Source organism: Cyanistes caeruleus, chromosome 3 (assembly GCF_971803275.1).
Source record: "Cyanistes caeruleus chromosome 3, bCyaCae1.hap1.1, whole genome shotgun sequence".
Lineage (NCBI taxonomy): Eukaryota > Metazoa > Chordata > Aves > Passeriformes > Paridae > Cyanistes > Cyanistes caeruleus.
In genome coordinates this window covers 111,813,964-112,102,321 of record NC_141703.1, presented here as the reverse complement: position 1 = coordinate 112,102,321, position 288,358 = coordinate 111,813,964, and the positions used below count along the sequence as shown (strand labels likewise).

Sequence of the window (288,358 nt, the reverse complement as noted above, 5' to 3'; positions counted from 1 at the left end):
ATTGTGTGCTCAGCCTCATCAAGGACTCGCTCACCTTTCACCACAGTTGCTTTGGGATAATGAAAGAACATCATCAACACGGCTTCCTGGAGGCAGAGATAAGGATGCTGGAAAAGTGCTAACATGATGGATACAGAGTACATGAGATCCTGCTGGCGATTGTTTTGTTCAGAGGACAAAATACCACTCAGCAGCCAGACACCAGCTGAACTCTGACCTTAACATCTGACACTGGGGGGCTGGCAAAGTACACAGTGGGGCTGAAAGTGTGAGCATCAGTGAACTCTATCTGCATTGTGGCTTAAGTCTTGAAAAGTGGTAAAATGCTACAAAATCTATGCCACGAGGACTAAATGTTAGCCACACGATATTTCCCTCAGGAAAGGAAACTAAAAAAGCTCAGAGGATAATGTTTATGTTACAGGTTTTGCACTGGAGAGGCTGTTTTGAACAAAGTCAGATGTAAACCACGAGGAAGTTTCACAGATTTTGGCCTCACACCTCATCTGGGAAATTTAGCACCAAAAAATGCAGGATTTGAGAGCAAACTCCACTGCAGGACAAGGAATGGAAAAGCTGGATTTTTGGGGACTATTTGTTTTGGAAAATGAACTCTATCTCATTTTATGATACTTGATAAATTACCTAAAAGAGAGAAGACTGGAAAGAAGAAAAGGCAGGCATTAATAGTGTTAACAGACTTTTCCAAATGAAATGCTAGAGAACAAGATGTTCTAAACCAAGATGAAAGTTTGATAGAATAAGAGGTATAACATCTGTCCAATACTGAAAATGAACAATATTTTCTACTTAACTGGACAAGGAGAGGCCATGGTTTTGTTCACAGGCTATAGATACCAGTCTTGTAGCAGCCAGAGTAGGATGCCAGCCAGCAGAATTGGCATGGCACAGACCAAGACTCAACTGTAGAAAAAGTCAAGATATCTGTTTTTCATTGGTGGTGCCCTGGGTTATAACGTGAAAAGGTAATAAGTGAAATTTTCCATGTTGTAGCCATGTAGACTCCAGAGTAACTCAAATAATTTGTTTCATTTTCACCCATTTGCTGCCTTCTTTACAGTAACAGCTTTGACACACTGTTCCACACACAGTGAGAGAAAACCTTTGAAATCTGATGATCAATGTGGTGTTTGTGTCTGGGATGAGAATTCCACTGGGCTGAGCACACACCAAATTTATATGGAATGGTGACCCTGCTCCTTAAATCGCTTGTACTTTCTGCTTCATAGTCTGCCCCCACGCATCTTGTGTATTTAAACAGATTTAAATGGCCCCTTTATCTTCTTAGACTACAGAGAAAATAAATCTCGTGCCTTCAGTATGATACCTTTGCATTCTACAGAGCTAAAAACTGTGGAGAGTTACTCTTTTAGTAAGACAGAAGGTTTTAGGAACTACTTTGAGCTGCTGTCTGGGACTATAATTCTTCTCTTGACATCCTTTTGCCTCAGTAACCTTGTCTCTCTTAATCTCTGCATTTTTTAAGTTGATGTTCTCTTCTTTATTTGTTTTCCAATTGACTCACTTTGTCTAGCAGAATAATCTCTAGCCCCACATAGTCCAAAGAATTTAAGAGCCCAGGCAAAACTAATTGGAAAGATAATATAAACACTGTGCTCAGAAGGGGAGACATGACACATAAATTACCAGATGCCTGTGAGCTTGTGCCATTCTCAGCCACTGTTTCTTTTCCCTCTCTGTAATTGCAGCTGGGGAATGGATGTAAAGCTGGAAAGGCAGAGGTAGTTTACAAATAACTCTGCATAAACATGGAAATCCTCTGATAGGAAAAAAAATAGAGTACATTGTTTAAATATTTTTCTGACAACAGTGTTCCTGAACTTTTTTGTAAATACCAAAACCTTAAGCAATTAGGGAATGAGCAACAATTCAGCTGAAAAGTTCTGTGTGATTTCCTGATAGTGTTGGATGATTTTCTATTAAAAGCAAAATCTTCATGGTTTTACTTGACAAAGGGGATTCAAACCATGTAAGATAGACAGCCAGTACCCAATGTAGAAAATTTAGCAAATATAATTGAATGCACCTTTGGCTTAGTCTCTTTGTTAATAAAGGTTTTATAAGGGATTAAGAAATTATTAAAAACTGCTACAGACATGATAAACTTTGACTTGACTCTCGCAATTATATTTTTTTTGCCCAATTGTCTGATAAATTATTAATAGAATCTTCAGTATGAAATCAGGATTTATACATAAACAACAAAAATGGACTATATTTGTTAACCAAAAATATGAAAACCTGGGAAAACTGTGCATGTTACTGTGAATTTTTTGTGGGTTTAAAGTGGATCTCACCCTCAAGCTGTCAATCAAATGAAAGAATTTAGTGGGCTTAGAAATTCTCTGGGTGCAAAGGAAAGGGTTAATTCATAAAGATCAGTAATTGCAAGTTCTTAGTTTGATCAGAGAGGGAGAATTAATTGTGGACAAAAAGTCACCTCAGGTATAGGGGAGGAAATTGCAGCTTGATTTGTTGTTTGGTCTTTATTTCTTGAAGGAAAGGCAAAATGGTAGAGAGGTGCTTTCTTTCCAAGCAGCTGGAAATTTGTTTAATTTTGGTCTCTACAAAATCGCTTTTTTACACCTTTGAAAGAATTCTTGCTCTAAAAATATATTGGTGTGGGTTCCTTTTCCTGTTAAAAGAACAGAACTGTTATTCTGGGTGGATATTTTCATTTATTTAAATAAGATATGTCATGGTCTACCTCTGAAATCATGGAGCAGAAGGGTAACTGAAGCAAGAGATCCATGGTGGAAACAACTCCTTGCACTCTTGTAGTATTTAGGCAACTGGAAAAGGTTTTATAGTTTCTGGTGTCTTGTTGAAAAGCCAAGAGAAGCAAAGGAAGATGCAACAGTTGTGTTTATTTAGGTGTCATGTTACTCAGGTTTTCTTACTGATTCCTTAGGTACTGCTAAAAATATCTATGTTCAGCATACATTTTACCTGGTAGTTGACTGCTAGAAGCGCTGTCACTTCTAGTGCTGTCAGAAACAGTGATTATTTGATTATCTCATGTTAAATTACTGCCTGCTGCATTTGTAGCAAAACCATGAAGTCTTATTGTCAACTGCAACTTGATTTATTTAGTGTTAAACAAGCCAGGCTAAGCCATCTGTAAACTGTTGGTTTTGCTAGGGGTCTTTCTGTGGTTTTGGATTTTTAAAACAATTAAATATTTAATTGTTTTTCTCCCCTTTCTGTGCCTTCTATTGCCACCATGACACAGTCAGTGGTTTACAGTATCTCTGAAGTGGTGTCATCATGATGAAGTGGTGTCGTCAGGCCAGGCTTCAGTTCTTTGTTTTGACAAATACTGTGAGATACTTCATTGAAAATAAGAAGTAAGCTGACATTTGCAAGTGGAAAACTACTTTCATTAAACCTTTTGCCTCTAATTTAAGACCTGCTCACTAATAAATGAAGGTGGCAGGAAATATCTCTGTATATTAGAGTACTATGAGGTGCAATTTGAAAGTGACACAGATGAAAAATTGTTCCTGTAATAAACTATTGATTTTGTTCATGATCAGGACTGAAAGAGCAGGATATGTAAGAATAAGTGTCTCTGGTTCTGAGCAATAGTAAACACAGGGTTTAGTGCTTCAATAATTATATACATTATAGAAAACACAAAGAAGGTGATGGGCGAGGTAAAAAAAAATACAGATGGCTTTTAGAAGGAAAAAAAAATTGAAAGAATGTCTTCCAGTCCTTGAAATACATTCACTCCTAGATTAGTAAACAGAGCTGAACATCTGCTACAAGCAAACCACCTCTGGAGAAATGAGGTGTCACTGTGACAAAAGTTCAGTTTTAAGGCATTAGAATTACCTTGACTGAAGTAAATGGACCAACTGGTTTTAAATACTAGACAGAACAGTTTTTCATAAAACATGTGAGATCTTACTCATACAGCAACATTTAAAAACTGTATGGGCAGCAGTTCTTCGGCAAATAACAGGTTTTAGAAGAGCACTGCATCAGCCCCTGTTACACTGAAATGCAAACGAATTCTCAATGGATACCTATTTATAAAGTTATTTTATCTATGTTCCTAGAGGTTCTTAAAGCAAAACATTAAGAGGATTATCTCTTTTCCTTTGAATGAGCTTGCTGTCTTAAGGGGGAAAATCAATAATTAGTTTACATGTTGTTCAGAGTCCCCACTCTTAAGCTTCCAATATCTGCTGAAATTCAAAACCAAACTTTTAAAGAGTGCCTGGAGAAAAGGGTTTGTAAGTACAAGACAATTATTTGCAGTTTGGGGTTGATTTTTGCTTTTGTGTGTACATGTGACCTTTACTGAAAGGTATATGTTCAACATGTACACTTTAGGTTGTCCCCATGTCCCTTAACCTGACTTCACCCCATCTCCATTCTCAAAAACCCCTCCCAAAGCACAGATAAATTTAAATCAGTTTAAAATGGAGGAAAGTCACACCCTCCCTACTCTCAGCTGTTGATCTCCCACTGTTGCCATTTATTTCAAATGAAAAGCTCAGTATCAGTAGCCTGGATCTTTCAGGCCTGTTCAGGCAATAAGCTGTGTGTGGAAGCATAAAGTAAAAGATTGTGCAGAACAGATAAGAGAAAGGAAATTCTGGAGTGAGGGCATTTTGAGTTGGATATCTACTTTTGGAGCGAGGGAGTTGTGGCTCTTCCTGCCACAAGGGACTGACCATAGCTTAGACCTCTAAGGAGGTTTAACTTTTCACGCTGGGTCTGGAAATGCTCCTAACCCTGTATTTTCACCTTGAATAGCATCTGAGAAATGGAGTATTCTGGTGAATGACTCCTTAAGACAGAATAAATAATGGGAACTTCTTTCAACTATTGAGGAACCAGGAATATAAATGGAGATCAGAGGATTATTCCTTTTCCTGAGACAATAGGATCCATCAGGAGCTAAAGTTGGGTGGTAACAAACCATTCAAAACCTGAATTTCCCTGAGGAAAAGGAAGTGCAAACTGCTTAATAACTAAATAATGAAAATGTGCAGAAGTATAAAGGTTCACATCTGCTGAGCTTTCCATCCCCCAGACTGATCCCACCTATGATGTCTTTATCCTCCCAGGACAAGGAAGGCAGATCCCTGACTCATTACAGAGTCTCAGCAGAAGTTTTGTTTATACATGTGTTTTTAGAAGGAAGTGCCTAATGTTTCTAAGTGACAAAAATGTGGCCTGCACTTTGTATCGTTTCACTTTTCCAGGTTTTTTTTTTAATATATGTTTTTATTGTTCTCCAGTTGTATGATGTCTTGTGATACTTAAAACAAAGCATCCTGACTGTGAAAAAATGGAGGCTGAAAGTTTGGAAAAGTGTTCTAATCATCCAAAGAGTGAGTGAAAGCATGGATATGTTTTCCAGGTGGGCAGTGGTGATGGGAAACAAAAGTTATTTAAGGTAGCAGTTGGTAGCCTGTAAGAGTAGATTGTACAATAAACTAGGAGAAGTTTCAGAGACAAAGCTTGTCTTTGTACAAAGTGCTGATATAGTTAAGGGGGATCTGCTTCCTGGTGTTAAAACTATATTCTGTTGATCCCCATGTTTGATGGAAAAAGAGGGTTTGTGTCATCCCTCCCTGCCTGTTGATGCATACTTTGTCATTGCGTGTCTGTGTGGCTGTCACTTCTCTGAATCTCTGGAAAAGGGCTGCACTTTAAGAAAAGCCCTTGTGGTATTCAGAGTGAAATTAAGTCCTGGCTTTGGTTTGTATAACACTGACATCCCGCAGATTACAAATTGACAACCAAACATCAAGAGTGAGCAGCCAAAAGACACCAGAAAGCACTAGGGAAAAACCTAAATGAACACCTGTGAATGAGGATCTCCATGGTATTAGCTCAAAAAACTGTGGCATATTAAGGACACTTCCTATCTGCCTTGGAGATGACTGTGTGTGTTAAAGAAGAGGAGAAGAAGGTTCTTCACTCATGGAGTCCAGAAATTTAGTAAAAAAAAAGAAAGCTAGGCTTTGTTTATTTTGTGTTCAGCACTGGAAGTACAAAAGATTGAGCTGGATTGTCAGAGTAGCTATTAATGATGTAATTAACCATTTTGCTGAGTTTTCTTCACACTTCACCTTCACTTCTTCACCTTCTCCACTTCACTTTCCTCCTTCAAAACCCAGAAGCTTCAGGCCTCCAGTCACTGAAACAAAATCTAGATCAGAATTTGGGAGCCTGCATTTGGTAGATGTAGATACACCTACAGGCTTGTCAGACTATTCAATAAGCTCTTCTGTCACAAAATTGTTTCAGTTTGCCAAACTGCACATTGCCAAAGCGTTCTGGTTTGCTGGGGATTTTGTTTGTTTAATGGGCTTTTCTGTAATTCAGTCTTTTCTTTCTGTAAGGAACAGACAATTGCCCTTTTAACAAAATTGAAAAGGAATAGTTTGTCTTCATGTGATGCAAAAGAGTGCAAGCTTTAGTTTTAACGTATATTTTGGGAATTTAATAAAGGTGGATTCCAGATTCCTTGGAGAATGTGCTGTGAGTTTGTTGAAGCCTGCAATGCTGAAGATAGTGTTAATAGCATTTTGGAACAGGGAGGGGAAAAAGGAAGCATAGGACTGGGGTGATAATAGCAGATGTAAAAATGGGCTAAGAAGGGAGGAGTAGCTATTTTACAGGGGGGCTTTACATAATCGTGATTTGGGAGCTTTAATGATTAATTTAATGATTTGGGTTTCAGGAATATGTTGGGAAGGAAATGTAACTTGAATTAGGCTACCTGGAAGAAGTATGTCTCATATTTAGACATTAAACTGTCAAATGTAATTAGGCAACTGAGTTTTCAGCAAGTAGGTCCTGATAAGAATGTGAAACAAGCTGACTGTCAACTTTCTTGGTGATAGATGTTGTTTAACAGCTTATGACCAGGCCAGGGAAATATTTATGACACAATGGAGTAATAAACTCTGATTAGAATACCTATTTACCTAAATAAATAAATATGAAAGTACTCTGAAAATTACTTGAGACGGTTTCACAAAGAGCACGTCCAGGATTAAGCTCTTTGGCAAGTGTGACAGAGTTTGGTTTTGAGCTTGTTTGCCAGATAGTTCTGCCAGTAAATGGGAAATGAACCAAGCTTGTCTTCTACACTCACAGTTGTAGGGGGTGGGACAGGTGGGTGGATGTTTTTTGCTTTAATTAAATTATGGTTGACTGATGCCTGTTCTCAAAAAATCCCCACCATTTTGTTTTGAATTAACATTGCAAAACAAAATGGTGCATTAATGAATAACAACTGCCTGAACCAGTCCTGTTCTATGTAAAGACTTATCCAGCTTCTCAGTTCATGTCTTTGCCAAACTTGCATGTAAAACCATTTAAAAAAGGCTTTGGTAGGAGTTGCTGCTTTCAAGTTTATATATTTCATACAGTTCAGAAAAAAAAAAGAATGGAACATGTCAAAGAGAACTGCTTGAACAATTTCAATTTATTTTTCAGTGTAGTTTTCTAATTTTCACTGCCTACTGCATGTAATAACAGTAGAGAAACTGGAGTGACTAGTAGGTGATCAAGGGAAGGCTGATGACTTATTTAGTGGGTGTTGAGCCACCTTGCCTTGCCAGCTTTGCTTGTACTTCAGTAGACATCTTTGATATCTACCTGCTGTAAATAAATCCTCGCAGTAAGGTTCTTCCTGTTCCAAGTGAAAAGAGGAGCTGTACGTGTCTGCCCAGTCTGCAAGAATGACTTTAAGTAACCAGATCTGATCCAAAAATCCAGATTTCATGGTGAAGGATCTCCTGAAAAGGAATCAAGGCAGAACGAATGTCTAACCTTGAAAGTAACTGCCAAGGGCCGCTGGATTTTCTGTTAATGGTCATTGGTGGTAGTAAGGGTCCATCTAATATATGGCTGCCACTTGCTAAGGAAAAGACTGAAGTAGTACTCCTGCTGGGGTCTATCTTGCATGAATTTCTGATCCTCAGAGAGATAAAAAACAAAATTCCAACATTTATTCAAGCATATCCATGAAAATAGCTCATTGTGCCTATGACTTGATTATTTCAAACCTGATTCCCTACTGTCTACAGCAAGTCCTGTACTATTTCAATAACATTTCAAATGGATGTCTTTGCTTTCTAGGTAGCTCTTAGCAGTGGTCATTCACATTTCAGAATTTTGCCATTTTGTTTTGCTCAAATAAATCTCTTATGTACATACCTGCCTCTGTAATGGATCAAGTAATTTCACAAAATCACGGAATGGGTTGGGTAGGAAGGTACCTTAAAGATCATCTCACTCCAACCCCTCTGCCACGGGCAGAGAACCTTCCACTGGACCAGGTTACCCAGAGCCTCATCTGGCCTGGTCTTGAGCACTTCCAGGAATGCACAGTCCACAACAGAGTAACCTGTTCCAGTACCTCACCATGCCCAAAGAATTACCTCTTAATGTCTCATTTGAACTTGTCATCCTTCAACCTAAGGCCATTCCCCCTTGTCCTGTCACTCCATGCCCTTGTGAAAAGCCTCTGTCCAGTTTTTGTAGCCCCCTTTAGGCACTGAGACTCTGCTGTAAGGTCTCTCCCATCTTTTCTTCTTGGACTGAACAGCTCTTTAACCTGTCTTCATAGGAGAGGTGTTTCAGCCCTGTGATCAACTGACTCTCCTCTGGACTCATTCCAACACATGATTACTCCATTTCAGGTGATTGTTCTGTTTAATCTATCTTCTTATTACCAGATGCTGATGGCAGAAATGAACAAAAGTTCTGCTCTTTGGAAATATTAATTTCTAACATAAAGAAATGCCCATGATTAAGAAATAGTATGAAAGCTGCTTTATAATCTCATTGCTCTGGCCTTTCCTACTGAATTTTTTTCCCCCAAATCTATTCACCGTGTTTCAGTTTGGGGTACTTTGCATGATAGGAAGGGGAAGCTTATATGTCTGATTTTTGAGGGTAAGATTTAGCCCTACCTAGTTTGGAAAAGAATTGCACCCCATGTATATTTTTTTGTTTTGATTTAATGTCAATATAAATTTTCTTCTGATTTGAAAACTTTGAAATTACTGCTTATTATTTCTACTGTTACCTCCACCATTTTACAGACTTATTTACTTATCTCTTCTTATTGCATCGTTTTAGTGCCAATTACACAAAATATGATCCATATGTGGATTGTGGTTCACATTTGTAAACTATGTAAACACTGTCAAGACTCATGAGTTTAAACAGCAGAGTTTACTTCTGCTAAGAAGTACTCTTAAGTCCATTATAAACAACACAGATGTAGACTGATAGTGATTTTTGCAGACAAACTAAAAAAAAAAAAATAAAGCTTACAGCAATTATTTCAAAATGCAATTGATAGAAGGTACAGAAATAGGAACACAGTTTTTTGGCTTTGGGATGCAAAGTAAATTTTGAAAAAGAACTACACTTAAGCTTTTAAGGAGGCTTTAAAGCTACAGAAGATGTTGAGTGGAATTAGGCCAGTTCGAGTTGTGCAGTTTCACATTGAGCACAGCTATTTCCTTAGAAGTGTGCTGCACAGCATGTCAGGACCTGGAAATATGTTGCCTGTGTAATGTCAGGACCCGACTCAATCAGCAGTTTATCTTTTGGCCAAGAACAGTAGGATCAAAACATCAGGGTAGTGCGCCCTGGCACCTTTAGGATGTTTCAAAGCAAGCTGCTATTGAATAAGCTAAATCTCCTGTGCCCTTCTTTCTCCTGGCTACAGAGCACAGCCTGACATGGCAGCTCCACAGGCCCTGGGCGCATCCACCTCCGCCTATCTCTTTAATACCATGGAAGGATGCAGTGGGAGAATCAGCACAATTTGTCCCCATCTTGTATTAAGCTGTCAGTGAATACCTAAATCACTTCCTTTCCTGTCACTTCATCCCTTGACTACATCCTTCGAGACACAACACCATTCAGCAAGAACCACCAGAAATACCCTCTGAAATGATATGTAAATCCGGCAATTCATCATGCTCTGTGTAGTACAGGTTTAATTCTTCCTGCTAGGCCCCAATCTGCTGAAACATTACTCTGATATACAGTACAAAAGCAGTAACAAAGATGTTCATATCAGCCCATTGTGAGCTGGTGGCAGGGAGAGAAATCAATGAAGCCATGGGGACAATGGCTGGGGTTTAAACAGGCTGCAGAAATTTGCTAAGGCGAGGACAAAAGCCCAGGCGCTGAAAAGAGGGCTGCCCAGGAATTCCTCAGGCTCCATTATCCCGCCAAACAATCCTCACTCAGAGAGTGGATTTGCATCTGTAATAGGGTTCAGGGTCTGTTTGTGAAGGGCTTTCGCTGGGGCTGACCCCATCTCTCAGGATCACATTGATACCCGGGCCTGGGGCCTGCCCCGGCCGCTCCGGGCAGGGCAGTATCATGGGAAAATGCACCCGCTTAAAAGGGAGCCGAGGAAGGCAAAAAAAAATTAAAGGCTCGAGGCAGTTTTGGTGGTACTTAGCAGGGAAAATTACTCTGGCAAATAATAGAACCTACTGCTGGTAATTACTGCTAACAAGCTTCCCCCAACCCAAATGTGACACTTGGACTGATGTGAGAAAAGCTGATATAGGCCAAGCTTATTAAGCCTGAAAGAAAGGAGGCTCTTCCCTATGAAAATACAGCACTTGGAACCTGCAAATCCTGTAATCTAGTGTTACCAATTATCCATTAAAATAGAAAATAGAGCTGTAATATTTTAGGTCCTTTCTAGTGTGTGTAGTGCCAGATGCTCTAATCTGAAGTGATTTTAAATGGAAAAATATTTTGTGTCGTTCATGTGCTCCTGTTTAAACCACGCTTGGCTTTACTTATTCCATCTTCTTCTGGAGATAAGTGACAATCTGTCTTTTAATACTGCTATGGTAATTTTATTGTTCTAAGTTTTCTGAAAACACAACGGTCTTTACTCTTTGAAAAAATACTTTGAGTCAATTGAAACCCTCTTCAAACCCTCCTGGGTGTAGATTCCATGAATCTCCCTGTTCTCATCGAGTGCATCACTTTGTTTATATAAAATAATTTTTCTTGCAAAAATATTTAAAAAATAATATAATAATATATAATAATATCATATAAATATTTTTAAAAATAATAATAAAAAATTAGAACCACACAAATATCCTCTGCAATTTATCTAGAGTATTTAAAATAATTTTCCCAAATTCTAGGGAAAAGTTTCCAGGCTGGCTATATATTTAAAGAAGACTGTCTAGAAATAGGACTTAATTCCTACTTAACCTCAGTATCCCTCATTTCTTAACAACAGCGGGCTATAGGTATTTTTCCCCATGCTCTAAGTACAAGCATCTGTGCACTAAGATCAGCTCATCTGCATTATTTCTGTTTTTTCTAGAGGTCCTCTTCTTGTGGTGCTTACACTGAGTGAGGTTCAGTTAATTTCAGCAACAGTTAAAAAAGAAAAAAATACAGTAGTGAAGGAGGTGATGTATGAGGTGCAAGGCAAGACTACAAGGAACAACACTTACAGACTGCCACAAGGGAAACTCCAGCTAAAAAAAAAAAGAGGAGAAAATAATTCTTCACTGTGAGCAAGGTGAAGCCCTGAAATAAGCTTAAATAGGCTGAAGAATCTAAATCCTTGTAGAAGTCTGTATTACACTGGACATGACTATTTTTCCTGATTTAACTTTGAAGTTGGTTCTGCTTGAGCAGGAGGTGGGGCAAGGGGTCCTCTAGCTAATCTTTCTGTACACTTATGAAGCTTATCTTTGTAATTTTCTCATTATTCCCATCTTCTCTCCTGTTGTGACTATCTCCAATCAGGGAGGTGACATCTTTGAATACCTGTTACATCTTTGGGCAGAGCAAAACAGAATCAATAACTGAGAGCTCACAGCGTGAAAATTCACAACAAAAACTTGCTGAAAACAACCTTGAGTTTGCAGCACCCACTGAATAATATATATTGTTGTTACAAAAAAAAAAAATACTGATTTAAGGATGGGTGTTTTTGTTTCCTTGTTTGTATTTTAAGAAGATTGTTTGTAGTCTGTCATTTATAGGCTTAAATTTCAGACACTTTGAGACTCTGGCATCATAGGGTTGTACATATAGACTCTTACTGGACCAAAGTGAGCAAGCTGAATCTTCAGGAATTTTTTTGTTTTGCTGGAAAACCATAAGGAAACTTTCAGTCTGTGTGTTCTTTATGAATTTGTGAAGCCATACTCATTTCATCAGCAAGTGCTTTGGATGAATTCAGGCACTCTTGTGCATCTTTACAAAGTTTGACATTGATTAGGGAAAGAAAATTGTAGATTGCAGGGTCTTTCCTTAAATAAAAGGGCAAATTATGCTCTGTTAGAGGATTTCAACAAAATAACGGGTGTCCGAATTATTAGCATGCAGAATAAATAGAATATTTGTATTTATATGGCATTTGAATAGATTTCTAAATCTTATACATACAGCAACATTAACTGTTATTTTGTAGGATGTTTTCTTTTAAGGATTAGATTTGCAGATCTGCTCTTTGTGTTTGGGGAAGCTGTTATATCTACAAGATGGAATCTCATTACTGTGTATAATTGTAATTATGTAAATCAGGTTATTTCTGCCTGTCTTATGTTTAAAAAGCCAAAGGAAATTGTTGATGATCTAGTTAGTGTGATACATTCAAAGTGATTGTGGATACAGCTGCTGAACTTCTCCGTAACATTTCTAAAAACCTCCCTTTTCTAAAAGTGTGACTAAAGCTCATCCTGACCAGCTGCTATTTTTGAATTTATTTACCTCAAACTTTAGGAGAAGAGGAATCAGTGTTGTCATCTAATTAAATTTAGATTTAAAGTCTGTAAATTTAGTCTGTAAATTTAGTTGCTTCCGTGAGGAAATTTCATTCCAGCTGAGTTATGTCACCTGGGTACAGACGTTAAATTGGTTTCCAATAATGCCTTGATCTCCCAGTACATTGTGAAGTGGAGTCGGCATCGTTGTTTGCTTATGCAGATGAGGAGCCAGATGCACAGAGAGGAGAACTCATTTCTCAAGGTCATTTGAGTGAAGCTGTGGTTGGGTTTGGGTATAAACTCTTATCTTCTGACTCTCAGCTCAATGTCTATCTCTCCATTCATATTGCTATTTTATTTGTGCCCCTGCCTGAGAAGTTAACAAGCTTCCTGTATTTTCTCGTGTCCCTATACCCACAAAACTGTCTTCCATAGAATTTTACATGGAAAAGAAATAAATCAAGTTTAGTTGAGCTAAACCAACATTTTCCCTGGTGCTAATTGAAGGGAGAAGCAATAGGTCTGCAGCTTCTTTTTGGTACAGCAGTAGATTAAGTTATCCTTGCTGATATCTCGAGTCCAGGGAATGCCTGTGTGTTCACTGGGGGCTGGTGCAGCATACTGAGGGGGAGTTTGACACTTGTATTAATGCTCTCAGCTAACTTTGCACTGAGCTAACCCAGGGACAAATCACACATTTTTTTAAAAAAAACCTTTCTTTTCTGTCCAAGCCACGAGCAGCCAGTTGCTCTGGGAGGATGCTGTGGGAGATGTATCAAAAGCTTTACTGAAGTCTATCTAGACAGTATCCATGGCCTGTCTTTTGTTTTCTCCATGCAAAAGCTAATTAATCTCCTTTCCACCCATATACCCTAATGTGCAGGTTTACAATAGCTGGTCACTTGCTGAATACATAATTTTCATTTTTTGATGAAGCATTTAGAGTTGTCCCAGACAACATAAACTTGAATGGCCTAGAATCAGTGTAGAGCTGCCTGGCAACAACAATTGGTATTTAATTCTGCAGTGGAAGTAGTTCATTTTATCACATATTTCTGTCATAGATAAACGTATTATTCAGATGCCCCTTAAATTAAGTCAATAAAGCCTCATGTGTGCTTAGGAACAAGCTAAGAATTATCTTTTCTGAATGTTTCTGAAAGAATTATCTTTTGGAACTTTCCCCACATGAGCACCTTGCAGTAATAATTGGGCTCAGATGTTATTGTGGCTAATGTGTTTGTGTTTTGTGGGTTTGGTTTTATTTTTCATTAAAGGTATTAAGCTCTGGAGTAGGATTTAACTTTTCTGGTGGACACTGAAGACTGAGATGGAGGCTTTTCTGAGAAGTCTGAACTTCTGCTAATGTGAATGTCTTGTTTTCATCCTCTCCTTTGCAGTGCTTTTATTCTTCAGTGTGTTAACTGTATTTGGATTTTCTTGTCTGTACTATGGCTTTTTCATAACCATGGTATGAACACCAACTGGTGATGGCTCCTAGAGGCACAGCTAAAAGTTTTGTTCTCATAAATGGAAACAAATATATAATGATTTACTTTAGCTTTTCCTGGCTATGAAGATTGCTAATCTTGTTTATGAAAAAGCAACATAGAAGGTGTGCACTGTAGGTTTCGGGGGAATGTTCATAAACATTGTAATGGATGTTCATAAACGTTGTAATGGAGCTGGTTTACACCAAATAATCTAATATTATATCAGTGAAGTTACCTGCAAGGTTAGTCTTCAGCAGCACCATAGTTTTAGTGACAGAAAATAAAAATTAATGTTTTGATGGAGTATTATTATTATTATTATTTATTGTATATTAGTATTTAATGTATGATGTGACTAACATCTACCTAACTGCTACCTATGAATTATAGATCCATGAGTTATATAATTGGAGGACTTGAAGCAAAAGCAAATAAACTGTCTTCTGAAGGAGAGATCTCTCACAACTCTCTCTTCCTCTTGCTTTTATTAAGTTGCTGTGAAAGATTGCAAACACCAAACTAGTGAAACGGTGCTTTGGCTTTGGGTGTTGTGATTGATGGCCCACTGTGAAAAGGAGCCCTGCAAAACTGCTGAATTAAGGATAGCTCCATGCTCTTCCTCTTCAAACTGGGGAATATTGAAACAACTGAGCTCAAACAGCTCCTGTGTTTCTGAATTTGACTCGGTTCTTGAGCTTGCAGTCTCTTTGCAGATTCTGACTTCACAGCACAGTTGATGCTAATTATATTAGCTCAGGCATACACAGGAGTGCTGCCTGCAGTCACTGGAACTCTGGCAAGGCAAAAGCTCCATCAGAAAAGGCATGCTTGGGTTTAGGTTAGTTGTGTGTAAAAATTATTTTGACAGGCAGCTGAATACAACAGGTAAAACTATTTTTGAGAGGGTTTTTTTGTCTATCTGTCAATCCTGTGATGTTCACTGAGTATTGCCAGTTTCTAAGGCCTCTCTCCCCTCTGCCATCTGTGGCACAGTGCTAAAAGTCACCCTGAGCTCTGATTTCTATATTATTTCTATATTTCTATATTTCTATATTTCTATATTTCTATATGTCTACATTTCTACATTTCTACATTTCTACATTTCTATATTTCTATATTTCCATATTTCCGTATTTCTATATTTCTATATTTCTATATTTCTGCCTTGTTGCCCAGCTTGGTTCTGTGTCAGCAAAGCAACCCTCAGCCATCAGCTGTAGGAACACAAGGGATTCCACCTCTCAGCCAGTGTCTGTGACAACAGCCTGGAACTCAATGTGAAATCCTGCTTTAGCAGCCTTGGGATTTTTTGCATTCATAGCAGCAAAAAATAAAACCTTCAGCTGAGCAGATTTCTAGAGATGTTTTTCTGGACTTGGTGAGGTAAAAGTTCACTTATTAGTTGTTGACCCTAAGTTTAAACAGTGACCAAGTGAGGGCAGGGTACATAATTTAAAAAGTAGTTTTCTGGCTAAGAATTGTTTAGGAATGGAAGTTTTGATTCTTGGGGTTCATCACCAAAATGGGCTTGTCTTGGCTACGGAAAAGACTTGTCTTGTGATGTGGAATCAGGATAGATAATGTTATGAGCGGGGAAAAAGAACATTTCTCTTTGTACTCATCATCTCTAGAGGTACTTGGGGATATCATTATCAGTAAGCACTACTGGGGTTTGACCAGTTCAAGGAATATGTTGTTGGGATGGGTAATATTGTGTAGCTGACAGGTTACTACTCCAGGAAATCCAGCCCACCTCCTGGATTCCTCTTCCTCCAGCTCTTGTCCCTTTGCCCTTTTTAGTTCATCTTGTCAGAAATGAGAAATGGCTGCACTTGGTTTAGTTTGTGGCAAACAAGAAAGGCAGTCTACATCTGAACTTGAATTTTAGGTCATCATAACATTTCTTCACTTTGAGGAATTTCTGTTTTACGAACTGGACACCTTTGTTGAAGGGAATAAAGCGAGAGGGCTTCACACTGAGCAGGGACTGATATCATTGGAGAACAATGCTCTCTACAAACCACATATTGTACAGGCAGGCACAAAATGAGCTTTCATGCAGGGCTCTGTCAGTGTCACTCAGCCCTGCCTGAATGGACAGAGTTCTTGTGATTTATCTTCCATTCATCAGTCAATACCCAGTACTTTTTCAGCAGTGATGGATAAGATCTCTTGCTAAATATACTGGTGCTGCCTGCTGAGTATTGTTGAGCCTGAAAACTGAACAAGGCAAAGCTTAATCTATCTCATACACGGAGCTGCAGGTTAGGAAAGTTACAGGAGGTTTCTGAGCAACTTAGAAAAGCATCTGATTAATTTTGGATTCTGCAGGCAGAGAAATATGACTATCCTCTTCTTTTTGTATTATATATTTGTGGTTTAGCTGGTGTAAGAATGATGTGTGTGTCTGAGCTTCAAAGCTGTTCTGATTTCCTAAACCCTTCCAAAGCTGCTGTATTTGCAGTACATTCAACATGCACAGTGTAGCCCCCTATATTTTCATATTTTGAGGCACTGAGATATTTGAAACTGTTTTATGTACTTTATGTGTAAACAGAGACAGACAGATGTATTTTATAGCAGTGCCCCTTGCCCCAGCACGGGGATGCTCAGCAAGCCAGGCTTGCTTCACTCCTTCACATCACCTGGCTTCTGAAATGCAGCTTTTTAAACTCAATCCACCAAGCAAAGGCCTCCACCTTTTCAGAGCAACCAATTTCTCTCACATGCTTGTGTCCTCTGGAGTGCAGTATAGGGGAAGAGGAGATACCTGTGGGCAGAAACTTTTCTCTCTCCTTTCAAAGGAGGCTCTATACTCATATTTTTGGGGTGAGGTCATGTATGGTGTACGTGATGGTAGGATTATGATCAAACCATGAATGTTCTGAGCAGCACAAACAACTTTTTAGGTGTAAGGCAGAGCATGCAAATGGAAACATAAGTGTCAGAGGGTTGAGGCAAATATACAAAAAATATTTTCTGGCTCAGCTCTGGTGCCTCCTATTAGCATCTTGAGAAATAACAGCTCCTTTAATTACTTAAATAGAGAGGATTTAAATATTTCTTCTTTCTATGGAGGAAAAGAGCAGTTCATTTTGGAAAAAAGGTTATTTAATAGGTGTATCCTCTGTTGAGGGAATTGATAGCCTCAGGACACTGAGAATTGTGCAAAGGGAAAAGGGTATCCCCACAGAAACTTCACTTTGACCTGAGTGTCAGTGCCCTTGAAATACCATCTTTCCCAAACATCCTAGGATTTTATTCCTTAATTGTGTGCCTAAATTGATTTTTCTGTCCATAAATAATACCAACATTCAAGCACTGCCCCATCACCAAGAAAATTGTGGACAGGAGCTGCTGAATTTAGAGCTGACTGCTTCTTCCATATATTTAAGAATATATTTGTTAATGTATTTAAGAACATAAGACTATATTTGTTAATACATTTAAGAACAGAAGCCCATGCAGAAGAAATCCCCAGTCAATGTGGGTAAGGAGATCAAGCTGTGTTCTGGGTGAATCTCTCCCTTGGCTTCTATTTCTTTTTTTTCTTTCCAGGAAACTTGAACAGCAGTGTCAGCAGTCTGCTAAGAATTTCAAGGTAGTCAGTAGAATGTGCTTTGAACACAATTTTTTAAGGTACGTAAATGATCTGAGAAACTCAGATTCATGGGCTATAGGTATTTATTGCCAATTTTAAGAGTTCATTTCCAGCATTTTATCACAGGACATAGGACACTGAAGTAACTCTAATAACCTCTTGTAAGGAAAAGAAGGGAGAAAGGTTTAAAAAATTTCTGCTGACAGTAATGTCTATTTCAGATACTTAAATATAATGATGCCAGTAGGTGCTGCTTTAATATTGCCAGCTCTAGTCATTTTGGAAGATGTTCTTTTGTTTCAGGAAGATCATAAGTATGGTGACATGTGATATATTTAGTGCAAATGAGTACTTAAAGAAGCAGCTGTTAAAAGATTAAACAGTCACATAAAAACTTCTTACGGTTTTATAGAAATTAAAGCTGTCTCCAGGTAATCTAATTTTATATACATTTCTTGTTCAAATTTTTGGGATTTTTTTACCTTGGAAAATCAGCCAGAAATGTGTAACAGTAAAATAGAGAGGTTTCTTGCCAGAATAGTAAGATTTTCTGCTTCAAGTCTTTTCTTGTCACTGACTAGGTGGAAGACAGCCAAAACCCACATTCTGTTTGGTCTTTCTCCTGGGCTTAGGGTAGATTGTGATCTCTTCATCAGCCCTTTATATGGACAAAAAAGGAGGCCTCAGATAAGAGAGAGCCACTGGTGGCACTGTCAGGATTGTTTTTTAGCTCATGTTTTTGTCTAAATTGTGCTGTAGGAAAATGCCACACGTAATAATCTTCTGCTCAAGCCAACTTAATTTCAGAGAGCCTGTCTGGTGAGGATTTAAATAGCCTGAGTTTTCTAAGTCTGAACATCTTGGGGTGAGCTTCCAAGGTATCATCTTCCCAGAGAAAAATTCCCCAAGTCTTTCTCAATTTCTACCATTTGTCAGGGTCTCCACAGCGTGGGGCTTTCCAGGTGGGCAGGAGGGACTTTTCAGTGTTTTCAGGGTTTCCTGCTTATTCATATTCACCATCCTGAGGGCAAATTTCATTTGAAAAATTCAGAATTTTGATTCAGTGCCTGAAGGGTGTAAGATGTATTAGTTAGGCATATCATGATGCCCAAATGGAATCTGAAGTTTATTGGATGTGTTTCAATGTTTTGTTTGGAGCTGGTGAGCCACGTATTTCTAAAACAAAAAAATAGAAACGGGAAAAAAGCAACAAAAAAAAGAGAAGATGAATATTTTTACCTTTTTCCTTTTTCATGGAACATTTCATTCAAAGTGGGACTATCACCCACATCCCCTCATATGCAGGGCACTTTAGTGGACAGATGTCTTTCATGGTCTTAATATTTGAATCTAAAAGGTACTTTGTACATTGTATTTTTATGCTTTTCCTTCATGGATGCAGCAAAGGGTTCTAGCTGTTTTCTGGTTGTGGGTTTGGGGTTTTTTTCCACTCTGGATTATCCATCTGCTTAATTGGATGAGGGTTGTGCATGTTGTTTCAGTGAGTTAATTTCTGGAGCATTAATTATTTGATAAGCTCTAATGAGGATTTAGGCTTGAAGACTCCCATAAATTTGAATATTAAAAGTTTAATAAAATAAATCCAAAAAGTTAGCCTTTCTTTTTTTCTGACAGCTTTGGCAAGAAGGTGGGTAATTAAGAGGAAAGCACTCCATGCCATTTGCATGAGAATAGAGTAGACAGAAAGAAGGATGACATATTTGTCCTCTGCCTTCAGAAATTAAAATCTCAGGGAAGGGAGATTGCATGGCTATTGAAGCCACCTCTTGGATCTGATTTCCCAAATTACCCCAGCGTAAATGAGAGGACAAATCTGTTCTAATTTCCTGGGCCTCTTGGGTGTTGCCTACCCCATCTTTTGAATTGCTCCAATCCCAGCCATATTCCTGGCAGGCTTGTGCTGAGGCTGGCCAGAAACCTGCACAGGGCTAAATAAAAAGCCACGTCCCAACTTATTCCAGAGTGTTTCAAGATGAATATCTGCACCTTTATTTTCTGTGGCCTTGGTCCTGCTGGAATCCTTGTCAGGATTTCCACGAATGTACTTTAAACTGAGATGACAAAGACTTGGGTAGGAGATTTATTCCCTTTAGGTCTCCTGTAGGCAGAAGTTTGCAGAATGTTTGCAATCATTTCCCTTTGAAGTTCTGGGCTCTTTTCTGCTGAAATGGAGAGAAACAATTGCAGGACTGCACATTGCTGCAACGAGCTCTGCCAAATATTCTAGAGAAATTGTGCCAAAACCTGAAAGTTTAAGGAGGGTTCAGTTTTGCAGCAGTGTGAGTTTGTAAATAAAGTTTTATTTCATGGTGTTTTCCTGTTTAGATAAGTGTTAACAGTTTCAAGGCTTCTTGGAATGAACAGCTGTGTTGGAACCATTCCAGCAATTAAGCTCTTCAGAGTGGCTCTTATGCCTCGATACTGAAATGGTTTTATTTGGAATATGGCACGAGGCTATTATTATTTAGTGGCACGGAAGTTCCACACTTTGACTTGAAGTAAATACCTGCCATTCAGACAGCACATTCTCAGCTATGATTACTAATGAATTAACACAGCGTTCCAGGTTTCCTCTTACTGCTTTTATTGTGTTGTGTTTTCATGTGGGTCACTATCCCAATTAGCTGTGGAGTGGCTCAGAAGAAATAGGTGACAGCACTGAATCTTTTCGGATGGACATAGTTGTGAGTTGCCTGATTTATTTCTGTTTCCTGGCAATTGGTGATAACTTTACAAAACCAGACCGCTGCAGCACTAATCACAAAGGTTTCTGCCATGAGGTTTTTTCCCAAAAAGAAGTTTGTAGAGCCATGTTTCACTGTCCATGTTAATTCTTCATTTATTTTAGTTGGTCTCATACATTTAATGGTTGGTGCACAAGATTATTTACAAGGTGTACAGTTTATCCTTAAACATCCAAACTCTCAAAAATGAGTTAAAAAGAGAGAAATGAAGGAGTTCTTTCTTCTCTGGTTGTCTTTGCATTGCTTTTTCATTTTTATGTGATGGAAAATTAAATTTGGCCTCATTGAAAATAGTTCTGTAAGTATTACAGGGTTTGGATATGACCTCACAGATTAAAATTAACATCCTCTCTGTTAATTATCTTTGAGCTATTTTTTTGGTTTTAATTTTTCTCTCTTCTGAGTTTCTACTTGATCCAAAGAAGCCACTGAAATTAGATTAAGAAGTAAACAGTGTTTACAGTGTTTACAGAGCCCTGACATTATAGAAATGACTGTCATGAAGTGATCATGCCAAGCAGTAACAAGAAAAGAGTTACCCAATGTCTTTTCCAATGCATATGCTTTGTGCATACACTTTGAGTGTTTTAACTCAATAACTGAACTTTAATGAGGATGCTTCCTAGTACAGGAACAATGTAAATATACTTCTGTGTAAAGATGATTGTGAAAAGATTCATTACAGAAAAGCCCAAGACATCTTTTCAGGGGATGTTCACTTGCTGACCTGGTTTCTCTTGCTGTTCTGGCTGTAAAGTTTGGAAGAGATGATCACAGACACACGGAAAATGAACTTGACATGCAAGTGTCTCAAATGTTTATTGGGCATATCTGTTTATAATTTTTGTACTTTTAAGGTTTATGTTTCTCAGGAAAAAAAATCACAATCAGGTCAATAGCAGTTGTATATTTGGAGCATTGTACAACGCTGCTTTTAATCATGAAGTAATTGCAAGAAGTAAACATTTATAAGTAAGCTTGGAGTGATTTCTCTATCATTGATATGCCTTTTGATGTATCTGCCCTCCCTTTATGAAGAAAATATCCGAATCTCCCCTGTTATGTTCCATCTATTATGATTAATTTCTTCTGTTTGAGTTCAGCATCCACACTGCTTATTCAAAAGCTTTGGTGTTTTGGCAGCAAATTCTGAACTATCTTTGCAAGGTCAAACCTTGGCCACCAACCCACCAGCCTAAACTATATGGGATTCTGGGCATTGTTAAATTTTCAACAGGAACAAGACTGTAAAAGGAATCAGTTTTCCTTCCCCTCACAGCTTTTTGGAGGGTCTGATAACCACTTCTCAAATTTTGGGCTTTAGTTTAAGCTTACCTCCAGCTGCTGTTCTTGTGAAACAGTGGAAGGTAGGAGAGTACTCTGAAATTTTATTTATAACACAACCTTTCAATACTCAAGTACTTGTACACACCATATCAATCTCTGACCATTCAAGTTTTTACAAATACTAATCTTTCTAATCAGTAAATGGTTCCAGCTCATTGACACCTTCTCTTCTTCCTTTATTTAAACATCATCTACTGATGTGACCACATATATTTACCCATTTTTTTAGAGATTATGATGTATGGAAGACAAAATCTCTTTACAGTGTAAGAAATATGAGGCAATCAAAAGTCTAACACCCTCCTTATGTGCAGGGATTCTGAAGGGAGGAAAGTCTTGTTTTCAGGGAACAATACACTCAGTGCTCAAGATTTGACTTTATCTGCTTGTGTAACAGCATTACAAAATCAAGGAAGTGCTATGCTTACCTTTAAAATGTTAATTTAAAAAGGTAATAAGAGCCTTCCATAAATATCACTTTTATTCCCTTGAAGATCACTATAAAATATAAATATTTTTTGGAAAAAAAAATTCCATGAAAATAAAGTTTCTACCACAGAACAATTTCTAAAAATGATAAATTTCAATTTCCTCCAATCAGATTTAACTTTAATAGTTATATTTAGACTGAGTACATGATGCTGGAATTTTGCAGAGACAGCTACTGGTTCTGTAATCACTACTTGCTTTGATTTTCAGCAAGAATTTGATCCAAGTCATTCAGGGGTGTATTGTTTTCTCTGCTGTGCTCAGTTCTGAAAGTACAGTTTCCCTCACTCCATTGATAACAATGAAGCATGTGAAAGGAAAGGCCTGTGGAGTAGAAAAGATTTCATTAATCATGAATCATTACATTTGTCAGTTGGCAAAGGGAGACTTCCTCATTTATCCCTTGAATGAAATTAAGTCTGGCCTAGCTGCAGTTAGAAATTCAAAATTACCTTGGCATCTCTCTGTTGCTGTTTATATGTGCACCATAAAATGGCAGATGGCATTTTATTAATAGCAGATGAGCTGAGCCTTTCAAGCTACTTTTTTTCTGAGATTTGGTTTCTTCAAATTTGAAATGACACCTACCTACATAATTCCGTGGTGCTTCTGTATAATTTCCTTATTTAAAAAAAATTATAAATGCTTAATGTGGTTTTAACTGCACCTGCCACTCTCCTCCCCACATCTGAGGTGAGTAATAAAATGCATCATAAAGATGAAGCTTGAAGAATTAATAGTTTTTACCTCCTGCATACTTTCTTTTCTTCCTGGGGGTAGCTGAAAACAGGAAGGAACTGACTTGATACACCAATTCTGATTTTTATTGTGGATCTAAGTTTAAACACTACCTTGTTCAAAGCACTGCAAAATATTGCTGATGTCTCCAGGTTGTTCTCTTTGGAAAATCTGAATGTCGACCAAAATAAACAGATGGAGGGAATCTTTTATCCATAGTATTTGTTTTCCTCTTTTTTTTATTTTCATCTCTCTTGTTTAATATGCAGACAGCAGACACTTCTAAAGGAACAGGCCATGCATACAAAAAATATACATTAGTTTTGATTGACAACCACTTAGGATTTACTCACTGGAGAGACTACCACTAGTCATAAATAGTTACACCCATTAGATGAAGTCAAATCTGTCCCTGTGATAGCCACATCAAATACTACAGAAGACAAATTCCCCCTCCCACAGACAGGTTGTTGACACTAGAAGTTGTCACGTCCTTTTTTTCACAGCATATATTTGGAAAGATGCTAATTGAAAATCTTATTGTTCCCTAGAATAACTATAGATGTTCTCAATTCTACTGAATCTACTGCAAGGTCTCTATGCATGAGTGAGAAAATTATTTTATGTTGATTTTTCAAATTTCCAGGTTCATACTTCTTTGAAAAGTGAAGAGGAAATTCTGCAAATATATTTTTTGTGGTTTTCCCCTTGCTATTCCTGTAGCAGCTCAGATAGAACTTGTCTGTTCCAGGACTCAAAAATCAGTAATTATCTCTCTTTGAGCTGGAGTGCTCTGTGCTATTCAAAGTCCTGTAAGGATAAAAACTCCAATACTTCTGAGAAATTTATGAAGAAATTATCGAAAGGGAGAGAACTTGAAAATAAATATAGTCTTTGGTTCAGCATATTAGAGCCTGAGAGATATTTAATAAGTGTTTATTAAGGCAGATGGAGTCAGGGCAAAATATACATGGAAAACTTCACTGTCACATTTGTGTGAGTCAAAATAGAGTGTGCAAAGTAACCAGGACACACTGGAAATGTTGCATTCATTTCTGGAAGTATTTCCTAAAAATAGAAGGCATTTAAAATCAGAGGATTCAAAGACTCCTAGGTCTTTATTGCACTGGAGAAGAGAAAACCAATTGTTTTTACTATTAAACGGGAAAAGACCCCCCAAATCCATCACATTTCAGAATGTTGTAATGAGATTTGCTTAATAAAACTCTTTTCTTCATTATCAAAACTGTTTTTGCAGCTTCTTCTACCACAGAAAGAGGGAGGCCAGCCCCCTCTGACGAGTTTTGGATAATAAAATAATGAAGTAACTACTTAGGGTTCTGTAAGATATTTTCTTGTCTAATGGAAATCTTACATTAGTAAAGGATAACCTTGCCTATGTTGGTCTTCCCTTCTAATATTGTTGTATCAACTAGTGTTATATCATTGTTTTTCTGTTTTTATTATCATCACCATCTCATTTTCCTGTTGTGGGTACAATCTATTCCTATTAACTGACCCATTATTTGGAATTAATATTTTATTGTATACGCACTGCTTCGGTGGCTACCCACCAAACCCATAAGGTATCATTCTATATCCTAAAGTGCTTTAAATCATCGATTTTTTTTTGGGGTCATTAACAAACTAATAAGCAGACTATTTAACATTGATGCTAAATGTGAATTGTCAATGACAGCAGCCAGTGGTATCCTGCTGACAAGTGATAATGTCATTTCAACGTGTCCTCAGAGCATGGTAATTACTGCTGTATTCACCAATGTATATGGCTTGATGTTTACCTGATTTGAATATGAAAGGCTTCCTGAAAACTTCATGCGTGCTCTCTGCATGCTGAATGCACTGGATGAAACAGATTAGGCCCAACAATCTGCAGAAAACAATTAATTCAGATCCCACTGACCCGAGGCCTTCTATTGTGGTCTCCAGGCAGCACCAGCAAACCAGGCAAGGCAGAATTGGTCTGTGCTGTTAAAATGTTGCTCTGCATCCTCTGTCTCACAAATTAAATTGATATTGAGCAGGAATGGCAAAAGAAATTAGGCAGTACATAGATTGCAAGGTGACCAATAACCCTTTATGTTATTTCCTTCACACTCATAGAAACATTTCCCACACAACTGATGGTGAAAATCTTGTTGTTTTAAAAAACAATTTCAAAATACTCACATGAAAGTCAGCATTTCTCATTTTGGTGCTAGATAGTTACTAGTTCTGTACCAGTGTTGGCTCTATTGAAGCAGAAGAAAATATTTCAAAAAGTTTCCAAACAAGGACAGAAAAAACCAGAGAGCTGGCACATCTGGCATTCAAATTTTAGCAAACAGGGGTTGGGAGGACTCTGAGTGCTTGGGATTTGAAGGAATGAAACATGGATGTAGTAGGGCTGTAAGATTATACTTTTTTATCATTCTGGATTTATATTTACATCGTTCTGCAGTGCTAGAATTTCTTGTAGCCTCTCCATGGCAGCTATTAGAAATACTCCAAGCTGTACAAATGCAACTTTTACTATCTGTGCTCAATTTCTGATGAAGACCTGAAGGGGATACATAAAAACATTTCATCCAAAATACATGTGACTGACATTAAGATAAACCCCCAAATACTCAAAGCTTTTCCAATGCTGAAATAATCAGACCTTCCCTAAACAAACAAGGAAACCGAAGAAATTAAATCAATTACAGTCCGTATCCTATTTTTGCCTCACTAGGAAGAAAAAAAAAGGCCTGAGGAAGCAGATTAAAATCTAGTAAACATCAATTTATTTTTTAATTGCATTCAGAAAGGATGCCTTAGAAACAGATCTAATTTGCTTCCTTGGAAAGCTGTTCAAACCTCATTACCTCGTGGTTGTATACCTTCTTTTAATTTCTGTTTTGAATATGCACATGACATCCTTTGATCTTGTGTTGGCTTTGTCCTTTTACACCCTGGCTTTATACTCCTTACTTTGCTCTTATTATACGTAGAGAAAGAAGCCTCGTTCCCTGTCAGCATTTCACAAAGCTGAACAAACCAGCTCGTTTCACCTCTTCACATAAAAATCACCATAGCCTTTTCCTTCAGCTTTTGCCCTCCCTGTGCATGGCTGGCTGAGATTTATCTCTCACTGGGCCCTAGGATTGCTTTCAATTCCTCCTCAGACATGTCACGCTCCTGGTTCATAATGTCATGTGATGGAGGAGCACGCACAGGCTTGTCTTCATTGTTTTGTGCTGATGGCCAAATTTGTTGGTCCCCAAAGGCACAGCCCTTCACTTTGTTTTATGCTGTTTCTTTTATTCTCTTCCTTAAGACTGTGCAGTGCTTCCTGCAGGCCCCTGGTAGATAGCATTTCCAAATGTGGAGATGCTGCCATGCCCTTGGTTAACGTGTAATTAATGATCTCAGCAAAATTTGTCCCCAGTTTGCTCCGTGAGGAACTGCAGCACTCAGCTCCCTCCAGTCAGTAGCTTTTCCCTTTAACGTTATGGGGGGCACAATCCTCCTCTTGTTCTCTTAAATTTCAGCCTAGCCAGTAACTTTGATGTGCCAATAACTCAAGATGCTTTGCTAAATCCCAATAGAGGATCCCTTTGTTCTCTGTTCCTTCTAGGAAGCCAGGTATGCTATGAAAGAAAATATACAAGGTCAGTTAGGATCAAACTCTTTCTTTTAAATTTGGCTGTACTCTACCCTTTCTCCTTTAGAGCCTGAGCCAGAGTTTTATGTGTTATTAAAACTTCAGTCATCAAAGCATTTCCTTTCCAAAGTTACTGCATTTGTAGATTTCTAATTACAGGCAACTCCATGTATTGTAATAGATTACTTAAACATCCTTGCTACTGTACATATACTGTACTAACTTCATATGCAGCTTGTTCCAATCTTCTAGACTGGATATTTTCCAGTCCCTCTGGCTCACATCAAGCAATGCTGTCACCAGTTTGTATCTCTAGCTCTGTTTCCTCTTGATGTTCTACTTTATGCAGTCTGGCACTGATGTTGTCTCTTCTTGCTTTATTGTTTTGTGTCTTGTCTATGGCCAAGGCAGCTTTCTCTGTCTGTGGAACTATTTTCTTCCATTCTGTGTAGGGTCTCAGTTTGTTCCCAGTTTTCTTCTTGAGATTTGCAATTTTTTCCCATCTTTCCACAGCCCTTCCTCACTTTACAAATTCATCATAACCAGAGCATCTTTCCCTAAAGAGAAACAAATCCTCCTGGAGATTCATGTACCTCAACTACTCCAGCCTGGACACAGCCAAATTCAGAGTTTGGATAACTTTCAGTCTTCTCTTTTCAGGACCAGAACAATAAAGCCTGATTCTGATCCTTTTTCTATTTAGGATGAACTAATTTGAAAGAGCATCATTCAGGGTTATTCTATAAACCCTTAGAGGAAGTGCTCAGCTACTTATCAAGACAAGATGTCATCTCTTCACACTTCTTTTTGGCAGAATATTTCCCAGCTGAGCTCTGCTTTTGTGGGCATGTATCTGGGGGAGCTGAAAATTTCATTTTGTGAGGCAGAACTTGGTGCTACTCCTCTGTGCCACAGCCTGTCCATATCCAGACCTGGTTCTGACACTCTGCTCCAGGTTTGCCACAATGACACCACAATTATCAAAGTGTCCTTAATCCAAATGAATTATTTTATTCATTTTATTACAAATGAATAAACTCATAGGAAACTCAGGCTGAAACAAGAATGAGCTTTTAAAATTTTTTTTTCTTATTATTTTTTCTGGAACTCATTTTAATTTTTTATAATTCTGTTTTACATAACTGTGTGTGTGTGCTTCAGCAGTGTTCTGATTTGCTGTAGACCTAGATCACTGTATCATTCTCAGAAAAAAAAATGGCTGTCATTATCTTTTTATTTTTTCTGGTTTTAATGCCATACAATATTTGTTTTTGCCAAAAAAAGATATTGTGATAGCAGGAGTTACGATTTCTTTCTCTGCCCCTCTCTTCCTTTCTTTCCTCAGCCCTCTAGTTTTCTCTAAGGACAGAAAATGATTCTTTGTACTCTGTTTTTAGGTGGATGTGTAGCCCATTATAACCTGATCCCGTATGATCAGCCCATCTTCTGAGATACTCTGTTTATTCCAGATGTCAGCTAATATTTTGTCCTGGCTCTTACTTAAGTCTCTGTCATTCTTCCCATTAGAAAAAGCCCAACCACGTATTTAAATACCAAATCTGCTGAGAGGAACATCTCCTGCAGTGGGATGTGCTGGCACACTCCAATTATTTAAACAGAATTGTAAAGGCCTCTATCCTCTCAAAAACTGTTTAGTGGATCCAAATAATTAGGGGCTGATCATTTTTTTTATTAAATAAGGCAGAAAGGGGCATTAAAAAAGCCTGCAAGTTAAGATGTGATTTCCACAGGCAAGAGAGGGGAGAGAAAGAAAGAATGGAAAAACAACAACAACAAAAAAACAAATTCAAGAAGAGTTCACCAAAGTTTGCTGATGAACATTTGTTTAAACACTGAGAAATGCCTGAATTCCAGGTGTCATTATTACAGGCCCATTTTCCAGATATTACTCTTAAGAGTTAGAGCTTACTTTTGAGGGCAGGAGGGGGAAAAAAAAAATAGAAATCTCCTGAAGTTCTATCTGGCAAATAGTTTTATAATCCTGTTCCCGGTGAAACACAGATGGCCTTTCAGCAGCAATCCAGATGCTCCTGCAGGAAGCTCGGGCTCTCTGTGGAGCCATTTGGAGGGTATCCGTGGGTGCTGCTGGCTTGTAACAATGCAGCATTTCTTCTCTGAGAGATGAGCTGAAAAAAGCAGGAATACATTCCTGTATGGACAGGGAATTAACTTCTGACGTGGGAAATAAATTCTGTTTACACCTGGAGAGGTGGTTGGGTGCACCTATGCAAGAGCAGGATGATGCGCGTGGATTTTGGGATATAACCTTTGGCGTTGCAGGCACTCATAATGCACTAAAACATGGATTTTAGCCTGATATTGTATCAGTTTTCACAGAATACGGAGCAGAATGCTGCACAAAAGGCATCAGTTTATACTAAATATAATAAGTTACAGCCTATTGAAGAAAGCAGTGCTTAAATTTACACCATGGATAGCTAAAGGCATCTTTTGGAAAACACATGTAGGAAATATGCTCATTTTGCCCTGGATGTTAAAATACAGAAGGAAGTAGAAGGAGTAAAAGAGCAAAGTAGACAGATAATAGAATTCAGTATCATTGCTTCAATGAGGCTACTAATAAGCATGAAATTGAACATCTGCTTAAGTGCATGTCTGGGTTATAGCATAAAGATAACTCTCATAATTGTACCCTGATATTTCCATAGCAGAGATTGGAGTGGATGATAACCAGCATAATGCAAATATAAATGTTATATTCTGGAAGAAGCTGTACAATTATTTTACCTTTGATTGATAGGAGTGAAAAATAAAAAAGTCAAGGGTCCTGTAGTTTAATTTTTTGAAGAAAATCCTTTGAATATATTAAATATTTGGAGGAAATGCTATCATGAGCTGAACACTAAAAAATATCTGCCAAAAAAAGACTTTTCTAATCCCATAGTGCCTTGTGGTGGTGGTTGGTCTCTGAGTATTTTTTTTCTATGAAGGAAATCTTATGCTGCCAGTTTAGTGTCCATGCTGTAGAAAATGTTTTCTAGAGCAAAGGAAAGAAATAATAATGATAACAGAAGCAAACATTGTGCTGGGAGACTGCTTCTGCCATCATAAATTAAATATACTTCCCTAACAAATCTTTCAGGTGAGACAAGATGTCAGGTAAGCTTCTGTTGCTCAGATGGGAAAGATCTGAATTGAAAATCAAAATGTTCTGGCAGAAAGAGACTTTGTGCATGGGCAAATGAAATGTCAGTGATGTAAAGCAACTCTGTAGATAGATTTAAATAATTTTTGGCCTCAATATGCTTGTTTTGTATTAATCTACAGAGATTATGATGCTTCATATTTTGTATTTCAGGTCCTGAGCTTCACATAAGTGAAATGTTCCTTACCTTTTTGGAACAGCTTTGCTTGAAATTCCTTAGACTTTGTGACTACATCAAGTAGATAATGCAAGATAGGGTCTTTTATTTGTTTTCTCCCAGTAGAATGCTGCTAGAAAGGGCTGTGTCTGTGTGAGACCTAATTGTCATTCTGCCATGCATTGCTTTGGGGCAGCTGCTCTATTATAAGTCCACATAGTTATGAGTGAGAGACTGCAAATTTATTCTTCTAAGGAAGATGCATTGTTTCTGACAGATACAATTAATAGCTCTGGCTTTTGAGATGGGGGTTTTTATCTGGCTGGTATGGGGGTTGTTTTTTGAGGGGGCTTGTTTGCTTATGGAGTTTGGTTTTTTTTGTTTTCTTTTGTTTTGTTTTAATTGGAAGGTTGGTTAAGGTCTATGAAAATATTGCATATTTTTATACAGAGGATATGTGAGTTTTATCATGCAGTAGCCCTCAAACACCTCAGAATGCTATGGATAAATGTAGGAATGACACTTCAGTAAGAAAGTTTTATTTAGTTAAAATAATCCAAGTTAATCAAAATTAGTGGTCTGGCATTGTTCTTAACGATAGTCCATCCTCAATATACTTTTCTCTTCTAATTTTTACTTTTTAATAAAATTATTCTAATGTAGTATTTCATGGCAAAGTAATCACTGGACTCAATCAAAAGAAAAAGCTATACTGTACAAATAAACATGCTCTGCTTGGGAAAGCAATGTCTGCTAAATAACTATCCACAGGACACAACAGGAGTGAATATTTCATTCACTAATGCAGACAGAATCTTAGTTTGTGCAGAAAAATAACTTAAGCTCTATTTACCACAGATCTTAGTGTTTAATACATTGAAATGAATATTCAGAGTGTTTCCAGGTAAAAACTTTTGTAAAAATCACATGTTTGTATTTCAACAAAAAATTGCTTTGAAGACTGAGTTGCCCCATTTTTTGAGAGAAATAAACTCAAGAAATACAGGGTTAGGATCACCTGAGCTGAGTTTATTGCAGTGTGGAAATAAACTCTTACGTTTTTTAATGCTGTTGTCATGAGATTAATTTCTTTGGCTCTTCTCTGGATATATATTCCTGACCTTCATCCAAAACCCAATTGGTTCTTCATCTCCTGGTGGTGGGACTACCCTCAGGGCATGGAACAAAATGTGTTAAATTGTATCCAGAGAGACTCTTTTCACTGGCCATCCTTTGTAAACTCGGCTTCTGGTTTTATGATAGCAGTTAAAGGAGAACCCCAGGTGCTCTCTGACCCTCTTAGGTGGCTTATGGGGTTTTAATAGGACAGCTGAGAATTAACTCCCCAGTAATCATCACAGGGACATTATGGAGTCAGAATCATGCAGGATTAGACCTTAGGTCACCTCACTATTGGTAATATTTTCCCTTAAGTGTCAGAGAAGTGATAGGAGTAGCACTTGGGCATACTTCAGAGAGAGGGCTGCAGCTGTTCTCAGAAAGCTCTTTGTCAACACTGTAATTGGCTCCAAAAGCTGGATGTTCCCCCAGGCTGAACCCTGCTCTTCCCAGGACTGTGATTTATTTGAGTTTTATCCAGGTTAAATGTAATAATTAGCTATTTGTGGTGTGTTGGCTGTGTCTGGGCACCAAGTGCCCACCAAGCCATGCTTCCCTCCTCAGATGGACAGTGGGAGAAAATGTCACAAAATGCTTGTGGATTTTGGTATAAGGAACATGAGAGATCACTCACCAGCTGCCATCATGGGCAAAACAGGCTTGATTTGGGGAAATTACTCAATTTTTTACCAATGAAAGCAGAGTAAGATAATGAGAAACAAAATTTTATATAAACATCTTCCTTCCACTCCTCCCTCCTTCATCGACCGAGGATGAGAAATTTTATGATGAAATATTGATCTTCACTTCACTGTATTTACCAGATTTGCCTTTGTAGCTTTATAAATGGAAGAATATTCAAGTTTTCTCACAGCTGACTGAAATTCATGCTCAGAAATTCTGCTCTCTGATGCAGCTGAGCTGGTTTCCTTGATCTCTGCTTCTGTCCTGAAGTTACTGAGATTAGCAGTGTTTAGAAGAGCTGTCTGTTACAAATTTATCTCACTACTATGACAACAGATTTTGGTGTGGCTTTACAAAGCCAATTAAGGGATTTACAAGTCCTTTTTGCATTAGAATTTTTCTTTGTCTTGGCCTTCAGCTAGAAAAGCAGAAGCAAACCATGGGTTTTTCCCCATAGTTACTTCTAGATTTGACAGCCATGTAATTCAGTCAGTTTACCTTGGAGTGCTCAAATGTCCTAAAAGGTCCTAAAAACAGCAGTTTTTCAAGAGTGATGTCTCAAATCCATACCAGCCCCGTGTTCCAAAAACTTCCTTGCATTGCTGGAGAGGGAAAGGGAGAAGGGGATGATGAAGAAACAACTTCAGAGCCATTCTGAGCCTTCCTTAAGTAAAGCTCTTGCTCTGCAGCCTACCCACCTCTAGGGATTTGTATTCTGTGGAATAAACATCTCCTAAACCTCAATATTTACAAAGATCTCATGATCCTACTTGCAATAAATTGCATTCCTCCTTATTCCTTCCCTCCCTGTTCAGAGTACAAGATGAAGTAAGGTTCAGTAATTCATGTTTAAGGTAAATAATACAATTGGGACTACAGACAGTGTCTTGACACTGCTCAAGTGAATCTGGGTGGTCTGGAGGTAGCAGTTTCTGGTATGATTTGAAATATGCAAGAAGGAGAATTCACAATCAACAAGGCCCTGATTCCATTTTTGCCCTTTGGGAAAAGTCATCAACCTCATGATGGCCTAAAAGGCACTAAAATTATTATTTTGAGCAAAAATCCTCTTAAAATGCACCCTAACTCACATTTTCTCCATTCTCACATGGAACAAGGAATAGCATAGACAAATCATGGCTAACCTTGCCCACATTTGGACAAAGTGAATTTTTGTCTCTCAGTTTATCAGCCTTCAACAGCATCACAAAGTGTGTAGAGATTAATAATTTACTTTTTAAAAATGCTTTGTTTTTCTAAAAACTTTAAAAATCTCCTTTAACCACTACATTACACCACCACCATCCCCACTTTATTATTTTCCCAACTAAATTTCTGCATGTTTTCTCAGGTAGGATGCTCATTTCAATTCCCAGGGAAAATCTGCAGTCTTGTGTTGGTGGATGTGTGGAAAGCATACATTTATCACAATCAAAGGAGAGAGGGGAGGAAGGGAGGATATTGTCACTTTATTTTTCCTTCACCATTAACCTCTTAAGTCTTTAGTAAATTGGCTGTCCTTTAATCACGTCCTTAACAACCCCTGATGAGCTATTAATTGTATGTGCACTTGATCACTTGCAAAATCCCCCTGTACTCTTTTAGCTTCCCTTCTCTCAGATTATAGCAGCAAGAATTTATCTGGAAATACTTCATTATTTCACTAGTTCTCATTAGGAGTCCAAAGGTCATATCCCTGGACCAATGTGAAGTTGATTTTTCCATTTAGCCAAGGCAACTTCATTTAGCACATGGGCTCCAAAGATGACAATTTGTTTCATTTCCTATATATTCCTTTTCTTCCCCAGAAATTTTTCTTTTTCTTCTGAAAACAGAAATAAATTAAGATAATAGCTGGCAAAGATTTATGGTTTTGTTCTCCTTCTTTGGATCTTCATATTCTCTTTATGGAAATTTTATTTTATATAATTTGTATACTAAAAAAGAATAACACCTTATTGCTTGTATCTGGTTTGCCTAATCTTATGGAGATGATGATAATTCCTCAAAGTTAATGTCAGTAGAAACTATTGTTTAAAACAGCAGCTTTCTGCCTCTTCAGGTTTGTTCCAGAGGCTCTTTTTTTTTTTTATTGTCAATTTAATAATGCCCAGAGAAAAAGTCCTATCAATTTGCATGGCCAACTGCTACCTCCATACTTAATTGCTATCTAGTATTTAATCAATTTCTGGTTTTCCCCTTTTAGTTCCTCAGGACTAAAGTGGAACAAATCCAGTTTATTCCCTCTTTGAGCAGCTCCTGTACTGCCTTTTCAGTGCTGCAGAAAACAATGGGTTTTTATTATTTTTAGTTTTTTTAATCTTCTGCTTTCCTGAATCTATTATTTGACTTTTATCTAAAATTAATTTATCCTGAGTTTTTTCAGCACAGAAATCATAGTATGTGTAAAAAGAGGCCTGCCTGTGGTGCTGGCAGTTTGTGTTGTTCCATTTTCTAGATTCTCATGGAAAAACAACAAAAGAAGGAAAAGGAAAACCACGCTGATTTACTGAGAGACAGCCAGAAATGGTTGGACATGGAGATTCATTTGATCTGCATCAAAACCCTGTCTGGATGAAAAGGATGTACTTTGTACGCCGCCGCAAGTAAGTTCCTTGTAGGATGTATTATTGCCTGCTGTGCCCTTCAAATTGAATTAACACTCAGTGATCTGGTGAAAAATGGGGCCTGGATCAATTGTTTTGGGGATGGCTGAAGGAAAACTGATGTGCATTCCACCCACCTCCCAAAAAAATCAATGAGACGTAGCTGACTGTGCATGTGTGTTGTCATCAAAGCAGCTCAAATTCAGATTCATGTTCCGTGTGCACAGAGGAATCAGCACCTACAGGACAATAACAGCTATTTTTAGCCAAGATTAGCTGTTTCCATACCTGCTTCAGTCATGCAAGCAGATCACCTGCTGCACAGTACCCTCTCAAAAATAAATTGATAAATAACTTTTAACATTTTAGTAATTAGGAGTTTGTGTGAGTGATATTCCATGAGTTTTGGCAGGAAGCTCATTCTCACGGGTACTATTTGTCATACCCCAAGTTCTAAAATAGTCTTGAAACCACTCAAGAAATGAGAAAGGGGGAAATGAAGCAACAACATGAGACACAATTTGCAAAGAAATAACAAATACTTAAAAATTGAAAGTCAGATATATCCATAACTTCAATGAAACTCTCTATGACAATATTATTTTATGTTTCAGCCTCAAATAATAAATAATTGTTTACAAAACCTGATGAAAAACCCCCATGCTAAACCCTTCCATAATCCTATGCATAAGAAATGCTTTCTTCAAAATAACAAGATATTTGCCATAATTTAGAGGGACAGAAAAAAAGCATTCCAGAAAAATTGTTTCCTCTTAAATTAGACTGGGAATTTCCTAATTTTCTCATCTTCCTTTAAGCTACAGAAATGAATATTCTCCACCTGCATTCAGTAAAGTTTTTCTTGTGTGTTCTTTCTTCGGTTTTCTCAGGAAGGTCTTGTAGAAAGGCATAGTTTTGATATAGAGTTTTACAATTAAATTTAAGGGGTAAGCACTCAAAAATTTTATGCTACAGAAACCTGGGAATTGAGATCCCTGGAGGCGACCTGCCGTATTTTTTAAAGGTAAAGGAGTTACTGCAGATTTGTTTTGTAAGAGGAATAATCTGTTATTATCCAATTAAACAAATGACTGATACTGAGTACACAAGGTACAAGCTCTCCTTTTTCACTGATGAGGGAAATACTTTATCACCCAATTGATTGTGACTGAATGGATGAGGTTGTGCATTGAGCAACTGCAAAAAGGAGGAAAGATGATTACACCACTTGAACCAGGCTCCATTTGCAAAAATCAATTCTACCACGAGGAAAAAAAATATTTGTTTCTTTTTATCCCGGTGAAGGATTGATATTTAATATTGCAGAAAGCACCCAGCCCCTGGCTGGCACTCAGAAAATATGCTACATTTGCTTCAGCTGTTGTGCCATTCCAATATTGCATGTAAACAGAAACAAATTATGCACATTAATTTCTTAGAGGTGAGAAATTATAACACGGGGTGATGATTACTCTGCTAATGTGTATTTATTTATTAGACATGTCAGAATGTACTTACAAGTGATATCAGCAGGTAAAAATATTTTGTGTACCTCAAATCCAAGGCTGCTAAACCAGGAAGCACATCTCCCTGTTTAAGTTGGTCTTGGAGTCTGCTGAAGAAAATTTTCCTCAGTTATACAACCTGTGGACATGAATTGTCATCTTGCTTGGTAAGATTTCAGTGATTTCTCTACTCTAGTGTTACACTCACTATTCAGTATTTTATCCTGCAGTAAATGCAAGGTAGCTTACATATCTTTTTGTTACAGTTAAGGGGTAGGGTGTTAAAATATACTTCTAGCATGATGATTGAAAAATCCATTAATTAGGGCAATCTCAACTCCTGTGCTTTGAAAGCACTTGTTATTGACTAAAGTGTAATCAAATAAAAATTTTCAAGCCCCTCCCTGCTATTAAGTGACCAAACACTGCAGATAATGCAGGACCCCTCCCTGTGCTTTTGCTCATTCACCTGTCAGATAACCAGAAGAGTAAACACACATTTTCAGTCTCTTCAAAACGAGCAAACAAAGCCCTCTCAGGCAGCAAACACACAGAGCATTTCCCCTTTCTGGCTGAACACTAAGCAGTATCTTCTTCACAGACACCTTGAACACAGTAGGGGAGTTTCTGGTGGGTTAAAAGGCAGTAGAAGAGGCAGACCCTGCTTAGGACTTGCTCACCTTTTTCTCTTCCAAATAGTTTTGATCCGCCTCTTACCTCACCCCTGCACACAGGAGTGTGGATCTCTCTAAACTCTCCTCCTCCAGATGTAACAGCCAGCCTGGGTTCTCCTTCTCCAAAAATAAAACCCATCCTGGTTTCTTAAGTACCAGCAGGAATAACTCTGCCTTATTCCACCTCTGGAGCTTCCAGCAAGACATAGAAGAGACTGAAAACCAAGTGGGATAAAAAGAAAGGCCAGGAATACCTGGAGTGAGAAGATTTTTTATTTCTTGTAGGGAAAAACTGCTAAAACAGTCAACAGATATAAGAGTGGCTTTCTACTGTGGGCAAGTTAAATGTATTTAATAATGGTGAAGCACTTCAATAGTTATGTGTGTTTAGTGTATTTGAAATAACCAGGAAAGTGCTATTATGCTTGGCCATAATATAAAAGTAAATTCTAACTTTTTAAATCTAGTAAAACAGCTTGAGCTATTAATATTGGTCTTTATGGACCCCAGCAGAGGTGTGGAAATCTCATTAGGAATGTAAATGTCAGGTAGGACACTTAAAAACCTCATTATGGAGAAGAACCCCAGTACCAAAAGTGACATAAATTACTGCCCAACCTGAATATTGCAGAAGAGAAATCCTGCAGAGCTCTGTTACGTGGTTTGATTGGTAGGACAATTACTACCAGCTTTATCTTGATATAATGGAGATGAAATGCACATTTAACTAGATTTGCTCTTAAACTGACTGACTAAAAAGAAAGTAAGGTGGAGAAAGGTAATAAGTCTCTTTAGATATTGAATAGATCTCTTAGGGCAATAAAAAGCTTTTGCAGGACTTTTGTGTACTTTAATGGTTTATCTGGTCATAGTAATGCTTCAGATTGACATGTGGTAGAAAATTACATAGATCTGTCTGTTTCAAATCTGAAATGTAGCATTACTCAGCAGCAGCTCCTTTCCTAATATAAAGTTAGCTATTAATTTCGTTGGACTCCATATTTTTGGTTGTCCAACAGTTCCCTTGACTTTGTGATGGAGGAGATGTGCTCTGCCTGGCAAGAGCATGAGCCAGTGTCAGGTGAGAGTCACAATGCCTCCTCACTGTGCAGAGAGGTAGGCTGGGACCATCACACATCTTTAAGTGATTTCAAAGCTAAGTTGGAAGAAATTATATGGTGCTGTTGGAAGTTGAACACTCGTAATCTGCTGCTGTAGTGATGAAGCTTGGATGGTTTGGCAGGAAGAAAGATAAAATTAGGAATTCACAGAGGGCATGAGTTCAACAAAAGTGATTTTGGGTGCTCTGTACCTTTCAGCTGTGCCCTTGCTCTGTCTTTCTCCCTTTTCACACCTTTCCCCATTACCAAGGAATCTTTGGAGATCAGAAGGATTGGCTCTTTGCTTTGATGTAAACAAAATTAAACTGGGCTGCTTGCAGGTGATCAGTTTTGATTATTTTGATTTTTCTTTATTTAAAACTCATCCAGAATTCTGATCATGTCAGAGGCTAATCAGAATATGGGGGTTTATTTACTCCACCATATCAAGATTAGCCACAAAGTGATAAGAACCTACCCAGGTTGAAGATTCCTGCCCAACAGAGACATAAATATCCAGGAAGCATCCTTGCACCTTCAGCAGCTGAGCTGTTCTATATAATAAATGGCATGCATTTATTTTTATTTTTCTTGTTTTTAACTCAGTGACAGAAAATCTGTCTAAGCAAGGCATAGCAAGTATGTTTGGTGTGGGAGTTTGTGGGGTTTTTTTGAGTTTGTTTCTTGTAATGTGTGTGTGTGTCATGGGTATTGTGGAGTATTTTTAGGAAAGAAAGCAGAACCAAGAGGAGATGTAAGTAATGAAGGTACTGGGTTGAGTTTGTTATACCCATAAAGCATAAATTAGTCTGGATTTAGCTTTAAATCTCCATTGGATTTGCTCATTCACTGCTGTCCATAAAACCCCATCACATTGTTTAGCACAATTAGGCTTGATTGTTTAAACAGTCTGGACTGAAATAGCATTAATTAGCTATGTCATGCTATTATTCATTGTCCATAAACTTGCTGTTACCATTCAGATCATGCTTGGATTTACTGGCAGAGCAGAACCTGGAAACACACAGTAGATAGCAGACAGTAGACTTTATAAAGCTGTTTTATTTTTTGCTAATTCAGTTTTCTGAGGGAGGACATACTGCAGTGTTAGGAAAAGATCTTTAAACCTGAAAAGGGGAGAGAGATGGAGATGGGACCTAGTTTTATCTATTTTTTCTTTTCACATATAGCTTCATAATCAAGGAAGCCTTTTTATTTTTCCTTTTTTAATAGTCAATACTAAAATTTCAAAATTGAATTTCTGGTCTTTGCCTTTTCCAAAGATCCCAACAGAGCAATTTACAGGCACAAGATTTACCTTTTTTCCCACAGATGTTTTACTTTCCCTTGTTTCTGCATTCACTTTTCCTTTTTAGCACTTACAATGAGAACATACACCCAGGCAACACAAAATATCTTAAATTAAGATTTAACCAGTTCATTTAAAGTGACACAAAACCAAATACAGAGGAACAAGTGTGCCATGCTGTGGTTCATGCCACTTTAGAAAAAACAAAGCTGGACAAAAATACAAACACTTATGCTTATTTGCACAAACAAGTGCCTGTTTGTATACAGTATGCTGGGTTTTTTTAAAAATTTAAATAAAAAGTAATTTTCTTATTGTAAACCCCAGGCATTATCAGATCCCTACACTCATTTAATGGCAATATCTCTTTGTGCTTGGATGGAGCACCAGCTCGCTCCTTTGGTGTGAGCAATTACTGTCATAAGCCATAAATCTGCCTCATGAAGTGACAGTTTAAGCTCAGGATTCTTAATGCTGGCTCTCTTAGAATAATGGTTGCTTAACATAACACTTGGAGCATTACCCATGTGGATCAAAAAGAGGGTTTTGACTGAAAAAAATTGTTCTGTCTTCCAGATGAGTCTTTGGCATTATGCTGCATATAAACTGCAGTTATTTCACTCAGAACGGAAACTTCTACTGAGCTCATATCAGGACTTCATTTAAAGACACCAAGAAGACAAGAAAGGAGGAATTTTTTGTAGTTTAAGGCAGTCTTCTCTCTCAAAATGTTTTTATATATAAAAAAAACCAAACAACAATGGAGAGGCATAATGGTAAACAGTAAATTCCTCCTTTAAGAAATGAGCCCTACATTGGCTGGGAAAGCTTTCTTGTGTTGATACATTTAAAGAACACATTAATTTATGCTGGAATTCTCTAGTACTTCAATGTGGGGGTGAAAAAATTCAATGGACCCCAGTTAAAAAGCAAGCATCATTGAGAAACTTCAGATTTTAATATAACTGTCATTATTGAAGCCTGGTGGAAATTTCCAGCTGACTGCATGTCATAGTCCTCAAATTCGTGCCCCAGTTTGTTTTTTGACTTTCTGATAAGCTTGGTAACCTTCACTGTCCTTCCCTAATCACAAAGGAGAAATATCGGCCTCTTGAGTAGCTGGCAGAATTAATGCCTGATGATTTCACGATTAATGTAATCTTTATGCAGCAATTTCCACTGTTGTCCAATATCCACGATGGATCTCTTCACAGCAGCCATGAAATATTTTAGAGAAATTGTAACTTAGTGGAGAACATGAGATACACATCTAATCAGAACTTTCTGAATGTAAATCATACTCATGCAACGCAGGCAGATTTTATTGGTAGGAGAAGTCAATAACACTAACGAGGAAAAATTCATTCTGTTGAACTTGTAGTACTTTTAATGTGCCCAATTTTTGCTGGGTGCTCTTAGGCTGCCTTTTTAATTTAGATTTCCAGACACATCTAAACCACATCCTGGATGCAAACCCTACCACAGCTATACGTAATTTTAAATCAGAAAAATCCCTCACAACCATAAAGGGCTACAAGGAGATCTTTCTTTCATTTCCTTTCAATACTATTGACATCCAAGTAAGTCTCAGCAAATGTGGTTTAGTCAATAATTCCTGCTGGCATTACTGGTATGATTTAGAAGAGAGAGTGAGTCACCTACTAGACATAATAACTGTGTTGGGAAGGATGCTATTTGTCACACTGGGCTTTGCCTGCCTGCACAGCAGGAGATGAGAAGGCAGCTTGCCTGACTTTGGGATTTTTTACCCCCCTTTCTCTGATTTTTCTAAATCTAGTTCTACTGAAGGCAGTGGAAACACTCTGCTCTTCACATAGTCTTCACTCATATGGCCTTTCACAACTGTCTATTTTCTTTCTGTACCTAAGACTTCCTTTCGCTCAGAAATCCCAGAAAATATTGTAAAATCCCTAGAATTTGAACTCCTTTTTAAGGGAAACCCTCCAGCATCTCAAAAACCTTCAAAGCCTGTAATTAGTATCTGAATAACATGAAGCAAACATCTCAGAAGGAGATTTTTGAAAATCTGGATTAGAACAAGGCTCAAAAATTGTAAGCTTGTGTCAAGGGTGATAGCAAGAATGTGTTATTTCCTCCTCTCCACAGTCTCCCTGCTGGTTTGTTGTGGATTAGCTTCTGCAGGCATACAAATCCACAACTTCACCTCACTGAGAGCTAATTTTTTTATATGCCTAGGATGATTTTAAATTAGAATTCTGAACTCTGTGCTCAAAGCCTTTTCCTCTGTTTTTGCTTTAATATTCCAAATCAACCACCAAAAAAATCCCCACAAACTCCTGCTTTGGCAAATCATCCTTTATCGCCCTGATGCCGGAGTAGAGGAGGGGATGAGGTAAACAACGGATGAGCTGCCACGTTTCTACAGCTGAACATCAGTAAGAGGGAGAATTTCCTGCCTCAAGGTCTCAGCATTAGCTAAAAAAGAAAATTTCCTTTAAAGTCACAGAAGAGTTAGAGCAGTATAAACAGTGAGGCTGCCAATTCATTGCTCTAGACTTCTGTCAGGAATCTGAGTGAGCTTGGTACTTGATTTTGACGTGCATGTTTATTTTACACCACAAGGTTTGCTTTTTCCAATCATACTTCTCCTCAGGGTTTATTTAGTTTTGCCAATACTAACAAAACTATTTGTGTGGTACCTGCTGAAATATTATTGAAGACATCTAGCAAGTCATTCTACACCCTCTTCTTAAAGTATTTTTAACTCTACTGCATAAACAGTTAACTTATTCCTGAAGTAACTGCCTTCCAAATCCCAAGTCACTTAAGCATTCTCTGATTATGTATTTGCTGGATGTCACTTGTTAAATTCTGTTTTCTCAACATTATTTGAGCAAAATGCTCTGGCTATCAGAACATAAGAGGGGTGTTTCATGTGCTGCAGTCATCCTACACTTGTCTGGGCCTTTCATCCTTCTGGCACTGCTTTTCCTTGTCAAAATGTTGGGTGAAGGCAGTCATTTTCTAAACATTTCATTTGGTAATTGCTTTTTTTGGGGTGTGTGTGTGAGGGGATTGGTAACTGGCCACTAACTTTAAAACTGAGGGCTCCTGAGATGGACAAGCAGGGTGTTGTTTCAGTTTGATAAAGCAGAAAGCCTAGTTCAGTGCAAAGTGTGTCTGGATGCTCTTTCTGCTTTAGGGTACTCTAAATTTACCAGATCTGCAAAGTAATCTCGTTTCCAGCTTACTATTCTTAACAGTTTGTACTCTCTCTGCTTTCTTTTCTTCTGGCTATCACTGATCAGTGCTGAAAATTCCTGTAGACCCTTGCGTGCTCCAGTGTTTCTCTGCCACCACTGCTATTATGCATTGTGATTTCCAGGGACAGATTTCACACGGGATTGGTGAATCAATGCTTTCTGCCAAATTTCATGAGTGTTTGGCAAAGTGACAGTATTAATTGAAAAAACCTGCTGGTAGTTCAAGCCTGTTTATGTAAACAGGGGCACGTTTTTGTTTCCAGCCACATATCCCAGTCGTTCTGTGGTGGGATTTTAGTCCCTGGCCACTTGAAAGCTCTCATTCTGAATGTCACTAAGTCTTTCTTCAGGAAGAATATCAGCCCCATTCCAGGTGAAAACATTAATCTGAAAGAGGCCAGCAGAAGTTATCTGCCCTTCTCAAAAAGTCTCTTTCTGATTTTTTGGTTTGGGAGGAATCTTGGAGAATAGGTAATTTTTCTCTTGGGGTGAAATATTCCCAGGGAAATTAAATAGGTGAGGAGATACATAATTTTTCATCACCAGTCTTATATAGGGTTTTCTGAATCTTTGTATTTGCATTCCAGGATCTTCTGCTTAGAGGACAAGTACAGGTCTATAAAATACTTCAGGCTTAAGTGATTTACGAGCTGTATGACACAAAACTGTGGGTAAAATTCACTTGAGTGAATGAAAATGGAGTCTATCTTTGAGCTGATAAACAGAGTTCTGCTGTAAAGCTGGGATGTTTTTTTTCTCTTTTTTTTTTCTATTGAATAAAAAATTTAAATTCAGGTTTGAAAACATCAGAAGACCATTTATTGTGAGAAGCCCTGACCTTCACACAAGCATATTTAATTGGGAGCCTGTTGTATCTCTTTTGCTGCAAGGGTGAATTTTCATCTGTTGGGATCTGCTGTGTTTGCTGGGACACATGTGCAGATCCAGTGGAGTTTTTCTGTCCTCTGCAGTTCTAGGAAGAAGGAATCACACCTGGGATGAGCCCAGAACATCCTTTTTTATCTGCTATAGCTCTGATAACCCAAGGCCGTCAAGCTTGGACTCTGTCCTCCAGCTGAGCAGACTTTCTTGCAGTGAGCTGCAGCATTTAAATCCAAGCCACCTGGTCAGAATATTTTAATATTTAGCACTGAAAAGCTCTTTCTAGTTCAGGCCAGGCTTCTAATTTAAAGTAGCCCCGTTGGTTTTGATGGGACATGGAAAACACTGAAGTCCTGCATCAATCCAGTCAGTCCAGATATCAACAAGGAGGCTCCAGCCAGAACTCAGGATAATTAGGCTGTGTATTTATGTGGTGGTGGTGGTTTGTTTTATTTTCTCTTCTCTTGCCAATACCTGAGCTTGGTGTCCTCAGTTTATCCATGTAAGGACAAATTTGCTGCAGCCGTGCCGCTGACTGTGGTGTAGACATAGCCTTGTGTCTTGTTTTGCACAGGAAATAGGCAAGTTTTCCTGGCATAAATAGGATAAAAACTAATGGCTGCATCTACTTTTCTTCATTATCTTCATCATTACGCTGCTGCTCTTAGGCAACATGTCAGCATTTAGTCATAAACATCTCTGTAAAAAATGTGTGCTGACAAACATCACATTATACTGCAAGTACACACCAGATTTCTGAGTGGGATTTTTTGTTCTGTTTTGTTTTTTCCATGACTGCAGGATTTTTTCTGTGGGTGACATTACTTACTGATCTCTAGCCTCACTTTTTTCCAATTTTATTATTTGGTCCTTGCTTTAGAGGTAAATCAATCTGCACAGGTTTCTTTTGGGTACAGTTAGTGGGGGTGTCTGGTAAAGAAAGCTACTGTTTGAGAATTCATCTGCTCAAAAGGAAAGAGACACAGAGCTGGTATTTTGGAGATTTTATTTGATGGAAATAAATGTGAATACAAATTTTGCTAAGAAAAAAGGAACACCACAAGACTTGTCTTGTTTGTATGAAATCCCTATTGTAGATGAATTTTCAAAAATTTGATCCTTTTTAATTAAGCTGCAACTTGGCATTTGAAAGGGAAAAAAATGGTTTGGAGTAAATTGATTAAAAACATAGAAAGGGCTCTTATGGAATTTTTCCCTGAATTTAAACCTCTTGATGTATTTAAGTCAAGTCATTATGGGCCACATCCACAATTTATACCAGCTGACTTTAAGGGTACTTCATTAGTGTAATGCCAGTGAGAATTTTCCACTTACTGAAAACCTAATGAATGCAGAAGATTTAACAACCTTTGAATCCCCATTAATCTAAAACATGAAGAATCAAAAATAACAATGAAATTTTTACTTATAATGAAATTTATCATGTTAGTGAACACAGTCTAGAATCATTACATCTTTTTGTGATATCTTTGAAAGAGTTAATGAAGAAGATTTATATGTAATGTATTCCTTGTAGTTAGTAACCATTATTGCACACCTACTGGAATTCATCCTAAAAACAGCAGTAAATTTATCTAAAATAAAATCTAGTTCTTCAATACCTCAGTCCTTCAAATGAGTTTTGCATCAGCTTGAATAAAATTTTGCTTTATAGAGGTAGGGTGTCTTTTTTATGCAGTGCTTGTAGTAAGTTGTTCCTCTGTAAAATGTGAATGTATTCAGAGTTTTTGTCTTATTGCTGGCTCTAGTAATAAACTGTTTGTTAATGGGAGCCTTTGGAAGACTACTCAAACTGAAATTCTTAAGCTGGAAATTTCTTTCTAACATTTATAGATAAATTATTTGATTCTGGTCTCCTACTTTTTATCCTTGAGTGACTCCAGTGCTGCTGCTTTGGCTTTTATGCCATCCAAAGTCATGACTTGGCTCAGTGGGAAACTGAAGACCTAAAGATTAAATAATTATCACTAACTGAACATTATTTGGGGATCAGAAATATTAATATTTTTAATCTTTATATCCAATTAATTAAAGTCTATTAAGAGCCACCATGACTGCAGGAGTAGTAGTCCTGTTATGTTATGGCTCTGCATCCAGCTTTAAAGCCAAGTTTGAAATTAATTCCTGTCTGCAACTTTTTTAGCAGTCAGACTGAGTTAAGATGGTTGAATAAACCCACAAATGTCAGTAAGTAATGACAGCTTACCATAATTTCTAAAAAAATCCCCAATATTGCCAAAAAGGAAAGTCACGTGTTGTGGACACAAAAATCACAGAAATTTGTGTACTCTTCTAAAAGCCTCTAAAGTTTCTGTGCAGCTCTCACACTACAGCACCATGAATATGTAATTGAGTTTTTCATTAACATAAATCTTTATGTATTATGATGTCAAATGAGTGAAGGTTTCAGCACAAAAAATTCAAGCATTTTGTAAGGAGAGTGATTTAAAAAGAGATGACAGAGATGGGAATCTCAGCCTCCAGTCTATGCTCCATTAATCTTAGGCAGTAAAATAATATAAATATAGTGACAGGGAGAACCAAATTTGGATTTCAGTTCCATGAAGGAATATTGAAAGTATTTTCTTTCATAAGCTAGACTGAAATGTTGCAAATTTTGAGTCTGAACTATGTTTGTAGAGTATTGTATTTGTTTCCAATTTGTACCATTACCAATTTTTTTTGTGCATATATATATATGTATGTATATATGTGCACATACTTCTAAAAACAAGTGAGTTTTAGAGAGTAATTCAGCTGTCTAATCACATTGATCTGAAATTTCTTTAGCAGCATTCAGGTGCTGCTCTGGAAGTGTGGAGCCCTTAGCCATATGTGCTGTCCCAAGATACATCTTGAACACCTTGGGAGGATCTAAAACAGCAATAAATGCTTATACTTATACTGCTGAATACCATTGTTGCAATCATATGCATAACATACTTACCATTTCTATTACTTTCCCTTTGTATCCCGTGGAAAGAATAAAATTTCAAGTTGTAAAATTAATTCTATGAAGAACTTAATGAAGTAGAGCATTTAATTATTTAACACAGTTGCTTTCACTTTGTTTGCTATAGAAAATTTCTTATTTTTTAGTAGCTGTTTGTAACATCTTAGATATTTCCAGTGGCAGAAAAGATACCAAGTTAGGTGGTTTAAATTGCTGGGAATGTTAATACAAGCAGTAGTTCAAGAAATTAAATTCAGACACATTGAGAAAAAATCCTGCTTAACTGTTTTCAGATAAATTTTTTAGTGCTGTAGAAATGATACTCTGCACTGAGCAGGTAAGACACACAGATATTTAGTTTCAAATAGGCAGGAAAATGAGGATGCTTGTGAAGAGAACTAACACTGAAAATTAGTAAAATAATTAAAAAGCAATAAGTGAAAAAGTTCTAGCTGAGCTGTGGTCCCACAAAGAAACAAAGTGCAATAAACCATGAGGAAACACAAGGAAGAAGAAAATCAGAACTGGTTCTCCTCTGCAAGGAAGAGAAATATTGACAGAAGAAGGTGTGACAGCAAGGCCAAGTCAGCAGTTATCAGTCATGAATCGAGGTATTTTTCTTAAAATTTTAGGCACTACTTTCCCCAATTTTCATAGTTAAAGCATTAAAATTAAAATGGAGTAAATTCAGAGTGGGTAATTGTATGGGAATGTGTAATTGCTGTATTTTCTCTGAACACATTGTGGCTATATTTTTGTTGAGCTTTACTGACAGAAGCTGAGGCAGACAAAGCCAATGATTTTAACATGCAAATAGAGGCTCCCATGAATCAGCCCAGTGTCCTGTTTGTCAGGGTAGGGGAAATACAGTATGGGAGACATAGAAAATCAATGCAACTGCAACACCTTAAACACACTGAGACTGTAAAGGTCAGACCAGTCTGGGATTTCTGCATTCTCTTCTGCTACAGTCCTCCCTGATGAGGTGGTCTTCAAAAAAGAGAAAATTTCTTAAACTTATATTATTTTAATTTTGTAATGCTGCAACTTATGGCAGCCCAATAAATAACTTTCATTCCAAAATAAGTGATGTGATTATTATTGCAAAGAGAAAACTTAGTATGGGCAAGGGTGTTTAGAAAGGAAAATCATGCTGTTCCAGAAAAGAGAGCACAAGAAATGGGATGTTAGCTTCCAGTTCCCATATGAGACTGGTTCCATAATGGAAAATCACAGAAACATTGGCTGGAAGTGACCTGTGGAGGTCCAGCCATATGGTCAGTGCAGGACTGTCACCAATGGGCAGATTAGCTCAGCTGTGGCTTTATCTAGCTGAGCCTCAAAAACATCAGAGGTGGTTCCAACATCTTTCTGGACAGAAAAATGAAGAAAAAAGTTCACCCATAAATCAAGCTGAAGCCAATTTATGAGCTGCTCCTCATCAGCCATTTCTTTGTGCAGAGCTGAGAGAACATAGGCAGTTAAAGCTGATAATTTGTTTATTCCATTTAATTTTCACAGATATGCAGATCCATATTATGTTGCTGAAGAGCTGCATTATTTCAACACAACCCCACCTCTTCACTGGGTGATTTATACACAGCAGCAAAAGGCACTGTCAATAAGCCACAGGTAAAACTTGGATGAGTAGGGGAAATTTTGGTAGAGGGTAATCCTTTATGCACTAAACTGCTATTTTTCAAAAGGGATTATTTTCATACACAGCTATGGGCTGCACAGAGTAGATGTCAATATATAGAAGAGAAATATGCCCATTTCCTTAACAAAAGAGAGTTGACTTTTACCTTTTATCTGCACAAGAGACCTGCAGCAGCCGAGTACAGCAGGGTATGTTCCATATTGCAGCACTGCTGGATCACTTCCCTCTTTCTCAGTTATCTGGGTGGGTGAGCACGTGCTCAGAGTCTAGCACTGAGATTTTAGTGACTGATGCTGCTGGGAAAAAGCAAAATGTGTCAGTTTTTTCCACACCTGGGGCAAAATAGATGCAGCCTGGGTGCCTCTGCAGAAATTTCTTGAGGACTTTAAAAATGGGGTTGTGAGGGATAGAATAGGAACATGGATGCTGCAATGTCACATAGCAGATATTTTTCCATCATATGATTGCTTTTCTTGCTTGGCTTAAGTGCTTGTTTCTATTTGCTGCTCCTGAATGCTGTGGGATTTTGGCTGCAGAAGAAGAGAGTTCATTTAAATGGTGGCTAATATTTCTAAATAATCAACTACAGGTTTTAAGAGCTACATGGATGCTGATTTCACATCATTCTTATGAGATGTGTGCAGAAAAAATGTGAAGCAAAGTGTTTCCATGAGAGTAAAGCAGAGTTGTTGAATCAGATTGATAGAGATGAGGTTTCCTGTTGTGTGTACTTTGCCTTGCTCTACTTTTGTGAACTTGGAAAAATACTTATCCAGGTGTGGGTTCTGATGTTCACTAGAACAGAAACAATCTAATTTCCATAGGATTAAGATGATACACAAAGCAGAAGGAGACCATCAACATCATAACATCTTGCAAATGCTACCAAGCAAACCATAGTAATATTTAGTAGTATGCACCCTAACCAGTCTTGCTAAATTCTGGATAAAATAATCACCATAAAGCTATTGGTAAGTTTTCTCACATTTCTAAGTTTGTCAATATTCTCAAGACAATTCTAAGAGGCCAGGAGAATTACTGAGTTATTGATGCTATTAACAGTAACGAACACCACAATAAACAATTTAAAAAACCCTCCAGGTCTGTGGAGGATAAAAAATATTAATTCTGCTTTCTTTAGCATTTCTGTAATGTTTGTGAGTATCACAGGACATATAAAAATGAGAATGCTCTACCTTGTGGTAGTCAAGCCATACTCAACCCCGAGATGGAAAAAGCACAGAAGCTGCAATTTTGAACTATATTTGGTTTGGGTTTTTTTTGATTGCAAACATTCAAGTCATAAGTGTATTTTGGAATTCCATTTTCTGGACTTGCCCATTTACAGTCCAAGTTATCCCTTGGTGCTTGCAGACAGAAGGGAAATTCTGAAAATGTGAAGGGAATTTTCAAATCCCCAACTGCATACTGACTGAAGTACTTTAAAAAAAAAAGTATTTTATGCAGTTAAAGCTGGTGTCATTTTTTACAGAATTGCTACTCTAGACTAGTTTGAAAGTTCTAGTCTATCACTGGAGTGAAATTCCCAAGTTGTTTCATATTTGTCTTTGTTAATAGGATTTTATAGAAGTGAATACTTAGAGCTCAGCCCTGTGTTTGCTTCAGGTTGGACTAAAAGTCTCACATGAAAGGAACTGGATCTTCTCATGTTTTTTGGGAAAAGGGAATGCATGTTTTTGCTTCATCTGGTTGTACTTAAGTTCATTAAAATGAAATCTGTCAAAGAGAGTCATGTGTAGCTTTGTTTGTTTATTTGCCTTTTTCCCAAAAATGCCTGTAGCAGGAGTTCGTGTTTATCTGCAACCCTCTCCAAACTGGGGTTTCTCTACAAAAGCATGCAGAAATTCTATTTTTTACATTCTTAGTTTTAGTTCTTAAGTTTTGGAGTGATCTCTCTGTTTGAATAGCTGAATAGCAAAGCAGAAAGTCAGCCCTTTATAGCACATAATCAAGCTTTTTATATGCTGAGCATTTTTCATTAGTACAGAGGAAAAAAATTTGCTTCCTTTGTGCTGTGTTTGGACAGTAAATACAGTGAATGCATTTCTTTCATTATTCCAGGTAGATTTTTGGAAAACCAACACTTTAAACAGAGATTTGCCTTTCTTTGCACAGGATATGGATGCAGTATGACAGAAAATTAGAGGTGATCTCTAATGCAAGGGACGAAACAAAGATCATATTTTCACTGCACATCCTTGCAGAAGTCTGTGTGTGACAATTTCTGACAATCAGCACAAATCAAGCACCGTGCACCACGCTGAGCCTGGAATCAGCATTCACCACACAACCCTCAGGAGAGGAATAGGTGGAGCTGGTGGGGATGGAAACTGATGTGGATGCAAACTCTGAAAAGTAGAAAAATAGATCCCCTGACGACAAAATCACACCTGGTGTTAAAGCCTAGGCTCTCATTAAGTAATGATTATTGCCTGCTGTGTATAAAAATAGCCACCACAAATAGCAGAGCTTAGCAGTGCTAATTTAATAGTTGACTGTGCTTACGGGTGTTCAGTGGAGCAGAGAGAATAATCTGCTGAGAGTTGGATATTGAGTGATTTTAGTCCCTCTTTCCTACTTCTGGAATAACCACAAACAGATCACAATTTCCTGGAGTTCATCTCTTCAAATATCTTTTATTAACAACTTTTCCCAGATACAGTCGACTGGGTAGATTGATCATGAATATTCTCAATTCAAACCACTGTGTATGCTTGTGGTTAATCAGATAATTCACATTTTATCATTTTTGTTGACTGGATGGGTAAACTCACAACAGCTTTCAGGGAGCTGAACCCAGCTATGTGTTAAAGGAAGCAAATGTACAAAAACCCATACACATACATCTAAAGTATATTTATCAAAACATGTTTGCATTAGTTATATTCAAATCTGGCAGAAAAGGGTCTTCACAGTGTGCCTTAACTAAGAGTAGAACGGGACCTGCAACTTTGCACTCCATGAAAAATTACATTATGCTATTGCAGGTGGGTATTCCAGTGGGTAATGTGCATGCTGTATTTCCTTCACAATTTAATGTGAAATAAGACTCATCTACTGCCTTTTCAATGTTGGAAGGAAATGTCATTCTGGAAAGGCATAGAAGACTTAAATACTGTATATTTAAACATAAAATGGTAACCAGCTGATGCCACCAAAATATAGCATAGTTTGGGACTTTACAGATCATTCTAATGCCCTCATGTGATTTATGTAAGGTCTGTATCCCAGAGAACAAGACTGTTTTTTATATATTTATTTTTTATCAGTGCTTGGGCCAGTGGGGAAGCCTGGGAGGTGTTATCCTGTTGCAACTCCAATCTATCTCAATTCCATTTAACTTGCATAAAATCACTGCTGAATTTCATCTCTTGAGGCTGTTACTTCAAAACTCATCAGATTCTATGTTTCCATAGGTTATCCCATGGAATAACCCATGCCCATGGCATTTGTTTGTGGCTGCTGGAAGAAAACAAAGATGAAGTAAGAAGTGAATATAATCTCGGAACATAGCTGATATTGATTGTCTCATTTAGCGTTTTTTTTCCAAATCTTTCTATACCTGGAAGTTGCTGGTGATTTTTTCTTAAAAAAAACAGCAAATTAGCAATAGTTTGGAAACAATAAATGGAAAGGATGCTTGAAAAAATAAACTATCAGAATTTAAATACTAATTTGTAAAACTGGAAATTCTCACCCTGAAATGAAGCTAAACACCTTTTTCTGGGAGCATTTTTTTTAAATTGATAGCATTTACTTATCCTTTCTCCATTTGCTTTCTCTTCCTCCATTTAAAAAGGAAAAAAAAATAGATAAAATATTGCAAAATAGCAGATGCATTTGCCTATCCAGTTTGCTGAGGAGGTAACTGTCAGCCTAGCAGGAAAGAACAAGCATGAGGGGATTCTTCTGCTGGCCTGAAGTTGTTCACGAGTCTCTCTCCCAAATCACAAAACCACGGCCCTACACCTCTGACATGATGTAGCACAAAAAAGATCACCATCAAATGAGTAATTGGGACAAAAATTGAATTTTTATACCCAGAGGTGCTAAGCATTTTCATCACTTAGTGATTCACTGACAAGTACCTGCATTCCACGCTGCCTAATCCTAATTTTTATTTGCATGTTTAAACTTGAACATAACATTTATTTGGCTGCAGAAATAAAAATTTACCCCAAAAAAGATATTCAGTACCAGTTATGGCAAGTGTGTCTAAAACACATCTAATCAGGGCCTTCATTGCTTGGAGATTTAGTACATCAGCTTTATCTTGTTTATTTGGGCAACTGATATGGTTTTCAAGGCATGGATAACAAGGCATGGGCACAGCTGACTGTGCTCTAACAGGAATGAAGGAACCTTCAGATTTTCTCTCTGTGTCAAAGGTATTGTTTGACATAAATAATAATAATATTCTGAGTTAAATAACAACAGTCAGAATTACTGTATGGTCTAAAATACAACCAGAGGTGTGGGAAAGCCTCTTTTTCAGTGAGCTCTGTTACATTCATGCGTCATCTTTTTTTTCAGATGCCCTCCAGTAGTTCCCAGCTGGGTTTCCTTCAGCCAACGCAGCTGGGAACTTGAGGAGTGAACTGAAAAATGCTCTCTTCACTTCAACCCACCTTACCTGGAAATGATTTAAACCTGTTTCACTCAGCAAAACTTGCTCTCTCCTTTACCCCTAGGAGGAGCATGTTCTCTAAGGATGAAATAAGACTCATCTACTGTTGTGTCATCAACTGGGTGTTGGATGGTATCACTTATTTCCTGGGTTTGGAGAGACTTTGACTTTGTTTACATACATTTCCTTTAAAGCAGAAACACATCCAGGGCTAGGTAGGTGCCTTTCTAAGTGAGTTCTGCAGAGGCAGATATTTGATACAGCGGGGCCTGATGGGTTTTTTTTTCTCTCATGCTCTTCTTTCCTTCTCCTTTATACTCTCCTAAGACATCCTTTACTTCACAGGTACTAAATAACTTTAACTTTACCCAGTAAAGTCCCAGCTCGTATGTCTCAGCTTTGTCTTGGCTCTTTTAACTCACATTTACCTCTGAATTTGTTGTGTTTATTAAAGACCAGAACAAACCTCCCTGATTTTCTGAACTGCACCTGTTGGCTTTATAAAGATTTCACTTCAAATCTATTGAAGCAATGAATTTATCCAGCAGAATTTGTTTATTATTCATGTACTCCTTCTTCAGGAAGATAGCATCAAGGTTAAAGACACATCTTTAAAACTTAATTACAAGTATCAGGAGGAAGACAGAGTGATCCTGCCTTTCATCTTGCCAAGCCACGGGTAAGTTGTGATAGATGACAAATACTGAAGCCAGAGATGACACACAGTTCATTGAGGAAGATTTAAACACTGTAGGGTGATGTAAACACAAATTTCTGTTTTCTAGAACCACAGGGGTGATTTATGAGGTCTATGATTTCTAAAATAAGAAATATGGATGTTTCATGGAAAGCTGTCTTCCCTCCTCTAAATGAGGGACAAACGGAACAAACCAGAGAGGTCCCCTGTCACCACAGGTATGGGCTTGCCTGAACTTTAGCTCTGTGGATATTTAAAAGAATTCCCCAACCCCTTCAATATTCTCTTAGAGTGTTCTATGTTACAGTAGTTATACCACTACTGTTTAATTTTCCTGAGACGAGAGCTCATTGGTGAAGTTCTAAACCAGTGCTTCATTATATTTTCTAATTATCTATGTAGATAGCTGCTGTCATTTGGCTAAAAAATGAATTTCAGTATATGTGGAGAAATAACATTAATTGCAAAAAATTAATTGCTTTTTAAGTTATAAAATTTCTAGATTGACTCAAGTGAATTAGGAAAAAAAAAATCAAACCCTGAAAACAGAGCTTTGATTCATTTTACTTGATCTGAAATGATCAGTTCATCCTGCTAGGTAGACTTTTTATAATTTGACCTTGAGTGAAAGAGCTTTCATTCCTGATAGAAACTAATTGTATGTGTGGTGTTCAAACCATAGAGTTGAAATTAAATTAGTACTGCACAGGAGGGGATCATACAAGGAAAAACACACCGTCTTAATGGGCTGTAAAACTGAGTGAAGCACTGTTTTCAAACCAATGAAATAGCTATAAAGTCATCTTTGCTCTTTATGATTCAAATATACCCCTGAAAGTTATAATTTATACCTTAAACACAAAAACCATAGAGAGTGAAAAACTGCATTTTTCAGTAACATGACAATAAGCCCTCAGTTGAGTTGTTTTTCACCAAATATTTATGCCAAGAGTTGAAACAGGAAGTTTTCTATATGTTCTTTGAAGGGAAGTCAGGTTTCATTATATTAGTACGAGTCTTTGAGCTGTGCTTCTCTTTTTTGGGAGCACGTGTTTTAAATTAATGCCTTTTCCATCTCCCTTTCTTTGCAGCACGCTTCACTCACAGTGTGCACAGTGATCTGATCTCAGCTTGTTTGCTCTGAAGATAATGTAAGTTTTGCCAATGACTTTGACAAAGAAAAGCACTTTGCCCAGTAATTGCTTGTAATATGCAGATATAACTATCTATAATAATACGTGCTGTATTTCAAAAATGGAAGGAACAAGAATTGTGAAGTCATAATACTGAAGAATTCTGAGGCTTCACAACACCCCCCCTTTTATACTGGTGAGCTCTGGCAATGTACAGCACTCTTGAAATGGTGTAATTATGACTTTGGGTCACTTCAAGGTTACTTTACACAACATAAAGAAGCCTTTGCATACCAGGGGAGTGGTGTTTAGGTATTGTCTTGAAACTCTCTTCCTTCTGTAAAGAACAACATGATGTTGAAGTCTGCTCCAGGAAAAGAAACACAGCCCAGAAGCCCTTGTGGCAGTGATTCTGTTCTTGCATCGGGCTGGGATGGCCTGTGGTTGGTGTGCAGTGAGCACCCTCACCACACACCACTGTGTTTCAGCTGGATATCATCCTGGACAGTGCTCAAAGTCAGCTGGAAACAAAGGCTGGCTGAGATGTTCATAAACATCTGGCAGGAGTCTGTAAACTGAAATTATTGTTCGTTAAACCCCGTCAATGAGTATGAAAACCTTCACTAGTTCAGATTTGGGACTAAGAATCTAAACTCATATGCTCTTTGCTTTTTCCTTCTTCTGTTTTGGAAATCTTCAGAAGAAGGTGATGAAACATTTTCACTGGAAGGCGATGAAGCTTGTGGTGCTTCTGAAAACACATTTATCTGTGCAGGGTGAAGGTAGCTTTCTAGAAATGCTCAAATTCAGTAATTTCTGCTATCTTGCCTTCAAAGACATTTAGAAATACCTAAGAATTACACCTACTGCCACTTCTGGGATACACATTTAGTGAGGATTCACTGCCCAAACACACATTTAAAGCCACATTTCTGAGTCTACTTGTTAAGTGGAAAAGTCTCAGCTTTTATTTAACTAAACTTCTGTCTTTAGAGAGACACTTATAAGTGTAAAATCAAACCTAAAGAAAGGAAAACACACTTCCTGTCTTGGGCTTTCGTGTAGTTCAGAAGGAGGGAATCTGCCCACCACTGAACAGTTTGGATGCCCTCTTTTACTTTACTCAGGTAAAATTAATTTGTTTTCTGAGAGTAAAAGAGCACACAAAGTAAATGAAATTGCTTACGGCATGACTTAAGATATCCATATTTACTTACAGCCACTTTTTTTAATAAATAAAGCAAATAAGATCCTCTTCTACTCTGTAGTAGAATTTTGGTGTTCCAAATGTATTTAAGAAAGAGCTTTGAATAAACTTTGCTTATCAAAAAAATCCTGATCCTGCAAATTCTTGTGAATGAACAATTACTTGATCCTCCTGGGTTTTTTATAGCTGAGTAAACTGAGTAAAAAAGACTGGACCAGCCTTAACAACCATTTCTTTTAAACTGTATACATTCCTATTCCTTTGGCTTTTATAGCTGAGGGAATTTGTACAGAGATTTTGATGAAAACTGTAAAATATTTACTATTAACATACAGCATCTAACAGAAAAAATGTTACTGAAGTACAAACTGCACCGGTTCACACCTCTGGACTCTCATTTCTAATTTATTTCTTGTCAACAGAACAAAATGGATTTGGCATCTTTGTTTAACGTTCACACCTCTGAAACTGCTGCTGTGGCTCTTTCCAGCAGGCACTGGAGTTATGCTCCAGTGAAATTAAAGGAATTTAATTTACTTCCATCGTTGGCAACTGAACAAGGGAGTTGATAACAGAAAGTCTTTGCCAATTGTCTCCCAGCTCAGTAGTGACACAAAGTAGTGTCTGTGAGGTGTGTTTGTGAATCAGGAAATGATTGAATAGATTATATTTGTCTGCATTAGAGAAAAAAAAAAAACCCTACAATTTTTCAAAAATTTAATAAAATTATACAGGACCTACTGGATAAAGAGTCAATTCCATTTCTGTGTCGTAACTGTCAATTTACAGTGGAAGGGCTGCTTTTTAGCAGTGACTAATAACTGTACAAGACAAATTCAGCAAACATAATGATATGGCTTTCTCTGTTGTTATTTCTCTAAAAGCAAGGCCTAATTTTTTAATTTACAGATGCAAAAGCATTGCTCTCGGTAACCAAATCATTAACATCAAAAGCCACATTTTGAAAAGCCAGAAAAAGCATGCATTCTTTGTTTCAAACCAGAGGTTCTCTTAACTTTCACACTGCTGTAAACTGTTGTTAACTCCAGTGGGATCTGAACGTATATTTTTGCTGCTGGTTCCTGTTTCAGAGTGTTTGAAGTGAACTGTGATCAGTGTTCATATTGAGAGGAAAGTTGGCTGGAAGTGAGGATGTGACTGAACCACTGTATTTTCAGACAAAGTTGGGTTTTTTCTCCATGGAAAGTACTGGAAGTATGTAATATTTAATTACATGTAAGGAATATTTTCACTTTTTGATCAGATAAGGACTACTGTGAAACCATTTAGGGGCTTGAAAAATAAGATTGGCAATTTACAAAAAAAATATCTTTCAAGAAGCATTTGGCAAAACCCCAATCCTATTCCTTAAAAAAACAAAAGAACTATAAATATTGGTTTTGATGCAAATTGACAAATCACTTCAGCTGATCTGAGCATGAATATTGGTGTGGACAAACAGCTTGGCTGGATAAAAATGAAAATGTGCATATTTTCAATTTATAATGAGATCTAGAGAATACAGATCCCCTCCAGACTGAAGTGCACGAGATGAAATTTAAAACACATTTATGGAAAAATGCAAATATTTTGCGCATGAATTATAATGTGGCTGCAACCCTGTTGTTTATAGCTGGGAAGGAAGATACACGATATACCCAGAGTGAAAACACTTGTGAGTCAATGGCAAAGTTTTCTTCATACTGCAAAGAAATGACATAGATCCTGCCAGTCCTTGAGTTTCCAATCCAAGCCCAGAGCCATGGGTCCAATTCAGGTTTCACTGATCTGTTTTACCATGAGCAGGACCACGCAGAAAAGTCCTTTCCAACAAAGGTTTCTATTGTTGGCTACCAGAACCAAAGGTTATCATTGGGCTTCAGCCCAAGGGTAATAAACTGCAGCACCAAAATCATGTGCATTATTGGTGATGATTTTAGGAGGACCAAATCAATTGTATATTAATTTAAAGGTGGGATTGATAAAGCAGATAATTCGAGCCCTGTTATTTTTTTTTTACACAGTTAATTTTGAATTAGTTGAAACCTAAGGGTTGGTAGCGCTTTCTCAGAGACCCACAAATAGCAATGCACAAAGAGAGGATTTCTCCTTTTTGTTCATACTTTGGTCTTGGCTAGAAATCTTAAAAAAGAACAGCTCTACACTTTTAACGTGGTATTTTGATTTCTTTTTGGTTATGATCTGAGGGTAATCTGACATCTAGATTGGCTTTGCACTTTTCTACAGGCGAGGTGTGACAAGGGAGGAAACTGATATGGGAGCATTATCTAAATGATATGAGGAAAAGCAGCAAGACATCCTAATAAACCACATTTATCCATGTCAGAGCAGTAGCATTTATAATTGGCATAATGCTAACTCAGTGTCAGAGTGTAACTCAGCACATATTTTGTCTGTTTTCTAGAAGGAACAGAAAATCCTCACCAGTATTAATTTAGTTATAGCACATTATGAAATTTTAGGCAGGGAAACGTGTCCAGAACTTGGTGAGAGTCCTCAAAAGGGAAGTATTCATGACAGTTCCAATTCTTTTTTTATATAATCCCATTATGTGAAAGTGAGAGATTGCTAGAAACGTTTTCCCTTAAAGAGGAAAAAATTGTAGTCACTTTCCCTTGCAGTTGGGAGGTATCAGGGAAGCAGCTTTAACCACGGAAAGGGAATAGTTTTGCTGCAAGGAGTAATATAAATCAGATGCATCTTCAAAATTAATTCCACTACAATTTTTTTTTTTTTTTTTTTTTTGCCACTAGTTTCAGAATCTAGGGAAAATAACACATAAATGAATGAAAATGTGGCTGCTTTCTACCTTAGGGATACAGAATGGATTAATTTAATTTAATTAGATGAATGTGCTGCTTAAGTGGAAAACATTTCCTTGGTGGAGTAAACACATAAGAAAGCTGAACTTCTGAAACTTTGTTAAAGTTCAAGTTAAGCTCCCTCAAATAAGTTTCCCTTTGATTCCTTTAGAAAGAAGAAGAAAAAACCAATCCAAACAACAAAACGTATTATTCATGATCAGAAATTCTGAAAGGATTTTTCCTAATTGTTTAGAGCTATTTCCCTGTCACATCTTTTTGGTTCCAAATTCAGATTGTAACCAGTTTTAGAATTTATTTTTTTTCCCCATCATAGTCACATCAACTGTTTGCTGTCCTTCTTTCCAATAAAAACTTGCAAGATGGTGGTGAGTGTCAATATTTGCCATGACTTCAAGTTTTTCAGACAGGAGAAAATGCTATCACAATGTCTGTTATGCCCAGATCATAAAATTAGTAATTTTTCACAAAAGCAGATGGGGAGAAATGTGAATATAACAACAAAGACATTGTTTTCAGTACATATGGAACCTTCCTCTTTGCAAAACCTAATTATTTCTTAATTCTGAAGTTAAGGATCATCCAGACTAAGACTCCCAGATTGGCTGTAACTGTGTATAATTGTGATTTAAAATTTCATGTTCTTTTAGTACTAATGAAAAACAAATGACAAAACAAGTTTTGTTCTCACACACACAAACAAAAAGATTTTATCTCTGCAAGAAGAAATAGGGTGATTTTCATTCTCTTACCTACTTTGCATGTTTGGTTTGTTTATGTAGTTGATTTTGGCTGCTCAAAACCAGCTCTAAAAGAAACTTACTGTGTTCTGCCTTCCCTGTTAAATCTGGCACAGGGGATGGAATCAGTGCTGGGAAAGATTATTTCTTGCAGGGATAATGAAGCAATAGGAACATTGCTGCCCTTTTTTCCCCTCTCTTAAAATGGATTTGGATATACCCAGTGGTTTGAGAAAATCATGTGCTATAATGTCCCATGAGGAATTACATGCTTATTCTTGGATTTATTTGAAAATGCAAGCTTAAGTTCTTAAATTTGGTCAGTGGATAAGAAATCTCAACAAACAGGGAATAATTCCACTCGGGGCAGCAGGAACTGTCCACACCTGACTCACTGCAGGTAGCTGGAGTTACAGAAGAGGAAAGACAGGCAGAGATTCAAACTTATAATTTAGGGGTATTGATGGTACTGCCTGCTCAGGTGTAGCACTCCTTGATAAATTATTCACTGTATTAGTTGCAGTCTCACTCCTATTCCTGTGCTCATTATTTAATTTCTCTTTCCCCTTTTTTTGCTTCTCTGGTTCTCTGAGCAAGTGTCTCTTGGACTTCACTGTTCTAGTAAGAGTTCATTTATGTTCAGAATAATTATCTCATTATACAAATTTATTTTAAATCACACCTGCCAGGTCCCTACCACCTGTGTCAGGGCATACACTTATCTGGATCCACCTTTGCAGAACTTCATCCAAGACCTTATTGTGTAACTAAAAGTTACTTTTAAATTGATTACCACAGAATAGAAAGCACTGCCACTGTGGGAATGAGCAGCTCATCTGTTCTTCTGACCAAAGTGTCTTGACGTGGGCACAAACTGTAAATCTGAAATCAGTTATTGACCAGCTCTGGGTGACTTAAACTTGCTGCCCTGTGAACCTTTCACCAGTGCTGTTAGATCATCATTATTCTAAGCAATATGACTTGTGTGTGATAGGGTAGGCCTATGGCATCAGAAACAGTAATTAAACAACATTGTGATAACCTTTGCAAACGGGCTCATTTGGATTCACAGAGCAAATACCACCAGTGCAGACCTTGTTTGCATCTCACATGGCTGGTGCTTTTCTGACTGAACCACACAGATTATCAAAATACACTGTTTATCATACTTTTCTCAAAAATTCCAAGTTGCTTTTTTTATTTTTTCAAATTTAAGTTCATGAAGTAAATTTATGCCTAAAAATAAAATAAAATTATTGCTGGAAAACAGTCTGGAAACTCACGTTCGTATTTCCAGCTGTTAAAAAACCCAGAGAGAGGTGTAGCAAGCTTCCACTTTTATTTATGAAAATTTGGAAACTAACAAAGGAGAATGCAGAACTTTTAGAATGTGTCACTGTGGTTTAGTAAGGAACAAACCTTGCATTTGCCCAAAGCAGACAAGAAATTTTGCAAATTTGCTTCAAAAGAATGTGGGGTCATAACACATAAAAAGTGTTTGATTTCTCTGTCTCAGAACAAACAGGTATTTTGATCCTTCAAAGCCTTCCTTGTTGGTATTATTTGGGTTAAGAACATTTTAGGACAAGAAAGTTCTTTAAGTACTCTCCTCCTGTTCTGCATGGTGTGAAGAAGTCAGAGCTAATAACAAATGTCTCTGGCAGACTCTAGGTGTAACGTGCAAAATATGTGACATAATTATCTATATATCTCTACACATATGTGCTTTCTGATTTCTCTCTTGGCAGTTGCTAATGTAATTTTGAGCCACTGTGGAAGGAGTATAATCACCTTGGGGTCAGGGAAAATGGGACCAAATGTCCCAGTTGGATCAGGACTTCATTTGGCTGCCCTGTCTGATCTACCCCGAGGTGCAGAGAGGCAAATGAAGGTCATTCAGTCACTCAAGACTCTTCAGTCCTGCTGGGTGGTGCTTGGGAAGGACTCTAAGGCCAAGTTTGGCTTCACTGGGATGGGGTGGAGGCTGGTGGCCTCCCTGAGAACCAACCTGGGTTCACAGGTACTCTGTCCATCTGTGTGAAACAGGAAGCAAAGCACTCTTGTGAGGAGCTGGTTTAGTTTTGTTTTTCCCCAGGAATGGTTGTCAGAGGCACAGAGGGGAGGGTTTCCCATCTGCAGGTGAGGAGCAGCTCCTCCTTGTCTGCAGGAGGACTTTGCCTGGCAGCAGCTGCCGTGGGACAGCAGCAGGAGACCCTGAGCTGCCCACAGGGACTGCTCCCATCAGGCTGGGCTGGGCCGAGCTCTCCTGGCCACAGGCCGGCTTTGGGAGAGCCCAGGGGCACGAAAAGAGACTGTGTCACAAGCCTGGGGACGTTTTGGTCTTTTTTGCCTTTTGGGGGCTCTTGGAGCCTATGCTTTTTGTCTGGCTTAATTTGGTTCCCCCACAGTGGAACGCGGCACTCTGTCGTGCTGCAGATGAACAGTGACAAAACAAACCTCAGCTCCCTTAGAGAATCTTGGTGCATTCGAGGTTTTGCCTGCTTGAAAGTGCTAGGAGGACAGACCATATGGATCTTCTAAACCTGGTTGCTGTGTCTCGAAGGCAATGTCTGTACCCTAGTATACAAACATGACAATTTGAATTGCAGCTGATGGAAATTGCCTCAGATGCACTGGCAAAGACAGTTGTGGGCCCAAGGTTCCACTTTTAAGAGTGAATCCTGATTTCGTTGAACATAAAGTAACATATCCCTGGTTGTCATTGCATCTGCATCCAGATTGAAGATGCCCAACTTTATGGCCACGTTTCAGAACATAAGAATTCCTTTTTTCCCTTGAGGGAGACGTAGAAGAGACAGTAAACCAGGTTCTGCCTTGGAGCAGGCCTGGTACAGCACCCCAGGTTCATATTTAAGAGTGTGAATCAACCTCCATCACCTGGCTGCTCACAGTCACATCCTTTAAAGCTGGGACAGCCTCTGCAAGGCTTGGCAAGCAGCTCCTGCTTTTTCTGGAGCTCGGGAGAAGCTGGGAGCCCTAATGGCCTTGTGCAGCTGGGCTTCCCAAGAAAATCTGGGATCTATGGAAGGTGAGGTGTGCAGCTTCGTCACCTCACTGTGCTGGGCCTCTGTGCTAGTTCTGTCTTCGTGTATCCACATTTCCACCTCACACCCTGCTAAGGACCTGGACATTGCAGTAAGAGTGAGTTGGGACTGCCAAGCTCTGCCACTTGCTTAAGGCAGGCAACGCCTTCACCTACAAATCTTTCATTGCAATCAGATGAAACAGGGAATTAAATGGCCAAGCAGTTTGTCAGCAAGTCAGGATAAATATGACAACTCTGTCTGATTCCATGGAGGTTAGTAGTGCTCAGAGCTGCTGTTCTGCTGAGAAGCAGAGCAGAAGAATAAGTGCAGCTGGTGGTTTGTAACCTGCCTGTGTTGTCTGGGAAATGTCACAGCTGCAAAGAAGCACGGGAGGGACACTGCAGGAACATGAAGGAGAGGCAGAAGAAGCAGAGGACCTGATAACTGGAAACTGCATCTGCCTGGCAACTGCAGATAAGCAGATGCTTATTACTTAATCTGTGAAGAAGTATCATGAGACTGGTAGTGGGGCTGACACGCTACAGAATTTATTTAATGTGTCCTTTTTTTGTTTTGCTTCTCATTCCTCTTTGGAGCTTAGGGTTGTGCTTTTCGTGTTGGTACAGGAATGCACTGATATAAGTGCACTGGTCCTACAAAGCTTCCAGACTTTGCAGATAGTGGGTTCTGTAATACATGCAAATCAAACTGAAGGCACAAATGTCATCTTTTTTGCTACTCAGGTACGTGCTGAGCCACAACTCATAGTCCTTGTTGAACAGATCTCAAGAAAGAAATTCCACTCATTTCTACAAACCTGACTTTTTTCAGGACAGCTGCAACGTGAGCTGAAATAAAAACATTTGTGCCACAGAGCTGGAATATAATGTTTTAAAGAAAAGTCTCTTACAAGTCTGCTGTTCTTTAATAAATAGTGATAACAGCAAAAAAGCTTGATGTAATTATACCTGATCCTTTTCAAAGCTTCTTTCTGTTGGCAGAAACATGAAGGACTTGGTAGCTGTAAGAATGCAAAGGTTTAAAGGAGAAAGATTCTTTCGAAGGGGGAGAAATAAGTGCATAGAAAGGAAGGCACAGATTTTAACCACAGAAGACACACTGGAGTATTCAGCCCCAGGAAATTCAAGGAAGGGGGGATTTACTGCAAATTTAAGAACAATGTGGTTGCACTCTAGTTTATATCTTGTGGCATTCAAAAAAAAGTGGTTAGAAATTGTGTTTTCTGTGCTTAATGAGAAAGAAAAGGTTTTGCTTTGTGCTTTGTAATGTTGAAAGCATTAGGATCCATAAACAACAGCATAGTTTAATCAAGTTTTACCATTAACTCCTAGGATTATTCCAGAAGTTTCCAGCATTCTGGCAAAGTTTCACCTTTTTCTGTCATCTGCACCCAGAATCTTCAGTTCTCATCTGATGCTCACAAGGAGTCACCACAGAGGTTGTCATTTCCCTGATCACAGCTCTCCACTGGTGAACCTGCTTTTTAGTATGAACCAGTGTCAGCTACAGCCTTTTGATACCAACATCAATATTGCCCTAAAGTAGATCTGGGATGGTGTCTTTTAAACTTTTCTGTAATCTTGAAATCATACGTGTTTCTGCCTTTTATGTTTAATTGTAAAGCCGATTTGTGTTTCATGTAGAACACATTTTATTCCAGTACCGCTGATTCTCAAAATATCCACATTCTGAGGATTATAGTTCAGTTTAGTCATGCTTTCATTTGTTCAGCTGTCTTTATCAGGCAGCATCTCTAGGGAGTACCTCTTCTGGAACCTCCTCAGGTCATTTGGAAACGCTTTCTGCATCATTGTCAAATGTATTGATGTTAAAGAAATGCCATTTCACTGGTTATGTGCTGACAACTGCCCAGGATGCTGATGGTAGTCTGTATTTTACTGATTTTTTTGGGGGAGAGAAATTTCCATTTATAAGTAAGGAATAAGAATGCTGGGGAGCTCACTGCCAGGCTTTGACTTGCAGCATTTCCTGGAACACCACAGTATGAAGGTTTGAAAAAAGCCAGTTCTGAATTCTTTATTAAAGTTCTGAGATGTAAAATGCTTTGCATCTCTTTCCTGGTCACATGATTTGGTATTTTACATTTATACGTAAAATACATTTTTCTAGTGTTAAACTTTCCTAAAGAATTTGTCTTCCAAAACAAACATTATGGAGGGGGAAAAAAAAAAGTTGTGTATTTCCAGTAGAAAGGGGGTTTTTCCTCCCTCATTGTTTGCTCTATAATATCTCTGGTCTGGAGCAGGTGTTGTGAGAGGGTTTAATTCTTTGCTAAATGAGGATAGTAGTTATTATCTGCCCAACCATAGCTTTAATTTTGCTGTGAGCACTGTAGTTAAATGCTTCTTAAATCTTTTCATTTAGAGAGCAATTTAATTATTGTTAACAATTAGTGATTGCCTTATATTCTAAAAAGTATTATTCTTTGCATTCCTTTTTTTGAAGCATTGAATATGAGAATATGATTTTGAATCTGACCAAGAACTTGTATTTTATATACAGGGTCAGAATAAGTTTACTTTTGTATTAATTCTGGGATAGATGCTTGGCTGGAGATATAAAAATAAATATGATATTAAGATAAAGGAACAAGGGTTTCTAAATCAGATTACTTTAGCATATGTGTTCTTTTAATATAAAATGGAAAATATCTGAAAATTTCATTATCCAAAATACACAGAGAAAGTTTGGATGCCTCCATTGCATCAAGTTCTTATATCTATGTCAGTGCATCCAGGAACTCCTTTCTTCCTGAATAAGCTTTCCAGCATCGGAACAAAGCAGCAAATGCCTTCCCTCTCATCTTTCTTCTTACCCCCACTGTTTTTAATAATGTCTGTCTGACATGCCAACAATCAGGCACATGCTGTTGTCTCATCTCAGCTGCCTGAGCATGGCTTGAGAGGGATGAGGAGTGGAATTGCACATCAAGGATCTCTTTTGTTGGTGCAGCAACCAGGAGAGCGTTTCCAATTTGCAGTTTGGCACCGGTGCTTCAGAAGCATCACGGATGTTTGATACCCATTTGGTTGCCTGCCACCAAACTTGGGGATCAATCACTGTGCTGTGACAGGATGCAGAAGGAAAAAAACAAAAAACAACCCAAAGCCCACATGCACACAAAATAAACAAAAAAAAAAAAAAAAAAAAAAGAAAAGAAAAGGAAAAAGCAGGAAAAAACTATTTTTATTTTGAAAATAGTAGGACATCTCCCAGACTGAGAATTTCATTGTGAAATGTGAAGGAGAGCAAGCGTGTCTGTGAGTGTGAACATACATGTCTGTATTTCTCTTTCATAATACCTCACAGACAAAATATTTCATAATTTGATTCCACTGACAGTTTTTGAGTTAAACTGGGGATTGCACTGAGCCATTCTCAGGCAACCACATCCAAGTTAGTCCAGGACTTCTTGAAGCAAATCTGCATTCTTCTTAATCACTTGCATTCAATCAGATTTTAATTTGTCTTTGTCTTCAGTCCTGCAAAGTTTGGGCCTGATATTTTTTCTGCTTCAAGGATCAAAGAGTGTTTTCCCTGTGTGTGTCAGGCACACTTATGGAATGCTCTCGTATGTTTATTTAGCTCCATAATTATTCCATATTAACAAAAGCAGATTGTTTCAGGAATGTTTTTAAGAAGAGCCTGTTTGAAATCAGGCTTTGTTGGAATTATGGCACCTCCAGTTCTGCAATTTTCCTTTTGAAATACATTGTAGGAATTCACTAGAAAATCTATAACAACCCCATTCAGGGATGAATGGCTTATTCTGCTTCTTATCTTGTTAATCAATATTGTTAACTAGCTGTGATGGACATAATTAGTGGAATGACCCTAGCCCCTCCTAATTAGAGATAATTGCCTTGTTCAGTCACATTCACTCTCCAAAATATAAGTGTGTGAGCATAAATGTCATAATTTATTTTTGGACCCTGCCATGATCATTATGTATTCTGTTTTCTTGTTAACAACTGATTTTAATTCTCACTCACCCAACCAAGTTGAAAGTCATGAGAGGGCCCTCTTACCTCTCTGGGCTGGATGGCCAAATAACACATTTTCATATTGCACACTTACAGACAGGAGGGTAAAATGAGGAGGGTAAAACCAGAATTCCATTACTGGGCTCTGGCTTCAATCCATTGCCCAACAGCTTCTCAAGATGAAAGATGTCTTAGCTTGAAGTTAAATGGTGCTTGCATCACAAAAAAACCTGGATTTTGGTATGCATTTCATGAATCCTTTTATCAGCTTTATTATTTGTTATGCTTTTGCTGAGCTTCCTTGAAGAAGAACAAAAGGGTACACTTATTATGCAGCTATTTCATGAGAGCTATTTAAAATAACATTTGAGGAGGAAAAAACAAATCAAAATGAATAAAAGCCTGGCAAACACATGATGAAACAGAATGAATCTCAGAGCTATTAAATTAATAAGCTTGCAAAGCATTATTTATGGTATCTCAATGGAAGTTTAGAAATTGATAGTGACTTCTCCAAATTAATTGAGTACCTTTGTTGTATTTCAAGAATACAGATTCAAACTCACCGTGCCCATTCCTTGTGGGGAAAATGGCTCCACCTGCCAAAAACCTCAGGAGTTTCATCTGATTTTCATTTTCTCAAGGTAAACAGTGGAAGTATTGACTCAGGATGGCATTCATTCAGCAAAGCTGCTCAGTCTGGGATTGTCTGCAGACAGTAGTCCTTGCTGTCACAAGCTGTCCATTAAAAGAGGGTTAGAAGCAACAGCCTGAAGCAGATTTGACCTCCCCGTGGCCAAATCTGCAGAAGTGCAGATGCAGGATTTGGTTTTAAGGACTGACATGCTCAGGATGGACTCAAACCTCCTGCCAGCTCGAAGGCCAGAGGTGTTACTCCTGTGAGGAGCATCTCAGGTGCTGGGGGACATCCCTCAGCTGTGTCCCCAGAGACCTGCAGAGAAACACAGGATCAGGCACATCTGCACACCAGCTGATAGGACTGGAGGGGCAGAGGATGGAACACACAGCCATGGAGCCTCCAAGTACAGATTTTTTGGATATTACCTTTGCTGTACTGACTAATATTCACTGGTGCAAATCAAATGGAGATACAGGTGTCTGCTTCTCCAAAAAAAGGGTGCCAACAGACTGGAGCTATCTCCTCAGAGTTAGCCCAGAGCATGCTTCCTGATGGCTTTGAATTGTGGTGAGTGGCTGAAATTCCAGTCCTTTTTGCTATGGCTGGGAATTCTCCCTGAGTTCCCACATTTCACCATTAAAAGTAAATCTGCTAATTCTTCCAGGATAAACTATTTCTGTATGACACTAGTTTGCTCCAGATTTACTAAATTTGGTTATTTCTGTTATAGCTTCTCCTGCAGGAATGACAGCTGGAGAGACCCACTGAGAAGTGAACAAGGAAGATGGAGGAGCACTGACAGAAACAATCCCACCCCTGATGTTTCACTTTGCTACTCCATTTCTCTTCCCTCATTTTTGCTTCCCCTTTCCTCTGATAAAATTTTTCCTGAAGCTTAATTTTTTTCAATGTTCTTTTTCTTTTTCAGAACAATTAATTCCATGTTAAAAAATTTGTCTAAGCGATGTTTTCCAAGTCCATAACAGCTCAAATTTTACAGTAAAATAAAAATCTCCTGTATAATGTGGTGAAGGTTTTAACTGTGTACTGTTTGGCTTATTTTAAGGGTCCTTCTCCTGAAGTGTTCAGCTTGCAACTGGTGTGATTTTACAGAGAACCAGGTCACCCAATGCGAGCTTTAAACAAGATAAGGGATGATAGCTCATGATTTCCAGAAAACATTCAGTGATATGTAAAAGAAGCAATAGATTGAATTGAATAATAGCACAGGAAGAACCAGTTCTGTACAAAGCCTTCCTTGCAAATCTACTCCTGCAAGTAGATTTTCAATTCTGCCAACTGCTGCAAATGTTTGTCAGTACCAGAATCAGTTCACGGTTAGCAGTAGAAGTCTTGTTTATCAAGCTGTTTTTTTCCCTCATTGTCCCACTTAGAATGCTGATACCAAGAGATAGTAAAATTTCCAACCAGAATTTCAAAGCTTTGCTTCTTTGACTGGCAGTCACCTCCTGGAAGGTGCTAACACACCATACAGTGAGCAAGGCCATCTCCCCATGTCCTCCCTGCTCAGCTGCAGAACCTTGTGGGACCCTGCTATAGATAACTATCAAAGCTTTGAGCCTCGTCCCTTTCTTCTGAGCTATTATCAAAGCACTATTTTCCCTCTTCATATTGTCTATGTTGGCACTTTTGTTTCCATTGAAATGTTCCTAACTTGAGCTTCTGAGATGAGGAAGTGTTTCATCTGCTTAGGGCTGGTCTCAGAAAGGGTGAAAGACCCAGTAAGTTTTTGGACTGAAAGAGGTAAAGAAGGGATTTTTCTTGATCCAGTTTCCATCTGTACATAAGGTTTTGTTTCTCTTTAATTCCTTGCATATCTTATTGGGTTAATACCAAGGACTTTATGGCTCAGGACTGTATTCTCATAGAGCTTTAAAGGATGTTGTTCTTGGCTAGTATTTCCAGACACTGCTATAATGCAAAAATAAAAACAAAAAAATAAAATAATAAGAAAAAAGGGATAAGATTATGTGTGCTGTTTATATTAATGTTTGTACCTGTAGGGATGTGTTGATGGGGAGGTGTGGTGAAATGATAAAAAGGTTGTGAAAAGCAGTTATTCCTTCCTGTGAAATCAGGAACTCCTAACGGTGCCAATTCAATTCTGAGAGGGCAGTGAAAAGGACCAGGACGATGTAAAGGTAGCACAAAAAAAAAAAAAAGAGTTGAAAAATTGTAATGGAAAAATCTATATTTCAAGCCCTGGCAGGAATATATTTATGCATGGAGAGTGTTCTGTGATTGATCTGCCATAAAACTGAGTGAGACACAGAAACAACACAGAGATGTTTGTGTCACTCTGCAACCTCCACTGGAGATATATATGAAATACACTAATATTTCTTGGGAGCTCTATTTTAAGCCTTCCTCCTTCCAGTGCACCCTTAACTTTTGTAGTGGGTTTGTAACAAATTCCTTGCTTCTGATGGAGTCATGTTCATCTTTTTGACCCATGAAATAGCTTCAGAGTTCTGTCCTCAATATTTAAATGGTCACCTTAAACCAAAAAGCCTACAGTTCCCAAAATACACGATGAGAGACAAGAGTCCTGATTTCTCTCAGTCAAATCTCTTTATCCCCTATTTTCTGTTACACAAAGAAAACCATCTGTCACGTTGTCATTAAACTTATTTTTCTAACAACCACAAAGTAGAAAAATATCTGGTAAATTGAAGTTGCCTCAGTCTTTCACTGGGTTTATTCTTTTTTTAAATAACTGGACTTGGTGATGTTAAAGATACTTTCCAACCTTAATGATTATGTGAGAGCATTTATATTTTCTCATTATTAATATACTTTGATTTGAATGTACAAAGAGTTGACTGGAAAGAAGTAATGGAAAATATATTAAGCAAAACCACAAGGTTTCTGAAATGCAGGAACCAACAGCCAAAACTACCATTGTGCCTCCTGAGTTTGAAACACCAAAGTCACACTCCTGGCATCAAATTATACATACCTTGAATTTGACATCCTATGTTTCTTTAGGGAACTCTTAAAATATTAAATTTCTTGATACAGACTTGAACCCAGTATTATTTAGCTACAGTTCTGATTTGCTGCCAAAAAAAGAAAAAAAAAAATATTTGAAGGTATTATTTTCCTAAATTGGATTGTCTGTTCAGGCTAAGGTGTGTAAGGTCCAGAAATGAGACACAAGTAAAAGACAACTTTTCATCTCTTAATTTTCAGGGCTGTGCAGAATTCTTTAGTGGGAAGGAATTAGAATAATTTTCAGCACATGGAAGGGAGAGGAAATTAGAAATCAGGAAAAAAATCTTTTCCCTATATGTTTTGTGGGTATCTGATATCAGTTCAGTAATACCAGTATTTTTATTTTTTTTTCATTTCAGAGTCTATAAGGAATTAATTAAAAAAATAACACCAAAAAACAACAGAAGTGGCCACATTGAGTTCAAGTGAGACTTGATATTTACACTCAAGATTGAAAGTCCAAAATGAAGAGCTTTGTAAGGTAGTAAATTGTGTCCATGATTCATTGCCCAAAATAACACCTTGCAAAGGAGATGATGTCTGAGATCCCCCAGAGATAAAAGGAAAATCTTCTGTGATATGATTGGCCTCTGCCTCTAGAAACCAGCGTGATTTATAAAGTATTTTTTGCATTAAGGCAAGGGATGGAAGAATCGGGTGAAACAGTGGCAAGGCTTTATAACAGAAATCTTATTTTCTGTCTTGGCTTTTAAGATTAAGCCTCAAATTTTGTAACACTTGTGTCACAGCACCACATAACAACTTTCAGAAGAAACTGAGTATTTGGCAGTGCAGAAGGCAAACTGAGTTCTCTTCTGAGAATATGAAGAAGTCATTGGGGTGTCTGCAGGTTTACAGACACAGTGAGAAGAGTCTCCAGAATGAAGTATCGGTTTAAAACCTTACATTTATTGCATCATATTCTCCAAGATTTCACGGATTTGTTCGGCACTTGGAGGAAAAAAAATGGCAAATGAGATAATTGTCCTGCAATTATTGACAGAATGGGAGGCTCAGCAGTAGGAAAAGTAATCTGGAATTCAAGTCAGGGTAAGGGAAAGTCATTAGCTATGCTGTGTAAAGCAGACATATACAATCAATGTGTGAATGTCACGTTTGTCAGGCCAAAGTGATGGGAAAAGACTTCTACTAAAAGAGAGAAAATTGAACACATCTATAACAGTGCAGGATAGTTCATATCCTGTTGTAATTGCAGTGCACTTCAAGCAGAATGAGAATAGCAAGGTGGGAGGGGGAAGAAAAAGTTCTCCTGAGCTTTACAGCAGCACTGGAATGTGTGAAAAAGGTAAAAGCTCAGAAGGTGATGCTGGGAAGAAACCTGAGGCCAAGCAAAGATCAGGAAGATGGTGTGGGGGAAAAATAAAAATAAAAATAAAAATAAAAAAGCAAAAAAAACCCAAAGCTGAATTGAGCTTTAGGCAGCCAGGGAGAAAGTATCTGTAAAAGAACCCCAGATGGTGCCAGAAAGAACTGATGGTTCTGCTCCTTCTGTCTGTTAAAATGTGTCAAGTGTGCAAGATCAAAGTGCACATGGTGATTTGATGGCAAACAGAGACATGTTAAAAAATGAAGCTACTGTGGGAGTTTGGATATGCATTATTGATAGGTGTGTATTGGGTAAGATTTAAATATTGCTTTATTAAATATTGCTGCTCGGTCTGGTTGTGTGAGGTGACTGATGTGCCAACAAGAACAATCCTTCATGGAGGAAAAAGCTGAAAAAACCCCCAAAACTGAAAATGAAAATAATATTACCTCATTACCAAGCCAGGAACCCCAGATTTATTTCAGGCTGTGCCAGGTAAAAAGTCTGAAAGCTTCTGAGTATGCACAGAAGAAGGAAAGTTTGAAAGTGTGGAGCAGTTCTTGAATTCCTGAGGTATTCTAGGTGCTATAGTTGTAGTAACGATGATAAATAAAATTTGTGAATTAAAACTACAAAGCACTGGCTAGCAAGAAGGGAAGTAACAGGTAGAGACTTGCCAGCTCTGTACAGAACTTTGTGGGGGGACAGAGGTGGGGACAGTTTGCTCCAGTGCTGTGTTTAAGGCTGCTCTCCCCCACCATCTCTGGTGCTGCTGTGGGTTAATCTAAATGCTAAAGGAGCTGAAAGTGGTGCAGGAGAGTAGAGAATTCTGTATTCCTGCAGTCAGTTTGGGAAAACCTCTCCCTTCCATCTCACAGGAACAGAAACACAAGCAGCAGCTTCTGTGTGTAAAGGGATTGAAACAGTAAATTTTACAGCACAATTCATCAGTGGCGTCAGTCAGATTTAGGAGAGAGAGCAGGTTTTAGCAAAGCTGCACAGATTGCTGTAGCTGAGGTCAACAGCAAGCTCCTGGTGCTTTTAAAAATTGATTTTACTGAAATCTTACTCAATTTTCTTAGTAATAAAGGCCTCCAAGGATTTAAACTGCTGTAAGCAAAAGCAATGTTTGGCCCTGTTCTCTAAGTAGGTGTGGCTTAGCTCCATTACAACTCCAACTCAAATAATAACATCCTTCAAAAATGGAGTGCCCTTCCTAAGATTTCAGTAAGCAATTTTTTGTTTTCTCTTGTAAAAGCTGGGAGGTCATAAGCTTAAATTCTTAAAGAAACCTATTTACCTCCTTTGCAAAAAGGCTAACATGATGCCAGACAACATATGTGGAAGGAATATAAATATATTTGCTTATCTGACAAAACCAGTGAAGATTGCTTAATTAAAAAAAAAAAAATAAAAGAAAAAACAACAAAAACTTGGCAAAATCAGTATGTTTGGTTATTTAATTCTAGACAAGACATTTGAGACTGTATAAAATAATAGAAAATGCTGTCTTTATTATTCTAGAACTCACAAGAATCTTTTACAGTCTTCTCAGGGAAAACTAAAGGGCAGATGGCCCAGCATGTATAGGTTTGAAACTGATACAACAGCAAATTCTTTAGAAGTAGGTGGTTTTATAACTTGAATTTTAATTAAAAAAAATAAATAAATAAAATTAACCCCCCAAACCAAAAATAATAATTAAAAAAAAACTAAACAAAAAAACTACCAAACAAACCAAACAAAACAAGAAAAAGAAACGAAAAAACCACCCCAACAAACAAAACTCCCAACCAACCCAACTATTAGGACCCATAATATAAAAGATCTGACCCTCTCCTCTGTCCCCTCTGGCTCACAGAGCTCAGGCTTTTGCGCTGTGCTGGAGGTGTTTGCAAGATTCTCCATCCTTAAGCACAGATGGAGGTTCCATTCCTCCTTCCACTTTCTGTGATTTATCTCAGGGGTTCTTACTCCTGTAAATGCTGCAGGTTTTGTTCTCTCCTGGGCAATGGTAATAATTCACTCAGCTGCCATCTTAAAGCAAAGTATCATTTAAAAGTCCCACTAAAGGGAGCACATCCATAAACCCAGCAGAGTACACTGGGTTTGCACGGATTGGGTTTCAGTAAAACCTTCCCCTCCACATATCTGACAAGTTCCTGAATTTTTTTCACAGATCTGCTGCAAGTCATATCTTTTTTTTTCATTTTATGTCACTTTTGATGAGTGTACTGTTTTCTCAAGAAATGCTCTTTGATTCTAGTGGGTTTTGGATTTTTAGTTTTGCAGTTTGGCATGCCACTAGTGTAAGTTCAGAGTAGGAACAGAATGGGGACTATTTTCTGCAATTATCTCCAGCTTTTACAATAGTATGTTTGTTTGTTTGTTTTATTTTGTTTGGTTTGTTTGGTTTTTTCCCCGTTTTATTATGGGGATTTTTTCTATGCATTTCCTACAGCTCCCTTTTGAGCTAGAATATTTAGGAAAATCCTGCAACCCTTTGTAATAAATTTCCCCCACAATAGTGTGCAAATTATTTTATACAAAATATTACTTCTTTCTTTCAATCCCGCTGCTACTTCCCAGTTACAAAGCTGGTGCATCCAAAAGAAATGGTTGAATACACACTAGTTTGTTTCTTTCATTAAAATCTCTAGAGATTAATTTAATTTCAATGCTGGTAAACCTTTTCCAGCAACTTTAGTTTGGTAACACAGATGACAGAGGCTTTCTCTATTTCTTGTACCAAAAAAGTAACTCACACATTCTTCCAGGTTTTGGTGACAGCTCCAATGAATGAGGGAATCTCTTTAAGCAAATGTTAAACATTTAAGTCATGAACTGTCTGTCATATGAAAAATAACCCTGATGAAAAAAGGGGTTTTAAAGATTGAAAATTTAGTTCAGATAAATCAAATCTTTTCTGGCAGTGGGAAAAACTTTTTTTTTATGTTCAACAAGACAAAAAATCTTTGTAATACATTCTCCTGACATAGACAGTGCATCTCCAGCTCAGAATAAGAAATGTCTGCATTTCCAACCTTCTTTGGTGACTTAGAAAGATGAAGGAGCTCCACCCTTCACTATGGAGCTTCAGCTGGCTACAGGACTGGGGAGGAAAGCCTAAAATATCATAAAATATCCCATTTAATGCATAAAGGCTGCTTGACTCAAGGTTGACAGACTGTCCTGCTATGGGTCATTTGGGCTGGAAGAATGCTAATGAGGTATAATTATTTATTGCATGTGTTGTCCAACAATTATAAAGAATAATGTTTAGATAACGTTAGCTTAGCCTTCTGCAGAAACTGCAATTCTTCATTGCCCAAGTGGCCAAGGAGATTAATAAAAAGCTACCTCATGCTTTCTGGCAATGTAATTAACTCATTATAATCAAGAAGAAAACTCTGGAAGACTTGAGAGCTTCTCAGCACGCATGGGGTGAGCTGGGGTGATGGGTCAGGAGGATGGGGACCTTTCACAGAAGCTGAAGTCATCCAGCAGCACAGGTGTGACTGCTGAGAATGTGTTCTGCACCCAGCTGAGGGGTGACAGTACCCAGCTGACTGCAGCTGGGGAGAAGGATGCTTTAGGGGTCTGTAATTAGGGGCCACCTTGACTTTTCTGGTATTTTTTTGCTGTATTATAATTGGAGGCTGAGAAATGTTGGTATAAGCTGGGCACAGGAAGAACTTGCTCATGGAGGAACTTCTGAAGGACCTGTGTACCCTGAAAAATTCTGAGCTCTTAATTCTTACATACGATGCTGTTCTCAGTTTCCAAGTTGATTAATGTCCCCCCAAAGTCCTGAACAAAGCAGCTTTTGAAGCAAACAGGAACTCTCTGTCTCCATGCAGGCATCAGAATTGGGAACAAGCCTTTGCAAAAGGATTGTCCCCTTCTGAATTCTGATTTTCCTCTTGGGTGGTAGCATCTAGTCAGGAATTAGTAACTGTAGGTACAGCACACAGTCAAATACACACCTTGCCATTAGGAGCGAAGGTAGGAAGTGATTTTGTGCTTTGATGCTGGATGTGAAGTTGAGGATTCTAAGATAATTCCAGTTTATGGTCTTTTCCCCATCTTTTTCTATCCCCTGATGTTTCCTTGGATGTGGTGCCAGTTCCATGAGATAGGAGAAAACTTTGACTACCAAGGAGGAGGTGAGGTGATTTGAGAAAAAAACACCAAATGACCAGAAAAGAAGAAAGAACCTCAATCATTTGCAGAATCTCAGGTATTCTTTACTAAGGCAAAAAAAAAAAAAAAAAAAGAAAAAGTATAAGACAATCGACTGTTAAATGCAAAAGGCTCCTTGTGGAAATGAAACTGTTAAGGAATTGTCACATGTTGTGAATGCAGACTCTTCAGAGTATTTGAGTTCTGCTGTTTAAAATTGCAGTTGGCCATAAGTGTTTCTCTCTGGCAAAAATAGACGACCTATTTTGCTGTCAGTGTGCAAGCCTGGCTCTGCAAAGACAAGGGAATTCTTCCAATCCAGCTCAGCCAGATTACGAAATTTTGCCTGTGCGCTCTCCAAGTGCATTCCCCAGGTTGGATGTTGATCCCTGGTATTAGAAGTACTGTCATATTTATTTCAAAATATGTCTGCCCATTTTTTGTCCAACACTACCTTGCACTTTCTTCTGCAAAAAAAATAAAAAACAACCAAAAACTGAATGAGTTGAAATACATGACAATAAATAATTTCATTTCTTAGTTTTCTTTTTTTTTTTTTTATTTTTTGGCCTTACAAGAGAAATTTCTGAACGTTCTTTGTGACCTGCAAGAAGAAAAACAAACTGATCCAACTTATCATTACACACCTTATTGGAGGTCTGCCAGTGTCTCCATAATACAGTCTGGTTTTACAGGATTCATGGATTTCTACTGTAAGTGCTCCATCCTAAAATTTGGCAAGCTCTTTCATGGTAGCAATACTCTCTCCTGCACATAAATGTTGCTTTTCTATGAAAACTGGCAGTAATGCTGGTGAAGCTCTTCTTTTATGGCTTCTATAGATTTTTGTTTACAGATAAGTAAATTCAGTCTAAGTGCTTGGACTGTCACCTTTTTATTGCATATTTAACAAACGATTCAGACTTTATGGGGGAAATTTGCAGCTAAACTTCATTTGCATCTTGCTTTTCTACCCTTTTCCATCTCTTTACTTTTTTTCATTATGGGATTGGTGTGCAGTTGTTTCATAGTTACAAGTTCAGCTTTGTTGCTTCTCAAAGCTGAGTTTTTTATGCTGCCTTGTTAATCCATTTGTCTGGATTTTCACATAATTATTATGTAAGTATTGATTAGAAAGGGCTATAGCTTAGCTTTACATGACTTATTTAAAGTAACTTTTCACACTTCATTATCATTTGTTTTTATTGCATCCTGCCTTTTACTCTTCCACATCCTGCATTTCCTCATCTGCTTGCATTTTCAGGGCGACACTGTGCATTAGGAGACCTTTGAGTTATGCTGTAAAACCTCTCCCAAAGAATATTTAAACCAAGTAAATCTGCTTGGTGGCTCCTGGGAGGGTTTTCCTTCCTTGGGCACCATCTCCAAGACTGGCCCATGTCACACTTAGGATGAACTCAAGCAGCAATGCTTCCATTTATAATACATTTTACCTGAACACTAAATAGTTAATATAAAAATAGATGCATACATATATACATATATATGTGTATATATATATATATGTATATATAAAAATATATATACTGAGGTGGTTATTTGCAGGCCTGATTACTGAATGGTTTTAGAAAGCTGACCCTGTTATGATTTATGTGGAAAAGTTGAAAAGTTTGCTGGTCTGTGTGAAGGGAGGTGTATCCACATCACAAACAAGAACCTGCATGAATAAATCCCAGAAACTGAGGGGGAAATGTTCTCACGCCTCCCAACAATCCCATGGAGGCACAGGCGAGGCATCACTTGGGGACCATTGTTCTGCCTCCTCCCTGAATAAATGAGGGATTGTCCAGCCACCTTTCTTTATGAGTAGTGAACCTGTCATTAATTCTTTTTGTTTGTTTTTAAGGAAAATACTTTAAATCTCTACGATCAGAAGTTTTGTGTCATTCAATTAATTAAATGACGCCACTCGACAGCCATAAACATTAAAAAGCTTCTTGGAAGCAGGTTGTGGCCCAGTCCATTGGATAAATTGATTGATTACTTCTGTGGCTATTCCTAATAATCTGTAGCATTTTTTCATTAGGCAGAAAGTTGTTTTCCTATTTAGTATGCAAACGTGGGATCCGGAGCATTCTGCCCATGTGTTATGATTTCTTTTTTCCATTATACAATCACAGAATGTGTCACCTCCCTGTTTACAAAAGAAAAATGTAAGAGATAAAATTTGTGTGTAGTAAGGATTTTGATCTTCAATATATTAAAGAAATTAAAGCCCAGGCTTGGCAGAAAATCATAAATCATAGTTATGTGTTTCTCCAGAAGGATTTTATGGATGCTAGGGCAAAGATATTACCATGTGCACTCTGGTTATGTAGAAATGCCACTAGAGGCTATTTTCTTTCTTCAAAGGTGCCCTTTAAGCTCATAGAAAATTACTCTTAATAGAGTAAACATGCAATTTGCACAAAACTAACACAATGTGCGTCACAGAGAAAAAGCCTAGTGAGAAATATGTAATGAATTTAATCTTTCTTTCCTGCTGAGAATTTTCCCAGGTTTGATTTCGGAATTTTTTTCAAGTGAAGTTTTTAAAAAATGCATTCTTTATTTCAAAATTTTCCAAGTATTTCTGCTATCCATTTTTTCATTTGAGAGATTCATTTTTCTTTCTTAAAAGTTTGATACTGTAAAAGTGCACTATATGGACTGTGTTGCCCAATATCCTTTTTATTTCTGCATAAGATGACTCCACTGGTGCTATGATATTTACAAATCCAGAATGTGATTGCTGTGAGTAACCTCAAAAACTCCCTTCTCTGGAAATATTTTTTCCCCTAACTGAAAACAGAACTTTGTTGGGTTTTGGGTTGATTGTTGTCTTTTTTCTTCCCCAGCCCCCCAAGCCTCCAGATTTGTCATCTTTCTTCACCCTTTTTCTTTCACCTTTCTCTCACACCTTAAGAAAACATAGATTTACATGAAATCATGAAAGAAAGATGTGGCTTCAGAGAAACAAGCACTAGTAGTCCTGAGAACTTAGTAGGGTTTCAAAGATGTATCTCTGTTGTATGACAGAACTCAATGAAAACAGCTGTGTATTCTATAAAAGCTGAGGAAAATGTTGGCAAAAAAACCCTTCAAACTAAAGCAAAATAGTGTTGTTGTTGGTTTTTTTTTTTAACAATTATATTTTGAGGGATGTGAATTTCTGGTCTTTTTGCTGTGGAAAAACATCTTAGTCCAATGAATGGAAAGGTGTGGTGAAATGAGACGTGAGAAGGACAAAGGAGAACAGGAGATGTTTTTCTCTGGGCCATGACCAGACCACCTGCTTCTCTCTCTGCCCTTGGAGGTTTCCTGCCCAAGAGCTCTGGCCATTTTTTACATCTTTTGGAAGTCTGACCGCAGAGGAAATGGTGTAGATGGTGAATATGAGTGAAAGGAAGGGTTGGAGACACAAAACAAATGGTATTAAGTCTGATGATTCTTTAATTTGTTTGATTGGATAATCAAGCCTGGAAACAGGAAAGGAAATTAATTTCATGTTAATTTTTAGTGCTTATGTCCTCCCCTGTGCTCTCCTGAAACAGGAACCTGTCTGAGATGACTTCTCACAGCCTTGTCCCTCCGTTGCTTTGGCTTCCGTACTTTTCCAACCCCTTCAGTGCAGTGCAGACCTTGCAGAGTTAAACCAGATGTTTGGGGGGTGCCAATACTGAGAGGAGAGACATTGGCACAGGTCCTGTCTCGCAGCCAGGGAAGCTGCATCACTGCAGCAGCAAGCTGGTGGTTCTGTACTGTTTGATAAACCCAACTCAGGCTCAGGTGCTTCAGGCAGCAGCTCCCAGTGGCCTGCTGGCACTGCTGACCCTGAGGACACAAGGACACACGGGGCAATGAAGAAGGAGGTTGTTCAGATGTTTACCACGCTGGTTTGAGAAACACTGGGGATCGGTTTCTCTGCCATCAGAGATTTTTGATGTTAACTCTGCCACGTAGCTCCACATCTGCTGCCAAAGGCGCCTCTCCTCCCATCCTGTTGCTTGCTGTGTGTGCAGACAGCGCATGCATTCAGAACTAGACTCAGTACTGTGAGGATGCATAACTTTGGTTTGGAGTGAAATATTTATTTGACCTCAGTATTATTCAGATATTTTCCCATTTTCCACAGAACCACGCTGGGTGGCTCTGGAGACCTGAGACAAGTCACTTGGGAAGGAAGTTGTCCATATTCTGAAAAAACCATCTCCAGAAGGGGAAGCTTGGGAAGCACTGCCCTGCAGTGATTCCCCCTGAGAGCAGGAACAGCAGCATCGCTCGCCTGTTTGTCTGCTCCGTGTTCTGACAGGTACTCTGGGGCCTCCGATGGGCTGCAAGGACCCAAGGAAAGGTGCTAGCATGAAGAGAAGGCTTCTAAAAAATACTCCTTTTACACATCGTATGCTAGAGCAGAGCTACACACACCTACAGAGAGCAGCTCTTGGGTGGGGGCCCCTGCTTTAGCGATGGCAAAGTCAGTGTGTGTGTTTGGAGTTGTGGCCCCGCGTGGTGCAGGCTGCGCCGGTCACGGCGGGCAGCCGAGGGATGCAGGATGCAATTCGCGTTTCTCCGGCAAGCCAGCTACGGCTGCAGCCCGAAACTCCCGGGCTTTCACCGCTGCTCTGCCGCTGCATTCCGCCCGGGAGAGCCCGCTCACTGGGCACGGCCGGATCCCGGCTGGCTGCAACACCCACCCGAGCCTCCCGAGTTACGTGACTCGTGTCAGCCGCTATTGCAGAGCTCCGTGTGACGGGACATCTCCCGGGGCTGGGGCCGGGCTCAGGGACATCTCCCGGGGCTGGGTCGGGCTCCCGGACATCTCCCGGGGTTTGGGTCGGGCTCAGGGACATCTCCCGGGGTTTGGGTCGGGCTCAGGGACATCTCCCAGGGCTGGGTCCCGCTCCGGGGCATTTCTCAGGGCTGGGGGCGGGCTCGGGAGCAGCTCCTCGGTCGGGGCCCGGGCCGGCGCTCCGCGGGCGGGGCGGGCGGTGGGCGGGCCGCGGGGCGGGGCGGGGGCTGCGCGGCGGCGGCGGCTGCGGCGGGGCCGGGCGGGGGCGGCCCCTCCCGGGCGCAGCGCGGAGGCGGGCGCGGGGCATGGTCCCGGCGCCGGGGCCGGTGGCGGCGGCGCGGAGCGGGCGCGGAGCGGTGGCATGCGGCGCGGAGACATGCGGCTGTGCCTGCGCTCTGCCCCGCCGACATGGACCGCCGCCGCCGCCTGCCGCCACCGCCGCCGCCGCTGCTGCTGCCGCTGCTGCTGCTGCTGCTGCTGCTCCGCGCCGCGCTCGGCGCTGCCGGCCGTCTGAGCGCCCGCCCCGGCAACGAAGGTGAGCCGCGGCACGGCCGGGTGACCCGTTTCATCCTCGTTCTTCCTTTCCGCTATTCCCCCCTTTCTCTATTTATTTTTCTTCCTTTTTTTTTTTTTTCTTTTAATATTTTAATTTTTTTTTTTTTTTTCCCTCCCCGTTATTCCTTCCTCATCCCGCTCCCCTTTAGGGTGGTCCCGTGCGGCAGCGGCTCCTCGCCCCGGGAGCGCGGGGATCGCCGTGGCACAGCGCGGCCGCGCTCATCGCCGTGCGGGGGATGGATGGGTGGATGGCTGGATGGGTGGATGGATGGATGGATGGATGGATGGATGGATGGGGATGGGCGTGCAAGCAGCCGCCCTACCCTCCCCCGAGCAGAGTTGGCTAAGGCAGCCCGTGCCGCCCCGGCCCCCGGCAGCGATGGGCAGCCGGGAGGCGCAGCCCCGGGCCAGGTGGCACCGCGGGGAGGGGAAGCGCAGCCCCAGCGGAGCCGCAGGCCCAGCCTCGGCAGGTGCCCCAGCCCCCGCTGCCACCGCCACCCTCAGCCCGCTGATAACTCCCAGCCTTTTCTCCGTCTGCAGGCCAGGTGGTTGCGTTAGTCGTCCCGTCTTTCCAAACTTTTAATTAATACGCAAAAGAAGCTTGCTCCGCTGTAAAACCTCCTCCTGGTTCCCTAGCGGATTGGTTGTATCAGATCGTGTTTGTATCGGATGTGTGTCAATGTGTTGAAGTTGTGTGTGTTTGTGAATGTGTGTAAATTTCCCGGGAAAAAAAGAGTGAGTGATTTATTTTCCTTTGCTGTGGTAATTTCTAAGATGACATTTGCTGAAAACCCAGGCTAGGTTTCAGAAAAAAAATAATAAAGAAAAAATAGCGACAACCAGACACTGAGAAAGTGATTGAAATACTTGAAAAAAACCAAAACCCTAAAACACCCCTGTCCTTTTTCTATTAGGAAAAAAAAAAAATAAAAGAAATGGAGATTTTGCTTGCTTGTACATTGAAGGCACTCGGCATGACCAGGATGTCCAGTGTAATCATCTTTGGGGATAAAATCTAGAGGGCAAAGGTTGTGAAGAACTTCTAGCACCCAACAACCATGTAAAACTCGCACCTGCTTGAGGTGGATGGTTGTGTTGAGAAGCTCTGAAACCTGTCAGAGCAATTATTTCTCCCTTAGAAATAACACTGATGTACTTATTAATATTCTGCATGCTTGTGCGATAAGGCAGTGAGATGACAACTTTAAATGATTTCTGGAAGCAAAAAGAAGTACAGTAAAAAATAAATAAGGAAAGGTGCAAACTTTACAAGTCCTGGGTAGTCTTTAATCAGTTGGTTTCATTGCTAGGAAATAATTACAGTACCATTATACAAGATGAGCAGTGTGTCATCTGTTTGTATGTCTCATGTAAATTTGTTTTGTGTGCAGTGCAGTGCTTTAATAGATTTTTTTAAAGGAGTGTGCTTTCAACAGTCACTTTTAAACCTCCAGACAGAAGCTAGTTTGTAAATATTGTCACCTCTCAAAAATCATTTTCAGAAATGAAAGCAAGAGTGTGAGTAGGGGTTACTGTTGTCTTATTAAGAGCTCTTGGGGAATGGTTGTGGTTCTGTCAGTCAGCGGAGCAGCTCTGCCTCCATGGCAGTGGCAGGCAGACACGTTCTGCAAACTGAGAGTGACTACACCAGAAAGATGCTGGAGCATTCCAGTTTGCAAAAAAAAAAGCCCCACTTTTTGTGTCTTTGTTTCGAGTCACTGGCGCTGAGAATTGAGAAAGGAGGGAAAATATGGGTGTCATACGGAATGCATGTTAAGTACACTTGTCCAAGTCAGCTTCCAGCAAATGCTGCCTCCCTTCTCTCTGCTCAGCTTCAAGAGCTTGTACAAGATGAGTACTATTTTGTACAAGATGAGCAATATTTGCAAAATCAGTAGTGAAAACCACAGTAAAAATGCAGTTACAGGAGAGTAACCTGCTTTCGAGTGGCTTTTTTTTTTTTTAAGTATGTTTTGCTGTGCTTTTCAAAAACAGGCATACTGACAGTTTCTTTTAAAAAAAAGAGATCAACTTTTAAGGGCTTTTTATTATTTTTTTTTTAACCCCCATTTAGGAAAGCTCAGTAATCCTTTTATATATTTACACTATATGGATTGATCATGTGAGTTTAGAAATCTTAATTCTTATATTTTGCTGACCCACTAATTTGATGAACAAGTGTTAGTGTGCAGCTTTGAATCATGTCAGAAGATGATGTTTTTCTCTATTAAATAATCTTTTTCTAACCACTTCATTTGCATTTCTGTTGTTTCCATAAATTTTCTCCCAAGACTAGAAATAGATGTTTCTACATTTCTCTGAAGTATTTAGAAGAGTTTCCTTTTTCCACCACTGAAAATTAAAAAATACATATTTTGGACAGCATTTATTCATGTAGGCATGTAAATAAAAATGTCTATCTTTTTCCTTACATTTTATATTAAAGCTACTGTTGAAATTCTCCCCATAAATTATTTTAACGACGGATGGAACTAATTTTTGGTGTGTTTGTACAGCTTAGTCTAACTTCTAGGAGATGTAAATGTTGCAGTGGGCACGTAACAAGAGTGTGGGCAGAGCTATCAGAGAAACAGCTCCTACATTTATTTGACTTGAAATAATTATTTTTCTTATTTTTTAAATCCACCTTCACTTAACATTTGCAATTAATATTAAAGCTGATGACTGTTGGCGGTAATATTACAGTGGAACTGGATGAGATGAAGGGAGAAAAGGATGACAGAGGGACTGAAAACAGGCTGCTGGCTTACTGCACTTTGTGGTGCTCAGTACATTCCTTTTTTGTCTTTTTCTTGGAGAGCTCGAGATTTTCTTAATTTGCTTCATCCCAGAGAAATTTTATTTAGGGTTTTTTCCTGGATATAAAGTAAAACTTTCCCCTGAGTTTGTTTTCACACTCTCTTGCCGTGCTCGTGAGAAATCTACACAATCACGGGAGCTGAAGGAGGTTCTCTGAAGCTCAAATTTATCTGTGTTTTCTGCGAGGCAGGAAAATGTCAGGAAGATTTAACATCCAACTTTTCCAGTTTGGAGTTTGCAGACTGAACCCCGTAGGTGCACAAAAACCACAGGTTCTCCTGTTCCACTCTGCTGGATATTCTCTGCTTGATGAGGATTGTGTGTCCTTTCCCTTAGAAGGATGCGATTCTCTTTCTGAATAATTCCTGTGGTGTCAAGAAATTGAATGAGTTCTGTCGTTTTCTTAATTTAATAATTTCTCCTCAGTCTCTTCTGTAACTATATTGCCTGCCTGAGGGTACCAGCCACCTTAATTTCACTGTTTTATAACCCACAACAGTTAACACTTGACCTAGGTCATTAACAGGATTATCAGCAAATTTGTTTAAGCTTTTACTGACAACCTGAATTGCTTCAATAATATTTTGACTGTGCAGACAGGAAACTTCTTGTAACCTCTCAATCTAGCATAAAATTAATTTCTTGTGAACACAGCTACCAAAAGATCAATACGGGAAATGTGCTTACAGTACTTGGCTTCAAGCAGTGCCTGTTTTGGGTTTACAGTAAGAAGGTTCCAATCAGCCTCTCCTTTCAGTCTGTATTGGATTTGGAGCCGCAGTTTCATCTTTCGAGCATTGATTACCATCTCAGAACTTCGCAGAACCACACAATTAAATGCACCATTTTTATCTGAGCTGGTCTCTGTTAACACTTAAAATTGCTAAAGATAGTTTACTGTGCCTTTGTAGTAGTGACAGCTCTTGGTGTGGTTTTGAAAAATGTGCTGCTTGCACATGGAACAAAATTCTTGCCCGAGTCTTGCACGTGATTTTGGGAAAGGCTGACTGAATAGTGGGAACTTCTCAATAGAATCAGAAGGGGGAAATGCTTTTTACAAATCTTACTTCGCTCTGTGTCATGTATCATTAGGTCAGGGTAAGTCTTCATTTCTCGTGACACTATTCCTGCTGCTGCCCCTGGCTTGCAATTGAATGTTTATCTGCAGAAGAAGTTTAAAGTAGGTTTAGAAGTCTGAATGTGATACCTTTTAAAATTCAGTTTCAGAAAGCCCAGTCATGGGGGGCTAGAGGACTGTTTTTCATACAGCTGTGTCTTACTCAAAGCTTCTGTGCTTAATCCTAAGGTGTATAATTAGACAAATAATAAATGTTTAAATAAATAAAATAAATAAATGTTTTAAAATTCACATGATTGTTTTAAAACCAGGAGAAATTGGGTAAATGCATCATTTTCTGATGTTTTTGGTATTAGACTGTAATATGTGGAATAAGTTGTTTTCTTTACTGTTTGTCACTGGGCTTTTTCTTGACTTACTGCTATTTCAGCATAGTGTACTTAAAAAGATGAAAATCTCTCTCTTGGCTATAGCAAACTTAAAGCTGGTGATGAAACACAGAGATGTGCAAATTTGACACAGCAATTAATTCTTATTGCAGTTAATTTGGACACACCGTATCTGCTGCCCAGTGAAGCACTCAGGGCAGGGAAATGGGTCAGAACTCTTCTGTACCCTCAGCAAAAAGGCACCACCAGATGGGCAAGCATGGAACAGATAACAGGCACACCAAGTTTAACAGTTGTTTACACAAAAGCTTTGCAAATCAGGAGTGCATTCTGACTGAACTTAAATTTTTCATTCCCAGCTGGGAGGATGTACAAATTAGTTTTAATTTTTTTTTTTTCTAAATTATTCTCTGCTGGAGTTAGGTAAATTGCTATTAGTATACTTACTTTTTGATTCTTTTGGAGAACTTGTGAGTTTTCCTCGAGGAAAATGTCTATAATTGCTCTTGTTCTTGTAATCCCCACTTGATGAAAGTTTAGAAATACAGACGCAGGTGTTCATTTTCTCATTTTCAGAGCTCTGGATTTTATCACCAGTGAGGGTCACTACAGAGCTGTTACCAAATACCACAGTCCTGTTCGTGGAGTTTTATGCAGAGCCTGAGTTAGTGCCATAAGATACCTGTAACTCGTGTAGCTTTGGAGCTGGTCTTTGATTTTTCTGTGGAAGAAAATAAAAATAAATAACCGGAGCAATAATTATGCCTTTACTGGTGGTGAAGTTCAAAGCTCAGTGGAGCTGGTATTGAAACCCAGAAGGTAATTTTGATACCCTAAGGTGCAAAATTGGATGTTTCCAGAGATGTTAGATAAATCTCCAAAGGTGGGGCAGAGGGCTTTCCCTAACCCCCTGCCTTTCTAAAACATAATTCCAGCATCCAAAGAGTGCTTTTTCTGGAATGAAACATTTCCTTTTTTTTTTTTGTTTTTGTTTTTGCATTTTTAGATTTGTTGAAGCATTGCTGAAAATGTATTTACGAAGAGGAAAAGACTTGTAATAAGAAATGATAGAGTGAAATAGCAGAATTTTTAGTTCACAAAAGCATCTGACTACTGTTAAATGATTGTTTTTCCTAAAAATTCACCACAGTGGGGGTAACCCTTATATCTGTAAACACTTTGGAGCAGTAGCTTTTTTTTTAAAAAAAAAAAATAATAAAAAAAAAAATTTAAACTGTTCTAAACGAGAACTAAAACTTTTAAACAGAAATAGGTTAATTCCAAAGATTAGATATGAACTCCCAGGAGTGTAATTTTGGAAAAAGAGTGTGGTAGCAATTTGTGGGTTTAGGATTGTATTCCCCAGCAGTAGTCTTGTGTTTTTTAGATTCTTGGGCGCTTGCTAAATCCAAGCGCAAGTTCTCATTTTGCAGTGTGAAGCAGATGCAAGATTAAAATTCAGTCCCTTAAACTGAAAGTTCCTTTCAAATTTCTGCAGTGACTGAATGAAAGAAATAGAGATGTAGAAATAAAGATAATCCTGCCTGAAAGAAACCTTGGGATGGTGACAGAAAAGTTCCAATCTGCGATAGTGACGGGGAGCCAGAGTGAAACATCAGCATGTAAAGCCTTAAATTTGCAGAGATGTTATTAAATCAGACATGTTGTGAGCAGAAATGTTTGTACCACTCTCCTTTTTTTTTTTTTTTTTTTTTGTTCATTTAACTACTGTGTCCTGCTGTTTCAGGCAAAATATGGAGGAAAATCCCATTAATCTCCTGGAAAAATATTGATGAAAGAAGAATAGCAGACCAAAACGAACAGTAGTTGAAACTTGCTAGCAATTAAGAGAACAATAGGTTGAATGTTAAGATTCAGTCAGGGCAGTTTAGTGTAATATGGTGTGGGAATGGTGCTTTTTTTTTTTTTTTTATTTCCAGCTGGTTTCTCATAATGTTTTTGTATCTATATTTGAATTGAAAGATTTGCATGGCATTGTTTTTGGGTTTTTTTAAATAGTAATTAAACCTGCTTATGTATAGTTGCCTCACATTAGAGGACAGGAATTTAAATCTTAAACTTTTAAATTGGTGTCTAGGAATTGAGGGGTTTGTAGAAAATCTAGAATGACAAGTTATTCTTTAAATAAATTACAATTAAAGCAAAAAACCATATTTTGTTCTGTGGTAGGCTTCCCACAAATTTTGTGCAGTAACAAATAACAACAAGTGACATGGAATTGATTAATTTAGTTGCTGAGAAGTTAGAAGACAGCTAGAGGGGGTTTGTTCTTGGATTTTTTTTAAGAGGCAAGGCTTTTTAAGACATCCATTTTGGAGGGGGAGAAAAGGATTAAAGGAAGAGAATAAGTAGCCAGAGATGAAGTAAATTGGATCTGAATATTAAAAAAAAATCCAGACTTGCTCTGATTACTGACAAAGTCAGGAACCCAGAATTCAGCCCTGACAGTGATCTGAACAGTGAGCAAAGCACAAATTAAGAAATTCCGTGCCTCCCTGAAAGTCTGAGCTTTGTTTACATTAGTAAGCTTCGTGACTCTGATTTACCAGTGGTGAATTTCAACAGAGGCTGCAGTTTAGAAAGGGTAGAGGCATTTTTACCATTCTATTTAATCTTGCTCTGACAGTGCTTTCTTTAAAAAAAAAACAACAAAAAAATAAAGAAAAGCAAGACAAGTTATGTCTGCCCAGCTTTAATATTCATGGAGAAAACTGACTTGAGGCCTTTATCTTAGACAGGTTCTGAGGTGGACTGCAAAACTGCAAAAACTTTTCTCCCGTGATTTACCTCAGAGAACAAATGTCCTAGCAACGCTGGAGTGTTCAGCGTTCCTGGTGTACGTGGTTCCAGCTGTGGAAAATGTTCTGCAGGGAAAGCTCTTCGGGTTCTTTATTCCCAGCCCACCTGCCCATCCTTCCTCCCATGCCTATGCCTTTTTTTCTGTCCCTTCCAGAAATCAACATTCAGCAGAAAGAGGTGAAGGCAAAGATAATCTTTTTCTCATTTTGAGAGCTGTGTGTCCAGTCCTCTTTTTAGTAAAAGCTGATTACCAAAGTGAGGGGATGCTTTGACCTTGTAGATGCCCAAAAGAAAAGACAAAATAAAGGAATTTAATGTTTAATACTATTGCCTTTCCTGAAATATGGGCTAGAGCTAGCCAGAAGGTGTTCAAAAAATTGGAACAGAATTTTCCATGCAAACCAATGAAAGAAATGCTGGAGAAGAGGCGTGAGGAACATGCCTAGTTTGTGGAACAGAATGGAAACCCGAGCCCTTTGTGGTAAGGTGGTGAAGAATAAGCAGAAGACAGGGGTATGAAAGTGTCTTTCATAGTGGGTAGATGGGAATAGAGCAGTCATTTAGTCATTTACCTTTGTTATAAATATTTGTGTTTCTCACATATGGAAATAGTGAAAAAAGATGTTATTAGGGTTTTGGTTGCAAAGGCAGCAAATGAAGTCAGGGCAATTCCATTTTTCATATGGATAGCTCAGCACACATGTTCTGCATTAATTACCTCCATAAATTCTGTTAACCTGGCAAACAATGAAAATATCATGTTGGTGACATCACTGTATTGGAAAATAAAGATGGGTTCAGCATCTTGATTTTCTCAGCATGACATTTGAGGAGATTTCTTACGCTATTGGCATTTTACTCCTGCATCTTGCACCATGGTGTTGAGTCATTTGCTCTGTGGGTTTATTTTATTTGTGAGGCAGCCATGTAAGGACCCAAGCATTCCATGCAAGCTGGAGATCTTTATTCATGGAGGTAGAGAAGAAAAGCTTGACAAAAATTACCAGGGCACACTTGAGTATGTGGATTTCCAAATGTAGTGCTTCAGGATTCTCAGAATTGTTTTATGATTGTTGACTTCTTTGCTTTAAACTTAGAAAAACAAAACTGAACCAAGCCCAACCCAAGTCTCTTTATTTTTTTTTTTTCTGTGCCCTACACAGGGAGTTCCTTAAAAGCAAAATTTTTTTCTGAGTTCTGGCATGCTGCCAGTTGATTCGCTTGAGGGATATCACAGCCTTTTTAACAAATGAATAGTCATTTCCTGGACTTATGCTCTGGTCCCTGTCTCAAAAATTTCTGCCCTCCAAAGGGGTACTGATCATTTGCTGTGGATTTTGTTGATTTAAGGACCTTGAATATGTTTGAACTGCAGTAAAATTTGTGGGAACCTTGGAACTTTTAGTTGTGGGTGTTGTGTGTGCCCAAGAGTCTTTTCTGTGACAATTTTTTGTGTCTAGAATTCTAGAAACTGAGTGTGTCATAGTAGGTTTGGACTTCTCAGCTTACCTTAAGTGAACTTGGACACTGACTCAACATTTATTTTTCCCTTTAAGCTCCTAAAAGTCTTCCCATGGGGGATCTTTGTCATGCTCCAAATCTACCAGACCTTTAGAGAGCTCAATTCTGTAAAACTAGTGAATACTGGAAATCACTTTTTTTTTTCCAAGGGAATGTAGACTTAAGGAGTTAGATGTGCAGTGTGGTTAAACCTTTCTGAGAAGTGCTATAGAGCTTACAAAAATGATTTGAATAATGTTTGCTGCTGAGTTTTGGCTAGGCATGTCATGTGGTGCCATTTTATGTGCCTCAGGGTTTGGGCACCCAGTGGGACTGACAAATATGACACATCCTACAAGAGACCCTCTTCTATTCTGGGCCGATAAAAGGCAGGGATTGGCAGGGTTTGGGTAACTCAATCTCATCTGTAGTTTCTGGGTTTTCTTCTTTAACTCTGAGGGAAAAAAACCCTTGGGTTTTAAAGGGAATTTAAACTCCCTTTCAACACAGTAGCCCCCATTTTGCATTTGCATATTTAACACAGTGCCTCAGTGATATCAGATTTAATGCCAGAGTGATGTAATGGAATGAGATCTGTAGGATTTGTATTTGAATGTGAGTTCAGCTAAACTCTAATTCAGGTATCCTGAAGCTTTCTGCCTCTTGCATTTGTAGGAGGCACTGGAAAAGGACCAATTGGAGGTGTTTAAAAAAAAAAAAAAACATGCAAAGAAGCGAAGGCGACACAGCAATTTGGAACCCATTAGGTTAATCCATTTTTAATTTTTATATCCTTGTCCTAATGAAAAGAACTGGCACATATCAACTTACAGGAAATAGCCTAATAAAACCGAAACCTTATTAGGCCCCTTTGATAAACAGTGCATTCCAGCCCACCACCAGTCATATGTTTTTGCATACTTGGAAATTGAGCTTTGTGCCACTTTAACAATATCAAGAGAACGCTCATGTTTCAAAGTAATAAAAAACAAATAAAAATCTGTTCTGCCTGTGTTCATCACTGAGAATGGATGGATGGTTATCTCTTTTCCACAGGCAGGGTCCATACTTGGCAAAAGGAGGAAGACCACTGGAGGGCTTCCACTTAGCATGGAGTGGAGGTGATGTTTTTATTTATAGGCAGTCCTGCATTGCTGATTGCTATCTTGCATTCCCTCCTTCATGGCAGCCTTTCGAGAGAAACCTACAGTGAGGGGTTGCTGCTTTGGCTGTTTCTTCTTTTTCAGCTGTAGGAAAAGCTGAGGTATCTAAATCTGGCCTCAGACACTCTTGGGGAGTGTGTTTAATAAGAAAAGTAAAATCGGGGAGGAGGAAAATTAAATTCTTCCTCTTCAAAAACTGCAGGAAGCTGCCATAAAATTAGAATTTGCCAAATCATCCGAATTGATGATGGAAGCTTTTATGTTCTGCAGAAGCAATAATCTCTAGGGTAATTTGACTTACTTTGCTAGTTTTTATGTCTTTACATCTCATATTTGTAACGAAACCTCTTAATTTTGGAAAGCTTTTACTAAACATTTAAATGAAAATAACAGAGGCTTGGTCTTTCCAGTCTTTCCTGAAGATTCCTGCAGTTCAGTATTGCAGCAACTGTTTTTTAATTCATTTTGGTTTTTATTGCCTTGTTCATCCCTTGCCCCCACCCTGGTGGAGTGCTTCAGTCAGCAGTGTGACCACAGACTGAACGTGACAGTTGCCAAATTTGGAACGTTCTGCACAAAACCATGTGCAGTGTCCCAGCTCAGGCAATGGAAGTGCAGCCCTCACAGGGCTGTGGCTCTCTCGGGATTGCAGCCTGGCTTTGGGCTGCAGCAAGAATCTCAGCTTTGGGAAAGAGTTCTTCAGTGCATGGGCCAAACTGTTGGCATGTGGGTTGGGTAGGTCCTGCAAAGTTCTGCTGGCTGTTTTTAGATCATTTTCTTCTGAGCAGCTGCTAACATCTTCACTAAAATATTTGAGGGGAAATGCAGGACTGTAAAATCATGGGAAGCTTGACTTTTATTATTGAGCAAACAGCAAATCAGGCTACTTAAAACCAGGCTTCACTGCTGGACACCCTTTTTTATTTTTTGTCCCTTCCCAGAGGCTTCTTGGTCTGGTTTCAGCATGGTTTTGGCAACATCAGCGTGATAGCTGATCCTAGCTGGAAACTAAAATTGCATCAAGGTGCAACTTTGACCTTGCCTGAGTTTGGCCTGCTTGTCTAAAAATGTTGGTTGTAGCCTCAGAATAATCCAAGACACAAAGATGATCTGTTGCCACTGCTGGGGCAGTGGAGGGTTGGGAAGACTCAGATCTGTGCTCATAGGTGGATGAAAATACAGGTACAAGCCCCCTTTGCTGCGAAGGGTTCACCATTCCAAAAATGTATGTCAGGCTTTGCGCTGACTCCGCTCTGTCCCACCAAAACCAAGTTCTGGCTGACTTTCTGCCACAGAGTATTTTCTTGGTGCTTGGAATTGTATGACACATTTCAATTAGACCTTTTTTTTTTTTTTTTTTTTAATAGAAAATTTAATTTTTTTTCCCATTTGTTGGCATTTTTTTAATAACTGACCAGGGTATTTCTAAACTCAAAGTTTGTTGCCAAATGAGAGAAGATGACATAGTGGTATGAGGTTTTTTTTATTATTTTTTTTTTTAAATATTAATGAAAAATGTTAATTAGCTGAAGAAAAAAATTTTCATACATCTTTTGACATTGGCTATTGCTCTGTATTTTCTTTGTAAAGAAGACAATTTGGAAGTGCTTTCCACTGGTGAAGTTGTTTATAGGTGGCTCTCTAAATACTGCAAGTTGCAGGATAGTGTCTCCTAGCAGCTTTCCTCATTTCTTCAGCAGTGAGGGGAATCTCACAGTGATTCTACCTGGCACAGGATTTGTTTGTTTATTTTCCTTCTTGTGGGAGGTATTTAAACTGTATTCTGTTCATTGTAGCAGTTATTACTCCACATGTTTCTGGAAGTGCTGCAGCTTTCTGACAGTGTTCAGGAATCACGTTAGTTTTAAGGTTCTTTACTTTCCCTGCCATCACTCCTGATGAAACATGCTGTTAGTGAGCCCTGGACCATCACTCCCAAATCTGGAAGCAGTTTCTGGTAGCACGAGTGTCGTATTCCACTCAAGCCTCCATTCATCTGCTGCTTGATGCCATGAGGGGGACAGTGAGGGAGCTTTGTGTTTCACATCCACATCCCTACTACAGTTATGGAAAGATTTTTGTTTTACCCCCTGGAAATCCACATCGAGGGAGCTGATAATGCTTTCTCTTGTGGCTGGGCATGGGGAAGACCATGAGAATCAGGCAGGAGAGAGTCTCTAGAAAGAGAACATGTTCTTAATTGGCATTTTAGGGGTGTGCTGCATTGGCAGAAATTCTGCATTGTAGTGTGGTGAGCAGGGCTGCTGTACAGGAGGACCAAATCACTGATTTTCAGAGTTGCTCATCTTAGTACCAGTAAATTCTCCTTTAGAATTACCACTGGCTTTAAATCAAGTTAATTACATGATGGGAACCAGTGCAGGACACTGAGATAGTCAGACAGTACTTTATTTATTTACTTAAAGTTGCTTTATGAGAGCTCCTCTCTGTCTCCTCAGCACAACCAGGAATCCTTTCCAAGGCGTTCTATTGGAAAGAATTGTCAATAGCAATGAAACTGTTCAGCTTTTTTAAGAGTTACCCCTGGTAACTGGCTGATCAACCTCAGAGATTTTTATAGGAAACAACTGAGTGATGGTCACACAGTTTTGCAAGAGGAGCTCTGGTACAAGGAGAGCAAATGAATTATTAAGAAATTCATAAAATTCTTTCATCTAGTAATTGTGTGGCTGTAGGCATTTGTGGGTTATTTAGGTATTGGCTTTCATTTAACTTTAACAGTATGTGGAAAAACAAATGATGGTCACAGTGGAAAATGCCTGCCAGTGAAGATCTGACTGCGTACATCTTCATGAAACATTTCCTGAACTGGTTCACAAAATGGACCTGACCAAGTGTTTTTATTTTGTTACACTGAAGGATCTATCAGGATTGAAAGAAGTTGTAATGAGTTAATGTAGTAATCAAGTGCTTGTGTGAAGTTTTACATTTTTACTTTTCACCAAACTGTCCAAATTCATGAAAAAAAAAAAAAAAAAAATTAGACCATGAATTCTAACCCATTCTTTATGTGGTTCTTATGTCTTAGTATAGGGAAATGCTGTTTTGTCCTCCAGTTTCCAGATTAATATGTAGTGGTAGGATATACAATGACAAAATGTACCATTGCTTCTCCCAGTCATTTTTGTCTAGACATCAGGATTGCATCTTCTAAGTTCTGCATTATTGTTTCCTCTCTATCGAGGTGTGCAACTCTCTTGATGTCACAGGGAAAATGAGTGTTCTAAAAGCTTTTATCAGGAAGAGGAAGTTTTTTTTTTCAGGTTACTACTTGAAAGGAAGTATGTTTTTTTGCATTTTAGATACTATTAAAGAGCAGCATGACACACATCTGAAGCAGAAGCCTCCTGCAGCCAGTGTGGAAACCTCCCTTGTAAGAACATCTAAAATGTAATGAAACAGGTTTGAGCATGGAAAAGTAGTGGTTCCAGTCTGAAGGAGATAAGGAAAGTGGAATGAAGGAGAGGAGCTGAAAAATTATTCCTAACTTCATAGACCTGATCCTGATGATGCCCTATGGCTGAAGCACCTGCCTGCCGTGGGGGACACTGAATATTTAATTGTCACCCATGTCCTGTTGTGATGCCTGTGAGGGCAGGCTGGACCTGCTGGGCAGGTCTGGAGAGGGGAAACTACACCCAGGCTGTGTGTCCATTGCCTGGATATGTTTTGCAGATGAAACTGATGAGTTTGGACTGAATTCATCAATTTCAGAGTGGCTGCAATCATCTTTTCAAGACACTGAAGGTTCTGAAGGAATAAATACATCACTTACTTTGCTCCTGAGTGATTTGCCTCAGCCACTTCTTGCCAGGTGATTTTCCTCAGGAGTCACTCTTCCTTCAGCACTTCAGCACTCTTCCTTCAGCACTTCTCCTGGGATGAGCTGTCTCATCCCAGGAGATCCACAATCTGTGGGAATTTCTACTAACTAAAAATGAGAAGTGCATTTTTTTCCTTTTGAATTTTTTTTTCTGTTTTCTTTTTATGGATGCAAACCTTGCTGCAGGGTAGCCTGCCTTGGGCCCTGTGCACTCGATAAAGGACTGACTGATTTTTCTTTGTGTACGTGATTGAGGACCTGATTCAGACCTAAGAAATATGTAGCACTGGATTATGTTCTTTCTGTAAGATTAGTAAAAATATTTTGTTTATTGATGTAGATAAAACAATACTATTGTTTTCTTTTAAAGGGGAGTATAACTGCAGGGGGAAACATTTTTCCCACATAGATCCAGAGGAGCTCAATCATGGCATGCACAAATATGTGTGCACACAAATGTAGAAAATATGTTTATTTATGGTTATTTTTAGCAGAGTCATATTTCTAATACTGTACACCCATGTCTCCTTCTGTACATCCTAATTAAGAATAAAAATAATGCCTTCAGAGCTCTCTTTTTTTTTTTTTTTTTTTCAAGTGGTGTCCAAAATTGAACAGCAGTTAAAAGGAGAATGGTGAAATGATACAAATAGCTTAACTCAGCTGATTCACAGATATTCTCCCTCATTTTTTACTTCCTATTCTTCTGTTTACTTGGAGCACCAGTGTTCAGGCCATCTGGTTCTGGGGACAGTGACAACCCTTCAGGTTAACAAACAGAAGATGAAGTTTCTCCAGTGGCCACCTGTAAAAGATCTGTTATTGTCAGGTGTTAAAATGTCCTAGCATATGCTGAGATTTATTTAATTTCTCATTACCATTAATTTCTATACTGAAGGGAAAAAAAAAATAAAGGAAGGTGTGGGGGGTGGAGAACACACCCAACAAAAGTAAGACCACATTGCAGATAATTGATATTACAGTGTTGACATGCTGAGTATTAATACTTCATTAGTTTATATAAAGACTATTTTTTCATATACAGTATTTTGTATAAATTCATCTTTTCTGCTTCGGGTTGATAAAGAAATGGTTATTTAGGGAAGTGTGTGATCAAGCACTTGGAGACTGTATGGCCAAGATGAGGAAAAGAATTTATTTTTGTGCTTGTAGGAAACAAATAAATGCCAAAAGAGGAATATCCTTTAATTTGGGTGTATGTATTTATTTTAAATGCCCATTGTGTCTAAAAATAGTTATAAACCCACTCAGTTTGATTGACTGGAAAATGCCTGTCAGACTGTTTACAAATAAAATCTTCCTTCTCACAGTGGAAATTACTGCTGGCTCAAAAAAAAAGGTAACATCAAGATTAGTAATCAATTGATGGCCCTCTTTAAAAGTAGGTTTGTCTGAACTTGTAACATGGTAAATAATTACATTTGTATCTAATGTGTTACACATGACATTTAGAAAACACTACTGCGAGGCAATTTGAGAACAAATTGGATCAGAAGCAAGAAAAAAACTGCAGGAAGGACTTTAATCAGCTTTCATTATTTATTCCTGTATTCTGAGAAAATTATAGATGCCAAATTCATGCCTTTAATCAAATAATGATTTAAATATTCAGATCTCACCATTTCAGTTAGATGCAGTGACCCAAATTTCAGGCATCCGAGGGGAAAACGCTGCGGTTTGTGCAGCTGATAGAAGAGTTCTGTTCCCACCCCCCACTGCAATTAATTTAGCCAGTGATCCATTGTTTGTTTTTTATCAGTTTTCTGGTTTTCAGAAGTTGCCCTCTCTGCTGTTCACAGTGTTTTAAGCTAAACAAGACGATCCTTTTCTTTCGTCTTTTTCTTCTGTGCAGCTTCACTGCCAGGCCACCTGAACAAATCAGCTGCTCACAGGGTCATCAAATAAACACAGCTCTGGGTATGGATAACTGAGGTTAACCGGGCAGAGGCAAACAAAACTCACTCTTCTTCCTTATGTCTTCTTTTGTAGTTAATCTGCTGGATTCAAAAACAATTCAAGGCGAGCTGGGCTGGATCTCCTACCCGTCACATGGGGTGAGTTCACTAGAGTGTGAAATGGAAAAGTGCTGCTACAGACCAATGTGCTATTTAAACATTGTTTCCTCTTCAGAGGACACCATGCAATCAGGCTGGGCCTTGGAGCTTCAAAAATAATCTGCTCTGAACTTGCAAAACATGGCTTACATAGCTGAGGGGCCTTCTCTTTAGAGCATGCATCCCATTGCAGGTAAACCCCAGGAAGAGCTCATTGCTAGGGGAGAAACACGAAAGCAAGAGGTGCACTGGGCAAAAAGTTCTTTTCAACTGCTGCTCCTTCTCTATCAGAAAGTGTATGTCTAAAAGAGATCATGGCTCTGCTTCATGGTGTTACTTGATAATTTGTTCAGATGGAAGTAGTGGAAGGTGAAAAATGTGTGGGCACAAGCAACTGATGTAAGTACTTGTTTGTAGCTTTTGTGCTGAATTTTTGCTGAACTGTTCGAATTATGAGTTAAAGTATTACCAAAGAAATGTCTAAATAATGTTCTGGAGGTGGTTGGTGGTTGTTTTGTATCCAGATCTTGTATCCAGATCCAATTTGTATGTTGATCTTGTATCCAGATCTAATGAAACCAGGCATTCTATTGGAAGATTTAGAAGTGCAGTTTTAAAGCACCCGTGTTTTCCAATTTTTTGGAAATTTGCTAATTTCTAATTTGCTAATTAATTGGAATTTTGCTAATAAATTGGAAATTTCCAGTTTGCTAATTCCATCATTTGTACATAGTTTTTTGCCAGCAGACTCTTTTTAAAAATTTCTTGATAACATGAGATTGATGACTAAATAGTGCCTGTCTGTCTAGTGGTGCTGATACGTGTTCACTCCCCACCTCCATGTCTCTGTGGAATGTGTGTTTGTGTGTAGGAACATCCCATCGCTCTCTTTCTGCATGACATCATGCAGATGCGCAGGATGACTCTTGCATTCCTGCATTCTGTTTGCCCAAACACAAAAATACCCACTTGGTAGTTGAACCCTGTGTCCAGAGCTACCCTTGCTCTCAGAGAAGGCTGAGCCATCAAATCTTTGCTGAAAGAAAGCACCTGTGAGACTTTCTTTTGCTGTTCTTTCAGTTTTTTTGTAGCTTTGGGCAAGCTGTTGATTCACCTTTATCACTTTTACAGAATCAGTGTTAACAATGCCTTTGCATCTCTGCCTCATGGGATTCCCTTGCTAATGTTCAAGTTGTGCCTTCTTGATATTAAACATTATGCAGGTGTTCAGCAGTATTTAAGGATGAAGGTTTGGTTCATTTTTTGAGTTTATGCATGGATCTCTCTCTGTGTCTCTCGATAAAATTGTTCCATTCTCATGGGAAAGAAGTGGGAAGAGGTTTCAGGTTTCTTCCTAGTGGCTTTTTCTGCTGACTTTTCCAACAAGAAATGTCTTTAAACAGGATGTCCAAGAGGGAACTCTCCAGCAATTTCTAGCTCATCAGGTTGTTTTTTTTTTTGTTTTCACTTGCATTTTTTTTTTTTTTGTGAAGCGTTTCTCTCCCAGCTCCCGCTGCTCCTCTGCTTTGCTCTCCTGCTCTGTTCAGCTCCTTGCAGCTGTGCAGATCTGCTGCTCTGCTCCCTGCAGCTGTGTCTCTCCTGCCTTGGATGCCTAAAGCAGTTGGTAGGGAATGATGCAGGGTATCATGGGGGCTATAAGGAAAACAGATGTGCTGCATTACCCCACCAAAAAGGGCCCCCAGATCTGTCAAGGCCAATTTTATTGGCTTCTGCAAGTTTTTGTCAGGTAAATCCAGCCCAAGTTGTTGTTTGCGTGTGTTTGTACATGCTGTTCCTATTTTCTGCCATATCCTCGGATATCGAAGCCAAAGTAAATCATGGAATTTCACTGATGTTCTTACAAGTTAATGAAATTCTTAGTTAAAAATCGCATGGCAGTAAATTAATGTAGATCATATGCTGTGGCTGTTTTTGGAAGAGAACTGAGGCTCTAGACTGTAGTCTTCAAAATACCTTGAAATTTTAAGCTTGCATATTGAAATACAAATGTAAAGTATAGAAATACCAATGTTTATCCTATCCCAATTGGCATTTTGCTGTGAAATGGTGACAACTTGAACATTGTGTGAGAGAGGTGCCTTCTTCTTACAGCCCTTTATTTATAGTCAATTAATTAAACCTGGTAAATATGGCTGTGTCTGTCTGTGAGCTCACTAAAATATGAACTTAAACTTCAGTGGAAAAACATTATAATAAAGATGTCACATCATATTGAAAGATTGCTAATAGCAGAGCAGTGATTTACAAGGTAAAGCTGATAGAGCTGCACTGGAGGCTGTGACTCACAAATGAGGATATTGGTGTTGTGCCAGTTCCTCTTGAGCATGCAGTAGTGTTCACCTAAATGTCAGTATACCAAAGCTGGTGACTTACAGAGTTTTTAAAAATAATTTAACTGAAGCATTTAAAAAACGCTCTTACTAGCTTAGTAATTTTATCCTGTTGATACATGATACTATTGATTCATTTCTGGCAAGATGACCCAAATTGATTTGCTCTTGTTTACAGCATTCAGGGGTGGTTCTTTATTCCTTTAAGTTGCCCTCGACTTGGGCATATGTAATAATAGCTTTCCAGAAATTCCTGAATATTCATGTTAAGGTTTGTAGCTCATTTGTATTCAGGGGTTTGTGTGTCCCACATGAGCACACTGTAATGGCAGTGGTTTAGGCTCTGGTGAGTAATATCACCCTGGAAGAATGTGATCTCTCCTTGAACCATCCCATACTGGCTCCAGGAACACTGATCTGGTCAAGCTCATTAAAACCCCGTCAGCACAAAGCATTGGCCCCTCCAGATAGCGAGGCACAAGAATTTAAAAATATAATAGCAGGTTTTGCTGATGCTTGAGCATGATTGGCAGCAGCCACAAGGCCTCTGTCCTGTGCCACCATCCCCAGCACCTGCCCAGGCAACCTTTTTGTCATGCCAATCAGTCAAACCCCAGCTCCATTTCTATAGGTTTCATTAAAAGGGAAAGAAAGAAGAGCTACTTACTCTGTGCAGAGTATATTATTGATATGCTGATTAAGCATAATGCAAATGATCATTAACCGTAATTCACATAAATTACAGCAGCACAGATGTGGGGGTTGGGAGGATAAAGCAAGTCACTTTAATAATATACAATAGAAATGTGATGGATAATTCATACAGGACAAAAGGAGTACAGTCTAAATCCCACTCTGCATATTCATGGGAGGAATTGTATTGGTTTCAGCATATTTTTTTTAGGGAGAAAGATATATTTGACTCTTGCTCCGTGGTTTTTTTTCGTGACGTTTGGAAAAAAAAATACATTAATAACATAATCGCAGTCTATCGTTCTGCAGGCATGCAGCTTGTGACTCAATCTTTACGTGTTTATTAGTCAAAGTTTGGACTTGAAATTTTTGGTCATGTTTTCTTCGTGTAGTCAGTAGAAAAGTAACACAGAAATCACTCTTGTTTTTGTTGTAGCTAGAGAAGGGAATGCTGTGGCATTTTTTTACTGTCACGTAAAAGATAATTGTTAAAAAAAAGAAACCAAACCAAGTCGGGAAAAACAAACCACAGCAGAAACAACTCTAAGAAAAAAAAATAAATATCAAATATCAGAACTCAATGAGTTCTGTACATGGCTAAAGTTAGCAGAAATGTAGGCAAAATTTAAAAGACAAATTGGAAAAATAACGATTCTGTCTTTGATCTTGACATCTTTCTAAATTTTTGAGTTTCCTCAGAAATGTTAGATTTCTTTGAGAGCTGGCCATACTCAGTATCTTAAGCTTTTGGGCAAGTAGTTTGAAATCTGGTGTGGATAACTTGGCTTTTTCTTAGTGGCCACTCTGATGGTCATTTGAACAAATCAAGCTGATCATCTCAGTAATGGAAACTGATTCATCAGTATTTGAGGAGAGAAGGGTAACGTTCCCTGCCCCCGTAATAGCTGGTGTTGTGCTGGGCAGGCTAGAGCCTGAGTGACTAAGATTAATGAGAGCTTTTCCATCAACCAAAAATTGGGTTAGAATAAAAAAAAATAAATCCAAGCAAAAGTGAGGAAAATGCCTCCTTTCTTATATTTCAAAAGCCTGAAAGTAGTTTGTCACATTAGGCTGCATTGCTGCCTACCCAGGCTGCTGGCAGCCTCCTTGGTTTCATTAGTTCTGCTTTCAATAGTTGGCTAATGTGTGGCTCTATAAAAACTCTTGGGTCTTTTCTTTTTGTGGGATATCATGGACAGAGTGACTGCAGAAGAACCTGACTTACATAAGCATTTGGATGTCCTTTGTGACTAGGTGAAGGTAGAGGAGAGTTTGTGCAGGGTACATCCTGGCTCTGATGAAGGTGCTCTCAAATAAATGTCCTTCAAAAATCAGTTTCTCAGGCCACTGTGACTGGAAAGTTTCTCTGTTAATGCAGAAGATGTTTTGAAGAATAGTAAGTATTTCCATGAGGTTTGTTTCCCTGCAGCTTTGTGTCTTGCTGTTAATTGCATCCTGTTCTGTGGAAGGTTTGAGATTGGTTTTTTTTTCAGTAGGTTCCTAATGCCACTGAGTTTCCTTGTGTCATGCTTCAGCCTTCCCCTCAGCTGAGCACATGCAAAGTTTTTCTTTGCACAAGTCACACATTTTCACACCACTGCGGAATCTCAGGGCAGCTAAGCTGCCAAAAACCCTCAAAACTGGCCAACAAAAATACAAAAATTTATCAAACGCCTCATTTTAGAGCTTTTTTTGATGCTGATTGACGTCTTAGCCTGTGTTCATTTTTTGTCTGACACCAAACTTGACAACTTCTAAGCAGTACTGTATATGAAGTGGGCAGTGTTGCTGAAATCACTAAGTAGTTGTGAAAATGAGTTTCAAAATGAACACAGTGATATCAAACAATTGGTATGAGACAAAAGTCTGAAACTTATAGATATCTTTGTAAAATAAAAAAAAATAAGTCCTTGTTTTAAAAATGAAAACAATCATGTTATGCTATATACTTTCTTTTTCCTATCCATTAGCAGTGGAATTTCCTTAGTACTTCTGAAAACAATGTGTTCTGTTAAAATCAGGATTTATCTGTTTTGCCTGAGTTCTGGTCTCCTTACAACTTCGTACTCTTACCCTGCCTTCCACAATTTGTGCATCATGTCTGAAATGCAGGCAGACTATTGTGACGATTGCAAGTCAAATGAACCACTTGGGATCCTGGTTTTGTGATTCATAGACTTTGTTTTGTCTTACAGTGAGTGGCTGGCTGATGGAGAAAATAATTTTTTTTGGTTAATAGGCTCATTTTTTTCACTTCAGTATGTGCTTTTGGGGTGCACTGAAAGTGTATTTGTTTCACTTGATTCTTCTTTTTTCAAAATAGTAAAAATTTTAAAAATAAGAGCTTTCATAGGTTTTTCCTGTTACCTTCAGTTTTCTGTAATCAAGCATGTTCTGCTTCTCATTTTTAGACTTCTTGTTTTCTTCCTGCTGGAATAAAATTCCCTGAATGTTCTGCTGTAAAGTGATGATTTTACTTTGGAGAGAGACAAATTAAAAATCTGCCTGATTTTTGCATTTTTTTAGGTCTCTTCATTCATACTCAAAGCCTTGAATCAGACTGCAGTGGTGGTTGCTTCAGTTTGTGGGTGCTGCTTTTACACAAAATTTGAATTAGTAAAAGGAAAATTATTTGTACTGTACTTTTTTCTCCTTTCTGATAGATCTTTCTTGTAGCAATATAAAGCTATGAGATAGGACAGATAAATATGTTAATTCTGTGAATATTAGATTCATGACTGATTCTGAATGTGAATTTTGTTGATATTTTCAGAAGCAGTGTGTGAGTAGTTGATGACAGTGTATTTTTGGTGTATTTTAGCTGGCTTTGACTTGTGTTTCATCTGTGCACTGTCTTCTGCTGCTTGCATTAAGCATGCATTTAAAAGGGAAGTTTAAATCAAAAAAACTTAAGTGGAGTTGACTAAAGAAAGAAGGGAAATGCTTAGGGGGGAAAAAAGAGATTAAACATATTACTTCAGAATTTTATGCGTCTCTGATCTTGTTAGGAATTGTTACCAGAGAGAAATGCCTTCCTTTTTAAAATGTGGAGCACTGTAATATTCCTAAGATGTGTTTTTTGATTATTGTACTCTGCATTGCATTCTTTTGAAAAACTCAATGTGATCATAATGGTGCTGTGTTTTGGTACCTTTTTAAAACATCTTTTAAGTTGATCTAAAGTAGCAACTGTGCTAGTTTCAGTGATTATTATTAAGGGAAGGAGGCTTTTCTTTTTTTTTTCTACTTTTTTACTATGTTACTTCAAATTATGAGATTTCAATTTAAAAAATAATAATAAGAAGAAAAAGTACAATAAGGGCAATGTACTTATACAGTATTTTGTAATGAAAAATATGGGCACTCTCCCTGTATTTCATTAGCCTCATCAGTCCGTCTATTTACTGTTAATAAAGTTGCTGAAAGTTGGATATCAGTTTTCTGTGGTTTCAAATAAAAAGGAAAAAAAAGGAAAGAGCAAGTTTTGGCTTTTGTTCCAAGAGTTAAGTAAAGATCTTATTTAAAATTGGAAATGCAGATACTTAAGCTTCCAGTTTTCCTTTTCAACTTTCAAATCTTAGAAGTAACATCATTCTCCTCATGAGCAGAATTTTATGTCTGTCAGCAGAAATCCAGGCCATTTGTGAGAAGTTCTCTCAAACCGTCTCATCGCCGTGAGGTATTTTTCATTTTTTAAAGAAATGCTTGCTTCATAGTTTTATTCTTTTGTGCTGAATTTATTTACATAAACCAGAACAGAAAAAAGTAAATAAAGGGACTGTCATGAAATACAATATTATTTATCACAGGGGCACACTGCAGTCGGTTTTAAGGCTCTTTTTATAACATTAAAGTCCACAAGACAAGCAACTCCCGTCTCCAGTTAAAAATGCCCATAAATGTTTGCTCCTGATAGCTTTGCTGTGGTTACATTTATGGTCTCAGTAGTTTGGGCAGGTAGTTTATTCTGGATTTTCTTTCTTTTTGTCCCAAATACCTGTAAGCATTCGGTGTGAGATGACTGTAGTTTTAGAAGAGTGTTTGCTGCGTTATAAAGTGCTTTTAAAAGGAATTGGGAAGTGAGCACGAAGGGCACTGATGGCTGTGCAGGCTGAAGGAGCGAGACGCGCACGATGTTTCAATGCAGGAGACGCGTTGCTTCACTTCTCTCTTCCCTCGTTCTTTTAGAGTTGTTTGTGAACACAGCCTGAGGGCTGTGCTAAGTAATTTCCTAATTTCGCCCGCTTTATCTGGCCCGGAGCGGCTCGCGAGGCTGGCGGCGGGCGGTGCCGGGAGCCAAAGGCCTCCGCCTGCCCGCTCCGGCCCCCTCAGCCGGCCTGAGGGCACTGCGGGACACACAGGGTGCTCGGGCACAGCACCGTGCCATCGTAATGATGATAGTGATGATGATGAGGAGTGTGGTGGGAGCACGAACCGCCTCACTGTTCCTCCCTGCCCTGCGGGAGGGTCACAGGCTTGGCGGGGAAGCTGGGACAGCGTCCCCGATAACGCCGTGCCCAGCGGGGATGTGGGTGTCCTGCCCCGGCGGCGGGGGGGCTCAGTCCGCACAGCACAGCCCGGCTCGCTCCGAGCGCATCCCCGCTTGCCAAGCCCTGCATCCCTCTTTTCAAGCCCTATATCCCTCTTTTCGAGCCCCATCCCGCCGCCCGTGCCCGCTCTGTGTCCCGGCAGGTGGCGGTGTCCCTGCGGCGGGCACCGGGATGCTGTCCCGCACCTCCCGCCTCCGGTTTGGGCAGCTGCTCTGGGTTCCTTGGGTTGAACCATCCAGCTCCAGAGCTCGGCCAGCAGCCCGTGTTTCGGTTCTTGGTGCCCTTGGTTTGGTGTTTGGAGGAGAAGGTGCGACGGTGAAACTCATGTTTTGTACTCAAATTCTGCTTTTAATTAGAGTGGAGCTCAGTGAAGGCTGTGTGGTTGTAAGGGCTCTCTGCACTGTGTGTAGATACCATCTTGGACGTAATAAGGTGATGAAATCTCAGAGTTTTACTCCATTTCATCTGTGGGTTGGTTTCTCCTGCCTAGCTGCGATTACTCAGACTTTATTTCCAGCTGTTGGGTTTCCCGAGGCCCCGAAGGGCAGCTGAGACACGCAGAGTGATTTGGTTGCTGGCTGTCTGTGGATGAGTGCTGTGCTGCCATGTGGCTTGTGTGCTCTTGCAGTAGACAAGGAGGGGCAGTCAACACCATCCTTCCTCAAGAGCCTGACAATTGATTTTGGTTGGACTCTGGGGGGAAAAAAAAATAATTTAATTGCTCTGTGTTCCTGTTTTTAAACAAAATAAAAGCCTAACCCCAAAGTGAATGTCTTAAATATAGAGGAAAGTTCCTGTTTGCAGTAGCTGAAACTTAGTTTCTAAATTGGAAGTCTGGGTTTCTATGTTCCACTTTCTGAGTAGAAAGGTAGGAATCAGTATCCTGTATCAGTTGTTTATCTTGAAATGTTAAAGGTAGATTTTGACCTCTAATTCTTTAATTAGTGCCTGTTCAGACTTCATTGATATCAACAAAAGCATTATAGTGAATTAAGTTGGTTTAAGTTAATTCAGCTATGACTGATGGGAGAGGGTAACAGTGTTGGTTATGAGTCAGGCTGCAGAATATCGTAAATCAGAATCTACTTTTCTCTTGGAATCTTCATTAAATGTTGTACTGAAATGTGTCTTACTTTCAGAGATGTAGTTTACCAGAGACAAATTAAAATGTTGTTTAGGAGAGTTGCCAGGAGGCCACTTACTCCATCCAGTCTCCTGCTCAGTGCAGGATAAGGTTCTATCAGGTCAGCAGCTTTGGTTTTGGATGGTGGAATCTGAGGTTGGAGATACAACAGCCCCTCCAGACAGCATATTTCAGTGCTTATAGTGGGTAGAATTCTGCCACATACCTAACCTGAATTTCTCAAGACATGTTTTGTGGCTGTTTTTTCTTCTTACACCATCTGCTGTTAGTGAGGAGAGTTTGTGTTAACTGCCTTTCAAGTTGCTGCAGTCTGTAATGAGATCATTCCTTAGCTTTTTTATTTTTACGAGACTCAATATTCCCTGCATCTTTGTAACATATTTGTCCTCTAACTTGGTGCTGAACAATCCTATTAGGTGTGATGCCATCCTCACTGCTATCCTGGCTTCCTTAATGGGGAGGTTAATGTGGAAAAGCTCTAGTAGGATGGTGGAAAAATATCCAAGAATGGGATGAAGTAAGGATATAGGTGCTTTATCTGTGTAACTGATTGAGTGTTGCAGTCTAGAAACACCTCACAGCAACACTGCAGTTTAGTTTACATTCCTTTTACAACCGGGGGATTTAACAAGTATAAGCTAAATGGGTTCTGGAGGGATTTCTTGAAAAGAAAGATAACAGCACAGTGTGGCTTATTTCTTCACAGCTCCTAAAAATGAGAAGTCTGGCCTTAAACTGACTTGTGATCGAAACACTTTTATAATAGGAGACATGTTTCTCTAAAATCTGAATGTTTTCAAGACCTTTTCCAATCTTAATAGCTCTTTCCATGGTAGCAAAAAATCTTAAGATAGTATTTTCTTCTCAGAGGGGAGATTTTGTCTGTTAAAAGATTCAGTAATAGCAGTGCTTTTTGGAAATTTAGTGTTTTGGGGTTTGTTTGTTTGTTTGTTTGGGTTGGGGTGGGTTTGTTTGTTAGTATTTGTGTTTGTGGGGGTTTTGTTTTGTTTGTTAAAAAAACCCAAACATTTTCTGTGGGTAAACAGGATCCAAAAAAAATAAAAGAGGTGAGGAAATAATGGCAGCTGAACTGAGGTGAGAGCTCTGGGTATAGTGACATTAAACCTTCAGGTCTGTGTTGAGAGATGTCAGGTATGAGGGTGAGTGAAGAATCAAAGAGTGGAATGAAATCTCCAGAAAGAAACCTGGATTTAAATTGCTTATGGAGCTATTTCTGCTGCCTTCCAACTGGAAGGCTTGGAGCTTCTTTCCCATGTGACAGTAGGGAATAAAGATGCCACAACAACCTTCATGTTCCAGAGAAAAGACAGGACCCTTTGGCTTCTTTGGGAGGGAGAGAGCTTGGGTTAACTCCTGGTTTCCCTGAGACTCTGACTTTGTATTTCAGAGATTGATTCAGTGACGTTTGTGCCTGTTGGCTTTTTAGAACTCTGCCTTTGTGCACCTCTGTAAACACTCACTCAGAGTCCAAACAAACAGGATTCTTACTTTTCACAAGAACTAAAATCCCAACCAGAGCTTCAGAAGTTAATATTTTTCCTGACTGTGTAGTTGGATACATCATGTGCAGTGCATTCCATCAGACTTATGGGATGTGTAACCTGGCAAAGCCAACACCGCTACTGGAACTTGAGAGTTTATGTTCCCTGATATCCTTGTGTTACCTGTTTTACTTCCACTAATATGTCTGTGACACTTTATTAATAAACATAATGTATCCGTGATGGTAATTTAATTTTACTTTGAAACCTGGTAATAAATGTTTGAACTGCAGAGCGTTTCTGTAGAAGTGTTTCAGCCTGAAGAAATGTTTAGAGGAGAAGCTTCTGCTGATGGCACCGTAATTCAGCAGTGTGTATTCAGAAGTAAATGGTTTTCAGATTAGAACATCCTCTTACAATGAAAACATCCAGAGGGTGAATGTTAATCAGATCTGGTAGAAAAGTGCTGTGTGGATGAAGGACAGGCAGAGGTGGTGAGGTAATGCACAAAATAAATGTGCAGCCCAGGTGCAAACTTTCCCTTTACCATGGGGTTGATTTTACAGAACCACAGCAGTCCTGAATTGTTACTCCTGCAGACTGGGAACTAACTGGAGTATCTAAAATAAGTACTAAAGGCAGGTGTTGGTCTTAAAGCACAGAGGGTGGGGTGGGATGTGAAAATCTGGGAACAAACCCCTTACTGAACATCAGCACTGTCACATTTTTAATTTAAATGGTGTGTTAAGAGAAACTTGTGCATTGTCTGTCTTGGGCTGCAGCAAGCAGAGGGTTTATTGTGGGCTACACCACTGACTTCTTGAAGAGTTAGGGATTTTTGTATTAAAGTATTGATAAAGAAAATGGAAGCAAAAGCTGAGAGAATGGAAAGCATTTTGAAAATACATGCTGAATGTTGGTGTTCCTAAGATTTTAGGACAACTGACATATCTTGCATGCTACATTTTTGAAAATTCAGTTATTGCATGTGACTTCACTCTTGCAATGTCTTGATTTAGAAGGTGGAGGGCAGCATTAAACCCATAGAGCTAATTTACTGGGGTAAACCACTATTAATAGGGACACAAAGTGAAAGGTCTGCAATCTGTGTTACATAGGCTGAAACGTGGTGACTTTGGAGACTTACCAAAGAAAATACAAAAATTTTACTTGACTCAGCTGTCTTCTAGTCTGAAGAATGGGAGATTCCTATATAGAAGGTGTAAAAGAGCAATATAATCTGTTATTAAGTATATAATTTGCATTAAATATATAATTGTTTGTGTTTATGTCCTTTGAAAAATAAAGAGGATTTAACAGTGGAGCAAGGAAGTGTCTGAACTGAAGGTTCATAGGTTCTTGTAATACTGATGTACAGAAGTTTTGCAGGGTTACATCTGCCCCTCAATTTAACATAAAATGTATATTTAATTGCCTGTGACATGTTTGGAAGTGAACTTTTTTAAACCATATGTCTTTTAACTGGTGCATGGTAGAGGTATTTACAAACACTGGCCAAATGTGATGTAGGTTTGTTTAACCTGCTTCCCTAGTTGAGTTCAAGGCCACTGCTGTGACCACATGTAAACAGGTTTTGTCATGGCCACTTGCAACGTGTTGTGTTTAGGATTCAAGTTTATTTAGTAACTTATGGCAGGGATTTATTTCTCTTTGTCTATGCCTTGTTCATATTCAAATTGGAATTGTGCTGAATCTCCATTGTAACTAAGAGTAAAATATGACTTCATGTAGGTAATGCTCCTGCACTGAACATAACAAAGAGACGAGTTAATGTAAAGGTTTTGTGTTTGGGGCTTTTTTTCCTTCCTCTGGCATCCTAAATGTGAGTAATGTTTTGCAAATGCATGATCCAAAATGACCATAAATTGCGTTTTGGCATCACGTTCTGTGCCAGACATTGTGGAACAAAGTCATGGCTGGAAAGGACAGAAGTGGAGCGAGTGTCTGAAGAGGAATCATTGGTTCAGTGTGACTGTAAATGCCTTTGTTGTGAAGAGAAAATGAATGCAGAATTGTAATAAGTAACCACTGATGGCTGGTGTGAGCAATGGGTATGGTATTCTGGGCAACTGGAAAGGTTATGGAATGGCTAATGGCATTATTAAAATGATAATAAAGTAAGAATGCCAAAAGGTCAAAATAGATAATAAAGATGTATTGTATTATCTGAGAGAGAATGAACAAATAAAAAGAAGAAAAAGTGAAGAATTTTAGAAGTAACCCAGAATAATTTGATTAATGTGGAGTTTGCATAAAACCAAAATTAGGTTAAAAACATTGTTTCAGTGTCCACAAATCTCTAAAAATGTGTAAAAAGAATAATGCAAGAAAGATGGTATTGGGATGACTGACATAGAATGGTTTAGAATTACGTTTTTTTGGTGCCACTTGACATTTTGTACTGAAATGAACAGGGATATAGGGGAAAACAGGAGATCAAAATATAATGGATATTAAAAAGGAGCAAAAGAAGATGGAGCTGAGGAAGAGACCAAGAGGAAATTCAGGAAGGAGGAAAAAAAGAAAAATGTAGGATGCAATCTTTAAAAAACATAATCATGTATTAAAGCTGCAAACTGAGAAAGAAACAGGCATGGTTTACAGGTAATTTTTTTTTTCCTCTTGTTTATTAAACCAGGAAGAGAATTCATGTTTGCTTCATGCTCTGGGGTCTGTAGGGCAACATGGTCCATTCTCTCCAGAGGGCTGTGTGTTCCTGAAGCAGTGACTCCTTCCATAGCAGAATTTCTCCTTTTTTTAATTTTCTTTATTTTTTTAAAGTATCTTTTTTTCATGGTTCAGCAGATACCTTAATGGGTAAAATAAGTACAGAGTCCTTTTCAAAGATATTATAGTATAAAGCAAAATTCTAACCATTCTTTGCCTACATTTTTAGGGACAGATTAGAAGTTCTCTGTGCTTTTTTTTTCCATGAAGGTCACACAAATGCAAATATCTTTATAGTCATGCGCACACTCTTGTCTTTTAAAGAAGTTGAAAAACAAAAAGCTCTACAAATTTATATACTTTTAATAGTCTATGCAGCCTTTGCCATGTGTAAAAATAAATTTCATAGCCTTACAGTAGATAAGATAGTATCTGTGAGTTGCATTAGGTCCTGAGAGGTCAGGGTTTTTATCAGTCCTGCTGTACAAATCTTGTCTTTTCTTCATGCAAACAAGTTGGTATTTTTTAGTGTTTGCATGATAATTTCAAAAGCCTTGTCCAAAAGAAACTTAGAAACTTATTAAACTAGAACTTCTGCTGCTGGTATATCAGAGCAGCCAAATGCAATGTATGTGAACTCAGGGAAACACTTGTGGAAATCAGGTTTTTATTTTATTGGAAGTTAAAGAAACTCCAACCACCCACAAATCAAAAAAGCCCTGCCATTCCCGAAGAAAGCAGCCTGTATTAAAAGAATTCAGTTAAATTCAAATGAAGGCTATAGACCAGATCATTGTATTGATATCAAGTTCTTTGTGATTGATGGTACAAGAGTGAATAAGAAATTAATTTGATAGTCATTGATTTTGTACTGCAGCGTATTGACAGCGTGCAATGTGATATCTGCCTTACAGAACTTGATTACTTTCTTATTGCTCTTAAAGGTTATTCTTTATTTCTCTGCTTCCTACCTTTTTATTACTACGAAGAAATTAACATTCCAACCTTTCTGTTTTGAGCAACTCATTTGGTATCACGGGGTAATTTGGTCTGGACCACTTTCCTCCTTTTGAGAAATTAAGTCTTCATTAAATCTCTTGCTTCCAAAGTTTTCATAACAAAATAAGATTTAATGGATAGCTACATATACAAAAGTTTTACTGGGTATGCAGAGTTAAAGACTAGGTGATAATTTCCTCTACTCCTGCCATTAAATTTTTTCCTATGTCTTCTTTAAACTCTACTGCCTTTATTCCACAACTCTGAATAGTTTCAAACACGTGAAGAGTCATCAAACCACAAAAATACAATTTATTGTATAAACTTTGGAACTTGGAAAGCATTTGGACATTAATACTGAGGGCAGTCTCAGTTTTTGAGGCTATTATCTCTGGCTTTTTGTGCTTGTAGGCGTAGGAAATTTAAGAGGGTATTTGACCTACAGCTGTAGAAGAGTTTTGCTTAAGATACGTCATTAGACCTCTCCAAAATTCTGTAAAAAGGGTAACTTGCAGAAAAAAAAATCCACATATTTAAGTTTTTTGTGACAAATTAGGATCATTGGCCTGCTTTGCATAAGTGTGCCATGGAATTTGCATACAGTGGAATGCTGGGACAGGTAGAAGTTGAGGACATGAAGAATAAGTTGCAATTTTCAGAAGGTACCATGCTACTTTAGCAGCTGGAAGTGTAGCTGGAATTGACCCAAGCCAGAGTTTCAGTTTAGCAAATACAATTGCTTGATTTTGGTGGAATTGTTTGAGGAAAGAGCTGGAAAAGGGAGCAAAAATTAAGCATTTCAGTCATCGAGCTGGGTCATTTTAGAAAGAACTGCATTTTGACATGGAGGATTACTGTGTTTTTTTAAATGTTATTATGTAGCACAGCAACAAAACGTAATTTGAGTTTCATTCTTATTTGTGGCATAGGATCTATAGGCCATGCACATGATGTGTTTATGGCTGATCTGTTTATCAGCTGTAACAATGTCATATCACATTTTTGAATTTTAGCATTTTAGTTGCACATATTTGAATTGTTTATGCACTTCCTTTAATGATCAAGTCAATATATATCATAAATCAGAGGAAATCAGACAAAGAATCATCTTTGGTGTTGTGTCTTATGACTTAGAGTTTGAGACTAAAAGAATTTTATTCTGTTTTTAAATTTGCATGACCCAGATGTTATTTTTATGTCAAGACCAAGCATGAGCCTCCCTAGAATGTTTTTGTCAGAACAAAATAGTTAACGTTGTATTTCAGTCATTTCCATGGCTGGGAAAGTTCATATCATGTGAAAAATTTATGGACAATATATTACAGGGGAGGACTGTGGCGTGATAAGAGAGCACAGGATATTAAAAGAGATTATACATCCAAAAAATAAGGAGAAATTTACCATACTCAGTAACTGCAGGGTGGATGGGGAAGAATGAGAATGGAAAATTAGCTCCCAGATAAAAATCCTCAAGCGGCTGCAGGTCAAACACTGACAAAGTTTTATTTGAGTGGGGATTTGTCCCTTTGCCCAGTGTTCTCCTGGCCCTGGGCTTCCTGTGTGGGTTAAACTCCCCCAGTCCCCTCCTGGGCACTCTGGAGCTCCCTTGGTCTGGGCCATGGTTCATGGAGGCAGCAGAGCCATGCAGAATTGCAATGCAATTTTCCAGCCATTCCTAAAAAAGAGAATCGCAGTCTGCTGTCCTGCTATGAAATAAAACAGCTGGGTGGGGTGAGGGAATGGTCTGCTTATTTGTTTCTTCTCACCCTGGGTTGTGTGTGTTTCACTGTGGGTAATTGACACCACAGTTCACAGCATCTCTGAATTTGTTCCACTTTGTCATGAATACCTGATACTTCTTTGTCCTGTGGTTCTTAGCCTCCTTCTGCAAGTGCAGTGAATAGGATTTTATCTTTTTTTTCCCCTCTAGATGCTGTTTTGCTCAAAGCAGATGTTTTATGACAAATAATTTGAGGGTGTAACATGGAAGAGATGTGAAATAAAGCTGCTTGAGTGCAGCATTGTCTGGAAAAAAAAAGTAGAGGCCTGTGGAAGAAAAATAATGTAACAGCATCACTGCAATTGTAGTTGGAAAAATGACTGTATTTATTTAGATGAAATTTACTGAGTGAAATTTATTTGACTGTGATGTTATAGTACAGTCTGTAGTATAATCCATTATATTAATTTGTTTTGTGGTAAGATTTTATTAGTTTCTAAGCAATATCTGGATGTTGTTTACCTATTAGTTTTAGTAGTTGTGAAAATTTTGCGCATAACAAAGCTTTGAGTTGTTCATAATAAAAATGCTTCTGCTTTGAGGAGCATTTAGCAGTCTATACCTCACATAGAAGAGGTGTGTGATGGACAGAAAAGAGCTGAAAGATGTGTTTATGCCTTTGTTTATGGAAAATAGAAGTTGAAGAGATCACTTGAATTCCAGAACTTCCATGATTGTATTGAGTCTTGAAGGACCTGGAGATATCAATTCTGGAGACAGCTCTTCTACAAATTGCAAAGCACTTCCTTACTCCTCATAACAAACAGAAGCAGACTGGTAAATAACAAACTGCAGTGGTAGAAGGACAGTGAGCTGACCACAGGGAAGTTGGACACAGAATTGAGATGAGACACTGCTGTCATTTTTATCTTCTCTGGTTTAGGAAACGTAGTAAACACCAGCTTAGGATGTGTTAGCTTCCTTTGTCTTCTGCCAGAAGTCTGGTGCTGATGCAGAATTGTGTGTCAGCTTTAGAGCTGATCACACTGTGTATAATTCATTAATATTTTAGGAACATCTGATTTTAATAGCAGAGCTATTTTGCGACTAATGTTTTAAGAAGCTATCCAGAAGACAGCTTGACTTCATCTTCTCCTGTTTGTGTTTTCTTTTTAATAACATCTTACATTTTAATTTTTCTCTTTTAATCTGTGCTCTGATATTTTTTGTTGTCTTGATTAAGGAAAGTCACAAAAGATCACATAAACATATCCTTGGCTGCAGAGGATTCAGAACTTGGCTGGTCTGGTTCCTTCATGTCTTGCACTGTTTGCTGAATCGTGGAATTCTTTTGTCCCTGAGAGGTCTGATGTTTGGGTGCCTGAAAGGAGGAATTCATAGATGGATTTTCTTGAGTAAGCAGCACTTGTGATTTTTTATTAATACCTCTGGCTACTGTTACACAATTTCTGTTGTCTCAAAATGCAGCATGAGCTGTGTTCCCAAACTGGAGAGTGCTTAGGAATTATCAGTGGTACATACACTTTTTTTTTAGAATGAGATACATGTTTCTTCAACTGGAAATATTCAGGGTGGGTTTTCCTTTTCCTTTTCTTTTTTCCAGCTGTTCCTGTTTTAAACCTGTAATTTGAATAGTTAAAGCAGCACAAGAACATAGGAGGAGCATTCATTACAATGAAAGGAATAAAGCTCTGGTGTTTCAAAAGCATCTAGATTTTTGGATCCTATTGGAATTAGTGAGTTTGCTATTTGTAAAATTAAGCAGACACTTCTGAATTTGGGGAAGCAAGTGTTTTATTGATTTCTTCTGGTTCTTGTTAGAAAAGTCAGTGTTGTGAAAGTTCTCTTCTTGCCCTAAGAAGGAGTCAGAACTATAACAGGGAAAGTTTTAGGGGCTGAAAAAGCTTTAGTTTTGGAGCATCAGGATTTACTTTGAGGTTGAGGAGCTGTGCTTTTCTAAGAACCTTTTCCAGCAGTGTCTTAAAGTGAGGTTGCTGACCTTGTCTCTGAAGTTGTTCCTGTTAGCAAACTCGTTGTCAGGCTGTGAAATACAAAGGCATTGTTAAAAAAGAAGGAACCTTGTTGACATTTTATTGGGAATTTTTAAAGCATCAGAAAACTTTTAATAGGTAGGTTAAATGTGGGCATTGTATTAGTAAAAAGAAAAAGTAATCTTGAACTAATTGAAAGTCCACAATTAGTCGGGATCACAGGTGGCAAGAAGAAGTTTTAATGATAGCCTGGCCCAGGCCTTGAGGTAAATTATGCATAATTATTCATAACTGCTATTTTTGGCTTGCTTGCATTTGTCCTAGACCTCTGCCTGAGGAAACAATTTGAAATAATTAGTGTGCTGGTGCACTGACAATGATGAATGAATCAAATGCATCTGGTGCCAAACACGGGTCTTGATAAGAAGCAGATAACTTTGGCAACTGTGGATTTTTTGTTTTTAGATTTCTGAGACTGGGAACAGTTTGTTCTTGTTGGGGTTTTTTTTTTTTTTTGTTTTTTTTTTTAAAGACTGACATGTTCAACATAGCAAATTACCACTCACTGGGCTATGATCAAAGTGCCGCGAGGAATTCCAGCGCTGCGAACACGAAACAGCTCTGCACTCTGTGTGTGCAGCTATTCATGGCTGAGAAAATGAAGGGGTTATTAAGGTGGGACATTTTGAAAACTCAGGTCAGCAGAGCCAAAAGTTAATGTTGAACCAGCAAGATGCATTGCTTATCTTACACAGGTTGCAGGCACATTTTATGTCAATATTCAGCAGCATAAATACAGCTGTGTATCATTATTGGAGGAAAGTTAAAACAGAAACAGAAAAGATTGTGTTCAGATTCCTGCACTGTGGCTTAGTTAATGCTTCTGAAGTCCTCAGAGGCATTTTCCTTCTCTGGTTTGAATGATTATTTCTATCTATGTAACTCACTTTGTATGGGTTTAGGTTCAGGTGAACGTGAGGCTCTTTTAAAATTAGATGTGTTTAATGAAGAGGGAAGAAGTTAATTTTAATGAATATGCCCTAAATTTCTGGACTTCTACATATTTTTATCTTGCTGGACTAGTGAACAAATGTTTAGTAGTTCTGAATTTGTTCCAGATAAATTGATTAAAACAGGGTGCAAAGTAGTGCTCAGGTTGGTGATTCCATAACTGATCTGTGAGCAGCAGTCTCTCAACTGCTCTCAGAAATTGTCTTCTACTCACAACCTTGAAATTATGTGAGTAAAGTTCTCTGCAACAAATGTGGCTCTAAAGAAAGATTTTCCAGACTGAAATGCAAGGTATAAATTTTGTGGGAGAGCTGACAGCCCGAGAGTTGATCTGTTTATTAACTTTTGTATGTGCTTCAGGTAAAATTACAAAATAATCCTTGTTAAAATGAGGATTTAAATTTTTGAGCTTGTTGACTGCCGCTGCATATGTTGTGCTTTAAAGGAGTTGATTGGTGACAGGCATTTTATGCATTTGATTGAACCTTAAACTCTGTGCAAACTTCAATAGAATTCATATAATAAATTTTCCAACTTGTAGCTAGTCTTTAGCCTTCTGCTTCTATATGTAATTAATGTTTTTTCTAGTGATTTTTCCAATGCCAATCCTAATAAAAGAAACACTTCTTTGGGCAGTGAACTCTTAATATGTTGAGGATGCCTTGGCAGAATATGGATCTAGAGGAGTTTTTAGCCTATCCAAGCGAAATCTCAGTTCCTAAGACAAGTTCTGCTGTGATAATAAATTTGAATGATCAGATATTTTTTCTTGTGAACATCTCCCAGGGCTGTGTCCAAATTGCCTAAAATCACTGTAGTTTTTTGTTTGTTCGTTCTTTCTTCTCAGTGGTTGCTGGATTTGCTGCTTGGATGTGGGAGGATGCTGGGGAAAGAAAACATGAGGAACAACTTCATGTTTAGAGCCTTTAGTCCAGAACCTAAAAAGGAATTAAAGTATTAAATGCTGACTCACTGCCTATGCACCTTGCAGGTTGTTCACTCAGGCAAAATATTTAACTAGCATGGGTTATTTTTATCTTAAATGCCAAAGATGCCAGAAGTAAAATGCAAAATGAATGAATGCCTGAGCAGTTCACAGTCTCTTGAATTGCTATTACAGTCAGACTGCTCAGAGCCTCTCTTGTTGTCTGCTTCATTCTGGATTCTGCCTTTTTACACAACTGCTGAGCTTGTGCAGCCAACTCCTGCAGCTGACTCAGGTGTTCCTCCTGCAGAACAGGTGTCCTAAGAGAGATGTAAGAGGATGCTGCATTCTACTTTACAAAATCATGGGGACCCTTGACCTGTGGCCAGAATCCAGAATACATTTTTCAAACTCTCTCTCTCCAGAAGTACCAGAATCCAGACCAGATCTTGCCATTCATCAGGTTTTCCCACTCTTCTTGAGTTCAAAGGTCTTGTAGGAAAGAAGATGCATAATCACTGAATTAGGTGGTATCACCATGTGTGTGCACCCTGGAGCAGAGCTGGATTTCCACACCTGAAAGACCAAGCAGTTGTTTGGCATTTCAGTGGCTTTGTGGAAAATGATGTTATTTTCTTCATTTCCCCGCTCTATTTTGAGGATCTGGTGGGGATGGTTTCTTTCAGTAGGTGCTCCAGACTTTTCAGTGAAGAGTTTGCAGCTCTGGAATCAGCCTAACAATTGTTCCACAATGTCAAGAGCTTTTGACCTGTAGTGTAAACCCAGCCTCTTGACTTGTCCCTGCTTCCCATTTCTTCTGGATGTTCCATGGGGCAAGGGCAGTGTTTCCTGGTGGCTGAAGGTGCTAGCTGACTGTCCAGTGATTTTTAAATGGTGATGATTATTGGAGCACTGGAGGAATCCCCCTTTTTCAAACTGAAAGGAGTAAAATAATAAAAAAAAATAGGTTGTGACCTCTTGTAAGTTGTTCAAGCTTGCACAGAATCACAAAGCCTGTTCCACAAGTAGCAGAAATAAGTGATTTTTATTTTCCCTAGATGGACATCCTTAATACAGATTGCCCACAAATATCCTGTGCCTTCGTGCCTTCTAAGCATTGCCTGTTTTTTCTGTTAAAATATGGTTTATTCTGTTAGCTTTGGGTTTGTAGCAGTTCAATTCTGCTGTTCTTTGTCCCAGCCCATAGAAAAGAAATATTTAAGAGATTTTTGATCCTAGTCAAGTTCCTCTGTGCATGTTGATAGCAGGCTGTCTTGTCACCCAAAGAGGTGAGTCTTGGTGAATATTGAACCTACATAACTGAGGTTTCACTGTTGAGTATTCTTTCTTTGGTTTTGGGTTGTTGGTTTTTTTTTGCCTTCATAGAAGCAATGATGCTGCAATGACTTGAGAGCTTAGAGCTCTATAGGCCTAATTTGCTTTGTAGAGAAAAGAACTGAATCCTGAGCTCAGGGGAAAGAATTATGTCTTTTGCAGCCATTTAGGAAAAATGCTGAATTTTCAATGTAATGAAATGGGAAGCTTACAAGACTTAAATAAGTAAATAATTTAGCCTGGAAAGACTCTCCAGTGGTCCTCAAAATAACTGGATTTTTAAGTTTGCCATAGGAACAAGAGTAATGTATTTAATTTACTCTTTACCTATTAAATTATTCTTCACAAATCAATATATTTGATGTGGAGTTTTTTTGTTTTTGGTGATAGAAACAAATCAGGGTGAATGATGTTTTCTGAGGGAAAGAAGTGAGTGCTTTTATGTGGAGTAAGAAGAGGAAGAATGTTTGGGGTGTTTTGTATGTTTTTTGAACAGTATTTCACATGGGTTTTGTTTTGCAATGGGAAAATAGTTTGTGGTAGATTTTCATGTGATTTGGAGTTACTTTTTTTTTTTTAATTACTGTTTTTTCTTGCAGTGTACTCCTTTCCCATAAAAAAACAAACGGAAAATGATAATTTCTTTTAGGCAACAGGGTTGAACAATGTACTGTTTTCCTCAGATGGAAGTAGAGTGCAAATAAGAAGCTTTACTGAGTAGAAGAAAATGTTCTTTGAAGTGGACAAACTTACTTATTGTTAGTATCTGAAGCTGTCACAGTCAGTCTATGGACTGAGCATGATAATAAGCTTCAAAGGTTATCTTCTTGTGTATTCCAACATTTACACAGAGAGTGGGGTGTGAGGGTTAGGTAATCGATTTTGTTTTGGTTTGGCTTGATTGTATTTTGGTTTGGTTTTGTTGGGGTTTTATTTGGGTTTTTTGGTTTGGTTTGGGTTTTTTTTTTTTTGAGGGGGCTTTTGGGGGTTATTTTGGTGTTTTTTAATTTTTTTATACACCCTTAAGCAGAATAAAAACAGGCTATTCATCCTGTCTCCCTCTTGTTCAGCACTGGGCCAGGAGCTCCTTCAGGGGTTAGCCATCCTCAGCTGTTTTGAGTTTCCATGGCAAAGTTTCCTGCTGGGCGGGAGGGGACACTGGCAGAGGTATTCAGGTGCTGATGACACCCAGGTAAATAAAATGGAATTATTTAATCTAACTCCGTGCTAGTCCTCAAGCCTGGACAATAAAAATCACTGGTGTCCCTCCTAAAGCTTCATTAACAGAATGGACAGTGCTACTTTGACACATTAATTAGTTGCTATGCTTTCTTTTTCTCCAAGTTAACCTTTCCTTTGGTCACTTGACTGAAATTGCTGGTAATTGTAGGGCAGTTAGGGGTCTGTTTGTGCAGAGTGGATGTAAAGGGGCTTTGCTGTCCAAGGGAGCAGGCAAATGGTTCCTATCAACTGGGAGCTGCTGGGATGTGCCTGTCCCACACTCTTCCCCTTAAAAAAGGGCAAACAAACAGAAAAAAAGCAAAGACAAACCCAACAGAATACCACAAGAAGTTACTTTTAAGGAAACCAGTTCTTCCTCACTGGAAAATGAATGGGGTAGTGAGAGTGGGCTGACACAAAATTAGCATAGGGAATATTTCTTTGCCTATTTCCTGCATTATGTTACAATGTGTTATGCTCAGCAGTTACCAACTTTCAGGAAGATCAATAAGTTTTTAATTTTTTTTTTTAATGACTGCTGAATAATGCATTGTACTCCTTCAGGAAAAGAGTAAGATTTTGGATTGCTTGAAAGTTTCTGGCTAAGTAAAACAAAAAAGTTGTACAGGTTAACTTAAACTGGTATAGCTTCCTGGATCTGAGGTTTTTTGTATAGATGTTTAACATTGTGCCATATTTAACGTTTTCTTTCCAGGTGTAAGACAAAGAACCTCACCAAATTTTATTTTTTTTTTCCTAGTAGACTTCTTGCGATTTTTGTTTATTAGCCAGTGAAAACCAACAATGCTTCCCACTAAATGCTCTTATGACACTTTGTTTCAACTTTTCTCTGCTACTTTAGTCAAAGACTGGAATTTTTCTATAGTTTTGATTGTCCTTCTCTTAGCTAAAGTCTCTATTTTCAGAAAGTAATGTCATTAAAGGATGACTCAGTCCATTTGTGTGCTCAGACATTTGTATTTGAGTGTTACAGAAAAGTCCACTTGAATTTTCTGGTTTGTAGTTATTTTAAACCAGGACATTACAGATCCTGTTTAGTCTGATAAAACATGAACTTCTGTTTAGAGAAATGTTGTATTCTTTCTACTGTGATAATTCACTGTGGAGAGGCATGGGGCCCTCTCTCTCAAATCTGTGCTATGAAATAGCATCTACCATTCAAACAAAACTTTTCATGGGCAGAGATGAGTCATTCTTGCATTTTCCTATTATGCCTTTCACAATGGAATTTGTCCTCAGTACTACCACTTTTCAAGTAATAAAGGTAGCAGTAAAAATACATTCCTGAATTTGTCTGCTACAAAAAAAGTGCCATTACCTCACTTTTGGGAACATTAAACTTCCTTTTTTTTTTTTTCCCCTTCAGGTGACCTATTTTGTAGGGCAGATATTTCTGAGAGCTCTTCCTTTTTCCACAACTAATCTGCCTTTATTGTGTAAATCTCAGTTTATTTGTCATTTAGTTTAAATGAGTTGTAAATCTCAGTTTATTTGTCATCCTAAATAATTTTAATTCTAGCTACATCTTCAGTTTTAAGTTAATGTTGTATTTTGTGATCATAAACCAGTAACAGTTGAATGGATTTCAGGTTGTTTCTGTGGCAGGGGTTTTGTTTGATCCCTCCTTGGATCACACATGTGCAGTCACCCCAGAATTGCTGTCATGATTGAATTAGCATTATTTAAATAAGTGTCTGCTAAGTGTAGCCTGGAAATGGTTAACAGAAATCATGTTTCTGCTGTGGGGTGAGGATACCTTCCCTGCTGATGGAGGAGACAGGGCCCTTAGGGTACAGGCTTGAGGAACAGAAAATGTTGGTTGGGTCTGAGCAATCACAGAAGGTGTCTGGGGAAGTGCTTTTATGTAGGAACAAAAGGCCTTGCACAGGTATTCAGGGCACACTCTGCTTTCTCATGCTTGGCTGGAACGGGAGTTCTCTCATCATAATTTAAAGAAGCAACTCAGTGACCTGTGTGCCTACACAGATGCTGTGAAGTGCAGCTACCCGAGTTACTGATTTAACCTTAAATCACCTGCGGACCAGGGGCTGTTTCCCTGACGTGGTTTGTGCTGTGCTTGCTGCTGAGATGGACAATTTCACCTGCATGGTCAAATGGTTTGTGCCAGACACAGGGTGCTCTCCTGAGGATTGTGATGAGGTGGCTGTAAATTATGCAGGAAAGCAGCAGGGCTGGATCTGCTGCTGGCTCCTTGCTGCAGTGTATTGAGTGATACCATTCTGGGAGGGGAAAGAGTCTAGAAAGCAATTATGTGGCTCTAGATGTCTCTTTACCAAAGTGATGGTCTCTCATTTGGGTTGTGGCGCGCTGATGATGTGGCACAGGAATCCAATTTTACCAAGTAAAAGTTGTGTGTTGTTCCTTCCACGCTTCAGGACTCTGCACGTCCCTTGCTGAACCTCTGCAGTTCCTCTGAGCCCATTTCTCCAGCCTGGCTGGTCCCCCTGACCCTCTGGCATATTGGCCACCCCTCAGTTTTGTGTCACCAGCGAACTGCTGAGGGTGCTCTCAGCCCCATCGCCCACACCATTGATGAACATGTTGAACAGGGTTGGACTCTTGGGCTACCTCCAGCCAGACTTTGTGATCACAACCTCCTGAACTCGGCTGTTCAGCTTCAGTCCACCTCACTGTCTACTCACCTTGGCTGTGTTTTATCAGATTTTTTTTTTATCAGATTCTCTATCAGCATGTTATGGGCGTAAGTGGTGAAACTGTTCTCTTCCTGGTAGTTTCCTTGTCCTTTGTGTGCTTGGAAATGATTCCCATGATTACTTTTTCAATTACCTTCACAGGGATGGAGGCTGACCAGACTGTGGTTCCTCAGGATTTCCCTACTCCCCATCCCTCTCTGCCTGTCCCAGCCTAGGGGCTGGCACTAACACTTCATAATAGTTAATCATAGCAGCCACTTCTGTGTGTTTATTTAAGGCTGTTGGTTGGTTTGTTTGTTTCCCTGTTGCTCTATCTTTGGTGTGTTTTTGCCAGGTTGACATGCAGATGGATTTTTTCTCCTATCAGCTCCCAGTATGGACACTTCAGGAAGGTAGGAGTAGGACAGGGCAGAATCAGCAGTTGAGCTGTGTAGAGCCATGGCTTTCCTTACTGTGCAAGTTGTTTTCCACGTGGTGCTTAGAGGTCACATCTCTGTACTCTTCACAAGAAAAAGACATCAGAGAGAATTTTAGCCATGTATTTTGTTTGTGTTGTTTGAATTTGCCTTACCCAGACAGTGGTTATTTCTTCAGGGCAGTGAATTTTAATTTATGCTTTAGAACATCGCATTAGACCATCTTGAGAAATACAAGCTCGTATCCAAAATGTCCCATCTTGAATATTGCAAATTATCACTCTTATTTAAATTGTCATGCTCTGCCTGTGGAGGTATGCAGTTTGCTGTAGTCAGACTGCAGCTTGGCTCCAACAACATGATTATATTGCCTCTATATTCTGTCACCTTCACAGCCTTCTGATTTAATTAGGAGTTGCCTTCCTAGCTTTTGGAAAGCTGCATGAAGTTCTCTCTCTCTCTCACCTCTGTTATATATATATCTATATATCTATACCCACTTGCTAATCCAGGCCTTGATTTTTCTGGTTCTTCCCCAAATTTCCAAGTATCTGGGAATAGATCTGGTGCACACCTTTATGTTTACAGTGCCTGCTTTTTCCATTCTTTCTTTGTATCTAAGTCTCTCACTTGATTCAATTTCTTTCTTTCTTTCCTTGACTCAGTTGTCCATAATAATTTCTGAATCATAATCACTTTTGTATTGGATTTTGGATAATTTTTTATTCCTTTTTTGGATTGCAGCAGCAGTTTTCTTCAGTTCTTGCTTGTCACTCACTATTCTCTTATTGCCTGGTCTTGGAAGTCTCACATCACTTGTCCTCTCCCTCCAATGTTTCTGATACTTTAAGTTTGGGGGTTTTTTCCTGTTTTATATTTCCCTAAAAGCTGTATTTTTGTTTTCTTTCTACGTGGAAAAATATCCTTGTCTTTTGAGACAGAGCAATACAAACAATTTATCATTTTTTACAGAGGTCAAAAATGCTTTAATTAAAGACAGAAATTACATCACAAAAAAAAAGTATATGTGGTATATATATATTTATAATAAAAATTATGCCTTGCTATTTAAAGTAAGTAGTTCTTATATTTTTGACTTCTTGGCCACATAACTATGTTTACCAGAAGTTCTAAGTCTAAGCAATTTCTTCTAAAACTGGGGTCTCGGTAGGCATATAAATAAGTCTTTTATTATTTTCTTTCCAAAATCCCTGTATATAGTGAATGAAGTATTAAATGTGTTTAACTTACATGTAGGCATGTGAAACATGATTTTTCAGTTTTTTGTATTCAGTTTAAGTAATATAGCTGTCTTACCAATAATGGCAACAAAATTATTTTTCTGTTGGAAGTGTTCTTATTTATGGAGTGAAATAGGTGCAATGTAATTACAGTAGACACAATTTCTCATTTAGTAGGAGATAATATTGCATCTAAAATTAGCAGAATCTGGAACATTCCAGAATGTTAATGCATAAATTATAAAACCCCTGGGCATAAAGTGTTTATTTACTATCGCCTGCATAAAATACTCCTGTGAGTTCAAAGGTATGTTGTGGGGTTTTTAGTTTGTTGTGGTTTTATGTTTGTTTGTTTTTTTGTTTTCCTGATAATTGAAATGGATAAACAAATTTTTATTTTTGGTATGCTGGGGGCACAAATTGCTGTTTTCATGACAAAAATGTTAGTCTTTACACCTGGAATTTTGATATATGGAATATGAGGCTTGGTATTGTCAAAGATAATGTTTATTTAATGGTTTATTTGTTTGTCTGACTCCTTTGCTTTTGGATGCAGCACCACTGAGGTTCATCAGCAATAATTTTTTTCAGTATAATTTCAAAAATAGAACTTTTCTTGTTATGGTTCCTATGTTCTCCATCTCTTTTTCTGCTGCTGTAAGTGGCATGTGGGTTTAGTTCAAGCTGGAGTTCTCATTTCCCAAAACATTCCCAGTTGGGATGCTGGCTCTGGGACATGTGAATATGAAACAACTCCGAAATGCACTTCTGAACTTCATTGCCTATCAGTAAATCTGTGTTACTGGCTGTATTTCATGGGTTATAAATCAGCAGTGATACTTGATTTTCTCCTGTTTCCTATGGCTTGAAGCACATTCCAAGTGTTTTCATGTCCTGGGCTTCTCTCTAGGTCCCATCCATCTTCTAGGGGAGAATTCTGATTCCAGCAATGGAAAGGATTCCTGACAGCTCAGCTTCTTTGTGGGCTTTGAATTTCACTCTCACAGAGGGCCCTGGGAAGCAAGGGACTGAAGCTGGAGATCTGTGAGAATGTTGCATACACATGGTGGCTTTTCTCACCAAGTATATTAAAATGTAAGTTTTATCTCTGGTTTATGTGACTTCAAAGACTTCACTCACCCAGAAAGGCTGTGCCGGCCTTATCTCAGAGTCTTGAAATTGAGTCTTTGTCAGAAACATAAATAATTTGACACAGTTCCTGACCTTGTGGCAGGAAAAGACCAGAGATAGGGTGAAGGTTGGTTTGTCTGTCCTCCTTTGGGTTGTGATTCACCCATTCCTGCGGAGGTCATTGTCAGGACATCCTGGAAGACCATGTGGTTACTTCTGCAAGGCTACCTGGATGGCAAATACAGAGGCTCATTGTATTCTGGTTCTGTGTAAACTTTCACCTCTGGAGCCACAGTTCAGCAAAATAAATAAAACACTGAAATCCTTGTCAGATTTTTTTTTATTTTTTTTTAATTTTTCCTCTCTGCAGTCCCAAATGCAGAGAACTGAGTCAAACACACATTTATTGATGCACATTCCCAGCAGGCTTCCATTTATATTTAGTGCTTTTTGTGCTAAAAAATAACAAACCTCTCTACTGTGCAGTTTTCATTTTGAGCTTTTCACGTGCATGTCATCAGTGTCTTACTGAGAGCAGTGCAAGCTTAACTTTATTTTTTAACCTCAGGACCTACAAGTGAGGCAGTTTTGAGTGTTTGAATACAAAACTCGCAGTGCAGTACTATTGAGCACGTTTATATCCAACATTATGACAAAGAACTGAAGCTTGAGTAAATAAAAGCAATATATGGAAGTATTTCTTGCATTATGGCTAATTAACAGTCTTTATCTTTAGGGTAATTCTCTGAACCATATTTAATCCCTTCAGTAAGGTACTGGTACCACTGATAATTAGTTTAGTGGGTTTCTGGAAGCCCTTTGTGCTCCACTGTACCATAGTAAGCTAGAAAACAAAATTTAAGCCTCATATTTACATGCAAGGCCTAATGGAAGAATTTGGTTCTGTTTTTGTTGGTGTCTCTCAAACTCCCACAGAGCAAGTACACAATTGTACCTGTTTAATGAGAGTTGAATCCCAGGTTTTTTGTGAGCCTTCACCAAAATATGACCTTTAATAATCCTATTAATAATACTACTAATACTATTATTAATAATACTTTTTAGTATTGGATGTATCCTATTCCAAGAGACATTTGGCTCTTCCTTGGGCTTTCAATGACCTGAGGCCAGATTTATTTATTTTTTTAAGTGTTTGTTTGTGTGTTTGTCAGCTGTTTTATCTTATGAGCTTCTGTTTACTCTAGACTGGAATTGAATGAATCTGAAAGCTGTAAAAGTATGATTAACTCTTCGAGGTTTTTTATGGTTGGTTAATTTCTTAATTTTTTTATTTATTTATTTATTTAATTTTTATTTTGTTTGTTTGTTTCTACAGGTAAAACTACATAGTTTTTGTGGCATACTTTTTTGTACCTCCTAGTGTGCTGTACAAGTTATCAAATAACAAGCAGAATTTTTAGAAAACAATATATCTTCAATTCACTACTAGACTGTAGAACTGTGAAAATCAGCTAATGCCATTGCTCCTCAAGAACCTTTGGTTAAAATCCTGGTTGAGTTACTTCTGTTTATTTATCTCCTATTAAATTAGGCATGAGTTCTTCTTTCATCCCTAGCCTGACACAGGAGAAGTAATTGTTTAATAATGTTTTAGAGCCTTGAGAAATCAAGAGTGTTTCAGCCAGAGGTTTAAAAGATATCTGGACTATCTCCAGAATTCCCAGTCTAATTACTTTCTTCTTGTTCAAGTGAAACAAATTTATCTTTAGAAAATATGAAATGTCAATGAAATATGAGTTCCTGTATTAAACGTATTTTTCAATTAGAATAACTGGAAATATGTGCACAGAACTAACTTTTCCTAATTGTATGGTGAGGAAGTTAATTTCCATGGAGTTACAGTAAAAATATAATAATTACCATTTCTCTTTTGACTCAGCAGTTGACAGAAGAATAATCACCTTTTTGGAGGTATTTTTAACTTAGCCTTTTAAGCATAATAAGTCTTGTCTGATTTTAGCATGTGTTTAATTTTTAAGACTCTATATGATAGCTATATTTAAAAAGTAGCACGTGTTCTATTTTTATTTATTACCTTTTTTTGCAGTACTTCCTAGGCAAGGGATTGGAGAAAACAATATGAATATTATGCTTTTCAGGTATATTCATAACTATTTTTGGCTTGTCCTCATTAAAAGGGAGGTATGATGGCTGAGACAGGATTTTGGATGCTGTTTTCTTTAAGGTGTGTTGCCTTCTACAGGAACAAAGAGGCAATCTCGGGAGGAAAAACGTATTTTATTGATAACTTAGAATGATATCATGGTGTAATTTAAACACTTTTACTGAAGAATGCATTTTTAATGAAAGCATGAGCTGATGAATGAAAAAGAAGCCTCTTCAGTAGACTTACTGTTCATAATAACAACTTCCAGTTGTTATTAAGAAATTATTCTAAAGATGGAAACATGAAGTAGTGTTTGTATGTGACTGTGTAGCTGCCCAGCTAAAGGATATGAAAAGAGAGCATTGCCATATGAACAAAGTTAAAACCAAAACAACCCAAATACCTTTAAATTATGGTAATTACTCTGAGCAGCCTTCTATGGGATTGATTGTGGGCTCCAGCTCTCATGGAAGTTGTTTGAGTTTTCAGATTAAATTGTTGCCTCACCTGACGTTACGAAGCATTAGCTGTGTGTCCAAATTAAAGGTTTCCATTTCTAGATTAGCTCCCCATCTGGGTTGTGCCAGGGAGTTGAAGATTTCAGTGGAATCAAGGTCTTTCAGAAGGGGCAGAGTTACAGTGCTTGCCTTTATGTGCGGGATAACATCCAGTATTGAGACCTTAAAGGTTTTATGGTGTTGTGAGTTTTTCCTCAGTCTGTGAAAAAGCCCAGCTCCTTGGAACTGGTGATCCTCTGGAGCTGGAGGGAGGCTGCTCCATTCAGCAGGAGCCTGCTGCAGGTCACTTTGGTAATGCTGGGGTGGCTCTGCCGTCATCAAATCTGCTGCAGAGCTGGAAACAGGGACACAAACTTTACAGCATCTCCACAGGGCAGCTCTTACATTTCCATTCTCTGCTGCCTTGTGCTTGCCCCCTGCTCAGCACAGGCTTAATCTGCTCCTGAGGGGTAAAACTGTCCTGCACGGAATTGGGAATAAACCTCACCTCTGGACTGGCTGGTGTGATGTGACTGTTTTGTGGATCCAACATTGCTGTTTCTTGTCTTTCTACCTTGCCAATTTATCTTTATTCATGGCCTGTGCAAGGCACTGGTTGAAGGACACGTTTTGCTCCAGGAGCAGCTGGAGTAAGGATGTTTGCTTATATTAAGTTTGCTTTTTTTCCTGTTCAGTTTTGCTCTTAGAAAACAAGCAAATATTGTTTGGATTAAAGAAACAAAAAAAGTCTGCTATGTAAAATTTGCTCAGAGCTCTGTGTCCCTCTTTGGTTTAATCATCTAAGAACAAACGAGATTTTCTGTTGGGAAGTAGTTTTATATGTATTTGTGTTCCTTGCCCTTGTGCAGTAGTACTGCCAATTATATTTATTAGCCCTAAATATTAAACAGCTGGAAGGATTCCATTGTATATAAATAAGACATTTGAGACCTGGAAGGATGCCATTTCTAATACAGCCAGCTGGTGCTTTTTACAGTTACATTCAGCACAACACTACTGAATTTCACTGTACATTGAGTGTTGTGTTAATGACAATAGGAGAACGTGGTGTGGTTTGGGATTTCTCTAGGAAATGCCATTGTGTAAAAATACATTGTTCTGAAAGACTGGCTAGCAGGGAAATGCTATATTATGCACCTGTTCTATGCATTTTGATGTAAATACTTTTTTTGTTGATGTGTTTTGCTGGCAAATACAGAACAACAAACTGCAGGGGCTTTTCAAATGTGAATTTTTAAGTGTTCTTGTGCCACAGATGTTTTTCATGTTCTCTGTTGTGGTGCTGTTTTCCCATTTAAGTAATGGTTTCATTTTTATGATGCTTCTGAAAGCATTTGCTCTTTTTTTTTTTTTTTTTTAAATGAAGGCATCATTGTTATGGGTACAAGAAATAACTAAAATAGTAACAAAAATATTGTTCCACTGTTAATTTTTTCCTAATCTATTTTTTAGAAAACCGAGGCATAAATGTGGGTGAGGGATATCTTCCTGTTTAGGTAATACAAACAATTTGGAGAAGTGGATTCTTCCCAGTTTTGATTGACTGTGTCCTGGTAATTTCTTTATAAAAGTTTGCCATCCCTGCATGTGTGGCTACAGCCAGCTTTAGGTGCTAGGTGGTGCTTTAGGTGGAGCAAAGGGTGGTGCTGGACAACCTGATACTTTTTATTTGTGTTATTATTAAATATTTACAGGAGCTGATTGTTATGAGCTAAGTGTCATGTCTAACATTGTGTGAAATAACTTCTGATTATCATTACTTGAAGACACTTTTTTTCATCAGATTTCCACATCCACAGCCTTGTGTGGGATCCATCTTGGGTAAATTTCCATCTCTGAACCATCTACACTCAGAGGCTGAATCTTACCTAGTTTATTCAATGCTTGTGGAGAAAGGTGCTTTTATAAAAATTATTATTCAGTACGGATTTCAGCCATGGGGACTGTTGTGTTGAGAGCTTCCCAGAAAATCTGCTTGACCTGTGAGATAAATAAGATTGAAACCTGCTTCTCCAGGAGATATATAGCCTAGGAAAAAGATAAAAAAATTAAAAATGAAGCTGTAAATTCTTTTCTTGTCCAAACTCTGAAGGGGTGTTTTAATGCTGGATTCAGATGTCTCTTAGGAAGTCAGATGTCTTCCTCCTTGTGGTGCCCTTTTTACCTCACTGTGATTAAGAGGCTTTGGCTTGCTGAAGGGTGAGAGTCAGCTGGCCTTACAGATTTGATGATGAAGTATTCATCTGTCTGGCAGTTAGAGATGGGGGGAAAAAGATGGCTTTCCTCATCTTTCTGCAATTTGTTTAAGTATTAGTTGAGTATTCCCATGATAAGGTATGCACTCCCAGTTTTTCATTATTGATTATGTGTGCTTAGCTTCTGTAGGACAATTATTTATTACAATCTTTATTTTATTTTACTTCACAGTTCTTTAAAAGCTCAGAAGCATAACTTCATGGAACACACATCTGACTGGTTTGGTTAATTTGGGATAAGTTTGGGGCTAGTTGTATGGTGAAAATGCTAGACCTCAGTTTTTGTTGGGAAAGTTTAGTATCTGGATACACTTACTGAGTTTCTCATCTCACATGACAAGATACTAGTATTTTGTCTTGATTGTAATTCTGAAACTTTTTTGTTTAGCTATGAAGAAACCCAAGTTTTAGGTTGAAGCTATGAGTGTACCAAAGTCTGTGTCTTATGAAGGTTTGTGTGACGGAAATGATAATTTCACTGTGTGCATAACTTAATCAGAAAACTCTTGCAGTGTGATTTATTCTTTCATTTACAATTTAGAAAAAAACAAAAAACTCTGGCCAGAGTGTTTGTTTACTTACTTACTACCCAGTGGCATGAGGTAATTTCATTCATTTTTGAATGTCAAATGTAGGAAAAAAAATTCCATGGAACTTTTAAAGTTCCTTAAAATCTCAGATCAGATAATTTTCTGTCCTCTGATCTCAACTGGTTGGTATTTATGGGCCTTGAATCAGTATCTTTGGTGGTGTTATGAGGAAAGTTTTCATACTGCTGAGCTGCTCTGGAATGCATTCTCCTATAATACAGTCATTACAGGGTTTTTGTTAATAGCAACCTTTCAGAGCTCTTGCATCCTGCTACTATTTTGTTAAGCTTCTAAACAGTATTTGGGGAGGTTCTTTTTCTTTAGACTTTTATTATTTTAATGCTTATCTCAAGTTGGAGTTTTACACTTTGTAGTTTAATAGTTTTATAGCAATGTGCTGCTGATAGAAAAAAATGGGGATTTTTTTGCAATCACACAGTTACATATATGTTGTATTGCAAATCACAAAGTGTCCCTCTGTTTCTTACTGTAATTTAGGTTGGGTTTTTTTTCATTATGATGAATAAAAAGAAACAAAAAGTGATGTCACAGGCAGGATGAAAGAATTGAGATCACTCATGTCCTAGATTCCCACATTGAGAGGGAGCTTTTCATTGAGTCTGCTCATAACATCCTGAAACGTCCTACATTTCCTTCTGTACATTTTCTTTTGTAAAGAAATTGCAAGAAATAAACCAAAGCCATAAGTCCAGCGCAGTGCCAGATTTTGGAGAAGAAAATCCTTTTTGGCCCAACTTTGTCACTCAGGGACATGAGTTAGAACCTCTCACTGGGGATCTGGAGGTCTTCCTGCACCACTGAAAGCAATCTCTTGTTTTTTGTCAATAACAGTGTCCAAAGAAGATTTTAAAAAGTGAAAAGTCAACAAAAGAACATTTTCTGAAAGCCAAATTACACGCTGGGAAGGGAGTGGTGCTGTGGCACGTCTGGACATGCTTCAAAAGTATTGGAAGTGCTTGAAGGCATCAGGAGAATATGACATAAATACTGTGTAATAATATGAATTCTGAAATTGTGTCCCACATCATTCTGTCACAGACTCCCTGACATTTTTTTATCAACATCTTCCTAAAAATTTTTGAGTTTATCCTTCCTATTGGACTTGGAGGAGGATAGTCCTGTCATTTCATCATTCCAGAATTTAGGACTTGCCTATTAATTTCCTCTCTAACAATAGCCAAGACTGATAAATATACATAGGTTTTGTACAGTCTTGAAAGACTGTGAAGTCTTGAAAGTTTTTGTAAGTCTTGAAAGAGAGAAATTCCAGCTGGGACGCCTCTGCAGTGTAACACTCCATGGACCAGAGCTACTCAAGATTTAGTTTTTAATTGTCACTACCTTAATCTCGTTTGATTAATAATTAATTAGGCCAGTGTCCCCGGGTTGGGTCTGTTTTGTCCGTGGCAGTAACAGGTGAGTGATCTCTCCCTCTCCTTATCTCGACCCACAAGTCTTTTGTCCTATTTTCTCCCCCCATCCATCTGTTTTATTATTTTCCCTACATATTTCCATCACTGAAGTAAGAATTTCTCTCTATTTATTATTTTAAATTTTTTTAAAATGAAATTTTGTAACCATTGTAGCTTTATGGAGCAAGCTGAACACGTGAATTGCAAGTACCAAAAAAAAAATTAAAACAAGTAGAAATACAGGTTTTTGGGAAATCTTACTTAATAGAAAAAGGTGTTTTTGATTGTCTGTTTACCACTAAGATCCCTTAGAAATGGCAATACAAAGGCTTACTGGGAAGAGTTGCAATGTATGAGCAATGCAAATGTACTGCTTGCTTTTTACTTTGATCCTAATAATTGCTGAATTCCCAAATGTGCTTGAATCTGGTACATGTTATGATTTGAACGCTCTTCCTGTAGTTTTTGTGACTTACTTCATCGTTTTCTAATGAAATAGCTGCAATCTCCACAGTTTTATAACTGTTGAGGTATTTTAGTCAAATTAGCACCCAGTGTGAGCGTGGCATTTCCCTTCAGCAATGCTTCAGCATTAAATGATAGATTTAAAATTTTGTTGTTCCTATAAGTTGAAATGGGGTTTGTTTCAGCTGTGTGAATAGTGTAATTTGCTAGAAATATTTGATAAGAGGCAACAATTGATTAAAATTTTATTGTTCATGTTGTAAATTTAAGTTGTTCATGTTGTACTGGCTAACATAGACATCCAGGCAATTTGATCTTCATTGAAAATTACTGAAATTATAATTACATGTAGTTATTAATTGAAACTTCCGGATGTATAAACATAGTAGCATATGTATAAACATAGTAGTGATGCTGCATTTGTTATGTAAGTCCCATATCTACATTCAAAAGTCTCTGTAAGCATGTTGGATAAGAAACTTATGGCCAAAAAAAAATACCATGATACTTGTTCAGAAAAACTAATATTTTGCTATGGAGATGTTTGAAACTTTGCCAGTTCCTGGTTTTGTCTCTATCACCCACTGGACATTTAAAATAGAACTGATTAGAAATTATATGGAAATGATAATCACCAGGTGACTTCTGAGTCAGTGTGAGCTGCTTAAAATGTCTGTAAAATTTGGTTTCATTATATAACCCTGTCTAGTTTCATCCAGGTGTTGTTACTCAGTATTTATTTGTCCAGGTAAGAGCTGCAGACAAATCAGTGCATCCAGCTTCACTGGCGGCAATTATGGCCCTTTGAGGCAGGGTGAGATGGCTGGCTCAGGGCCTGGGCTTGTGCGAGGACATCTGTCAGAGGAGAGTCCTTCACTCAGTTTTGGGAAGCTGGCAGAGGCTGGGAGCCAGGGTCCAGCTGCCTCTTCTGCAGGCAGCAGCAGCTCATCCTCGTGTGGCTGGTGCCAAGCGCTCGAGTGGCCATGAGCTCATGCGGTAATTTTGACTCACAAAGTCCCTGCACTGCCGGCTCTTTATGGAAATGGATTCTGTCATGGCATGCTGCAGCACATCAGCTGCTGTAGGCACATCCAAGATTGTCTTTTAAACTCTGTTGAACTAGGCAGGAGGAGATAAAACTTGTGTATTGTCAGGTCTGTAAAGTGAACTGCAGTAAACTTGGTTTCAATTAAAGGAGAATATTTATACTGCTTTTATCTGCTGGTTTAAAAAGTGATCTAAAATCATATCTTCAGTGGTGTGTGGACAATTTCATTGTGCAGACCAACTCTTAGTCAGATCAAAACTTCCTTACATTAGTGGATTGAGAGCTCTCAGATGCTACTGTGATATGGCCATGTTTTTTTTCAACTTTGTATATGTGTGTGATATACATGCATTGTAAACCCAGGAAACTGTAAGCACTGCATCACGATTTTTGTCTTTGTACTGGGAAGAGTTCTTTCCTCTCCTACTGTCTGCACTATGCTAAAGTCCTGTAACAAAAGGGGCTTATGTAAAACAATTATTTGACTGACATGTTAGATAGGAAATGGGTGTGACTTGATTGTCCAGGTTTTGTTGTGGGGGGTTTTTTGTGGGTTTTTTTGTTTGTTTTGTTTGGGGTTTTTTGTGGCTTTTGTTGGTTTTTGTTGTTTTTTTAAATTTTTTTCTGTGTTTGGTAAGTATTTCTCTTTGGTAAGTGTGACTTTGGAAGCCAGGTAGGACTGGTATGTGACTAATTCAAAAGTAGGAAGCCCCTTCCTTCATATTTTGGGTTAAGAGAATTTATCAGCTGACGACTGCTGTAAAAACAAATCATGACTCTGTGTTCTTCAAAAATTATTCCAGTGTCACAGCCTATGTAGTCCACAGAAGAACCAATTTATCAAGATACGGTAAATTGGTAGCAATTCTTAGTCCAGTTTATCCCAGTTTCTGGAGTTACTGTTTGTCTGGACTACATATATCCCAAGGAAAATCCATTGTAATGTTTTGACTAAATGTGAAACTGTAACATTTTATTGTGACTGTATGGAATTTCAGTTGGAGGTGTTGGCTTTTGTTTAATATTAGAAATAAAAATGGTTCTAACAGTGCAAATGTGTGTTGCCCTTGAGGATCTCTTCCATTTGAGGTGAGTGTAGTTCTTGTGAAGACTTGAAGACATAAAGAATTGTGGGTGAAGGGACAGCACTGCTTATTCTTTAGGAAATCATGTTTTTAGTAATGTGAAACAGCTGTAGCATCTCTTTCATCCACCTTGAAGTAACTTGGTAAAAATGGACTTACTAATTGTGAATTCTGTGATCATTTAAGATGTTTCTGTCTTTTAATAAGAGTGAGAGGAGGTTCAACCAGACCTTATTGTTTATTTTATAGTGATGTCCAAGCAAAGTTATTTTTGCTTTTTCACAGCTTTTGGTCTAAATGTTATTTTTGTTGGTATAATAATTAATCCTAAAACATTTTCTTTTCTTGTTTCTCATTTTTTAATCCAGTGGGAAGAGATCAGTGGTGTTGACGAGCACTACACTCCAATCAGAACTTACCAGGTGTGCAATGTCATGGATCACAGCCAGAACAATTGGCTGCGGACAAACTGGATCCCGCGCAACTCGGCTCAGAAGATCTACGTGGAGCTCAAGTTCACCCTGAGGGACTGCAACAGCATCCCCCTGGTCCTGGGCACCTGCAAGGAGACCTTCAACCTGTATTACATGGAGTCGGATGACGACCACTCGGTCAAGTTCAAGGAGCACCAGTTTACAAAGATCGACACCATCGCGGCCGACGAGAGCTTCACCCAGATGGACCTCGGCGACCGAATCCTCAAGCTGAACACAGAGATCCGTGAGGTGGGGCCCATCAGCAGGAAAGGCTTTTACCTGGCTTTCCAAGACGTGGGCGCCTGCGTTGCCTTAGTGTCGGTGCGGGTGTACTTCAAGAAGTGCCCTTTCACCGTCAAGAACCTGGCCATGTTCCCGGACACGGTGCCCATGGACTCCCAGTCGCTGGTGGAGGTGCGGGGCTCCTGTGTCAACCACTCCAAGGAGGAGGAGCCCCCCAAGATGTACTGCAGCACGGAGGGGGAGTGGCTGGTGCCCATCGGCAAGTGCTTGTGCAACGCTGGCTACGAGGAGAGAGGCTTTGCGTGCCAAGGTAACGATGCCCTCCGTGCCCATGGCTCTGCTCCGAGCAGGGGCTTCCCCGCGCGGCCCCGCTCCCTGTGTTGGGTTGTGCTCCTTTTCTCCGGGTTCTGGAGAGGAATCAGCTAGGTGGTAAAATTGCCTTGGAGATGGGGTTTGTTTAAGCTGTGTGAATATCGTCATTTGCTAAAAATACTTGGTAAGAATCAACAGTTGATTTTTAGTAACACGTTGTGTAGCAAATCTATCCTCTCTCACCACTCTTGGACCTTTTTCCAGTTTACAATTCATAAATGTTTGTGTCAAAAAAGTGATTTTTTTTTCCCAGTATCTTTTTGTCTTTTAAACTGTGTCTCGATAGAAGACTTTTGCCACTGAGCTGTGTTGATTAATTTGGATTGGTTGGTAAAAAACATGTGGTATTGCTCCTGTAGCATAATTACTAAGTGCAGATACATTTGGAAGATGAGTAGTTGGAGTTTATTCATATATACTTGTGTATTTTAACTCCATTTTCTCCAAACTTTTGATTTCTGCAAACTGTGGTTATGTGAATGCTCCCAAGAACAAGAGTATACTGGGGATTCGGATTTTTTTACAGAAATGGTCTTTTAAATCTTAGAAAAATTAATGTTGTATTTACTAATTTTAATATCAACCAAGATGATAGCAGCTAACATTTTTATGCTTTTTATAAAATTACGTTTTGAAGTTTTGTGCTGATACAGTCTTTTCACAGAGTGCCTTGAAGGGTGCTGGCTGTGGCGAAGGGTCTTCCATTAAATATATAAGTAAAAATTAAACAGTAATGTCTGTAAATCCCATGGCTGGAAGCAGAATAGCTGAGATATTTAGTGTAGGGTTTGTGCATGTGTAAAACTGAAATTTAAAATATTCTGAACCAGGTTGGGACACTGCCTATATCTTTTTAATCAGTTCTACTTATGTCAGACAAGTAAGTCCTGGGGAGTTACTGAGAACCCAGCAAACCATAGTCATGACTTTTTCTCAGAAAATGACAGGGAAACATCTGGGGAAAGGGGTAAGAGTGTTCTTGCTTTGATTTTTCTTTTAAGTAGATTTTAAATAATTTTTTGCCCTTGAATAAATTGAGTAGCCAGATCCGAGGATGCTTTTCTGGGTTAGATACTGTTATTTATAAAAAACCTCAACTCTTCTGTTAAGAACTGAATTCAGAGGAGGATGTTCTATTGTTCAGAAATGCTTTATCCAGGGGCTCCTACAGCATTTAGAAATGCTAAGAGATGAGTGAATCTTTTATCCACTGTGTATATTCTTGCTTGCTACAGAGCCTGTGTTCCTACAAATGGTTGAAAGCTGTTGGTTTAGAGTTTCAGTTACACGTGAGCTCAGGGAGAAAAATGCTTCAGAAAGCAACAGACTACAACTGAGCAAAAGTAAAGCTAAATAAATGAGGCTAAACTTTTATTAAAATCAAGTTCTCAAATGCTTGGGGCAGGCAAGGCAGCTCCTACTGAGTTCTGCAGAGAAAATCAGACCATAGAATGAATATATTTTTATGATTTGATTTTTTATCTTCCTCACTCGCTGTTGATCAAGGGGCTTATATACTATGGAGCCATTAACAATAGCAACAGGTCCTTCTGGTTTATTCTGATTTAACACAGGATGTTCTGCTAAGTTTTATTGGAAGGCATATTGATCAGATTGTTTCAGTGTGCTGTGACTGAAGTGGCTTTTTAAAATCAGGAACTCAGAACCTCATGTTTGACAGCATTGGTGGCACAGCAGGAGTTGGAAAACTTAGAAAACCAGTTCAGCTTTGGTCTCAGGCTCAAAGCTGCTCCTGCATCTTTCCTTTTCTTCTGTCCTCTCCTTCTTTTGCACCATCTTTTAGGGAGTTAAAATCTCTTAGGATTTTTGTTTGTTTGTTTGTTTTGGGTTTTTGTTTTTCTTTTGTCAACAAAAAGACAGCAGAATCAGGACTGTTGCAATGTAACCCCAAAATGGTGTTACAAGCATGGGCTAGAATAAACACATAATTTAGGAAAAGGAACTTTCAGTTGAAGTCTGAAGAAGTAATTAGTAGCAGAGGCTATTGTCTTCTCAGTAGTTGAAAGCATTTAAGAGCTTAATGTCCATCACTACTTGATCCTGTGTTCAGACTGTTTCTGATTTTGTTTGTTTCCATAATGCTGTTTTTATAAACAATATAATTTTGCATTAGCACGAGATTATTACTGAGGATTAAAATGAAGGACCTTAATGATTTAAGATCAGCCTATTTAAATTTCATTCAGAACAGCTCTTCTTTGTCATGGAAAATTGGGCACAGTCATGGCCTCCCAAATAACACAAATTTCACCAATTTCCTTGACTGCTTTCTTTTCTCTGCACAACCAGGGAAAGTCAACATAAACTCAGACCATTGTTTGTTACTGGTGCATGTTTTTAGAACAGATTTGTATGCAAGCTGTGAAAAGCCAGCTCAGCTGACGAGTTCTTGCTGGGTGGAATATTGTTCTGTTCTGTGTCCTGATTTTCACATGTACAGCAGCAACATCCCTACCTGTCAGTCAGTGGAAGAACTTCACTGTGACCATCCTTGTCTTCTTTTTTGGGAGTGTGTGGAGAAATGATTTCTTAGAAGTGAATTTTAGACCTCACTTTGAGGAATTCTGGTATTTGTCAATGCTTTAGGTTACACAGTTTAAGATTTAATACCTCCTCTAGCAAAGGCTTGTGCACCTGCTCAGTGTTTTGGAAGGATTATGTTTGTCTGAAGTTATTTGTATTGGGGAGAAACCCTTTCATACCTGTTTTCCCCCTTACATAATACATAAGTTAGTTAATTAAAATGGTGTATATCATACACTGTAGTCTGTTTTCTGTTACAGCTTTTTTAGCATCACAAAATTAATGTTGATTAATTTAGTCTTACTATAATATTTTGTGATCCTATTTAGTCTTACTATAATATTTTGTGGTTGAACTGAACATCTTCCTCACAATGTCTTTTATAAATTACATTTTCTTGCCACTTTGACCAAACTATATTTTCATGGCATCTTCTTTCTTACTTGAAATTATTGTGTTTTAATTAGAGGAAAAAATCCCGTACTGGCTGGAACTACCCACTAAGCATAATGCTTTCTAGTAATCTCCATCCTGCTCCTCAGTCAACAAGGAAAAAATCATCTTTTCAATTTGTTCCCCATCAAACAGAGTAGATCAGGTCAGATCTGTCTTAATATTCTTTCTCTGACAGTGACTAATGGCCTCCTCCTAAGGAAACTAAGGGAAAGTATAAGAAACTATATAAAACTGCTGCTTTCATGGGTAAAGCTTCTGCCAATCTACTGCTTTTTAAGATTTAACACACATTTTGTAAGAAAGACTATATTTGGTAGGAATCAGTGACCAGTCTCTTGGTAACTTGTCTATATTTTGACTCATATTTTTAGTCTCTTAATTTTTATGGCAATGAATGCTATGCCTTGCCTTGTGTGAAAAACATAAGTTCTTGCTGTGTTTAACCCTTCTCTTTTAGAGTCACTGGGATAAGGTTTTCCATGTCCCTGTATAGTGAGGAAACAACTGCTCCCTTTTCAAATTCCATACTAACAAATTTCAAGATCTCTTTCATGTCTAATATCTCATCTCTAATACCTCTTTTCTGAAGTTTTCCTCTCTACTAGTGCCTTCTTTTAAAGGACAGACTAATTGCTCTATACCTCATCCTTTTTGTCTGCCTCTATATGTATTCAAAGTAAACAATGTGATTTTTATGAAAAAGGCAATGAGTCTTGTGTGCACTATTAAATTTCAAGTGCAGGAGGAGATCAGACAGTGCAGGAGGAGATCAGACAGTGGCTTAGAGGTTGGAACAGCCCAGAGATTGAGTTTAAAAAAGGAGCATTCACATCACCTACCCAGTGAGGGATCTGTACGTGGAAAAGTTTGACTCAGTTTTATTTTGAACACTAAGAAGAAATGGATCTCATTATCTGAAGGTTGGTTAGTTGTGGTATTGATACCAAAATAAATGGCAAAATGTAGGATAAATGGCAGAAATCTATCTGTAATTCTGTAACGATCTAGAAGGCTCCTCAGGGAAATAATGGAAGCCTCATTTCAGGAGTTGTTTTTTAAAAGATTGCAGCAATCAGATGATAAAAGAAATCCTGCACTGACAGGTTTGGACTAATAAACCTTTTCCATCCTGAATATGTCTATTCTGTTGGTTATTTCATGCTCTTCAGAAAGACCAGTTGGGCATGGAGAAGGTTATTTTTCATTACAATATGCTTAATTAGCAAGCATGCAGTGGGCAGTTGTTTATCCATGTGGGACTGTGAGTGAGCTTTGAATGCTTTTTTGGAGGCTTCCAACAGGTGTGACCCTCTAGACCAAAATCAAATTTTCTGGCTCTGGTTATCAAATGAAAAATTTAAATGGGTGGGCCTGAACAGAACGACCCAAAAAGCACAGAATATTTTCTGCATGGTGTTGTTTCAAGGTGTAGTTCTAAATTTTAGTTGCTGCAATTGAGTAAGTCTGAACTGTAAATTTCCTATGTAATTCTATGTAATAAAGTTATAAGTTTTAATCATGAATGACTGATACATTTTTTATAACAAAGCCAGAAGGAAAAAGAATGTAAATCAACAGTTCTTCCTTATGTGTTTAACTTTTAGCTATTAATCAGATGGATTGAATGGGAGAAAAGGGAGTGAGGGGTAAAGGAGGGAGAGGATAAGTTCACCCACTGTGCCTGGTTATTGCAAAAATGACTTCACAAAATTTCCCCTAACACTAAATTTTTCAGTACTTTAAGTTGTGCAGTGAGCATCTCCTAAATCATATTTCTCTCTGAGTTTCTGGAGATATGAAAGGAATGCCATCTGTGACTGCTAAATCTGAACCATCACATACAGTGCTTAATTCTTTGAGTGGAATGACTGCTGCACTTGAAGTAAAAATATGTAAAATATCATTAATACTGAGGAAGTAAAGCATTTCTCCAGACTTCTTTTTTATTTCTATGCTTTAAATAACCATTTTGTCTCTGCGTAAGTAAATCTAACTTTTACTTTTCTAGATCAGTGGGAAAAAATCCTATGACTTTACATGTAAAGAGAAAAAGATACTGCGAGGAACTACTCAATTTTGTGCAAGTGAAAACAGGAAGAAGACACAAATGCTTTTTGCAACTGCAAAGTTTCCCTTGGAATTAATTGTCTTGGATGTGTTACACTGCAAAAACCCATGGCCTTAACTCTCAGACTCTGCACAGGAGTAATTATATTTAATAAAATATAGGCACTGATCATACAGAGACCATACAATATAATAATGGAGCAATCAGAAAAGTTTCCTTTTACATGAAAGCTGAAAAAGCTGGGGATTCAAATTTTTCAAAGCAGAGGTCTGAGGTGTGTTTTTTATTCCTTTGATTTGTATTGTTTTGGTTTTAAAAAGCGGGAGAGATGCTTTTTAAAAGGACTCAATCTTTGAAGCTGGTAAACTAAAATGACAGCAGCTATAAATTATGAATCACTTTATTTGTAAAATATTCATTGTTTTTATCCACTTTATAATTCTATAAGTACATAAACAGAGCACAACAGTGAAGGATTTACCTTCCTGCTTAGAATTTATTTACCTCTTACAGAAGTTACGTCAAAGATGTCCAGATGATTTTTATAGGAGAAGAATTATGTTGCATTCAGTACTTCCTAAAGATCCCAGCCAACTTTTTATGTAACATTTTCTGACAAAAAATTTACAAATTTGGAAAATATTCTCCAATTTGTTCCTTACGAGCAGTAGATGTAAAAATGCAAGTGTTTAAGGCAAAATTTATTGGGCACAATGTTGTGGGTTTTTGACCACATTTGTCACACATCCTGAACAAAAAAAAAATAAAAAAAAAAATTCTAAAATTAATTGGAAAAGGGTTGAATTTTTTAATACAATATTATGCACATTCTTTCATACATGTAAGAAAAGTGTTCTTTCAGCCCTTTTTAATTTCTTGAAAAAGCCTTTACTAAATTTCTTGGAAATTGTGATAGAAGTATTTTAAAACATGATTATAAATATTACTATAAAGTTTTTAACATTTAGTGATTAGGAGCTTGAATGTAACATACTGTTAAGTGTTCTTAGAAAACTTAGCAATACATCTCTCCAAGTTGTTCAGTACCACAGTGTCAATATAGGCAGGACTAGATAATTTAAAATTGAATTTTTGTATTTAAAACCAGGTGGGAAATGGATAAGTTCACTGAGAAATAATGGGAATATTTGCAAAAGTGTTAATGACTCACAAAATGCAACTTAATATAGTTGTATGTTTGTTTAATCCAGATATGCTACCACTTTATAATTGTTTGTTCTGCCACTTTATGGGTGTGTTGACAATTTTTTCCTTGTCTTCCTTACCTGCTTTTCAAGCAACAAAATGACCACTCCACTCCAAGCCCTGACAGAAAACCTCCTCAAACATACCACACCCCACTGCCTGGAACCCAGACTCTAACAAGTTTGTGAAACATTTACTTGCTCTTCTGAACACAGAAATATTTGCCTTAATTCTCTGACACATGTTCAAGAGCACTACCACTGAATTTGTGTGCAGGATTTTCCTGCAGGAACCTCTGGATGCCTGTCACTGAGAATCCTGAGGGATCTCGCTGGCATTTCCTTAACCTTTTCACTGTGATGGGTTGCCTTCTTTGGGGGCTTTCAAAAGATTTAAGGCTAAATAATGAGTATCATCCTCAGCACGTTTCGCTCGCCGTGCCTCGGGTGAGTTTTCCATCCTGGAGTTGCAGGAAGATTGTGTTGTCAGTGGGAATTCAGGGAACTTTTCCCATTGGTTTCTCGGCCACTGGCAGAGTTTACAGAGCCACTTGACAGCCCCTTATTAGTTCCAGAGTGGGACTTACAAAGGCTAGCAGGGGTTTGCATTAGCACTGGCAGCTAGCACTAGGCTTTAAATAGACAGCAATTGCAGCAAGAGCTGTGAGTTTTGATAGCACACAAGTCTGAAAATGCTCTCAGAGTAAGGAGCATCTTGAAAGACGAGTACAAGACGAGGAGAATCTTCCCTGAGTCTGCTGCTGCTCAGCGTGAAGCGCAAGATGTTGTCAAAACATGCTGTTGGCAGACATCTAAATAAGCAGCAATTGATAGCAGACTTTATTGAAGCACTCAGGCTGCGGGAGAAGTGTCGGCGTTTGCTGTTTCTTGGATGACAAACTGAGGAACGTTCGGTTCATTCCTAGCCTCTCTTCCTCCTCGCGGTTGAAATCGCAGCGCTGCTCTTTACGGCACGCCGGGAAAATAATAACTTGGACTTCACACAGCCTCTTCAGGGAGAGAAAATACAAATTTCCCTGCCTAGGATTTGTTTGTAGCTTCAGCTTTAAGCACCTGCATCAGATACCCCGGCAATTAGCATAGGTGTTGTTCTGAGGCAGGGATAGACCCAAACAAGGACGGATCCTTCGCAGGTCAAGGAGGTGAACCATTCCACCGTCACGGCTCCGTGGGTTCAGTGGTTGTCTACTGTAAGGTTAAAATTTGATGTGATAATTTAGAACAGCTGCTCTTTGACAGGAAGATTCACTTTCAGCAAGGGAAGAAAAAGCCATATGGTAAAAGTTGATGCTGTGCCAGGCCTGAATAGCTGCAGAAGTGATACAGGACAGTTCTCTTCAACAATATGCTTGAAGTAATGCACTTTACTTTCCAAGCTGTGTGCTTTCTTGAATCATAACTTAACTGACGTACAGGGACCTTTTTCTAGTTGTGTTGTTATAATACTTTTTATTAACAATGATGATTAATTATCAGAAAAGGGTGGGGGGCTTTAACAATAACACAGTTTATCCATCGCCGTATCCAGACCACTCTTTGTACCCTAAAACATACCAAAATTTTATAGAATGATAGCTTCAAAATTTTCAAGTAAATTACCATGTATTTTTAGAGGCTGTGTTTAGAGCAGCACTTGACTTCAGATGCTTTTAGCAGGGTAACTCACTTAAGTGACACTGCTTTTGTTCAAATACTTAAATTTTAGTAAATTGAGCATGTGAAATAGCATGAAACCTCATGAAATTAGTAATTCCCACTGCTCATCCTAAACAGTAGTGGTCAGTAGGAATAAGGTTGTCATCAGGAGTTCAAAATCATAGGGAGAATTCATCTGTCCTCCAATTTGGAGGAGGGGAATCATTTGTCACAATAATTAGTTCTATGTTAAAAATACCTTTTTTTGATGTGGTAGACATTTTTAAGGTAAGGAGAATAATAGAATAAATTACTTGCCCAGCTCTTACCTTTAAAAGAACAAGGGACCAAAAGCCTTCCACCAGCAGTGTGCTCTCATCTAGAAATGCAGCTTTTTTTGGTGTGTCCCATTCCCCTGTCTCCCCCCATAATGATGATCGGACAAAAACCTGTTGGTTTAAAAAGAAAAAAATTCTCTTTCTTTCTCCTAGAAAAAATAAAAAAATAAAAAAAAATCTCTGAGTTGATTATAGTAAAGCAGTAAAATATATTGAAATGGTCATCTGTTACCCAGCTGAGCTAAGAAAAGACCTAAAGTGTGGCAGACATATTAAAGTCAAATATTAAACATGTTCTTTGATGTTTTGCAACCCTATACAGAGGTCACTTATGCAGAATTTGACCTAATCTGACCAGCCCCTTTATCTCTGTTAGAGGTAATTCTGAGATTTAGGTATGCACATATAGAATTGTTTATTTATAAATGTCTTCTGTAGCACTTTTTTATTGCTATATTAATATTAGGATGGTGTAGAATCCAGTAAGCAAAAATTCCTCTTTTGTTTTTCTAATGAATGGCAGAATGTAGTCCTTAGTATTATAAAAAATAAATACAAGCAAATTATTCAATAACATACAATTCAGATTTAACAGGAGCATCTCCAGCTGCTGTAATGTGCCTCTTTAGATGGCAGAACAACTTGAACTTTCTGAAGGTCTAACAGTATTTTTTTTTTTTTTTCTGATTTTGGTAATGTGATCCTAATACTGAGATGACAGCTCTGAGCAGTTTATTTTAAGAAGCCACTCTTCAAATCTGTTCTAGGAATTTTCAGGTTTTGCTCCCAAAAGGATAAAATGGAAAACTGAAACAGGGCTGAGGGACTGTGACTTGAAGTGGAGTCAAGGTGTATTAACCACGAGCATGAGATCACTGTTGCAGCTGCAAGAATGGAGTTTTCCTGGGGAGGAGGAGGAGGCTGGGTGGGGAACCAGGACATTTCAGCTGAAGAAGTAGCTGGTTAGAAATCTCAGGTAACCACAGCTAATGAACCCTCATCTTCATTATTTATTTACTTATTTATTTATTTACTTATTTATTTATTAATAAACTCCCTCAGCTGCTACTTTCATGCAGTGTATAATGTCTCTGAATTTTTTGACTTTGAGTGTCCAGAGGCTTCACCTCGAGCTCACAACAAATATCTGTAAACGCAGAGGACGGAATGAGGAAGACGTGAAATTTTTATATGTGTGTGGCATTTCGTAAGCAGTGCCAGTCTTGTTCCTCACACTGTCTGAGGGGATGACCTGGCAGTGAAATGAACAGTAAAAGGGGAATCAGCTTCTCTGCCTTTTCTCTGCCCACACCAACCACAGCAGATGGTGGAAGAAAGCTAAAAGCATTTTTATAAGAGGGTCAGAATAAGAAAGAGAATGAGAGGAAAGAGAGTAGAGAGGGAAAAAAAATCACCATAATAAATAAAATACACTTATTTCACTGAAACCTAAATGTTCCAATTAGTATTCTAAAAAAAAAAAGTTAGTAAGAGGCTCTCCTGAGAAAAGAAGGAATACTGATTTTAGTTCAGACTGGAGTATGAGTCAATGGTGTCTTTAAAGGAGGATGTAAATCTCTATGCAAGTTTAGTCTGTGCTCAACTGCTAAAGATATTCGTGTTTCTGGGGAAGAAATGTGGTGACTGCTTCAAGTCCATGTTTGGGTAGGTCTCTGTCACAGTTTCACATGGAATTGGCTTGCAAATAATAATATTAGAATTGTCATAACGACTGCATTACACTGAGAGATTGAAAGCTGATGTGAGGTACAGTAAACAGTGACACATCTCCTGTGTTTCAGGGAGCCCTGTCTAAATGAAGCTGAACTAGAAAAGGTTTGTTGTTTTCTCAAGAGCCTTCCTCTCAGAGGAAAGCATGAATTGCCTCCCTGAATTTTGTCTGGCCAGCATTATAATAATGTTTCCCTGTTTTTAATTTGTGTCACTGAATTTCCAAGGACTCTGGGTATGTACCTAACAATTTCTCAGAAATTATGGAAATGACTTGGGGGGAGGTTGGACTGGAAGATCTCCAGTGGTTCCTTCCAACCCTGACAATTCTGTGATTCTGTGAACTTGAAAGCCAAAAATACTTCACCTTGTTCTGAACTCAGTGGTCTTGGGGGGTTTTTTTTTTGAGCTTGAAAAGCCCTCTGTCCAGTGGATTGAGCTCTTCTCTGCAGTGTGCTTGGTAGAGGGACATGAAATAAAGCAGTTGTCAGTGATGTGACATAGAAACCACGGTCACATCCACGGCTTCCCTTTGTAGGGATGACTCAGAGGTGCAGTTTGTCATCCTCATCCTTTGGGAACAGCTGCTTCATGCCGTATTCATGGGCAGGCAGCTGCTGTGGCCAGGGAGGAGGTGTGTGTGTGCAGCAGAACTCGGAGTCCTCCCCTCCCTGCTTTCTCCAGCCCCTTACGCAAGGCGAGGGGAGGGTATCAGAGGATGGATCCCTCACAAGCTTGGAGGAAGAGGCTGGCAGAGCTTTTTGGGCTGGGTAAAAGTTAATCCCTGTTCGCCCTCACACTGCAGCCGTGCCACTGATCTGTTCTAATCCACAGCAAATCTGAAACGTGATGACAGTAATACAGCTTGCAGGAGTTTTCACTCAACTGGATTTTGAGTTTTACCTCTGATCCACATCTGCAGTGTGATAACAACCTAACCTTTTAATTTTTAATCTCTTCCCTGAACGAGAAGGCCCTGCTTCCCCCCAAAAGTTAAATACTAGTCTTTAATTGAAAAATACACAAAGCACTGCCAAATCCTGTGGTAAAAGCAGGTGTTCAGGCACAAGCCTGTTTAGTAAAGAGCTTATTTAAACATGGATTAAAGGCTTCTTTGGAATTGAATGCATTGTTTTTTTCTGTGTAATAATTACTTTCCAGAGCCTGTGTGTTTAAATGACTGCCTTAAAACCTAGCATGCCCTCTATCCCAAATTCTTTCATAATTAGGGATTATTTTATAGCTTGTCAGTTATCCATCTGCTGGGAAGCCTCCTTGTCTGAGTTGCACTCAGGACAGCCAAGCTGTCACCTCCTGCTTGCTCCTTGGCATCAGATCCCCAGATGTGCATCCACAGATTGCACATCCACGAGGTTGAAGCAGTCATTCAACCTGCAGGTCTTTTCTTGGTTTTGTATGGTCTGGAGGAAAGAAGGCTGAGGGGAGACCTTTGCTCTACCTGAAATGAGGCTGTGGCAAGGTGTGGAGCAGCCTCTTCTCCCAGGGAACTGCAGCAGGACAAGAGGACACAGCCCCAAGCTGTGCCAGGGAAGGTTCAGGTCGGCCAGCAGGAAGAGTTCTGTCCTTGAAAGGGTGAGCAGGCATTGAACTGGGCTACCCAGAAAGGTGGTGGAGTCCCCATCCCTGGCAGTGTTCCTGAAACACCTGGACATCTCAGTGCCATGGTTTGGTTGGAGTGGATGGTGTTTGGTCAAAGGCTGGACTGGAGGATGTTGGAGGTCTTCTCCAACCTTTGTGATTCCATGGTTCTGTGCTCCCCTCAGTTATTTTTCTTAGGCACGTTGGATTCTGAGTTGTGCTCCTACCTTCTGCATTCATCTTCTTGCTAGATTGGAAGTTTGAAGGCAGGAAGGGGATTTTAGCCTGGATGAGCTTTGTCAAGTCCATCAGATTCCCAACACCCCTGCCCAAACACATGTGAACACAAGGTTATGCATCCATAACTTTATATGGGATTCAACTGATCTTGCAGGATCATGTGGAGACTCTGAAAAAAGTTCCTGGGAGTTAGGACTTGAGGAATTCTCTTGACATCTTAGGGGTGATGTGTTTTGATACAGTTAAGACTTTTGGTCTTTCCTTGCAGATTGTAAATCTGCTTTGGTGCATTTCACTTTGTTTTGTGGTGTTTGATACTGTGTTTCTTGAATTCCTATATACTGTTTTTCCATTACTTGAAAATCTGTGTCCAAAGGTTGACTTAAAAATAACTGAAAGGAATAAACAGTGTTACATATTCTCTATGCAAACAATATAGAAACACTTACTGGTTTTGGATAACAGTCATGTCCTGCAGTAATTTGAGAAAGTTTCTAGCTGAAGGAAAAAAGAAAATGTATCATTTTTTTCCTCTCTCTAGTAATTATGAAGATTTTTGGAGTGAGATGTACTTGACTGTTATGTACTGGAGACTCTTGGATGTGAGCAGAATCATTCACACCAGGTCCCATTAAGAGTTCCTTTTTTGTCAAGTTGAACACATGAAGAGATGTGACAACTGCAATTTTGTGTAAAGATTGAAAAAAAAAATTAGTTATGCAGACAACTATTGATAGAGGTATTAAACATTCCCATTGGAGAGTCATCAAAAACTTGCTTGCAAGGCTTTTGTAACTTCTAGTGAATGTTTCCTAACAAATAAAGGCTTGTTCATTCTGGGGGAACTCGCTGGAAGAGAAATGAGTGATAATGACCAGTCCTTTTCCCTGAGGAGCAGGAGCACCCTCTGCACCAGCCGCCATCCATAAGGTCAGAGCGTTCTTTCCTCCCTTTGTGGTTGTTAACATAACTTTCCAGTTCCCCTTCTCACGCTGTGACAGACCCCAGGAGCTCTGCACAGGCTGCTTTTCCTGCCTGAGTGCTATTCCTGCCTGGCTAGGAGGGAGTGGGTAGCTCGGGGAAGGCAGCTTTCCCACCTCAGAGCTGGCAACTCCTGGGCTCAGGATTGATGCTCGTGGCTGGCTCGCAGTGGGAGCCACTGGAACCAGTGACAGAGACAGATGATGGCACACCACAGCCTGTCAGCTGGAAATGGCAGGGGCCTGAATGAGGAGGAATGCTTTCCTCATCAGCAAAGCTTGATTTTTGCCTCCTGTGAGGGTGGGACATTGGGGGATGGCTGCCTGGTGGAGGATGTATTTTCTTTTGTCTTTACATTTTAGATGCGAAGTCTTTAACCACGTGTCAGGGTTGTTGCTTGTGCTGTCACTGAAATCAGTTGTGAAGTTCCCACTGATTCAATGGGAAAAAATAAAGAATTTCAGGCAATTAGCTCTTGGATGGATGAGAACGTGTGATTTTGATAAAATGCTGTTCCTTTTAAACAACGTCTTTCTCTACAGTCAGGAAAGCAGTGCGATACATTAGTGAATAATTTTTTGTATGTGTGAAATACAAAATCAAAATACAGATCAGATAATGGAATTTGCAAAATTATGAATGAATTGTTTAGCTAATTTACCAAGAGAAGATCTTTAGCTTTGTCAGTCGCTCAAAATCACTTCCTTGTATTGTGGTTTAAAGTACAAGACAGTTGGTGTGCTAATAATATTAATCAAGTGGCATTCTTTTAGATGCCAGCCTCTATAACTAACATCAACATAATCTTTGAAATATTTCAGTGAAATATGTACCATTTGTGTGCTATTAATTCCAGTGAATGTTACACAATTAGAAGACAAATGCATTTGGCTGTGTGGCTTTACTAATAGATGGAGTCCAACTTTCAAATGATCAATTTAATAAACAAATACATACTTAAAGAGATTCTTTAGCACATATTTAATCTAAAAATAGTATCTCCCAAAACAATAAAAAGGCAGCAGCTGAGATTCACCAGCACAAGTATTTGCAATAATTTTGTGTGTTTAAATGTAATTTTGTCCAGCTGAAACTTAGACTGTAGAAAGCTACACACACCTTGGTATTTTTACAGCTCTCATTATTCAGGATCCAGCCCTGCCATTGAGAAACTTAATATAATGATTGTACATCAAGGCTTTATAAAAAAAATAAATAAATGTTTTTTATCAGTTACAAAAAAATATCACCAGTGGCCCACACATGTTTTGTTACAGAAGAATTATGATAACCTGAAGGCTTTGTTTTTATTGCTTTTGGGTTTGTATTTTACAGAGTCCTCGTGGTCCCAGTTTCATTACAGCTAAATGCACAAAAAATGCTCCAATTAGCAATATATGGAAATGGTTTGCAAATGGTTTGCTCATTCCCTGTAATTTAGGAGTTTGCATAAATTACTGCATTCACAGGACTGAACTTCCAGCATGCCTGAGGGCTTTGGGTCTGGGCTTCTGGTTCAAATCAGTCAGTGCAATACCTTAAGAGAAAGCCTGTCCTTTACAGCCTTTTTTTTTTCTTTTTTTCTTTTTTTTCTTTTTTTTTTTTTGTTTTGATGTATATTTTCTTTCTGTCATACCTATATCTCTGTACTGCTATATTTTAAAAAAATTATATATATATATATATATATATATATATATATATATATATATATAAAAATGCATAGATATGTCCCACAAAGAGAAGAACTGAAAGTCTGTTCTCTTTGCATGCCTTGAGAGAGCAATTTGCAAAACACAGAACAGGGAGGTTTATTTGAAAACATATGGAAACCATGGGGGTGAAGCCACTTGGCCCAGCATGGGATGCTCCACCTTAACCTGAACAGAAGCTGCTGGATCAGGCTGGGTGACCCCATGCTGGGGCTGGCAGCCTGCAGCTCAGCTTAGTGACCAGGGAAATGTGCCTCTCAGTCCACTGGCCACAAAGCCAAAACCTGCCAAAACATCAAAGAATTTTGCCTAATCCAAGTTATGTAGTCAATAAAAAATGAAACAAATAACGGTTGCACATTTCATCTGAGAAAACATTGTAGAAAAGAAAAAAAAAAAAAAAGTACACGAATTTAATTGAATTGATTAATTGATTTGTTGGTGTAAACAATAATTGATGCTTTTAAATGTAGGAGGTCTGTTTAAAACTCTTTTTTAAAGAACAAACTACCAAGGCACGTGTAGTGAAAAGAAAGCTGGGTGCAGAAATGAAGTATTAGAATTATGTAAAACCCCTAGAAACTCTCGTGACTGTAGCCAAAAAAATGTTTATTTGCTGGGCTCAAGTCGAACTGTGATTGGAATGCTTAAATTTTGGCTTTTTTAGGCTGGTTTTCCATGAGTAAAGCTCATAATTCATTTACAGCTTAAAAGTAATTATTCAAATAATGCAGCAAATTATTATGATCTGAATGAGTGTTTTTTCTTCATACTTTATAGTTTGTATCATCTCTGCTTTGTTCATAAGTGTTATGTATTTTTTATGAGAGCTGAAATGTTCTCTTTTTAAGTGGCAGTTTCTTGCTTACTCTCTTTAATTCTGAATTATGGGTGATTTTAATCAGATGCCAGTTCCTGGCAGATTTGTTGAGCTGAGGTGCTCAGTGTTGTCCTCTGCAGTTGTGTTTGTATATGTCTCACTCCATTCCCCATCTTTTTTTTTTTTCTTTTTACAGTGTCCAGTGGCTGCACAGCTCACCCATACTCCTATTTTTTATTCAACCTTGATACAATCTTTTCTTATCACCTGGATTCAGCTGAGCTCAGGACCTGTCTGGGTGTGTGTGGTTCATGCTCCTCACTCAGGACAATCACTACTTCTAGAATTTCTGATAAAAAAGAAGGTGGCTCTCTAAGAATTGATGTTTACTTCCTGACCTTCTTCACTTTGCCCTATTCTTGCTTCAAGTGTGCTGAAAGGATGACTGCTGCAGGATCAGCCAGCCTTCTGCATTTCAGACCTGACAGCTGCAGGCTAGAGAAGTCATTCCCCACTTTTGGGAGCACTTTTTTGATGGGCTGCCCTCCTGCCCTGTCTGAGTTGAGCTTGCCTTAGTGCACAGACTGCTGGAGTCTGTGCTGGGGACAGGGCTGGGGACAGTGGTGACACCAGTGTGACCACAGGACAGGGCAGGTGGCACTGCACAGGTGCTGCTAAAGCAAAGCCCTCAGTGAGCTCAGAGGATTTGGGATACCTGGCTACTCAAAGGATGGGCACAGTGCACCCCAAAAGGGTTGTAAGAGGTTAAATTCCTGTAAGGGCTTAAGTTACTTCTACATCTTCTGTTTCTCTATCTTGTAAAACTTGCCTGCCATATAAGGTCCACAAAATCTGGTGATTGTAGAATATGTAATTTTAGTGAAGATGGACCAAGCCACAGCTTTGTGTCATGGAAATACTTCAGCTTTGTTAAATGAGAGGTTTCCTGCTTCCCTGCATCTCAGTGGATAGTGTCTCATTCATATTTCATCGTGCTGATGATTATGTTTGCAAAGAAGCCTCTTTGTTTAATGATCAATCAGGGAATTTAATTCATTAATCTGAAAGCACTCTGCAGCACAATAAAATATCATCTACATTTTACAAATAGAGTACTAAAATAGGAAAAGATGCAGTTGCTTGGTCACATAAATCTGTCACCCAGTGAGCAACAGAACCCAGATTTCTTGAGTCTCATCTCTCTGCTTGCTTCATGAACCGTGGCCACCTCATCACTGTTTGGGAATGATAAATGCCTCCCATTTATAGGCACATATGCATGTTCTGGTCATGCAGTAAACAAAGGAGCCTTTCAGTGTTAATGAAAGTATTCACAAGAGGCCAGGCCTGTGGTCCTCGTGCAGACAAAACTCTTGTGGGCTTGTGTCAGAATTCTGCTTTGAATGATTACTAGAGCAAGCTCATAATGTGTGCTTAAACCTTCTCAGGGGAGGAAAAGAGCTAGCACAAAACAAATCAGAAGTGAGGGTTTGATTTGGTTTTTTTTTTTCTTTTAGAATAAAAAAAGAATAAATGTAGTATCACTATGGATGAGATCATATGAGAAATCCTGTGCAAGAGAAGTGAGGTGGCTTTTGCTGCTCCTAAAATGACTTGCCTTTAGGTCACTTAATAAGCTTTAACTTCCATAACTCATCTGCCTGGTGGCTTACAGAAGACACATTGCTTTTATTTGCTCAAATATTGTTGTAAGAATATAAGGGATGCTATTTCTTATGGTTATCCGTAGGATAAAAGTTCAGTGAAGGCTGTCACATTCTGTGTTTCTGCAGACACATTATCTGTGCTTTGATTTTGAAATTTAGGTTTCAAATCAAATTTCTCAAAGATCTTTTCTAACCTAACTGATTCTATGCTGCTGTGATTAATTCAGGTACTGTGTTCTCCAGACCACTTTTAACAAATAGAGATGAAGAAAAGGACTGTTTTAAAAAACAACCACACATAACAGGCATTACCAAGAAATCATTCTGGAGGTGAAGGTACCTCGGAGTGCTTTGGTAATACAGAATTTAAGAATAATTATGTTTATCTCACCTCTTCCATCACTCAAGTGGTCATTACATTCTGAGCTCAAATAATCTCTTCCTCTCTTCTTAAAGGCAGGTTCATAGCTGCTTGAAAGAAACCATAGTGTTCACATATCTGTGCTTTCCTTTGGCAATATCAGCTGTCCTTCATTCCTGTAATATTTTCTTTAACCATTCTGTGTTTATCTTTAGATACTTTGTTCAAAGTAAAATGAGCTACTCAAGGGGAAATGAAATAAAATAAATTTGAAAATAAAAAATTAGGCCATGTATCATAAAGTACTTTCAAAGAGGAAATAGGAAAAATTTATTCCTTATCTCTAGATTTTGGGTTTAGTTTGATTTGTTGGTTGGTTGGGGGTTTTTTTGGTAATTTAAATACACTGCAGAAAATTAATATATTTGAAATAGCTGGTGGTAAGCTTCCAAATAATCTGATTTTATAGGATGACATTTTTGGATTTGTATGCTCCAGTATAGGTGGTTCATTGACTTTCTCAGTCTCCCAGATATTTATGCACATGCACACATCCTGTCAGTTTTGAGGAGGGATTTCAGTCTTGATGGACCAGTATTTTTGTGCAGAAAATTGGTGGAGGATTTTCTAATCAGCTATGGACTCATTCTGGTTTTGGAGAAGAAATACCTGTCCTGCTTTAAATATTGAATGCTCCTACTGAAACCATCTCTGTCCAAAAAGGAATGGGAGCCAAATTCAACCAGGGATAACTTCCCTGTTCCTAAAGGTATCATAGTTTTAAATTGGCATCATTGGTACCGTCAGTAAAGGTGTAAACTTTTAAATTAACTCCTAGTGCCAGCAAAGTTTGAGGTAAGAGTTTTATCCCCTGGGAAAGATAAAATTTCCACCTTTCCATTCCCATTTCTGTTTCTATCCTAAGAGTACCAGGATTAAGGATGCACTCCTTTAACTTCCTACACTACCAACTAATATAAATTATCCACAGTATGTTAGGGTGTGAGATAATGGTTTTATCCTCACAGTTCTAGAGGACAGCTGTAGTTATTTCCTTACTTAAGCCTGTTTAATTATTGTCTAATTGCACTTTAAGCTGTAGTACTGGTAGCCTTGAGACACTGGGGATGCTGAAAATGCTGTCAAAGGTTATTAAATACAAAGTCACCTTCTCTGGCTCAGGAATTCCCTTTACCACAAGTACCTGGAGTACAGGGAAATATTCTGAGGAAGCATCAAAACCCATTTGTCTTCTTGCTGTACTCTTTTTAGGCAAAGGCAGTTACAAAAATAGTCTCAAGTAACAATAGAATCTCTGTGGATGTCTGGTCTTATTTTATGAAATACTTTTTGTAGTAGTTCTTACACTTGTAAAGATGTTGGCTATGAAATATTATCCTTAAGGAAGAAAAATAGCTTTGCTTCAAAGTGGCATTGAGAGTAAGCAGATGTAAATGCAAAATGGGTGTTGAGTAGAGAAAGAAAAGCAGCACCAGAGGTATCAAGTCCCAGTTTGTCTCTAAAATTCACTGGTATTTTACGTGTTCAGTGCCATGTTTCTTATGCTATCCACCGGTGGTGCCCCATATATGAATATTAATAGGGTAATATTGAACCAATTCAGGTTTATGATGTGAGTGACTCTTCCATTTACACCACATCTAACCCAGGTGTGAATTCATACTTCCAACATAATACATCTGAACTTCAAAAACTGGAGACCAAGGGGGCTCCTCCTATCCCCATTTTTTTTTTGATGACAGAAGTCTGTGGATCTCACATGAGACTTAATTTTGGTGGAACTGAAACCTTCTCCTGTTGTATAAATATATTTGATAAATGACTCTCACGCTAATAAAGCAGCAGGAGGCAGGAAGGAGGATATCAAGTGAGTCTTTATCAAACCTGCCAGTATCTCAAAGTAAGATTATTTGCTTTTCCCTGGAGCTATAGCAGAGAAGTGAGAGAAACATCTATGAGGAGCCTAGATATTGCTTTCATAGATACAGATACAGTAATATTGTATATTAATTTTCATTGTTTTTATTGTGTAAAATGAATTTTACTCCTTCATTTGTAAGCAAACAAACAAAAAACCCCAAAATGGTTAAATAAAATAAGAAATGGATTTTCCAGATGACTAAACTATTCAGCTAGCTGGAATACCAGACCCAGACTTACAGGGCTCAATACTGGTACAACATCTTTTTCCTTCTGTGCCCTTTCTGAAACAGCATAATTAATCAAGGCACTATTTTCTAATAATTTCTGTGCAAAGTAATTTGCTTTGTTCTTGTCTCTCTCAAGTGACAGATTGCTCAAGTTGAACCTCTGCTCAGGCACCTCTTCCACAGACAGTTTCATATTTCAGTGAACATTTCCCTGGCCTGGGTGACTTGATTTATAATAGCTGAGGTTAGTGGGAAATTAAAAATTAATTAATTTCAATGAATGTGTAATCAAGCAGAGTGGCCTGAGCCATGGAGGTGCTAATAGGTCTCTCCTGGGTGTCCCTCTCCAAGCAGCTGAGCCTGTAGGGTGTGGAGCATCCCAGTGTAGGCAGAAGGGCTGGCTTTTGGGGCTGGGTCTCCTCCTGGTGCTGCAGGCTGAGGAAGGAAATTTGACACCTTTTAAACACATTAGTGGGACAGGGACATCTCAGTGAATCATTTGAGTTCATTTTTGGTACCTGATTTTGGTCTCTGGCATGCTGTGGAGTGCTCACTTCTATGCCATGCAAGCTACAACCTCTTTCATGGGAAAAAAGTTAAAAGCAGCTCTTTCAGCTGTTCAAAGGAGCCCTAAATGCTCAGGGATCTGAAGTATTTGCAGAGGAATACATTATAAATTTTAATCTGTTATCTAAAAATAATAAAAGTCCCCTTCATACCAATTTTAATATGGTAGGGAGATAATTTTCTGTTAACTGCTCCTTTCAAATGGGAACATGGGAGAAATGAAGCACTGGTTCTTCTCTCTCTGTTTCCTGTGAGAGAAGAAGAAATTGAGAGGAACAATAACCTCAGTGCATTGCTGTTAATATGAGACTAATTTTAACCCTTTGCCAACCATAATAACACAATGAATCGGTGATTCTAGCAGCACAGAGTTCCAGAGTGTATTTGTGATCCAAATTGAAATGGAAAGGGTAGCTCTCACTCACAGTGATGCTGAGCTTTCATTATTGGAGCTGTGTCTGGTGGGAATCCAACCACAACCCCACCTGTTCAGCTTTGAAGGTCACTGAGCCTTTGAAGGCTCAAAACAAATGGATACATTATTAAATATCTCTCCTGTCCTCACACTACACTGCATTTGTTTGTTTGTTTCAGAATCTGGCCAGAGTGAGAAAAGCAGAGGAATAGTCTCATGTAGCATCCCTTCAGAATTCTCTTAGTTACCAAAATATGATTTTTGTGTGCATGTGTGACTGCATATATGTAAATATTTATATGTATGCACACAAAAAAAAATCACTAAAACATTTGAGGGATTTCCTTTCTGTTGAAGGAAGGTAGGTTAGTTGGAGTAAAGCTTTGTGCAAACATTTTTTACCTTTGCCAGAGCTGTTGTATAAAAACCATAAATAGCATTTCTTAAAATATCAGCGTGAAGCATTTTCTAGCATGTTGTACCCTAACCACTGGTTCAGCTATAATAAAACATGGCAAATATAAATGTGTGCATTTGAAATTTTAATGGAACTAAACACTCAATAGGTAAATTTTGCAGATTATCTTAGAAGTGGTCCAAGACATATAGTTGGAAAACAAAATGCATAAAATATAGAATACTTTTTTATTTTGGACCCTTTTTCCCCAAGGTTGATGGCTGACACTTAGATTGTGACACCCTTCAATTTTGACTGGATATTTGTCATATATTCCTGAAAACAAAAATGTATTATATTTTAAATAAAATGTGCTAAGGGGTGAGAGGAATTTGAATAACCAAATTTTTTGCAATGATTTCTCTGTCTCTAAATACATCTGTATATGGTTACAAGTGAGATATTCAGTCCATATTAATTACAATACCATGGTTGTTAACTGCAGGGCAGGATCAACTTTATCTCTTATTCCATTTCAAGAATGCTCTGAACATAAAATAAGTATATTTTACATGAACCTGACCATAATAGTTTGGATAAAGCTCTCAAATTCATCTGTTTTGAGGAAATGTGGGAGTCTTTAGGGTAGTTTTTCATCTCCAATGCTGTTCCCAGGTGTCATTCAGTTATTCCCAGCGATAATGAAAGATTTATGCATCGACAAGTGTGGAGGTGAAACTGTGGTTAAAGCAGTGCTGCAAGTGATACTCCTGATCCCAGCAGGAGCTGCTGCCATGCTTGCATTTTTTGGAAGGTTTTGCAAAGTTTCCCCTCGTGAATAACCATAAATTATTGCAGTAAGACTTTTCTTGTGGAAGCTAATGTCACCTCTTCTGGCCTGGAGATTCCTGAGCTGCGTAATAGAAGTTAATCCAGTACATTTTTTGCTCAGAGGATCTGAAAGGCTTTTATTATATGGAAAAAAAGAGGATTTGCAGGCTTATGAAATAAGAACAATTACCATCAATTAATAGTTGGATTGCTTCTTATTCCTTTCTCCCAAAACTTATTTAACAAAGAAAGGAATGAAAAAAAACCACCCAAACAAAGAAAGAGAAGCAAAAAAAAAAAAAACCAAACCCAAAACTTCTCAGGAGTCAAAGTAAGCCTTAGTTGCTGTGATTGTGCTGTAACAGCAGTTAATCTCTTGAGAGCTGTAACAGGGATTGAATTCATCAAAAAGAGAATGTGTGTCAGAAATGACCCCGTGTATAATGGGCAGAGATCAGGTCCTGGTTTCATGGTGTGTTTAAAACCAAAGGCCCACAGTTTCAGGTCCCACATAAAAAGAAAAGAGGGGAGATTACTGAGTCAAGCAGGGATGGTATAAATAAGCACTTGCCTTGATTAGCCCAGCACAGGCTACACTTCCAAATATTTGGGGCTTCAAAAGCCTTTGCTGATAGCAGGGAGATTCTCAGAAGGGAAAAAAAAGCCCAAAACACAAAGTGCAACTCATAAAAGTTTGGTCTGTCTTTGCAGGGATTGAGGATATAGTGGTAGCTTTAAGAAATAGTTGAATTTCAGTGTTTTTTTTCAGTAGCACTTAAAAACCAATGGCTGTCATCCTACACTGCATCTCAGTTGTTTCCAAGATAAGACTATTCTCAAAGAGTATCTGCACAGAGTGTTTGTAGCTTTGGTTTTAACAGGTGGGGAAATTGAATTTATGATCATCTGAACTGCATGGGGACTTTCATACACAGATTACATTGACCAAAACAAACAAAAAATCCAAGAAAACAGCAAAAAAAACCCTCAAAAACAAAAACCCGAAAAAATCCCACCACCACCAACAAAAACCACACATAAACACACACACAAAACAACAACAACTCAAATAAAACCGAAAAAGACAACCAAAAAACCCTATAAAACACTTAAAAAAGAGGAAATATTGATTATATGCAAGGGTGGTTAAGATGCATTCAGCATATCTGAGATATTGAGGTACCAAAGTAGTTTGTAAATAAGTTTTTTATTTTTTTTTTAACCTGTCACTGGCCTGTATACAAAGCAATACACACAACACTGACCAAGAGATAGGTCAGTGAATATCTGTTCTTCCATCAGTCCTTTTGGGGAAATTTTGGGTCCAACCCTAATTTGCTGTTGGCTGTTTCTCCTTTGGAGACATCAAGGGCACAGCAGAGAACACAGTTTGTAAAAAAGCAGACAAGTTCACAAATGGAGGTGCTTCTTTTGGGAATCATCCTAAGAGGAATGTTGAGGAGAAGCCTTTTCCCAACATTACAGGAACTGGTGCCTGAACCTGCACTGTAGACCACACAGTGGAGCACAGCAGGCCACCTACTGTGGTCTTCCCCCTGTTGTATCATGATTTATGTTACACTAATTTTATCTCATGGGAATTACAGAGTTCATAGAAATTGGTGTTTAGTGTTGAACAGAGAATGAAAGATGCCTTCTCCAGAGCATTCTGGTTACTTGTAGGGTCCCTCAGGGTGCTGGGACCATGAAGAGCTTCCCCAGCATCTGTTCATCCTCCTTTCCTCAGAAGATGAACTGCAGGCTGAAATGGGAGAGAGGATGAGGTGGGTATTAAATCTTTAAACTCTTTGATATCCTTCACCTATTTATTTGCTTTCCTGCTGCCTGTGAGAGGTTTGGGATACTGGTGTGGAGGCAAAGACGGTCAGAGGAAATTGTGGAAGAGAGAGAAGGAGTGGAATGATAATTGTGGGTTCCCTGTTAACTGCAGTTATTAGCAGCTCAAGGTCAGCACTAATGAATGCTTCCCCAAGGCTGGAATGAAAATTGCCCAAACCACTGAAAAGCTTCTCTATGGTCACAAGCAGGGCTTGGACACATGTGGTAGGATGTGGAAGAATGCATCAGTGCAGTTTGAGTCTTCTGGGGTCACCAGACAATGCCTTCACTGGGCACAGCCTGCTCAAATCACAGGGCACAGGTAGGGTTTGCAGATTTGCCTCATTTTGCAGTTGTTCTGTTGCACCTCTGAGAGGAAAAGTTGCCTTTTTCAGGAAATCTGGGGGTACCTTTGGCAGACAAAAATACACTGTGGCTTTGGTATTCCTGATGTGTGGGGTGGGGGGAGAGTATATGTGGAGCAGCAACACAAACATGAGAAAGATTGTGTGCATTTTGTGATCTGGAGTGTAAATAGCAAGTGCAAGAAAGAAGGAGGTGAAGTATGATGATTACCAACCTTGTAATTTGTCAAATTCCCCCATCCATAACATTTCTGCACTGCTTTACTACCGCATGGATATTATATTTTGTTCTGATCTTCCTGCTCAACCTTTAAAGTCCTTCAAGAGTAGCTGACCTTTAAAAACATATTTAAAACAAAATGCCAGATGAGAGTTTTGTTAAGTGAAACTCTTGCCTAAATCGTTTTCCTCAGATATTATTCCTTGCTTAGATGTATTTTATGCTTTCTTGCTATTACAACACAGCCAGGTTTGTTGGTAGAAGAGGGGGGGGGGTGTAAAATACAGTCCAGACCCAAGACTGCTCTTTTTCTGTGGTAACTAAATTGCAAATGGAACTGAGTAAAACATGTAGCAGAAAATTAGTAGAAATCAAACTGGATCAGTGGGAAAAAGTAACTTTATCCTCAGAATGCCAAATTCCGAGTTACAGAAAATGTTTCAAGGCCTCCTGAAGTAATTTAAGGAGCTGATGAGCAGCATTATTGTTTGCTTTGTAAATGAATTCAGTTGGCTGTTTGCTGGTGTGGGAGCTGGAGTTCTGGGTAGGCAGCGTACTGAAAACATGTAATTAATTATCTGCGCTGATTTCATGCAGTGGATAAATCAGACATTAGCAGGCCAGCAAGCAGGGAAGAAATGCACTGTAGGAAACAATCACATACTGGACAAATGGGGAAAGAAGGAGGGAGGGGAAGCAAAGGCCTGGGTGACCTAGGCCTTTTCCATCTCCAGCTTCTGGGAATCTCGGAAATGGGCTTTCTGGGGCCTTGGGATATTGAAGGAGAGGAGTCAGCACATCCTCCATGAGCCACCACACTGCAATTCCCAATGGAAATCATGGAGGAGGAGTGGTAGAGGAGGAAATAAGTGTCAGGAGCTGCTGGGCTCAGGCCTTGGTGTGCCAGCCACAGGGAGGGGATCAGCACAACAGCGCTGCTTGATCTGTGTTGGTTAAACACAGGACACTTCCAAAGGTTTCTGTGACAAATAATGGGAATTACATTACAATGTAATGTCATGTGGTGCCACAACCTGAAGATCTGCTCTGGGACTGATGTCTATGTCCAGCAAGAATATCCTGGTCTGTTTGGCTCTGCCTGTTTTTATGGGCTCTGGTTCATCTTTTAGCAGCTTTGGTGAAACTTTCCTTGCTGTTACCTTGGGCCTTAGATGAGGCTTTTTTAGTACCTGTTTTAGCTTTTTAGAGCTGAGCTGTGACGTGGGTTTTGTACCCATTTCTGCTCAGGGAGTGCTCCAAAATAGGGGAAAGCAAAGCAGGTACCACACTGTGCTGGGGTATTTATTGTCCTTCCTGTCCCTTTTGTCTCAGCCTCGTCTGCCTTAGGGTTCTTTCCCTTTTCTGGGACACAGAGTCATCCTTAACCCTCTTTCAAATCCTCTGGGGGCATCCTGCCTATCCAGAGGCAGCCTCCAGGCTACCTGTTGGACTGTGGCGCCTGTGGATAGGGAAGGAGGGACTTAAGTGCAAAACCCAGGGGTTTTTCTGGCTGCCAGCTGGTTTCTTTTTACAGATAAACTGGATTGCCCAAAGCCTCATCAGTCAGGAATGTGAAAAATCAAAGTGTTCAGGTTTCACTGCCTGTACACATTGATTCTGCTCCTCTTCTTAGTCTTCAGTGGTTTGCAGGAGCGTTGGTGTGAATGCAGGGCATAATTCTGGTATGAAGTCATTGATTACACCAGTTTCAAGATATTTTATAAGAACGATCCAAATCCTTGAATAAAACCAGAAATGAGGTTGGAGAAAATCTCTGATGGCTTGGGAGTTATGTGGTCTGCATTTTGACAGAAGAATTTCACCCCCCCCCCTTATTTCTCACAGCTACTTGGGGCTGAATTCAGACCCTACAAATATCAGCTTGTCTCTGTTAAAATAGGTGAGGAATGTTCTTCAAATGGATTTATTTATTTTACTTTGCAAAGAATTTTCTAAAGAACTATTCTCAATATTTTATTTTGGTTGTATGCATCTGTAGAGACTGTTTAGACATTTTACTGATTTCCTACATGGAATGAAGCTGTGAAGTCCATTCAAAAGCAGACCAGCATGCTTATGGCATTAAGTATTTCACTTTTAATTGCTTCATAGTCATTCAAATAATTTAAAAAAAAAAAAAAAAGAAAGAAAAAAAAAGAAAAAAGGAAATCCATAGCAAAAAATTTCTAATGACAAATTTAGAAGTGTCTAAACTAGAGATTAAATAAGACCTGTTTGTTTTGTCTTTCTCAGTGTTGTCTGCTCCAACTTCCATTGAGTTCCTGTGTAATTTGTACACCTGAGGCTGGAATGGGGCAGCTTTATGGCAGGAATTTTTCTTCCTCTGCCTTTCTCTGCATCTAGAGCTTGGCAAAAATGGCAGCATTTCTGCCAGCAGAATCACTGGAAGGAAGACACTTGAATCCCTTCCCACTGCTGGTATTAACTAGGCTGAGTCAGAAAAAGCCCTGCCAAACCCTGCTCTCTTTCACTCCCAGAATGGCACGGAATTATGCGTTTTCTGCTTGTGCTGAAATGCTAATGGCCAAGCTGCTGTTGTTTCAGAAGAAAAGTGCTTTATTGTCAAGGGTTTGAGCAACTCTACCAAATCCCCTTCCCATATTCTACAGATGGTTTTGGTGACTTTTTTTTGGCCCTCAGTACTCCATCCCCACAAAGGAGCTAATGTTCCCCATTGTGGTGAGAGCACTGCAGTTGCAATTTAGTTTCTCTTTGTGATGCCCAAAAACACGATGGGCTCACATAGGGGTGGAAATTGGAAGGAGCTCTATCAGGCCTCTCAGTGAGGATGCTGTGCCTTGCATCATAACTTTTGCTGGTCCCTTTTGCAGCTGTTCTCTCCCTGGTTCTTGGAATGTCTGTCTGCTTCTCCTTTTCCCTTTCTTTTTCCTATACAAATATTTAGATATTAAGCATATCCCTAAGTTAATAATTAGTGAGATGACAGAGGAAAGCTGTGTAATGTTCCTGAGCCTTGAATTCAAGAGAGGAAACCTATTTTTAATATTTTTGCAGGTGATCCCTTTAATTTTAACAAGTAAACTTTCCACTGCAAAGAGTTATCTTGCTAAAATGATGTTTTTCGAAAGGATCAACAAGCTCATGAATAGGCTTTGGCTGTGGCTATCTGTAGGTGGTAACTTACTGATATTTTCTTTGTTCACACAGCCACATTTTCTATTCCTAAAAATACTGTAATCTGTCTTGGGGGGAGCTGTGTGAGGGGAGGAGAAGTGTGGAATAAATAATCAAGATCCTTCTTTGGGAACATGAAATTCTAAAGTAAAAGTTGTGCAATCATTGATACTGAATAGTGGAAGCTTTGGCTCTGTCCATGGTTTTCAGGAAACCTTTTTGGAAGTAAGAAAGAAAAAAACCCCATAAACAGACATTTAGCATAAACAAATGAATTGCATTTTCTTTTCTGGTTTTCTCTGCAGTTTTCATAGAGTAATTCTTGATATTACTAAGTTAATGCTAAGTGAAATGGGAATAAGAAAATCATGGAATATGACAATTCTTCTAGATAGCTTTAGCCTTTGCACAGTGATGCTTGCATGTAAGTTCAAAATCTGCTGTTTGAAGTTCCCAAGTCCTAATAGGATACTTTCCATTGTAAATGGGATATTACACGTAGTCACACGGAAATTCCCTTGAGAACCATTGGACTGGGGAGGAAACGTCTCTTTTTCTTTCTTTTCACCCCCCTCTCTTTGTTTTGTGTGTTGTTCATAATGAGTTCTAGATTACCTTTTTATTGAGGAGCACAGCAAGACCACAAACTCTGCTTCATGCCTGATTTAGAGAGGATTAAAGAGAGCACTGAGAATCTGTTCTTGTGCATCTCTTGCAGCACTGAGCCATGTTCAGGAGGCTTCCCTTGGCTCGTGGACTCTGCCATTGTTTTGACCAAAATCCATTTGGACCATTTGAAAGGAAAAGAGTTCTCTGTCGCTCTCACACGTTTTCTCCACTCACGGTGTGCTTTTGAATTGCTGAACAGCACTCTGAGCTGGCTGCCATAAATTTCTTTCCCAATCCAGCCTCACTCCTGCAAATTCAAAGTTGTCGCTGTGATCTGTCCGAATTACAAGTGGGGAACAATGGGGTTTTGTGATGGAAATGCTGACCTACAGCCAGCAGCATCCTGTGCTGCTGGAAAGGCTCTTGGACAAGGCTCAGCTCAGCTGCCAGTGTGAGCAGAGCCACGCGCCACCTGGATTATTGATCAATTATTGATCATCCTACCTGCCCCAAGCTGGTGCTTACAGGGAGGGCAAAAGGGGAATGAATAGAAGAGTTGTTGGTTTTTAGTTTTTTTTTTTAATGGCTGTCTGCCAGTGCTGTTGTATGTCTTTTATGCCATGTGATTAAAGCCTGAATAGCGACACATGCAGAGGTAACTTGTGCTCTTCTGGTTTTGACACAGTGGTTTCACATGTAAATTAAAAAAAAAAAAAAAAAGAGCTGAAAGCAGCAGTGAAGGATAGGGACCCAGCTGAACTGCTTGGATGTTGTTTTTAAAATGCTTTATTTTATAAGTTTGATTAAGTAACAGTGAATTTTCCTGAGCTTTCTGCGTTTGGTAGGAAGATTTATGAGAATAAGCTAAATGGTGCTCTCAGGAAGCCAAAGTTCCCACAGAATTCAGGAAATCATGTATTTTTTTTTTTTTCTGCAACACTAAAGAGAGCATTCTGCATTAAAAGGCATATCTGTAGGTCACTGATGTTCTGAGGGAGTGCAGCTGTGGTACTAATCCAGACCACTGTAATTTTACTCCCTGTTAGAAAAATAAAATAACCAGAGAAAGATTTACATATATCTGGCAAATACTATGCAACAAATAATTTTATTTATTTTAAACTGAAGAGTCAATCAAGACAATTAATTTTAATCTGTAATCTTTAATCCTCCTGTTGCATTCCTACATATTGTTTCCCAAGTAAGTGCTGCAGTTTGCATCCACTATGAATTTGTTCTTCTCTTCTGTCATTTGACAGGTCTCTGTTTCTCTCTTTCTTTTTTTTTTTTTTTTTGTCTGAAATAAAGCATTTGGTCTGAAATTTATTTCTTTCCTCAAGCAATTATAGCTGAGTTTTTACTGGGTGCACTTATGAATTTGCTGCAGTTAATGGCCACGTTCTGTTCCTGATGTTTAACAAAGTGCAAGCACTTAAGTGAAATGGAAACTCTGATTTAAGATACGTTATTTCAAGGCTGTTTTCATAGTTACTGTTTAATTTGCAAAATGTGAACATGGATTGTTACAGGGATTCCAGGAGATCATGTTTTGGCTAAAGCTGTAACAGCAGCATTTTTCCCATTATGTGCTTTCTCTGCTTATATTTAGTGAGCATTGCATCGAAGGATTAAAGTTGCAGCTTTTAAGGCAGTAACATTTTTTAGCTGATTGTCCTATGAACTGACCTTTCTGCCTCTGGAATTTTATGGACTGGAATTTGTTGTACAGCAGGATATCGGCAGGCTTGGCAGCTGAGGGTCATCTCTTCCTGGGAAATGCAGCCCCATGTGTTAAAGGCAGGGTCCCACTGTGGATTTTCTAGCTGAGGTACTTTTGTCATTGAATGGGAAGCTAAAAATTGAAATAACCACTTAAGAAAGTGAATAGAAAAAAAAATCAGGGGTGAGTTCATGAGCCACAAACTTGGGCTGTGTTTCATTCCAGACAGCTGTGAAAGTGATGTTTGTACACAAAAAAAGCCCCAAACTTTTCAAAGTTTCAGGTTGCTTATTTTTGAGCAAATAAAAACCACTCATTTAATTTAGAAAGACACAGAAATGAACATCTTAAAAATATACAGACTCACCATTTGTAGATGAGTCTCCTTTGCTTCAGCAGAAAGGACAGGAGGAGCTGTTTAAAGTGGTATTATAATCACATCACAGCACCAAAGCACTTGTCAGGGGGTTTGTATTTTCCTTAGCAGTGAGGTTATGATTAGACGATGAAATAAGAGTATGAGCCAACAATTTCTCAAAGCAAGTGTTTGCATTAATGTGCCTGTCAGGATAACTGTTCCAAGACTGTGGTTACATCCCACAAAGTGGTAATATTGCTGGCAAATAGTTGCATTTAAAATTATCACCTTCTCCTTACTCTTTTTAAATTATGGAAGCATTTCCACACACCTTGTAGCTTTTCACATTGAGGTTTTTACTATTTTTCAGTAATGAGCTGTCAGCTTTTTACAGTTTCTTACCACTTCACATTTCAAATATGGATCCTTATTTCTCCAGATTCCAAGGGCCTAAGATCAAAAGGGGCTTCCTTTTTAATTTCATTCCTTTAACAGCAACAGTTCAGTGCTGCTTGCCTTTTTCTTCCAGCTGTGTAAGACCAGAAATTAAATAATGTTTAGTTCATCTACATTTAATACTAATTTGTAGTAACAACATGATAAAAGACAGAAGTTTTTAAGCAGCAGGGGGTTAGAATTGTCTTGATCCTGTCTGAATAAATCCTAAATTAGTGGGATTAACACAATTGGATTTGTGTTTTACCTGCTAAAGACCCTCCAGGGGATAAAAATGGCAGAGAGGAGGGAAAAAGGCATTAATCTAGAATAGCACTTAAATATATGCCTTGCCCCTTAGGATATAGATAGGTGCTTAAATTAAAGTATATTTTAAACACACTTCCTGAATCAGAGCTGTAGAGAGCAAGAGCTCCTGGAGTACATAAAATAAAGGTTGAAAAATAAGGAGACAGTGAAGTCAGGCAAGAAAGAGAAGATAATTTGGAATTTTTTGGAACTATGAATAGTATCTGTTATAGAAAAAACAATCAGTAATGCTACCTCATGTTTTGAGAGCTTTGATGTAATTTCAGGGTGTGGCACTTCTGCCTGTTCTTTTCTAATGGGGAAGAAAGTGGCTTGTCAGTAAAAATGGTTTGGCATTGAGGAGAAGGTTACAAATCTGAACTTTTGGTAAATCTAAACACAAATTGGAGAAAGAAATTCAGAGTATCATTATTTTTTTGTGAGCCAGATACAGTTGATGTTCAAACACTGATATTCTGAAGGTTTCAGCTCAGTTTAAGTTTTTAATCTTTATGATTAAGAGAAGAGTAGCACCACTTTACTTTTCTAAGTAGCTGTTTTTGCTTCACTGTATAAACAACAACAACAAAAATATTCAGAAAGGGTACTTGTTTTTGCTTTTAGAGGCTTTATGCTGGGTTTATACTTTTTATAGTGTGTCTTTGTAACAGCACCCTTTAATTCCCCTGAAACCTTTTAAACTGGACTTTGTCAGCTTTGCTGCTGAATGAAGATCACCCTGAAGACAGATTGGTGGTAACTTTCCTTGGCCACCTTTCCCTTTTTCAAGGTGTGTTTCTAATCCCAAGCACACTGGAGCATGATTCAAGACATACTGCCTGATTTTATTCCAGTGCTCTGCTGGTTCCCCAGCAGTATCCAGGCATGCCACATCTCTGGAATAAAGGCAGCAGTGAGCATGTGGTTGGCTCTGTAGGTGGTTTCAGGTTGAAGAAGCTGCCTTCTTTCAGGTGGGAAGTCAGCCTGTCAGGCTGAGTTATGGGAACATGATTAGTGTACCAAGTTCATTAAATGAAAACTTTTGCAGCTCTGGGTTCCCATTGCTCCCTGCATTTGTTCCAGTGAAACAATCCAGTTTTTCATTCACTAAGTGGATTACCATGTGCAGGCCCAGCAGGAGGACATTCCAGATTCCCCATTGATTTCCTCTGCCAGAAATTTGTTTTGTGATTCTGGTTGATGTCATGTATAGTATCTGTGTTACCTGTTGTCTTTTGCCATGGTGGATATGAACAAGCTTGGATAAAATGTGGAAGAACAGCATGAAATGACATGAATATCTCACATAATGGCATGAATATCTCATGTAATGACATGAATATCTCATGAATATCTCAACCCTGTTATTACAATTGCCCTTAAAATATTCTGCTCAGAACATTTAACTATGGTATATTGCAGCCCAAAAGGTTAAGCCCCATCAAGTAATCTTTTAACACAGAATATGGTGAAAGATTTGATAAAGAAGGAATGCCCTAATTCCAGATGTTACTGTCATTTGATATTTTGAGCAGCTAAGGATCTTCCCAGGTGAGACACAGAGGTAAATTTCACTTATTGTCAGCAAGGAACGTGGTACCTGTTTACTTTATCATTGCTATTTGCTGCCCTCACTCATAAATGAATTTTTCCTTGGTGGTTGCAGTCACTCAGGGATAGAAAGGGCTGCAGGATCTGGCACCAGCCTTTGTGGGGCTCTGTGATGTAGAGAACATGGTCAGAGAGGTCATTCCTCCCACAAATGCTGTCTTGTGTAGTTTTCAGATTTCCCTTTTTTTAATGAGCAGTTTTATTAAAACTGAAACCAAACTAAGTGAAACTATTTATGCAGGCTTTCAAGGGCACTTTGAAGATGTTTATCTGGCATCAATATTCATTAGGAGTGAGTTGCCTTCAGTCCATTTTGTGCCTCTTAAAAGTCAAAGCCTAAAAGGTTTTTGACGAGGGGCAAGATGCTTTCCGTTGTTATTTATTTATATGTTTGTAACAGGGAAGAGTGACCTTCTTCCTAATGAAATGCATCCTTTTCTGCTAAGATGGAAGTGGCCATTTCTGACTAAAAAGCAAACTGTTATCAGTCAGGTATAGATTCTTCTCCAAGCAGTGAGCAGTGTCCTTAAAAGGTTGTGCAGACCTGTCTGCTACAACAGCTACACTCTGCTTGTCTTTCAGGGACAAGATGGAAAAGGTCAATGAGGTACAATTGCTGTACTATAATATTTACAGATAAAGTAGCAGATATGCCTAATTTAGAAAAGAAACGTTGGGAGCTTTCCATCATTAATTCATTTTATACTCTCCTTTTAAGCAGATCTCCATAGATGATTGGTGGAGGGCTTAGAGATTAGTTTAATAAATGCCTAGGCTAAATGGAGCTGAAAATTCAGAGGAATGGCTCAATTTGCTCAGTGTTCAGTGAAATAAGCTGATGTGTCAGCCAGTTGTACACATAGGATTTTTGCTAATTGACCACAAGTCACATCCCACCGTTTTTTAAACGAGGGCATTCATCTTCAGGAGTGTCCTGCAGAGGTGAAGAGTTTTATGTGCAAAAGGAACCTCCTCTACAACAAATCTGAGGGGTGTATTATGCCTTTTAGGTGCTGCTGGCTGTTCTCATTCATTTTTAGCTTAAGCTACAGTCAAAGCCTTTTAAAACCAGATAAGATGCCCACACATGAGTACTGAGTACAAAGTAAGAGAAATCTCAAAGGTCCCCCTGATCTGTGAATGCATGAAGTGGCATTAAGTGCATCAATAAGTAGCATTACTGATTCTATTTATTATTCAGTCTCTGAAAATGCTTCTGGAATTCTTTCAGTATGACATTATATTTCACAAAAAATATGTCTAAGAAGTTGAAACCTTTGTAGAGAGGTGAGTGTTGCACGAGACAGCAGGTCTGCATCCTCACAAGAGCAGTGCTCAGATTTAATTCCAGATCAATATGAAGGCTGCCAGGGTCTGGTGAAGCAGACCAGGGACACATTGTCATCTTGTCTCTGCTGCCTGTTGTACAGCTCACACGAATCAAAGCACTTCAGCAGAGACAAGTGATGTTTCTATCCCGATCGATGGCGGCTGAGGGAGCTGTCCTGGAGGCAGTGCCTGTTTTCCAGAGTGTCAGGTGTCTGTGATTGGGTTTCAGATGGATCCTGAGCCCCATCAGAGCAGCTGTTAGGAAGGGCTGGAGTTCAGATCGATACCTCCCTACCTTGCAGGAGTGAAAGTGCTAGTGAATGCTGACTGGTTTTGATCCTTTTGATCAACAGTCTGGAAGGGGAACCAAGTAAAATTATGTGGGAATTATTGGAAGCCACAGATGTATTTGCAGTGCCAGTGAACCTGATCCCTTGGTTCTTCTTCATGCCATGGGCATCCAGCAGAACCAGATTTTTGAGTTTAGCCTCAAAAGCAGCACATGCAAGTTGAAGACAAAAATTAAAGGTGGGAAAGAGTGAAGCTGTGTTGGTTTCGGATATCGTGTGCTGGCTGGTCATTCCATCACAAACTGCTTTTTCAGCAAAGGTTTTCTGACTTATCATGGTCTTCCACACCAGTTAAGAGACTCTTTCAGGTCTTAAATAAGTGAGTACACTTCCTCCAGAACTTCTCCCAGAAGGAGGATGCACTGCAGGAGATCAGCCTCCAGGGATAAGCTGTTTCAGGAATTTAGGCATAACTTTTTTTTTTCCCCCCAGCTATGAAATAACAAATCTAACCAAACATCACTTCAGATGATTTTTCTCTCCATAAAAATGGAATTAAAGCAGCTTGTGTAAAGTGGAGGTTAAACATCATCTGACTCAAAACCTGAGTGCTACAGTTACCTGTTCTCAGCACTCCAAAGCAGTTGACTTTTATTTGGATTCAGATTTTAGTGTTGGAAATCTTTAGCACACAATAAAGGCAGCTAGGCTTTCACCTTGAGTTTCATCTCATCATCAGAGGGTTTCTAACCACAGAATAAAAAAAGTCTATAACTGAATATTTACTTGCTGTCTTAATATTTTTATGTTCAAATTACTACCTGCTATGTTGATGTTCAGTTTCTGGTGTTTTGACTAAGAAAAATATTGAGTATTGTAATGTGCTGTTAAGGGAAAAGGGAAAAAATATTATTAACATATAGAGATGTAGGTGGGACAGTGAATATGCACATGCTATGTATTTTATGTCATTATAAACCCTAGGAAGGAGAGAGAGAAGATTGTGACGCTGGTAATATTTTATAAACTGCTTTGCATTCATTTTGCACTGTTTTCAATAGCTACATGTCAAAAGAGCACAAGAACTCCAGCTGAGACCCCAGCAGCACGAGGCAGGAATGATCTGCAGCATGGAGTTTGGAAACTGATCTCTAGGAAACTGATATTCATATGCTGTGCAGGTTTTACAATGGCTGGAACAGAGGGTTTGATTGACACTATTTCTTCTTCGCTCCTTATCGTTGGAACTGCATGTAGGAACTGTTGGATTCTGAAGTGTGTGAGGACATCTGTCATGGTAAATCTATTTTTGAACAAAGCCTCTGTGCCAAAACTGTACAAAAATCTGTCAGTATGCTTCTCATAAGTTATGTGGTCTCTACCATTAATGATAACTATTTTGATGGGCAAATGTTGCCTTCAGGATGCAGACACAAGAGCCTTCATTGTTTTTTGGGTTTGGTTTTTTTTTGAGTTTTTGGGTTTTGTTTTTTGTTGCTGTTTTTGGGTTTTGTTTGGTTGGGTTTTTTGTTTTGTTTTGTAATTTTGTGTGTGGGGGGGTTTTTTGTTGTTGTTTTGTTGTTGTTGTTTTGGGGTTTTTTGTGTGTGTTTTTTCAGTTTGGGGTTTTTTGTACTGCCTTCCAAGGTCAGTATGTTACAATTCCAGCCAGAATGAAGAGACATTCCTTCCTTGATTTACTCATTTACTGATTTTCTGCGAGCACTGAAATTCTTCTGGAGCATGGTATTAAATATTCCTTGGGTATTTCCTATTTGCAGCCAGCTGATTTTTGTGAGCTACTCAAACATCTGAAGTTCAGCTGCTGGCAGTGGTTAGTGCAGCCAGCTTCGAGTGCCTCCAGATACCCAGTTTTAGCTCTAACATGAAGAAGTGATAAAAAGGAGGAGGTGGTGAAAAGAGAAGTTGCAGCTGGCAAGTGAGAATCGAGGCTTCTTGGATCCTTTGCTCCGTCTTTGAATGCATAACCTTAAAAGCATTTTTCATCCATGCAGTTCCTCAGCTACGAGATCCACAATAAGTGCCCTCTTGCACAAATGTCTCTAAGAGTGACAGAAAATGCCAAGTGGCCTCATTGCAGGTTTTAAAGCCTCATCCCAGCCCCAGAGCTCTCAGCATCCAAGCAGTCTTGCTGCTGCTTTGGTGAGCAGAGTGCCTTCAGTGCTGAAGTGTTTTATGAGGGGCTCGCTCTTCTCAGCTCAGAAGGAAAGCAAAAATATCCCTTCTCCACTGATGGTCTTTAATGACAGCTCAAGGAATTCTATCTCAGCCCTCCCTGAACGTTTATTTACCTTCAGATGTCCGTGGAGGCAGTGGAACTGTTGATTTTTCAAATGCTGAAGATAAGAGTGACTCTGTTGGCACAGATTTGAGAGGGGCAGGTGGTTGGCTTTTCCAGCATGTCCTGCCTGGCACAAACTCAGAGTGCTTCAGAGGGAGCAGTGGGGATTCCATGGAGGTGGAGATGCTCAGAGCTGCTGCTGGGAGTGTTCAGACCTTGTTTCCTGGGTGTTGCCACAGTCCCCTACATCTGAACATCACTCATCTACAGGCATTCATAACCATGCATTACAGATGCTGACAAGGTGATATTTAGGCATTGAAACACACTGTTTTATCTTTCTTAAATAAAGAGAAGAGCATGAACAACTTCTTTACAGGTGACACTGGAACAGGTTGCCCAGAGAGGCTGTGGAGAGTCCCTCACTGGGGATAATCCAGAACCCTCTGGATGGAGTCCTGTGCCCTGTGCTCTGGGATGGCCCTGCCTGAGCAGGAAGGTTGGACCTGATGACCCACTGTGGTCCCCTCCAACCTGACCCACTCTGGGGTTAACTCAGTAGTGAAGGGAGCTCCTAAATTATGACACTTGGAAAAAAATAATTATTTTAACAGAAAATAACTATTCCAAAATTATACATGAAGTCCAGTACTCCTATAAGTTATTTATTTTAAGCTCTTTCCAAATTTATTTCTTAGTTATGCAATAAGATGCATTAGGGTTTCAATATCCTAATAAATTTTTCACTAATGTCTTGCGAAGAACAAATTAGACTGACAAGTAATTGATGCTTCATTTTAAAATTAGAAGCTTAAAAAGCTTAATTTGAGGACAATTTTCACTTTTGTATCCAATATACCATTTTGGGAGAGATGTTTCTAGATGGAGTGTCAGTCTGACTTTGGTATTTTTATTTTTTTTTTTATGCCTCTTGTAGAGAGGGTGGTTGCATTGGCTAGTGTTGTCTTGAATCAGAGTTGTTCTGCCTTAGAGGAAGTTTGATGAGTGTGAAAACTCAGGAGAGAGAGAGGAAACAGAATTGTTGCTTTTTATGGTTGGCTTGTAACTTGGTGTGCCAAGTTTAGTATTATTTTTGTGTTCTATTCTCCAGATTATCAATCAAAGGGAAGTTTGTTCTTCCTAAAACTCTAATGAGGCTCGATTTTACAAATTACATTCTTTGGATAAAAGCTGTGAGATGATTCACATGGACATGAGAAGAATTGTTGTGGACTAGAGATAATCCACAGTCTACTCCTCAGGAATTTCTGATTACCCTGCTTATCTCCTTTATAGATATTCCTTCCAGGACCTTCTCCAGTGATGTTCAGCAGATGTAATGATCTGGAATTGATTAATTTATATAAATGCCATTAAAATGTTTTTTTTTAAGTAACAACTGCATTTGTAAACAAGAACATCTAAAACTAGTGGGAAAATTTAATCTCTAGTTTGTGAAACTTTCCTGTTATCAATGAGTCATAACACTGACAAAATAGTCCAGAAGAATGAAGAATGGTGTTTATTTTTCTGATCAAGTCTTGGCTTTAGTTTTGTAATGGCTAAACCACTGCAATTGCAAATAACTTGAGTTGAACAATTATAATTTTTAGTTGTATGGAAAACCTCAACATCATTTATTTTCAACATGCATCCCAGAGTCTTTCTTCTCAATTTAGTTCCCAGGTTATTCTGCAGGCAAGAAAAAGAGAAGGCTTAGCAGAAAGTAGTTTTTTGTTGTTCTCTAATTGTAAACTTCTTAATGCATTTCTTGATATGTGGGAAAGTTTTTTGACATCTGCCTAGGCATTGTTATGATCAATTTAAATATTTGGTTCTGGCATCCTGCTTGATGAACACCCTTTATAATTTAATACGGTTGGGATCAGTATCTTCCACTCATCAGAGTAAAATCTTTTGTGTTTTGTTTCTCTGAAGTGGGGAATGCAAGGTTCTTATGTGAAGTGTGTCATAAGTGATGTTTTGGGGAAAAATATTTATTATGAATATCTAGGTTATCCTTTTAATAATGACTTTATGGCCATTTCATTTCATTTCATTTCATTTCATTTCATTTTTTTAAAGGTGAGAAGTAGTAGTGTCATGGATAAATCCTTTGTGTGGCTGAGTTTCTGGCTCCCTGGGATCCTTTGGAGAGCTGAATCCCTCTGGCTCTTTCCCAGTTCCCTGACTGGGAAGAATGTGGATGGATAGCAAATGACTTGGACATTAATAGTGGTGTGACTGAATGCCATTTAATGTGATCTGTACTGATGAGTTGTTTCTATTCCCAATTTCTGTTTTGTTTTTTTTTTTTTTAGATATGTGAGCATATTCTTAGCACAAGTAATTTGTATGAAATGCAAATGTGCCAGTTGTCCTGGCACTGGTTACCTTACATAACTCCACCAAATGGCCACGATTCAAGAAAAAGCTCTGTTTGTGCAGGTGCTAAGTGCATTTTCAGAAGCCAAAATGTGAAAGTGTTTGTTGTACTGTCAAGAAATCACTCTTTTCACTCTCAACTGAGATGAATTACAGATTTCCAAACTATGCTTGTGCTATTTGTGATGATGCACCACCCTGTAGTCTTTACAGCAAGTTTGGCATGACTCTGGAACTGGTTAATAGAGGTTAAAAGACTCTACCTGTGGTAGCTGAGCTTCAATCAGGGATGGTTTTTGTGTGCCTTACAAGATTTCAGGGTCTTGAATTGACAGCTTCCATGCTTTGGCTCTGATGGGAGTAGCTAAGCAGGTTTTTCTTCCTAGACCAAATAAATATGAGAAGATGTCAGATTACAGGTGAGGGAAGAAGAAACAATTTGGTCTGGACCTAGTTTTATCAAGATGGATTGTGTGGAGCAGGGTTTATGGCTTGCTGGGGATGATGTGCTGCAGAGACCCAGCTGGAACCAGGCAGAGTTCATGCCCAAACTGTAGCTCTGTGACACCAGGAGAGCACATCTGTCTCAAGCCTTGATCAGAAACCAGAGCTGGGTGTACCAGCATCCTTCCCTGAGCTAAGAAACAACAGAGAATCTCTGGGCTTCAAGGACATTGATTCCCTACATTGATTCCCATCCTTACAAAGGCAATAATACTCGAGAGCTGACCAAAGATCCCAGACTTTCCCTGTGTAACTTACAGTGATCAAGCAGCCTTCTAAGCCACCTCTAACCATAAATGTGATGATAACCACTGCAGCATGCTCATATGCTTGCATCAATGCACAGAGGCTTACAAAAGCAGTATTTAGCAGCAAACTGTGGGACATTATTTCAGACTTGTGACACTGGAGCTTTGTTCCAGTCTTCGCCACTGCAACTGCACCAAGTGCAAGGTTTTGTTTGTCTCCCAGTTCCTTGCAGAATAAACATTGCTGGTGCAGGCATTCAAGAATATAATTGAGAAAAAAATGATGCTCATCATACAAAGATCACTGTGTTTGCTTGCTCTGTACATTACATTTCATATTTTCTCTACAGCTTTTTAAGGTGGCCCATGGAAAGGGCTGTAAATGCCAACGGGGCAGAGCACCACAGTGCCTCATTTCTGTCACAGAAGGCATTTTATCAGTTAAATACTGAACATACCCAGAATTGTGTTTGGCATCCGTCTAGGCAGATGTTTAGAATGAAAAGCGTGTTATGAATGAGCTGCCTCTCACTCCATGACTGGCTGTGAAAAATGTGTTAGTCACTAATGGAGGGAAAAATGCTATTTTTTTATAAATCTGACAAAGTTAGGATGATGTTTTGGTATTAGGGTATGTATATGTCAGTGTATGTGTGTATGGTACAATTTTGGTAATAGAGACCTGAGAGGGAAAAAGAAAAAAAAATATAAAATTTGGGTGGTCTTCTTTCTTTTTGTTTTCTTAAAAATACATATTTTGTCATTCCTTTCAGCATTAAAGCCTTTTTTTTCTTCTCCCTCAGTGCCAGAGGCTGAAACCTCACCCCACTGTTTGATTTATTGAATTGGCAGCCTTGCTGCTGTCTCAGGTACAGGAGTAGCAGTGCAGGGCATTTTATCAGCTCACTGGACTACATCAGCATAGAATGGATGTCTTCAGGTTTTCACTTCAGTATGATTCCCTCAGAGTGAAAAACTGGGTGAAAACTCTTTTGTAATAGCTGAGAATTACTTGGAGCATTCATGCATTTTCCATGAGGTTGTCACCTCTTCCAGGGAAGATGATTTTTATGAAGAAAATTAATTTCCAAAAAGCAGCATGCCATGCAGTGGGTGGCTGTAAAGGCAATGTTTCTGCAGCCTCCTTTAGGGGGAGAGGGAGTTGTTGATCATCTCTCAGTGGACACTCAGAACACCCCCACAACCACACACAGGAATGGTATCACACCCCAAGACAAAACTGTGTGTGCTTCTTCACTCAGAAATGAAACTGTGATGTTCCAGAAGCCTTTGAATGTGAGTTTTACTTGCTCCAGCTGACCCTTCAGAGAGCCACGGGGTCTTTCTGGTGTAAATACTTGGTGGAAAATTAAGATCTGAGCTTAAACATCAGAAAACTTGTCATTATGTCAGATGTAAAATATGTGGTGTCAAGAGGTCTGCAGGAGTTTCTACCATTGGCTATGAACTTGGGAAAAGCTTTTAACCTCCTCTTTTATTTTAAAACATTTACAAAAATATGGTGACAGCTCACAGCTATCATCTTAGGAACATCCTTAGAAAGAGTTTTAAGGGGATTGATCAGTTCTCTTTATAAAGACATAAAAAAATAAAAAGTTGTGCCTTGTGCTGAATTGTGAGTCTTGATGAGTTTGCTGGTAAAGGTTTGTATTTAAATACAGAAAAGCTCTGCCTCATCCCCAAGCAAAGCTGAATTATGTAGTTGAACGAACTGTCCTGTCATTTTTGAAGTTGTTTCTTGAAGTTATTTTGAAGTTACTTCTTGGGGGAAATGGGTGGTAGGTTTTCTTTTTTTTTGTACTTGAGTATAATTGACAACATTTTATATGTAATTTTTTTTTAAATACATTTCAGCACATTTTTGGAATATGTGTATGATTGAGTGGGTTTCAATAGAATTACTTTTAGAAAAGGATAAATGACTTCTCTCAAAGTTCAGCTTCTGGCCACATGAAGTTTATAATGCTTTTGGTGCAGTGAGCAAACCAACCCCTTAGGTCCTGTGGTGTGAGGAGATACCTTTAGCAGTTTATCTCTAATGTTCAATTATTGGCACTTATCTCTTCTGGGAACTCTAATCCTCACCTTTCCCCAAGGACAGAGCATTTGCAAACATCCCAGTTCCACAACAAACTGTTTCCTTTGGCACTCGAAGGAAGCCTGGCTTGGTGTAAAATCATGATTTTCTAAACCCACTGAACAAATGATGTAGAACAGTTTGGTGCATATTCAGAGATGTTAATAAAGGCATTTTTAGCCCTGAACAAAAGCCCAAGCCTGGAGGAAAGGGGAGGAAACAATAGAATTTTTCACAGAATATTTGAATAATGAGATCAGTAGAAGATTGCAAATTGAAGACACCTTTTAGGCAATTTAGGTACTTAGGCTGAAGAGCTATTATTAAACCACTGAGGACCTAGAAGTGCAATGTTGCATGAGATTATGTGCAGGGATCATTTCCTGAACTTCATAACTCTGTCACTTACTGGCAGCAAAGAGAAAGAAACTTTGTTGTGCATGGCTGAAAGTTTGGGCTGATTTATGTGACATGGGTGCCCAGCTGGCATGATATATGAAAACATCTCTTCTCCTGATGAACTTCTTGTTTTGCAAGGGCTTTGATATATTTTGAGCAGGTTTGCAACCTGCTGTGTGACAGTTTCAGTGCCCAGTCAGTGGAGATAAATTGGAGATGGCTGGCAGTGAAATCTTAAAAAATGTGCTGACATCTCAGATCTGTGATTTGATTGATTTTGTTTTGGGTTTTTTGGTTGTTTTTGTTTATTTTTTGTTGGTTTTTTTTGTTGTTTTTTGTTTTTTTTTTTTTTTTTTTTTGTGGTTCTTTGTTTGTTTGGGGTTTTTGTTTGGTTTTGTTGTATTTTTTTTTGTTTCCTGGGTGGATGTAGAGAGTTGCTGTCACTTGAGGTCCCTCTGCTCCGTTAGCGTCAGGAGATGGGGATTTTTAATTGATGTATGCAGAAATAAATCAAGAATCCCCTTTTCACTCAGCACTAATGCTTCTGTTACAAAGTTTGCTGGTTTTCTCTTGCTGGGCAGCTCTTTTGGTGTGATCTCAGATGCTGGAATATGCATTCAGCACTTTCTCATCTGTCTCTCTCTGGTGTTAATTACAAAGCCTTTGCAGCCTGCACCATTGCTTCTTTTCAACTGTGTTTAGTCAGGCTTATTTCTGAAACTAAATAAAGGAGAAGGAGCTGAGGAATTAATACTGGCACCTGCCAGTGCTTGAGTTAATGAGCTATATGAAGGAAAGCCTTGAGAAATTTCCCTTTTTTTTTTTTTTTTTTTTTCTGTTTTAATTACTCTGGTTGTCCTATAGCACCAGTCAGCACTCCAAGTAGTGTTAATTTCTTTGCCACAAGAAATCCCATAAAAGGAACTGTGTAGTTTTAACCCTTATATTCATCATAACCTCTGATACAAAGGAGAAAACCTAAGCATTTCTGCCTCTTGGAAATGCAGCATTTCACCATGAGATGTTCTTCCACTGCATGCTGAGCTGGGATGCTTGAAGGCACAAACTTACCCTTCACTTTTTAACTGAATTTTGCAATTTGAAGCGTTTTCCTTTGATTTTTGTAATTTTTATAATTTTTTTTTTTAATAGAGATATTCCTTATATTTGAAATATAATAATGGTTAAATGGCACACAGCAAGTTGAGCTGCATTCCTGTCTTGCTGATCACTCACACTGAGTTTTTGTGCAGGCTGGACAGTAATAGGCAGCAACTCATTACTGCTTCATGCAGGTGAGTGCCTCCCTTCAAAATATCTCTTGCCTGGTACATGTAAGCAGCTTTTTGAAAAGCCAGAGACCAGCACTGAGTCTGTGAAGCCTTTGATTTTAGATTAAAATAATGCTCAGCGTGGGTGGGTGAAACTCAGAGTGGTGGTTGGGGTTTGGGAAAGGTGACACAGGAAACAAAAAATATCAAAAGAGTGTTTGGGCCAGATATTCATCAAATAATGGCTTTGTCAACCCAAAGGCCATAAGGACAGTGAAACAGCAGTCACAAGAGGATGCTACTAAGGAGAAAAACACCTAATTAATGGAAGATATCAGTATCAGAGTGACAAAGTAGCTGTTTATCTGAATTGCCAGCAGGTCCCTGCTAACTCGTCATATTTATTTTTTTTAAATCCCCTTCCCATTGTAGAATATTTACCCAATATTCCCTTTATAGAGGCAGAAACTTCCAGACTCCCTGTTTCTAAAGTATAACTTTAAAGTGTAACTATGGTGTGAGTACAGTAAGATGTTCCTTTTCCCATGCCTGAAAAAAACAATGCCTCCAGCTTTTGGAACATTTGTTCATTTTTTAGTGCTGCAAAAAAACCCAAAACAAACCACTGCACAATTTCTTAGGGAAAAAGGTTTTTTAACACTTTACTTTTAAAATGGGAATTGCATCTTATTCTTTCTAATAACTGTTTTTTTATTTAATTACTGAAGATTGTTCTTCTCTCCTTTGGGAGTATTTGGGAATGCTTTGACACCGTTCCTTCTGTTTCTGGGAATTCGACACAACGTTCTTATCTGTGAATGGTTCAAAAATAAACCTAATTTAGTAGTGTCATCATAGCAGCCTCTTTGTAAAGTACAGTGGCAATGTAATAAGGAATTAATGCATCAAAAGGGAAATTAATTTTCTCCGTCTTTACTGAGCATGGTTAATGAAAAGGAAGGTATTTAACTGGTAAAGATTGGATTGTTTGTGATATTGCCCTAAATACAGGCTTTGGGGTTGCCTGTGCAGCTACCTTGACAGCTTTCTTTAGGATAACCAAATGCACACAAAAGAAATAATCAGAGGAAGAGAGAGTTCTCCTAACCTACCACAGCCAGGTAAAATATTTCTGCTGTAATTCACCTGACTCTATCACAGCATTTATTTGTCTTGTTCTTGTCACTTTTTTTCCTCAAATTTAATATTGGTAGTTAAGACTGAAGCATCTCACTGTCCTCTCTGAAAATAAGTATAGTGGATTGTAGATAAGGCATTGGTCAATCTGAAAACTACATTTAAAATATTTCTCTTTTTTTCTACAGATCAATTTTATTTTTTTTTTTACAAGGATCCAAATTATCTTATTTATGACAATATCAGGATTAAAGGATGTAATTAAAGGATATTAACTGTCAGTGGAGTTGCATCACTTGGGCAAAAGGAGGGCCCTTATCTCTGTGTGGATGCATGAATAGCACCAGTTCAGCATCTGCCACGTCTGTTTAAAATAATAATGAATTTAGTCCTTAGCAAAGCAAAAGATTAACAACAACAGCAGCTCTTGCCAGGATTAGAGCAGGGAAGTGCTGCAGCAGCATTTCTCAGCCACTCTGCCAAGACACTTGAGTTTTAGCTGGTAAGAACAAAGCTGTTTGAGCCACTCAAGTCCCACTTTGCCAGAGGAGCCTCCCAGGTCCCAGAACACGTGTGCTCAAGATGTGGCTCCTCAGTGCCTGGTGCTCACACCCACGGCTGACAGCGAGAAAAGTCTTTATGCTTCCTTGTTTGTAATGAATTCGTGTCATGGCAAGGGTTGAAAGTAAGATTCTGAGATATTAAAGGCTTAAAAAGAGCTTCTGGAGTAGTTTTGCACTTAGGTTTGTGTTATTGCATGACAGTGTTTGCTGGTTTGCCACAGTGGTTCTTTGTCACATCCAACCCTGAGCCCTGTGCTTGAAATGATCTCAGAATCTCCTTTGCCAAATCATTACACTATTTGTTTTTAGTAGTTTCCTTTTCATCTTTTAAGATGTTAGCTTTAATTTCTTGACTACAGGCATTTTTCTCTTGCACTTGCCTCACTTTTTTATGAACACTTCTTAGGCTCTTACAAATAATGCTAAATTTCAGCAGTGTTTTTCTTCTGGGTAGCTGTTGAGACCACTTCTAAAAATTGAGACTTTCTGCGAAGATAGAGCATTTTGTTTAGTGGCATTTTCTGGAGGCTGCTCTGGACAGAGTTGATGGTGTTTTTAATATAAAAATTAATATTTTTAAAGTGCACATGCACTTCACCACCAAGTGCTGGGTAGGTGGACCATATTCTCCCACTGGATGAAAGATTGGACACGTCTGACAACAACAGTTTTCAACTCAAAACCAGAAATGTCACCATCTTCTCCAACAGACAATGGTATTTTTTAAAGTTTGGAAAGGAATGTAAGATGTTCTGTTTGAATGAAGCAACTTTAAATTTTATTATAATTGATCATCTTTCTCTCTCGTGTTCCTTGTTCTCTTTTTTTTTATAACTTTTTTTTAAAAAATATTCTCATCCATTTTGAATCCCAAAGTTCAACAGCAAAATAAACCAGATAATGTTGTTGCTGTCTTTCTTCTGTTCTGGGTCTTAATATTGGAGGCAGAAAATTAGTGATAAAGATAATTAAGGGATTTCATTGTTTCTTTAGCTTAATTAAACAGCATATAGCTGAAGGAAATCAACAGACTAATGCTGGAAAAGATTGTGTTAACTTTTTTGTAGATACTGTTTAGGATTATAAAACAGTAAGTAATGGAATAGGTGTGTTCATTTTTCTCCCTAATAAATTCCCACTACTACTAATGTTAGTGCATGTTTTTTATACATTTCTCCATATATATACATATGTGTGTGTGTGGTTAATAAGTGTTTAGGAAATCACAGAATGTTGTTCTGGAAATATAATTGCACAGGTAAAGTGAAAAGAGAGGAGCATAACGAGAACACAAATGTGATTTTTTTGGTGTGGTTTATTCTGCACACTAAGGTGCCCAGCTAGGAGAAACCAAATGTGGGAAAGCTGTTCCAGGAGAAGAACACTCAGTGCTCAGCTACAGAAGCAAAGTGAAAAGATAAAGAAGATAAAGGGATTCTGCTGTGGAAGGACAATGAGAATGGAAAATTAGGACAAGATGGGGCTCAACAGCGCTATCCTAAAATTTAGAAACTGAATAATCAAACTACTTCTTCGGAGTTTGTATGGTTTTGGCCTCTTTCCAGGGTGTGTTGGGATTTCCCCTCAGAAATGTTGGGAATGCCAGATTCAGTCATTTTGCTGTACATGTTTGAGCACAGATTTTTATCAGTGTTTATCAGGAAATCATGTTGGCTCATGTCAGTTTTTCTGCTGCTGTCCCTGTTAGTGAGAACAGCTTTATTAGGTAATTGCAAACACACATGGGGACATTATTCTGATTTAAGAAACTCTTGCTTGGACTCAGTGCTTATATTCTTGTTTAGCACATCAGCAAGATGTCTAGCTTCAGATGAGGTGGTTGTTTGATATTGATTTATTTAAGTTACTGCTACTCTTGTATAGATCCTGGCTTAATTTCAGGCTAATTTGGTTTTAACTGAAATTGATGAAGCAGCTATTTAATATAACTTGATAGAAATGACTGCTAAGCTAGAGATGTGCAAACCTCCAAATCAAACCTCCAAAAAAACAAACAAAGAAAAAGCTCAAAGAGCTTCTTATTATGTGTGCATTAGAAATAATCTTTTGAGCTGCTGCAAAGGGGGATTTTTTTTATCTTATTGCCAACTTTTAAAATACAGAGCTTCAGACTAAATTGTGAAGGTATAGCTAAGAAAAATATCAATACACAGAGATTTTTTTTTTTTTTTTGCTGAAAGATACAAATAGACCCTATCAAGTTATATTGGTGTAATTCTGTGAAATGTAGGGACCTCCTACAGATGGGGGATCCTAGCAGGGGTAGGATGGGGACAAGTGGTTTTCTAGTCCTGTGTTCTCTTTTTGAGAGTGAAGAATTCCCAGGTGCTTGTTGTCTGTGGTGTGCTTTTCAGTTTGTGACCATCTAATAATTCAAAAGAATATTTTATGGGTTTTAAAGGCCCATCCAAGAAGCTCCTGTTCTGTTCCTTAAGGAAGGACCTTGCTGCAGAGGTACTGGGTGGGATCTGGACAGGACTCCCACTCCCTTCCCACAGGCAAGATCAACTTTATCTACTTTTCTCATGCTGCCTGGTTATTTTTTTATCATTTATAATCTGATCATGTTCCCTTTCACTCCTGGAAACAAATCTTAAAATGTTCCAGAGGAGATAGTTTTCATTTCCCCCACTTCTTTTATATTTTCTGGTTTTACCCCTGAACTTAGTCAGTGCTTCAGTAGCTGAGGATATCTTGGAGTCAAGAGTTGAAACCTGTTTTCTATATGTGGACAACAAAAATGGCCTGTACAGCAACTTTTTAATAACTTTTCCCATTATTCTGTATACTCATTTTACCAGTCTCAAGTATGTAATTAGACAGATAAAGTCTACAGATAAAGCCAAGCCTCTACTAATCTCTTTTTGCTACTCAAAATTCCTGCAGTCAAAAGCAGGCTACGTAGAAGCCAATGCAATTCCAATTTATTTTAATGGGAACTCAGGATTTTCAGATTGTGGCTGATTAAAATTGCTCCTGATACCAATTCGTTGTAAATTATTCTTGTTTTGCATAACCCCCAAACATATTAATTTGCTACTTAAAACTGCTGCTGCCTGCTGCTAACAATTAGATAACTAGGCTGTCATTCCAAGTTTTTTCCCCACTGAACTTGGCAGGGTTTTAGTGGCCTTTTTCTGCCTCACCTCTGGGAGTCCATCCCCAAAGAGCCAGTATTAAATTTAGCGAAAATGAAGGCTGAATAATCACATGGATTCTGAACTGCTCATCCAGGCCAACTCTTCTCCTGCCTGAGCTGGAACTGTTTCAGGAGCACTTATGAAACTGAGTTATTTTAGTAAGCTGGAGTTCACAGAATATTTGGCTGTGCAAATAACATAGTAATTTTTTCCTGTATGTTGGGAGGGGTATTACTTAGGTACTGCACACAGCTTATATTTTTACTTGGACTGTGGTATCTTAGTGGAAATGAATGTGGAGGTAGTAGACTTATTTGAAAAGGAAAGAAATTAGAAGATGAAATGCTAATTAAAAAATTTTAGACTCTCCTATTTGTTGTTTCATGATTGTTTTCTCTATTTTAGATACTTCTTTCCCTCTGTTTATGGTCCTGTAGTTAATTCAACTTGGTATTTGTTTACAGGATTGATTTTCAAATTGTTTTGGTTGTACAGAAGCTTTTCTGGGGCAGAAATTAACTATTTAAAAGTAGTCCTTGAAAGGCCCATGAGTTTCTTTTTTAGACCTTTTTTTCAGAGAAAGTTCTATGTAAAAAAAGCTGAAGATGTCAAAGGATGGAAAAAAAAAATGGAGAGAGCGCTCCACTTTATCCTTCCCCACATGTTTCAGATGCAAGGGGAAAATGGGTTGGGTTTATTTGGTGAATGCTGCCATTACAGCTTCCTTAAAATGGTTGATTATTAGCTATACACAAGGAATCCACCATGGATAAGCATTCCTAATTTCTGAGAGATTTATTTTCCTTCCTTTGCTACTTTGGAGGTTTTGTGATGCAGTTGCAGAGGCTTGGGATCGTGTTGCCTTAACCTTGTGAGGTGATCCCTTTGTAAACCAGGAGTTTTAGAAAAGAGAAGGTTTTTTTAACACAGAGAGGTTTTTTTAATAGAACACTGTCCTTTATTACTAGATGAGCTCTAATGCCTGATTTTGTAGTGCCACAGATGTAAAAGATGAAGAAATGTCTGTAATGAGAATGAGGTAAAAAGATCCATGTCTTACCAAAGACTTTGGAGAGTGCATGGATCAGGGGGACAGAAAGAGATTTTCAGTATTAAATGCCAATCTAGGATTTTATAATGTGATACAAAAGCCTGGTATTTTCAAGAGGGTCCAAAGAAATGCTGACAGCAGTTTCAGTTCTTTGAGAAGTCATATCTGTAAAACCAACTTTCTTTTGAGAGCTGGCAGTACTGCAGGTACACAAGAATTGATAGGTATAAATCATCCTAAAAGCCACAAGTCTGCAATTTCTGCCCCTGGCTGCTAAGCAGGTTAATGTGAAAGGTGAATTTATATAATTGTTTTTCCCCCTGCAGGTTCAGAGATTCAGAGTGAGAGAATTGCAGGGTGCGCAGGAAGTGCTCCACGTGTCCCCCTGTACCTCTGGGAATTACAATTATCATCTAAATAATAATCATCTAATGAGTTTAGAATTTACTTCTGATCTTTGGAAGGGGACAGCTGTGAAATTGGGTGTGAGTCTCACACTGAATCAATCACAGTGGTATGACTTTTTGAGTAACTTCTGAGGGAATTACCATTGCCACAGATAAAGCACAAGGAGGGTGCCACCAAGCAGGCAGGGCAGAAATATTTCCCACTTGCAGGGAGGGACTAATCTGATTCAAGCCAAATTTACAAGCATTGCCTCACTCTTTTCTAAACTGGGGCTGTTGGCAGCTGTTAAATCAATTGTAAGCATTACAGCTCTTAAGTTACATTATTCATCAAGAATAACAAGCCTGCTTTCCGCTTGCCTCTTTCAAATGCTTGCTGCACACACATTTAACCCAGTCTTCACTGCAGCCAAGAGAACAAGTGGAAAAAGAGCAAAATGTTCTTTAAGGGTGAATCCTAATGCAGAAAGAGAGTTTTCCTTGTTAGGGAACAGTTGGAAAGTGTAAACAATGTCCCAGTTCACAGCTGGACCCAAAGACAGCAGCTCAGGATTGCTGTCCCGAGTGGCACAGAGCAGCAGGGACGGTGGTGATGGGGCTGGAGCAAGCTCCCTGTCCCCAGCCCTGCCCTTGCCCAGACAGGGCTGTTTAGTATTTATTTAGCAGTGCTGAAGGCAGCCCAGAGGAGGTTCACTGCACAGTTGGTTTATTATTTAAAAAGGAAGGAGCGAGATAAAGCCAAGGGCAGCGTGTGCCATTTCCTTGGCAGCAGGTGGGGATGTGAGGGTTTAATCAGCTGCTGTGGCGTGGTGCTGGATCTGCAGTGCCAGGCTGATAACTGTGGGAGGCTGTCACAGCCCCACTTCATGATGTCAGGGCAGCAGACCCCAGCACTGGTGACATTCCTGTTAGTGGGAGATCATTTCAGATTACTGGGGCTATAACAGGACATTTTGCTAATGCATTTTGACAGTACCTTCAAAATACAGTTATGCTTGCCTATCGTAATCACTTGTTGTATATTTCTAATCTGACACACAGGACAGGCAGCAAGGAGAGGAGGAAGGAAAAAAAAACAACATAAAAGCTTTAGTGACTTACATGGACATTATTACTATTACACTTTAGCTGAATTCCTGTCTACAGCACAGAGCCTTTTATAGAAGAAAAGCTGTGCAGGGGATGCTCACAGCTGACATGCACCCTTATTCTGTGGGTTTGGTGGGGAAATGAGGACTCATGACCTGCTGAGCCACGGCTTTGCAGAAGGACACAGTTTAAGGAACTTCTTCTAGGGTTATCTTCTAGCCCAGGGTTATCCCAAGCTGAATCCTTGTCCACCTGTGGTACTCATTTCATCCCAGCACAAGGCTGGGAGCTGCAGCTGTGGCTGGGAAGCTCATATGGGATCTCACCAACCTGTGAAACTCTTGTGCCAGGTGTAGAGAGTGATCCATCAGCCCTGGGCGCTCAGAAATGCCCTTGCTTAGGACTGAATGTGAGATGTGTAACCCCTTAGTCAAGGACAAACCCTTTTCCTGTTCTCCTCTCTGTATTGGCTTTTAAAATGTAGTATTTAGTGAAAAAAATGTCTCAATGGTGCCTGTGCTGGAAATCAGTCATCCCAGTCAAAGTTATATTGATAAGCAGGAAATTATTTTTGTAATAACTTTAGTTTTCAAGAACATATTTTTCTTGACTTGATTGCTTAAAATTGTTTGGGTTTATATGCAATTTTGTACCATATGTACCAGTATAATGTGTACAGCATTCTTTTTTTCTGGATTCTTTCTTGTTCTTCAAACAGCCTACAAAAATGAAAGCCTTTTTTAATCTTGAGTTTTGTTCAGAAAAAGTAAAATAGATCTTTTAGGAACAGACCTGTGATCAGAGTTTTGCTAAGCAAAGTAACTAGGTGGAATTTGACTTCCCCATTTCCAGGATAAAGCATCAAAGTTATTTCAGCTCAACTGCAGAGTGCTTGGCTCAAACCTCTTAGTAAACTCCAAACAATTCTAGTGGGAATAGTTGAGAATATTCCTAGTAGGGAAAAAATCCCATCCTATTCTGCATCAGCTGGTCCTGATAGATACAGAATTTCAAATCTCATGGTGGATTCCCTGAAAGCTTCCATCTTTGGAGGGTTTTGGATGTCTTTTCAGCCTCCTTGCTTTTGACTGTTAAAGTAAGGAGTGGGAAAAAATTAATATAAGACCAAGGTTGTGGTTAATCCATGCTGTTTGCAATATTGTCCCTTCACACAGAAAATGGCATGATGTCTGTATAGTAAAACCTTTCATATAACCCAATGCAGAGTCATGAAAGGCATTGTAATGCTGGTTTTTGATTCTTTTCTCCTTAAAGGAATTGCAAACTGTTAATAGATCATGTGGCACTGGATGTCAGCACACAATATTATTTGTTAGAGAAAGTACAGAGCAGAACAATTCAAACTTAGTTTCCTGTCCCTTCTGATGAATTTTCTGCATTGAGAAATGAATGCTGTTGGAGAGTATTGAGTTCTTGTCCCTGATACTGATTGTAAGGAAGGATTTCATTCTGTAGCAAATACCTTGTAAAATGCAATACATCAGATTCTTTGTTTTCTAAAGAGCTGAGGTTCTGCCCCCCTTGGATTCACACAGGTAGCAGGCAAGTGAAAAAAAATGCTGAACTGTGGGATTTAAAAAAAACTTTACATTTAATTGGGTTTTTGTTCAGTGGATAATTGCTTACCCTGCAAACCCAGACATTTTTGATGCATGCATACAAAATGCATGTCAGGTAATTAAGAAATTTCTTCTGAAAAAGGAAAAATACCAAGGAAGGGGAGGCAAAAGCTAAAGCACACAGTGTAGAAATGCACTTGAGTGTTCAGATCGTTTTGTGAAAGCCTTTTTTTTCAGCTGTGAGAAGATTGTCAGCTCACAGATGTCCCCAGGGGCTGGAACTGTTTAATTTTCAGGGTTTCTGCTGGAAGGATTGAGAATACAGTTGGTGAAAAAGGCACATGAAGAGAAGAGGATGTTCTGACGATGATGAAGCCTTAATGTTTTGGGTCTTCTGTTTAAAGCTGTTCTTTAGCAATCACTGAAACCTCTTTGCATGTGACAGTATCTGTTCATATGTTTAATGGCTTTAGATAAAATCATCTTCCTTTTTGCCACTGCCAGGTCTTTTTCCATTTTTGTTCTTATGGAAGCATCCAGCAAATTTAACGATTCTGAAAGCACAGAGATGTTCAAAGGTTGATGCTCATGGCTTAAGTCTACATTAACAAGGAGTGGGGCCAAACTGGAGCAGACCAGTGGCATTCAGCAGCTGGAATTAAGGACTCTGTGCCAATACCATGACGATTCAAGCATTTAAGTTTTACTTCAGAATATCTGTATTAGATCCTATAGAATTCCTGTAGCAGGGAGAACATCTTCCACTATACCTGGAATATATGTATTTGTGTGGTCTGGACAAGCTTTATGTTGTCAATCATATGACAAGAGGGGGAGAAATGGAATTTTGCTTTAAAAGTGTGGCTAAAACACCGAGATGCAGCCATTGAGTGGCATTAACAGCATCACTAACAAAGCAATGTCTGTTTCCTGTACACTGCTATAAATTGCAGCCAATTTTTGATACCCTAAATTATATCCCAGGTTTAATGATAGTGGCTTAAACCCTAGGGATTTTTTCCTACAGGTTTAAGTGCCTGCTATTGCAGCACCATTTCTCTTCTTAAGAACTTCCCTTTCCCAGCACCAGCTCTCAGTGAATTCAAGAAGCAATAAGTCAGTGGTTGGCAGTGAAAGTAGCACTGAATAAGGCATAGGCACACAATTTTAGCTTCAATTTTGGCTTTTCAGCTCCTTAAAATCTCCTTCAGTGCTTAAAAGTGTGAACTTTGGTTTTGGTTTGGTGTTTTTTTGGTGGGTTGATTGTGTTTTGGAAGGGAGGACAGTAAAGTATCCCCAGTGTTTGCTTCCTAAACTAAATGTGCCTCTGGCCATGTCCTGCCTCCAGTGGTTGAATTCAAAAATATGTTAAAATTGGGAAAAAGAATTGACTTTGAGATATAGGAAAGTAAGAATTTGTGGAAAATTAATCTATAGACATTCAAGTCACTGGCCATTAAGTGAGCCATTTTATTTTTATTTTATCAGCATCTGGTATATTGAGTGTTGTGAAATTGTCGTATTTAAGCCTAGCTGACAGCTAAGCCACTCACTCCCTCTCCTTTCATGGGATGTGGGAGGGAATCAAAGGAGCAAAGTGAGAATGTTTGTGAGTCGAAAGAAAGACGGTTCAATAGGGAGAACAAAAGCCATGCACAAGGAAAACAAAACAAGGATCTCTATCAGCATGCAGGTGTTCAGCCATCCCCAGGAAAGCTGGGATGGAATATCCCTTTGGCCAAACTGGGACAGCTGTCCCAGATGTGTCCCCTCCCAAATCCTTGTGCACCCCCAGCCCACTCAGAAAAGGCCTTGACACTCTGTGAGCGCTGCTCAGCACTGAAAAATAAAAAGGTTGTTAAATTATCGGCACTGTCCTCAGCACAAATCCAAAACACAGCCCCACAGCAGGTACTGTGAAGAAATTTAATCCTACCCCAGCCAAAAGCAGCATTAGAAATAGATTGTCTTTTTTATGTCAGTGGGCTGCTTGTGACAGGCACCAAATTAACAGCAGAAGAAACCAAAGTTCTGTTTTGTACCAACAAAATAAGTTCAGCAAGGGTGTTGGGAGCACAGGTTTCCCCCACACTGCTCGAGCAATGTGCCTCAACCCTGACCTGAGAGCAAATCTCTGAGGGAAAAGGCGTTTGTTAAATTTCTTTTCCAATTAATTTGACAGCTCTGCTGAGACTCCTAACAAAAGTACTAATTCATGCAAATTGCAGTAGTGGACCTGTGTCATCAGGGAGCTGGGCTGAGCTCTCTGAAACATCACACAAGCCACCAGGCAGCATTTTGATTAGAAGGTGACACTGGGTGTGGAACCTCTTCTGCATTAATATTCTCACAGGGACAGCAACAGACTCCTGTATGTGCTAACAGAGGTGGAAAGTTGCAAAAGAATATTCAGCCTCAGTAAATGCATCATCATCTTCCCTCCATCCCTGAGAGAAAATTTATACCCTTTTTATGTCTGAATTAACTGCTTTGACTTGGGATCTGCTCACTGACACAGACAGCTGGGAGAGACGTTCCATGGATTGCTCAAAATAAAAACCAAAACCCAAAACAAAGCAAAGGCCTAGATGTGTTAGAGAGCAAGATATAATCTGTAGTCCAATACATAAATCAATTGGTTTCATCAGACATGTTATGGAAAAAAATAACATTTTCCACTGTATAAATGACAGTGTAGAGACAGAGATGGGTATGATCAAGGGATCAGAAGATATTCCTGTAAAAGCTGATTGAAAAGTTTGTGATTGTTCATCACAGAGAAGATAAACTCATGATAGATCTTTGTAAAATGAGGAATGGCTTCAAGAGGACAGATCAAGAGCAGCTGGTCTTCCTTTCATGTAATAAAAACCAAGGGTGCATTGATTTGGCGAAAAAAGTAACAAATTTGAAGGTAAATTGAAGGAAAGATGAATTTTTGTGCTTCACATCAAGGGCCTAGAGTGGAGCAGAATGCATTGAGACCAATAATTTGCAAAAAAAACCCCAAATATTGGATGTAAAGGACATCCCTATGTGAAGGACAATACAGTGATTATTAACATAATTATCTTTGTTAAAAGATAAATTAACAAATATCTCTAACCCTGTATTTCCAGGCCTTTGAAATAGTATTTGAGTTGTAGGTGTGAAGGTGAAATAAGAAGGGATGGCAAATGGAGATTCCCTCTTGGCATTCCTCTTGCACTTCCATGTGGTGTTAACATTAGATGTGAGATGGGTTCTAGGTAAATGCCAGGACTAGATGTCATCTGCATGGGAATTAATGCCTTCTTCTTTATTTATAATACCCTTCTTGTTCTGGACCTGTTCATTTGACCTGCTTTAGGCACAGGGAAATTACATAAACATCCCCAAGCTAGGAAAGCTGGTTTTTTACTCATTAGCTAATTCCAGCCCACAGGGATTACCAGGCACTATCTGGATTTTTCTGCTGGGCTGGAGGGAAAATGCCTTATCACAAGCTGGTGGCCTGTGGGACAGGGGCTGCTTTACTCTGGGGGGGATTGCTTGTTCTTGTTTTGATTTTTTCATAGAGTTCTGACATGGAGGGGGGAGCTTGAGCAAAGACTAAACCTGAGCCTTGCCACAGTGATCCTTTTGTGGCACTCTCGACCTGAATTAATTTTTATTTAAAATTTACTATTTGAAGCCATCACAATACTATGTCTGGTTTGCCTTTGAGGAATGTGTGGTGTAAGTTCAGCTCAGGGAAAAAAACATTTCTTTGCCTTTTATCCTGATAATTTAAAATTCTTCATGTGTGTATTTGTACACCCTTTTCATTTTTACTGTTTGAGTTGGTTCTGGTGGGTTTTTCTCTGGTATTTCTTTAATTTAGATTTGAAATTACAGCGATACTTGAATTAACAAGTTATTTTTCATCTCTCTGCCTGTTCACTTTTTTTTAAGAGAACAAAACATGACATTGCTTTGTTTGACGAAGTGGTAGCTTAATATATCACAATCTATCCAGGTGTAGAGTTAGGAAAACCTCTTGCTTAGGGAATGCAAAAGCAACTGCTTATAAACATGGGTTTATTAAATTCCTGATTTGAATACTTGTTCAAGTGACCACTAAGATTTCTTTCCCCCAAAGCTGACTGCAGAGAAGCCTCAGTGCCTCACACATTTTGAAGCCAGGTGCTAGCATGCCCACATTTGCTGTTTTTAGGGCACTAAATAGTGTAATGCAGTGCACAGAAAGAGATGCAGAAGCCCTGCAAGGCACAAAGTGCAGCTATTACATACTGTGGTTGAAAGGTGCAGTGTTGTTCCCTTAGGACAATGCTATCTCTTATGTACATATAATTAATATGTCTGCCAGTAACAGTTATTAAACAAAGAGCAGGAATTGTTTCTGCTGAATGGCTTGACCTGGGAGTAAAGCCAATTTAAGAAGCATCTGATTAAAATATGTTAAGGTCATAGATCACTATAAAATATGAAGCGGGGAGGAAAAAAGCAGAAATTTACTCATGAGGAAGATTAAATACTACTGATTTTTTTTTATTTTTTTTATTTTTTTTTGTGCTAGCATCAGCTTTCAGGTGTAAAAAATGAAAAGTGCTCATTCTGAGGAGTTTTTTTCTAGAGATATTTTAGTGTCACAATGCACTGAATCCTTGACCCATGCGTATCTCATGGGTGATGTAAGAATACAAATGCTAAGAACATTTTGTAAGTTTTTCTTTCTTCAACACCCAGAATGCAATCCTACAGGCAAGGAGAGAAAGTCAATATCCTTACCTCTTTCTGGGGATATTCTTACAGTAGTGGTAATGGGGTCCAGTCAAAACAAGAGCTTTTATCCCTCATTAGAGCCTTTCTCAATCTTATTTCCCTCTTCCCTCAGGTGCCAGCACCACAGCCCATGACAGAGAAACCCTGCTCTGCATGTACAGTAATAGCCTTTAGTTTTGAGAGCTGCTCACTTAAGTGTCTTTTTATTCAGGTCTGATGACAAAATGTGTGCCTGATGTTCAATGGAAATACGAATCAAAAAATGCAGTCTGATTTTTAGAAGCCTTTTTGGGCTGAGTTGGTATTCAGGAAGCTACATAGAGGCTCAGGAGAGAGAGAAGATGATACAGACATACAGAATGCTATAGAATTTGTGGCATTTCAAATACTAATAAACAGTGAGAGCTGCTGAAGGTGGTTTCATTGCTCTGAGGGATTTTGAAGGAAACCTGCATTATAAAGTTGGCTGGTGAATGGGGTGCCACAGTGAAAAAAAAGGGGGGGAAAAGCTGTGTAAGAACTTTTAAAAGGAACTGGAGAACAGTTCAAAGATGCAAGGCTGTGTGTGGGTGTTGAGGTGAGGCAGTCAGTAGCATTTTAAGGAAAGACTGGACATGCACAGTGCCATGATCTCATTGACATGGTGGTGGTAGGTGATAAGTTGGGCTTCATTGTCTCAGAGGTCTTTTCCAACCTCATTGATTTTGTGATTCCCTTCCCAACACACCTGCCCAGCCCAAGGCCATCCCGTGGCCTCAGGTCCAGCTTCAGGACCTCAGCTGCTGCTCAGGTGGCAGTGGGAATAGTTTGCAAAGCCCCTCTGAGAGTGACCACTTCCATGGGGAATGCTTCCCTGTCCTCTCTGCAGGGCACAGCATCCCGAGTTGCTCTCATGTGTCTCTTGATGCACGCTCTGAGGATGTGTCACCTGTGAGCTCTACAGGTTTGTGACTGAATTCCCTTCTTTGTAAATGCTGTGTTAATGCCTGTGTGACATTTCACCCCTGGGCTGTTCTAGAGGAGCAGAGGAACAGAGAGAGGAAAGAATCAGCTGGTGGGTGCTGGTCAGCCACGGATGTGTAATCCACTTCCAGCGTGTTGTGGTGCTCCAGCCTTGCCTAAAAAGCACAAAGAGCAGAGCTCTGCAGGGCTGGGGAGTGCCAGCTTGCAAATGAAGTTTCTCTGACCTTGTGCAGGAGATGGGCCCTGTCAAGCCTGGAGTGCTGGGGCTGGGACATCACCAGCACAGGCTGTTCCTTGGTATTTACAGCTGGGAATTGGTGAGATTGCTCTGTGTGCAGCGGGCTGCAGGACCTGAATGCTAAAATGCTCCTATTTACTAACAGAGTTATGCTTTAATTTAAAATTAATTCCAATTTAAATTAATAATTTAACCCTTAATTAGGAGCGTGTTTTCATCCCAAGCAGATTAGTCAAGCTGAGGCAAAATTGACTTTGCTGTAGAAAAGACAATCACATTCCTTTGATCAGTAGCTACCACAGACTGTTCCATGCATTTGTTTTCCTCTTGCTGAATTAACTTTCCCTGCTCTCTGTCTCTGAGACAGACTTATCAGTTAGAGCTTAAGGAAGTTCATTTTTATAAACAAGGACAACCAGAGTCCTGAAATTCTAACAGGTGACTCAGTAAAGCCATCCTGGTATCACACTCAAATAAAAGAGACTGAAATCAGACTAAGTACAATTTTTAAGTGCTGCAGTTGGGAGTTACCACAGGAGTCACCAGAGCCAACAGGCTTGAGGAGATCTTCCTAAAAGAGCAAAACCAGCCAGCCTTGCTGTACAGTTTATATCACATATGGAGAAACTCCCAAAGTTTCCTTCACTCACTTTTAGTGTGCTAACAGTTTTTTTTCTTCCTGGCCCATTGCATCTACTTCCTCCTGCATTGCTCCCCATTGTGAGGGAAAGAAAAAATTCTTAGTTTTTGCAATAAATTGTTGAGAAAAAGCAACTGCTGTTCACAGTTGGTTTCCATGCTAAATTTAGAGATTCTGTGCTAATTCCTATGATTTTTTTTTCAGCCTAACTGAAACCAAAGCCATGGTACTTGCCTCAAAAAGCCAAACCTTCTTCCATCAGTAGATGTAATCCAATTTGTCTGACAGAGAAATTACTCCATTTTGAAGTAACAACTTTATTTTTTCTCTCTTCTATACCAGAATTAAAAAAAAAAACCAAAACAAAAACCAAAAAAAACTATTAGGAAAGGAATAATTGTAGTAAGTACGTAGACAATATTTTTTTTGAGACCTCTAGTTCTGAGCTTCAGTTTCAAGTGTAAATGCTTTTTCTCTTTTTCTTTTTTTTTCCCCTTTGGGCTGCAGTTGTGAGTAATCTTAAATTAGTCTGACAGGCAAAGACAGAAAGTGCAAGGCAGCCTGAGGGGGAAGATATGAGATTGGGATGCCCTTGCTAGGGCATATTGGGACAGCAGGAATCTGACTGGCTCATCCCCTCACTCTGACCATCACCACCTCTTCTTAAATGAGGTCCATGAGGTTTCCCCTGAGGGATGAAGGAGACACTGATTAATGGAGCAGTTTCTCTTCTTCACCCCTCTGAATCTGTCTAATGCAAGCTTGCTTACTTAGATTAAATTCATTGCTTTATTAAAATACTTGTGGTAGGGTCTTTCTCTTTTGTCATTACATTAAACTAGCATATATATTTATTAAAAAATATTACTGTATAGAATCATAAATACATCGTTGTCTCGCGTGTGACTGCCCATAAATGTAAAAGTGTCCCTTCAAGCTGGCTAAGCAAAACCATCAGAATTTAGTATCTGGTAGCACGTTTTCATGAGAAGTTTTGATGGAAATTCTCTGTATGAATTAGGCAGATGAAGTGTGATGTTTATTCCTTATTGTGTTTGCTGACTTATTATTGCTGGTAAGAATGGGATTGGCATTCATTCTTTTCTGCCTGGCTTGTGGTCTCAGGGCTGGGAACAGAAGCAGTAAAATCACTGGAGGCTCCTCTGTCAGCCAGAGGGCCACCAAAGGGGCTTGCTCGAGGGACCTTGTGGGGCAGCACATGGGAGGGAATGGTTTTGAGTTGTAAAAGGCTGCAAAAATAACAGCTAAACAAACAAAAAACCCGAACAAACACAGTTGTTTCCTGCTGCATTTCCTCCTCGTGGAGGGGTGTAAGAAGGACTTATGTTTCCTTTATTTGCTCAAGTGAAATGGGAATCCCCAGGCTGGTCTGGCGGCCTTTGAGGAGCGGGGAACACAGAAATGCCAGCTGGACAGGCTGTGCCGTGTCCGGCAGGTCCGTGCTGGCCACACCAGGTCACTTGTAGCAATTCTGCTGTGACAGATTGTCTGCTGGGCCCATGGCTCAGGGGCTTACACTCTGGCTTGTTTCCTCAGGGCTTGCAGGACAGACCTTGGAGCAGGAGCTGTGTTTCCCAGCTGCCTTGCTGTGGCCTGGCAGTCGGAGGGAGCAGCTGCAGCCGAGCACTGCCGTTTGCCAGGGCTGGGAAGCTCTGGAGGGTGCCTGAGATTGGCACTTCCCTGTGGAACCCATCGTGCTCCTCCTGCTGTGTGCAGTGCAGTGGGAGAACGCTGTCCCTTACCAAGATGTTTCAGAGAAGAGCAGGGCTGTTGTTCTCTCAATGTTCGCCAGAGCAATTCACTCGGGTGTTTGGCATCGGGAGCTAACCAACAGATCTGCCTAGACCAGATGATCATTTAGGTTCTGGTGATGGACAATAACAATCCCTTCCTCCTCCATCGCTTACAGAGATGCTGGGATATTTGTTCAGTCCTTTTTCCCACCTCAGACTGCCCATCTAAAGACTTTGCTAACCCAAATATCCAAAATAATCTTTCTTATATAGATCTTGCAAGTTCTGATAGTATCAGAAGCAGCTCATTGACATGATCATTTGAAAGTGGAAGAGATCTTTCTCTGTTCAGGTTATTTGCTTGGTTTTGGCTTGCTTACTCCTGCCCTGATGAACTGAAGAGACACAGTTTACAATCTGTGCCCTTGTAAGAAAATGTTAGCAGCAGAGAGGATAAAGTTGGTTCTTATGTAGGATAGACGTTTTTGGTAAATTCAGCAGAAGAGAAGAAAAAGGAGTGAAGTTCTCAAAATGAAGCACAGAAAACGTTTCTTCTTAGTGGTGCAATACACGGTTTTGCAGTGTATCAACACAATTTTCCAGGCAAAATTAAATGCAAATCCAAGCTGATGCATGAACTCCGTTCTACCAAGACGTTTTATTTCTGTCAGCTCTGATTATGAGAAAAATCTGTAATTTTAGACCATAAATGTCTGCAAACTGTGATCCACATATGGGTAGGTTCCAGGGCAGTAGTCACATGTTAGAATCAAGATGTCCATGGAATTTAAAACTCTATTCCCGTTCCTTTGCAGCCTGTCGAGCTGGGTTCTACAAAGCCTCTGCTGGCAACGTGAAGTGTGCCAAATGCCCCCCGCACAGCTCCACCTACGAAGATGCATCTCTGAACTGCAGGTGTGAAAAGAATTACTTTCGCTCTGAGAAAGACCCTCCATCCATGGCTTGCACCAGTGAGTAGCGTCATTCTGCTCGGGGCTGTCATTCTCGCTGCTCCATCTGTACCTCCACAACAGCTCGCCTGCTTGCTTCCTCTCATGTCCCACTGCAGTCAGCCATCCACTCCCTCTCGTGTCTTCTTGAGTGTTGGACAGGCTGCTGAAAATTGGTGGGCTGGGTTTGTGTCTTTTCTGTTTTCATTTTCTCCTTCTTGTACCCTGTCAGACTCGAGAAGGAGAAATAGGATTTTTATATTGCTACCGGCGCTCTCAGCCCTCAATCCTGAACTGCACCCTGAGGGGACTCTCTGTTTATAAGAAAACATGGTTCTTGTTAGCCTAGGTCTGTAATCTAGTGAAATATTTCAGGAGTCTCCACAGGAAATAACCGGAAGAGTTTGGTTATTAATGTTTCTTTACTTTTATATTTCTGCGCCCTTGTTACTCCCGTTCTGGAGCATCCTCGGGGAGAAAATCTCATTCCCTGATTTCCCCTTCCCTTTCACAGGACCGCCATCTGCCCCAAGAAACGTGATCTCTAACATCAACGAGACCTCTGTTATCCTGGACTGGAGCTGGCCTCTGGACACGGGGGGCAGGAAGGACGTCACCTTCAACATCGTCTGCAAGAAGTGCGGAGGGAGCAGCAAGGCGTGCGAGCCCTGCAGCGACAACGTGCGGTTCCTGCCGCGCCAGAGCGGGCTCACCAACACCACGGTGACCGTGGTGGACCTCCTGGCACACACCAACTACACCTTCGAGATCGACGCCGTCAACGGGGTGTCTGACCTGAGCACCCCCTCCAGACAGTTTGCTGCTGTCAGCATCACCACCAACCAGGCTGGTGAGTCTCCTCCTGCTCACCTTCCCTTTGTTCAGAGCTGCTGGCTTTTGTGAACCTTTGTTTCCTCTCCCTCATTTGCAGGATTTGCTCTGTGCTAGGGTAACTAATTGACTTGAATATTCCTATAAAAGTGAAAGCAGAAACAAACCCGGTGTGTGTTTCTGTCAAAGAACCTGGCAGCATGACTGTTATGATTAACTCCCAGTTCCCAGTTAATAGTTTCTAATAGCAGGCTCACATGATTCCTTAGCCAGAATGTGTTTTATTAATAAAACCAGATTTTAATAAAACACTCATTTCAATAATCTCCAACGTAAATTACTGTAGTAATCTTAGTGATTAATTCTGATTAAATAGAAGTGAAAAAAGGCTTTGATGTTAGACACATAAAAAGCTAACATTAAATTAGAGAGGTTTAAAACACAGCTTTTTTTTTTTTGCTTTATTTTTTTTTTTTTTGCTTTCTTTCTCTTCTCTTTTACAAGTTGTCTCACCAACTCTGAGCTATTGCCAACATGATGGGGCTGTGGAGCTGAATACTGAATGAGGTTTGGTGTCAGAGTTGATGGGGTACAAAAGGGCTGCTCTCCTTCTGTGGAGACTTATTAAAGCCTCTGGGGCCCGGCATGAGCACGGCAGTGTGCCCTGACTGTTGGATCAGAGCCTTTGTCATCACTGTTCTGCCATTTGCTTCTCATTTGACATGGCTCCATCTATCTGAAAGTTGTGAAGAATCTAGACTCTTCCTTGGCATTTGGTGAGGTGTAAAATTTCTAGGAGCAATGTTTGCCAGTGAAGAGAGAGACTCGATGCTGCAATTTCTGTAGTTGTGCTCCACGCAGCTTCCATCGGGAGAAAACATGCATGTGTTCATAAGCCTCCTCCCACGGCCTCCCATCCCACACCATTCCCCAGAATACCTCCAGGTCTGTCTTCCTGAAACCACAGACAAGTTAACATTGTTCTAAGTAAGCATCCTTCTGGTGGGCTGTGTTATTGCAATGTTTTTCACTATAGAGGGTGTATGTTTTCTCCTTAAATCACAGATCAGCTCTAGTGGGAGGCATAAAAATGTGAGAACAGGCTATTTCCTGACCCCAGTCACTACATTTCCCTGCTCTGGGGGTCTGTCCAACTGTGCAGTAGGCAGACAGAGGTGAATCTACCCAATTCAGCTCTGGAACCTGGATTTTATATCCATTCAATTTGTTACTGTTACAGTTCATTGTTTTGGATTTTCTGACCAATGACTTGGAGCACCCTTGTTGAGTTGTCCTCTTTTCTTCTGTTTCTTCTCCCAAAGGTGTTGCTTTTCAGCCTGTTCATCACCACAGCAGTTAGAAATCACCTGAGGACAGTCCAAAAAAACAAACTGTCCAGGGTCAGGGAAGTTCTTTCTCTGCAGAGGCCTCCTGCTTTGCAGCATGCTTCCCTAGGGCCTAGAGCTGCTGCCTTAGTGCTACAAGGTGGATTTTTATTTTCTTGTGGAACACCCAGTACCTGGGATGTGGCAGAGTCAGAGCATTTCTGGCAGTGGCAGCTCTGTTCACTGTAACCCACAGGCTGCTTAAGCTGTTTATTTTCTACTTTTATGCATAGCCCATTTTTTCTTTAACCCACATTTATGTGGGTTAGTACAGGCTTAATTGTGCTATCTCTTGATCATGCCAATTGGTTTACTGTATTAGAATTCCCCTAGAAACTCTGCAAGTTGTTAAAATTAGACTTTAAGTATGTATATAAGCAGTCTCTTAAAGTATAATTACAAAAATATAACTTGTCTTGCATTCCCTCACTGGTCAGATCACAAAAGGGCTTCTGATATCAGAAGCACATTTTTAGCTCTGTAAAGTCTAGAATGCTGTCCTAAGAGAGCTTTTCTGCAGCTTTATCCTTAATTTCCAGGCACCACATCCAAATGGGTCTGGGTTGTGAGGGGTCACAAGTCCAGGTTAGACCAGAGGGGTTGTGGGGCAGAGCAAGCAGAAGGAGCAAAATGAAAACCCTGTAGAGGGTAGATGGGAGCAAGAGAGTCAAGTCTACAACCCTCTCTTTGCAACAACATTTTCCTGGCAGCTGCTCCACATCAATCTGAATATTCTGTCTCAAAACACCAGCTTTGCATGTGCATCTTCCTGAACTCTTACCCTTCCATTATTTCTGAAGATTCGGTGTTCGTGCTTCCAGCAAAATTAACATCAAAGTTTAGTGAAAATAATTAAGTTTTCTGTATTTTCCCAATCTACTCATGCCAATCCCCAAATATTTTCCTCTTTTTCCCCCTAATACCTCAATTCTTTATTGCATCAATAATAAAATAGATTGTTTTCTTTTGTTCACTATAAGCACACTGTGACAGTTTTAAATGGATCTTAGTTGTTAAGGCCTTTTAACTCAAGGTCTCAAGAGTGCAGCTGCAGAAGGTGCTAGCAACTAAATTCAGCTGCAAGGAGGCAATGTCAGCACCAAACCAGTTCCAAGGAGTTTTGTGCTGTCAGGTATCCTGGCATCAGCAGAGGAACTAAGGGGACATGTTGTAACAAAAGACTTTTTCAAATCCTGTCCTCAGCTCACCACAGCTGTCCCACACAATTCAGGTAGGGTGCAGATAGGTGCCAAGAGTGAATAAACTGGAGAATAAAGAGGAATTTTTCTCCTGCAGAGGAGACATAGAAGGATTTCTGTGGGCTAAATTTCCTAATTTCCTAATTACTAATTACTGTAGAAAGTGATTAGTCTTCTCAGTTGAGAGCCTAAAAGTGCCTAACCCTGAGTTTTGGCCTCTCCACAGGTCAGTTGTGCACCTGTAAAAATTTGATTCCTTTCTCTGTCAGGGGCTTTTTCCTAGAGGAAGCTTAGAGAGTATCCACCCCTGCATCCAAACTGAGGCATCTTATGATAAGCTGCATTATAAATAATAACAGAACCTCAGATATACTTTATATCACCTCAAGCTTTCCTAGAAAAGCAGTAGTTTGATTATCTGGAGTTTCCTCCTTTTATCTTTTGTACTTCTTAAAAGCCTGAAAGTAGAACAAGCCATGTAACTTGTTTAATCATCTTGCTTAATCATTGAACCCAGGCATGAAAAGCCATGGGAAATCAGTTTGTTTAAGGAGAAAGTAACCAATAAGGCACTAGAGAGTTTTTGCAAGAGGCCAAGATGAAAATTATGAAAATAATAACCTTGACAACAAAAGTAACAGCTAGATAGAGAAATTAGGATCATTAGGAGTGTTGAAGGGCAGACATGGCTGGTTTGCAGTAACATGATCTCCCTGTGCCATTGAAAATTCCAAGCTGTATGTTAATTTCAGCTTGGAGGGATAAACATTTACATTGGAGAAAGAACCAGTCAATTTTTCAGTCCTGTTTTAAGTAGAGACTTCTGTGGTTCCTTGGAAGGCTTGTTAATACCTCCTCAGAACCAGAATTTTATTTGCCTGAAATCTCTGGCTTCAAGGGAGTAAGTTCAGCCCCAAGCTTTGTTTCAGTGTATGTATTTGATTATTTGCAGGTACTTTGATGCTATTTATGTGCTCAGCCTGCTCTGCACTGTCTTCAGCAGCTCACAAATGATGTGTGATGCTCCCTGTTTAAATAAAATCCATATTTAGAGAGGGTTGTGTGCACTTTACAACCTATATCCCAAGGCAAGTCCCTTAAGTAGATCTGTCTTTTAAGTGAGACAATTTGAGAGAGGCACAGATGTTTGGGGGATGATATATTTCTTTCTTTCCCTATGGCCCTTATAAAAAGGACAAGAAGATAGACTTATTAAAAGTGAGCTAATGACATGATGTAGGGAGTCTCTGGTTCACTGACTGTTATTACAGCTGTGCCCCATTACGTACTGAATACCTAGGACATGCTTGTTTTTCTGAATGACATTTATCTTTCGAGTTTCAAACATTCCTGGCGTAAATAAAGATTTTACGCTCTTCAAATGTGTTTTACAGTTCAGCCCAGAGGCTATTCAAGGATCATTTTAACTCAATAAAACTCCTTTAGGGATATAAAAGGGAAGTGTTTTAACAATGTCACTCCATGCATAGCCTGTTATTAGCTAGAGATGTTCTGCCTGCAAAGTCTTTGATCTCTTTTCCCCTGAACGTCAAGGAAGCTCTGCCAAGGCTTCAAAGTCTGTGACACACTTTGGGCTCTTCAGTGCGTGCTCAGTGCTCCTGTGAACGCCCCTGACCTGGCAGAAAGTTCACAGGTGAAGTTTGTGGCTTGGGGAGTTTTTCTCTTTCAGAGCTTTCAGTCGGTTTTGCCACGGATCGCGGTGATATTTTATTCGGCAGTCGGTGGATAATGGTTTTCTTTGCTTCCTTCTGTCAGTCTTTCTCACTCAATGTCTTAGTTTGGTACAAGAGTAAAAATGAAGAAATGTAGGATTGATGTGGGACTAAGCAGGATGCCTCCATTAAATAATAAACTTTGGACTTCTGTCTCTCTGTTATCTGGGCTGGCATTCTCAGTGATCACTGAGGGAAATTGTATTCCTCTTGATTGTAAACAGAGCTATCGATTTGCTTTTTGAAGCAATTCCCTCTAGGCAATTTGCAAGCTGGGGACAGATGGGAAAAATTGTTTCTTTGGGTTTGGGGACTAGTCCTGCAATGGGAATTATGAATGTAATAAGTGTCAGCATCTACAGCAAAAAGAGGCTTCTTTTTTTAGCATTCCTTTTAGTAAACTTTATCTCTGTGTATATTGAAAAAATGTTTTAAATCAAACAAAAATATCAAATCATCTCCAAATCCAAAAGCACATGAGAGATGCCAGCACCTTTCAAGTCTTTTCTGTTAGAGGTTCTTCTTTCCTGATGAACCTCCACAAAAGCAATTGCTCCAAATGACAGGGAAAGAAGTTTGGGAAGTGTTGTTTCTTTTCATGGTGTGTTCTGACCAGGTGGGAAGGACTTACTGACAGACCAGTTCAGGAGCTCTTGGTGATTACTTAAAAGGAGCTAAAGTATTTTGTATCATAAATTACTTATTTGAGGGCAGTTGTCTTCTCCAGTTCTGGATAATGGCTTTTTTCAGAGATAGTTCTTAAGTATATTCTTCCATTGTGCAGGGGATTCCTCTGGTTGAGGAAATAATCAAATGATCACAGAAAGGGAAAGCCTGCTCAGCACCTGAATGTTGATGTTGTGAGCATGGTGAATAAACTCTTCTTTCTGAACACTTCACACCAGGAAATGTGAGGCTCTAAAATCCTCTAAGGTGATGTAACAAAGGGGCAGGGAAGGCAAAGAAAAACAGTTTATTTAAGTGAAAAATATGAACTATTGCAAAGCTCCCACCATCACCACCTCAGCAGAGAGCTGAAAGAATAACATTTGTGTTGTGAGTACCTTTGGGATGAATCCTTATGAAAGCACATCCAGCATTTGTCTCCTCTCTGAAATAACAGCTGGGAATGCCACAGCACCATAATTTTCAGTTTCTGAAGCGAGTGCCTTGTGCAGCCTGATCCTCCCCAAATGGACATGGTATTTCCATGACTTATTTTACATGTGTTAAACACATGAGCAAATCAAACGTTTTGTTTGCTCTGGGGAAAGCATTTGCTATCTCTTTTAATAAAAAGAGAGAGAAGCAAGAACATGATTGCTCTACACTTAATGACATTTTCTTTTAATTCAGAATTTATTTGTCAAAGTGAGAAATGATCTCTGATAATCACTTGTCCAGTGACAGCTGCTGCCCAGAAGGTTGCCTTTCTCTGCACTTGAGAGGGAAATCAAGCAGCTGCCTTTTGGTGTAATTCCTGCTGAAGCCGTTTCCCCCTTCCCAGTTCCCTGCAGTCTTTCTTCCACAGCACCTGTGAAATGCCTGCAGCCACTCTGGAGTCAGTAACCACGGCCTGGAGCCTTTCACAGATGCATTTGGGCACCTCTGCCATAATGCAGGCAGTCATCCATTAGACCAGCCATGAGCAAACCAGGTTTTAATTTTTTTTCCTGTTTCTGGCAGAAACGTGTCCAGCTTTGTTACAAACAATGGCAGTCTGCTTGCGTTTGCCTTTGAAGTTTTGTCCCATTTCTTCCCTTCCACGTTTTGACATTTGCAAATGTGATCTTGAGTGCCCTTCTCCCAGAAACTGTGAGCTTTTTCACCCTCTTCCTTATGATGGAATCCCACCAGGATCCAGCCTGAGGGGCTTTTTGCTGCTGTGGGATGTGTGGAGTCGCTGATGCCTCGTGGAAGGCACGTCACCTTCAGGCTGATGGTCACCCAGAGATGTTACAGGGTCAGGTGACAGTTTACAGCCCAGGCCATAAAAACAGATTGAGCCTGCTCCAGCTCCAGGAAAAGGTGCAGGAGGACAAACACAGGCACTGTGCTGGTTTAACTACGTGTCCTGGAGATTAGAGGGCAAAGGGCTGTGCCTGCACGTGCCTTGAAGAGGTGGGGAATTGCATCTGGAGGAGCAGCATGTAGGGTTTAGCAGGTTTCCAGAGTTGTTAAAGTGGAACTGTTTCCTCCTCCTGCCTCCTGGGAGGCAGCTGGGGACCTTCTTGGAACGTGCCTGTGGGATGGGGTTTGCTTGCTTCGGCACAGTCCTGTAAAAGTGCTTCACAGAGAAAGTGAATAGGAGTGCAGCCAGAGGAGGCTGAAAACAGGGCAGGTCCTGCTTGCTGTGAGCAGGCTTCTGTCATAAACCCCCCCTACACTAATCCATGGAATAGATGCTGGAGATGTTAAAGATTCCAAGTGCAAGCCCAGCTGTTCAGAGACTTCATGTTAATGTGATCATGTCATGGAGCTGTGACATCATTATCCTGATTTGTGAGACAGTACTCGGGACTCCTACGAATTGAATAGTGGAACTGATGGATGAACCCAAAGATAAAAGGTTGGTTCTCAAAAAACCCAGATGTTGGGTGGTTTTGCACGAGTAAAAATGTGTGTGTGGAGCACTAAGAGCAGTGCCAGACCCAGCACCATGGTAAGTTCTCTCTTCTCCTGACTGTGGATGCATCTCCAATGTCCAAGAGAAACTGCCTCCAAGTGAGAGATCAGTTTGTTCCTTCAAACACTGGTATTTCTGCTTTGGATTGTGTGATAGTTTTGTGGTTTGGATGCTGGTCCTCCAAGACTGGCAGCTTTAGGTTTGAGTCCCAGTGGATCCTACTGTCAGAGAACGCAGATTTAATTTTCAGGTTATGATCTTTATTTACTGCTCTTGTTCCACATTACCTCCTGGGGGCATCATAGACATTAAAGAAAATTTATAGGTCATATCAGATTACAGTATTATGATTAGATAATAAAAGCATCAGTTTTCTAAAGAAAGAAAAAGGAATAAGCCTTCCATTTGTTCTGCAGGGCAGAAGTTGAAAATTGAGTAGTACAGTCGATTCTGCTTGGTCACCATCTTTCAGCATAGTTTGGAATATCCTAGGCAAAGCATATTTTACTCTTGTTTGCAAGCAAAAGCTGGAAGTGAGCTGTGAGTCATTTTAGAATTAAATCCTTTCCTAAAGTTTAATTTGTGACCTAGAAACCTAAGCCAGAAACAATAGGGCTCTAAATGTTTCAGCAGTTGTACACATGTGCCTTCCCAGAGTTAATACTGAGTTCTCCCTGTCACAGGACAGGGAATTTTCTTTCAGTGCATTTATACATCTGTAAGCCAGTCACATATGAAAACAATAACCAAGGAATAAGGAAAAAGTCAATAAGGAAATTTATATATAGCTGCTATTAAACTGGAGGAAAACAAATCATCTGTTGGGGTCAGTTTCAGTGGGAAATCAATTTGAGCAGAGTTTTATTGTCGTCTCTGCAGATCCTTCATGTTATTTGCTTGCACCTTTAATAGTCATGACTGAGGAGGTTTTTACACTTGAGCCTGAGCTCCCTGAATCATTGTGTTTGTTACCTTTTCAACATCCACATTCCCAGTTGTCACAAATGCTACCTAACAACACAGAGCGCTCAAAGTACATTTCCCCTCTTAGCTCCAGGGAGTTTTCAAGGTTCCTGTTAAGTGCTTAAAGCAGTTAGGCTGCAGTGCCAGACAAATTCTAACCATGTGATGTGTAAAAATGCCTCTCTGTGCATTGCATGGGACTGCAGAGACTAAAGCTCTAAGTATATGTCCATACAAGCCTAAAGTTAGTCATAAAAACCAAGCTCTTGTACGAGGGAAGAAGTTGAGTAATACATTAATCAAAATATCAATTAAAGTGTAAATACCTAGCAGCATACGAGACATGGGATTGATTAAAAAATCACTGAAGCATCTTCTTCTAGTCTGAAAAAGTGCTCTCCTTAAGTTTTACCCTTAAATAAAAGTTTTCTAAATGGTGAACTAATTTAAACTTTGCATTCCTATTGATACTTCCATATAGTTTTTTAAATTTCAATTAATCTAAAAAGCTTCATAATTTCTCATTATTTGCTAACCCAGAGTGCAAACTTTGTTTCATCAATGAGAGCTGTAGATTTAAGATAAAAATTTCATTTTTAATTTTCAAATTGAGATAGAAAAATTACAGAAATTTGATGAAAAATGGCTGTTCTAAAGATTATGTGTTTTTTTTTTATCTTCCTTTTTGTAGCCTGGTTTTGAATTTGATCTCATCCTAACATGGTTATTTAATTCTCTTCAGGAAACTCTTGATTATCTCTTCGTCACATGGAAGACTAAAAAATCTAAGCATTGTTGTACTTAGGTGATGCCTTCACTGTTTAATGGTTTATAATGTTAACTGCCTTTACTTTGATTTTTCTCTCTGCTGGATTTTCAAACACATCCAATTAGTAAGATACAGTAACTGGGCTGCTCCCATGCTACAAAACCTAAAAAGAAATTAAGGCTGACTTCTGTATAGACAGTATTCAGAACAGAGCTTATTAAGTTTTACATTGTATTCTGGGGATGTGTACAAAAATAAATTAATTCAATGGTCCAAATGTCAAGTTATTTCTCCAAACTACACCCCAGCCCTGGGTTGGGGCCATATTCAGGTTACCTTAACTCTTATTGTATCTTAAATTAATTGTCTGCAGTCGATTTAAGCATAAACTTGAAAGTTATCTGAACAAGGTATTTCCTTTAGTTGGGTTCAAGACTTCTATCACTTTTTGATCCCACCTATCTAACAGGTATAGCAAAAAAATTCCAAAAAGAATGTGCTAAAATTTAAAACCGTGACAGTCCAGCTTGTCACTGCCCAGCAAAGAAAGGTTCTGTGCTGGGAATTTTTCCCATTTTATCTCACCTTGGTGTGGGATTAAAGGTGGCTGAAACATTATGTTCCCCTGATTATTTACCTCCCCTCCCTGAGCCCATGCAGTGGGATGCTGGCTCTTCCAGACACTCTGGATGTCTCATTCCTGAGCAGCTTTGGGAACCCTAGGGATTAGGGAAGGTATATGAATGTTTTATAATGTTATTGATAACTGCAGAGCAGATGTTTTCTAAAAAACTGCTGTGAGATAAGTTACTGGTAGCATCTGCAGAGATGTGCGCAAATGAGCTCAAAATAATTAATACTCTGTTAGAAGAAAGCTTTTTTTTTAAAGTTTATCTGTATTGAAGCATGCAAGATTGTTTCAGCCTGCCCTGAGAATCTGTTAGAGCAAAATTACCATAATTTATTAGGGAAAAAGCCATTTCTGTTAATCATATATTAATTATTCATAAAATCAGTATTAATTTTACCTTAATGGGAAATGTTACCAGCAGGGTACCGGGCTTGACAATCTATTCACGTACCAAAAAAAAAAAAGAAATTAAGGAAAAGAGAGATAAATAGCTTGACTTAAAAAGAAGACATAAAAATGACTTAGGAGAGCATAAAAGCAGCAAGTATGGATATATGAGTTCCCATGGAGCTGGCTACAGCAGGGAAGTTCAGCATGCTAAGCGCTTTGTGTTTTGGCTCTGGCACTGGTTTGTGGAATCCAAGTGGAATTGCTGAAGGATGTTTGTTGCACACAAATCCTGTCTACTTCTCCCAAACTGATTTTTTAGGAATTTAAATTCAGGATGAATTCCTCCTGCTGGAAAAAAAAAAAAAAAAAAAAATTGCCACTTTTTAATCTTTTGTGAACCACGTGAAATGTGAAAATGCTGTTCAGAGGATGTGTTCAACCTGGAATGAACATGAAAAAGTGGATCCTCCGCTCTGTTAAAGGAGGATTTCAATACTTAGATTGTGACTCGTGACTAGAAAGTGTATTTTGCCAGAAGTTTAGAAAAATCAAAAGCAGAATGAATTTTCAAAAATTTGTTTTAATGAAAACATTTCTTTTTCTTTCATTTTCTTATTGTTTTTATATTTTCTTTTCCTTCTGACTATTGAAATTTATTTTACAGAAATGAAAACCCAAATGGAAAGGGCATTGGCTGAAGAATGCAAATATGTAATGGCTTAAAGTGCAACTAGTTTTATATGAACAATAAAAGCTTCAGAGGATTCATCTGATACTAAATTGTTGAGATCAGCTCTAGAGCATTTTTATTAGGACAGCAAATGTTGAACTTATAAACAGATTTTATTTACATGTTAAGATAAAAGGCTGTTTATTAGTAAAAGATTTTTTTTGAAATGACAGTTACAACCTTCAGTGTGTGATCTGTAAAATATAATCTGATTAATTTTGGCCAAAGCCGTGGAAGAGAAGCATTTGGAGTGGAAAGCCAACCAAAAAGAAACAAAACAAAACAAAATAATTCTAAAAAATTGCATGGCTTTCAGTGAGTCCAGGAAACCCAGACCTGGTCTTGGAACAACTTATGGAGCTGGGTGGTCTAAAACTGAAGCAGTGTTCAAGAATCTTAAGTAATTATGATTTTTTATGTGTGTGTTTAACATTGGTATTATTCCCAAGTTGTGGTGGGTGGTGGGTGATCCTGTGGTATGCAATCAGTTGTCATGCCTAACCCTGATCAATGCACATGAAAAAATTACATTACTTTGCAGTTTAGATGTTTCTTTTTTATTCGTTTTCATTTTCAAAGAAATGTGGTGAAAGAAAAGTGTGTATGGGAGCAATTTTCTTCTGGAGAATTTACCAAATGATGATGCCAAAGAGGCTGGGTTGTGCTGATGGTTATTCCCAGCCATGAGTACCAGAGCTCCTTGTTCCTAATGCATCCCAGCACCCTTTTAGCCTTCCCTATCAAAATGTTATCAGAGTTCTGCAGAGTCTGGTAATGATAATACCTCAGCATTATAACAAACAGGTAGTGCTGCTGTTTTGCTCTGCATTTTCCTCCATTGAATGTATGTCATTTCTTACACTGTAGTAGCAGATCAAAACCATCTGCTGCTGCCTTGCCACCAGTCCTGCAGTGGAGGAGGAAACCTCAGCAGGTTTTCCAGGAGGCCGGGGTGCTCAGAGGCAGGAGCTGCAGTCCAGCTGCTCCCTGGGCCAGACCTCTGCTGGGATGGAATGGAAACCGCGCTCTTTGCCAAGAGCCACAGCGGAGATAAACTCGCTTTGCTTCTCTCCCTGCCCTCCTCCCCCCACCCCTCTGCAGCTCCGTCCCCCATCACAGTCATAAGGAAGGACAGGACGTCCAGGAACAGCGTGTCCCTCTCTTGGCAGGAGCCTGAGCATCCCAACGGGATCATCTTGGACTACGAGGTCAAGTACTATGAAAAGGTGGGAAGATGGAAGGGGAGGGGTTTTTCCCAGCAGTGCTGGGATGAAACCATTGCATCTTGCCCGTGTTAAGGATTCAGAAACACTCAGGTCCGTTCAGTCTGCCTCCCTGGCACTGAGTGTCGGAACTGCTCGATTTTTGGTAATGGGAACATCAGGAAACACAAAGTGAAATCCCTGTGTTGTCTAGCAAGCCCGTGCCCAAGCACATCAGAACAAACACAGAGTAACACAGTCAATATGTAATTTATTTCTTATTTTGCTGACTGAAATTTTCTTGTTATGCTGTTCTGTCTTGCTGTCAGTGTCCATACCTTTACCCACTTCCCTGTGGCACGAGCATCTTTTGCATGAAAATTGTTTGGAAAATGTTGGCTGGCCTATTGAGCTGGCTTGGACTGTGAAAGTTCTTTCTTATTAATAACTGAATTTTTCATAAATTGTAAGCAAATGACTGCAAATGAAAGAAAAGCTACCTTCTGCTTTTTATTGCCATTTTCTTTTATTTACAACGGTTTATTTAGACATCCTACAGAGACCTATATTTAGGGGAAAAAAAAGTCTTTTTAATAGAATGTTTTTATGAGGTCTTGGTGGTAGAATTGAAAAGACCATTAATTGCCATGGAGATTGAGAAGTGTGCTATTAGCCATTTTTTGATAGATCTATTGAAAGTTCTATTTGATATATAGCTCCTGGAGTTAACAAACTTTGGAAAAAATGCCAGAATTCTGGTTTAACTGAGCATTTGCTAACAGTCTTCATATCTAATATTCAGGCTTATATTTCATACGTACCAGAGAAGATGTAGTTATAATATCCTCTAAGAAATGCTGTTAAAAATACTCCATTTCCATGAGTTTTGAATTAATCTTTAGAAATTATTTTCATGGAGCTTTGGAGTGGGACAATGTGGTCTTGGTAGTGCATGCCTGATCTTGTGATGAAGAAAGAGGATCAGAAGGCTGGATGCTGAAAAGATTTCTCCCAAATATACGTAATCTGATTTTGGGAAGAGTTTTTTTGGTGAGCCCTTGAACCATCAAACATCTTGGTAAAAATCTAAACATACCTTGTGCTAGTGATAATGGGAGAAAAAGAAATCATCCAAAACTTTTCAACTCAGTCTCACTTAATGGAGCAGCACCTGTGGACTTCCACATTGTTTTGGGTTTTTTTTTAATTTCAATAGGGACAGGATCAGTTTCAGTCATCCCCAGGAAAGCAGGGCTCCATCACATGTAATAGGGACTTGGGGTGACAAATGCCATCACTCAAATATCCCCCTCTTCCTTCTCCTTCCCCAGCCTAGCATGCTGAGCGTGGTGCCATGTGGGATGGGATGGGATATCCATGTTCTCAGCTGGAACCAGCTGTCCTGGCTGTGTCACCTCCCAAATCCTTGTTCACCCCCAGGTGCCTCTTTGGAAAGGTGTAAGAGGCCTTGACCCTGTAACCACTGCTCAGCAATAACAAAAATATCTCTATATTATCAAACCTGTCTGTTTTCAGTGCAATTCCCAAAGCCACAGCTAGATACGCTGAATAAAATTAATTCTACCCCAGCCAAAACCAGCACAGGTAATCTCTTGGGTTTTATTTGCCCCAAAAGGAGAGATTTTTTTTTCCTGCCGTGAGCAGTCAGTTAATTTTAATTAAATCACCAATAAGTTTTATTTGTGTTGGTTTGGGATGTTTTGGTCATCTTTCTACACCGAAAATGGGGTTTTCTGCTCAGGAAAATTGCCGTCCAGTGCTGTTTTATGCACAGACAGAGCACACAGCTCCTATTCCCACCGGGTGTATCCACTCTCAGGGAGCAATTGGTTGTCATAAGACAGCTTTATAAGACAACCCACCAGTCTTGGGAGGCTGATCTTGCACATATGTTTCTCCCCTTTGAAGTCTGTGATCAAGAGTTCATATGCACCAGACAGTTTTCTTAAACCAGGGAGCCAAGTGCTTGACAATGGGAGCCAGGCCATTTAGAGCAAAAGGCTTTTAAAAAGCCAACCTTCTGGCAGCAGCGCTTTTAATGTGTGTTCTGCAGGCCCTTGGGGAGTCAGAAGCCTATTCCTCAGGGTTTATGAGGGGAAAAAAAAAATGTGAAAAGCAAATCTGCTGTCAGGAGGTTTGAATCTATGTATTTGTAATCTTTGCAAATTGTAAGAGGTTCAAAACTAGTTCTTCGATAAACTTACCGGGGGCCAGAGCAGCTCATGTGGAATACTCTTCATTCCTCCAGAAAACACTTTTTGGAAGATGCTGCTTTTCAGCCTGGCGTCCCTAAGCATGCTTCCTTCCCTCCTCTTTTAAAAGGAGAGGTTTCTTTTCAAACTGGTCCAGTCCATTTGATTTTCTTCTTCAGAAATCATCTTGCTGGTGCTCATCAGAAAATCCACTGCTGCTGAGTGGAAATAAGCCCTTCTGAGTTAGCAAATCTGGATATTTCTCCTGACAAATCATACCTGATTGCTGGTAGATTATTTATGTGGAGCCATCCTTTTTCATCCTGCTTGTTTTCAGTTGACATGTCTTTCGTCATCTCTTAGAAATTAAAAATAGAGCATTAATAGAGCAATGCAGGTCAGCCCAATTCTGTCATACATCTTGTTCGTGACATTATTTTGCTAAGCTGGTCTTAAAGTATTTAGGATACTACAAGAGTTTTGGAATAAAAAAATACAGTGTCATGTATCCAAATTATAATATCTTGTAGTTTTTTTTTCTCATGGATTGTTGTCATAAAAGATGTGAAATATATTCTGTTTCTCAAGGGTAGTTAATTATCCTGCTCATTTGGTTTTTTTCACCAGTTATTTGCTTTGTGTAGCTGAAAGAGCAGGGCTTTAGATGTGTCTAAAGAAATTAGCTTTAGGAAAAAAAGCTTTAGGAAACTATTTTAACTCTTTTTAATAAATCAGAATGGCCTGGGTTGGAAGGGACCTTTAAGATCATCCAGTTACAACCCCCTGCTATAGGCAGGGATAATTTCCACTATCCCAGGCTGTCCAAATCCCCATCCAGCCAGGCTTTGAACACTTCATGGCATGATGAACTGAGTGGCAGTTTTTCAGAAGCAGTGTTTGAAATAGAATTGTATTTTTTGAAAAAAAATTTAGAGCTTTATTGTGAAGCCCCAGAGAATATTTATTCAAAACATTTAAAAGAAACAAAATCTTCTTTCAGAGGGAGACCATATGGAATTTTTAGGCATTTATTTTATGGTAAGGCGTAACATTTTATGCTAAGTTAATGATACTAAATGACACCTTAGTTTAGTTCATCCATATAATGCTGTGCTGAATTTTAAGTGTCTCAGCCATCAAAGTGCATAAAAAACAAAGCCATGTGTTTTTCTTGCACGAGCCCTATTCTTTGTTTCCTCCTTGTCCTTGTTCACATAATCATGTCCTCATGAAGGAGTATCTTGTCATGTGAAGGTACAGAAAAAAGCCATCTCTTAAATACCACTCATAAACTATTAATTGTTTCAGCTGAATATGTGGCTTGCAATTAAATCATGTGCACTTTATTAAGATGGAGTCCTCTGCAAACAATGAATGAAATTCAGCTGCAGGCTCACGTTGCTATAATGGATTTGCTTTTGCAATTCCTTTTTTGCATAGAAATTGTGTGATCAGTGGCTACAGGCAACACAGAACTCTGCACTTTGAGGCTGAAAATCTGCTTTATATTCAAATTCACTTTGTTGCTTTTAAACTCTTACTATTCTGGCTTTAAATGCAGGTAGGCCACAAATACTCCACAAGACTTGTAGAAAATGTCATATCCATGAAGAGCTCACTTCTGGCAATAAAGGGGAGCAGTATCAGGACTGTGGCCGCCTCCCAGAAATGTGTAGTCAGGTTTTGGCCTCTCAAGTGCACATAAAGCTGATGGAAAAAATATTTTTCCTCTATAATATAAGCACTTGCTGTTCTTATCTGTAAAAGGGAAAACCATTCACCCTTACTGTTACTGCCACTATCCATTTAAAATGTCTCCAAAATGTTTTCTGTAAAACAAAGTATCAAATTATAAAATGTCACTTGCAGATGAGACACTAGCAATAGCAGGATTTGCTTCCCAGCAAAGATTGTGTCTGGTAAACTATGCAGAGGTATTCAGGAAGAAATTGCTTTGTGCATCCAAGTTCAAATTTATCCTCAGAGTGTTTGCTTAAAGTTCTGCTTGGCAAAGACTGACTCTCCTTTTTGTGCTTTCCTTCTGCTTATGGCAGCTATAGTGCTGTATCTCTGAAGTTTTGCCTTATCCCCAAGAAAGATAAACTTGGGCTTTTATGTGGTGTTGCACTGATTTGATTACTAGTAACATAAAAAATGACTTACAAAATATGTGTGTAAAAAGCTTCCCATAAACTGAGATACCATGACATCCTCCATACCATTGTTTTAAAGGTTTATTTTCCAAGTTCCAGCGTGGATTATTAACAGACAGGGCCATGACTGTATTTTCCCTTGCACATATGTATCTGCACCAGAAGGAAATGTTTGCATTTCATAAAAGCAGCCTGAAGCGAGATCAAAATGAATGTCCAGTCATAGCATACACAAAAGATGTTGTGTTTTAAAGACAAGATTATTATGCCTTTGAAATTAAAATAGTTGCCTACATCCAACTGAATGACAAGATAAGGAAAGCCTGCAAATTATAATACTAGGCCTTTGTTAGTTCAAAAATAAATAATTTTACTCAAGCCTGTCAGCTATTTAGAGTGTCTTCCTGTACATTTGCTCCCCTGAATTTAGAACAGAGAACTTTTTAGAGAAGTATTGGGAAACTCTGAGGAGGCCCAGTTTTTGATTTCCTTTTTATTTTTACTGTGCAAAGAAAATGGGCCATGGTCAACATTTTTACAGTCATTCTTTGAAGACTGGCTCCAGCTTACCCTACCTGAGGTTTGGATCCTGGATGGTAACTTTTAGGCACAGGCTTAGCTGCTTTTTCTGTTTGTTTTTTTTTTTTTTTCCCTTTCTTTTTTTCCTTTCACTGTGATTTCTCATGGGCATAATGTTGAATATTACGTGGAGATTCTGGCAATTCCCCTAACTATGGTCTAAATGTTTCTGTTTCTCTGTATCAAAGACTGCCAAGAACAGGGCACTTAGGCTTCTTTAGCACCAAAGTGAACAGTTTCTGATGTTCACCTACTAACCTAGAATATCCTGACTCTATTCCTGCAGACAGCAGGGCAGAGTAAACACCCTAAAACAACTCCAGTCACTTGAACTCTACACGTGGAGGTGAAATGGCCTTGGCAGTGAGTGTGTTGGGTGTTTTCCAACCCCTGTGCTCGTGCCCTGGCGCTCCAGTGCTGTTGGAGTTGAAATGTCAGCCCCTCAGCAGCTAATGCAATGCCATAAAACAGGATGGGAGTTAGGTGAGATTCTCTGCCCACGACGTGCGTTCGCTGGGGTTCTGCTCTCAGCCCGGCAAAATTCAATGGCTGCAGTGTTCAGCCCAGGGTTCAAAGCAAAAGGACATCACATGAAATCCCCACCACCTCCAGAACAGAGAAGTTCATGGTGGGGAGCCTAAACAATTGAGATTCTCACAGTTTCCCACATGTGTGGCTGCTGGCCAAGAGGTTGTTTTTTTTTTCCTGAGACAGTTCCAGCTGCCATATTTAGGAAGCCAAAAATGCTCTTTTGGTACAAGATGGCTTTAGTAAAAATAAGCAGTACCTCAGGCTCCAAATGCATGCTTAAACGTTAAGATTATGTGCTTACAGTGGGACTGAGACATACTTTTATCAGGATTAGCTTTTTACACAGTGTGAAGTGTATCCAAACCTACCAAATTACAAACCAGTCCTTCTCTCATTTTATATAAAATACATTATGTCAGACATAGGTGAGTGTTAAGCAGAGAGGGGTTATGAACATAGTCCAGGACTGAGTTCAGTGTGGTTTTGTCCAAATGAGGATGGACACAACTATCTCATAGTTTTTATAGCACAATAGAAAACCAGCTAAATCTGCCTTTTTGCTGAGCTGAGGAGCCCAAGTGGGCTTTCCCTTCTGACTCTTATAAAGGTAACCACTGTCTTGTAAAATGTGAGGCAGTAAAAACTGCATCCTGCAACAGCTCTGCAGGGCCCTAAAATGTCTAAGCTGGCCTGTTACAACTTCCAGTTCAGTGCAGTAGGCAAATCTGATTTATGTTTTTTTAAATAATCTTTTAATAATTTTCTTGTTGTATTACAGACTATGGACAAAATGATGCAAAACCATTTAATAACATGTCATAAACTCCTCATGTCTAGTGTTCCATTTACAGCACATTACCACGGCAAATCTGATGCTTTAAGATATCTTGTTAAAAGATGATTGAAAATCAATGTTTGTACAAGCTTATGTCAGGCTATAAATATTCAAATATATGCCAGTCCTCTCCAGGACGTTTGTAGTAATTTAGTACCAACCACCAGTTTTTTTAAGGGTGTGGTTTTAATCTGATAATGTTTTTTTCCAAAAGCAGGAACAAGAGACAAGCTATACTATTTTGAGAGCCAGAGGCACCAACGTGACCATCAGTGGCCTCAAGCCTGACACCACCTATGTCTTCCAAATCCGAGCCCGAACTGCAGCTGGATATGGGACAAGCAGCCGCAAGTTTGAGTTTGAGACCAGCCCAGACTGTATGTATTTGTTCAAATGGTTTATGCTGACATCCTGCCCAGCTCCTGACTGATCTGAATGGCTGCTTTCACTCCTTTTCTAGCTGAGGAAAAGTGTCTCATAACTATTTATGATGTGTCTTTCTTGGTAGCGTTGCTGTGTGACTTTATGCTTTATCATTAAACTTGAAACAGGCTATAAAGAGTATCCCAGAACTATCACAGGTGGTGTTTTCTTCCATTCCCTACCCTGCTTCTACCTCAGGCCAGAACTGCTGCCTTGCTAGACCGTGGCTCTTGCTGAGGGAGGAAGTGTGATGGAAGAACAAAGAGTAGTGTCAAGCCAAATCTTTCACCCTGATTCTGTGTATATTTGGGATAAGCAATATATCCCCACTTCTTCCTTCTTCCCCCCCAGTTCTTATTCTGAAAGGCAAACAAGCTTCATGTTTAGAAAAAAGAATTACAAATTGCTGTTATGGTGACTTGCAACTTTGGCATTCTAGTTGAAACTAGAATTCAAGATAGGACAATTACAGCAAGGAGGAAAAAAATATGTTGCAGAGGTAAAAAAAAAAAATAAAAAATTAACAGCTTAGAGGTTAATGAGTTTTCTCTGCAATGTTACCAAAAGAAGGATAAAATGAAAAAGCAGAAGTGTGGAAGGAGACAGTGGTGCACATCTCAATAAGCATACAAATCACACAGATATTGCTCAGAACGGCACAAGTTTGTTCCTGTGTTACCAAGTTATCATAACTGGGTGCAGTTGTGGGTGTGTAATAGGCAGAGATGGGAATGATGTGACCCTAGAGAGGGGCTCTCTGCCCTGTGTGGGCCAGGGGTGGGAGCCCCCAGCTCAGTTTGGAGCACTGAGGAGTTTAATTCTGCTGTGCTCGGGGGAGCTCAGGAGGTCTCTGCTGGAGATTGGTCCTCACACCAGAGGTCTAAAGTCATCCTGTCGTTGCATAGCACTCCAAAGTTCCATGCTTAGGGAGCACAGGGAGATACCCAAAACAAGGCAGAAAATAGCCCTTATTTTCCCTCTAGACATCTGTGCTTGCATGCCCTGGCTTTCCACAGCCTTCATGTGGATATTGTCAGGCTTACCTGGGAGACGTAGCTCCTAAAAGCATTTCAGTCATGCAGAGGGGGAAGGGAAGGTGATGATTATGGGATTTCTTGCCAAGGAAATACCCCTTTACTGAGCATGACATAAAGGGCATACCTGACAAGAATGTTTGTATTTGTGTATATGTTTATGTATTAGCATCAGTTTGCCAGCAGTCGTTACAATTAGCGAGACTAAAAACTGAGAGCAGCAGAAGTGACTTTGGTAAATTGGCAAAGATTGGCAAAGGAGTCTTATGTTTTCTTCCCTTCTATTTATTTGATGAAAAATTAAGTCCTGGATGAAATATCTGCCAGGAGACAAAAAGCTATATAGTGATGTCTGTCCCTTATATGCATGTAAATTCTGATGTCATCAATGAGATGTGTGTGTGAGGTTATCTGTGTGTTTTTGTGTCGACTTTGCAGCGTTCTCCATCTCCAGTGAGAACAGCCAGGTGGTGATGATTGCCATTTCAGCAGCAGTGGCCATCATTCTCCTCACAGTGGTGGTGTACATCTTGATTGGGAGGTGGGTCTGGTGTCTGATTTGCACATTTTCTCCTGTTGCTGTCCCTGATGACCATGGCACGTCGGGTGTCGTGGTGTGGCTGGTTTTTAATTCTTTGGCTGGTTTTTAATTCTTTGTCTGCTGCCCAGGAGCTCCAAACACTGCCTCACAGTCAGTAATGAGTTAGCAGCCCAAATCATGCAGCAGTTGTTAAAAAATGCTATAAACACATTCTCAGGCAATTGTAAAATTAAACTGTAGGGGTCAAAAATCAACAAATCCTCTCATTAGCCAATTTCCTCAAATTCCCTGAGAACATCACATGCCTCTATAGGGCACAGAGAATGTAAATATCATTAAACTTTCAAACAGGCATTTAATTGTGCGGGGAAAACATTCTATTCTGTTTCCACCTGCAGTTAACACATAAAATTCTCTGTATTAATTTTTTTTCTCTGTTGCTTGTAGATTCTGTGGATACAAGAAGTCTAAACATGGCACTGATGAGAAAAGGCTGCATTTTGGGAATGGCCATTGTAAGTTACTGGAGCTTTCTAATGCTTTCAGATCTGTTGAATTCATCCCCTAGGTAACTGATATTTTTCAATTAAAAAAAAAAAAAAAGAGCCATACCTCACTTAAACCAAGGTGAAATTAGGAAGAGAATTATTCCTTCTCTTGTGGGTAAGGAGATTTTCCCCAAACAATTATTCTTTGTTTCAACTTCTTTCATCTGTGTTCAGGTTAGTAATGAGCAAAACATCGCTGTCTGTGCTCAAACAATGCATGTGGTTGGAACTGTGATATTGATTATGCTGTGCATCACTGAAATCTAGAGTAAAACTGCAACTTCCTCATTATATAAAGTCTAAGAAATGTATTTTTCTTTCCCAAAGCAAAATAAAAATCAACTAAACCTGTCTTGATGAACACTACAGCTACTGTGGCAATTGTTTCCTTGGCAAAGTTCAACTAGAAATAATAGAAATAACCTGGTCCTGGGTCCTCTTTGCAATGTGTGTAGCTTTGTTACACTTTTCCACAGCAGAGCTGTGGATCCTGAAGACTGGCTCATGGGCAAAGCTCCATCCATATATCCTTTAAAACAGGAAAAAAATCGTTTTGGAGCAGGAGAAGCTGAGGGGAAAAGAAGGTGATAGCTTAATTCCTGATCAGGAATGAGAGGATTACATAGTGGTTTTGATTTTTTTTACTGTACTTTGGATTTTTATATCCTTACAGGCAAAGGTAGTGCCCCCCATAGACACCAAGACCAAAAAATCCATTTTTTGTTTCCCCACATAATTCTTGATGTCTAATGAGACTTTGTTTATTAAGAAGCAGTGGTTCATCGTTGAAATTGTTTCAGCTCCAGATGAGTGTCCTGCTACACCATATAAACCATGGTTGAACCATATATTTCTATTTCTTAGCACATCATAGCATTAATATATGTGGGGTTTTTTTCACACAACATTGGCACTCTACTATTTGCAAGAAAGGAGCTGCTGGTACCATAATCAGGTGCCCCCTGCCAAAATATAAGTGAATTAACATTTTAATGAGGGATTTACCTGCAGTAGCTGGAAATTAGAGCTGCTTCCCAATCCTCATGACAATGGAATAACTGTTCTCTGACTGTTCAAATTATTATTCTTTTAAGTTTCCTGCCCCTCCTTATCTCCAGAGAGCCAAGAGCATGAATATCCACAATTTCTGTCTCCTTGCCCAGCACTGCCAGGGGATACACAAGCTGCAGCCCAACAACTGCTAAACAACTATTCTCAAAAAAATCTCTACAGTTACATGTGGCCCATAGAATTAATGCTTCATCATCCAAATTTAATGAGGTTATAAAATAAAAGCAGCCAGTAAAATAAGTGTCACAGACAAATAACAGGTCAGAATTTGCTCTCCTTACTCCCACACAATGGAAAGTTGCAATCACTATTCTTAAACATGTCAGTGCTGTTAAATTCCTGTGGATTAAATTGCTTTTAATTTGGCTTTAGATATTTATGTACTGTTTTCTGAGTAGTGCCATGCTGATTCACTGTGCAGTAAGACCAGAGCCAATCATGGGCCTGGTATGTCTGTTAGAAGTTCTTGAAAATCATTTATTTTAGATTTTGCAGATACTTATCTGTTAGAATTTGTAAGTATGTACGTGTGTGGCTGTTGAAACTTTTAATCTACCAAGCTACAGTCTTTCCCAAAGAATAAGCAAATCTCTCCTATGAACTAAAAAGGGACAAAGTAACTTCCCTGGCTGTCGTAAACTTTCAGCATCTTAAATACAGCAGCTGGTTTATTTCAGTCAGTTTACTCTGAATTACTTTTAAAAAGGCTCCAGCCATGAACTATTCCCTGCAGCCTTATTACAAATCCTATAATATTACTTCAAAGGAACAAAAATGTTTCACCTCCTCAGATCCTCTCCCTTTGCCTTCTCTGCCTGGGCCTTTTTATTTTTTTGCTACCTTCAGGGCAATTTGTGCTGTTAAAATAAAAATGTAAATTATTATGTTTGCACAGAATGAGCTGTAAAGTAGTGCAGCTTAACACATGTGCACGTGTTTATTATCTGTATTTCATGACAGAACCCAGTTACTGCCCAGGCTGCCCTTAATTATTGGTGTGAAGGGATTATTCTCCTTGCAGCCACCATCACCTGATCTTGGGAACCTCTGGGGTCAGCATTAAAAATCCCAAGCCAAAAACCCCACAGTGCAGAAGCTTTTAATTGTTATTTTTACTGGGGATGTGAGGGGGCCTGTAATGTACATTCAGCATGGAGGGGAAGGAGCATTTACAAGATTTTTAACCAACAGCAATATACAGCCAATTACTTTTTGTTTTACTTGCAGGTAATTCTGTAATCATCAGGCTCTTGAAGGAAACACAGTCGGCTTTTAATGCCGTGCACACGCAGCCCTTGTGTTGAGAGCATGGCTCTTACTTTGCATTGTTTTCAAGGCAATTAGCTTGGGAACTCAGTTCCATCATTTTTTTTTTTTTGTCAGTTCTGAGGCCAATAAATCCCTGTAAAATTTATTTTTTTCTTCTTTTACATACTCTTTGCATTGTTTGATAGAACAATTCCTTGCTCTCATGGTCCAAAGGTATTTTTTCCCATCTGTGCAAGCCCAGCAAAAAAAGGTTTAACTATTTTAGCAGTGAAAAAAATTGCTGCAGTATAATAATGCTAAGCTAGAAAGGATATTCCTGAGTGGGTTAAAGCAGTGTTTGTTGAAGGAGTTAATATCTTTTACAAGACCAACTGGTACCGTTAGGGAAAGCTGGAATACATGTCTGGGAATGTAGGGTTTGTGTCAGAAGCAGAAAACTTCAAGCTGGGTATTTCACTTTTTGTTAATAAAATATATTCCTGTTGTAAAATGAATACAACAGAGGCAGGCACAGAAGGTACTGGGTGCAAACACAAGCAAGGCTTTGAGCTGGAGAGGGGGAATGAGGCTGTGATTTGCTTTCAGCATTTTTGTTGGAGGAACAGGTTGGGATTGATCTCTTCCAGCAATCCCTAGCCAGGAAATTCTTGAGGGGGCTAAAATACTAACATGAATGTATGGGGAACAAAGCTCTAGAGCCAGCCTTTATTCAGAACAATTATCTGCCATCCTTGTATGTTCTGGCAGAGGGATTGAGGCAGGGGTGCATTTTTTCATGTATAAGTTTTTTATTATGCATCTTGTTGATGGACTTAGGGGAACAAAAACCAAAACCTGGAGTTAATCTGATTTCTTAATATATTCCTAAGAATTTTTCAGGTTGATTGTAGCAACACATGTTGTTCCTTGCCCCTTTGTTTTTACTTTGGTAGGGTCAATGTAAGGCAGCATCTAAATGTAGCAGCCTGGGAGGGGTGAGTGGTAATTTAATACTGGAAAAGCAGTTAAATACTACAAGTGCAGATATTTGGAATGGATTGTCACACTTCTCTGCAGTACATTAATGTCAGGTTTCACTCTGCACAAAGATTCTGAAGATCCACAGAAACTAGATTTGAAGAATACCTTTTCCATCTATTGATTTGGTTTCTGTGGTTTCGTGAACTTTCTTTAAAAGGATTACTCAAGTCTAAGTAACATTTTCTCCCTGAATTTGTTTTTACACAGTGAAGCTCCCAGGTCTGAGAACTTATGTAGATCCACACACCTATGAGGATCCCAACCAAGCTGTGCATGAATTTGCCAAGGAACTGGATGCTTCCAATATATCCATTGATAAAGTAGTTGGAGCAGGTAATGACCACCAGATATCCTGAACTAAAGATAGCTTTTTGCTGTGTACATGCTGTTTTATATCTTTGGGTTCATGGTTGCAGCTGGAAAGAAAATGTTCTAGAAAGTCTTCAAAGTAGTAGGTCACATTTCAGTGCAAAGTTAAGGGTACACAATTTTATATTTATTTTTTTTTTCTCTCAAAGAAAGGAGGCAGCAAGACAGCTTTTCAAAGGACACCAAGCTCATACTTGAGTGCACCACTGTTGGAAGGGAAGACCATTTAGCCTCACTTCTGTGTTTCTCTTTGAGATCTGTCAGCACAGCACAGAAAATGTTATCAACTGTGAAGATGTTTTCTTTTTTTTTTTTTTTTTCTTTTTCCCCATAAAAGGACTCTTGACTATTATGCCTTGAGTGAAACCACAAACTCATTTCATACCAGTCACCACGCATCCATCAGGCTGCAGTGACCTCTGGTTGTTGGATTGATTTTGGTCACTGCTTTGGATTTGAATTATTGATTTAGGAGGAAAGGCTTGTCTGTCCAATAACTGATTGTCTGAGCCACAAAGATGCCAGAGATTGTTGGATTTACAGGAAACAAGCTGGTGAAATGATCAGATTTTGTAACAGAGGAGCCAGATTACATCAATTCTCATTACACTGAATGTTGCAGTGGAGCAGGTAGCTCTTGGTAGAATGTGTGCTTCCTTCTAGGAGTGAAGTGGCAGGCAGATTGTCTCATTGAGCCACAAGATCATGGAGTGTTACCTTTCCTCCTATATTAAAGCATTTATGAGGAGTACTATTGATTTTTAATCCATTGAAAAATACCTTTTCCTTTATTATTGATTTTTTTTTGGCTTCTCTCTAAGTATACATGGGATGTGAGAGACAGACTCTGAGTGCACAGCAAAAGATTTTCAGCTGGAAAAAGTGTAGAACCCAAGGTACTGTACTCAGTGCATCTTCTGAACCACCTAGTGAAAAAAGGGAACAGTTTTCATCCTCTCCTACTGAAGCTACTCAACTGTTCTGAGTCTGAAGTTATTTTATGGAGAAGGGCAGAATCCATGTTCCTTGCTGGTTTTAATTCTGCCCCACAAGAGTGCACTGTTCTCCATCATCTTCAGTCAAGGCAGCAAAGCATAGCTGACTGCACATAACAGGGAATTTGTGTGGGGATGGGGAAGGAGGAATACTCTGAATTTAAGTCCAGGAGCAGTGTGTTTCCTTGTAAGACTTTCAGGAGCCTCACAAATGCAAACTTTCTCAATTTAGGCTGTATGCAATATATGAATCCAAAAAAGGAGTTCCTAAGGATCAAGCTTGGTTGTTCTGACCTATTTTTAGTCAAGATATACAGTAGAGTAAGAAATAAACCAAAATATGTCAAATGTGGCCTCTGAAAAAAGAGGAACAAATTTTGAGAGGCTCCAAAAAAGGACTATGTCCTGAAGGAATCAGGTGTTTTAAAAGTCTCTCTGCTCCCCTGCAGTGAGAATCAGGGGTTGTTCTGGGTTGGAAGGGACCCCCAAGGATTGTGGAGTCCAGCTCTTGAGTGAATGGCCCCCATGGGGACTGAACCTGGACCTTGGCATTGCCACCATTACCCTGCTCAAACCAACTGAGCTAAGTGGCAGAGGGTTCCTGCAAGCTTTTAACATTAAAACTTGCACTCAAACTATAGTAACACCTTTTTTTTGGGCACCACAACTCAACTCACGTAGCCAGGAGTACATAAGGCATTACAGTTAACATTTCCTCTTGGCAGCTGCTTGAGATGCCAACAGGAAGAGCCAGGAAGGGAAGAACAGATGAAAATCAGGCCACGGAGTGCTGGGAGCTTCCAAAATGCGTTTGTGGCATCACTTTACACTGCTGTCACCCTCAGCACGTGGTAGCTTTTACATTCAGAGTGCCTCTGAGGCAACTTCTTCAGGAACACTTCTCCCCAAAACCAGAAAGGCATTTCCTGCCTCTTAATGAGTCAATGACTTGTTTGAGTGAATGACTTGGTCTCTTCCTGCCCTTGTCCTCTGCAAGGCAAGTGTGAATGAAGTTGTAAAAAAAGGACAGGGATTTGAGAAGAAGGGGTTCATTTAACTGCCCTCAAGTGTGACGTAAGTAATGAGACCTTCAAGTCAGGCAAGGAGTCTCGACATTCTGAAGTGCTCCAAGCAGTTTTTCACACAAGTCTCAGAGAAGAGAGGGCTTTCAGAGCTTACATAGCTTTGAAAAACATACACAAATGCAATAAGGAAATACTCTTATCCAAAAGAACCTCAAGAAAAACACAAGGGATTTTAGTGGGAGGCTAAGCATAAGAAAATTGAGGTCAGAAGCCACTTTCTCAGATTTTTCTTTGCAGTAATTTTTTTCTTTTAGACTAACTCACTTATTTTTATGGATTCAGTTCAACAAACCACTTCACAAGTTTAAATCCAACTGGGCAATAGGAGAATACTACAGAAAGTACCTTTTTTATTTGGGGTAGATTTAACTATGTGCTTTGCCAGACAAGAAAGCAAGTGTTTGCATTTCTTCTGAAGTTGGAATAAACTTGTAGCACAACATCTTGTTGATCCAATTATTCACAAAATTCAGGGGCTACCTGGCTATGAACTTACTATGGAGATTTGAAGGGTCCCAGTGAAGGCAAGAACGTTGCTGATGTTCCCAAGGTTTATGAAACATTGAGCTTTGGTGCCTCTCCAAATCAGAGGGAGATTTGGTTTAATCTCCACAGATTTAAAATGCAGCAAAGTGAAGGGAGTAGCTGATTTCACAGAATCCTCGTTTACTGTTCCCCTAAGTGCAGCAAACTCCATTCCCTGATGTACTAAATAGCCTATTTAAAAAGAAATTGGGCTATCCTGAAGAGAGATCTTTGTGCCCTGAAAAGCCCTCCTAAATAATATCTATCCATTTTCCACATGTAAATAGGCACACCAGTCTGCAGGGCAGGTTATACAGTCTTTATGTGTGTGGCATAATTAAAAATAAACATTTCAGGAAGGCTTTGCATGGAAAGCCATCATCCTCATTTCTTAGAGCCAGGTTTTCCACTCAAACACAAGCCCTTGTTCCTCCTAAACAGAGTCTGGTGGGACCCAGTCCATTTCTTACTGGGATCATTTAGTAATAATTTGCAGGAAAAATTGTAGTGTAACTGCATGGGTCACTATGGGTGCTGACCAGATAGATATACTCAGCATCCATGCTGCCCTGGATATAAAAAAATCATAGGTTAATGTAGCTGGGCTGCCTGGGGAGCTCTTTCCAATTAGATCATTTTCCAAGAAAGTAAACCAGCTTTATATCCACAGACAGCAGCAAACTTCATTGCTAGAAAGAGCCCATCTTTTATTCTCCTACAGCATCTGCTGGCCTTGAGGTGCTTTTGGAATCTGATTAATCACTCAAGTTCTGGATTGTTCAGCCATGCCTAAATGGGGCTGTGTTGATGGACATTACCCGTAACCTCTTCCTTCCCAGAAGTTAAACAAATATCAGATACACGATTCCAGCTTTAAAATGAAGGATTGATTGCTGGGCTGCTGGCTGAAATCATAGCTAAAGTCTCCATTGACAGTAACTGTAAAATAGTTCTAAGAGCTTAGCTTGTTATAACTTTTTGGACCATTAAAACATCAAGAAAATGGAGCTGGAAGCTGCATGCTACAAGATTTATCTCAAGCAGTTTTTTTTTCCCCCTTCCCTCTGTTTTCAAGATGTGCTTTGCTCTTCTTATTTTGTGGTGCTCTGATAGTGTTGGGTTGGTTGGTGTCTGAGCTCCTGCTAAAGTATAATGGTCATTTGGGCTTGCAGAACTTGATTGCTTTTAATTAGGTCTGAAAAGAGCTCAACTCCCATTAGTTACTAGTAATAGCTTTTAAAATTTGTTTTCTGAGCTGCTGCCTGTCTTGGCAGCCTGAAATGCAAACAATGTTAGAATCAAAGGATGTAATGTCAGTGCTTTTTAGCAATATGTATGTACATAAAGATACATCTTCCTTTTAGTGGTTATTACCTTGAGACTACAGTTCTCTGCCTAGAGGATGAAGCAGCTGGTGATAAGATACAGTGATATTAATTTCTGTGTTGTTGACTCAAATCTACCTGGGTTAGAAACAGAGAAAGATCATTGCCCTACCACATCTTTATTCAGGCCTTTTTTGATTAACTTGGCTGTCAAAAAGAAAAAGAAAAAAAATCCGAATAAAAAGCTGAAAAGGGGCTTTGAAATCAGCTGCTGCTCAAATGGTAACATATTGAAATTTCCTTGTGTGATTTGTGTAAAAATTAGTTAACTGAAAAAATTTTTCAAGTGATGTGTCTTCTTCCAACAGTTTTCTACACATTTAATATTTCCTCTTTTGAATGCTGAAAGAGTTTCCCTTGTACTCTACTCTTTCATATTGCAAAAGGATAAACCAGTGTACATCACATTCCAGAGGCTGATTCTTTTTTCTTGAGTCCATACAAAATAACCACGTTTCAGCTTTTGTCACTTTTCCACTCTCTTTTTCAGGAGAATTTGGGGAAGTGTGCAGTGGGCGCCTGAAGCTGCCTTCTAAAAAGGAAATTTCAGTGGCTATCAAAACCCTGAAAGTTGGCTACACAGAAAAGCAGAGGAGGGATTTCCTGGGAGAAGCCAGCATCATGGGCCAGTTTGACCACCCCAACATCATCCGACTGGAGGGAGTCGTCACTAAAAGTAAGAAGTGACGTGGAAAGTGTCCTGGAGGTGCCTTCCAGCCTGGATAATTCTCTGATTTGCTGATCAATCAAAGGAGAGCACAAGTGAATTATAAATGAAGTCATCCAGGTTTATGCTCTGCAAAAAGCTCAGTAATAAATTGACAGGTTTAATAAACTCCAGAGTTACAAATTGCTCCGAAAGAGCCAAGAGGCACTGGGTGATGCTCTGGTGAGGAGTTGTTGGAGCCTGATGAGCTGAGGCTTCCTAATTGCACTGAACTGTGCTGTGTTCTGCTTTCAGCTAAATCATTAGCTCATTAGCACTAATTAATGAACAGCCTACCTGGTACAACAACCGGTTCTAGTGAATTATTAAATAAGGCCAAACTTTTTTCCTGGATGGTTTTCATGCAGGGGAAATATTCCATGGGATGTTCAATATGTACCAGCACAAGGCATTTTAAAGCTCCAAAACTCCAGAATTCAAACATCTTGGTAAAAATCTCAAAGAAGAAGTCTTGAGGATTTAATCTGTCAGTAGTAAAATTAATTTTATCTCTGTCCTTATATATATATTTACTTAAATGCCTTTTCTAAATCTGCCTTTGGTTGCTTTTGTTATGGGTTTGGTTGGGGTTTGGGGGTTTTTTGGTTGGTTTTTTGTTTGTTTGGTTTTGGTTTTTTTATTTTTGTTTAAGCATATTCTTGATCTTTCTTTATGATAAAAAAACACCTTCTCTTTTTGAGACAAAAAAATTTAACTGAAACCTCTTTGTCCATGTTATACCTTCCTGGAAAAGTAATGTATTTCAACAACCCTCTTCAGCCACATTTTCTGTATTTCCACTGCAGAATGAATTGATACATTTAGTGATCAAATTTATCTACTTACATTAGTTATTAAGTGGGAGATGAATAAGATTTAGTAAGAGGCAATCTTAAAAAAATAAAAAAAATAAAAAATTGAGTTCTCTTAGATTTTCCAGGGAAGCAGAAAAAATTTGTAGGATATTTCCTTGTTTATCCTAGGGGACCCTACTAGCAAAGCAGCCCTTTGCCATTTCAGTGATCAGCTTGGAATTTTCTGAGGTTGTTTCTAGTTTAATTGGATAGAAACATACCAAATACTTCGGTTTTAAGTAGATAGTTTTATTAGTTTTAAGAAAATTTTAGTTTTTAATTGTGTGATTCAAAGTTTCAAAGGGATGGGTATGAAAAAATGTCATAGCATACTGCTGAAAAGTATAAGAAATTAAAACCCCACCAGAATATGTCTAAAAGTCACTAGTGAAAGGTATGTAAAACACTGTATGTTATAAAGAGCCATAATTATAATAATAATAATGCCTTCGCTATGTGTGATTCATGAAAGTCTATTTTACTGATTTCAATAACAAAGAAATTATTGTTTATCTTAGGTCTCACAGTCCTATTAGGAAAGGTCTGCCTGCATAAATTGAGGTTTATCTCCTGCTTTGTAGTGACACACATTTTGTATAGTCAGAATAAGATTTGCAGTCACAAAATCGCTTGAAATGCCAGCATCAATCTGCACACAGCTGAGCTAAAAATCTATTTTGTTACATTTTGTATTCCTGGAGCACTTGAGACAATAATTTAACTGCTGTACATGCAGGAATTTGTTCGTTGCTCTTGAATGTGCATTACTAATTCTCTCTTTATTCAGTGTAAGTGACTTTTAGTGAGTTTGCTACTCAGGTGTATTCACAGCACTGCTCTGGGGGGCTGGGGGAGGAGGTCAGGAGTGCCAGCTGCCCATCACATCTATATGTGAGAGAGAAAATCTGAATATTCCCAGCTGAAACCAATAAAACTTCAAGGGTACAACACCCTCTCCAGATAGCTCCAGTACAGGAGTTAAGAAATCTGCTCTGGAGCTATTTGTCTCCATTTTACTAGGCCAAAAGTAAGTGTAATAATAAATATTTGTTTTATTAAACATTCTGCAGGGTGATAGCAGGACAAGAAGCTTGTGGGTTTGGGTTGGTTTTTTTTGGGTTTTTTTAGCAAATCAATTACCACATCAGGCTTCCAGCCTTGCCCCCAGTGCAGAATTGTTTCTCTGCTCCTCGTGGATTTCTGTCCTGCATTTCCCAGCTGCTGCCCTGCACTCCTGGGCACACCACAGGCAGCAGTCTCAATAGCCAGCACACATGTTCTGCTTAGTTTAATAATAATTTACAGCAATTTGTAGCCTGCTATTATAATAAACCTGGGCAATGCTGTTGACACAACTTGTTATCATTTATGAACGGCTGTGCTTTGATAAATGGATGCAGAGAGCTCTTTTAAAACTTCAGAGCATGTGCTTCTTATTATGGGCACATTTCCAGCTGATTGAGAGTGAAACCCTGCACTCAAGGCTCTTGGAGTGTGGGTGAGCAAGGCAGGAAGATGCTCCTGTAAGAATTTGGAAGACATATTTCTTACTGTAATTTAAGTTCTTCTGATAAAGTCTCGTAAAATTGCCTGAGTTTGTACAGAAACCAGGCACCTGTCTCCTGGCTTCAAAGTGCATGGCAAAATAAATTGATTTATCACAGAAAGTTATGGATAGCCCTGTACTGGAAAGGTCCAGCAGAATCTTGTGTGTGTTACCAGAAATTCCTTTGAATTCATGTTAAACACAGAGGGAAAGTTAAGTATTTTTCCTGTAGGTATTTCTGGCTAGCATGACTAAGTATAAATAGACTTTTTGCTTGAGCTTTTCCACTGTTAGATCTCATATATGTATCATCTCTTATATCATTCAAGATTAATATTTTGCACACAGTATTTCCTACTGGTGAATGGATGACAGTAAATTACTCATTAGTGTGACTCCCAGAGTGTAACACATCATATGTACCACAGAAAGAAGACATTTGAACCCATTAATTCATGATATTCTTCTTGTATTAAGCTCGTTCTTTGAAATAACTATTTCTCCCCTAAGACTTCTATTTGGTAGAAGCTGTATTTTTTGAAAAGCAAACAGAAAAAAAAGTTGTTATGACCATTGACTTGGCTTTTTTAATGGCTTTCTTGTTTTTAATTAAACTGAGTACCTTTTTCAAGCCTCATGCTGTTCAAGTTTAAAAGCTAAACTTTCACCATGCCCACTGTACAATATGTTGGCCTTTCTCCTCCTTTTATGGTCAGATGCCTTCCTGTATTTTATGTGCAATAGTAATTCATCTCCTTAAATAACTTCATGCTCTTACCCACCTTTCTCTCTACCACAAAGAGAAAATAAGCAAAGCTTTAGTAAATATTATGAAATAATAAAATCCATGTGATGGTAAAACATTAGCAGGGCAATGACCATGGTCTGAAAACTTCCCCCTCATCACATTAATTTTTGCATTAGTTTCTCTCCAGCACATCAGAGCTGCATATAAAGTCTTGGTTGTGTCACAGAATGCCCTAGGGTGGAGGGAATGGTTTCAAAAACTGGTCTGAATATATCTGGATGAGTTTTGGAGAATATTAAAGGCTTTTCAAGGGCTGTTTCCTTAGAGTTTGCCATTGCCCCGTGGATGCAGCATGCTCAGGTCCCAGCTGTGTCCAAGTTTGTGCTGTCAGGCATCCCATCACAGAGGGAAGGAGTGCCTGGAAGGAGGGAATGCCCATCTTACAGCTCTGCTTCTCTTTCCATCTTTATCTGCACTTTCCTTTCCATCTTTATCTGCACCCAGCCTCTGTTTGCCCACACAGCTTTTGCTTCCTTTCCAAATGTAAAAATGATCCTTGGGGTTAGGAAGATTTGGACACATTCCTAGGGCTTGCTGATTGTATTCCAATGTGTGCCTTTGACTAGCCTGACCCCTCTGCTCTATTTTTAGGTAAACCAGTCATGATTGTTACTGAATATATGGAAAATGGTTCCTTGGACAGCTTCCTACGAGTAAGTGCAACAGGAAACTAAATGAGGCAGAAGTTGCTCTTGTTCTGGACTTGTTATGGGTTTACTGCCACTCTGCACTGATCCATCCTCAGCTCTTGTTGCTTGGTATTTCTTTATTTTCATTTGGGTTTGTGAGCATCATGATGTGCTCAGAAAGGCACGTAGGGATCTGGCTGGTCCGTTTGCAGTAAGCATTATTCCAAAATTAAGAAAATTTTGGTTGCATTATAATGTCACATCTATTAAAAATGAACAAAACAAAACATTCTGGCACACAAAAATGAGAACTGTTTTTCTGGAGACAGAAGTATGACTGTAATGCAGTTTTGCTTATTGGTTGGCAGCCTCTATGTCTAAGCAAGAGATTTTCAAAATGAATAGATGTGTGGAAATTTTATCAGTAACGAAAAGTTGACAGAATAGCCCCATACCTGGGGATGTTAGAAATGTTTAGCTAGCAAAGTTTACTGGACTGTTTTCTTTTTCCAACCTTAGACATACTAATGCTGTGGCTGATTTATCTTTGTTTTCTGTCAAAGTTGGTAGAGAGCCTAAAACAATTCGTCCGCTCCCTGTGTCACCAAGATTTACTTGTGGCAAAACAAGAAGTGCAGGAGAAATGAAATCCCATCTGAGGGGAAACACTGGTTTAATTTTAATTTGTTAGGGCAAACTCAGCTTTGGCTGGGAGACTGCTTTGGTTCTGCCACGGTTGAATGACATTATCCCCCAAATTCATAACATTGAACTAGACATTTAACCCCAAAAGGGGATAGATTGTCAACCTTAGTTTCACTATGTACTATATATGTTACAGTGTCCAGTGGAGCATGTAAAATACATATAAATAATGTGTCAGTATAGCTGAATGAAATATCTCTGTACTGAACTATATATATTTTGTTTAGGCTTGAAATCCTTGAAGAGAGCCCTGAGGAAAGGGGAATAATTTCTGACTGCCCAGAACAGTTGTTCAGCTTGTTCTTTCATTTCAGTGTGATTTTTATTATTTTTTTTTTTTTACTACTCTTGTGTGGAAACATAGATAAGAACCTTGTGACTCATTAATATCACAGGCCACTCAGGCCATGTAACCCTTTTTATAAATGCCTTTTGAAACCACTTAGTTTGCTTTCCCCATTGCCATTGAAAGGCTCTCTGAGCATCTGATTCTGTTCATGCTTAGAAACCTTCTGGTTTTTACTTAAATCTTTTCCAGAGTCTATATAAAACCCTCTTCTGTTGGCTCTGATTAAAAAAGGGACAGACAACTGCTAAGAAACTTTAAAAATAATTAATTTCTTTATGAAGGGGAACTCTGAGAGACTTTTTAAGCGTCCACTGTGTCACATATTTGTCTAATATCACCCCCAAGTAGAGCAATCAGAAATGAAAAATGGATGCAATCAGTCTGGCAGACTGATTCATGTCAGATCACCTCACGTGGCAGAGCCAGCTTCCCTGCATTTAATAAAATTCCAGAAGCACAAGGAGCTGGAGAGCTGCCCATGAGGATACATTTACAGCACTGGGGAATTCATCTGAGAGCTGTACTGCAACAAATGCTGTCCTGTTGTCTATGTATCCATATAGCAATATCAAAAGTAGATGTTAAACAGGATTCGTGAGAGTTGGGAGATTTAAATGATGCCCAGAAGCGGATGATGAGAAATATATCCAACTAATGGTTTCTAGGCTAAGTCATAATGTGTCTCAGTAATTTTTGTGTTCCTGAAGTTGAGGGAAATTTTAAGGAATGAGTTTTAAAGTAACGAAATTTGAAAGCTGCTGATTTGGATCAGCATTTGCCTTTGTTAAATCAATTTCTTGTGTAATAGAAAACTTTCATTAGGCCATTGGGGAAGGCTTGGATTTTCACTAAAAAATCCTGGTGCCTTTCAGGGAAGTTGGACATCTGTTTCGCTAATGTTCTGACGCTCCAGTCTCAGGAGCACACACAACTTAGATTTATGTGCTGCTTTCACACGTGTCCCATCTAGGAAATTAAAACTCTGATGACAGCAAGAAGGGGAAAAACTAATTTTTATTTGAATTGCAAATCTGTCCTCTTCCCTCAGCTGACTGGGAGATCAACATGTGGCATTCAAATCGCAACGCTTGACTCACAAGCTCCTCATTTGAAAAGCTTCCAGGGTACTTACCAAAAAATCTGTGCGAGGAGGAACGCGAGCAGTCCCTGAAATGACATTTCCAATGTTTTGCAGAAGCATGATGCTCAGTTCACAGTCATCCAGCTGGTGGGCATGCTTCGAGGGATCGCCTCTGGCATGAAATACCTGTCGGATATGGGTTACGTCCATCGGGATTTAGCCGCCCGGAACATCCTCATCAACAGCAACCTGGTGTGCAAAGTCTCGGATTTTGGCCTCTCCCGTGTACTGGAGGATGACCCAGAAGCTGCTTACACCACAAGGGTGAGCTCCTGTGTTCCTTTACCCATTTAAAATTCTGGTTGGTTGTGACAAAGACTGAAATCTGATGGAAATCTGAAACCTGAGGCTGTGTGGCAGAGATCTTGAGTCAGTCTTGTATGGCCAGAGATACTCAATAAACCAGAAGCTCATCACAGTTATTTTTAACTCCCTGTCTCAGAGAAAATAGAAGATGTATATACAAAAAGTATGGTTTGTGTTGGTAGATTCCTTAGACTATACAAAATTCTTGGCTCAGTCTCTTTCTACTGGATCTGTAAAAGGGTGAATATCACAATTAAGGCCCGAGTTGTTTTGGCACACAGTAATTTAAGATCTCAAGTCTTGAGGAGTCTTAGTTACACTGCTAAGTAAAAAAAACCTTCCCATCAAATTTTTGTGTTCTTTCTGGCATGACAGGACTGGAGCCTGTCTGGACATGTGCCTGACTGGAGCATACTGCTATCACTGTTCTCAAGGGTGTATCATTCGTACCTGCTCTTGTACCTCTAACTGAGTGAAAACTTGAGTAAAACAAAAAAATTGCACATCTGATTATCACCCTGAATCACCCTTCCATTTTTTTGTGGAAGCCTTTAGCTTTCTGTATATATGTGTATTACACTTGGATATCTGGTTGCTCATTTTAATGCTATTTAAAGTGGATTTTGTTAACTTTTTATAAAGTGACATTAACATCCAGTATCTTAGTCAAGTGTAATTTGCATTTCTCACAGTAATCACCTCATCTTCACTGTACAAACCAGATTACAGTGTATCAGCATAACCTTTATGTGGGTTTCCTTCATTCCTGAACACTGACAGGAGCAATCAATAATTTTAGTAGCCTGCATGCTGCCTTCCTCATGATTGAAATAAAATAACACGTGAGAAATGAGTAAAGAAATGACAGTTTTCTTACACATTATATACATATACATTAATAGACACAAATTTATCAATCATACCTTGATAACTTACCAGGCATAAAGACTCTGTTCTTTACTTGACCTTTCGGTATTTTCTTTGCCCTCTGATAAACTTTTTCATGGAGTTAGAAATATGCAATACATACCACTTTAGAAAACTGTGTGCAGAGAGCTGTCATGGTTAATATAAAGAGTCATTAGCAGGAGAAAGCAGTTTTAATTCTCAGTAGTGTTACAGCATTAATAAATAAATATTCCTGGAATGCAAGAGTTCCTCAATAGGAAATGGTCTGTGGTCCAGCCAGGAGTGTATTGCTGTGTCAGATACTTACTTGCTCTCTTAAAATCAAGCTGAAAATGAAGCTTTGGTTGAAGTGTCAGATCAGTGACGTCTCTGTGGGTGGCTTGGACGAGTCAGGGTGCACAGGGTGTCAGTGTTTTCAGCCAGTGCTCCATGTGAATTTCCTCTTCCTCTCCTCCTGCCGCCTATTTTCTGAGTCTACCTGACTATTTGCAATTAGATAGTGAAATCAGATGGAAAGAAACTGTTTTGTAAAGTGTAATCATCTGTGTTGAGTAAACTCCATCTGGCATTTATGGTGTGTGTGCAAACTGCTGCAGGAAGATGCTCAGATAATTAAAACCTTCAAATACGACTTAGGACAAAATCTAATATTTTTTTCAAGAGTTGTTGCTCTGAATATACCTGTGCCACATGTTGACTCTAAGAGAAGAACAGTGATATTTGATATTCATCTTTTTTGCTCACGTTTCCTTTGAAGTGAGTCTTATGTAGATGTCAAGGGAGTGTTTCCAGGTGGGATGTTTGATCCCCAGCTGAAAAAATCGGGGACCACAGATGTGGAACAGAGCTTCACTTCACTGGCAGAGAGATGAACAGCTCATGTTCCTGCTGCTTGGATATTTCACAGAACACAGGACCATTTCCTAGGCTTAGCACATTTTGCAACCACTAATTATAGGACAAAGCTAAGACACAAATAGTGCCGCTTTTTAAAAATAATGGCATCATCTCAAACTATTCCATGCTTTATAATGGCATTGTCCCAAACTACTTCATGTCTTTAAAGGATGGCAGTAAGATATTTAAAAAACAAACAAAAAAATCAAACCAAAACAAAACAAAAAAAAATCTCAATTATGACTAAAACTTCAAACATTCTGGAGTTTATATTATATTGATGTCCTCCTGTCCTCTGTCTCTTCCTACTCCCTGGTGTCCATTTAGTATCTGTGGTACTAGGTAAATTTATATATAGAGTTAGCTGCAAAGATGGGTACTTTATCTATTCAGGCTCCTATCTACCCCTATTTTCCACCTGTAAATGTCAAAGCCTGAAAATGATTCCACTGCTTTAATTCATAATTGCAAGTCAGGATTGAACTACCCCCAAGAAGCCCAGCCAGGCTTTCAATACTCACCACTGCCTGGGTGAAATTTTATGTTGTGCTGTTCTCAGAAGCCGTGTCTGAAGCTTTGCATAAAGGCTAGGAACGTGTATCCTTTTATCCATCAATAATTTATGTATTCCTTTATATATCAATGCATAATCTGTGATATTCGTGCTATTGTACCAGAAGCCTGAAGGACAATGCAAAGATCACAAGTGCACATGTGAAATACAGGGAATCAGGAGTTGTAAGGAACTTTCCTACCTGACAGGGTCATTTTTTTTTTACCTCCTGAATTACTGTCACTGCATTGATACCACAAAAGGCCTTTGGCAGCCTGGGGTCTGCCTGCTTACAGAAGCAGAAGCCAGCATGTGAATCAGGCTCACTGTTTGGATTTTTTTTATTTTTTCACAGAGTCTTTGTGCCTGAGGGGATGTGCTGTAATTCTCTACATTCTCCATATCTATTCACTTTTAATTGAAACACTGAGATTATATTAAAATTGTCATTGTCAAATGGATGGGGTTTATCCTTGCTATTTTTCAGATGTCTGTATGACAAGTGGGTGGAGCAATGACACAGTGTGAAGTGGAAGTGAATTTAAGCCATCACTGTTGTAGAGGGACTGTAATTATGTCTCTCAAAGACAATATTTGGGTAATCAGTAGATGAACTTTGACTATTTAAGCACATGGATAGATCACCAGTGTTCATGGCATTTTAATGTAAATGCAGCCCATGCTGGACAGAAATCAGTTGTATTTTCCCTATATGTGCAAAATCACAGTGACACTGTCTGAATGCATTGAAGTGTGTGGTAAAAAAGGGAAACAAAACCCCATAAATTCTCTTGCCCCAAAGCACAGAGGAGAGGAACAGTGTTCTGTCATCACTGACTACTCAAGGAGGAGATGATTTCAATATAAAACATTCATTAGTAAGGGACTGACAAGCAGCATCAGATAATTTCAGGTGTGTAAGAAGGTAAAACAGGCTCATCTCGCTCACATGAATCTGTCTTGTTCTGTACCATTAAGCTATCTCCTGAACTCTCCCAAGTCCTGCTATAATGCATGAATGTCAGGCTTTTATTTTCAGCTTTTTCTGCAAAGCCCTTCTAGTAATTCAGTTAGAATCCATTTTTCTTGATTCTCCCCTCCCCAGGCCTGTGGCTTCGGTGCCTGTGGCTGTCACCCTGTAACAGATTATAAATCAGAGTATTGGAATGGGTTCTGAAGTCCTGGAAACAGCTGCCTTGTGCTGGAGTGCCAGACGTGCTGGAAATAAATTGAGGACTTCATTGACTTTAGATGAATTATGTTGGAGATACTGCAGGAAGAGCAGCTCCACCTACAGAAGATAAAACTTCAGGTTGCTGCTGGCTCACTGATTTCCAGCCCCAAGAGAGGTTGGTTCTCTGACCTAGACTGCCTGGGATTTTGAGCTGCAATTACAAATTCCTACAATTTCTAACACCAAAGCCTCCTTCTACTCAAGTTCAGGGAGTTTGGCTTTATGATGATCATGCTCTTAAAGGAAGACAATGACAAAAATATATAAAAACTGTATTTATGTTCAGAATATAATCAGTAAATAAATTGCTGTTCTTGTTCTCAAATTATTCCTAAAAAAGAGTCAGCAAAATCCTTTTTTAAAAATAATTTTGACATTTTTATGACAAATTGGGGAGCAGAAGACCAAAATTACATTTTTTTTATATTTTTTTTTTTACATTTGGTGGTAGCTGATTTCTTTTTTTTAACTACGTTTTAATTAATATTTTTGTCTTATTTATGGTAATGCTTTGTGTATCTGCAGGGTTGTATAGGATTACAGCTGAGACTTAGGAAAGAAAATCTGAAAGCCACTGACTCACATTCATTGTAATAAGAATCTGGGGCTGATGCACCTTCCTTTTTCAGTAAAGCAAAGCCAGAAATTGTTCTGCTGAGTTCATAATTTTTCTGCAATAAAGCAGTCCCAAAATGTGAGGAGACTAATTAATGTCTTTTTTTCTTTTTTTTTTTTTTTGGTAAATGTGTTTCTCCAGTTGTATAAATGACATAAGATAATAATGACCTTCTACCCAATATGAAATTCTTGCCTTTGTCTAGTGGGAGATATCTGACTCTCTTTGTGGTGGTGGGGTCTTTGCTGATGTAAATTTAGGATATGGCTTTCCCCCAGGACTGATGTTCTTTATTGAAAACCAGGGCTCACTTCTAGCATAGAAAACAGAAATTGATTTCTTTATCAGCCTCACATCTAAAACTGTAAGTGGATTTGTTGTGAAAACATGAGGCTAGGGGAGAGCTTTCCTTGTTTCTTGGCTGGGCCTTGGACTCACTGAGGGCCCCCAGACACTTGTAAAGGGAGCTTATTAATTGAGTATGAGAAAAACAAAGTCATTTTTATGTTCTTGGTACTGTTCTGAAGCAGCACTGGGAATTGTGAATAAAGTTATAATGCATGGAAAATACAATGTACTTTTTTGTGGCTAAAGAACATCATCTAATAGATTCAATTTCCAAGAGATAGAGAGAGATCAGGCTCTTCATCTGCCTTCAGTGATAAAACAGTGGTTTCAAACGAGTTTATTTTCTGTGTCCTGTTTGCTGGTCTGCAAATGATGTGGAAATTCGGTGCTTACCTGATTTTAAGGGTTGTGTGTGAAATGAAGGTTTGTCTTTTGGTAGGGAGCTCTGCTAAACAGAATGGGATCCATGAAAACCATATGCAAAAACAATCCCCTCCCTGACCTTTTCCAAACCTCTAAGACTTATCTAGTGATGTTTTGGAGGCCTAAATTGTAGTCTGAGTCAGGACTGCCTGTGCTGTTTATACTTAATTTAATTTATGCAATAATAGCCATGAAAATGAAGATGCTTTGGTGTAGTTAGACTGTATTTAGGTTTCTAATTAACACTAATGCCTGCATTTCTATTGTTAACCAAGCTAGTGAGTCTAAAGCTGGTGATTGTATAGCTACCCTCAGTTCAGGTACAGTTTATGGGAGTATAGGCAAAGCAGCAAAATATTTTTAAATCTTGTTTTCTTGCTGGTTACTCAGTGGAAGTAAGAGCACTCTCTCCCCACAGAGGTGGTTGTGAGGAGAGGTGTGTGACTGGAGTATGATGGGGGTGTCAGAAGCACTGCAAAGAGCTGGTCTGGTGTGAAATATTCAGAATACATTCTGTACATGTTGTGCATAACTGGAAATAACTTTAAACTCTCACAGTTTTCTGTACTAAAATACTCCAGAATTGCCTTCAGGAACAAGTTTTACACTGCCATCTTCTAGAACTTTGTTTTCTCATGTGCGACTCTCAAAAAAAACTCTGTCAAAGCTGGCATCACCAGGAATTATCTCTTTTCTCTAATTCTCACATTTTAGAAACTCAGCCTGAGGTTCTCTGTGTGCATTTTATTAACTTGACCTGCAGCAGCAAGTGGTGGCCGTGACCAGAGTGAGATGTTCCCCTGCCTACCATGTTAATTGTACTGGTAGCTTCAGTTTTCTTCATGTTTTGGCATTTAATGATGGCTTGCTTCTCTTATGACTGTAAAAAACATCCAAGGCCACTCTCCCAGCTGACATTTTTGCACTCTTCCCTCTGCACAGATAACCCCATCTGAATCTTTTTGTGCCAGCTGGAGGCTTGGCTTTAGTGAAATGAAACAACATTGTGGCCCCTTATTTTCCCTGAATGTCCTAGAAAACCTGGTGAAGCCATGCAGGTTCCACACCAACAGGGAAATCACTTAAATGCCTCAAAATCAGCCAAATCCAGCCCTCCTGTGCTGTGCAAAAGGACCTGGGTTATGAACAAGGACCTTGGACTGGGTTTTTCACCTTTCATGCTGTATGACTGTCGTGGCAGTCTGCAAACATTTCAAAGCTGAAAATCAACCAGACTTGATTTACCATTTACTCTTACCTGTGCAAATTGTGCTACACACACATGTGTCTGTAAAGTGTATATGCTGTACTGTATTATATATCTATATTGTAGATAGATAAATCTATGGTAAATCTACTAGAGATCAGTAGATTTTTGCAGTGAAGTGTATTTTTACTCTCTCTTTTGCTCTTATGACAAACGGCAGCAGCATTTTCCAGCTTACACTGGGGTTTTTTACACCATTATCTCAATAACTGAGCATCTCAGAGATAAAATAATGAACCACACGAAGTCATATTTGTTGCAGGGCAGTCAAATGGACTCTTTGGTTTTGTTTTGCTCCCAGGGGGGTAAGATTCCCATCCGATGGACGTCTCCAGAAGCCATTGCCTATCGGAAGTTCACGTCAGCAAGTGACGCCTGGAGCTATGGGATTGTCCTCTGGGAGGTGATGTCTTATGGGGAGAGACCCTACTGGGAGATGTCCAACCAGGATGTGAGTAAATGGTTGTCTGAGTTATATTCTCAGATAAGGAATCAAGCTGTGAAAGGAGCCCAAGAGCAGGTGGCTCTGAGATTTTGGTGGTAACACTGAATAAGGTGCAGAGATGAACACAGATCTCCCTGGTCAAGTAAAGAACTTAAAACAAACCACCATCTTTATAGCAGAGTGTTTTGGACCTCTGAAGGAGCACAGTAGAGAATTTTATCCCATTGGTGGTGTAAGATGATGTAAATAATTCCACTGCAATGAGGTCATTGCCTTTTGCATTCCTTAGCTCGTTGCTAGAAAACCCTCCTAAATTTCTGTTGATCCCCTTTGGTCCCACTCGTATAATATTCTGTAGAAGTTTTCTGTAAATGTCAAATGCACAGAATAAATTGCTCTTGGCACTTGTGAAAAAGAGAAGCAGAGCATTTCTGCTAAGAGTCTGATGAAACCAAAATGCTTCTGGAAGTAATCAATGGATAAAATAGAGAAGGAGAATGATCTGATTAGACTTCCAATACAAGTTTCTTTGTAACATTAGTAAACTGCCCAAGCCTGCAATCCAAATGATTAATGGAGCTCTCCCAGTATTTTTTAAAGAAGCATAACATTTCCCCAAAGAAGATTTTTTATTATATCTGTTTTGGATTCTTTTTCTGTTGTTTCATCAATTTTAGTTTTATTCCACAGGAGTTCCTTATGGACCAAATATGGAGTGCAGTCACTCACACAAATAGATTTTCCAAGGAGCTGATATATATTGTCCTAAATTAAAATAAATAAGTCAGTAACATAGTAGTAGTCAAACATTTTTCTGTACTACTTTATGTTAAACAAGGAAAAAGAGAAGAAAACTTCCTTTTAAATGGGTACTTCTGCAACCCAAGTCTCTGCAGAAAACTGCATTTCTTTTAATTGGTAATGAATATTTTTGTGGAGATTAATGTATCCTGTTGTGCAGACTGATATATTTGTGGAATGCCTTTAATAATATCCCATTAAAATCAGAAACAGAAGGATAACCTATTTATGTGCCTCTCCTTCATGGCCGCTTAAACTATTGTCTGTTCTCTTGTTCTAATTCAGAATAGTTTGTTCTGCTTTTCAATTAATTGATTCAGATGGAAAGGAGATATTAACAGAACATGGCTTTAACATTTTTTACATTCATTGGAGTTTTTTTATTCGTGGGGCAATAGATACTGTAGGCCTGATCAAGAGGTGTTACATTCTAGTCAGAAGGCTGGATTAAAAAGCTTCTGGACGCCGTAAATTCTAAAGTAATCTTGGTTTTGTGTGTGTCAATCTGGAAAAATTATAGAAAATCTAGACAAATTTTATCAGTCTAGGCAAATTATAAGGAATTGGGCTTGCACTGCCTAGTAGAAAGTGTATAGTTATCCATGAGGTAGGTTTTAAAAACATTTTGTGGCCCTGTGACATCATCCACAAGACCTTTTGACTGCTGGTTCAGGATGGCCCGTGAGGGGCAGGTTGATTTTTCAGCAGGGTAGGTTGTTTTTCCTGTTGGTTTTTTTGGAGCTCATTGCCCACTGGAGGCTGTGGAAAGCATGTGCTGCTAAGGGTAATCAGAGGAGAGATATTCAAGACTTTTTGAAGTTTGGCATACTTAAGCAAGCCCTTGCTAACTGTGGCTTTTTTTAATGGATTTAGTTCAACTGAGTGTGAGTTTCTGAGATCCTTTCCACACACTCACCTTCTTCAAAGTCACACTCTGTATCTTAACTCCCCTTTCTGCCTGCCTAATCTACTGCCTGGTTTACTTTGCAGATAAAGGAGAGGCATTGCAAGACAAGACAATTAGTGAATAAACACGTTTGTTTAAACAGGGAGTGTCCACGTTAACGTTGGCACAGCTGATAAAAGCCAAGTTGCTGTAAAGTGCCTTTAAGTTCCCCCAAACTTTTCTCCTTGTGCAGGTGATTAAGGCTGTGGATGAAGGGTACCGCTTGCCGCCTCCCATGGACTGCCCAGCTGCCTTGTATCAGCTGATGCTGGACTGCTGGCAGAAGGACAGAAACAACAGACCCAAGTTTGAGCAGATTGTCAGCATCCTGGATAAGCTGATCCGTAATCCCAGCAGTCTGAAGATAATCACCAACGCGGCGGCAAGGTGACACAGATCTTTTATTGCTCCTGAATCTCTTTGATTCCTTCGTCTCCTGTAATTAGAATTTGTTTGCTCTCTTTACTGCCTCTTCACCTTTTAATTGTAGCTGCTTGTAGAGAGAAAGATTTATTATTATTATTATTATTATTATTATTATTATTATTATTATTATTATTATTATTATTATTATTATTATTATTATTATTATTATTGCCTTGTTGTTTTTATTAGTTATTTGCTATTATTTATCCAATTTGTGACAGATTTTTATGCTAAGGGTATGAAACGTGCTGTAGGACTGAGCAGAGTTTTGTGAGAAAAGCACAGCTGGCAGATTTGGCCATCATGTGATTTTCCTTTTCTTTCTGCCCTTTGGTGGTGTTTTAAGTGCTTAGTGTTTCATAGGTTACAGCCAGCCATGTTCCTAAGTATCTTTCTGAATTGGGTCCAAATACACTTATGCTCTTCTCTGACAAGTCATGTTAACTTTAATCATATGAATAATCTTTTTTTTTTCCTTTCAGTAGTGTTCACAGACCTAAAAATGCACTTACACTCCCTCTTAGATGAATTTGTTAAATAGGAATTAATTTTCAACCTCTGCAATGTTCCTAATTGCATTAAAAACATTCATTTTTAATCCTGGGTTTTCAACACACTCTGGAACATCGTCACCAGGATGAGATAAGAATTATCTCATTGAGAGAGAGCAGCTGAAGAGTGTGTTGACACCTAAGGGCATAATGAAGATGTGGTGAAAGAAGAGCTTTAGTTAAGTCGGGTTAAAGAGAAGTGGTTTGTACAATGCACAAAATGTCGTGCTCTCACTGAAGGAGTGTAAAAGATGTAAAATTATTTTTAGCATGAATGGTAGTGCCAAATCCTCTGTCAGCAAAGAAGGGAGAGTCAGGGAGAAAAGCACTCTGCTTCTCTGCTGCTTCAGACCCAGGCCCTGGAGGGTGTTCTGCATTTCACTGGGCAAGAGACCAGAGCCTGACACGAGGCAAGTTTCAAAAGAGAGCACAGAAAACCTTCCTGTCAGACATTTCCTTGTGATGCAGCACACTTCCCACCACAGCAATTGAATGGGAAGGCTGAGGGGAGTGGAGCAAAGGCAGTGGGAAGAACTGCATTGATGCTGCAGCCTGCTGTGCGACTGCCATGGACCTTGCCTCCTTCCTGGCCCCTGCTTTGTGCTGCATCCTCACCTAGAGACTGACCACTCTAATTACCTCCTGCTGCCAAGCCAGAGGGGAGAAAAGAACAGAGGAGATGGGAGGAGAAAGGCAGTCATACTAATGGGTTCTGCTTTTAAATTTATATACTGAGAGAAGATGGCTCACGCAAAATTATGTTTCAGTAATTTTGCTTGGTGAGTCTTTAAGACATAGGAAACCAACACACTTGCAGAAGCAATTATTTCTAGGAGGTGACAGAAAAAAAACAATCAAACAAAAAAAAAACACAGCACCTTTTTGGGAAAAGCACCAAACTGTTAAAACACCATTTTTTCAGTCAAGTACATTTCTTCCAAGCACCTTGCACTGCTATATGGCAAACAATTGGTGCAAAGAGTTATTTTCTAGCAATATGGTGCAGCAATCTGATGATCAGGGGAGTTGGAAATCGTGACTATCTTGTTTGGGTTTGGGTTGGATTGCAGAAACCAGGGCTGCATGTTTTTCATTCCAAACAGAAGCAGAATGCTCCCTGTTTATGGTTCTTCCAGTTACATATTTGAGCTGCAGCAGAGATGAAAACAGCATGGAACCATAATTTCCAGTTACCTGTTCACAGCCAGTAGAAGCTGATATCCTCTAATGGAGACCAAATGCAGTGTGAGCACCGTTTCCACCTGCTGGGTTCAGTGCAGGAGCTCCACAGGGGGATTTTGTTCCCTTCTGTCTCTCTCGTGCTCTCTTTGGTTGCGTTCTGCCCTTCAGTGGCACAGTGGCAGGATGGCAGGGGCTGCACATCCCTAGCACAGAGCCACGCTCTCTGCTCGTGGGGAGGGAAGGAAGGAGGCTGCCTGCATGGTGGGGAGCTTCTCACAGCTGCTTTAGGTGAGCTCCCAGTGCAATGCTCCTCCTGCTGCTGCTTCTGCTTTGATACGGGGTGCATTTCTGAGGAGAGCAGCGTCAAAGGGGATTTTATTCCTTCCTTCCTTCCCAATTACCCTTCCCCTGCCACATCCCTGCACATTCCTAGGCAGTGCAGTCTTTGTTTCTGCAGCTCCTCACTCCCTGGTGACAGACAGGGCACTCTGGGGTCCCAGCACGGGCAAGCCCAAGCCCTTCCCTGTTGGAGGGAGCTTCTTGCAGCTGAGGGAACGTGTGACCCGTGATCTCTCCATCTCCTCTGTCAGTGTCTGCAGCCCAGCCCAGCCCGTCCTTAAACACAGCCAGGTTAGAGGATAACCACACCAGTGTGGGGTGCTGGGCAGGCCTTGCCATGGAACCACTGTCAAAGCAGACTAACCTCGAGCCTTAGACTAACCTCGAGCCTTAGACTAACCTCAGGCCTTAGACTAACCTCACACCTTAGACTAACCTCACACCTTAGACTAACCTCAAACCTTGGACTAACCTCACACCTTAGACTAACCTCAGGCCTAAGACACGGCTGAAAATCTGTGAGCAGCTCCCCACCCCTGTGCTGTCCTGCAGAGAGGTCCTGGTGGCAGGTGACAGCCCCTGGTGCTGCTGGCCAGGGACTGAGCCTGGAGCTTCAGCACTGCTCTTTGACAGACTGACAGAGAGGAAAATGAGACACAAAAAGGAGAAGTGACACTTAAAATGGGGTGGGGCCTTGCTGTGGCCTTGTGTGCAGGAATGTGTCGCTGGTACTGAAGGGCTGTGGGTCAGGGCACAGAAGGGGACACAGTGGCATCCCTGGTGGCAGCCAGAGAGGACAGACATCCCTGCAGGGGGGTGGCACTCAGGGACACAGCCCCGAGGGCTCTGGGGATGCCACTGGCTCAAGTGGCTGCTCTCAGTTGTTATTTGAAGCCGCAGCACTGCCACACCGCCTCTCCTCCTACCCATAATAAGCAATTAATCTAAGTTATACAGGTCCCAGCTCTCTTTTAGCTGTGTCTGTGGTGCTACTGGAGGAATGCTACAGCTTGATGCCCACCACATGCTTGTAGGTGTTCAGAATATACTCGGTCAGGGAAAAATGTTTGACCTGACAACGTCTGCTGCAGATGCAAAACCTGTCTCTTCTTACAGATTTTTGGGCTGATGTTTGTTTAAAATAGTCACAGCACTGTTGTATCCTATTTAAAAAACATGTTTCTGGAGGTGCATAGGATATCCCTGTCCTCTGGGTGCTGGTTGCTGTTAGCTGACCTCCACTGAAGGATGTGCTTGGCTGAACATCTGATTCCAGGCCACAGCCCAGGCACGTTTCACACTAATACCTCGCAGAAGAGGAGTCAAAGCCTTCAGTTCTCTCTTTCCTTTAAAGTTTTCTATCCCTTCAGGCCACTCCATGGTATCTAATAATTTCCTGATACCCGAGGGGATGTTTTTATCCTTATTGATCATCGCTTTGCAGACCATTCTACGTGCCTTTGAACCTTACACTGACAAAAGGTTTTTGTAGCCTCAGCACAGCAAACGCTTCATAATACCTTGCCTGGTGTTGTGTTTCATCTCAGATTCATGTGAAAATTCCATTTCTATTCCTTGTAAAGTACAGAGTAGGCTGATTTCTTTCTCACCTGTCAAAATTCACTTTTTAATCAGGTGGCCACCTTGAGCTCTTGCTAATAAGAGCTGTGCTGGTTCTGGACACGTGGGGCTTTTGTGTCCCTTAGGCTGCCTGGAGTTAACCAGCTCTGTAGGAGCAGAACTCAGTACAAGCCATGTGGTTTTCTAAAGCACAATCTCATGATATTTTTATTTGATTTATGTCTTGCTGTTCTTTCCTGTTTTCTGAACACGATGTTCATTTTTCTAACAGAGTCCTTAGGTTGTTTGGATATCTTTAGGGTGGAAGTGAGTTCATCGTTCTTCCAGTTTTGATCAATTTCATTTTTTTCCTCTTGAGCTTATTTTTTTTTTTCAGTCCACTGTGTATTACTTCACATTTGTGAACATTTCATACAGATACAAAGCAGATGGAAACTTTTCTCAGCTTGGGTTGGGGAGTCACAATAACTTCACCCACCTGCAAGCAAGTTGGTGAGGCTGAAATGGCTCTTTAGCTGTTATTTCATTTGTGTAGGGAAAAAAGTGTAACTGGACTCATGCAACTGGAAGTACTTTGTGTACACTACAAATCTGAAATGAACTCATGAAATTATTTTTTTATCCATTTCACATTTTTCACTGATTTAGATTTCACTGGACTCATGCAACTGGAAGTACTTTGTGTACACTACAAATCTGAAATGAACTCATGAAATTATTTTTTTATCCATTTCACATTTTTCACTGATTTAGATTTATGATTTTTTTTTTATTCTTACTTAATTTTCTGATTCTGAATTTTTATATATACATATATATATACACACACATATATTAACAATGTATATTACTATTTTCTGTATATGAATCAAATTCTTCCATGGCCATTTGAAGAAATACATTTAAAACATAGTGTGTAATTTAATATATTTAAAGCCTTTATGACTCTCAAAGCTGTCATAGTATAGTGTGATCTTGGGATATAAGGGTTGTGACACAGGATTCAGGCAGCTCAAACGTTGTGGCAGCTTTCCCATATTTGCTGTGTGTGTTCACATCTGTGTGAAGTCATTTAATCTTCATGAACCTATGAAATGGGAATAGCTGAGTTAATGCACAGCCCTCATTTGAAAGAAAATTGAAATTTGTTTCTAACTCCAACATATGATTTGATATCTCTTATGATATCTCATATGATATGAGAATTTCTGGATTTCTGCCAGGCCTCTGATTGATTGCAAAACTGTCACGGAATCTGCACAAAAAAAAATCCCAACCTGCTTCTGTGTTTGCTTTTGGTAGGGTGAAAAATCAGTGTCAGGTATTGCTGTTGTTGTTTTTGTATACTGCAAACACATGTTGAGGAGAAGAGGAAATAATTGCATTGCAAGAAAGGGGAGAAGAACACCTAAGAATTCAGGATATTTCAGAAAAATCATAGCTGAAATTCTTTTCATATAGCCCAGAAAATGTAGGGGGTCAGGGTCAGTTATTCTTTCTGATGAAAAAACCTGCATGAATAATTAATTCCTCATACACCCTTCTATGTGGTAGCAAGTTATTTGCAACCCTACCCTGATTTGCTTAAATTTGATGTGTTGTTTGACTTGCTGGGGTAATTTCCTGGAGCAGTCTTTGGAAGACCTGTTATTTGTGAGTAAATGTTTGCAGGGTTCACTGCTAAGCATATTTAGCTTTGTTGTCTCTCACTGTGCTGCTCGTTCTCGGACATCCAGGGGCAGTGCTTACAATTTAAAATTTGATGTTTGCTCCTCACAACGCTTACATTTAAAATCTGATAATTCCATTTAAAACCTGATAATTCGGTGGAGGTGCTCTACGTTCTAGCTTGGTAGGATTTTTATGAAAATCAAGCTCAAAAGGAGCAGTGAATAGGGCAGCAAATAGAAAATTCAGACTTGCTCCTTTTTGCAGCATAATTCAAGCCCTGTTTTTACAAAAATACTCGCGATGAAATTCCTGTTTAGGTTGGCTGAACACTTTGTTGAGAAGTCCCCTTTTTTTTTTTTTTGCCATTTAGGTCAGAAGGCTTCAGATGCTTGACATATATTGCTGACCTGCTGCAATATTGTTTGTTTGCTTCTCCCTGTTAGGGACTTCCAGGAGGGAGGAGATTTCAGTTTTCCTTGGATGTTGTCAGGGTCTTAACAACAGGGTTTGAGTTTGGCCAAATGCTGTGTAGGGCAAGATTCTGTGTGGATTTTAAGCTTGGTTTAAAATCCAGCAACAACATAATCTGTGTCCTAAACCTGTTCACTCTAAAAGAATTCAAGTAATGTAAACTTAAAACTCCAGCTCTCTCTCTGAAGCCTGCTCAGCATAAAATAGTGAGTTTATGGAAGTGGGGGGAAAGAATCTTCACTACATATCACACAATGGAATACAGTAAATGCTACTCCTCGGTGTCTAAACATAGTTTGGATTGTGCAGGGGTTAGACTGAGAAGGTTTTTGGGGAGTTCATTCAGCTAAAGACAGAAAATCCCTGTTTTCACCTGATTTTCCCAGCAGTCATTATTATTGAGCCTGGGGCAGGCAGAACTCAGGCACTGTCCCTTCAAAGTGAGTGGTGGGGGGTGAGCTGGGGTTAGCAGGGACAGTAAAACATCTATTTGCACTTTGACACCTGGAATTCACCTCCACTGGATGGAGCTGGGGCAGGAATTCACAGCTGGCCGGGTTGGGTGGTGTGTAATTTAAATAGAAATGCAGATGGACCAGCGGGTGCCCTGATGGAGAGGGAAGGTTTATTGAGGTTTTGGGGGTTTTTTTGTCTTGCTGCTCTCAGCTCCTGGAGCTCTCCTTAGTGGTGGTGGCAATTCCACACTGGGAATGCTGGAAAGAGGTGACAAAAGTAGAAATTAATGGTGGTGCCTAAGCTTTTTATGTATTTCTCATATATTTGTAGCTTGGTAAATTGCTGATGCATGGCTCTAGCTCTAGTACTTTTCCTACCCTTCCCCCCTAGATTTTGGAACAATGAACTGACCTTCCAAACACATCCCTGAAATATTATTTAGATTAATAAATAATCTTTATTCCAAGTAGGGGACCTACAATAGGAAGTGGGGCAGAGAGCCCCTTGGTCCAGCTCCAAGGGGCTGACCCAGGAGTGGGTTACTGGGGCAGCTGAATCTCCTATTGCATGTACCTGTTAAATATCCTAATTAATTAACCTTACAAAATCACAGAAATGTGATTCTGGGTGTGCCCATCACCACTGGGACACCTGGAAGCTTCCAGATAAAGGTCTGCTTTTCACTTGAATTCCAACACTGCTGCAAGGGGTTTTTCTCTTTTGATTATGGACAACAAGAGTGCAGCCAAAAGTGAGATATAATGGGATGCTCTCCACAGCAAATGGTAGATTTTAAGAGCTTTATAAAGCATTTTTCTCTGCCTGTTCTGAGGAGCTTACAGACTGTTCTAACAATAATGAGGGTCTGTCAGCCAGCTACACATCCCAGGAAATGTCCATGTACCTGCATTTCCTTAAAAGCACAGCTTAAGCTGTGTTATGAGGGGGAAAAAAAATAAATCTGCAACGTGCTGGGGTTTTTTTTACCTTTAGTGGTTTGGTGTTGGGAAAAAGTAAATGAAGGAGCATTGATACACCCATGCATGTGATTTATTATCCCACCAAGATGCTGAAAAAATATAATCACATTGAAAATCATGGTCTGAGGGGCAGCTGAAGAAGTAGGGAAGACTGAAGGATTGACCTTTGGGGCAGTTGAAATTTTATTTGCTTATTATCCTACTGGAAGCTGTGGTAAGTTGGGTTGTTTTTTGGGTCTTTTTGGGTTTGTTTTTTGGTTTTTTTTGTTTGTTTTTTTTGCCAACAATGGGGCTAGAAAACAAGAAATATTGACATTTAGAGAGGTGTACCATTTTTGCAGCCTCAGCTGCATTGGTTTTCCCTTTGGTTATTTGTGTTGCCTCTCTTCATTTCTCCAGCTCTCCTTTCACTCTAGGCCCACAACATGTTTATTTGGAGAGTATGCAAACAACACATGAAAAACCCTTGGGAAAAGCAAATTGTGCCCCCTTTAAGAGGTGAATTGTACTTTAGGGACAAAATTACCAGTTCTGCTAAGAGCATGTTCAAAAATGAGCATGAAGAGTTGGAACTCCAAAGATTTTTAAGGTCCAGGGATAATCAAGTAAACAGAATAACTCTACTTCTCCTTGGCATGTCATTTATTTACTAGTTTCCTGTTGATGCACATGTATGCATATGACTCTGATTGCTATGGAAAATAAAACTGAAATTCGCTTTCTGTGCCACCTGTTGGTTTTGGGGTTGTTCTGTTGAAATAAAATTCTTGTTAGACCCAAATTCTGTGCTTCAGCTCACCATAATCATAAAGCCCATAGGGTTTGTGTTCCAACCAGGCTCATGGGGAGCAATTTCACTTTACAAAATCAGCTTTTAATTGCCTAAAATTTGCCACAGGAAATTACTTTATGTTTTTTTTTTTTTTTAATGCTTTCCTCTTTAAAAGAAATTGACTGTAGAAAGTAAAGTCCAGATTTAAAAAACTGAAGGCTGGTTGTGCTGTTTGGAGGAATGGATGGAAAGAGAGAGGCTGCTACAGTACAAAGTCTGGGATTGTGTGTGCACAGCTCCTCTGTGTATTTGCAGAAGAAGTGGCAGGACATTTTCATTTTCTTTGTCTCAATTCCTGGATTTTACAAGTTAGTTTGTCTCTTTTTCTCCTCAGACAGCAGCCACCCAGAGATGAAATTTTCATGCTGTATTGGGAAGGGTTCTAATGATGTTTTCTGTGTTGTTTTTTTTCCTGTTGGTGCAGCAAAATTTTCCTTGTGTTGTGACAAAAAGCTGTGCTAATAAAAATGCACCATAGTTCTCCTCACTGCAGATGGCTCAAAGGTTAATTCCAACTGTTAAAGTAATGGACACATCCAGAGAAAGCTTCCAGCCACAGGATGTTTTGTAACTGGCATCTCACTGTTCAGTTTGTCTCTCCAAACTGAGTCTTGCTGTTTGTTTTTGTTTTTTTTCAGGGCACCACATGTCAGTAAATACAACTTTGTAGGTGTAGTAAATACAGCAACAGTCAGGGTGAACAGGATAGAAAGTCTTGCCATGGCTGTCAAAAGATGATATGAGAGGGTGCATCATAGTTAGTCAAAGCAACAAAGCAAAAAAGAGTTAATAAAAAGAAAATAAAAAAAAAAAAGAGGAGGAGAGAGAAGAAAAGATGGAGAGAAATGTTCTATTTCACTTCCCCTGAGCAAACATGTAATTTCCATGATTTCTTTTTAATGACTCTCCTCTGAAACTGGTAGGTACTGATTTATGAAAAGCTGTAAAGGATCAGGTGGAACCCTGCAGGACGTCGTTTACAGCTGCACGGACTGCAGCCCGTCTAATTTGTCTGCTAAAGTGTGAGCTCATGGCGCACATCACCCCGACCATAAATTTCGTGTTCAGCCCTCCCGTCTGGGGGCTGGGTCAGGGGGAAAAGCCCTGCCAGGGTGTGCAGATGCTCTGCAAGCCCAGCTTTCCCCCGCTGCACGCCAGGAGACATCAGAGACTCTTTGCAGCGAGGCAGATTCCTGCCCATTGATAAACAGTCCAGATGTCCTCTCTGAGGAGGAAAGTAACTAATTTTTTGTTTGGAATCCTGCAAGAAGAAAAATGATACTTTGCAGTGCTGGTTACTCTGAGGTCACTCGCATTAAAATTAGGTCATATTTTTTGTCATGATGATACTTTGATCCAAGTAATAAACATAAAGGCTCTTTTGGGCCATTCTAATTCCTAATCCTAGAGACCTGTTCTATTTCAACTTGTTTGTACTTTTTTTTTTCATTAGTGATTCTTGACTCAGACCTTGTTTTATTAGACTTAAGTTAAAAAGGCATTCTAGGCTGGGGAAAAAAAAAATAATCTGTGCTTTATCACTAAGAACACTTCATAAATACTCTTAATTAATATCTTGGGATTCTAGACACTATACCCAAAAAAACTATAAATAAAAACCATTGGCTCTTCATGGGACAAACAGTAGCCAGTGAAATTCAGTCCTTACAGCTACTGATAAAAGCTATCTTGGGCCTGATTATCAAAGCTAGCCTTTAAGGCTGGGTATCATGTAGGTGTCTCAGATTTGGTTTGACCATGAAGTGAGGTGATGTTTTGAGGACAGAGCAGGTTTCTGGTGTTTTCTGTTGCTGTTCTTTCTGTGGATGGCTGTTCCCACCATAGAGTTGGTGATCACAGTCCTGGCTGAGCTCTGGAGGGAAGGTAGCCAGGCAAAATCCCCATCAGGGACATCACAGCTCTGGGACCTGGTGAAAACACTGATTGTGTGTGTTTGGAGTTAAGATTTCAAGCATCCAAGTAGCTCTTTAATTATACCCTGCATTCCCTGAAGGGAAAAAAATACTATAATAACTTTCTGAGCCTGAAAGAAATCAGCTGATGGATAACAATCAGGAAAACATGAGAAGTTAAAGGAGCTGTTTAGGATGTGGCTAATACCAAAAATCATTGTTCTTTTCTTCAAAAGTGAAAGGTGAAAGTCTTGATGTAACTACTGTTACTTATGTAACTGATGTGGTATTTCCTGATTCCAGGGCAAGTCAGGTGTTCTGCAGGAATATTGTAGTGCTGCTGATTTTGATGAAATTTAAGACATAGTGGAATTGAGAAGGATTTGGATTTTCTGGGCTTCTTACAAGGTTAAAATCACTATGTTTAAGTATGTGGTTCTCTTGGTGCCTTTAAAATCTCCTCCTATTTGTGTTTGTTGCAGTGATGAGCAGAGATGACTTGGGTTTGGAGTGAAGAGAGTGTTTTACAACCCAGATCAGTTCTCCAGTTCCAGTAGCTGTCACCTACCTGTTACACTGCGTAATCACTGCCTTCAAATTATGCTGTCAGTCCAGCCACCTCTCATTTTCACTGCTTTCAGTGACAAAAGTCACTTCAAATGGGTTCAGCAGCAGTAGTCAGACTCCTGTGCAGGTTACTAGAGGGAAGAAGAATTATGGGGCAGAAAATAGACTGTGAGGTTGCACAGATAACTGCTTTGAACACTCTCCAGTTCAGTCTCAGGCACAGCGCAGCTGAGCACATGCTTGGCTTTAAGCCTGCAATAAAACAACAAAAATACACATTATATACCTATTTATACACATAAATAAGTGCTTTGCTTATTGTTGAAGCTTCTCACTTCATAACAACTTTAGGATTTTTCAGTGGGCCACAATATCTTGAACGTTTGACATGACCAAATTCTACCAGCATGCTCATGGGGTGTGCATCGTCTGTGTGATGTTTGGGACCAGGTGAATCACATAAATATAACCTAATTTAGTCTTTGTCAGTGCTTTGCACATTAAATTGTGAGGTAACAATACACTTTGTGAATGCTGCAGTGATTTAAACACTGGCATGGGAAGCTGGTGCTCTTCAGCAGGGTGATTGCACAGCATTTGTCAGAGCTGCCAGTGCCAGTCCCGTGGCAGCTTCAGCAGCTGGGAACTCCCTCAGACGAACAGCAAAGCCACATCCAGCCTGGATGCTCCTTCCACTGCTGAGTTTAGGTACAAAATAAATCTGTGTTTCTCCCTGTTCCCTAAGTTTCATTGCATTACTCTTTCATTTCAGGCCATCAAATCTCCTCCTGGACCAAAGCAACATTGACATCTCAGCCTTCCGCACCACGGGTGATTGGCTCAATGGTTTTCGGACAGGGCAGTGCAAGGACATTTTCACAGGGGTGGAGTACAGCTCCTGTGACACCATAGCCAAGATTTCCACAGAGTAAGTTGCAATCTGCTGTGGATTTTCATCATTTCACCAGTTCAAACCCAAGCATAAAGGTAGCACTTTTACACGGTGTTTCCAATTCTTAGCTAAAATTTACTTACATTTAAAGAGACAAGTGGGAATCATTTGTTGGAGTTGAAATAGCCATGAAGGAAATCTATGTCTGGTGGCTGTGTGAAGGCCATGGTCCCACAGCTCTTTCTCACTAAATACAAGGAAATTCCCAATTTCTTCCATTACAGTCGTACCATGCATCATCTGGTACACTAACATCACTTCCTTTCACTGAAGTTTTTCTGTTGATTCTTTAAAGTCTGTATTTTACATGGGAGTTTCTCTACAGCTGGCACTCTGCCAGTCTTTCCCTTTATTGCCCATCCCATGTTCCACTGAACCAGGTGAGGGTGCAAATTCTTTGTAGCTGTTTTCATCCTCCATGCTAATAATTACTCAGGGGCTGAAGTCCTTCCCGCTGTGCTTGGAAGTGAGCAAATGGCAAGTTTATTACGTTCTAAATGCAATCCATCTTTGTTCAAGTGACAAGTAAGAGTAGGGTAATGTTCTTTCTGCACCTGAAAAGGCATCCAGCACAGTTAAAATTTTAGTGCCAAAGGAAATCTTAATTCCCAGTTGGGCTGGCTGGATACAGGGCAAGTTATGGAGAAGTATGCAGCAGCTGTGCTACCAACAATTAAGCACATCAATGCCATTCATTAATGGATTATTGCATCTATAAAAAGGGTGCTAATGGGTTTTTGTAACAATTACCCTTTGGGGACAGTGTAGAAATCCTCTAGGAATGCCCAATTTCCTGTGAGCTCCTGGTTAATTAGCCTTTCCCAGGTGTTAAACCACCTCAGTGTTGCACAAGGAACAATGAAACTGGGGATCTCTACAAGAGGTGAGAACCAGGGGAGGCACTGGAAGCTGGGCCATGGACTCATTCACCTCAGTGCTGATGGCAGAGTCCAGAGGACCGTTCAGAGGGTGGTGATGTGTCAGATTGGTTGGGGAATGGAGGTGTTAGAGAGGCTCAGCTGATCCAGCAGTGACCCCCTTGCCCCAAAACCCCAGTGCTCGCATCACTGGAGAACAGTTTCATTGCCTTTTCATCCAGATAAGCAAACACAGCAAGGCCACGTGAGCTTTCCCTCTACTTTTTGCAGCCCCCTTGTGTTTTCAGACAGTTGCTCTCGGTGTTTTTTGCACCAGGGCTTGTTCTTCAGCAGTGTCCCTGTAGCTGGAGGCTCCTGCAGTGCAGCAGTGTGAGATGGGCAAGTTCCTTGCTGCTTGCTGAGATCAGTGCTGTGAAACTCGGTGTCCTCATTCCAACACCTTCTCTTTTTTTCCAGTGACATGAAGAAAGTTGGTGTCACAGTGGTGGGCCCTCAGAAGAAGATTGTCAGCAGTATCAAAGCTCTAGAAACTCATACAAAGAACAGCCCTGTTCCTGTGTAAGGTACCAAAAGGATGTTGCTCAGGAGAGGAAAAAAAAAATAAGGAGAAAAGTTGCATCGCAGGTCAAAAGTGATGGCTGATAAACGGCAGAATTTAAAGGAGTTCCTTGCAACAGCTTTGGAAACGCAATGGTTGAGATTTCAAACCCACAAGACACTCAAATACTGAGTATAAATGCCTTAAAAATAGGAGCAAACTTGTTTTCTATCTGTTAATCCTAAAGGGTGGGTGCTCTTGACTGACTGTTAATGCAGATAGTAAATATCAAAAGAAAAAAAAATGTAAAAAAATCCTTCCAAGTAAAAACCAGTGTTACTAAAACCTAGAGCCATTTGAATATTAAGTGACTGAATAACAGAAAAAAACCATGGACATAAAAGCTGTGTATTTGATCTATACAGCAAACAAGAAGAAAGAAAGACTTGCAGTATTTTTATACAGAAGAGATCTGTAACAGGTATTTTATTTCTTTAAAAGCAAGGGAAATAGAGGACTATACCTCACAACCTGTCTGGCCATATTTACTATAATGTCATTGTAACATGCTATTTCAACTTCAGGAAGGAACACAGAAATAAACTTCGTAGTGACTTTGAGTTAGTTGAGAAAAGATTTTCACCATTATGTTAGCTTCCCTAACTGTGTTCATTTAAATAGAAACAAGTCTTAATTTTTAAAAGGCTTATTTATTTTCTTGGTTTGGTTTTGTTTTGTTGTTTTGGGTTTTTTTTTTCCATTATTGTTTATATTTATGCTTAAATACCTTAACCTGGCTGTATTATTGCCAAGTGCCAAATGTTATCAAAACTTCATTGGTTCAACCTGAGAAATTGTCTGAGGGTTAGTTATTAGATGATTTTACACTCATAGCATCGTGCATGAAATACAGAAGGAAATAAAGAAAGGTGGTCTTTTTTCCAGCACTGTCACTATGAAAATGGAAATGAGATTTCTTCCATTTGCTGTGTGTGGTATTTTCAAACAGGTGTTGACAGTGGTGTGTGCATTGATCTTTAGGTCAGTATCTGCCCCAAACAGCACATCCCATTTCCTTCCCCAAGGCTGCTTTCCTGCCACAGTAAGGAGCCCTGCTCTTGGGTGGTGTTCAGCTGAGAAAATACAAAAAGAGGGCCAGGGTTGTTGCATCCTGCTTTAACTGATGATGCTTTTTGAGCTCCCTGGGAAGTGGCCCTTGTTTTAAAGGATGACTTAAGCTGTGGGGCTTTGGTGTGGAAGTTTACACATGCCTGAGCTAGAAACCCCCCTGTAGAGGCACTGCCATCCTCTGGGGGACCTGAACTTTTGGCACAGCTTCTGTGGGTACCATTCCTTGAATGAAAGCAGAAGGGAGCCCAAGTCTAGGAACGCAGTCATATCTCCCACTGCAAAAAAGGAGACTGGAAGGTGGATTTTGAGGGCCCCCCACCATTTTCAGCGTCTTCCAAAGAACTTCCCGACTCCTAAGCTGTTGCTCTGGAGCACATCAGTCCCAGTTCTGAGAAGACACCACTCTTTGCTGAAAATGAGTGGTTTAAAACACAGTGTGAGCCACTTCTTGTGCTTCTTAACTCTCTAGATGTGATGCCAGGCACACAGACAGTAGGCCTTGGTCACCAGGAGAAACCATTCTGCTTCCCAACCTGACATTCTGGAATCTAGACCTGATTCTGATGAATCCCTAAAAGTCCAAGACGGTGTGGGAGACAGATGAAAAAGGCACGTTGTGTTTCCTCTGTGCATGCAAAAGCAGGTGACCAGTTGTGCCTAATTCTGTTGGCTTGGGTTTTGAAGCTCCTTGGTATGTAAGTGAGGAAAGGATCAGTTTCTAGGGCTTGTGGGGCTGAAATTGCTCTGCATGAATCCAGGGTTTACAAAATGTCCAGGCACAACATTTAGCACACATCGCTAAAGAGAAGCAGAGTTAGAGGCTTTCTCATGAGTGCTGGCAGTGAGCATGCTGTAAAGGACTGGATTTGAAACACACTGACAGCATAATAATTAGTAATTCTTTCTGAAAGAGAAATTATTGGGTTTTAAAATTGAAATAATTTTTTTTTTTTTTAAATGGAAGAAAGGTAAAATAAAGCACTTAAGCTGTAAAGAACACTTCCCCTTATCTGCCCCAATCTATCATGAAATGCAGCATGCTGGGTAGAAAGGCTGTGTTTTGTGTTGCTTAGCTCATTCAGAATCTTTCCTTTCTTGCTCTAAATCAGACACTATTCGTGAATTTAAGCCACCAAAACCCAGTGGCAAACACTGTGTGGGGACAGCTTTGTGTGACATTTCTCCTCAGCTTCGTTCTGCTGCTGGAGTGTGGGGGTCTGACCTGTGGGGAATGCTTCTGGAGACACACACCCAAGTTCTTAGGGTTTTAGACACGGGAAAACTTTGCACCAACCACCCTCAGTTTCCTCCTGCCATGCATCCTGTTGTGTTCCTTGCCCACTGTTCAGGCATGCTCAGCATGAAAGACTCAATCTCACCAAGGGGAAAAAATAAAGCAGCTCGGTTTTGCTTTTCTTTGCTGTTAGGAGTAGAGAGCTTTTAAAATCCGTTTGGTTTTCTCTCGCTGTCAGAAGTTGATTTGTACTGTAAGTGGCCTCTGTTGCAAGCATCCTGTACTCCCTGTCCCCCTGTACATATGTAAACATAGCAGTGTACAATTCTTCAGTGTGGAGTAGAGAAATAGAGGTCGTGTGGCCATCTGCCTGTACAGGTTATGGACATCAAGCAAAATGCAAACTGCTCATGAAATGACATGCCATATTATTGGGTTTGTACCTTCCAATATAGTTTCCATTTTATTTATTTCTGTTAACATAATCTAGTTTTTGTGCTGTAACTTAGCATCCAATAAGCAATGTATAGATGTGATTTGATTGGCAATATGTATTTACTTTAACTTGTATTTCAAAAGCATTACTTACTCATTTAGATTATATATTGTGCAATTGTAGATGGCCTCTTACTAATGTAAAATGATTTGTAGTGGAAACATTTATATTTTTATAATAAACATAATGAAAGTATTTTTTACATACTGAAATACTGAGGTGATTGCTTGGAGGACAAAGTAAATTTATTTGATTAGTGTGATAAAATTGTAATTAAATATGGATAAATTCTGAGTGTTAAAGCATGGGTCTGGAGTGAAAGCTAGATATTACCTATATTATCTATTAAAAGAAACAAGAAGTGCAGGTTTTAACTAAGCAGACCAGCATTTGTGCAAAACTGACTTACATCAGTCTAAGACTTTACTTTCTCCATGGATACTGGAAAACATCATCTTCTACAGCCTGCCTATGGGATATCGAAAAAAGCTGTCATTTATTTTAGTTGTGTCAAGTATTTCCAAACTTTTGCTTTTTTTCCTCCCTCACCAGTGGACCTGTTTTCATCTTATTACTCTGTTGAATCCAGTCAAAGATGTACCTTTCAACAAAATAAAGTAGCCCACCACGTACTGTAATTTCACCCCATGATCATTTCTTGCCTCTGAGTATCTGTATTAGATAATATTTTGCCCCAATTTTATGTCCCTGCCACATTGTTTCTGTGTGCTTTACCCAAGTACAGGGTCTTTGAAAATGCCAACATACACAACTCAGGAATCCTCTTCCTAGAAAAATAGGAATGGTTTTGATGCTTGCCGGTTTCTTGAATTTTACAGGTTCTTTCTGTACCATAACTGATTTTGCATGCTTTTGTATACTATTCTGCTTACTGGTGCAAAACAATGAATGATATACCTGTCCTGGAGTCTGTAAGCTGATAAACTTTATGAATGTGGATGTAGCATCCTTTTTTTTGGGGGGGGAGGGTGGGGGGTGTCGTTTTGTCTTGGTGTGTTCAAAGAAGGGGAAACACAGAAAAGAGTCTCCCAGAGCTGGACTTGTCCTTAGATGACCACAGCTGGACTGGAAGCCACTTCCTGCCACCAGAATGCTTCATGCTGTAGAGGATAAATGGTGTCATTTTAGTTTCCAGGCAGGGGGCTTGATGCTGTGCTTGAGCACAAGGGAGGCAGCTCTGAGGGGATCCAGTCCAAGCAGTGTGCAAACCATTTTCTCTGTGAATAGATTTCAGCTCAGCAGTTGTGTTACCCTGGCTTGTGTCTATCCCTTTGGCATTGCTGGTGCATTATATTTGCTCTAGATCCTAGAGGGCACAATGGCTATTGGTGTTTTTATTGCTTTTGCTGTAAAATGGTATGAATTTAATTAATTAACGTAGCCAGCTCTGGAAGGGCAGCAAGATGCACTCACTTAGCAACAGCAAAACAAGGAACTGCCTGGCAGCCCCCACCACCACAGAATCCCAGAATGTGCTGATTTGGAAAGGACCCATCAGGATCATCCAGTCTGGAGAGGTAAATTGCTGATAATCAGCGCCATGAGTTCAGTATGCCTGCTGGGGTTTTTTAGTGGTGTCTTTCCACTTTGCATTTCTTCTCAAGGATGATGGCCAGACCCAGATATCTGCACCATTAAAAGTCCAAACAGTGCCAAGTGGAACCAGAGCATCACTTCTGCTGTCTCACATGTGCCACTCCTGTTAATTTATATGGATATCCATGCTATTGACCTTCTTTCATTTTCTGAGCTGCTCTGATTCCTCAGATCCTTTCCAAGCTAGCACTACCTGGTCATGAATTCCCCATTTAATGGGTGTGCACTCCCATTAAATGTTCCATTTTCAGTCCTTGGTCCAACCCTTTGGGGTTTCTTAATGAATTTTACTTTCCCAATTTAAAAAACAATATTTATTTTAGAGGTATTTACCTCAGCTTTGATTCATTCCCACATACAAACAGGCACGTGGTCTTCATGAAGGCTACTCATGCAAAGGTGAACAGCACAAAACACAAAGAGCAGCTTTACCTTGGCTTCCTCATTATCCTTTTCAGATGGCCAGAGAACCTCTGGTGAATGAAAAATATTCAGTACACGGGATTTTTCAGCTCACTCTGCTTTCACATTTAAATGATTTCACAATAGCCCATGTTTCCCCAGTTAGCTCATGAGAATGTCACGGGGGACAGCACCAGAAGTCATAGCAAAGACAAGATAAATCACATCTACTACCTTTTAGATTATCCTGCCACAAAAATAAATTAGATGAGTTTGACAGGATTTGTTTATTCTTGACAAATCTTAGTTGGCTTCTTAAGACATTGTAATCCTCCAGCTGCTTAGAATGTATTGTGTGAGATATATATAGATATATAAATAAATATCTCCTTCTGGGTATTTGAGGTTACCTGCTCTGGAATTGCTTGGCTCTGCTTTTCTCCTCTCTTGAAAGCTCAGGATGATCTTTGCTCCTCTCCACTTGCCTGGGCTCCAGGACTTCTCCAAGAGAATGGTACTTGGACCAGTCCCTGATTGCTGGAATGAATCCCACAGACTCTGAAATCCTGAATGCATCAATCACTTTTGACTGTTAAGATTTCTAATTATCAAACAGAAATAAAGTGCACATGGAAAAAATATTTTAGTGCACGACCAGGTTCTGCTTTGAATTTTTGCCATCAAGTAACGACTTAAGAGCCATCATTAAGGGAGCATTTAGCTAGCAAATTTTATTATTTATTTTTAATTAGATTCAGCAACTCAGGTTCGTCACTGATATATCATTTTGAAGGTAGTTGAGGTGTGGGTTCATTAGAAATCTTTCGATTCACTCTGTTGGTCTCCACATAAGGGGAGAAATATCCTTTATCTCCACTCCTCTTTTATCCAGGAGTCTTAGAAAGCTCAGTTTTTAAGTTTCTTCAATAAAGTGAGTGTTTACTCACCATGGATTTTTAATTAATACTGAGTTTAGCTTCCAGCCCTTTAAAGAAGTGTACGTTTGCAAGAGAGTGTGAAATAACCAGAGCTTTTTGTTCTTAATTTTTAGGGATTTAGGGAAGCAGGCTTTTTTGGCTTCTTCTCCTGCCTCAAGGCCAGCAAGGACAAAAAAAAAATGAGTGTTTAGTCTCACTTGTGTTCATGGGAGCGTAGAGTAAAACATTTTATTTTAAGGCACTGAGATGAAATGAAGCCAGTAAAAAAAAAAAAATATAAATGCTAAACCCTATTTGTTTAAATGAAAAGAAAAAAAAAACCAAAAATGGGGGTCTGGTAGTTTTGCACCACAGTCTGACCAGGGATTCGAATAAGCATCGCTGATGTCAATTTTCCTGTCGTTCCCCCTCCCCACCCAGGAGGAAATTGTCCTTAGGTATCGTTTACATTTTATTTGAAGCATTTTATTTTCGCGGGGTGGTTGGCTCTTCTCACTTTCATTACTCTCAGAGCTCGTGCAGCTCAGCAGAGGCTGAAATTGGGCTCAGACCACAGAAGTTTTGTGCCTTAGAGCCCCTTCCCTCTGCAGGCTTTCCCTGGTACCTGCTGTCCCCTGCTGTCCCCACCAAGCATCGTCCTCACCCTCCTCCCTCTGCTGTGTCCTGCAGCCCAACCTGCCACAAACCCCAAAAATAAGGCTGGGAGAGGACCTGAGGAGATATTTTAGAGATAAAGTCGTTGTTTGTCTTTCTGAGCCATCCAGGTTTAACCCTGTGAATCCCACCAGACGTTTCGATTTGCCTGGGATTCCTTCCCCCGTAAACCACGTTCGGTGTAGATGTTTTGTCCCCATCTTTTCTGCGTTATCTGCCTGGCTTTTGGCAGATCCAGCTGGATATTTACTGCCAGGCAGCTTCCCCTCAGTCTGCTTGTCAGCTAATCACCAATAATGATTCCCATTTTTAGCGTGCCCCTTTAAAGTTGCTTCATCTTTTATTATTTGGCCATTTTTAATCTCTTTCCTTCACTCTCATAAAGCATTTTGGGGGGGCTTTAGTTGAGGACTAAGTCACAATTCCCACTTGTATATACCTTAAAAAAAAAAGTGCCTCATTTAACTGAGTTAATACTTGCCTAATTGTAACAGCAAAGCAATAAAATTCAATCCCTACAACAATGTGATGCTGTAACTTCCTTTCCTCTCACTGATGGAGCACTGGGCTACCTGCCAAGGAAGTCAAATGAAAATAGGAAACAATATGAACATATAAAATCTATTCCTGAGATTTAGATATAGATATTTTCTTGAGTTTTTTGATTGGTTTTGGTTGTTTGTTGTTTTGGGGTTTTTTTAATATTCAGTTAATACTTGGTTCAATTTTTTACTTTCAGTTCCCAACTTACCTCGTTGTGCATGTGGGTTTTTGGAGACAGAGGAGTTGGCTGCCAGAGAAATTTATTTTTCTGCCCCTTTTTACCTCTTCCTCATATATAAGCCTCTTCATACAAAGTTCCACAGGGTTTTTGTGGAAAACCAAGTGTATCAGGTACCACCCAAAATCTGTAAGGGAACACCTCCCTAGCATGGACTATAAAAATAACTGTAATTAAGCCAAAGAAACTATTATATTCCTTCAAACAAATACAAAATAAAAATTAAATTGAGGTAAACTCTGTCCCTGGCACCAGCCAGCCTTCAGAATTGTAACACAGCTTTATCAATTTCCTGCTGCAACCTAAGAGATCCCATCAGAAGGACAGAAGGCAGAAGGAAGACATTGAAGGCTGGGGAAGTCAGAGGTCTTTGCTGCTCTTAACACCCAAATCTAAGTGCATTCTTTCTCCTTTCTTTTGTAATTTCTATTCAATATATCCTCTGCTGAACAAGTACCATAACCAGCTAAAGGATGCATTTAGACTGTGAAAAGAGATGTTTAATACCCACACACCAAGCAGCTCCTCCATGCTTCAGATAACATTGGGTGATTGTGATCCAGCTCTACCCTGTGTAGACCAGGCTCCACCATCTCAACTTGTGCTTTGAGGCAAAATCTATGTAAACATTATGAACAAAAGCAGCTCTTTGGCCTTTTCTCTCTGGCTGCCACTACTGCTGTTTGGGTTTTAAGCACTCTGAGCTGCATTTTTGTCTATCTAGTCTGTTTTTAACCATGGCAGGCACAGCACCTAAAGAACCCTTTCCCCTCAGTCTGCCTGCTTCCATGTTTTCACTCCTTTTCAGAGGAGCCTCTTCCACAGGATTTCTTCCCAAGCCCAGGTCTTTACCTTTAGTGTAGGTAATCCCTGGCAGTGAAATGCCCTCCTAATGAGTCCTTGCAATGATTTTGGCTATGGCCTTTTGCTGCAAAGTGCCTGCTAGAAGAGTGCTGAAATTACAGATTAAATATTCTGCTGCTCTAACAGGGAGATCCTGTGGATCGCAGTAGATTGTGCTCCTTGAGAAGACAGAACAAAAGTTTTCCATCTTGCAGTGGAACAATCAACTTGGATATTTCTCTCCTCATCCTTTGGAATTTACAATCTGAAATTTAGATCACACCCTGTTTTCATCCATGTCCTCAGTGTCTGTGCAGAATCTGACTCCAAAGGCACAGAGACAAGCAAACCAATGGTCAAAAATGTCTCAGTGACTTCCCAAAAGGGAAACTTCCAAGCTTATCTGCTATTATTCTATCATTTTATCAACAGGACTTCTTTCTCCAAGTAACTTTTCTTGTCAATCTGTAAAACATATTGAGTTTGCTATAGAGGTCTGTCTGTGTGTAATCGTGATACTGAAGCTATAAAACTTTTGAAATATTCTTTAAATAATTTTTAAATATTTAACAATTAAAAGTTTTATGGGCTTGAATCACCAGGTATATGAAATCTACTTGATGTTTTAGGCTAAATGTTAGTCCTGTATCTTGAGGGAGAGGTTGCCACTACTATGCAGAGAAAATCTATATCTTCTAGTACAAAGGAATCTGAAAAAGCTCAGAAGGCTTGTCAGAAATTTCACCTACAGTTTATGAAAAGCTGATTAATTTTCCAGTGGGAGAGTGAGAGGGGAAAAAAAAAAAAAAAAAAAAAAAAAAAGGAGAAAAAGATCTGTTTTAGTCCCTGAAATATCAGTAATATCAGAGGCAGGAGCAGAGGACTCAGGGGAAGCATTCCTGTTTCCTTCACTTAGAGTTAGCAGGGTTTGGACACAGGGCTAAAGTTACCCCTCTCTCCTGAGATGCTGTGCAGGGGCTTGGATGTGGAATGGGAGCAGAGCATTATAAATCTCTTTGCAGAACATAAGAGTGTAAGATTCTTGGAAGAAAAATACATCGGCTCTTGTGTCATTTGAGGGTTGTGGCACTTCCAACCTCTCAATAATTGCCGAGCTCTTTGCATTTGTGAGAAAGCAGAATGAGATGCCTTAAAAGGGGGTTCTGCATATTGTAAAAGTCCAACTGCAACTCAGAGAAACACCCCTGAGACTTATTGCTACCATTAGAAGCTTAGAGTAATGCGCACATATTTTTCTTTTTAGGCCATGCACACTTTATCCAGCCCTCGGAGGTAAAAGGAAAAAAAAAAAAAAAAAGAAAGAAAAATGAAAAAATGTTCTCTTAAGTATGGGGTGATTTTTTCCCTTTGCTTTGATCTTGCCACCACATCCCTGGCATCAGTCCCCAGGGTGCCACAGTCCCTGGGGCTCTCCTGAAGGCCAGTTTCTCTGTGGCGCTGATTTCCAGCTGCAGAAGGGTGTGAAGCAGCAGCTATGGGGGGAGGCAGGAAGGGAGGGGGATTTATTTCAGGCTGGAGACCCCAAAACTCAGCTCCAGGCTTCCCTGTGGGATACTAGCACCTGGCACAGCCAGTGCCCAGCCCTTGCTGGATTTGGCAAGGCTAAATGGTGAATGGAGGCAGAATACTCCTTTAAGGAAAATGCTCTTCATTGGAAAGTCATTACATTTTATTTTCTGTGTCTATCTGCTGTGCCTCAGCAACAGGGCAGAGCCAAGGTAGAAGCCTGACTTTGTTAAGTGTCTCGTTGGCTTTGGTTCTTGTTAGGTTTGTCATTGCATTTTAGAAGATCTCAGGTCTACTTTGTAACCCAACTGGAAATTTCCCCTTTCTGCTGAAACTTCTTAATGTGCCTTATACAAAACAGTGTGAATTATTAAATCACTGCAAAGAGGTAAACAAATACAATGAGGGGTGTAGCTGTGGAATAATTCAGAAGTTTTCTCTTGGACACTAGCTATGCTGCAAAATCAGCAGCAAAAGCAGGTTTGAAAGCTTTGTCAGCAAAGGTTTTTAAGAAAATAATAGTCTGGTGTCTCACAGAAATCATTTGGAATGGCCTGAGGCAGGGAAACCTCTCAGTCTTTTTGGCTTCAGAGTTCATGAATCACACAGAGTCACACAGCTCTTCCCATCCCTGCACCTGAAAAACCTTTGTCCTGGAAGCCCAACCCCATTTTCCCCGTCTCCCTGGTGTGCTGGGCACAGTGAGATGACACCACTTGCTGTCTGTGTCCGAGGCAGGCATTAAACATTGCTGCTGCCTGAACCAGGGCTGATCCCCACCCAGCCCTGCCTGTTTGCTGTCACAAAATCCTGGCACGCTGTGAGAGCCACAGAGGGGACAAAACCCCAAGCTGCCCAGGGCTCATCACCTGCTGCTCATCACCCCAGGCTTTCCCTGCTCCTCCACCCTCAGCATTTCATTTCAACCTGTGCAATCTGTTCTGTGGGAGAACAGCTCGTACCAGGACAATTTCCTCTCCTCTCCTGCTGGATGTGGCTTCCCCTGGGTAGCTGGGGATTTTGGCAGTCTGTACAAAGGCTAGCAGAGGCTGGAGCAGAAGCTGTAATAGAGCTGTTATGGCTTGACAGCCCCATTTGTAATTCACCAGGGGATTTTGTTACAAGTCAATTGTAGCTTCAAGAAATTTAGGAGTATGGCATCAGCTTGTATGATTTTTTTAATTTTTTTTTTTTTTTTAATGCTTAATAAATGAAATTGCAGTTGATTTTAACATGGAGACCATGGCTGTAGCAGGCCCGGATGACTTAATAAAAACTAAAATCAATCAAACAACTTGATTTTGTTGGTGAGTTTTTGCTGTGTAAGTGGAAATAAATGTTTTTGCAACCCTGATAATTTCACTCTCATTTTTTCAGACAGTGCCAAAGCACTGGATTTATATTGTTTGCTGAGTGCAATTTTATTTTTTTTCTGAGTTTGTGTTTAAAGAACACTCTGTTAAAGATCATTTAATGTAACCTTTGTCACTACAGTGCCTATCAGTGGTGACAAAAAAGCATGAAGGAGTCCTGTGGCTTGAGAAAAGACTTTTCACCTCCCCACTCTCTGTAACCTTTATTTTTCTTGAATTAACTAACTAAGGGACATGATGAAGGCAATTAAAGCTTCAGATCACTGACTCCATGTGGTCACAATAGAGCTTATTTTTATTGTAAGATAATGATTCACAGTGAGGGAAGGAAAAAGGATAAGATTTTGAACAAAAAGATGCCAGGAAGGGATTTTAATTTGATTTTAGTGGGAGCATGGTGAATAAAATTACATAAATTATATAAAGCAGCATGGTGTTTACTCCTTGGTAGACCAATGGGAGGTAATCAATGGCCTATAATTGGAAGAATATTTGGTTTACATCTACTCTCAGCCCTTCCTTGGGTGGAAAGACCTTATCCTTCAAATCCAGGTAGTTACTACACCCATTATAATCTCATTTTAGTGCTGCATATTGAGCTCTGTACCTTGCAGTGCTCCCACAGAATTTAGCCCAGTCCCCAAGCCTGGCTTAGTACCTGTGTGCTCATAGAACTTCTGACATTTGCATTCAAAAAAGAAAGGCAAGGCAAGGCGAGGCGAGGCGAAGAGAGGCGAAAAAGGAGAAAAAGGAGAAAAAGGAGAAAAAGGAGAAAAAGGAGAAAAGAGAAGAAAGTGTTTCATTTTAGTTATCCTGTTGTGAAAAAAAAATGTGTATGCATTTGGGCACTCAGAGTAGATTTTAATGATAATTTAGAGATCGAAACAGCAACACAAAGGTTAAAAATAAACAATGTGGGGTTTTGTTTCTGGTGGTTTGGTTTGTTTTTTGCCACAGTTAGAAACAAGGCCTCTTTAGTAGATACAATCTCATAAAATATTTTATACTCTCGCTGGCAGTAGTCACATTCCTTTTCTTAGGACATATTTCTTACCCAACATTTTAGGAAACCTGTTGAAGCAGCTGTTCAAACACATGAAAATTAGAGGTGGTGGCACCTCCAAAACCTGAAGGTTGCCCTTCAGATAAATTAAACTGGAAGATGGCCACATGTTCTGTGGCTGGGGGTAGAAGAAAGATCCCAAACAAGACCCAGAGCCCTGCAGGATGCACAGGGCACAACCACCCCACCAAGGGTGCTGCTGAAGCCAAAGTGGGGTGAAATCCCAGCCTCTTATATTTTTTCCATTCTTCAATGAATGATTCCATCTAGCTGTGGATTCCACAGCATTAACTCTGGAGGATTTTTTTGGACAATCCTGATTCTCAGTCCTTTAGGGGTTTTCTGGTCCACAGAGCAGAAAATCCTGAGGAGGCCAGAAAAAACCCCCCAGGATTTACAATCCTGATGAAGATTTGAAAAGCCCTTCTGGGATGCCTGCCCCCACACATGACTCCCAGGAGCCCAAAAGAGGAGAGTCTGGAAATCCATGCCCACCTGCCAAGAAATGGGAAATTTCTAGGTTTGAGCCAGATGTGTAGCTGGAGTTTATATGACTTCCTGTACTCTCTCAAATCCATGGCTTTCTGCTCTGAGACAGTCCTCACAGCAGAAAAACTGAGCTCAGCACATCTGTAGACTTATTAGCTCCTTATCGGGTGGCTTTGGGGATAAATATTTTTAGACTTCTCACAGAATAATTGGAATCTCCACAAATGAGCATTTCCCTACTTAAAAAGTGTTTTCTCAATGCCAGCAGACCTGAGCAGTGCAGGTGCAGCCAGTAGAGAACTGATACTTTCACATAACTTTTTTAATGGGTCAGCTAACAAAACCAACAAAAACAATCCATTTTTCCTAGGTGGGCATCTTAGGGAGGACTTCGTTCTCTCCTGGATGCAGTGTGCAGGAAAATACTAGTCTTGTTAAAGCCATTTGCTGGACAGAAGGGCATGAAGATTTTTATGTCACCTGTGCAAGCTTTGATGTCATGCTCTGACCCTTTTCTTTTTGTCCAAACAAGGAATTTCACCAGCTAGAAAAATTATAAAACCTATCCAGAGGCAAAACATTTCTCATATAGCCTTGAACTCCTTTCCTTTTGGAAAAAAAGAGTTTTCTGACAAAGAGGCCCAGAAACCTTTACAGTACAGTAGCCCTTGGGTGGCCTCAGAGGTTGGCAGAAGCCCACCAGAAACACCATCTGTGGTGTGCTCAGTCTGCAGGTGTTTCTCTGAAGGTGCTGTGAAATGCCAATTTTGCATTTCTGTGGTCTGGATTGCACTCCAGTTCTACCTCAGCTGCAGTTTCCCAGGGAAAAGTCAGGATCCTGTTTGTTACCTGTGAGGGGCTGGTGCACTGCAGCACCCTTCAGGACCCTGCACAGCCACAGGGATGGAGAGAGCATGAGCTCCTATTTATTAACTGAGTGATACCACGTGTGGAGTCACTGCATGTTGTTTACAAAACCTCCTGGGTGGCTTGATCAAACCAGCTGGGCCTTTCCTTTGGTTTAATTCCTCTTAACTGATGAGAGTGAAAAAAACCCAACAAATCAAATCAAAACTAACTGGGTTGCATCCAAACAAAAAAAAAATAACCCACAAAAATGAAAGATGATCAAGCTGCATTGTGCTTTTATCTTGGTTTTTTGAGGCTTAACTAGGAAGATGCCTGTCCCTTTTCTTGCTATGCCAAGCCTGGGAGGAGCAGTGCCTGGCACAGCTGCAGCCCCCTGTCCCCTCGAGATGCCTGATGACTTGTGGGTTTGTTTCAAGGCAGTTAAGGGATTTAGCTCCTTCCAGAAACTGCTGAGGAAATGATCATCTGATACAGAAGGAGTGGCTTAATGCAATGACATGCAAGAGAGAAATATGTCGTATCCTCAGGGGCCCAAAATGCATCTCCCAGTCATCGGGGTGGATATTCCTTGGTGCCGGATGTGCTCTTGTCCTGGAGCCTGTGGTCATCAGGGAGCAGCACTGGAGACCCAAGCAACCAGAAATTTCTCCTACTGTCACAGGAACCTCTCTTTTTGTTGTAGGAGCTTAACATTTGACCTGTGCAGCTTCAACTTTTTTTCCTTTCAGCATCCACATATCTTTAGGGGAAACTGTAGCTGAGTTTTTAAATGGGATCAGTAGCAACTACCTGCACCTGCATCCATCTGCAGTGAGTTAATAAAGACAGCTTGCATTTAGATATAAAAGTGTGTATTTTCCCATGCTGTAATTTGATTGTCTTCCACAGAGTTACACAAGGGACAGATTTGGATAAAAGTAAATCCAGTCCAACCTTTTACTCAGGGCAAATCTTATATTGGGATTAAAAGGCTGCTCTGGCGTTCTGTCCTGCAGAATCAATTAAAAACATTTATAAAGGAAAAAACAAACCACCCCTCGGGGTTAGTGCACCAGTTTTTATATTTATTTTTTTTTATGGCCTTTTATCATGTCTAGTCCTCAGCACCTGTTTAAAACGCTGTGCAATCTGCAGGGGGCTTCTTTGCTTGGGTGTAAATGGAGGCTCCCCTGTCACAGCTGTGCATACGTAAAGCAGTGCTTAAAGCAACTCAGGGTGAGCGTGTCTGGCTCTTCCTGATGACCAAGGACACCAGGACTTCCTGAGGGCTGCTGTCTGCTGGCTGGCAAAAGGTAAAATAACCCCTGGTATTGTCGTTTTTGGTGCTCTCAAATTTGAGGTAAACATAGAGCTGTCTTGGGTTGGTTTGTGGACTATCACAGGTTAAAATCTGGCTTGGAAGAGTTTTCTCAGCAGCTGAGAGGGGTTCCTGGTCTGCTACAGGTGACCTGCAAGGCCCTGAGAGAGGGAAGGAGCCTATTTCCATGGGAAGCCCCATGGTGTGGGTGCTTGGCCTTGCCACCTTGGGATGCTGCATGGGCTGGGAGCTCTGCTGTGCCTTGGCCTTGCCTTGGTGATGCAGAGATTGTTTTGTGGCTTGAGAGGGGAAAGTTGGTGGACTGAAACCAGGAATGATGGTAGCCTTGGTTTGTGCCCCTGCTCTTGTGTGTCCTGCCTGAGACAGATGCTCGGCTCTTCTCTAGTGTTAGCTAGACCCAAGGGTTCCTGGGTCTAGCCCAATAATACATAACATATTTATGAAATGTGTTATTAACTGTAAGATTTTCAGGTAAGATGGCATGAATGCCTTTAAAAAAGTGATAAAACTCTCTGTAACATTATCTGCATGGTGGAAATAGAACTGCCTTCTTTTCTTCAGTTCCAGGCTTCCTCTTATCGCCCTTTCCTGGGCAGATTTTAGGGTAATTTACCATGAAGATGTTTCCTAAATTAAAGATTTATGTGATGAGATGGAGGGAAATGATTTTATTCTTAGGGATGGGTTAATTTTTAGAGACATCTAAGAGACTCAACTCAGCTTGGAGAGTGACAGCCTCAGCCTATTTCACCCTTTGAGGTACAAGCCTTTTGCTGAATTAGAAGTTTCCCTTTATGAGTTGATAAAGATTGATTTACTTTTATTTTACTTTGTTTTTGTTTTGGTTTTTTTTTTCTGGGGGTTGTGGAAAGGAGGTGATTGTAGTGGAAAAGAAGTGATGTCCATTGCTCCCCTGAGGCAGCGCTTCACCCAAACCACCCCTGGGAGCAGGGAGCGTTGTCTGGTTTATGCTGCTCGCCCTGTGTGTGTCAGAGCTGTGGGTGCCAGGCTCAGCCACAAGCCAAGAGCTCACCCAGTTAATGGTGCTGGCAGGCAGAAGGAGCAGCTCTCTGGTGCCCAGACACAGGAGGCATTCTCTGTGTGGGATAACCGCGCCGCGGGCTCGCCGAGGATCGCTTTCCCTGCGTGCAGAGGGCACCGGCGCTGCCTCTCGTCAGGACACTGAAATATGAATTACATTCCAGGCCTGAAACTCAACCTCCCACCTTGACAAATTGGCTGTGAGCTGAACATGATTTGAGGCACTCCAGTGCGGCCTGGCTCGGCGTCACCCCTTGGTGCCCTGTTAACGGGAGGTGTGAGCACCAGACAGCTCGGCAAAAGGGTAAATACTGCAGAGCACACAGCCAGATTGTCTCCTCAGTGGTAAATAGCTGGTGAATAATTGAATAATGCTGTAATAGTGGGGGAAGATCTGCCTAACATAAGGCACAAATTATGCTTCTCTCTCTCTGCCCCAGCTCAAATGTTTCGGAATCCTTTTTCTTTGCCATAATTGGACATAATCAGTAACACAGTCAGTGACTAAAGGCTGTCTGGTATCAATTCCCATACTCAGCAACCACAACATCTAGATTTTGAAAGAGGTAATGTTCTCTATTAGTTGATTAGTTCAGTTAATTTGTTGTGTCCCATGGTGATTGTAAAGTAAATACAAAAGGGAACTCTGTTTCAAATGTCTTCCTGAAGCTCTGTGTGTGTTATATACGTGTGACACATGCACATATCTGCAAGTTGTATCTGCTTGAAGGTGTTGAGAAACTGCAGTTTTCCCTGGCTTCAGGGGAAGCCTCTGGCTCAGGATTTCCTAAAGAAAATTTGTCCAAGAATATTTCCTCTGATCCAAAGGGAAAGAAAGACTTGTTCCATGGAGCAACCCAGAAGGAGAAATGTGTGTGACTTAGATGAAGTTATCTCAATTTTACTTCTAGATATAGCCTGTATGCCTTGCCTTATTTTCTAATGGAAATTCTTTGGGCAGGACTCTTCTTCTTCAGGAATGTGACCTTGTGATTAATTACTAAGCTTAATACAAATCATCCTTTCCCTTCCCCCCAGATAAAACTAATTTCTGCTACTGCAGATGTACATGTGACTTCTTTAAAGTATGAACCGTGCGTAGGCAATTAGTTGTGTGTTTTCCTGTGACCTAGTGAATTAGTTATGGATTTCTGAAGTAGTTCTTTATGTCCATCTATGAAAGACAGTGCATGTCACTGCACAAGTGCTTTTGTCACCTTTGAAAACTGGAGGTGCTGAAGAAAAAGTGGTGAGTTTTTGCGGTGTCAAACTCTGGATGTGGCAGGTTGGAAAGCATCCTGTTGACAAACAGCTTCCTAGGGTAAAATTTTATATTTCTGAGGCTTCAGACTGAACTAGAGAGAGAACCTGTTGTCTTTGTTCCATGGAGGTCCCCATGCCAGCAGTTCTGCACCTTCAGAGCAAGCTGAACGGGGAGGTTACTTGGATAGCTGTGCTCCAGGACCATTTGCTTCCTCCTCCATCCTGGTAGGCACCAGCAACTTCCCTTGGCTTCTGTATTAATCCTTATCCCTGAAAACAGGCAGAGATGGCATTTCCCACTCTGTGGCAGCTGTGATGAGGCTCATGATGATGGGCCCAAGTGCAGAACACTTTCATTTGGTGGGGAACAGCAGCTTGTAACAGTGCCATGATTAAAGTGTCAGGTTTCTGCTCTTTTGTATTATATGCAGACTGCAAAAGATTAATGTGGGGTGATTTATCTTCTGTTGGATTTGCTTGACAGTGAATGAGACTGTAACCAATTTGCCTGGAGCAGGGGAGCTCAGAGTAAACCCTGAAGGTTTAGGGGGATGGACTGGATGGCCCTCTGTGCCCTTGTCTTGGGGGAGTCACTTGCAGAAACCTGGAGCATTGTGCGGTCACTTTAACTCTTGAAACTTTTTCACCTTTTCCACCAAGTGGAATCCCCCCACACCAGACTTCAGTTTGCCCTCACTTCTGCAACTCTGCATTTTTTTCACTGAAAGCTTTCTGAATAAAAAAAAAAACAAAACCTGCTTGTTTTGTTTTCTGTTTCTGGTATTTTTTGGTCTAAAATTTGCCTTTAATCCTCTGACGTGTGGAGTGTCATGGAATTTTGTTCCTTCTGGGCACTTGCAGTCTCTAGCAGTGCTGGGGGAAACATCCTAAGCCTGGCTGGTGAGCAGACTGCGAGCTCTGCCACGCGTATTTTGTACTCCTGGTTGTTAAATAGGGATGTACAAACACACCTGCTGAGTGGGGAGGCACTGCTGATTGGCAGCCAGCATTAGCCCAAAGGTCAGTGCTAATTACTCTGCCTCGTTTGCATGAGGAGCTTTGAAAGGTAGAGAAGAGAGTGTCTGTGGCATTTTCTGCCAACAAATTACTTGGCTGACAGGAGGATGTCAGTGCTCATCAGCGCTGATAGGCTGCGAGCTGGTACTTGTGCAATTAAGCAGGGTAGAAATATTGCCTGAGAGAGTTAACTTTCTGGGAGTAATTACTGTAGGTGTCAACACATGCCCATGAAAAGGAAGAGGATGTACTTACTAAATATGTGAATCCAGATTATGAATGATTAGTCAGTTGTTTAAGATGATCACCTCTGTCTCCAGCCCGTCCTTTTTCCCTCTTGTTTTTTGCATGTTTTACTGCAAATTACACCAGGGAAGGGATAGAGGGCCACATCTACACTGATTATGCTCTGCTGATGAGGGTTTTGACTGTTTCTCATCTAATTGAACCTTGTGAGCTTTAGTGTGAGAGATTAAGGCATTTTTTAAGCCTTGCTGTACAGGCATACCCTGCAGTTCTGGTAAAGAACTGAGCAGAGCTGAAGTTGAAGCAACTGAAACAGTAACACAAGGGAGGTCTGGAGGAGCTAAAGGAAAATCTGACTTTTGGAAGAAATCTGAAGGCAGGAGGCCCTTAATTAACAAGATCAGTAGCTTTGAATGACTCGGGTTCTGCATGTCAAATTTCCATTACCAGAAATTCAGTGGAGGCAAGGAAACTGGGCAGTGGAAACAAAATCCCTTGGGAGTGTCTGGTGATTACCTAAAGGTGAAGTCGATCAGGACCAATTTTAGGATGTAAAAACATTATTTCAGATGAAAGCTTTTATTCAAAAGCATTGGTACCATGATGGGGCTTGGCTCCAGCAATTAAAATATTGCCAGAGATGGGTCCTAGAACATGCCAGGTCTGGTCTATGTCTGTGTCATCTCTGTGTATCAGGGGTTCTGGGAAATACTGCTGAGCCTTTGCTGTTGAAGAGCCAGCATTTCCTTTGGTGTGAATTGGGCAAATTCAGTTATTTAAATCTATATGCTCTTTTTATTTTCCCTGAATAACTCAAAGTAGAAAATAGCAGTAGCTCCTAGAATTTGTCAGTTGAGCTGACATATTTTTTCCATTTCTCTCCCTCTCTTTTCTCTGTTTTTGTTGCATATTGGCTTCATCATACATACTGGCTTCATCCTGCCTACCTAGTTATTAAGTTACAGACTTCAAGTTCTGCAGAAGCCAAGTGCCCAAGCTCTGCTGTCACTGAGTGATGGATGAGTGACAGTCCTTTATGCTCCTTTGAACTTCACCACCCTCGTGCAGGACACAAACACCAAGCCTAAAACACACAACAAAAACCCTCTCACAGAGTGAAGCAGTGGCTGGAGCCTCACATAAATCAGGGCTTTGACTTACCCTTTGCATAACAGAACAGTACCTGGAGACAAAGGGCTGCGTGTTGTCCTCAGAGACAGAACTATTTGTCGTGCATTAAGATCCTGTGCATGGCCAAAGGCAATGCTCAGTGGAGCAGGGTGATAAGAATTGCTCCTGCTGTCCTCCTGTGGCACCTGTATGCCCATGGATTGGGATTTTTATCTCTGTGGGTTTTTATCTTCTCCTTCTGGGTCTGATGGGGCAGGTGTGGCCCCATCTCCTCTAGAGATGTTCTAGGGGCCTGCCCTGGCAGCACGTGAGAAGGGTTTGCTGCACCTGAGACCCTGCACCCTTTTTTTGTAGCACTATCCCATCTCACCAAACCAAACAGAAGCAAAGGTTCCACTTGCTTCCTTGCAGGAAGTTTCATAGCTGATTTAAATCCTATTTCAGTGCCTGAATCACCCTCTGAGAGGAGCGAGGCAAAAGTTGCTGTCCCCTGCAAACCATCCTTTGCTTGGCTGTATAAACTTTGCTGAGTGTTTTGTTTCATAGTTGTGGCTATCAGATGCTGCTTGTGTTTAGAAATTGAATTCCTACAAGGTTTGAATTGCAGGGCAATGGGGTGGTCTGAATGGTTAATTCAACGTTTAAAAAAATCCTCAGGTGGTAGAAGATAAATAATGGGAGTCTTGAGATTAGAATTTGGAGATGGGTCAGAAGTAGGAGGGCACAGTTTTTGTCCCCAGACTGTGATGATAAACTGAGTAAATAAAATGGCAGAAAGAGGAGGCTGAGGACAAGTCTTGAAATAAGCACTAGGGTTAGAACGGGGTACCTTGACAGAGTTAAGGAATTTTACACCCATAGTTTACATAGCATTTTTGACTTTGACTGTGCTAAGGCCTGCTAAAGACTTCCAAAAATCCCCTGTTTAGGCTTTTATGTTTGGTTTTCTGATAAACATAAAGGTGAAAGAGAGAAATTTACAGCAAGAGATAATTTCCAGATGGAAAACCTTCCAAGCTCAACCGCCTGAGAGGTCTGTGAGGTTTTAGTTCAAGCCCTTCATAAACTAAAAGGTGCTGCTTACGGTATGCTTATTTTCATATTTGATTAGCAAGCACACTAAAAATGTAGTAAAGAGCAGGACTCTGCAGGGAGGCCATTTCTCTCCATGCCGTGCTATCATTTGTCACTCAGTGCTGTTAAATTAAAAGCAGCATGGCTGCAGCTCAGCTATTACCTACAGCCCCTTGAAGGCCAGCAGTTTCAATTTTAAAATGTTTTACATTTCTGTGAGTCTCAGTAACACATCTTCATCCATGACTGCCCAGCTTTTTATTGACTCTGAATGGAAGAGAAACGTGAAACCATTTTTGCTGTGTGCCTTGAAGTGTTCCCAGGAAAAGGGAATGTGCCACTATGTCAGGTTTAGGTCTGAATTTTTGGGGGGTTTGGGGGGTATTTAGGTTCTTTCATCCTTTTTCTTTGGAGTAAAAGTGGGGATGTAGTAGTGCCTTGAATACACAGGAAACTGTTCCCTGGTGGAAATGTGGTGCTGGAAGCTGCCTGAGCTGTCTGCAAGAGCTGCTTGTGCTATCATGAAACCACTTCAATTTATTTGCCTCCGTAAATGTAATGATTTGATTACCTGAATTAATAAAATTAGGGTGCTGGTAGAGACAAAAAAAAGCTTCATTAAAGGGATATATACAAAAGGTTGATATCACTCTTTATCTTACCTTTTCTATTTTTCAGGTTATGTAATAGTTCTTTGTTAATTCTGAAGAGTAGCTGATGGGGGTCTGTGGGTGGGAGGTTGTCTGCCCAAAACCTTGGTCGGCTGTATTTAATGAGGGCTAGAGAGGGGAAAAAAGATGGAAAACCTGCTGGACTACCTTTTCCTATTCTTCCAAATGTCCTTAGTCTCTCATGGTTCCCTCTGAACAATCACAACCAACAGAATAATTCTTTGTTGAGCAGAAACAATTGCATTTGAAATGTCTCATGACATGGACTATTTTAATGTGCCCCAACGAAACTTGTGAAGAGTCCATTACACTGGCAGCTGAGAGGACCCAATGAGGAAATATTTGATGTTTATATATTAGAGGACAGAAAGGAGTTTGCAGACATGTGAGTTTAAAGAGCTGATATTCCTGGACAAGGACATCTCCCCGAGTTTTACACTTCCAGTGACTGGGAGACCTCGCAAGGTAAACAATTTTCATAAATTATCAAGTCCCAATGTATTGTAATACCCACAGACATAAAACTCAGCTGAGGGAAGAAGAATCCATCTGGCCTTCAGATGATTGTACAGTGATGCATAACTTTTCTATTAAGAGCAAATAAGCCTTCAAGGTAAGGGATACTGGCAATGCTTTTGCTGGTGGAATGGGGGAAAGTAGAAAGGGGATAAAATCTCAGACATAGTTTGATAGAAACAGTTGTGCAGCCCAATGTCCTGACTTTTATTTTATATATTTTTTTCTGAGATGTATTCTATGGGAACAAGAAAGATGATCTAAAAAAAAAAACCCAAAAACTCATATTAAAGCAATCATCTGGGGATGGATGTGAATTACTTTGCTTATCTAAACAGTAAAGGGGTGCCTGAGAGCTGCTACTATTTTCAGCTAAAAGACCCTTGCAGGTTTGCTCTGTAAAGAAAAATTCTTTGGTGTTTCTCATGTGCTTTGCTCAGTTTGAGAGATGATCCAGCTGATCTTTGAATCTGACCATTGGCTGGTTGCAATGAGAACTGATCCTGGGGGAATGAGAAATACCTGAGGACGGTAAAAGTCCTTAGGAATTTAGACAGAAGTCTAAATATTAATGTTTACATCTGCCCCTGCCATGAATATGTATTTGAAAGAGGCTGTTGCCATCCTGTAACACTGATTTTTATCCTTACTAAAATATTAGGGGAACAGCATCCATCCTGGCTGGGAAAGGGGAGCTTGAGGGTAACTTCATAACTCAGCAAATGCAAACTGATCAGAAACAAAGATCAATGTTATGCATTAACTTATTAATTAAGCACACATGGGAGAAAAGGCCTATCTAGATGCTGGAGCTGTTTCCACTGGCAGCAGACACCTGGTAGCTGAACTGCTGGAAGACACATTTCCAAACTCCTTTGATTCATTTATGCTGTGTTGGTATCCTCTCATTAGCTGCAGAGCTCCCAGCCTGCTGAGAGGCTTTCTGCAGGATTGTGACATCTTCTGGAGTTAATGTTGGCTTTCTGGTGCAGGTAGCTGCCCAGCCTGGAGCCACTCCTGCAGACAGAGAGACAGAAATATGAATTGTAAAAGTGCCAATTTGTATTTGAATGTGGAAGGAACCTTAATATAATTAAGAAGCTTGTTCAGCATAACCTGAGACATTTTATAGCTACACTGCTCTCAGTCAAGAAGAGCTTGTGCATTGCAAAATAGTAAAAATAAAAATCACTTAAAGGCAACTTTGGTTTTATTTGGTTTTATTTTTTTTTAATTTGGTTGTTTGTGGGTTTTTTTGTTTGGTTCTTTTTTGTTGTTGTTTTTCCTTTTTTTTGGAACTGAAATGTCAGTGATTTGGAACCAAGTTAGTAAAACAAAGCTATGGGTAACTAAAAGGGCTTTTTGGCCCTCCTTGCCATGGATGTACCCACCACAGTCCCAGGAGTTCTAACCTGAGAGCAGAGCCTTTCAAAAGTGACACAAGGCACAGAATTTCCTTTAAAATAGGCACTGCAGTGTCCAAAGTGTGTGTGCTTGAGGGAGGGGGAGCAGTGAGAACCCCTGCTTTGAGAGGGAATTCATGTTTTCATAAACCACTGGGCTGACAAACCTGAAATGGTTGCAGAGATTCCTGAATTGCCTTTAAATTGGAACTTAATGTCACTATGCTCAAAACAAACAGCTTCTTTTTTTTTTCTTTTTTCTTTTTTTAATCTTTTTGTTTTCCCCAACCTCAAGAGTTTGATTTCCTGAATGTTTTTTGTATCAGTTTGTGCTGTTGTGCTTTTGGCTTCACCGCCTCTGAGGCTGCAGAAATCTCTCTCACCGTGGGGAACACGAAGCCCTGAGTGCTGTGGTGGGTTAGAGTTGCCTCTGCTGCCTCAGATCGTGTGATAAAACAGGAAAAGACATTAAAAACAACCCTAAACCCACAAAAATTAAAAAAAAAAATAAAAATCCTAATGCAAAATTCTCTTCTTTTGTGAGTAGTGGTATACATCAGCTTTCTTTAAATCAATATATAAGTAGCTCAGAAGCTAAAGTTAGAGGATTGATGATGACTGTGGAAGGAGCCTCTGTAAGCAATATTCTGCTTTATCACACCACCTTTCCCCAAGGAAACCACCTGAAAAATCCTTCTCAGTGCTTCTTCCTTCTGTGGGATTTATTTTTCCTGACCTTGGTTCTACTGGATCATTCAGGCTAAAGCTACACCACTCACTAATGTTTCAAAGCATATTCAAGCCTCTAATTAACTGGAAAAAACCCCATATTTAGCTCATTATCCTGTTTCAAAATTCTAATGGAATGGCACTGCTGCTACTGTGATACATTCCATATTAAAAGTGAATTTCTGAGACATGAGAAATGTAGCATCCTGTGACCCTTTGCAGGGCAACAATCTGATGTTAACACATCTTTGATAGAGAAACCAAAGGGGGGGGGAAAAAAACCTCTTTTGGCTGCTCTGCAGTGATGCAAGTGCTTTTCCTTTCAGTCTGATACTGTTAAACCCTACAATTTTCAGAAAAAAAAACCAACAAAATAACCCCAATATCCCCCCCGCCCAAAATCACCTAGAAAACCCAGCCCTAAAATGCATCAGTAAAAATGAATATTAATGAACTTCCATATATATATATATATATATATATATATATATATATATATGTACACACACACACACTCTGAGAACATGGACAAGGAACCTTAATTTAATTTCCCACTAAAAACCTGTCTCCTTGTAACTACTTCAAATACCTGTACTCCAATTTTAAAACATCTTCCAAGGCCTGTTAGGGCAATGTTTTTAAAACAGGCACAGGTTTGGTTTTTTTTGCAACTTAAAACTGTTTTTTATATACTGGGAAGGGGAAAAAGAGAGAGGGAGTGATAATCCTGCTTTTGCAAAAGCAGGTAGGGTGGGAGTGCACGTGTTTAACCTCAGAGGAGTGCAGGTCTTTTGTGGTGCTTTGGCTTTTGGGAAAAACTGAGCTAAAATCCAAATAGCAACATTCTGAGTTGTGATGAAAAACACAAAGCAGAGATTAAGAATAGTGAATATTTACAACACTGATGCCCTCAGTATAGCTCCAGGCAGTTATTAAATAGCAGATCTTCTTTCTCAAAGTAAAAAAAAAAATTGGATTGTTTTCATCTGCGTGATAATACTGTAAGCAATGGATTTTAGCCTACACATCTTCAGTGTTTAACACATCTTCATTGGGTGTAATAAAATGTGTTTGTGTCCTGTGTGTGACTGGCAGCATTTAGTGAGATAAACAAAGAAATCTCACATTGTCACATGCTGGAAGAGCCTGAATAATTAGATCTAACCTTGAAAAGGATATTGGAGCAACCTGTGACTTTTGTGTCCTCTTGGTGTGGCATCACACTTTTGTTCCTTGGGAACAGAGTGGGAAGTGTTTCAATTCTCTGCAAAGCCAAAAGCAACAGAAAGGGTCATGAAATCATATGATCCATCTACAGTGACTTCCTCCAGGGATCATTTTGGTGTCACTCACCTGGAAAAAGTTTATGCCAGTGTTTAGTCTTTCCCAAGCACAAGATCTTGATTCAAATCCTGGGATGCAGGAGTTCCATTGAAGCTGGAGTCTCGGTGACCAAGCCAGTCAGCTATCAGCAATCTCTTCCTGATGAGTTCACAACCACTCTAATTGTGCATTTTTAGACACATGTGTTCCATAAATATAGGAGTTTATAAAATAAATGATCTTTTTGATCAGGTTGCACATCAGCATAATGCAAATACAAGCCCTGAAAGAGCAGCATTTAAACATTTCAGTTTTGAAGGATGGGAGTATGTAAGTACCCTCCCTGAAGATTTTTTTTTTCTTTTTTTTTGCCCCATGATTAATTCTCTCTCATTTTCTTTAATCTGTTGCCATGTGCAGCAAAAAGACAAATTGTGTTTACATTATCTCGGTCCTTTCCTTCATTTCCAAAACAACTGCTTTTATGCGCTTCATGCAGCTCGAATCAGGCCTAATTACCAAGGCCTACATCTGCTTTCAATCTGTGGGCTAGCACACAAGCTTGCTCTTGTTTTGAGGCTTGCACGGTGGTTCCACTTGTTTGTTTATGATTTGTTTTGGAAATGTATATCTATAAACATCCACAAGGACAACAAGATGCTGATATTTGACATCCATCACGCAACTGTGAGGGAGGATTTCTACTTGGGTGCTTGGCTGTCTCCTCAGGACAGGCTCTGGATTGCTCTAGACTAACCAAGCTCCCTGAGTCCATATTGGGGATCATTATTACCCCTTTTTGCTCCTTTTCCATCAGCTGCCTTTGGTTAACAGGCTTCTTAAAGACTTTAATAAAAATTTCCATTTCCACCGTTTGGATTGTTTCCCTCCATGATGGAGAAAGTTCTGCTGAAATAAAAGATTCCTTCTAAAGGCCACAGGGAGGGAAGAGATCCATTCTGCTTCATGTTCTCAACTCAGTTTTCTTTGAAATGGTTGTGCATGACACAGTAGAAAGCTGGTTCTGAGAATTTCTATATTAAATTTTAGAGTAGGTGGATGGCAGAATTAGTTTGAAAAGGAAACAATTACTTAGAAGGTCATTCTTGCATGTGGATAAGTTCACTTTGTGTGTGAGAGCAAATATAAAATTTACTTAATAGAAAACCAGGATTATGTGGTATACATTGCATGGCAGGTGGTGGTGAGAAAGCCCAGGAAAAATACCAAAAAAAGAGCTAACGAAATCTCAAATTCCATGTATGATCCAGATCATTATGTGGAACTACTATTGATTTTTTTATAAACTATTTTCTTTGCTGGAGCACCAAAACTGGGGATGAGAATGGAGCAAGCAGGAAGCCCAAGGTGAGATTTCAGTCATAAAATGCTTTCAGGATTTTGTGTTTTATTCTGCCAATATCCAAAGCAATTGTATGCCTAATGAAATGTGTATGCATCGCATGCAGGTGCACTCTCAAACTCTAAATGAGCTCCCACTTAGGTGTCAAATGTTCTAATATTTTTTTTTCTCTTTATCCCTCAAGGTGTAAAGCCTTTTAGGGCATTTGACTATTTGGTTTGATCTCATTTGATTCTTTGATGGATTTGTGAACAGCAGTGCCAGTATTATTTCATCTTAGTGAGCCACTTGTGTTTGTTTTTTTGGTGTTTTTTTAAGTGCATATGATTATTGACGGTATTTCTACAGAGTGCATCTGCTATAGAATGTTTTCTGTATGTTTTATGTTTTCTATATGTTTTATGCTTTCTTTATGTTTTTCTATCTGTTTTATGTTGTGGAGTATCTTTCCCTATGTAATAAGACTGAATAAAATTGAGAAGGCTCCTTTGCTCCATTTAAATTACTCTCTGTCTTAATGTCACATTCTTCATTTCCTTCATTTCCTCAATGACTTAATAAGTACTTAAATTAAACAAGAAAGGCATTCTAACAGAGAGGTGAGGAAATCCAGAGTTAAAGCTGCTACTCTGCTCTTAATTCACCCAGTGGTGCATAGGCACTCTATTAAGAAAGCCACAGAACAGCAGGTGAGCTTTTATCTCCTGTTTCTGCAATGTATATTCCATATGTGCTGCACAGGTCACTGCATGTGCTGTGTGTGATCACCCCCTGCTCCAGACCCCTGCTGCCCCAGGCTACAGCCAGGTGATGTAAGAGGATGAGGAATGACTGCCTGATTAATATATTCCTGTTTTGCTTGATGATCTCTCTGCTCACAGCACATTCTTTTAGTGGAATGGGACCCAAAACCATCTTTCCTCCAGCCCCTCTGTAGCCTCCTGTTCTCTCACTGCTCAACTCATGAAATGCGTGGAACCTCTTGTTGTGGTCTTCAGCTTATTAGAAGCAGGGGCCCTTTCCTCGAGTGATAAAAGCTCAGGAGCCTTTTTTGCTTTCCCAAATTACTCTTATGAGTCAAAACATCCTGGGGTGTGCCAAGCTTTCATGTTGCAGAGTGCTCCTGGCACTGACGTGGACAGGGAATGTCCAGAGCTGCCTCCCTTCTTCCCTCACCAAGTGCCACAGCGTTTTACACTCTGGGTGAAGCTGATGCTGTCCATGCAATATCCTCTCTAAGTTGTTACACTCCTAATGCCAAGTGTCTGATTGATGTAATCCATTCTGAGGGAGCCTGACAGGACGTAGGGCCTTAATCTCCAGAAATGCTTTCTTAACATTCTGATTTAGACCACAGCTATTGTGTGGGAGGCTGCCTTAGTCTGATCCTCCAGCCTTGACTCCCCACGAGCCTGGGCCAGCCAGGAATGGCCAGGTGAGCTCTCTCTCCTGCTCCATGCCCAGGCTGCGAGGTGCCACGAGGCACAGGAGGGAAGGCTGGTGCCCTGCTGCCTGCAGGGGACCACCAAAGCCATCAAGCATCTGTGGTGCTCCGTGTTGCTCATCCCCAAGTCCCTGACTGCCTTCTGGGACAGCAGAGGGAAAGGGGAGAGGAGGGAGCAGTAATTCCTCTGCCTGCAGGCTTTGGAGCTGGCTGTGAGATGCGTGCAGGCACACTGCGAGCTGCAGCTACCCTGGCTCTGGAAATGCACTGATCAAAGGCTCTCTGTCAGTATCTGATTAAGAGCCATGTAAGAGTGCTGAAGACATTTCCTTCTGGCTAACAGCTCTGATTACAGGGGGCTCCTGGAGTGAATTTCCCTGCTAGCAGACAGCCCTGTCTCCAGGCTCCACCTGACACTCTAGGGTTTCTCAATGCCATGGCTTCCTGTTGTTGAAGGCTACTATTCATTCACAGCTTGTAAATCAGTGGCTTGTAAATCAATGGATGAAAAAAACTACTGTTAGAGAAATGTTCCTCAGCAAATTCCTCTCCCTCCCCCAGATATTTGTTTTCCCAGGGTGTACAGTCCATGATCATGGAAAAATATTTTAAAATTCAACATCTGTAACTAATGATAGAGGTGGAAATGAAGGGCCATACCTTCTTCATTACCTAGGAAATTTGCTGTAACTACTTTAATGTGATTTTTATTTTTTTTTTATTTTTTATTTAGGGTTTGGTTTATTTTATAGCAGAGCCAAATTAACATTTTTATTGCTAACAAGCAATAGACTCTCATCTCTTCAGTAACCTTCAGAGTGGCTGAAAGCTCAATGTAAGCAAGAAGCAGAGGAGAGATTTGGGGTTGCTTAGCACTGATTTTCCTGCAAAAAAATGATTGAAATAGTGTTAAGGAGCTCTACCCTGATGAAGGCATCCAGGTGAACACCAGCAGCTGCTACTGCTGTGAAGAGCACAATACATCCAGTGAGGATCTCTCTCAGGGGCTGCAGAGCTCTGGGAAGCAATGATAATTAGAGGGGGCAGCATTTGGTAGCCAAACCTCAAGAAACACACACCCTTCGAAACAGAACAGGCTCAAAGTGAATTACTGCCAGACATGCTGCTTATCTGGTGTAACACTGAGAAATGTGCTGTGCATGTAATTTGTAGCTTTAACTCCTTTCTGTGTCAGCAGGCAGAGCTGCAGGCTGGCCTGTGCAGCTCGTGGTGTGCCTGCAGAAGTTTTGCTGGGGCAGATTTGAGGAGATCCCAGTATTTAATCCCGACTGACAACTACAAAGCTGAGTTTAGAGCCACCCTGGCCCTCAGACTGGTGTGCTCCTATCCTTGTCCCAGCCAAGGCTTCTCCCACGTGCCTCTGGAGAAGAAGCTGGAGCTCTGTGCTATGCTCACCCCAGGCATGGTGCAGATGCAATCCTCTGCAGGTCCTGAATAAATTCTGCAGCTGGTGTTCCCACCTTCCCTTTGCTCTTTAGCCAGAGTGACCTATTCCAGCCACAAAAAAAAAGTAACTTTCAATCTAAGCTCATTTAACGTGTACCAGATGGGGCTTTTTTGGTACAAGGCAAAGACTGGAGGAGGGCAATGAGAGAGAGATAAAGAGAGAGCTGCTGCAGCCATAGCTCTGAAAGAATCCATGGGATTTTGTAAGGGGAAGAGGGGATAAATACAGATCTAGTGAAGGAGCTGAGACAAGAATTGAGGGAACATATGAAAACTAGTAAGAACTGATGTAAGAAAAAAGTTTGAAAATAAATATAATTTCTCATTCTCTGAAAAGCTAAAATATGTGACTTAGAACTTCCTAAAGGGCAGAGGAGAAAGCTTCTTTTTCTGTCAAACTAGATGATACAGCAGCCAAAGAAACATCTGAAAATGTGTAGGGTGGGAGGAAAAAAAGTTATGGTCAAGAGATAAAAATGAAAAAAACAAAAAGGATTAATTCTGCTTTTATTTTTACTCTAATCATCACACCATTATTTCTGAACTTAAAAAATAGTTGCTGTGTTATTACTCTTGATGATGTGGTTAGCTGGTTATGCACATTATGTTACTTGTTGCCATGAGAAAAACATTTGAGTGTGCTTTGAAGTAAGAGCTGAGACACAAGAAAATGTGTTTCCTAAAATGTACTGACAGCTTGCAGAAGAGACTGGGCTAGCAAGAAAACCTCAGCTATGGCAAGAATAATGTGCTTAATTTCACAGATCCTGGAAGTGTTGTCTCTGAAAGAACTTTGTGCACAAGGATAACCTATATAGGGACTGCATAAATCTCTTTGGATTCATGTTCCTAATAAAAACAGGTCAAAATTATTTTCTGAAGTGAAATCAGAATTGAACTTGACATATAAAATAGTTGCATGAGGTTTTCCTGTTCTCTGTAACTCCTAATTTTTATGCTCATTTCCATTTCTTGCTTTTAATGGAGAAATAAATACAAAAACACTGAAATGTCTTAAATTAAGGGTTGCATCTGCAGTATTTTCATTAGGGAAAACTAGAAGTCTGGTGGCCAATTGAGTTCTGTGTAACCAAGAGGGTACCCTAGCTTCTGGGGCTCCACACACACAAAAATCCCACACTCTGAGGTTTTCCAACAACTACAAATTGACGGAGATTACTTGTTTTCCAGTTTTCTCCCCTTAGCTTCTCGGAACTTCTGGAAACAGTTCCTTGTATTGCTTTTACACTTAGGAGTAAAATTTCCTTAAGTTAGGTACTTAAAAATGCAGTTGTGGATGAGTTAACCATAAATTCTGTGCAAGAGTGTTCAGGGGAGCTCAGGCTGTCATCCCTGTGACACACAACACTTCAAAGTCTGCAGATTCACCTGAAAGTTGGAACCAAGCCCCTTTCCCTGTGTTCTGCTGCCCCAGTGAAATGCTTTGCTCTTCTCAGGAATGCTGCAACTCCTACCTGAAGCTTCTATTACTTTCCAAAACTGAACCTCCGGACATAAATTCATGTAGAAGTAATTTATTTCGAAGCCATTTTAATTGGCTTAGGTACTAATTAGTTTCGATCTCTTGATTACTGTCTTTAATCATCTTGTGGCTGGTCACTTGACCCTAATGACTCAATCTTTCTAATTTGATTAGGAAGCTATGGGCACTGCTAGGACGAGTTGCCTGGATATAAACTGTTTCTGGAGGAACCTTTAGCAGAAATGTCAAAAGAATTAGCTGCTTGGATCCATCATTCCCCTCTTACTCCTGCTTGGTGCTTTCCCAGTTTTGTAACCAAGGGCTTGTAAGAGACCTGATGGATGCCCCTTCCTTTCTGATGTTGTCTGGGCATGGCTGGAACTTCATCACTGAGAAGGAGACCTGCCTGTAATTACTGGGCCTGTCCTCCTGATGGAACTTGTCCCTAGAAAGGGACCTTAAAACAATCAGACAAGCTTAATATCAGTGAGCAGCTCTGGTCTGTACATTTTGTTCTGAGTCATGATGCAAACTGCATTCTGCCCTGTGAGACTGGGGAAGAATCCAGCATTTAATTCTCCCCTGGTTCCTGCTGCATCTCTTATTTGTGTAAATAGAAGACACAAAAAAGCCCAGTACATCACAATATTTTGTATCAAGTTAATTGAGTTTTATTTTGCTTGTGCTTCTTTCAAATTTCTTCAGTTTTCTCTTGTATGTGTGTCTTTTGCTTTTTCATGCCCTTTGGATTATTTTTTTTTTCTCCTTCTGTCAAACACCAGTTTTTTGATTTGTGTCACATTTCCTTCTCCCTCCTTTCCTCCCCTCTGAAGTCTTCACTGCTTTTAACCAGGGCCTTGTTTAATCATTGCATTTGTCTCTTGTAAAACTTGCATAAGTGGAGATGATCTGTGACATTAATGGCAAACAAATCCTCTGATGTATCCCACTTTCCTTTTCTTTTGCTATTGGAGCTTGGATGTGCAAGGGTTAGAAGGCATTTTCCCCAGAACATCTTGTGCTGACCTTGCAGGAGTTTGATGAAGTTAAATGTGTTAAAAAGTGTTTAAATCCAGGCAAAGCTGTGGAATCTAAGCACTTGTTACAGACACAAAAAGTGCTAAAGCCTTAAAGCCTTTCAGAAATTGCTTTTTTTTTTAACAATATTTCTGGAATATGATTGATTAGAGTCTCAATATTCATTTAATAAGTCATTTGAAAGCCTTAAGTGGCTGCAGATTTTTTTGCAGGGGTATCAATTGCCATAATTTTTGTTCAAGTCTCTATTTAAAATGTTAGTGAAGAACCTGAAAGCTGCAGATGCAGACACTTGATTTCTTTGCTTCTAGCTGGTGAGGAGGCAGTAATCTCTGAAAGCAGGGTCGAGGAATTATTCCACACTGTAACTAAGCTTGACATCTCCCCAGTTCTGCAAGGAGAGAAAGAGATACAACCATTCATTGGCTAGTGGTCTTTGTGAAGATGAAAAACTGATTAAAATTGAAAATTAGTGTTGGGAGTCCCTGGGAGGTACAAAACACCTCACCTGTTTTCCAAGGTGCTCAAGGATGTTCAGGCAAGGGGTGTGTGTGTGTGTATCTATTTATTCATAGATTTTTTTGCCCCACTATTTTTTTTCTGTCTGAAGCTGAATCAGAAATGGTGATGAGAATGTGAAGGAGAAAATTGTTCAGTGCTCATGGAACAGAGTTCAGACCTTTGAGACTCTGGGCACTGGGTTTTAGTTTTGGTTAAATGCAGCACCAGCTGGAACAGACTTTTAGGTCCTGTAGGAAGCTTTAGGAAAAGCTTTTTTAGGGAAATATTTGCTAAGTAATTGGTCTGTGATAATGGATGTCTCCAAAGAAATCTCTGCTATGCACTGGAGAGAAAACCTCTGAGGGGAGGAGGGACACTTTCAGTCACCTTGAATGTGTAAAATATCAATGCCTGATATATAAAGGACACCATAAACGTTGATAAGAATTCATGAAGGCAAGAAGTTTTCTTTTTCTATCCTATTCCACCTAGAGAAAGAAAAAATATTGTTAGATTGACAGCAGTGTTTCCTCTATGGGTTCTTCATGCTCCTTTCAGTGCACAATGCTTCTCCCTGCAGTTGCTTGAGCAACAATCTCTTGGAAGCATCATGCAGGTTCTCCCCTCTCTGGAGCCTGCAAGTCCCTGCACAGCAATATCTGTTCTTCAGGTGCACTCCTTTCACACCACTTCTTCCTCTCCCCAAAGGCTTCTTGGCCTTTCTTTCCACATCTGCTCCCCAGTATCCCCTCATGAGCTGTATATACCTTCCAATAGTTGATTGATTATTTTTTTTTTTAAGTGGGAACAAAACTCTTATTCAACATATTTCTAAATTAGATCCTCTAGGGAGGAGGAACAGGAATTTCCAGCTACTTATTCCCAGCTGAAGTGTCTTTTTTCTTTTTGGTGTGTGTGTAAATTTAAATGCCATTTATTCGTAGGGAATTACAAGAAATTTATTATGAGAGGGCAGCTCCACCTCTAGGGATTAAAGCAAAGATTTAAAAGTGGGGTTTTTTTGGTTGTTGTTTTTTTGTTGTTGTTTGGTTTGGGTTTTTTGGTTTTGTGTTTTTTTGTATTTTTCATAACATATTTGTTCTGCATTTTATTAATCCATTGAAGACCTTATAAAGAGACAGTGAAGAAATGAGTAGAGTATTGAGTAGAGTAAGTATAGAGTATTGAGTAGAATCTTGGGTATATGAAGTTTCCTGGCTTGGCTGTAACCTGTTGTGTGGCTTCTCACAATTTATTTTGCTTTCTTGTGCATATTAGACTCATTATTTGACAGCCTTTCAAGGTTTCTCTCTGAAATTAGTATAGAAAACCTGCATGTTGTTATAAGAAAAGGAGATGAAGTGAGAAAGCTGAAAAAGATCTCCAGTGTTGGGAGCAATATGGGTCAGCATCTCTTTCACAGAAGGATGGGACAGCTATTTGAACAAATTTTGGGGTTTTTTGGGGTTTTTTTCCCATGTATGCATGTTGTTTATTCTATATCACCAAATTTAAAATTTACCATCAGCCTTGTTTCTGAATGCACTGATAGCAGTGCTTTCAGTTGTGGTTTGTTTGTTTGACTTGTGGGTGAAACAACAGGGAGCCCACAGATGGCATCTAATATTTAGGCAGGAGGAAGTCAGCAGCAATGTCACAGAGGAAAGTGTTATAAATAGAAAATGTGTCTGCAGAAGAGATAATTAATTTACAGTGAAGACACTAAGCAAGATAACTGGTGCCAAATTCCCGCAGGAATATTCTGAACTGACATTTTTCTCAGCCTTCAGAA

General features: G+C 39.4%; 1 protein-coding gene and 1 long non-coding RNA gene across 6 annotated transcripts; both read left to right on the top strand.

The window, feature by feature from the left end:
- The first annotated feature begins 52,679 nt into the window (after positions 1-52,679).
- On the top strand, positions 52,680-56,183 carry LOC111944153 (uncharacterized). The gene is made up of 4 exons (XR_002871195.2): positions 52,680-52,838; positions 53,205-53,302; positions 53,409-53,538; positions 54,412-56,183. It is a non-coding gene; the product is annotated as an uncharacterized LOC111944153 (long non-coding RNA).
- Positions 56,184-80,540: 24,357 nt separating this feature from the next.
- On the top strand, positions 80,541-257,939 carry EPHA3 (EPH receptor A3). 5 transcript variants are annotated; one of them, XM_086883592.1, is made up of 17 exons: positions 80,541-80,806; positions 96,451-96,515; positions 134,041-134,701; positions 196,131-196,286; positions 196,780-197,115; positions 208,624-208,748; positions 215,250-215,412; positions 216,931-217,033; positions 217,481-217,548; positions 221,149-221,274; positions 225,791-225,976; positions 229,806-229,867; positions 232,093-232,302; positions 238,893-239,042; positions 240,977-241,170; positions 252,525-252,680; positions 254,039-257,939. In XM_086883592.1, exons 1-17 carry the CDS (start codon positions 80,680-80,682, stop codon positions 254,142-254,144), a joined length of 2,994 nt encoding a protein of 997 aa, XP_086739718.1. In that variant the 5' UTR covers positions 80,541-80,679; the 3' UTR covers positions 254,145-257,939. The 5 variants fall into 5 exon arrangements, with proteins under 5 accessions (XP_086739718.1, XP_086739719.1, XP_086739721.1 ...); XM_086883593.1 differs by having other exon boundaries at positions 80,555-80,806; positions 215,253-215,412; XM_086883595.1 differs by lacking the exons at positions 80,541-80,806; positions 96,451-96,515 and adding an exon at positions 114,621-114,849.
- Positions 257,940-288,358: the final 30,419 nt, after the last annotated feature.

Coding starts and splice junctions, on each gene's coding strand:
- EPHA3 (XM_086883592.1), top strand. CDS start 80,680: ATGGACCGCCGCCGCCGCCTGCCGCCACCGCCGCCGCCGCTGCTGCTG. Junction 96,516..134,040: donor TCTCCTACCCGTCACATGGG/GTGAGTTCACTA, acceptor TTTTTAATCCAG/TGGGAAGAGATCAGTGGTGT. Junction 217,034..217,480: donor GTGTACATCTTGATTGGGAG/GTGGGTCTGGTG, acceptor TGTTGCTTGTAG/ATTCTGTGGATACAAGAAGT.